Here is a 288,358-nt window from a genome sequence, read left to right on the forward strand (position 1 = left end):
AAATAAATTACGCTTCAAAAAAAAAATTAAGAGAAAATAAAGTAAAAATCTATAAAATTTATAATTTTGGATAGTAATACCTGTGTTAGAATGATTTCTGTGATGCTTTCCTTTTATAAATAGGCTGAGGCATATCCCGAATTAATATCCAAAAGTAATAGGCTAATATTTCCGTTTATCACCGAAATGTCTTTACGGAAACGTTCACCGTGTTCGTCACTTAAATTTCCAGGTTGTTCGGGGAAAAAATCCAGATGCGACTGGAGAAAATGTATTTTCAAAGATATATTACATCCCGTAGCTCTGATGAAGTAAGAAGTCGATTAACAATATCGTGGTAATTATCGGATTTTTGTTTGCCGAGAAAAATTTTACAAATGTATTTAAATGAAGCCCAAGCTACACTTTCTACATTATTTAACATTTAGTTAAATATATAATGTTTGACCGACTTTTTTATTTGAAGGCCAACATGTATTCCTTGTTTAATTTTTACTTTACTTACATTTGGAAATTTCTGACTGATGTACAAAAATCCGGGACTATCCTTCTTTATTGCTTTTATAAAATTTTTCATTAGTCCTAACTTGATATGGAGAGGGGGTAAAAATATTTTTTTAGGTTCAATTAAGGGCTCGTGAATAATATTTTTCCTATTTGGAGTTAAGTCGTCTCGTTTCTTCCACTCTTTGATAACAATGTATATCCGTCGCTCGGCTGCCCCGTTTGCAAAGAGAACATATGTACTTAGTATAGCCTAACAAAATAGCTATAACTTTCAAATCACCGCATGTACTCCAGGTATGTTTTTTATAATTTAATTTTTCAAGAACGTCTTTATCTTAAGCGATCGGTATCGAAGCATATTTGTTACCGTCTGTAGTAAAACTACTTTTAAACTATACTTTGACGAATCTATGAAAAGGCGCCAGTCTACAGGTTTACGAACTTTTCCTAAGTGCAACATAAGCTCATCAGTATTTGTGAAATAAATCAAATTAGTTTCATCGATAAATTTCTTTTTGTCGGCTTCGAAAGCCCGAAATTTTTGTATTTTTTTAAAAGTAAATTCTAACTTTGCAGTCTCGATGCTAATACTTTAGCTTGATTTTTTGATAAATATAAATCCCTAACTAATTATTTATAGAACAAAGTTAAACAATAAAAAATGAGCTAACAAAATACAATATAGGAGCTTAAAATGCTAACTGTACGCTGAAAAATGAAAAAAATCATTTAATTAAAATTTAAAAGTTTTTCAAAAATGGTGGGTAATTCTGAGTTCATATTCGTTTTCAGCATCAAAAAATAGATTAAAATCATGTATTGCATGTTAGGAAACAAAAATTATGTTTTTTATAAGTCGATTTATACAACATTAAAAAAATATATATATATATATATATTCTGATTAATTGAAAAAATTAAATAAAAAATTCCTTCCATTGTTCTCTACCATTTGAAAAAAAAAATTCGACTATTTATTATTTTGCAAGTAAAATTTATTATAAACTAAAAATTTATTATTTTTTTTTTGTTGTAAATTGAAAAAGTGTTTTTAACAATTGTTTAAATTTCAATCTAGACTTTTAAAATAAAAAAAATAAAAATGTTTTATTAGTTTGGATTCAATTAGTAAAAAATAATTATAATTACAATGTAGATTATATGATATTTAAATATAAAAATCGTTACTCAGAGGAACATAATACGTAAAAATATTAAAAAATATATACAAATTTAACGGATATACGTACGTATATCAATTAATTTTCATCCCCCCCTCCTCACACCTGTGTGACCAAAAGTAATAAGTACTTTTATTCGAAAAATCTGTACAAAAACAATCTTACTAAACAAGATTGACAGCGACATCCTGGAATAGTCGCTTTAATATTGGAGGGACAAATAGAAGGAAAAAATTGTGTAGGCAGGCAACGTTTGGAATAAGTAAAACAAATTGTTAGGGATGTAGGATGTAGGGAATATACCGAAATGAAACGACTGGCACTAGAAAGGGATTCTTTGAAAGCTGCATCAAACCAGTCAAATGAGTGAAGACAAATAAGATAAGACAGCGACAGTCTAAAAATATGTCTAAAAATATAGCCTTCATAACTTCTGTTCACAAAAAAATACGCCAAATAAATTATTTTTTATTCTTATAAAAGTTGTATAATAAAAAAAATACAACAAATTTATAATTAAAAATATATATTTATTTTATAATTATATGGACTGCACTTACGCGATATATTTTTATTTTTATTTTTAAATTTATGATCAATAATATCGGTTATGAACCAGTCGTATTGTACGTAACTCTCATTCTGAATTTAGGTCAAATTTGTAATTTTTTAACTGTAAAAAAAAATATTTCCTCGTTAAAAAACAAATAAAAAAAAGTATATAAAAATAGGAAGAGAAAAGATTACGCAGGTAGAAGAATTTTGTTATTTGGGAAGAAGAATTACTAAAGATGGACAAAGCAGGAACAATATAAAATGGTCAATAGGACAAACGAAATGAGCTTTCGGTCAAGAAATGTAATTTTGTTACATCAAAAATTAATTTAAACGTCAGGAAAAGATTTTTGAAAGTATATGTTTGGAGCTTAGCTTTATATGGAAGTGAAATTTGGACGATCGGAGTATCTGAGAAGAAAAGATTAGAAGCTTTTGAAATGCGGTGCTATAGGAGAATGTTAAAAATCAGACGGGTGGATAAAGCGACAAATGAAGAGGTATTGCGGCAAATAGATGAAGAAAGAAGCGTTTGTAAAAATATAGTTAAAAGAAGAAAGAGACTTATAGGCCACATACTAAGGCATCTTGGAATAGTCGCTTTAATATTGGAGGGACAAATAGAAGTCCTAGTAAAGCCAGATATTTTTACATGGATTTGAATACTAGATCGTGGATACCGGTGTTCTTTGGTGGTTGGGTTTCAATTAACCACACATCTCAGGAATGGTCGAACTGAGAATGTACAAGACTACACTTCATTTACACTCATACATATCATCCTCATTCATCCTCTGAAGAATTATCTAAACGGTAGTTACCGGAGGCTAAACAGGAAAAAGAAAGAAATAGAAGGAAAAAATTGTGTAGGCAGGCAACGTTTGGAATATGTAAAACAAATTGTTAGGGATGTAGGATGTAGAGGGTATACTGAAATGAAACGACTAGCACTAGATAGGGATTCTTTGAAAGCTGCATCAAACCAGTCAAATGAGTGAAGACAAAAAAAACATTCGTTTGAAATATAACATCATTTCTAGGGGAATATCTTTAAAAGTCAGAACGAATTTTTAAAATACAAATTTCAAATTTTTCGTACTTCTAAATATGAATCATGTAGACGATATTTATAAAATAAAAAAAAATAAAAATTATGAATTTTTACAATGTACAGTCTTTGCTAAAAAAAAAATAGTCACTTATCCTTTAAAAATAATATCTACCACATCTTTGAAATTAGTAGTACAGCGTTTCCGTATAATTTAACACGACACGGAAGGACCATATTATTTTAAATATTAAAATAAATCGGGCTGAAATCCTACTTACAATCCGTCTGGGCGTTCTAGTAGACGAATGGGATGATTTTTTTTTTTAATCTGCTCTGAATGGCCCAAAAATATGTAATCAAGGGTCATCGGACCCCGACTTGAGTCTCCTCTGAGAAATCCTCATTTATTCCTTAATTGAGGAAATTTCCGAGATTATTACGTACAGGAGAATCATTTTGAAAGTCGGTCGATCTTGATGAATATCTTCGGGCCATTTCGACCAGAATAAAAAAAAACCAATCGGCTCGATCTGTTCGAATAGGTTTTAAACGTGTATTTTACCCGCGATAGGAAAGGAAAGTGAAAAACAAGGGTTGCTGGGGATGAGATGTGTGGTAAATAGAATAATTTATAGCTGATATTTTTAAATAATATTAATCTGTAACAATAACGCTTCAAAGCAGCTAGTGGCAACTAGTATTTTAATAAATTATCGAAACGATTAAAAGATTTTCCCGAAATTTAATTTTTAAATAATATTAATTAACAAAATTATTTCATATATTTAAAGTTTATATAAATGTGTTCAAATAATCTTTAATCTCGTCTGAATTCTGATTTTTTGAAGCATTTTTTTTTGTATTTAACAAGCCGACCCGTCTAACCAGAACCTGATACCTCAGAAGGCTCCGCCCCCTGCAATCCCGCATTGTTCGTTACCCTTACGGTTGTGAGAATAATACTGACAAAGAACAATTACAGTATTCATGTTTTATAGAAACCTGAAAAAAGAAACTAAATTACAAAAACAGAATAATAGTAGTTTTATTTTAACTTCCGGGACCACCTTTAGGTATTACTTCAGAGGATGAGATGAATGATTTGTAGCGTGTGTAAAAATGCCAAGCCTGACCGGGATTCGAACCCGGGAACTCCGGATGAAAGGCCGAGACGATACCGCTTGCGTCACGGAGGCCGGAAAAACGAATTATATTAGCTATGGTAACTAAAGTACATACACCTTTGACGACTAAAAATTCATAAGTTATTTCTTTGCCGTGGTGGCAGAAATATAATAATTAGTCTATTTTTTTGTTGATGAATATCTTTAAATCACGACTTCACCTTCCTTGGGGGCGAAGAAATAATGAATATTTTTAACATTTTAAAATTCAAGGGAGCTCGATCTGTGGCTTATATCTTTTCATGGTATAATACGAATGTATCCTGAAAATTTGAAAACAATCGATCGGTTGGTCCTTCGAGATTCTTGCAGATGAAATATATGTAAAAACGTTCACAGTTATACCAAGAAATATGGTTAAAAATTTGGTTTCGATTGATCGAATAGTTTTTTTTGTTTCTTCTTGATAAAAAAAAACAGATATGTTTATATTTTATAATGCTATTTTGTTCTGGATTAAGGTTTCCCATAATATATTAAATAATAAAATAATACTATACAAACATTTTTGCAAATTAATTAATTAATTTTTTTGTTGTCTTCAGTCATTTGACTGGTTTGATGCAGCTCTCCAAGATTCTCTTTCTAGTGCTAGTCGTTTCATTTCGGTATACCCCCTACATCCCTAACAATTTGTTTTACATATTCCAAACGTGGCCTTCCTATACAGTTTTTCCCTTCTACCTGTCCTTCCAATATTAAAGCGACTATTCCAGGATGCCTTAGTATGTGGCCTATAAGTCTGTTTCTTCGTTAACAATATTTTTCCAAATGCTTCTTTCTTCCTATATTTGGCGCAACACCTCTTCATTTGTCGCTTCATCCACCCGTTTGATTTTTAACATTCTCCTGTAGCATCGCATTTGAAAAGCTTCTAATTTTTTCATCTCAGATACTCCGATCGTCCAAGTTTCATTTCCATATAAAGCGACACTCCAAACATATACTTTCAAAAATCTTTTCCTGACATTTAAATTAATTTTTGATGTAAACAAATTATATTTCTGACTGAAGGCTCGTTTAGCTTGTGCTATTCGGCATTTTATATCGCTCCTGCTTCGTCCATCTTTAGTAATTCTACTTCCCAAATAACAAAATTCTTTTACCTCCATAATCTTTTCTCCTCCTACTTTCACATTCAGCGGTCCATCTTTGTTATTTCTACTACATTTTATTACTTTTGTTTTGTTCTTGTTTATTTTCATGCGATAGTTCTTGAGTAGGACTTCATCTATGCCGTTCGTTGTTTCTTCTAAATCCTTTTTACTCTCGGCTAGAATTACTATATCATCGGCAAATCGTAGCGTCTTTATCTTTTCACCTTGTACTGTTACTACGAATCTAAATCGTTCTTTAACATCATTAACTGCTAGTTCCATGTAAATATTAAATAGTTACGGGGATAGGGAACATCCTTGTCGGACTCCCTTTCTTATTATGGCTTCTTTCTTATGTTCTTCAATTGTTACTGTTGCTGTTTGGTTCCTGTAAATGTTAGCAATTGTTTTCTATCTCTGTATTTGAACCCTAATTTTCTTAAACTTCTGAACATGAATTCATAAATAAAGTCCATATTTTCTTAGCTGTTTTTCGTAAAATATTATTTTAAAGTAAAAATGTCGAAAAAAAAATTATATTTTTACGTAGTTTAAAATAAAACAAATAATTTACAATAAATATTTTAATAAATAAAATTAATAATAAAAAAAAAATAATTAATAGTAAAAAAATATTATTTTCATTTAAAATTTGCTGATGATATAGTAATTCTAGCTGAGAGTAAAAATGAATTAAGAACGACAAGTCCTACGCAAGAACTATCGCATGAAAATAAACAAGTACAAAACGAAAGTAATGAAATGAAGTAGAAATAACAAAGATGGACCGCTGAATGTGAAAATAGCAGGAGAAAAGATTACGGATGATAGAAGAATTTTGTTATTTTGGAAAGTAGAATTACTAAAGATGGACGAAGCGATATAAAATGCCGAATAGCACAGGCGAAACGAGTCTTCAGTAAGAAATATAATTTGTTTACATCAAAAATTAATTTAAACGTCAGCAAAAGATTTTTGAAAGTATATGTTTGGAGCGTCGCTTTATATGGAAGTGAAACTTGGACGATCGGAGTATCCGAGAAGAAAAGATTAGAAACTTTTGAAATGCGGTGCTATAGGAGAATGTTAAAAATCAGACGGGTGGATAAAGCGACAAATGAAGAGGTGTTACGGCAAATAGATGAAGAAAGAAACATTTGGAAAAATATAGTTAAAAGAAGAGATAAGACATATAGGCTACATATTAAGGCATCCTGGAATAGTCGCTTTAATATTGGAGGGACAGGTAGAAGGAAAAAATTGTGTAGGCAGGCCACGTTTGGAATATGTAAAACAAATTGTATGTAGAGGGTATACTGAAATGATACGACTAGCACTAGATAGGGAATCTTGGAGAGCTGCATCAAACCAGTCAAATGTCTGAAGACAAAAAAAAAAACACAAAAAAAAAAACAAATAATATATAATAATTAATTATAAAAACCCTGAATAAATATTTATTTCCCTTGTACAAAAAAGAATTACAATAAATAATTAGCAAACACAGTATAACCTGTGCGCACATTTAACCTACATTAAATAATTAATTCAGAGTAAAGAGATGATCTGTTCTGATAATAAATAACTAAACAATAAGAAATTTATAATATTTCTAAAACGGGAATTTAAAAATTAAAACTATCTTAAAAATTCAAATTCTTACAAACAGAAATTAATTTGTTAAACATTGAAATCAATTAAAAATATTTATTATTTTAGTAATCCAAAAAAGTTAAATTTAAATTGTAAACCCTACGGTAAGAGTCTCCCAGATATCATTTCTTCCGCTCAAAAATTTAACAATATGATACTGACATGAAAAAAAGGTTAAGACACTACATTTCTATTATCAAAATCTGTTATTAATTTAGAATTTTCTTTAAAAAAAAAAAATACACGGATAGATTTGTCTAAAATTTTGCACACCTACACTTTGAAGCCCTTTTTTTTAGATTCTTTATATTGCTGGTACGAGAATTAAATCAGAGGTGGCAGAGAAATTAAGTTTTTATAATGGCCGAGTCGTATGAAATTATTCTTAATGTAGGCTATCTATTTTTTTCATGCGATTTGACGTTATCGAGTTAATTTTTTACAATTTTGACATTTTTGCATTTATTTGTTCGTATGATTGAAAAATTTAATAAATAGTTTTATGGGGTATTTAATTTCTACACGATTATCCAAATTAAGACATTTTCTCTACTCAAGTTCTCATTTCAGGCCTTCTTAAATTTATCTTTCTACCTTTTTTATTAAAAAGGTAGAAGAGCTAAAACATATTTGTTTTAGCTCTTTTCTTTTACTTTATCAAATTTTCTATTACTATTTTTGAATAAATATTCGTTAAATGTACAATGTACAGGGAAAATAAAACTAAATTTTACAACGAATTTTAAAACACTTTATTTCTTCCTAACAGCTTATTTAATTTTCAAAATGACTTTGATTTTCAAGAAAAATCTAATTTTTAGCTAACATTTTTTTGAATCGATTAATTTTAAAAAGGGGGAGAGGTTTTAACGTACAGTTATTCCTAAGTTTCAATTGATTTAGCGCACAGCATATGTAATTTTTACGATTCATTCATTTATAATTTTTTACAGCTGTATAAAAACATAAATAAATAGCCGCTTTTGTTTATCATGTCTGTGTTAATTTAAACTGAACTGCAATCTTTTAAATTCTGTGAAATTTTTTCAAAACGTCATACCACGTCTAAAAGACATTCTTCGATCGGAAGAAATACAAAAAAACACGTATGATGAAAACCGTTCTTGCGGGAGAGACTGAAGACGAAAGACAGTCAAGATTGGAAAGCGACCGAATATACACAGCCCGATCCCGTTCGACTGAAACAATTGAGCATATACGTTTAGAAGGCGTCCGAATTCGCGCAGCTAAAGCCCGATTAACAGAAACAATGGCAGAACGAGAGGAAGGGCTACGATTGACACGATCACGAAAAGTTGAAAAAAGAACTTTGGAAACCTGGAAAACCAAAGCGCCGAGCGAAACGAGGTCTGGCTAGGAAGTCCGGCGAAGCCGGGCCGAGCGGCTATATATAATTTGTGACGGGAGGGTAAAGATACGTTTAAAATTTAAATACGTATACATTATTTGTCATTATCCGTTCATCTATTTTTTCCACTCTGATATACATAAATTTACCGGGAATAAAATTTATTAGTTTAGTAGAAATATACATGAGATTTCTTTTGCATACCGATAAGTCATTTCGAGGTATTATAAAAGTAATACTACATAACCTCAGATTATATGATGAATTACCGGCATTAAAGAGATTTATATTTCTGTTAATATATAAAACAATGCTTTTGACGTAGTATAAAACAATTATCTAGAATAACGAATTCTTGATGAATTATTTAGATACTAAAACTGAATATAGGCCTATTTCATCTCTATTTTATTATATTTTGTTTCCTAAAACTTATGTATAAGAACAAGAATTCTCTTTCCTAAAAAAAAAAATAAATAATAACATTTTTTTTACGAAAAATTTCAACCCTAAATAGGAATAAAAATATTGATTTTATTTTCGAAACAGAAAAAAGTAAAATTATGTTATTTTTCTGTGTCTGGGGAAAGATATTTGTTATTGTACATATATAGGGAGACGTTATGTAACGGTCATATACAACCGTTAACAGGTAAACTGAAGGCTCGATCTCTAAACTGCCCTAACATGCTTTGATTCTAGACGTTAAAAGTTATTATTAGTGATTTTACAATTGTACAAAATATTACATTTATACAACCTCGGATGGACTGATATATATAATTTTGAATTTAAATATTTAGTAAGAATTATTGGTATTAACGCCACCGCAACTACAGCTTTATTTAAAAAAAAGTAGTCAATCGGATTTCGGTGGAAAATGTTCAGTCTCTTTATTAATTATAATAAATGGTTATTTATATTTATTTTATAAATATAATTTAACAAAACTTAACCTACGCTCGCTAACCTTGACTAATTTTATTATTTTTTTTTTGTCTTCAGTCATTTGACTGGTTTGATGCAGCTCTCCAAGATTCCCTATCTAGTGCTAGTCGTTTCACTTCAGTATACCCTCTACATCCTACATCCCTAACAATTTGTTTTACATATTCCAAACGTGGCCTGCCTACACAATTTTTTCCTTCTACCTGTCCTTCCAAAATTAAAGCGACTATTCCAGGATGCCTTAGTATGTGGCCTATAAGTCTGTCCCTTCTTTTAACTATATTTTTCCAAATGCTTCTTTCTTCATCTATTTGCCGCAATACCTCTTCATTTGTCACTTTATCCACCCATCTGATTTTTAACATTCTCCTATAACACTACATTTCAAAAGCTTCTAACCTTTTCTTCTCAGATACTCCGATTGTCCAAGTTTCACTTCCATATAAAGCGACACTCCAAACATATACTTTCAAAAATCTTTTCCTGACATTTAAATTAATTTTTGATGTAAACAAATTATATTTCTTACTGAAGGCTCGTTTCGCTTGTGCTATTCGGCATTTTATATCGCTCCTGCTTCGTCCATCTTTAGTAATTCTACTTCCCAAATAACAAAATTCTTCTACCTCCATAATCTTTTCTGCTCCTATTTTCACATTCAGTGGTCCATCTTTGTTATTTCTACTACATTTAATTACTTTTGTTTTGTTCTTGTTTATTTTCACGCGATAGTTCTTGCGTAGGACTTCATCTATGCTGTTCATTGTTTCTTCTAAATCCTTTTTACTCTCGGCTAGAATTACTATATCATCAGCAAATCGTAGCATCTTTATCTTTTCACCTTGTACTGTTACTCCGGATTTAAATTGTTCTTTAACATCATTAACTGCTAGTTCTATGTAAAAATTAAAAAGTAACGGGTATAGGGAAAATCGTTAGCGGACTCACTTTCTTATTACGGATTCTTTCTTATGTTCTTCGATTATTACTGTTGCTATTTGGTTCCTGTTCATGTTAGCAATTGTTCTTCTATCTCTGTATTTGAACCCTAATTTTTTTAAAATGCTGAACATTTTATTCCAGTCTACGTGGTCTTCCAGTCTATCTATATATATATATATATGAAATTATCTCATGAAGAAACTCGGAAAGAATTTCAGGAAACGTTCAGAAAACAAAATAAAGATTAAAATTATTACTATCAAAATATTTTGCGAAAAATTTCGCCCTGGTTTCAGTTCAAAGGATTAAACGAGACCGTATGAATTTAAATTAAGAGGTAATTTGATGGTTTCACATGGTTTTTGACCTCAGATATTAAATAAAACATGTCCCAAAACTATATCTCTTGCCATATTTTAATTTAAAAAAAAAAAAAAATAATAGACCAATTTGAATGTTTGATCGGACGTTGTTAACAGTCGTGAATTACAAGAAAAATTGTAATTTTTTTTTTTTTTTGAAAATTATTCCTAAATAATCATATTTTTGTCAATATTTTTAATAACGTAACACAATGAAATTTAAATAGCCTTTCTATTTAACTGTTTAGCCTCTGGAACCACCGTAAGGTATTACTTCAGAGGATGATATATATGAGTGTAAATGAAATGTAGTCTAGTACAGTCTCAGGTCGACCATTTCTGAGATGTGTGGTTAATTGAAACCCAACCGTCAAAGAACACCGGTATCTACAATCTAGTATTCAAATCCGTATAAAAGTAACTAACTGCCTTTACTAGGATTAGAACCTTAGAACTCTCGATTTCGAAATCAGCTGATTTGAATACTAGATGGTGGATACTGGTGTTCTTTGGCGGTTGGGTTTCAATTAACCACACATCTCAGGAACGGTCGAAGACTGTATAAGAGTACATTTCATTTACATTCATACATTTAATCCTATGAAATAATACCTTACGGTTGTTTCGGAGGCTAAACAGAAAAAAATAAAGAAATTTAAATAGCCTAATGGTATTAAATTAATTTATTTTTAATTAAATTTAATTTCTAGTTCATATTTGCGATTAAAATTATAATGCAGTTTTTTTATCACAGTTTATTTTAAAGAAAAGTGAAATTTCTTAAATTCTTCTTGATGTTTATCCGACGTTACTTGAATCTCATAATTAAATTCTTTAAAAATTTTTTCGTTTACCGAGATTTTTACAAAGTTGTTGTACGTCAAACCTGACACCAATTTTTTATAATTTTCTTATAAATTACTAGAGATATTTGTTTTATTCAGTTTCTCATCTCGAAAAGTATATAAATCAATAAAATTTACCCGTTGCAAGAATTTATATATGGTGTTATTTTATTTTTTGGAGCAGAAATTAGGGTGAAAATGTTCCCAAACTATAACTAGAAATTGGAAGCGTTTTTCAAATCAGTGCTCAAATGTACTTTCCCTTTATTTTCATTTCTAGATCGCATTTTGAAATTTTTTACATTTCTTTGTGAGATAGTCATATATATATATATTTTTTTTTTTTGTCTTCAGTCATTTGACTGGTTTGATGCAGCTCTCCAAGATTCCCTATCTAGTGCTAGTCGTTTCATTTCAGTATACCCTCTACATCCTACATCCCCAACAATTTGTTTTGCATACTCCAAACGTGGCCTGCCTACACAATTTTTCCCTTCTACCTGTCCTTCCAATATTAAAGCGACTAATCCAGGATGCCTTAGTATGTGGCCTATAAGTCTGTCTCTTCTTTTAACTATATTTTTCCAAATGCTACTTTCTTCATCTATTTGCCGCAATACCTTTTCATTTGTCACTTTATCCACCCATCTGATTTTTAACATTTTCCTATAGCACCACATTTCAAAAGCTTCTAATCTTTTCTTCTCAGATACTCCGATTGTCCAAGTTTCACTTCCATATAAAACGACACTCCAAACATACACTTTCAAAAATCTTTTCCTGACATTTAAATTCATTTTTGATGTAAACAAATTATATTTCTTACTGAAGGCTCGTTTAGCTTGTGCTATTCGGCATTTTATATCGCTCCCGCTTCGTCCATCTTTAGTAATTTTACTTCCCAAATAACAAAATTCTTCTACCTCCATAATCTTTTCTCCTCCTATTTTCACATTCAGTGGTCCATCTTTGTTATTTCTACTACATTTCATTACTTTTGTTTTGTTCTTGTTTATTTTAATGCGATAATTTTTGCGTAGGACTTCATCTATGCCGCTCATTGTTTCTTCTAAATCCTTTTTACTCTCGGCTAGAATTACTATATCATCAGCAAATCGTAGCATCTTTATCTTTTCACCTTGTACTGTTACTCCGAATCTAAATTGTTCTTTAACATCATTAACTGCTAGTTCCATGTAAAGATTAAAAAGTAACGGCGATAGGCGATATATATATATACCGGGTAATATTTAAGTATAGAAACAGCTTTATACTATATATCTAATGGGGTTCTACTTAGTAAAAAAAAAAAATCTGAATTATGATAGGTTTTTAATTTTTGTACGCCATCGCGGATCTAGACCAACAAACACGGAGATTCAGGCAAAACGATGAAAGAAGATATAAAAGAAGCAAAAAGGCCGTCCCGCGAAAGCGAATTCAGCGCAGCTTAGACTACTGGAAGAAGAAAAACATCCAAAACGTAGATTCCATCATCTTACGATTACTAGCCAGGCAATCGCCTAAAGCCATGACGTGCGACTACCCCTGTAAAGAGAATGCGTTGGACCCTTCAAAAAAATTAGAATCCCACCTAGAGAGCATTCCTGCTAGATCGAAAGGCCTTCAGAGGACGTACTAAAGGGAAATCGACTAAGAAGAAGGACGCAGATATTTTCCTAATCTTCCAAGGAATAACCCGAGTAAAATACTTTCAGTAAAAAGATGTACAAAAGGATCAGGACGCAATTCTAAACCGCATCTTAAACTGAAAATAAATATACCTGGTGATATTTAAGTATGAAAACAGCTTTATACTGCATATCTGAGAGGGATTTGGAGGCAGAAAGAAATGGGGTTGTACGTAGTTAAAAAAATTTGCATTATGGTGGGTTTTTAATTTTTGTACGCCATCTTGGGTCTGCCATATTAAATCAAGGTTAATCTTATTAAATAGAAAGGTATATGATACATGATTTCGATTTAAAATTTTACGAGGAAATAATGGTGAAACCCATTTTTCTATTAACGCCTTCATTATCGAGTTATAAGCATTCAAATTTGTAACGATGGAGAAGTCGTGTTAAATAAAACGATGTAAAACGCGCTGCACAAACAATTTTATTGCATTTTACATTCATATTGCACACAATATATATATATATATATATATATATATATATATATATCTAATGGATCATAATGGATATATATCTAATAGGATATATATCTATATATATATATATATATATATATATATATATATATATATATATCTAATAATGTGTTAAACAAAGATAGTACACCAATATATAATACGAAAGGTAAAGTCGATAGATGGGTGGAATATATTGAAGAGTTATACGGAGGAAATGAATTAGAAAATGGTGTTATAGAGGAGGATGAAATGGGAGAAACAATACTGAGATCTGAATTTAAGAGAGCATTAAAAGATTTAAATGGCAGAAAGGCTCCTGGAATAGACGGAATACCTGTAGAATTACTGCGCAGTGCAGGTGAGGAAGCGATTGATAGATTATACAAACCGGTGTGTAATATTTATGAAAATGGGGAATTCCCGTCAGACTTCAAAAAAAGTGTTATAGTAATGATACCAAAGAAAGCAGGGGCAGATAAATGTGAAGAATACAGAACAATTAGTTTAACTAGTCATGCATTAAAAATCTTAACTAGAATTTTATACAGAAGAATTGAGAGGAGAGTGGGAGAAGTGTTAGGAGAAGACCAATTTGGTTTCAGGAAAAGTATAGGGACAAGGGAAGCAATTTTAGGCCTCAGATTAATAGTAGAAGGAAGATTAAAGAAAAACAAACCGACATACTTGGCGTTTATAGACCTAGAAAAGGCTTTCGATAACGTAGACTGGAATAAAATGTTCAGCATTTAAAAAAAATTAGGGTTCAAATTCAGAGATAGAAGAACAATTGCTAACATGTACAGGAACCAAACAGCAACAATAACAATTGAGGAACATAAGAAAGAAGCCCTAATAAGAAAGGGAGTCCGACAAGGATGTTCTCTATCTCCGTTACTTTTTAATCTTTACATGGAACTAGCAGTTAATGATGTTAAAGAACAATTTAGATTCGGAGTAACAGTACAAGGTGAAAAGATAAAGATGCTACGATTTGCTGATGATATAGTAATTCTAGCCGAGAGTAAAAAGGATTTAGAAGAAACAATGAACGGCATAGATGAAGTCCTACGCAAGAACTATCGCATGAAAATAAACAAGAACAAAACAAAAGTAATGAAATGTAGTAGAAATAACAAAGATGGACCGCTGAATTTGAAAATAGGAGGAGAAAAGATTATGGAGGTAGAAGAATTTTGTTATTTGGGAAGTAGAATTACTAAAGATGGACGAAGCAGGAGCGATATAAAATGCCGAATAGCACAAGCTAAACGAGCCTTCAGTAAGAAATATAAGTTGTTTACATCAAAAATGAATTTAAATGTCAGGAAAAGATTTTTGAAAGTGTATGTTTGGAGTGTCGCTTTATATGGAAGTGAAACTTGGACGATCGGAGTATCTGAGAAGAAAAGGTTAGAAGCTTTTGAAATGCGGTGCTATAGGAGAATGTTAAAAATCAGATGGGTGGATAAAGTGACAAATGAGGAGGTATTGCGGCAAATAGATGAAGAAAGAAGCATTTGGAAAAATATAGTTAAAAGAAGAGACAGACTTATAGGCCACATACTAAGGCATCCTGGAATAGTCGCTTTAATTTTGGAAGGACAGGTAGAAGGGAAAAATTGTGTAGGCAGGCCACGTTTGGAATATGTAAAACAAATTGTTAGGGATGTAGGATGTAGAGGGTATACTGAAATGAAACGACTAGCACTAGATAGGGAATCTTGGAGAGCTGCATCAAACCAGTCAAATGACTGAAGACAAAAAAAAAATGTAATTTAATTGATATACAATAATATGTTATTGTTATAAAATATTAAATTTTTACAAATACAAAATGGCATAAAAGTTATTCTCCCCAATCACTAATGAGGAATTAATTTAAAAAAAAAAATGTTTTTTATAATTCTATATTTAATACACTTTATAAAGGAATTGTTTAAAAGTTTGTATAGCCATGACAAACATTTTACATTTTTTCCGAATAAAATTAGGCCTCAATTTATAAAATCAACCAAATTTTCAATTGATAAACTTGAACCGTCTTTCATATAATATTTGGATTTAAAGAAAACTTAATCGTATTGATTATTTCAAAGAATGAAACATTAAAAAATGTCAAATTATATGAACGATTCGATTATTCCTCGACATCATATCCAATCAGGTAAAGTTAGATCGATACAGCCTCTAACTTAAAACCCACCGGGTTGGTCTAGTGGTTAACGCGTCTTCCCAAATCAGCTGATTTTGAAGTCGAGAGTTACAACGTTCAAGTCCTAGTAAAGCCAGATATTTTTACATGGATTTGAATACTAGATCGTGGATACCGGTGTTCTTTGGTGGTTGGGTTTTCAATTAACCACACATCTCAGGAACGGTCGAACTGAGAATATTCAAGAATACACTTCATTTACACTCGTACATATCATCCTCATTCATCCTCTGAAGAATTATCTAAACGGTGCCGGAGGCTAAACAGGAAAAAGAAAGAAAGAAAGAAAGCCTCTAACTTAAAGTACATACAGAGAGATAGTTCGCGTATTTTTTCTAAATTCAGTGCTGTTCTATAACTTAACGTATAAATCAACGAATTTATTTTCCGTTAAATAAATAAGATCCCAAAATTTAATACCTCGCAATTATGCTAGGATTTTCATCAGACCAATACGCATAATTATGTTGGTTTTTATTAGGTCATTCGATTTGGAACAAGCTTCATCAGAACGTTTTCACTGCGCTGAACGAATGAAAGTCTGCTTCATCATAATTAATTAATTCCACTTTTTTATAAAAATTATCCTCATGAAGTAATCTTGACCGATAACACTTTAATCAAAATTCATTTATAATGTCTCGTAAATTTTTACCGGGGATTTCCAAGCTAAGTAAAGCATTTCTGGTTAATCTTTTAAGAGTTAGCGAAGAATTAGGAAATCTCATATAAACAACAACAGTGCTAACATTGAAATATAAAAACTCGTTTTTGTTTTGTATACGTAAATCCCTTTGTTTTTAGTAATTTTAATTATAATTTTACTCAGTAGCTATAAACACTAAATTATCGAATTGATAGTGTTCCACCTTTCAATTTTTGAATGTTTATTTAATAAAATGAGTTTTTTCTCATGTGTTAATGGACGAATAAAAGAGTTGTTGCCTCGAAAGAAGACGGGATAGTATAATAAAATCTTGATCAGAACAAAATATATAATTTAAAATATAAACGTTAATGAAAATTATTTGAACATACACTTTGATTCTATTTTTAAAATTCATCCACAAAGCAATATCGTTTCTACTAAAAAATTAAATTGTATTTTAAATGAACCGGTGAAAATACTTTTTATAGTTTGAAATTTGTTAATGCATAAGACCATTTCTCTTAACTCCATGTACTTCATTGATTTATACGCTAATGATGCTGATGAAAACAAATCTTTTCATTCATTTATAACTTTTACTGAAAGAGAAAATCTTTGAAATTTTAGTAAAACCGCTTATTCTTATGTTTTTGAAATAAACTTGAAGATTCAATTTAATCTTTAAATAATAAAAAAGTAAGTAAACATTTACAAAAATATTACATTCCGTTTTTTTTAATTTTAATTATAATTTTACTCAATAGATAGCAGCACTGAATTAATTATGCTGTTCCACCCTTCCAATTTTTGATTTTGTTTAATAAAATGAAATTCTTTTCATCATGTATTACTGTATCAATAAAAGAGTTCATTAAAGAATTTTTACATTTTAATTATTATTATTATTATAATTAAATATAATAACGAAATCATTTTAAAAATACTGTTCTATTTTTTAATTTTTTTTTGCGTGGGCTTTGATAATTAAATGCGAAAAATACTAATCTTTCACTAAGGCATAATTCAAACAACCACAGCTATGTTAATTCTGTAATCTTATTAAAACTATTAATCATTTTTATTTATAAGAATGAATTGTTACTTAAAACGATATTTTTAAATATTTTTTTTTTTTAATTTATAAGTTTCCAAAATATGGTTTTTGTAGCTTTTTCAATTTCTGAAATACTGTTTTTAGTAACAATCAATCCTTATTTTTACTCGATAGAAAGCAGCACTAAGAAAGTATCTAATTAATGTACTATTCTCCGATTTATGATTTTATATATTTAATGAAATTGTTATGTAATTATATTTATGTGTATGTAGTAAATTAATAACATTTAAAAAAAAAGCTAATTATATAATTTAAATAATCATAATAGTCTGACTATTACATAAAGATACATCTTTGTTATTTGTTCCCGAAAACCGTGAAAATTACTGAATCAATCATTGCGAAATTTTAACTGAAGCTTTCTTATGAACACCGGAATATTTACCACAGTTCGAAGTTCACCAATCTTGCTACTATATAAATAAAAAATAAAAAAATCGTATAAATTACAACATACAATTTCTTTCACTATATATGATTTCAATATCTATATCGATTTTTGTATATGTCATTTCGATTTCCTCAGAGAGAAATTTGATTTACCAAATGTAATGTCATTGTTTATAAAACATCAATTTGTAGTAGTATATTTAAAATCCAATTAATTAAAAAAAAAAAAAAATTAAATGGAACTACCGTATTTATTCGAGTACCTCCCGCCGCCGAATAAGCCCCGCACCACGATTTTCCGGACCGAAAATAAAAAAAATCGAGTATAAACCGGTATTTTAAAGTGCAATAGATGATAAAAAAATACGAAAATATTCAGAAAGTAAAGCGTTTAATTCGTTAATTTAAATTACAATATTAATTTTACGTTAATAATTAATTACCGTAAGTACTAGTTTAGTAGTCAGAAGGCCAGTAAAACGAAAAGAAAGTATCACGTTGAAAAGGATCATTTCAATAAGCTTTTTAATATGGGATTTTATTTTTAATTAATCACTGTCACTGTCAATGTCTGTAGAAGAGTTACCGGTAGTCTTCACGTCGCTCTCCCAAAAGTTACCGTCTTCACTACCATCAAGTTCATTAGATATTCCGCATTTTTTAAAACTTTTCCTTACTAATTCCGTGGAAATACCTTCCCAAGCGTCTTTTATCCAAACACAAATCCGGTTAAAATCTGGGCGTTTGATTGTTCATGTAGGCGTGAGGAAGAAATTTTCATCAGTCATCCGTTTACTGTACAGTTGTTTTTGAACGGTTTATTAATGCAGACATCTAGCGGTTGCAATAGAGATGTCAATCCGTGTGGAATTATTACTTGGTCTGTCATACCCTTTTTTAAAATATCTTTCACTTTATCGGTCGTATGCCCCCGATAACTATCCGTTTGTAGCATACCGGTATTTTTTTATTAAGTAAATCTCCTGATAGTTTTTGCCATACACACCTGATCCGATCCGATTAAGGTTTCTTCCGTCCAACCTGATTCCTGTGCTCTGATAATAACTCCATTTACCTGTACGGTAGGAAGAGTTTTTCTTTTAAAAACAATGTACGGAGGTAATTTTGATCCATCAGAAGTAACGCAAAGCGTAACACTACACCTTTGTTTTTCATTACCACAAGTGCGAATCGTAACGCTTTTTTCACCTTTTTTTGTTTAGGGTTTTGTCAAATGGCATTTCAAAATATACGGGGGTTTGATCAGCGTTTCCTATTTGAGAAGGCAAATAGCCTTTATCTTTTCTAAGATTTATTATGCATTTGCGAAAATGTAATATTTTTTGTTCATAAGCGTCTGGAATTCGTTGAGAAACGGTCGTCTTTCGTCGTATTGACAAATAATTTCGTACAAAAAATCGTGTTACCCATCCACGGCTTGCTTTAAAATCAACTTTATTCAACGATTTAGCGATTTCACGACGATATGATCGACACATTTCTGTCGCGACAGCATAACCGCATTTCCTTTTTTCCGTAACAAAGTCGTACAATTTTTTTTCTACGTCTGTGTATTTTGGTTTTAATCCACGAAAAGCCCTTTTATTACCGGCGCCTTTCACCAGAAGTTGTTTCTTCTTACGCCAGTCTCGAATGCGACTTTCATCTACGTCAAATTTTCTTCCTGCCGCCCGATTTCCAATTTTGTCAGCCTCTTCTATAACGCGCAGTTTTTCATTTACCGTAAAATATCGTAGACGCTGTCCTTTTGTACTCATTTTAATGCCGTAATTATAAAATAAATCACCGTATAAACTTTACAAGATAAACTAAACAGATAAAATGCACATAACCGTCCACATATACAAACAGTACAACGACTATGGCGATTAAATAAGACGACGATGGGTAACTGATACTGTAACTGTAGTGTCATTAGAACCGGAAGCAGGCTATACAGAATGAATCGGTTTTATAAAAATACCGTAACTTCGTTCCTATCGATAATATGAACAGGATGTTAATAATTAAGGATGTATTCTGTATAAGCGGCATCCGGTATTGATAAACGTAAGCTTAATGTAACTATATTTAGGCACTTCTAAAAAACGTTTACTTTACATAACTGATCCTGCCTAAAGGCTATGTTTCAAGTAAGCCCCGCTCCCTTATTTTTTCTTTCCGATTCCAAGAAAAAAAGTGCGGCGGATACTCGAATAAATACAGTATTTACATATTTAACAAAATTTTGATGGTTTAAGAAATATTAAATTTCGATATCGATTTCAGAAACTTATATGTTTCACTAAATTTAATATCATCGACTAATTTGACGGTAACCCGTGAGTCTCATACTGAGCAAGGTATCACTTTGTTGATTTTTATATCCTCAACTAAAAACTTTCATCAGGGTAATCCATACACTTAAACGGGATAGATTCGGTGATAACATTTTCATTACGCCTAAATCGGCGAATCGACTTCAACCTTCGAGAAATATGTTAACTCTCAAATCATCTTTTGATTATCACCCTGAAAATTGAAAGATATTCAAATAGGTAACACGAATGCCAAAAAATGTAATGATGAAATATCTAGACTTTGTTGTGTTGGGGACGAAGTAGTTTTTGAATCCTCTTTATTTTATTAAAACTCTTGACTTGGAAATACAACCTTTTTCTAAAATATTTTAATTTACCCTGTAAGTTAAGAATATCGATAACTCTAAGAAGAACAGCCGACACAAAATAACTAAAAATGTGTTTCTAATTTCTAAAGTTGTATGCTCATGTAGCCCGGGCGAAGTGGAATTTTATTGTTAAAATTTGGGATTAGTTGTAAATCCTATCCTAATAAAGGGATTTTGTATGTGCGTCTGTTTGTCCACCTGAGCTTAGCACCGGAATTTACCGATCACTAGCGGAAAATCCCGATTCGTTAGTACATGTCTCGTGGTGGTCAGGTATATATATGTACTTGTTACATTACTATATATCGATATACCGTATATATATATATATATATATCTAGCAGTTAATGATGTTAAAGAACAATTTAGATTCGGAGTAACAGTACAAGGTGAAAAGATAAAGATGCTACGATTTGCTGATGATATAGTAATTCTAGCCGAGAGTAAAAAGGATTTAGAAGAAACAATGAACGGCATAGATGAAGTCCTACGCAAGAACTATCGCGTGAAAATAAACAAGAACAAAACAAAAGTAATGAAATGTAGTAGAAATAACAAAGATGGACCGCTGAATGTGAAAATAGGAGGAGAAAAGATTACGGAGGTAGAAGAATTTTGTTATTTGGGAAGTAAAATTACTAAAGATGGACGAAGCAGGAGCGATATAAAATGCCGAATAGCACAAGCTAAACGAGCCTTCAGAAAGAAATATAATTTGTTTACATCAAAAATGAATTTAAATGTCAGGAAAAGATTTTTGAAAGTGTATGTTTGGAGTGTCGCTTTATATGGAAGTGAAACTTGGACGATCGGAGTATCTGAGAAGAAAAGATTAGAGGGCTTTTGAAATGCGGTAGGAGAATATTAAAAATCAGACGGGTGGATAAAGTGACAAATGAAGAGGTATTGCGGCAAATAGATGAAGAAAGAAGCATTTGGAAAAATATAGTTAAAAGAAGAGACAGCCTTATAGGCCACATCCTGGAATAGTCGCTTTAATATTGGAAGGACAGGTAGAAGGAAAAAATTGTGTAGGCAGGCCACGTTTGGAGTATGTAAAACAAATTGTTGGGGATGTAGGATGTAGAGGGTATACTGAAATGAAACGACTAGCACTAGATAGGGAATCTTGGAGAGCTGCATCAAACCAGTCAAATGACTGAAGACAAAATATATATATATATATATATATATATATATATATATATATATATATATATATTAATAATATATTTTTACTTTATTGTGCAAAGTAAAGGAAGTATTTTGATCGCGAAAAATTTCGGTTTTCAGATTTCAACGGATATATACATTATGACCATCCCTGAATCCATTTTGATTAGTTTCAGCGTGACGTCTGTACGTACGTATATATGTTATGTATGTACGTACGTATGTATTTCGCATAACTAAAACATTATTAGCCGTAGGATGTTGAAATTTTGGAATTACGACTGTTGTAACATCTAGTTGTGCACCTCCCCTTTCGATTGCAATCGACTAAATAAAAAGTGTCCAAAAAAGCCCAAAATTAGAAAAAAAATTGGATTTTGGAATTTTTCTTAACTGCAACAATAAGCCCTCATTGAGAGCTTTTCAGTGGTATATCATAAGCGGTACTTATTTTCATCGGATCCAGAGTTATGGCCAAATAAAATTTTAATTAATGAAATATTTGAATGTTTCAAAGAGAAGGCACATCAGTTCGAATCAGACTTCATCTCCTTTTTTTTAACTTATTTTTTTATCGATTACATCGATTTATAATAATTATTAATCCCTGATTGTAAAAAAAAATTACAATAAATAATAATTTATTTTCATCAGTAAAGTACCGATAACTTTATTTTTATCGGCTTAGAAATCCCGAAATTATTTTATTTTTTTCAGTAAATTCCAACTTTGAATTCTTAATCCTAACAGTTTAGCTTGATTTTTCGATAAATTAAAATTCCTTACCGAATCATTCAATTCACCTTGTGATATACGATGCGGCTAATCGGAAGATAATTCAAAATCAAAATCATTGTCTTCTTCAGTACTAGCCGATTCTTCATCGCTGCTTTCGAAACGTACATTTCTTGGTGGATCAGGAATCGGAATTATTTCACTGTGAGGACAGGCCTGATAGCAGATTGCAATGAAGGATATTTTACAGTACGTTTAGATTTTTTAGAGATTTCAGACACACTTGTTAAACAAAATTAACAATCTGCTACATTTAAACCATAGGTACATTTGTGACACACGAGGTGTGTGAGAAAAGTAATGAGATTGGTAACACTGCGAGCAATCTGGCAACGCTGGGTCTACCGGACTGTGCTAAACCGGTTTGTTCATCCCTTCCACATGCTCAATACGAGATTCAACTCCGTTCAGCCAACACATTATTTTTGACAGCGCCATCAATAAAGTTGTGTATTACGAAAATGGAGCATCGGAATTACAGCGACGATGTGCGATCAAGTTTTGTGTTAAACTCGGGGAATCCGCAAGTGTGACCTTTGAAAAGTTGAAACAGGCCTACGGGAAACATTACTTATTAAGAGCACACGTTTTCCGCCGGCACAAATCATTTTCGGAAGGCCCAGAACACGTTGAAGATCAACCTCGCTCAGGGAGACCTTCGACTTCAAAATTTGACAAAAACGTTGAGCGTGTGAGGGTTCTTATGAGATCAGACCGTTGTTTAACAATAAGGATGATGAGTGAACAGTTAAATTTAAACGCTTTCACCGTACATAAAATTTTGACAGACGAATTGGACATGCGAAATCGGTGCCGAAAAACCTCACGACGGAACAGAAGAATAATCGAAGAAACGCGTGCGTTGATCTTCTTGAGAGGATCGACAACGATCAAGAATTCTTCTATCGTGTGATCACAGGACAGGTGATGAATCCTGGATATTTGAGTACGATCTGAAATAAAGAGAAGAGCGGCACACTCCGTCATCTCCTCGACTGAAAAATGTCGAATGAGGAAATCAAAGATCAAAACCGTGCCGATTTTCTTTTTTGGTAATAGTAGTATCGTGCGTAAAGAATTTGTTCCTCCAGGACAAATTGTCATCCAAGTGTTTTACAAAGGTGTCCTTGAAAAGCTCAGGAAAAGAGTGATTCACGTGAGACCAGACATCGTAGACAAGTGGACGCTTCATCATGACAATGCCCCGTGTCACACGGCCATTTCCATCAGGGAATTTTTGACCTTAAAACGCATTCCTGCGGTTCCTCAACCCCCCTGTTCAACTGATTTGAGTCCTTGTGACGTTTCCTTTTCCCGAAATTGAAACATTTCTTAAAAGGACGTCATTTTTGAACTATGGAGAACATTCAAAAGACTGTGACCGACCGGTTAAAAGCCCTACCGGTTGAAGCTTTCCAGCGCTGCTACCAGCAGTGGGAACAACTACTCCGCCGGTGTATAGCTGCCCAAGGGAACTACTTTGAAGGGGATAATATTGTTGTTTGAAAAAAATAAAAACTTTGCTAAGTAAAAAGTCAGTCTCATTACTTTTCACACACACCTCGTCATATGTAACTATGATATGATGTAATTCTTTGTCTAGTATTGTTTATTTTTAACTTACAAATTATGTTAGCAAAGTTAAACAATAAAAAATCAGATAATAAAGTACAATATAGTAGCTTAAAACGCTAACTATACGTTAAAAAATGAAAAAAATCCTTTAATTAAAATTTAAAACGTTTTCAAAAATAACGGGTGGTAGAAAGATTCTGAGTTAGTATTCGTTTTCAGCATTAAAATCACGTATCGCACGTTCGGAAACAAAAATTATGTTTTTCAGTGAATGGATGTGAATTTTCTCCGAATTGTAGTAACGTAGAGAAAAAAATCAAAATTATAGTTTTAGAATCCTTTTTAAAATTACAAATAAACAAAAACATTTCTAATTTTTAATTCGATAAGGCATTTATTTTATTCTCTATTGTAGAAGAAATTTAATTTTATAATTTTTAATTTATAATTATTATTTTTAAAATATAGACGGGAATTAAAACTATATAAAACCGCTTCTCAGGTTTAATTTGAAGGCTAAATTCAAACAACCTATTCTGTACTCTTGGGTGTGAGTCTATCCGGATGTCATCGGACACCTATCCACAGTCTCAAATAACCACCTGCACACGCACACAAAAACACACAAAGTGGGGCTTCTGTAGTCTAGTTTATCAAGCCGGACAGGCATACGGACCTAAAAGAATGAATTTTGTTTGATAATCTATATATATATATATATATATATATATATATATATATATATATATATATATATATATATATTATATAACTTAAAATTTAAAAAAAAAACTGTCTACAGCACCATCTAGTTGATTTTTTCCGAACTTTGTTCTACATTAAGATTATAGCAACTTTCAATAATCAAATTCAATTATTATTTAAGTTAAAAACATCAATTAGATATTTGGATGAATTAATGAAATATTATTTATTTATTCTCCCAGCAACAATAGATTAACTGCCCAATTACATGTTCTATACTACGCGTCATATAAATTGACTTTTGCCATTTAACTGTTCACCAAAAAAAAAAAAAATAAAAAAAAATGTAATTACACTGTTAAAATTATTAAATCATCTCTGCGTAAAATGTATAAAATAATACTTGTGTGTAATAATACTTTTTATTTTATTTTAATTGGTGTGAAAACAGAACAAAAAAAGAAACACTGTTTTACCCAAGATTATTAGAAAAGTAGAATTTAACAAATATTTTAAAAAAAGCACAGAAAAGAGTTACCTAACTTACCGAATTCTGCTCTTGATAGATTTTTATTTTTAAAGTAAAGGAAGTGCTGTGATCTCGAAAAATTTCGGTTTTCAGATTTCAACGGAAATATCCATTTTGACTAGTTTCAGCGTGACGTCTGTACGTATATGTATCTCGCATAACTCAAAGATGATTAGCCATAGAATGTCGAAATTTTGGATTTAGACTGTTGTAACATTTAATTCTGCACTTCCCAATTTGATTGTACGACTGATCGAAGTGTCCAAAAAAGCACAAAATCCAAAAAGTCTGAATTTTGGACTTCTTCTTAACTGCAGTAATAAGCACTCATTGAGGCCTTTTCAACGATTTATATAAGTACTACTTATATACATATTTATATTTTTTTTTGTCTTCAGTCAATTGACTGGTTTGATGCAGCTCTCCAAGATTCCCTATCTAGTGCTAATCGTTTCATTTCGGTATACCCTCTACATCCTACATCCCTAACAATTTGTTTACATATTCCAAACGTGGCCTACCTACACAATTTCTTCCTTCTACCTGTCCCTCCAATATTAAAGCGAATATTCCAGGATGCCTTAATATGTGGCCTATAAGTCTGTCTCTTCTTTTAACTATATTTTTCCAAATGCTTCTTTCTTCATCTATTTGCCGCAATACCTCTTCATTTGTCGCTTTATCCACCCGTCTGATTTTTAACATTCTCCTATAGCACCGCATTTCAAAAGCTTCTAATCTTTTCTTCTCAGATACTCCGATCGTCCAAGTTTCAGTTCCATATAAAGCGACGCTCCAAACATACACTTTCAAAAATCTTTTCGTGACATTTAAATTAATTTTTTATGTAAACAAATTATATTTCTGACTGAAGGCTCGTTTCGCCTGTGCTATTCGGCATTTTATATCGCTCCTGCTTCATCCATCTTTAATAATTCTGCTACCTAAATAAGAAAATTGTTCTACTTCCATAATCTTTTCTCCTCTTATTTTCACATTCAGTGGTCCATCTTCGTTATTTCTACAACATTTCATTACTTTCGTTTTGTTCTTGTTTATTTTCATGAGGTAGTTCTTGCGTAGGACTTCATCTATGCCGTTCGTTGTTTCTTCTAAATCCTTTTTACTCTCGGCTAGAATTACTATATCGTCAGCAAATCGTAGCATCTTTATCTTTTCACCTTATACTGTTACTCCGTGTAAATTGTTCTTTAACTTCATTAACTGCTAGTTCTATGTAAAAATTAAAAAGTAACGGGGAAGGGAACATCCTTGTCGGACTCCCTTTCTTATTACGGCTTTTTTCTTATGTCGTTCAATTATTACTGTTGCTGTTTGGTTCCTGTAAATGTTAGAAATTGTTCTTCTATCTCTTTATTTGAACCCTAATTTTTTTAAAATGCTGAACATTTTATTCCAGTCTACGTTATCGAATGCTTTTTCTAGATCTGTAAATGCCAAGTATGTCGGTTTGTTTTTCTTTAATCTTCCTTCTACTTTTATTCTGAGCCCTAAAATTGCTTCCCTTGTCCCTATACATTTCCATAAAATTCTATATAAATATAAAACTATTTATATATAAGTATAAAATGCTGATACGGACACCACAAAAAAAGTGATGCATGTGGTGTTCACCACATTGCAATATATATATATATATATATATATATATATATACATACTTACGTTTATAAATATGTATATAAGTGATACTTATTTTCATTGGTTCCAGAGTTATAGCCAAATAAAAGTTTACTTAATGAAATAGTTGGATCTTAAAAGGGGAATGAGCATCGCTTCAAATCAGACTTCATCTCCTTTTTTTAAACTTTTTTTTAATTTAAATGTATTGATTTATTAATAATTATTAGCCTGTGATTGTAAAAAAATTAGAATAAATAATAATTCAATAATAACAATAAAAAAAAATGAAAAATAAAATTCAGAATTTATTAGTGAAATATAATTTTATGTACTTTTCATTTTTATTCAAATAAATTTCTATGAAAATTGATTAAACGTTATTTCATGGACAGGTCAGTATAAAAAATTTTGTGTACCGTATGTTAGATAAACTAGAACCTTTGTTTTTTATAACTTCCTGTAAAACCTGTATTAAAAGGATTCTGAAGATTATTTTACAACAGAGTGTCTTTGGATTTAATCACATCATAAAAATTCATTATTTTATTAACAATCATTTCTTTTTTCTTTTTAAAAAAACGACATTTGGTGTTTTAAAAAAAAAATAGTTGACATTGTACTGGGGTGTATTAAGAAAAATAAAAAAAGGGTTGCTTGTTATTTAGCGGGATAAAGAGAGGGAGAATTAGTGTTGTACATATGATGATAATAATTGAAAAGTGTTTTCAAGTGACTACTGCTTAACATGCATCCGGCTGCTACGTGCTGCGTCAGGTTCACGCTGCTGCAGGAAGAGTATTACGTTCATCGAGATCGATTCAGAAAGAACAATAGCTCGTTGAAACGGTTCCATAGCGCGTTAACAGATCGCGGCACAGTAAATACAGGACTTGTTCTGAAAAACGATTTGTGTATATTCATCGGGTAGAATTAAGATATGAACACCGTCCTATTTTCATCAAAGAAGGGTTTAATTCTTTCGAGCGTATTTTTTACGTAATAATTTAGAATCTCGGGCCATTTTCACGAGATAAATTATAATATATGCTTTAGAACAGCTGCACGGATTTTAGCGACTATATTCAACGTTATTAGTAGGCTTCTAAATTAAAATACTTTGAAAAAAAAAAACAGCTGATTTATAAGAAAGATGAGTTGCTTTTTTTAAAACGGAATAAAAAAATAACAAACTTTTTCGATTTCGTACGGAAATTTCCCCGTTCTATCAGAACAATTCTTTTCAAATTAAACATTTATTATTATTGTTTCTTAGTTTGAATTTATAAGGGAGTTTTATGTGATTGCTTCAGGAGATGAGAGTAACAAACACGTTCATGTGGACCAAATACTTCAGTTTACCGCTATCCGCCATGTTCAATAAAAATTTATATCTAAAAAATTGATCGATTTTTAATGAAATTTATTGTACATATTAATAATAGAAATTATTAATTAGTTTTAATCTAAGTATTGAAGGAAGCGAAAACAGTTACAAAATTAGTATCAAAATGCGTAATTTTTAGAGATCCATTTTTAATCTTTGCCATATTTTAGCTGTTTGTTAACCGATTTGAACAAATAAAATATTATTTTTTCACAATAAAAAGGTTTTTATTAAACAAAAAAGATTTGATTAAACACGATTCGATAAAATTAATATTTACGGAGTTAAAAATTATTGTTTTGAAGATAATAATTATTATTATAATATTTTCTGTTAAGAACACAATGATTTCTATGTTTAGTACTGTTTACCTTTCTTACTCTTTTATTACATTTTAACCTCTCCATACGATGGAAAAAGAGAAAGATGAAACTATTTATTTTTTAGATCTAAAAAAAAAAAATTGAAATAAATAGGAACGAAACCTTTTCAGATAACATTATAGGATAACATTACAAATTACCGGCTTTGATAGACAGACTACATAAATTACCGCTAAAAAGAAATCGGTATATAAAAAAAGAATTAAAGGCTATTTTACTTATAGCAGAAAATTACGGTTATAAAAAAAAAAGTTAATTAGTACAAAAATTAAAGTATAAAAAGGAAATATTATCTGAACGGTAGTTACCGGAGGCTAAAACAAGAAACAGAAAGAGGTAGAGAAAGTAATTTCTTCCATCCACCGGGTCGGTCTAGTGATGAACGCGTTTTCAGAAATCAGTTGATTTCGAAGTGGAGAGTTCCAACGTTCAAATCCTAGTAAAGCCAATTATGGATTTGAATAGTAGATCGTGAATACCGGTATTCTTTGGTGGTTGGGATTCAATTAACCACACATCTCAGAAATTGTCGACCTGAGACTGTACAACACTACACTGATACATATCACCCTCATTCATCCTGAAGTAATACCTGACAGTAATTCACGGAGGCTAAACAGGAAAACAAAAATCTGTCATTGTAAAAATATTTTTACGACGAAAAATAATTCAATAATAATAAAAAAAAAGAAAAAAAAATATGACAAAAGATAAGAAGTTTAATGAAATAAAATTTTATGTAGTTTTCGTTTTAAAAAAATTTGAAAATATAATTTAATAGGCGTACAACGAAGTCGTGTGGTGTTCACAACAGATTTTCAATTAATAAAACCAACAACCTAAATAATTTACAATTTTTTTTTTTGTTGATAATTGATTCATCAGAGAAGTTTTGAACGTGGTAATTTGAAAATAGGAATTTTTGTAGGGTATGAAAAATGCCATACCTGACCGGGGATTCAAACCCAGAACTTCCGGGTTTTATTCGTACACGATTTTTATTAATTTTATTGTAATTTAATAGCTAAATTATTTTTGTAAAATATAATTTATCGGTACCAAGCTCAAAATTTTGATGAGCATTTCAATAAAAGCAAAGAACAACGAATTTTAATTGTTTTTCCCCATGGTTTTTGAGCCAATTTTGAAGTAATAATTCTGGACATCAAACAAAACGTTTCCAATCCAAAAAGTTTGGATTTTGGAGTTTTTCTTAACCGCAATAATAAGCCCTCGTTGAGAGTTTTTCAACGATATATCATAAGCGGAACTTATTTTCATCGGTTCCAGAGTTATAGCCAAATAAAATATTTGGATCTTACAAGGGAAGGCACATCGGTTCGAATCAGACTTCATCTCCTTTTTTAATTTAAAGTATTGATTTGCAAATAATTATTAACCTGCGATTGAAAAAAAATCAGAAGTTATCAGTGAAGTAAGAGATTTGATTTACTTTTCATTTTAATTTAAAAAAATTTTTACAGAGTTTAATAATTATTAATAAATATATAATAATATTATACATTGATTATAAATATATAATAATACATTAAAAAAAAGTTAAAAAATACAAAAGCTTATCTCTAAAGTAAAGACAGTTTTATTGTAAAAAAAAATTATTTTGATAACTTTATATTATTTCCCTTAAAATACATACCTTACACTATTTCTCTATATAATCGCCACAAGAATTAAGACATTTTCTTTTTTTTTGTCTTCAGTCATTTGACTGGTTTGATGCAGCTCTCCAAGATTCCCTATCTAGTGCTAGTCGTTTCATTTCAGTATACCCTCTACATCCTACATCCCTAACAATTTGTTTTACATATTCCAAACGTTGCCTGCCTACACAATTTTTCCCTTCTACCTGTCCTTCCAAAATTAAAGCGACTATTCCAGGATGCCTTAGTATATGGCCTATAAGTCTGTCTCTTCTTTTAACTATATTTTTCCAAATGCTTCTTTCTTCATCTATTTGCCGCAATACCTCCTCATTTGTCACTTTATCCACCCATCTGACTTTTAACATTCTCCTATAGCACCGCATTTCAAAAGCTTCTAACCTTTTCTTCTCAGATACTCCGATCGTCCAAGTTTCACTTCCATATAAAGCGACACTCCAAACATACACTTTCAAAAATCTTTTCCTGACATTTAAATTAATTTTTGATGTAAACAACTTATATTTCTTACTGAAGGCTCGTTTAGCTTGTGCTATTCGGCATTTTATATCGCTCCTGCTTCGTCCATCTTTAGTAATTCTACTTCCCAAATAACAAAATTCTTCTACTTCCATAATCTTTTCTCCTCCTATTTTCACATTCAGCGGTCCATCTTTGTTATTTCTACTACATTTCATTACTTTTGTTTTGTTCTTGTTTATTTTCACGCGATAGTTCTTGCGTAGGACTTCATCTATGCCGTTCATTGTTTCTTCTAAATCCTTTTTATTCTCGGCTAGAATTACTATATCATCAGCAAATCGTAGCATCTTTATCTTTACTCCGAATCTAAATTGTTCTTTAACATCATTAACTGCTAGTACCATGTAAAGATTAAAAAGTAACGGAGATAGAGAACATCCTTGTCGGACTCCCTTTCTTATTATGGCTTCTTTCTTATGTTCTTCAATTGCTACTGTTGCTGTTTGGTTCCTGTACATGTTAGCAATTGTTCTTCTATCTCTGTATTTGAACCCTAATTTTTTAAAAATGCTGAACATTTTATTCCAGTCTACGTTATCGAATGCCTTTTCTAGGTCTATAAACGCCAAGTATGTTGGTTTGTTTTTCTTTAATCTTCCTTCTACTATTAATCTGAGGCCTAAAATTGCTTCCCTTGTCCCTATATTTTTCCTGAAACCAAATCGGTCTTCTCCTAACATTTCTTCCACTCTCCTCTCAATTCTTCTGTATAAAATTCTAGTTAAGATTTTTGATGCACGACTAGTTAAACTAATTGTTCTGTATTCTTCACATTTATCTGCCCCTGATTTCTTTGGTATCATAACTATAACACTTTTTTTGAAGTCTGATGGAAATTCCCCTTTTTCATAAATATTACACACCAGTTTGTATAATCTATCAATCGCTTCCTCACCTGCACTGCGCAGTAATTCTACAGGTATTCCGTCTATTCCAGGAGCCTTTCTGCCATTTAAGACATTTATCGCAGCGATACACCGGCGATTTATACTCTCATCGTATTCTTCTGCCGCCAGTCCATTTAGCCACTGATTAATACCATTTTTAAGTTTCTTCGTCACCAGCGAATCGCTTACCGCTAAAAAATTCTTTCAATTACCCCAAAAAAATGGTAATCAGTAGAAGATAAGTCCGGTCTATACGGTAGGTGATAGTAAATTTTCCACGCAAATGTTCTCGGTAAATGACGTGTCGGACCCGCAACATGTGGACGTGCATTATCGTGAAGCAAGACAACGCCGCCCACGTCGCCGATTTTGAATGGCGCGCCGTAATTTATGTAGAGCTTTGTCGGTCTGAATTGTGATCGAGGATGACGTCATTCACTTGACTGCCGTTTTCTCTCTGGCGTGTAATACGAAATCCATATTTCATCGACGCTAACAGTCGAATTAAGGAACTCATCGCTTTTCTCTGTGTAGCGCATCAGAAATTCCAAAGCAGATCCCGTTCGGATTTTTTTGTGACGTTCCGTTGAGACGTACGACATCCGATGTCCGATGTCCACAAACCTTTGTGAAGCCTAAACGGTCAAGAAAAATTCGATCGATAACAGCTCTTGAAACATCATTTAAAATAAGGGTTAGGTCGGAAAACGTTGACCGACGATCTTTTCTGATTTCATCATCGACGCGTTTCAATAAATCTTCTGCGATTATCGAGGGCCTCCTCGAACGTTCTTCATCGTGAATATTAATTTTCTTATTTCTCAACCTTTCACCAAATTTTCGGACGTTTCTTTCATTCATTACATTATCACCGTACACAGGAACCGACTCCCTATGGATTTCAACCGGATTAACGTGTTGATGTTTTAAAAACCACGTGTTGTGGTGTTTGGTATGACCACGAATTTCACAGTCAACATCGATTTTCCTATTCATTTTATAACGTAATAACTCACGCGTAATCGAAAGTACTACGACGCGACAACTTACAGACAACAATGCGGTGTGTATATTATTTATATCGATTAGAATAAACAATTGATTTATTTATTTATTCATAGATTAGGGAAAAACTACACGCAGATGAATACAAACATACACAACACATAAAAGTGTGTGTGTGTGTGTGTGTGTGTGTGTGTTTATGTATCCATATGAGAGATTTTATATTGCTCATATGTCATATTAAAACAACTTTTTTGCAATATAAACGCATATTATATTACACGTTTTAATAATACTTGTTTTTAAAATGTTTGTTTCAGATTTTCCTTCTATGTTTGATTGTTAACCGTACTATAATTTGATACCATAAGCACCAACAGAGCATAAAAACTATAACAATGGATACTCTTTTTCAACTCCCAGTGAAGAAGGAGTAAAAGTTTTTTATTTAAGGTAGTAACAATCACGGTTAGGATTCAGTCTTACTCTTCGTTGCAAGGAATCTTCTGTTCGAAGCACTTTTTTTAAAGTATTTTTAGTGTCGGAATATTTTATAGGTTTTTAATTGAAATATTCTATTTTCAACTTGAAACGTACCAGGTAATAAGTACACTCGTTGTTTATTATAATTTAAAATTATTACATAGTATTTTTTTATTTGCATGCTTTTTAACGTAAAATTTAAGAAAAGGCAACTGATTTTTACGTTAACATTCTCCAGTTATTATTTTTTCTAGCCGAAAATTTTCACTCCCTCTACATTATATTCAGCTTAGGTTAGAATGAGAATGAACGTGTGGAAAATACTTTGATGGACCTGTGGTACGGGAGGGTGTAAACATTGACCTCGAAAGCGGACCAGAGCGGAGAGAGATGGGGTACATTTTCATCAGATTAAATTTGGAAATCTGATTCTACATTTTTTAGAAAATCAAAAGGAATTTTCACCTAAATTGAATCGTAGGACAAAATCGTTGCCGCGATCAACACTTGTTTTGTTGTTATAAAGATATTATTTTTGTTATTTAAAGACTCAATCGGGTTTTTATCAACCGATCTGAGTGAATAGTCTAATTGAAATTAGACAAAAAGAGATTTTGGGTGAAACCTTCGGTGTTAGAGGAAGATACAGGGATCGCGTTTCCCCGGGAATCGGTTAATTTGATAGTTGAGTTAAGCTGTAATAGTCGATCGTGGTCAATCCGCTTGGTCGATCTAAGTGGTAAACGCGTCTTCCCAAATCGGCTGACTTGGAAATCGAAATTTCCAGCGTTCAAGTCCTAGTAAAGACAGTTACTTATATGCGGATTTGAATACTACATCGTGGACACTGGTGTTTTTCGGTGATCGTTCAAGACTACTCTTCATTTACAGTCATTCATATCATCCTCTAAAGCAGTGTTTCTTAACCTTTTAAGTGAGTCGCACTCCTTTGAATCTGAAAAAAATCTCCACACCCCGTTGAAAAATACATTTCGATTTTTAGGTTTAGAAAAACACGTTTTTTGTGAAATTTATTGTTTATTTGATGAGACTGGAATAAAATGTTCAGCATTTTAAAAAAATTAGGGTTCAAATACAGAGATAGAAGAACAATTGCTAACATGTACAGCAACCAAACAGCAACAATAACAATTGAAGAACATAAGAAAGAAGCCCTAATAAGAAAGGGAGTCCGACAAGGATGTTCCCTATCTCCGTTACTTTTTAATCTTTACATGGAACTAGCAGTTAATGATGTTAAAGAACAATTTAGATTCGGAGTAACAGTACAAGGTGAAAAGATAAAGATGCTACGATTTGCTGATGATATAGTAATTCTAGCCGAGAGTAAAAAGGATTTAGAAGAAACAATGAACGGCATAGATGAAGTCCTACGCAAAAACTATCGCGTGAAAATAAACAAGAACAAAACAAAAGTAATGAAATGTAGTAGAAATAACAAAGATGGACCGCTGAATGTGAAAATAGGAGGAGAAAAGATTATGGAGGTAGAAGAATTTTGTTATTTGGGAAGTAAAATTACTAAAGATGGACGAAGCAGGAGCGATATAAAATGCCGAATAGCACAAGCTAAACGAGCCTTCAGTAAGAAATATAATTTGTTTACATCAAAAATGAATTTAAATGTCAGGAAAAGATTTTTGAAAGTGTATGTTTGGAGTGTCGCTTTATATGGAAGTGAAACTTGGACGATCGGAGTATCTGAGAAGAAAAGGTTAGAAGCTTTTGAAATGCGGTGCTATAGGAGAATGTTAAAAATCAGATGGGTGGATAAAGTGACAAATGAGGAGGTATTGCGGCAAATAGATGAAGAAAGTAGCATTTGGAAAAATATAGTTAAAAGAAGAAACAGACTTATAGGCCACATACTAAGGCATCCTGGAATAGTCGCTTTAATATTGGAAGGACAGGTAGAAGGGAAAAATTGTGTAGGCAGGCCACGTTTGGAGTATGTAAAACAAATTGTTGGGGATGTAGGATGTAGAGGGTATACTGAAATGAAACGACTAGCACTAGATAGGGAATCTTGGAGAGCTGCATCAAACCAGTCAAATGACTGAAGACAAAAAAAAAAAAAAAAAATTAGTTCAGTCGATTGCAATTAAAAGGGGAGATGCACAACTAGATGTTACCAGTTGTAAATCCAAAATTTCAACGTACTACGTATCGTTTCTGAGTTATGCGAGATATGTGCAGAAGTCACGCGGAAACTAGTCAAAATGAATTCAGGGATGATCAAAACGGATATTTCCGTTGAAATCTGAAAACCGAAATTTTTCGCGATCACAATACTTCGATCACGAAGTAAAAAGTCGTTGATCTGTGTGCGTTGTGACACCATCTTGTTGGAACTAGCCGCGATTGATTTCCACTTCTGTTAATCGACTAATGAAGTTTGTTAAAATAACTATTAACTGTACTTTCAAATAAAAAATTGGACTCATAATGTGCGTTTTACTTATAGCAATCCAGGCTCAAATTTTCGGTTAAGATTGTTTGTGTAAGTCATCGGGGTTAGTTGTCGACCGCAGTCGTGTATTTTGTGAATTAACAAAAGTATTATTTTGTTACAGTCGTGTACAATACAGTCGTGTATTTTGTAATTAACCCTTCTCTCCGGGAGGGTTTTATATACACTCCCGGATAAAATCCGGGAAAAAGCGTAATGCCGAGGATATCTATGGAATTTTGGTCCATAATGTTTAAATCGTTGATAATAATTTAGTCTTTTGGCATGATTTCTAGGTTTCAGTTCTTGAACGCACTTACTTTGCAGTTCTTTTCTTACACCTTTACGAGGGGTAGCAAGTGCGATATCTTGGGCTTATAACGAACCCGCAGTGCAACCAACCTAACGCTGAAAAAAGAGAATGCACCGCATAATTGTAAAGCATACTACACAATGATTTTCCCAATGCATTTACTTACAAATGTACTTGATAAATATCATAACCGTTTGCTTATACTTGCGTCATTTCTACGTCAAGCCGAGAATTTTCCGAAGTACAGTATTTTCCTTTTGAAAAATACAAAAACCCTATCGTAATGTTTACAATAACATATTTTATGTTTTACACCCATCTATCATTCTTTCATTTGTGACACATATAAATACCTGAAGCATAAAAGGGTATTAAAACATAAAACAGAATTGCTTTCTCTGATAGTAATTATGATTACCGTACAGATATTTATAGCGGTGAACAGAGCGAACTAGTGGTCAATTATAGGTTTAAATTTCGCCTACATTTTCGTGATCTTATAACGCTGATGCGGCTTGGCGGAATAACTTACAACTTATTTTCTCAATTATTATTAAACCTGACATGTTATGTTTGTCGTTCTTTTTTTAAAAACGATTATGAAATATTTGGGAGTGACATACGTTATGATTCGTATCAGATATAAGTTAACTCTTTATTCTATATGTTAAGTATTTTTCATCCAAATTTCTGTTAATGATATATGACAAAAAACTGATGTGGATACCACATGACTTCCTTGTACGCCTATTTAATTATATAAACACATTTTTTTTTAACATGAAAACTCCATAAAATTTTATTTCATTAATAACTTCTGATATTTTTTCATATTTATTATTTTTTTTATTGGATTATTATTTATCGTTATTTTATTTACAATCAGAGATTAATTTGATTAATTATTAATAAATCGATATATTTAAATTAAAAAAAAAGTTAAAAAAAGGAGATGAAGTCTGATTTGAACCGATGTAACTTCTCCTTGTAAGATCAAAATATTTCATTAATTAAAATTTTATTTGGCTATAATTCTGGAACCGATGAAAATAAGTACCGTTTATGATATATCGTTGAAAAACTCTCAATGAGGGCTTATTACTGCAGTTAAGAAAAAGTAAAAAATCCAAATTGTTTTGAATTTTGAGCTTTTTTTTTAAATTTTGGTTCAGTCGATTGCAATGAAAAGAAGAGATGCACGACTAGATGTTCCAACAGTTCTAAATCAAAAATTTCAACATGCATGTACAGAAAACATGCGGAAACTAGTCAAAATTGATTCAAGGATGGTCAATATTGATTTTCCGTTGAAATCTAGAAACCGAAATCTTTCCTGATCATCTTCCTTTACTTTGTACAAGGAAGTAAAATATGATGAATTTTAATTGTGAAAAATTTATGACATTTCTTTTGTAAAATATATCCAATTTCAATTTTTTTTTTTGGATAAAAAAAAATTAATATCATATATCGAATGTTAAAAAAATAAAAATAAGAAATAGTATTTTTTTTTTTTTTTTTTTGTCTTCAGTCATTTGACTGGTTTGATGCAGCTCTCCAAGATTCCCTATCTAGTGCTAGTCGTTTCATTTCAGTATACCCTCTACATCCTACATCCCCAACAATTTGTTTTACATACTCCAAACGTGGCCTGCCTACACAATTTTTCCCTTCTACCTGTCCTTCCAAAATTAAAGCGACTATTCCAGGATGCCTTAGTATGTGGCCTATAAGTCTGTTTCTTCTTTTAACTATATTCTTCCAAATGCTACTTTCTTCATCTATTTGCCCCAATACCTCTTCATTTGTCACTTTATCCACCCATCTGATTTTTAACATTCTCCTATAGCACCACATTTCAAAAGCTTCTAATCTTTTCTTCTCAGATACTCCGATCGTCCAAGTTTCACTTCCATATAAAGCGACACTCCAAACATACACTTTCAAAAATCTTTTCCTGACATTTAAATTCATGAATTTAAATTAGTATTTAAATAGTATTTATCAGCTTATCACAAATAGTATTTATCAGCTTAAAACTTTGCAGAAAGAATAAAAAAATAAATCATAATGAAAATAAATGAGAATTATTTAAGTAAAAAAATAAATAAAAATTTTCTGTATTAATATTTTATACGCTAAGTCTGCAGATTTAGGAATGTGGAGAGATGGAGGACGTAGATAAGTAATTGCTTGAGGGTAATTATACTGTACCATTGTATTTTTTATTTTTCACTGTATACATGACTAATTCATAACAGTGGATATTTTACACACACACATATATATATATCCACATATTAATTAATAGCAGTTTTTCTTCCGTTAGAACACAACTGGATCGTTTTATATATATTCAGAATGATTCATGAAGAATGAAAAAAACTTTCAGAATATACATAGTACGGCAGAATCGACTAAGCGATTTAGAGAAGGTCAATGCTTCAGTGATAGAGAGGTAGGCAAGTACAAATGGTCTCCCTCTGTTCTGTCTGTGATCCCATTTCTGGATCGGAGCTTTGCTGTGCGCGCGTATTTTGCAAACAACCGATCTGCGATCGCGACGCAAATAGTTTTACGATGACAGTTCAGTTTTACACGCAATAATGGCGTTCCTAATGTGAACAAAATTCGGTTCTGGGTTAGGCAGTCGGAAGAAATCGGTAGCATACTAAAGCGAAGTACACGTGGCCGATGGAGGCCATCAGAACACCAGAAAATATGCAAGACATTCTGATCGGAGGCTATTGCATTGGGGATCTGTTTGTTTGGCATTTCTCCTGCCACCACGCCATTCGGCCCCCCTAAAAGCGTACGCCCGAATGTTTGTGCCGCAAACGGTCGAAACAGTTTAGCGAACAGTATCCTAAATAGCTTTTACAGCTTATCTAACAGCGCGAGTAGAATAAGCGCGCTGACATACACCACCGGCTTACTTGTCCCAACCGCTCGCTTGTCATATATTTGTTAAAATGGAAGGCGCACCCCGTCAACTACTAAAAATGACATCCATATAAAATTTATTTCGTCTAGGCAGTAATTAGCTTTCACGCCTAGGTCGCTGAATGCTAAGTACCTGTCCACCATTTTATAGCGATCTTTGCATCGGAGATGTTAGACCGCAATTTGAGAAGGATTCAGTATTTCGATTTATTTTTACACTCCTTCAAAATAATTTCTCGACAATTGAGCCCGGCAGACTACGTTAATCGTCAAAATCTGCGTACGCAAACGTTTGTACAGATCACTCCCGAGCTAGTTTTCTTCGGTATCGATAAGACATATTATTACCTCAGTGGGGCTGTGAAAAATAAAATTTCTGCTACCGGGCTGAAAATAATCCTCAAATTGATCACGAAAGATCGCTGCATTCCCCTAAAATCTACCGCATCGTAATTTGGCTTGACAGACCCGTACTTATTTCAGAAAGACGACGTGACCGTGACTGTTAAATCTGAACGTTACATCTCGAGGGTGGTGTTGGACAGGCGGCTTACCTTCGGCGAACATGTAAATTATGCGACCCGGAGGGCTAAGGCCGCCAGAGCCTCACTATACCCAGTGCTGAACAGTGCCAGCCCGTACCCACTGGCAACTAAGCTTCTCATTTTTCGGCTGTACGTACTGCCGATTCTAACATATGCTTACCCGGCATGGGGGGCAATGTTGAGCTCCTCGCTTCAAAAGAAGATCGAGGCCGTCCAAAACATCGCGTTGCGGACGATCTTTGGAGCTCTGTGGTTCGTCAGGAACGCCACTCTCCGATCTGATGCGAGATTTCAATCCGTGTCCGAGGTGGGGGTGGCGCAGGCGCGCAGACTGTTCGGGAGAGCGGCTGTGTCCGAACACAGTCATCTTCGGGACATCTGCAGAGAGGACCCACCTCCGACAGTTGTAAGGAAGCGGCCTCACGCCGTACTGGACGAACCACTGTGATGGTGCGGTGCGGTAGCCGAAAATCGACAAACCAGGCTTAGGGGCCTCCATATCGCATGAGCCATAAACGGAATAGTGCGTCAGACGCGTTTCCGGGGTCGCGAGTGAATAGTTTTTTTTTTTTCGCGAGTTATATAGTTTGAAGACTTCAAATACGGTAAGTCGCGCACAAAACAAAAACGCGGTCTAAAAAAAAAAAAAAAAAAAAAAAAAGAAAAAACGCGGTTTTTTTTTCTTTTTTTTTTTTTTTCTTTTTCTCGCGTGTGTTTTGTTCTGTTTCTCTAGTTTCAGAAACGGGAGAAACGTGGATGTGGAACGACGCGTCGTGCCGTCTCATCCTGCCAGTCGAAAGGAAAGTAAAAATTAAATTTTTTTTTTTTTTTTTTTTTTTTTTTTTTCTCGTGTGTGTGTTCTGCTTCTTTTGTTGCAGATGCCAACAGCCACCACAAAAACAAATGGTTTCTTCACTGCGGCCACGCGGTCCCCCCAACCCCTTCTCAGACACACGCGTGTCTGAAGGTTAATAATTACGTGGAAAGAATAATTACTGTTTACTTCTTTCCAGAAAATCGCCGCCCCAAAAACCCGCGATCGCGAATAGGTATCACCATCTGTAAGTTAAACTTACAGTAAGATAAAATAACCCAGCAATTGCGACTCCTCCGGAAAAGGGGACACATTGCTCCCTCCTTATAGCTAGTGCCCCGTTGTGGCGTATTCCTGCTAGCCTATTAAAGAGTTAGCACCGAAAGGACTTCAGTGGACGGTCTGAAGGGGAATTACGTCGGGAGGACAGGCTTTATAAGCCTAGCCTTCCGCGGTCGGCCCATGAAATGGGTTCGATAACGCTGGTTTAACAACGGATTGGAATGCAATTAAATCCGTCTTAAATTCACTAAAATAATAATAGACAAAACTTGAAAAATTAGATCCGAGATTAAAAAAATAACCCTTTTAAAAACAAGCCCGATTAGAAAGATCCAGCAGCAAGGGACTCTGTCCAGGTTCTGCGATAAAGTAGGGAGTAATAGACTCCTGCCAACTTTGCATTCCATTCCATTCCATTACATCTCGACGTTGGAAACTTTCTGCAGCCCAGATCGGAAGAAATTGTTGAAGAATAGAAATCGGGGGTCCTTCTGGTTGCAACAGGATGGGACTACAGCTCCCACAACCGGAAATTCACACAATATCTTTAGAGAAAATTTTCCCGGACGTTTGGTCTCTCTTAGGAATGAGATGGGATATCCTGTGCGGTCACCCTATTTGCGCATTTGGGATTTCTTTCTTTAGATACAAACATCCTCCTCATACCAAGGGCGCGGATTACTGAAGAAATTAATTTCATACCTCGCGATATGCGTGAACTATCTGTACTTCAGAGATCGTCTCCAGTATTGTTACTTCTTAATGCCGCCACCTTGAAGATATTATTTTGGAAAATTAATGTACTGCTAATTGATTAAATAAAAACATTTTTTCTTTTATTACCCCCATTTCGTTTTTATAACCCTTCAAAACTGCTTAATCGCAAAAAGACCGACATCGAAATTTTGGCCGATCAGTACATCTTCCCTTAGTAACTTATCGCTGTAAATGAGAAAATAAAATTACCTACAAAATAATTCAGGTGGCGCATATGAAAATTATTTGAGTAAAATAATTAATTTCGCACGTGATAAAAGTTTATTAATTAAGAAATAAAAGTTTATTTATTTATTATTTTTTGTTTTCAGTCATTTGACCGGTTTGATGCAGCTCTCCAAGATTCACTATCTAGTGCTAGTCGTTTCATTTCAGTATACCCCCTACATCCTACATCCCTAACAATTTGTTTTACATATTCCAAACGTTGCCTGCCTGTATAATCTTTTCCTTCTACCTGACCCTCTAATATTAAAGCGATTATTCTAGGATGCCTTAGTATGTGGCCAATAAGTCTGTCCCTTCTTTTAGCTATATTTTTCCAAATGCTTCTTTCTTCATCTATTTGCCGCAATACCTCTTCATTTGTCACTTTATCCACCTGTTGATTTTTAACATTCTCCTATAGCACCGCATTTCAAAAGCTTCTAATCTTTTCTTCTCAAATACTCCGATCGTCCGAGTTTCACTTCCATATAAAGCAACGCTCCAAACGTATACTCTCAAAAATCTTTTCCTGACGTTTAAATTAATTTTTGATGTAAACAAGTTATATTTCTTACTGAAGGCTGGTTTAGCTTGTGCTATTCGGCATTTTATATCGCTCTTGCTTCGTCCTTCTTTAGTAATACTACTTCCTAAATAACAAAATTCTTCTACCTCCATAATCTTTTCTCTTCATATTTTCACATTTAGTGGTCCATCTTCGTTATTTCTACTACATTTCATTACTTTCGTTTTTGTTCTTGTTTATATTCATGCGATAGTTCTTGCGTAGAATTACTATATCGTCAGCAAATCGTAGCATCTTTATCTTTTCACCTTGTACTGTTACTCCGAATCTAAATTGTTCTTTAACATCATTAACTGCTAGTTCCATGTAAAGATTAAAAAGTAACGGAGATAGGGAACATCCTTGTCGGACTCCCTTTCTTATTACGGCTTCTTTCTTATATTCTTCGATTATTACTGTTGCTGTTTGGTTCCTGTAAATGTTAGCAATCGTTCTTCTATCTCTGTATTTGAACCCTAATTTTTTTTTAAATGCTGAACATTTTATTCCAGTCTACGTTATCGAATGCCTTTTCTAGGTCTATAAATGCCATGTATGTCGGTTTGTTTTTCTATAATCTTCTTCTACTGTTAATCTGAGGCCTAAAATTGCTTCCCTTGTCCCTATACTTTTTCTGAAACCAAATCGGTCTTCTCCTAACACTTCTTCCACTCTCCTCTCAATTTTTCTGTACAGAATTCTAGTTAAGATTTTTTATGCATGGTTAGTTAGTTATTTATTTATTAAATTTTATATATGTTATAGCAATTTCTTGTTTTGTACTTGATACGTATTTATCAGTCATTTAAAATTTAAAAAAAATCTGATAACATAGTTGTATAATATTTTCCTGGCACTGGTTATTTCTATACCAGTAAAATTTTTAAGAAAATTGATCCCAAAATTGTACAAACAAATTTTCCCATATACACGAATCGATACAAAATTTCATCAAAATCAGTTTATGCAGGCAAAAATTATAAAGTTTCAAACAGGCCAACACACGTATATGCGTACATACGGAGACATTACCCCTCACTTTTTTTTTGTTTTTTTGGAGTTCTAGATCAAGAAACGTCGAGAAATGTAAAAAAACCTGTACCCCATTTTTGTCTGATCCTTTCCTCTTTCCTTCTGAATACTTTCCTAATAATTTCCATTTCGCAAATAATTATAGTGCTATGATGCCAAGAAAATAATATATAATTAAGTATATATTAATTAATACATATTTTTTAATTTGTTTTTTGTTGCAGTTAATGTGTAAAATATTTATAAATACAAGAAGAAAAATTACATGAAGATGAAGAAAGAAAAACGAATTGGAACAAAGAAATATGTTTGATCAACATCATCATCGCCGTTCGATTTCCTTGCTGGGTACTGGTTTCAAAATGGTGGATAGATTATACATTAAATAAATGTCTAGCACCATTTGAAATTAGTGCTTTTTAAAGGGATAACACCGACAAAATTTTGAAAACAATCCTCATTGACTTCATCAGTCTCGATAGAAAATAATTGGCCGCTCAAATCTGTATATTTATATATTGTTATGATAATTAATTGAAATATTTAAAAATTTAAAAAAAAAAATCTTTATATGTGACTTTATACTGTGCAGTTTGTTAATTTAAAATACATCCACGGCGCCCGGCCATGTTTATTTACATTGTATGTATGAGATTTTTTCGTCCGCTCTCTACCGGACGCAAAGTTAAACCGATTTTGACGCAACTTGGTGGGATAATGTAAACCTATTGGGAATCAGCCCTATTAATTTTCAAGCGAATCGGTTCATAGGAAACGGATTAGAAATAAAAATCCATTCTTTATTTTATTTGAATCATCTACGTTGTCGCCACTAAATTTAAAACAATGCTTAAACTAATGCTTTAGTGAAAACTACAGCTCCATTTAAGTATACATCAAATACGCTAGAATGCAGCACGTATACAATTTTATTGGAAGTACCTTTACTAAAGCTCTTTTTTAAAGTAGTTTTGACTGCTTTTGTTTGTTTTTTTTTTTTGTTTAAATATTAATATAATTATTATACGTCTGTATTATGTTATTATAATTTAAAAAATAATGTTTATTATACAATAGATTTTAAAATAATTAGTTATAATTTCATATATACTTTTATGATATGGTTGATAAAAATATCTTTTTTTTTCTCATTTTTCAATTTTACAGTAGATGTAGAACATTCTAGATGTTAAAGAACCATTATGTTACAAGAAAGTGATTTAAAATTTTTAAAAACAGAATGGTTTTTTAAATTAAAAAAAAACAAATTCGGGTCTTTAACATTTAAAAATTATCTCTTTTTTTAATGTTATAAATAATATTATTACATCTAATAATTTTTAAAATTTTACTTTGTAATTTTATGAATTCTGATAATAGATGTAATTTTTTAATCTGATTTATAACTATTTTTATTAGATAAAATCCGTAGTAACTTAAAAAAATTTGTTTTTTTTTACAAAAATTATAATCTTATCATTTATAAAATCATCTTGATTTTTTTACATTAATTCTACAAATGAAAATAGGAAAAAATTATTTTCATTCTACGCCAGACATATTTTAAATAAATAAAAGTAGTAGAAGATATTTAATTTTTTAAAATGTATATTTTCTGCTATTATGTTTCTATCTAATAAACTTTTCTGTTTTTTTGTATTATTCATAATAGATAATGCACGGTGTTTTCTTTATAATTAATTTCATTTGGTTTTTCTTTCTGAACTCAATTTTATCACTTATTGGACGTACAGATAAAAAGTAAATTACTTCAAATGCGCTGATTAAACTGAATCCAAGTAACATACCTAATAATCCTCCGCAATTGCCTGTAATTTTAAAATATAACAATTATTAAATAATAAAATAAAATAAATTAAAAATAAAATACTGTTATATTTTAAACCCTCATATATGCTTTTAAATAAATAGTTTAGTTTTTCTGCTCGGTACATAATAATAAATTATATTCATCTGATAAGACTTCATGAATAAAAATCAAAAGAAAGAAACTTCCTTAATATTTGCCTTGATAAATCAAAGGAAACTGTGGTAAACCTTCGATCAAAACGACATCGCAAAATTATTTACACCATTGATTATTTTGAATCAATTATTTTTTAATTATTTTATGCATGACGATAATAAATATGTATTTACGAAGAAATAGAACGAAAATATAGAAAATTCCAGAAAATTTCACATTTTTACATGAACTCCCAAAAAGGAATGTAATATATTTATGGTATATGTGTGTATGTCTGTTCCATCGTAACAGCTCAACAGCTGGACCGATTTAAATGTATGACCTCGCGTTGGAATACTTACGTTATCGAGAGGTGTCCTACGCTATATATATATATATATATATACAGAGTGATTCAGGAGTATAGAGCAATATACTTTGACAACACATTCTAGAGGCTAAAAATAAGAAAAAAGTTCATATAAACATAGGTCCAAAAACGCTTCGTTAGCGAGTTATACAGAGTGAAAGATTTCACCCGACTTTCAGTTCCTCCTGGTAAATTAAGGCTTTCTCAAATTCTGAAAAGGTCAATTAAGGGGAAAATTCGATTGTTTCTTACGGTTTTTGAGCTGGGAAATCGAAAAAAATAGGTCCCAGAACTGTATCTCTCTTAGTTTCTAACATATCCCGTGTAAAACGCCAAAAATAGGGTCAGAAAAAATATTTTTTACATTTGACGTACAATAACGTTTGTTAAATTGCCGATAAATCATACATTTTTTAAACATAAATTGTAGAAAATTTAATTATAAGAAGATTGATGTAAATAATGTCAACAGAAAACAAATAAATATTTAAACATATCGACTCTTATTAATAACAAAACCGACGAAAACTAAGAAGAAAATGTTACAAAAAAAGAAAACAGATGTGTCTAGTAGGTACAATAATTTTAGATCTATGGTAATATACGGAAATCTACGGCGCTGTCAAAAATATTGTGTTAGCTGAACGGAGTTGAAACTCGTACTGAGCATGCGGAAGGGATGAACAAACCGGTCTAGCATAGACCGGTTTGTTCATCCCTTCACAGCGTTGCCAGGTCGCTCGTAGTGTTACCAATCTCATTATTTTTCTCACACACCTCGTAATTTTGGGTTTCTAATTTTCTGGTAAAATTTTTTTTAAATTAATTATTTGTTCCGGGTTTAAATTCTCCTTGATATTCGCTTATCTCTTTTTCTATTATTAGCTGTACTCTGTTTAGCAAGCTTTTGGACAGAATTTTATACGAACCGGTAGAACTGAGATCTATCTGTAATTATTATCTGTTTTATTTCCTTTTTAAAGATGGAATGTATTAACGCGTTTTTTCATTCTGTCGGGATTTTCTCTTTTTCCAAGATTTCTTTTATAATGGTTTCCAATTTGGAGCGTAATTCATCGCTCGCTTCAGCATTTCTATTACTATCCAATCCTCTCCAAAAGTTTTGTTATTCATTAAAGATTTAATCTTTTAAATCTGGAGTTTGCGTATTTTTAGGTTTCTCGTTGTTTTAAAGTAAATAATTAAATTTATTATTTAAATTGATATATAAGAAAATTATAATATTTTTAAAAATAATTTTAACGCTAATCCTAATTTTTATGTACGAATGAAGATCTGCAGGTACATGATTAATCTGGCACTATAGTTAACAAAATAACTGCAGATTAATGAGAACAAAATTTAAAAACAATTAACGATAATATTTTTTTTGTAAATCTATGTTAAATTTATTTATAATCTTACCTATAAATTCATATATACTTGTATTTTTATGTCTTTTGACACCAAGGAAACTTCCGACAGCTGAAAATATTGATACACGACCGACGTTGTCCCTAAATAAAACAAAAATATATGATTTGTTATCATTTTCTTTTAAATTACTAATAATATGTAAAACAGAATAATGATAAAAAAACGGAAGGTCCCAGAGCAATGGGAAATTTTGAAAAAATGTTGATAAACCTGGAGAATTGGCAGTACTGCTGAATATCTTTTATAAAAGAACAGCAGTCGCATTGTAATTTATATATCTGCTAGACCGACATTTTGTCGTGCGCGTAGGGGAAACGATTTCCTCCACCAGAGAAATAGCCGCTGGGGTCCCCCAAGGAACAGTACTTTCCCCGTTCTTGTACACTTTGTACGTGAACGATATGCCGCTGTCGGAAGGGGTCAAAACGGCCCTTTACGCAGACGACACGGCATATTTCTACGAATCCGCAAATGTGGATTACGCGGTCCGGAGGCTCCAAAGGCAGCTGGACTTAGTGGAACCGTGGCTCGACATGTGGACAATCAGGGTCAACGGTGAAAAATCGGTGGCCGTGATGTTCACATGCAAGACACGAAAACCGACGAGAGAGCTGGAAATCTCAGGGGAGAAAATCCCTTTTGAGAAAACAGTTAAGTACCTGGGGGTGGTGTTGGACAGGCGGCTTACCTTCGGTGAACATGTAAATTATGCGACCCGGAGGGCTAAGGCCGCCAGAGCCTCGCTATACCCAGTGCTGAACAGTGCCAGCCCGTACCCACTGGCAACTAAGCTACTCATTCTTCGGCTGTACGTACTGCCGCGAGTTATATAGTTTGAAGACTTCAAATACGGTAAGTCGCGCACAAAACAAAAACGCGGTCTAAAAAAAATTTTTTTTTTCTCGCGTGTGTTTTGTTCTGTTTCTCTTGTTTCAGAAACGGGAGAAACGTGGATGTGGAACGACGCGTCGTGCCGTCTCATCCTGCCAGTCGAAAGGAAAGTAAAAATTAAATTTTTTTTTTTTTTTTTTTTTTTTCTGTCGTGTGTGTGTTCTGCTTCTTTTGTTGCAGATGCCAACAGCCACCACAAAAACAAATGGTTTCTTCACTGCGGCCACGCGGTCCCCCCAACCCCTTCTCAGACACACGCGTGTCTGAAGGTTAATAATTACGTGGAGAGAATAATTACTGTTTACTTCTTTCCAGAAAATCGCCGCCCCAAAACCGCGATCGAGAATAGGTATCACCATCTGTAAGTTAAACTTACAGTAAGATAAAATAACCCAGCAATTGCGACTCCTCCGGAAAAGGGGACACATTGCTCCCTCCTTATAGCTAGTGCCTCGTTGTGGCGTATTCCTGCTAGCCTATTAAAGAGTTAGCACCGAAAGGACTTCAGTGGACGGTCTGAAGGGGAATTACGTCGGAAGGACAGGCTTTATAAGCCTAGCCTTCCGCGGTCGGCCCATGAAATGGGTTCGATAACGCTGGTTTAACAACGGATTGGAATGCAATTAAATCCGTCTTAAATTCACTAAAATAATAATAGACAAAACTTGAAAAATTAGATCCGAGATTAAAAAATAACCTTTTAAAAAAACAAGCCCGATTAGAAAGATCCAGCAGCAAGGGACTCTGTCCAGGTTCTGCGATAAAGTAGGGAGTAATAGACTCCTGCCAACTTTGCACTCCATTCCATGTAATTTAATTTAGTTTTAAAGGTTACTCAAGAGTAGAGATAGGCAAGGCCCCACCGTAGGAAGACATGCGGACACATTACCCGATTCCACTTCCACAACCTACCGGCAACACAACTTTCTTTCTTTTCCTGTTTAGCCTCCGGTAACTACCGTTTAGATAATACTTCAGAGGATGAATGAGGATGATATGTATGAATTGAAATGAAGTGTAGTCTTGTACATTCTCAGTTCGACCGTTCCTGAGATGTGTGGTTAATTGAAAACCCAACCACCAAAGAACACCGGTATCCACGATCTAGTATTCAAATCCGTATAAAAATAACTGGCTTTACTAGGACTTGAACGCTGGAACTCTCGCTTTCCAAATCAGCTGATTTGGGAAGACGCGTTCACCACTAGACCAACCCGGTGGATTTACCGGCAGCATAACTACCTTAAACCATCCCCACCGCATACCATGGTGATGAAAGAGCGATCTTTTTCACCGCCTTGGATTTTTTTCATTTTCAGGTGAATCTCGAAGAACTCCAAGGACAGCTAGAAGAAAGCGTGTTTGGCCAAACACCACCAGACCCCCCAAACCCACCGCGGACCATTATATTTTGTAGGGTTAGACCGACATACGCGACAAATCAAATTTTACATATAATAGGAGGGCGTCTTATTCAAAATTGTCACCACCCCACGGGCGCTCCGGAACCTCCGATACATTCAGAGATGCTGTGAGGTGTGAGGCGGGATCTGATTCCCAGATCCGGACAAGTATCCAGTACGCGATCATGCGGCGGTGGGGAGGGACGAGCTGTGTGCGGTATATAAGACCGCACTTGTGGACCGCTTGTTAAGGTCCTTGTTACATATCCTATACACAATATTAAGAAACATCTTCATCCTAGGTATGTCAAAGTCGAATTGGAAAAGCAACAGCCCTACTAAGGCGTAGACGCTGTCAACGGCGTCGTAATACATAATGTCGTACTCCGCCTTGCTGGGCGCATTAAACAGAGGCGGATGCGTATTAAAATGCAACATAAAATCCAGCACATCGAAGCTGTTATATATGTGCTTCACCTTTCTGAGAGCCAGCCTTACCACTCTGTCCGAGTCGTCTAACTCCTCGGTAACGGTCGAATCCACCCAGAAGGAGCTGGACAGCCTTTCCATGCTTTCACACCTTCCTAATTCGGCACTACAACAACTTTTGAATATTTTCAACGGTATATTCTCCGAACAAGTCTTCCCACCTGGCTGGTCAGAAGCATTTATTATACCAGTACTAAAACCTGGTAAAGACCAAACGAACCCCTCAAGCTATCGCCCTATTTCATTAACAAGCGTGTTGTGTAAAATAATGGAGAGAATGGTAAACCGCAGACTTACATGGTACTTGGAGAAACATGGCTTTCTATCTCCAGAACAGTGTGGTTTTCGACAAGGACGATCTTCCATTGACCATTTAGTGTCACTAGAAACAGCCATACAAAACGCTTTCCTCAATCGGCAACACCTCGTCGCTATCTTCTTTGATATAAAAAAGGCGTATGATACAGCCTGGCGACGTGGTATTCTTAACACTCTCCAAAAATGGGGAATCAAGGGCAATATGCTTGCTTTTATCCGGGGATTCATAAATCACCGAACGGCTCGTGTTCGTGTAGATGATTCGCTCTCAGATAGTGTCATCTTGGAGAATGGAGTGCCCCAAGGTAGTGTATTAAGTGCCACCTTATTTTCTGTAGCCATAAATGATATTACCAAATGTGTTCAGGCTCCTGTCTCATGCTCTCTATTCGCTGACGACTTTGCTATCTACATTGCAAGCCGTTCGGCACCTACAGCAGAGAGACTACTGCAGAACACTATATATCACCTTGAAGCTTGGTCCAGGATTACTGGTTTCACATTTTCATCCGAAAAAACAAAATGTGTAGTTTTTTCTCGGCTACGAAACCCTTCTATTCCGCAAATTTTTCTGAACGGTGAGACTATTACTATCTCTAATTACGTTAAGTTTTTAGGTTTAATTTTTGATAGTCGTCTTACTTGGGTCAAACATTTAAAAGAATTGAAAACAAAATGTTCCAAAATTTTAGATATGATGCGAGTCCTTACTAACACCAAGTGGGGAGCCGATAGATCATGTATGATACATTTTTACTATTCCTTTGTTCGCTCCCGTTTAGATTACGGTTGTGTGGCCTACTCATCAGCTCGTCAAACCGTGCTTAAAATGCTGGATAGTGTACATCATGCTTTCCTTCGGCTTGCTACAGGCGCGTTTAGATCAAGTCCTGTCGCAAGCTTACTTGTAGACTGTGGTGAACCATCACTTTGGGATAGACGAGACCAGCTCTTATTATCTTATTTTGCTCGTCTCAGAGGACAGCCAAATCACCCGGTTCTTGAGTCAGTCCTTAAAAATCCTAATCTAGGAAAGTATGAGGATCATCCACGTCGTACTGCACCTGTAGGTATCCGTACCTGGCGTCTGCTGCAGCATATAAATGTTGACACACCGTCATTCTTTCCTATGTACCCTTGCTCATATCCTCCATGGGGAATAAACCTCATAAATTTTAATTTTGACCTGACTACATGTAATAAACAATCAACACCATCTATCGTCTTTCAGCAGATGTTTCAGTGTGTTCTCTCCAAGGCGAAACCAGACGCGGTTGTATACACTGATGGATCGAAACAAAACGATACGGTTGGGTGTGCTTTTGTTGTCAATGAGAGAACTTATATGTTTGGTCTCCCCAGTATTACGAGTGTGTTTACCGCTGAACTATATGCTATAAATAAGGCTCTAAACATCATTAACCCTAAATATAGAAAAATTCTTATTTGCAGTGACTCGTGTAGTGCTCTCCAAGCCTTAAAGAACTTTTATTCCAAACATCCTATCGTCATTGAAATTTACAACGCAATCGCCGAGTTGAATAATCGCAACACAGAATTAAGTTTTTGCTGGGTCCCTAGCCACGTAGGGATTCCAGGTAATGAACATGCAGATTCCGCTGCCAAAGAAGCATGTAACCAGCCTCCTTTCACCACCCGAGTTGCTACTTCTGATTTCATTAACTATGTAAAACAATTATTAAGAACAAGGTGGCAAGGTGATTGGACAGCTACTGTTGATAATAAACTCCGTCAGATTAAAGATTCTGTGTTACCATGGAACTCCTCATACAGAAAACCCCGGCGTGAGGAAGTAGTACTCTGTCGATTGCGGATAGGACACACGAGAGTCACACACGAGTACCTGTTTACAAGAGGACAACCACCTCTATGCGCAAGATGCAACTGCCGCGTGACTGTGCGCCACATACTCGTGGACTGCATATGTTATGCGGCATTGCGTCGTAAATTTAAAATTCCTAGTAACATCCGTGGTATCTTGCGTGACGATAAGGAGGTTTTAAACCGCATGTTTATATTTTTACGTAGTATAGGGTTAATGCAAAAAATTTAATAAGTATGTATTCTTTAGTAATTGTATGTATTGTCCTATGTATTGTTTTGTTATCCGAGTAGGGAGCCTTTTACACTCCCTATCGGATTTTTTTGTTTTTTTTTGTATGTTTTTTAAATTCGTCTGTGATATTAGTTATAAGATTTTTGTGATATTAGTTTTAAGTTTTATCTCCTTTTTTAGTTTTAAGTTTTATTTATTTTTAATGTGATAGTTTTTAACATAGCTTTAAGTTTTATTTATTTTTAATGTGATAGTTTTTAACAGAGTTTTAAGTTACATATTAGTGTTTTTGTTATCCGAGAATGGGCCTTTTACACCCATTCCGGATTTTGTTTCTGTGATAGTAGTTTTAAGTTTTAATTTTATCTAAAAACCTAAAATTATTTTTATTTATTTATTTATGTATTTATTTATCTATTTATTTATTTTCCGGGCGATGATAACGTTCAACCGTTTTTCGCCCTTAAAAAAAAAAAAAAAAAAAAAAAAAAAAAAAAAAAAAAAAAAAAAAAAACCTTCCCCCGAACCGTGGCACTGCGCCACCATTCTCGCGGTGGTATTGACTGTATCTTATGGATACGCATCATCATATACGTGCAGCTGATAGATCTGCGATCGGGGATTTTGCTGGCGATTTCGCTAGGACTGGGAATTGGCACAGCCTTGTGGGCGCCGCTGGTCTTTCAATCAAATACGGAGTAGAACCGTTTACCGGCGTATTGTATCCAGCTATGTCAGGAAGCCGTACAGCGGACACAGCAATGGCTGACGAACCTCCTTCAAAGGTAGCGAAAAAGGACGGGGCCGGGACTGCGCACAACCAGGCCGCCGGCGCTACGGACTTCGTTCACCGTCCGGTTTCTAATTTCAAAACCGGGCGACTGAAGTTCAATCATCACCGCTTTATATGGACCTGCGGCTATCGATTCAAGCACCTGACCGGCAAGACCCAGTGGACCGAGGCGCGGCCGGCGGCCGATAAGCGCCCTGCAGTACCGGCCACCTACATGAGCGTCGGTTATGTCACAACGCCGTTGGCCTACGTACCTGTCGATATCCTGCCCTGGTATCTGTCGCCCGCCGAATTCAAGAATCTACCGCCCACATCGGAATTGAAACGTGTTCAGTGCAGTGTGAAGCCTATAGGCTTTAGATTACCATTTATTACAAACAGTGCGCAGATAAGTAATGCGAACAGTGAACAGTTCATGTTAGTCGGGGCCGCATACGGGCTATGCAACAAGTATCAGGGCGTCAATTGTAAGTACACATACCGGGGGCCCGTTATCGATTGGGTTGCCAGGGCCTAGGTAATTGTGACCGGGGAAATTCATATAATAGACTGGTCGACGGTCCATAATTGCGGTCTTATATACCGCACACAGCTCGTCCCTCCCCACCGCCGCATGATCGCGTACTGGATACTTGTCCGGATCTGGGAACCAGATCCCGCCTCACACCTCACAGACGAACAGCATCTCTGAATGTATCGGAGGTTCCGGAGGTTCCCCACGGGCGCTCGGAAACAACCTGCGTTATTAACACCTCTCCTGCCTGCCCTTATGGCGGGCAGACATTTAATCCTTAATAGAGATATATCGTGCTTAGATTAGTCAATCCGAATATTACTAGCAACCGCGCCAAAACCGCTGGTACCGCGATCCCAAATAACCTTCTCGCTTCCCATTCATCCTCTGAAGAAAGAAGCGAATAAAGAAGAAGAAGAAGAGTCAGATGAAAGAAGAACAGAAGACAACGGTCTGTCTCTCGCCGGACTAGTTCCCTCTGGAACGTACTGGATATTAACAAGGTTAAGATGAAGACTAGAGAGACAGACACGAAAACAAGTATTTATCACAATCATCCCGAATCCACTCTCCTTCCGACCGAGATAGCTCTGGGGCGCAACGTCTCAGAGCAATCCATCTAAGCACATTTCCTTTAATTCTAAACCAAATCGAATTGAATTAAATTAAATGATAAAGTGTAGGCCCAATAATCGCCTCCGACGTCCTTTCCTTTGGAGAGGACGGCCCCTTAAATAAAGGATTCCAGCCCACTCTAGGCTGAAATGGAGCGCGTCACGGAAGATAAGCTTATTAGCACATCGTTCCCTCGGGCCCCTACCCGTAAACCCTCCATCGGATCGAAACGCAATCCAAACCTTCACACACCGAATCAACGTCAGCTACTATTAATAACCCACCAATCACACAGCAGCAAAGGACGTGAGTCCGTATACTGCGCACAGTAGGAGGGTATTACACCCTCCGATATCGTCGCGTTCCGTTCCGTTTCTGTAATTTAGTTTCTATCGGGAGTAGATGTATCGCAGGTGTGCAGACTCTTTGGTAGAGCCGCCGTGTCCGAGCACCTCAGAGACATCTGCCGAGAAGATCCTAAACTGCAGGGTGTAAGGAAAAGGCTTCCACGCCGTGTTAGACGAAAGACCATGAATGGCGGGTCGCAGAGTCGGGTAATGACAAACCAGTACGGGAGTCTCTATCTGGTAATCCTTAGAGCCAGCCGAAGCCATATTAAAAATTCCATAAATAATTACGTTTTTTTAATTCTACTATTGAAAAAAAAAAAAAAATTGTAAATTCTAACCGTTTATACAAATATAGGCATGTTATTTATTACATCGAAACACAAGCGTAAAGACGAGAAAAAGGTCGAAGTACGAAACATACTAAGGCATGTTCGTAATCCGTATTCCAATTTTACCTCTCGATTCGACTTTTATAACGGGTTAATCTAAACCTTCTCTGCGGCCTGAAAAATTTTTCAAAATATAACGCTTGAAAAATTTCAAAATCACTTTTCTTCTAATTCGTCTTTCCGGTAAAAAAGTTCGGTTCGCAGTAATAAATTCAGTCCATAAATAACACTAAATATAATCGCCATTAAATAAATTACCCGCTCGTTAAAAGAAGACAGAGCAGCAAGGGATTTTGTCCAGGTTATGCGATTAGTAGGAAGATATTTAAATCTCCCGCTACTCTTGCGTTCCGTAATTTAGTGATAATTAAGATTTGGAGTGATATTTAACATAATGTTTTTGCCATATCAAAGTGTTTTTAAAAATAGTAATAGTTTGTAGATTATTTTGATATCATTTGGTACTTAGGTATTAACGCCACCGCAGCTATAGCTTTATTTAAAAACAAAGTAGTCAATCGGATTTCGGTGGAAAATGAACAGTCCCTTTATTAATTTTAATAAATGATTATTTATATTTATTTGTTTTATAAATATAATTTAACCAAACTTATCCTAAGCTCGCTAACCTTGACTAATTAACACCGTAATTTTTTGAGTATTTATTTAATAAATTCAGTAATTATTGCAATTATTTAAATAATCAAAACACTCCTGTTAATTAGTAAAGGTTAGCGAGCGTAGGTTAAGTTTGATTTATTTATAAAATAAATAAATATATTATTAAAATTAACAAAGAGACTGAACATTTTCCACCGAAATCCGATTGACTACTTTGTTTTTAAATAAAGCTGTAGCTGCGGTGGCGTTAATACGTAAGTATCTCATTTTTATTTAAAACATGATGATGTTCTGACCCCATAGGGGAAGACACCTTCCGTGTGACAATTTGAGCCGCATCGCCACGTCATCCTCTCCGTACCTAGCCCTTATAGTATTTATAAGGGCTAGGCCCTTATATTTCAGGTCATCTTCAATACCTCGGCAATTACATCTTTCAGTTAAGCCACAGCCAGGATGCCGCAACCGATATTTCCATCGTTGTACTACTAACTAACATAAAATCCAAACAAAATACATCTAGCCAAGTCTGAAACAAGACTGAATGACTTTCTGAAAGATAAAAATGAATTCGACACACAAAGAATCATAAAACGTAACAAAAAACACTAACAAAACATAGAATAAAAATAAATAATGTAACGTAAAACATAACTAACGAAAAACAGACAAATCTATAATCAAATAGAAAAAATATATCCCATTCAGGACGCTGAAAGGCGTGGCTAAGTGGGGATAAAAAAAGATTTTCACCTTAAAGTTAAGAAAAACTTAAAATTTACTCGATGCGACAGTGGTTGTATGTGAAAAACGTTTCATATGTTTAGTATACGACAAGCCCCATCTTCTTACAATTCCAGCAAAGTTTTGGTCTTCCCTTGCCGTAAGGGTTGGTCATATCAAAAATTGTTTAAGTTAAACGTTTTAGGTAATGTTTAGAGAACTAACGACTATTTAAACCGATTCGATACTGTACCTAATAAGGGAGATGATTTTTATTTGTCATCAAAACCCCATTTTTTCAACCCCCTGAGCCAAAAAATGTTAATGATATCAAAACCTATACTTGCAAAAGTTTTATGCCCTTATCCAAGAAATTGTTTTTTTTTTGTCTTCAGTCCTTTGACTGGTTTGATGCAGCTCTCCAAGATTCCCTATCTAGTGCTAGTCGTTTCATTTCAGTATACCCTCTACATCCTACATCGCTAACAATTTGTTTTACATATTCCAATCGTGGCCTGCCTACACAATTTTTCCCTTCTACCTGTCCTTCCAAAATTAAAGCGACTATTCCAGGATGCCTTAGTATGTGGCCTATAAGTCTGTCTCTTCTTTTAACTATATTTTTCAAAATGCTTCTTTCTTCATCTATTTGCCGCAATACCTCCTCATTTGTCACTTTATCCACCCATCTGATTTTTAACATTCTCCTATAGCACCACATTTCAAAAGCTTCTAACCTTTTCTTCTCAGATACTCCGATTGTCCTAGTTTCACTTCCATATAAAGCGGCACTCCAAACATACACTTTCAAAAATCTTTTCCTGACATTTAAATTCATTTTTGATGTAAACAACTTATATTTCTTACTGAAGGCTCGTTTAGCTTGTGCTATTCGGCATTTTATATCGCTCCTGCTTCGTCCATCTTTAGTAATTCTACTTCCCAAATAACAAAATTCTTCTACCTCCATAATCTTTTCTCCTCCTATTTTCACATTCAATGGTCCATCTTTGTTATTTCTACTACATTTCATCACTTTTGTTTTGTTCTTGTTTATTTTCACGCGATAGTTCTTGCGTAGGACTTCATCTATGCCGTTCATTGTTTCTTCTAAATCCTTTTTATTCTCGGCTAGAATCACTATATCATCAACAAATCGTAGCGTCTTTATCTTTTCACCTTGTACTGTTACTCCGAATCTAAATTGTTCTTTAACATCATTAACTGCTAGTTCCATGTAAAGATTAAAAAGTAACGGAGATAGGGAACATCCTTGTCGGACTTCCTTTCTTATTATGGCTTCTTTCTTATGTTCTTCAATTGCTACTGTTGCTGTTTGGTTCCTGTACATGTTAGCAATTGTTCTTCTATCTCTGTATTTGAACCCTAATTTTTTTAAAATGCTGAACATTTTATTCCAGTCTACGTTATCGAATGCCTTTTCTAGGTCTATAAACGCCAAGTATGTTGGTTTGTTTTTCTTTAATCTTCCTTCTACTATTAATCTGAGGCCTAAAATTGCTTCCCTTGTCCCTATACTTTTCCTGAAACCAAATTGGTCTTCTCCTAACACTTCCTCCACTCTCCTCTCAATTCTTCTGTATAGAATTCTAGTTAAGATTTTTGATGCACGACTAGTTAAACTAATTGTTCTGTATTCTTCACATTTATCTGCCCCTGATTTCTTTGGTATCATTACTATAACACTTTTTTTGAAGTCTGACGGAAATTCCCCTTTTTCATAAATATTACACACCAGTTTGTATAATCTATCAATCGCCTCCTCCCCTGCACTGCGCAGTAATTCTACAGGTATTCCGTCTATTCCAGGAGCCTTTCTGCCATTTAGAAGAAATAGTAGAAAGAAGAAATAGTAAGAACTTAAAACCAAGAAATAGTAGGAACTTAAAACGAATTCGATATTTTACTTAATAAGAAAATTAGAGCGATATTTATTTTTTATATTATATATATATATATATATATATATATATATACACACAGAATGATTCAGGAGGAAAGGCCAATACTTTGACAACTCATTCTAGCGGTTAAAAATAAGAAAAAAGTTCATATAAACATAGGTCCGAAAACGCTTCGTTAGCGAGTTATACAGGGTGAAAGATTTTGCCTGAATTGCAGTTCCTCCGGGTAAATTAAGGCTTTTTGAAATTCTGGGAAGGTCAATTAAGAAGCAAATTTAATTTTTCTTATGGTTTTTGAGCTGGGAAATCGAAAAAAATAAGTCCCAGAACTGTATCTTTCTTAGTTTTTAAGATATTCCGTGTAAAACGCCAAAAATAGGGTCAAAAAACACATTTTTTTTACGTTTGACGTACAATAACGTTGTTAAATTGGTGATAAATCATACATTTTTTAAACGTAAATTGTAGAGAATTAATTATAAGAGGATTGATGTAAATAATGTCAACAGAAAACTAATAAAATTTTAAACATGTCGACTTTTATTAACAACAAAACAGATTAATTTTTAACAGATTGAAAAAACGTTTTCGTAATGTACAGTAGAAAATAACTGGAGGAAGAAAGAATACTTACTGTTTTTTTATGATAATAATAAAATGCTGCTTACAAGTAGTATTTCATGCGGTTTAATAACTTTCAAAAATGCCACCGTTGTGTTCAATGCATTTTTCAACGCGTTGTACTAGATTTTGTGTTGCCAGTCTAACGGTATCTTTGCGTTCTTTGATTATATTTGCAGCGTTGAGAACGGGAGCGATCAGTTCATCGCGTGCGTCTGCTTTTTGCTTGTAAACTTCATTTTTCAACCGTCCCCACAAACAATAATCCAACGGACTTTACTTTACGATTTGGTACAACACGACCAGGATACCTATGTCGATATTCCGTAACCGCTGCCGCAGCACTTCCATTGCAAAATCCATAGATGAAAATCACGTCGGAATATTCGGCATTAGTGAAGATACGCGGCATTTTTCAAAACAAAACTAAACAGAATTTCAATTTTTTTAACAGACAATTTTTTATGCGCAGTAAAACGAATACAAAATTACACTTCTTAACAGTTTTCTGAAATTTTTACGATAAGAATTCTACGTAATATTGCAAACACGATTGATCAGCGAAAGGTTACTTACCGCAATTAACCGACAACAATGAGTAATATTTAAACAAATTGTGATGAAAAAAATCAGTGTTGCCAACTTGTTTTCCGTAGATCTAAAATTATTGTACCTACTAGACACATCTGTTTTATTTTTTTGTAATATTTTCGTCTAAGTTTTTGTCGGTTTTGTTATTAATAGAGTCGACATGATTATATAGTCAGATTAATAGTAGAAGGAAGATTAAAGAAAAACAAACCGATATACGTGTCATTTATATATACTTAGAAAAGGCATTCGATAATGTAGACTGGAATAAAATGTTCAGCGTTTAAAAAAAAATTAGGGTTCAAGTGTAGAGATAGAAGAACAATCGCTAACTTCTACAGGAACCAAACTGGAACAGTAATAATTGAAGAACATAACAAAGAAACCGTAATAAAAACGGGAATCCGACAAGTATGTTCCCTATCCCCGTTACTTTTTAATCTTTACATGGAACTAGCAGTTAATGACGTTAAAGAACAATTTAGATTCGGAGTAACAGTACAAGGTGAAAAGATAAAAATGCTACGATTTGCTGATGATATAGTATTTCTAGCCGAGAGTAAAAAGGATTTAGAAGAAATAATGAACGACACGGATGAAGTCCTTTCTTTTTCCTGTTTAGCCTCCGGTAACTACCGTTTAGATAATTCTTCAGAGGATGAATGAGGATGATATGTATGAGTGTAAATGAAGTGTAGTCTTGTACATTCTCAGTTCGACCGTTCCTGAGATGTGTGGTTAATTGAAACCCAACCACCAAAGAACACCGGTATCCACGATCTAGTATTCAAATCCGTGTAAAAATAACTGGCTTTACCAGGACTTGAACGCTGTAACTCTCGACTTCCAAATCAACTGATTTGGGAAGACGCGTTAACCACTAGACCAACCCGGTGGGTTACGGATGAAGTCCTACGCAAAAACTACCGCGTGAAAATAAACAAGAACAGAAAAGATGGAGGCAGAAGAATTCTGTTATTTAGGAAATAGAATTACTAAAGATGGACGAGCAGGAACGATATAGAATGCCGAATAACACAGGCGAAACAAGCTTTCAATAAGAAATATAATTTTACATCAAAAATTAATTAAAACATCAGGATAGTATATTTGAAAGTATGTGTTTGGAGCGTAGCTTTATATGGAAGTGAAACTTGAACGATCGGAGTACCTTAGAAGAAAAGATTAGAAGCTTTTAAAATGCGGTTCAATAGGAGAATGTGACAAATCAAACGGGTGGATAAAGTAAAAAATGAAAAGGTGTTACGGCAAATCGATAAAGAAAAAAGCATTTAAATAAAAGTCGACATGTTTAAAATTTTATTTCTTTTTTGTTGACATCGATCTTCTTATAATTAAATTCTCTACAATTTATGTTTAAAAAATGTATGATTTATCGCCAATTTAACAACGTTATTGTATGTCAAACGTAAAAAAATGTGTTTTTTGACTCAATTTTTGGCGTTTTACACGGGATATGTTAGAAATTAAGAGAGATTCAGTTCTGGGACCTATTTTATTCGATTTCCCAGCTCAAAAACCGTAAGAAACAATTGAATTTGCTCCTTAATTGACCTTCCCAGAATTTCAAAAAGCCTTAATTTACGCGGAGGAACTGCAACTCGGGCGAAATCTTTCACTCTGTATAACTCTCTAACGAAGCGTTTTCGGACCTATGTTTATATGAACATTTTCCTTATTTTTAGCCTCTAGAATGAGTTGTCAAAGTATTGCCCTATCCTTCTGAATCACTCTGTATATTTGTGTGTGTATATATAAACTTTTGAGTTCACGGTGGTTTTGGAATCTGGGGGATGTGAAACGCAAAGATATGTTGAAATTTTCCGGAAGTCGAATCACGGTACTCGTTACAATAGGTAGCATTCTTATGAAATTTACAATTTCTTCCGACGCCCTCGGTCGTCCCGAATTCTCCTACTTATATATATATCCTTAATTTCCAAATAAGCCATCGAAGAATGTTATTATCATTCGAAGGATGATAAACTTCCTAGGATATTTACGTCGTAACAGATTCATATTTAGCAAACTACAAAACAGAGGGTTTTCTATTCAGAAGTCGCCATGTTTGTTGTTGGCGCTATCAAGCGGAAAGATAGCGAATTAATCTATAACTAGGATCTAAACCTGACCGTTTTGCTCTTTCATTCTAGCCTTAAATCAACGCTGTGCACTTCATCCAAAAGATATTAAAATACATTAAATTCCTGATATCCTTTTTTGTATATTAAATGCTGTTCTTCAAATTTCCCTACGTGAAGTCTGTTTTGTAGAAATTATTATTTGATTTATTTTTACATGACTTACCTTTCTCCATTAAACGTTGTATTGACAGCCCATGGTGGTGTTACATTACTAAAAATGAAATCGGATGCAGAAATATCATATTTAAAACTTAAAGAGAAACAAGATGCCATACAAAAACAAGGTAAACGTGTACTTTCGTTACCGGGACCCATTTTTCCATGCATATGTGTATATTTTCCTGTAGAAAAAAACCAAAATTATAATAATTATAATACTTATGTATATTCTCATCAGAAACATATCATATAGAGCTTTTATAAATATATGTCATATAGACCTGAAACTTTTTTTTCCGATTAGCCTCCAGAACCTCCGTAAAGATGATATGTGTGAATGCAAATGAAGTGTAGTCTTGTACAGTCTGAGATGTGTGGTTAATTGAAACCCAACCACCAAAGAACACCGGTATCCACGATCTAGTATTCAAATCCACGTAAAAATATCTGGCTTTACTAGGATATCAAGTATCGACTTCGAAATCAGATGATTTGCGATGACTAGTTAACCACCGCACTGGCGCAAAATTACGGTAGTTTTCGCGTCCCCAAGAAAGTGAAATATATACACACACACACACACACACACACACACACATATATATATATTATTATTATGCTTTTACGGCCAACATGGGACCACTTAAGTCAATTTTAGTTGGATCTTTTCTGAGAAAAGCGTGTTATTTTACTCTTTCGAGCTGCCCAGTATTTCTTCATCCGTTCAGATCTTGCTTTCTTTTCTTCATCCGTAAACACCCTCTTCGTTGTATTTTGTCGTTTGTCTGTCTTTTGTTTAAATCTAATGCTTTTGTCTTTTAGCTTTGTAATTTTTCCAGTTTTATTCTGTAGGTCAATCAGGGAAATTCCCAATTCTTTCATATCTTCTCTAATTTCTTTGATCCATCCTACTTCTAGCTTTTGGAACCAGAGCTTTTCAACGATATTTCTTGACAGTCTTGTTTGCGGTGTCCTTATGAGATGACCGAAGAAAGAGATTCTTTTTTTCCGCATAGTATCAGTAACAGGCTCTATTTCTCGATACACCACCTCATTTGGCACAATCCACCATCGGCCTTCTTTTTGGTGTTTTTTATTGATACACGTTTTGACAATTCTCCTCTCTATTTTCAGAATTTTTTCAATTCGGTTTTTCTGAGTGATTTTGATAAGGATCTCGCTTCCGTAGGTGACTTCTGGCTGTACTACAGTTTTATAATGTTTAAGTTTTGTTTTAGCAGAAAGGCATTTTTTGTTATATGTTGACCAAGTTAAGTTTTTGGGATTTAATCATTTTATTTGTCCTGTTTTGCCATGTCACTTTTTCATTTAAATTATAAGTTATTATTTCCCCTAGATATTTTAATCGTTTTACTATTTTAATTTTCTGATCGTTTACCGTAATGTGCTCTATTACCAGAGGATCTATGGCCATCAGTTCAGTTTTTTCGAAAGAGATATGAAGCCCTATCTTTTGTGCTAGGTTTTGAAGGCTCATGATTTGTGTTTTGGCTTCTTGAATATTATTTGCTAAAAGAGCGAGGTCATCTGCAAATCCTAGGCAATTTAGTGCGATGGAGTTTTTCTTAGTACCCGTTTTTATATTTTTGGGATTTATTTCATACCATTTTCTCATGACAAATTCGAGGGCGCAGTTAAAAAGGAGTGGTGAGAGGCCGTCTCCTTGCCTCAATCCAGTTTTTATATAGAAGGGTTGAGAGAGTTCACCTCTGAATTTCACTCTGGACTGGGTATCGGTTAAAGTTAATTTTATCATGTTTACGAGTTTAGGGTGAAGGCCCAGGTTTCTCAGAATATTCAGCATGGATGGTCGGTGTATACAATCATAGGCCCTTTTAAAGTCGACGAAAGTGATTATTAGTTGTTTTTTCCGTCTTTTATATAAGTCCATCATAAGTTTTAAGGATATTATTTGCTCCGGGCAACCTCTCCATGGCCTAAATCCCCCTTGGTATTCCCCATATATATATATATATATATATATATATACGAGGTGTGTAAGAGAATTAATGAGACTGACTTTTTACTTACCAAAGTTTTTATTTTTTTCAAACAACAATATTATCCCCTTCAAAGTAGTTCCCTTGGGCAGCTATACACCGACGGAGTCGTTGTTCCCACTCCTGGTAGCAGCGTTGGAAGGCTTCAATCAGTAGGGCTTTTAACCGGTCGATCACAGTCTTTTGAATGTTCTCCGGAGTTCTAAAATGACGTCCTTTTAAGACACGTTTCAATTTCGGGAAAAGGAAAAAGTCACAAGGACTCAAATTAGGTGAATAGGAGGAATGACGAACCGTAGGAATACATTTTGAGGTAAAAAATTCCCTGATGGAAATGGCAGTGTGAAAGGGGCATTGCCATGATGAAGCATCCACTTGTCTGCAATGTCTGGTTTCACGCGAATCATTCTTTTCCTGAGCCTTTCAAGGACATCTTTGTAAAACACTTGGTCGACGGTTTGTCCTGGAAGAACAAATTCTTTACGCACGATATCCCTGTTGTCAAAAAAACAAATCGGTACGGTATTGATCTTTGATTTGCTCATTCTACATTTTTTCGGTCGAGGAGATGACGAAGTCTGCCAGTCTTCGCTTTGCCGCTTTGTTTCAGGATCGTACTCGAATATCCAGGATTTATCCCCTAGGATCACACGATTGAAGAATTCTTGGTCGTTGTCGATCCTCTCAAGTAGATCGACGCATGCGTTTCTTCGATTGTCTTTATTTTTCGGTACCAATTTTGCACAAACCTTTCGCATGTCCAAATCGTCTGTCAAAATTTGATGTTCGGTGAAAGCCTTTAAATTTAACTGTTCACTCATCATCCTTATTGTTAAACGACGGTCTGATCTCACAAGAACCCTCAGACGCTCAACCATTTTCGTCAGATTTTTTGGTTGAAGGTCTCCCTCAGCTAGGTCGATCTTCGACGTGTTCTCGGCATTTCGAAAATGATTTATGCCGGCGGAAAACTTGTGTTCTTGATAAGGAATGTTCCCCGTAGGCCTATTTCAACTTTTAAAAGGCCACACTTGCGGATTTCCCGAGTTTAACACAAAACTTGATCGCACAACGTAGCTGTAAATTCCGATGCTCCATTTTCGTAACACACAACTTCACTGATGGCGCTGTCAAAAATAATGTGTTGGCTGAACGGAGTTGAAAATCGTACTGAGCATGTGGAAGGAATGAACAAATATATATATATATATATATATATATATATATATATATATACACACATTATAAACTTTTGAACTGACGGTGGTTTTGGGGTCTGGGGGATGTGAAGCGAAAAGATAAGTCGAAATTTTCCGGAAGTCGAATCATGATACCTACTACAATAGGTAGCTTTCTTATGAAATCTACTGGAAAGGACTAGAAGAAATCGATTATAAAAAGAAAGACATGATGGAAAGGAAGACTTTTACAGGAAAAATGAAAACACTTAAAACGCCTGAAGAAAAAAAACATTTTAGTGAAAGAATAGTGGTGGGAGGGAAAAGAAGAGAAGAAAAATTCGCTAAGTTATATCAAAAGAACCAAAATGTGGTCAAAATTGGAAACAGAATAATAAATGTAACAAATTTTTTCGTTTGGTTCACCTACACCAACCTTTTTAGTCAATCCCTTATTACCGTAGACGAACAGAAATAAAATGTCAGCCAGCTTGAAAATCATTATGGCACATGAAAACAGTGACACAAGAGAACAGTTAAAAGCTATGGTATGCTGAGTGCGCGTAACAATTTAAATGGAAATATATGTATATACACAGAGTGACCTTTAAAGGTGAGGCCAAACTCCAGGATGTGATTCTATTTAACATACTGAAGAAAAAAATGTCCAGTGATCATAGGAGCGAAAAAGCATATTTTCCTGTCCGTCCGCCATGTTGTATTTAAAAAAAAAAATATTTTTCAACAACCGCTCACCATACTCTCGAAAGATGTGCCCGGCGTCGTACCTTTCATCGGGGAAATACATATAGTCGGGGGAAGGAGCTTTCCTTATGACATCAAAATATCCAATGACTTTCATGTAACATTATACAGAAAAGAATCTTTGCAGATCGATTGTGAATCTTTAGCGCTCGTAATATAAAATTATATAAGTAATTTTTCTCTTGTTTTGAACAACGAATTTATTATAGATAAATCTTAACTTACTCATCGCATCGGAAATGCATTTTATATCGGAACGAGTACAAATTCGATCGGTACTTGAACGACCTGAAACAATTTATAAATCACTTAAGTAAAAGAAATAAATATTTTATTCTAATCTATATTTCTTAATTATAAATTTTATAAATCGTACAAAGAACGGGTAAATATAATATTCCATGAACAAAAAACAAATGTAACTGCCCTGAATGGATCAAGGAAAACCGTGCATCAGAACATCATAAAATACATAATTTATTTCTTAAAATAAATCCTGCATCACGAGATTTTTATAACCTAATTTACTTGTGAAAATAATGGAAAAACTTCATACAAACGTATATCCTAAAACGCTTCGTTTGCGAGTTACGGCTAGTAAAATATTTCGTTCAAATTTCAGCTACCCCGGTAAAATGAGGTCGTACTGAAATTTTTAGGATATTAATTAAGGAGCCGAATTAGTGATTTCTTATCGTTTTTGTCCTGAAAAACGAATAAAATAGGACTCAAAAGCGTATCTACAGTTTAGGGGTTTTTACCCCAATTTGTTGATTTTCACACCAAATTTCTCAAAACCTAGTTTTATTAGATTTATCAGGAGAAAAGGCGTTTATAGACCTAGAAAAGGCATTCGATAACGTAGACTGGAATATAATGTTTAGCATTTTAAAAAAATTAGGGTTCAAATACAGAGATAGAAGAACAATTGCTAACATGTACAGGAACCAAACAGCAACAGTAATAATTGAAGAGCATAAGAAAGAAGCCGTAATAAGAAAGGGAGTCCGACAAGGATGTTCCCTATCTCCGTTACTTTTTAATCATTACATGGAACTAGCAGTTAATGATGTTAAAGAACAATTTAGATTCGGAGTAACAGTACAAGGTGAAAAGATAAAGATGCTACGATTTGCTGATGATATAGTAATTCTAGCCGAGAGTAAAAAGGATTTAGAAGAAACAATGAACGGCATAGATGAAGTCCTACGCAAGAACTATCGCATGAAAATAAACAAAAACAAAACAAAAGTAATGAAATGTAGTAGAAATAACAAAGATGGACCGCTGAATGTGAAAATAGGAGGAGAAAAGATTACGGAGGTAGAAGAATTTTGTTATTTGGGAAGTAGAATTACTAAAGATGGACGAAGCAGGAGCGATATAAAATGCCGAATAGCACAAGCTAAACGAGCCTTCAGTAAGAAATATAAGTTGTTTACATCAAAAATTAATTTAAATGTCAGGAAAAGATTTTTGAAAGTATATGTTTGGAGTGTCGCTTTATATAGAAGTGAAACTTGGAGGATCGGAGTACCTGAGAAGAAAAGATTAGAAGCTTTTGAAATGCGGTGCTACAGGGGAATGTTAAAAATCAGACGGGTGGATAAAGCGACAAATGAAGAGGTATTGCGGCAAATAGATGAAGAAAAAAGCATTTGGAAAAATATAGTTAAAAGAAGAGAGAGACTTATAGGCCACATATTAAGTGATCCTGGAATAGTCACTTTAATATTGGAAGGGCAGGTAGAAGGAAACAATTATGTAGGCAGGCCACGTTTGGAATATGTAAAACAAATTGTTAGAGATGTAGGATGTAGAGAGTATACTGAAATGAAACGACTAGCACTAGATAGGGAATCTTGGAGAGCTGCATCAAACCAATCAAATGACTGAAGACAAAAAAAAAAAAAAAACAGGAGAAAACCTAAGAAATCACTAATTATGCTCTGCGATTAACGTCTTAAAAATTTCAGTACTACCTCATTTCATCGGGATAGCTTTAATCCGAGCGAAATTTTTCACTAGCCGTTAACTCGCAAACGAAGCATTTTAGGACATATGTTTGTACGAAGATTTTTCCATTACTTTCACGAATAGAAAAAGTTATTAAAATCCCGGGGGAACTTTGTGATACAATCTAGTATAAAACACAACATGAAAATACTAAATGCAAAATCAGGATGAAAAATTAATTTATTTTTTTTTAATTTTTAAATTAATATTATATACGTATATAAAAATATTTTTTCGGTAAAATAAAAGTTTCCGATGTTTTTTTAATAAATGGGAAAGATTTGTTAAACGATACGAAAATCTATTAAAGCAAAATAATCCCAACAATGGCGGCTCGCGTATACGTACTGTAACAACTGCAGCACCCCTATTTCCAGTAGATAATATCGATAATTTTCAATATAATAAGTACTTTTTTCTTTAATTCTTCCTTTATACTCGTACAATATATAACTTTTAAGCTTAATGTCAGTAGTCATCCCTCGGTTTATGAAAAAGATACAGAAATCTTTGTATGGAACTGTGCGCTTCACAGTTCCAGCGGCGTGGTGTTTGGCTGTTGTTCGCATGACAACATAGGAAGCTGCACGCAAGGCTGCGAGGGAGAGAGAGCACTGTCGCTACCGCAGTGCGGAGCCTGGCCTGCCGGTGGAAGGGAGTTTTTTTACTCCGCGTGTATATGGAACGTTCCTTGTTCATTTCCTTTTCTAGTTTAATCGGTGAAAGGAATATGAAAGCGGTTTAGTCGTTTTTTGCGGAAATCAAGGTTTCTTTGATCGCTTAATTCTCTCTAAAAACACGTCGGAAGGGCGAAAGAGAAGGTATTATTAAAAACTAATTATGTATTTGTTTCTGTGTACATTTTTTTTTTTTTTTGTCTTCAGTCATTTGACTGGTTTGATGCAGCTCTCCAAGATTCCCTATCTAGTGCTAGTCGTTTCATTTCAGTAAACCTTCTACATCCTACATCCCTAACAATTTGTTTTACATATTCCAAACGTGGCCTGCCTACACAATTTTTCCCTTCTACCTGTCCTTCCAATATTAAAGCGACTATTCCAGGATGCCTTAGTATGTGGCCTATAAGTCTGTCTCTTCTTTTAACTATATTTTTCCAAATGCTTCTTTCTTCATCTATTTGCCGCAATACCTCCTCATTTGTCACTTTATCCACCCATCTGATTTTTACATTCTCCTATAGCACCGCATTTCAAAAGCTTCTAACCTTTTCTTCTCAGATACTCCGATCGTCCAAGTTTCACTTCCATATAAAGCGACACTCCAAACATATACTTTCAAAAATCTTTTCCTGACATTTAAATTAATTTTTGATGTAAACAACTTATATTTCTTACTGAAGGCTCGTTTAGCTTGTGCTATTCGGCATTTTATATCGCTCCTGCTTCGTCCATCTTTAGTAATTCTACTTCCCAAATAACAAAATTCTTCTACCTCCATAATCTTTTCTCGTCCCATTTTTATATTCAGTGCTCCATCTACTTTATTTCTACTACATTTCATTACTTTTGCTTTGTTCTTGTTTATTTTCACGCGATAGTTCTTGCGTAGGACTTCATCTATGCCGTTCATTGTTTCTTCTAAATCCTTTTTATTCTCGGCTAGAATTACTATATCATCAGCAAATCGTAGCATCTTTATCTTTTCACCTTGTACTGTTACTCCGAATCTAAATTGTTCTTTAACATCATTAACTGCTAGTTCCATGTAAAGATTAAAAAGTAACGGAGATAGAGAACATCCTTGTCGGACTCCCTTTCTTATTATGGCTTCTTTCTTATGTTCTTCAATTGCTACTGTTGCTGTTTGGTTCCTGTACATGTTAGCAATTGTTCTTCTATCTCTGTATTTGAACCCTAATTGTTTTTAAATGCTGAACAGTTTATTCCAGTCTACGTTATCGAAAGCCTTTTCTAGGTCTATAAACGCCAAGTATGTTGGTTTGTTTTTCTTTAATCTTCGTTCTACTATTAATCTGAGGCCTCAAATTGCTTTCCTTGTCCCTATACTTTTCCTGAAACCAAATCGGTCTTCTCCTAACACTTCCTCCACTCTCCTCTCAATTCTTCTGTATAGAATTCTAGTTAAGATTTTTGATGCATGACTAGTTAAACTAATTGTTCTGTATTCTTCACATTTATCTGCCCCTGATTTCTTTGGTATCATTACTATAATCTGTGTACATAAAAAATTTAATTAACCATCGTTGGACTATAGTGTTTTTAAGCGGACATTTTATTAAGTTATTATCTAACGATACTAAAAAATTATTGACATTTTATTATTTATACAGTTAAATCAAATACGTTTTTTAAACGCAATGCGCTTAAAAACAGTGTACCGTATTATTGAATGCGATAAAATATAGAACTAGATTATTATCCTGCTTCCAGCTATTCTATTTGATTCATTTTGTTCGGATCTTTATTTTAGAGAAAACTTCAAACCGTGGCCTTGAAAAGGCCCAGAAAAAAACTGTTTCTGGAGCAGCAACCCCACAAATTTTATCTACGAGCAACTAAATCCCAAGTAATGTATTAATGAATTACTCGAAAGTTTTTATTGTCAGTAATTTGATTGTATCTTAAGAATAACAAAAATCAGACTAACACTATAGCACTATAGCAGATATAACACTAGAGAAAGTGATCATTCAAGTTGTTCTCCAGTTACGTCTCGACCTATCGATCTTTTACTAAATAAGCTCAAACCTGTACGCTAGCGCAGTTGTAAAGTATCATCAGCTGCCAGGTGGAATTGAACAAATATCGGTTCAAGTTTGCGTGTTTGGAGAGCACCTGGGCACGCGTTGTCCTTAAAAACAAAGTAGAGACATACCGTCCCATCAAGTCGTGTACAAATCTATACAAGAACCTTCCCTTAGTCGTGGCGTGCCATTCAAGCTGCCATGCCTCCATCGAGAGGCTGTAAAGCCTCCTACGCAAACGGGAGACGGGTAACTGAAGTGAAATTTTTACCCGGTGCATTGTGATAGTTGTCCCGCTCCGGTTCTAGCCCGGCCCGAAACCGCATCCCAAATACCTCGGTTTCCCGACCTCTTCGCAACTTCCACATGGCTGCCCGAACTTTCACCACTAAATCGATCAGGAGAGCCTTTCCCAATACGGTGGTAGCGTCGTAGGAGGTTGTTTTAATGGAATGGAATGGAATGCAAAGTTGGCAGGAGTCTATTACTCCCTACTTTATCGCAGAACCTGGACAGAGTCCCTTGCTGCTGGATCATTCTAATCGGGCTTGTTTTTTAAAAGGTTATTTTTTAATCTCGGATCTAATTTTTCAAGTTTTGTCTATTATTATTTTAGTGAATTTAAGACGGATTTAATTGCATTCCAATCCGTTGTTAAACCAGCGTTATCGAACCCATTTCATGGGCCGACCGCGGAAGGCTAGGCTTATAAAGCCTGTCCTCCCGACGTAATTCCCCTTCAGACCGTCCACTGAAGTCCTTTCGGTGCTAATTCTTTAATAGGCTACCAGGAATACGCCACAACGGGACACTAGCTATAAGGAGGGAGCAATGCGTCCCCTTTTCCGGAGGAGTCGCTATTGCTGGGTTATTTTGTCTTACTGTAAGTTTTGAAATAGGAGAGGTTGTGTAGAAGCTCTTCATCCGCTTCTGGTATGGCTGCCCTTCAGGACGCATCTCTGCTGGGCTCTGTTCCGGACTCCAGTCCGTGATGTTGAGGCGAGTGGTTGGTCTTCCTTCTTCTTCTCCCTCTTCTTCTTCCGAAGACCTCTTCGTTCTTCTTTGGCCTGCACTTTCCAAGAATTGGTAGTAACCGAAGTTACATACCATTAACCTTGTAATTCCCGAAGCCCCGAAGGGCTGAACGGGGGAAAGTGCAGGTTTCTTTGTTCTTCTGTGCTGTCAGTGGCTGCTGGGCTTGTGACTGCTGGGCTGATGGCTGCTGGGCTCGTTCCCTCTTTCTTCTTTCTTGAAAGGAAAGGAAGGTAATAGGGAACTTACAAATGGTGATACCTATTCGCGATCGCGGTTTTGGGGCGGCGATTTTGTGGAAAGAAGTAAACGGTTGTTTTAAAAACATCAGTGCATATAATTAAGGCTCTGCCCTGGCCATACCTTAAATTTTGAACTGCTCTATTCATATCCAACCTACGCGCCCAAACGGACGCCACGTACTAATTTTCATAATTAAAAAAAAAAAAAATCTTTACACAAGAGGTAATCAATTTTAGTCATCTAATAATCCCATTCCGAGACCCTGCCCGCCAAGGCAACCCGCCCGGAGGGCCTAGCTGCACCTAGTAATATCTAAATAGTTTAATAAAATTATTGAATGTAAAACACCGAGCCGTTTCTTTTTTAATGCGCTATATTTTTTTTGTTCGATGAATTAATTAAACGTAGGAGCTTATACGTGGAAATATGAAAATGGTAATTTGTAAAGTATGAAAAATGCCACGGCTGACCGGGATTCGAACCCAAGACCTTCGGATGAAAGACAGAGATGTTACTACTTCCACTTAATAGTAAAGTAATAAATTTAATAAAGTAATAAATAATTTTTATACCTGGCAAAAAAAACGGTATACAATTACATCTTTTGAGTAAAAAACCGAAACGACATTCGTCATCGCAATTCTGATGCGTATAGTATCTATAAAATTTCAATTGATTTTCATTTTGGAAATAGCATTGTCGTTCTGTCGATGACAAGCTATATAATGCTAGATCGGTATTAATTGTTGTCGGTTTGGCATTGATTTGTGTGAATTTATTCATCGCAATGTGATAAGCGATCGATGTATCTTGTTGCGGAAGTTCATAAGCGGTCGTTAATAATAACTGTAAATAAGAAATGTTAAATATTAATACAGTTAAATATTAAATTATTAAAAATATTTTCAAAAATATAGAACGATTCAAGATAATTTTAAAAAATAAATATTCTATGAAAAAATTATTTTTTAAGGAACAAAATGTAAAATATCAAAATGGGATGTAGGAGGTGTGTCCGAAAAGTAATGAGACTGATTTATTACTTAGCAAAGTTTTTATTTTTTTCAAACAACAATATTATCCCCTTCAAAGTAGTTCCCTTGGGCAACTATACACCGGCGGAGTCGTTGTTCCCACTTCTGGTAGCAGCGCTGGAAGGCTTCAACCGGTAGGGCTATTAACTTGTCCGTCACAGTCTTTTGAATGTTCTCCAGAGTTCCAAAATGACGTCCTTTTAAGACACATTTCAATATCTGGAAAAGGAAAAAGTCACAAGGACTGAAATCAGATGAATAAGGGGTTGAGGAACCGTAGGAATTCGTTTTAAGGTCAAAAATTCCCTGATGGATATGGCCGTATGACACGGCGCATTGTCTTGGTGAATCATCCATTTGTCTGCAATGTATGGTCTCACGCGAGTCACTCTTTTCCTGAGCCTTTCAAGGACACCTTTGTAAAAAACTTGGTTGACAGTTTGTTCTGGAGGAACAAATTCTTTACGCACGGTACCCCTACTCAAAAAAGCAAATCGGCATGGTTTTGATCTTTGATCTACTCATTCGACATTTTTTCGGTCGAGGAGATGACGGAGTGTGCCGCTCTTCATTTTATTTCAGGATCGTACTCAAATATCCAGGATTCATCACCTGTAATCACACGATTGAAGAATTCTTGGTCGTTGTCGATCCTCTCAAGATGATCAACGCACGCGTTTCTTCGATCGTCCTTCTGTTCCGTTGTGACGTTTTTCGGCACCAATTTCGCATGTCCAAATCGTCTGTCAAAATTTGATGTAAAGTGAAAGCGTTTAAATTTAACCGTTCTCTCATCATCCTTATTGTTAAATGACTGTTTGATGTCACAAGAACCCTCCACACGCTCAACGTTTTCGTCAGATTTTGAAGTCGAAGGTAGGAGGTTGTTCTTCAACGTGTTTTCGGCCTTCCGAAAATGATTTGTGCCGGCGGATAACTTGTGCTTTTGATAAGCAATGTTCCCTGTAGGCATGCTTCAAACTTTCAAAGGTCACACTCGCGGATTCCCCAAGTTTAACGCAAAACTTGATCGCACAACGTCGCTCTAAATTCCGATGCTCCATTTTCGTAACGCAGAACAAAAACACAACTTCACTGATGGCGCTGTCAAAAATAATGTGTTGGATGAACGGAGTTAAAACTCGTACTGAGCATGCGGAAGGGATGAACAAACCGGTCTAGCACAGACCGGCAGACACAGCGTTGCCAGATCGCTCGCAGTGTTACCAATCTCATTACTTTTCTCATACACCCCGTATAAACAGTATAAATGTGTTACATTGGAATATTTGTAACAATGCAGAAATAAAATGTTACGATGATTAGATTTAGTTTAATTGAAACCCAACCACCAAAGAACACCGGTATCTATTATTGAAATCCGTATAAAAGTTACTGTCTTTACTAGGATTTTAACCTTTCAAAGTCGACAGTTTTAAGATTCAAATCCTAGTAGAGTTTTATACGAATTTGAATACTAGATCGTGGATACCGATGTTCTTTGGTGGTCGGGTTTCAATTAACCACACATCTCAGGAACGGTCGGCCTGAGACTGAATATCTGTCTACACTTCATTTACATTCATACATATCATACTTTGAACTAATACCTTACGGTGGTTCCTGAGGCTAAACAGAAAAAGAGAGTTTAGTTTAATTAAAAGGTTGAAATTATGTAAAATTAGACATAAAAATACATATTTTTTCATTTCTTTTTCTGTTCTGAATTTTTTATAATTGAAGTTTCATAACTTCGTTAATAAATTAAGTAAAAAAAAAAAAACCTCTTACGCATTTCTGGGGCAAGAAGACTGATTTTTCGTTTCTGTCACTCTCAGTATTTCGCAGTCAGAAACGCACTGATTTTCAGAGTAAAACAAACTGCATTACATTACGTAACATAAAAAAGGTATTGTTTTTTGAAGATTGAATATTTATTAAAACTAAATAAATAAACGAGGAAGCTAATTATAAAACCAGGAAAAGTATAGGGACAAGGGAAGCAATTTTAGGCCTCAGATTAATAGTAGAAGGAAGATTAAAGAAAAACAAACCGACATACTTGGCGTTTATAGACCTAGAAAAGGCTTTCGATAACGTAGACTGGAATAAAATGTTCAGCATTTTAAAAAAATTAGGGTTCAAATACAGAGATAGAAGAACAATTGCTAACATGTACAGGAACCAAACAGCAACGATAACAATTGAAGAACATAAGAAAGAAGCCCTAATAAGAAAGGGAGTCCGACAAGGATGTTCCCTATCTCCGTTACTTTTTAATCTTTACATGGAACTAGCAGTTAATGATATTAAAGAACAATTTAGATTCGGAGTAACAGTACAAGGTGAAAAGATAAAGACGCTACGATTTGCTGATGATATAGTAATTCTAGCCGAGAGTAAAAAGGATTTAGAAGAAACAATGAACGGCATAGATGAAGTCCTACGCAAGAACTATCGCGTGAAAATAAACAAGAACAAAACAAAAGTAATGAAATGTAGTAGAAATAACAAAGATTGACCGCTGAATGTGAAAATAGGAGGAGAAAAGATTATGGAGGTAGAAGAATTTTGTTATTTGGGAAGTAAAATTACTAAAGATGGACGAAGCAGGAGCGATATAAAATGCCGAATAGCACAAGCTAAACGAGCCTTCAGTAAGAAATATAATTTGTTTACATCAAAAATTAATTTAAATGTCAGGAAAAGATTTTTGAAAGTGTATGTTTGGAGTGTCGCTTTATATGGAAATGAAACTTGGACGATCGGAGTATCTGAGAAGAAAAGATTAGAAGCTTTTGAAATGCGGTGCTATAGGAGAATGTTAAAAATCAGATGGGTGGATAAAGTGGCAAATGAAGAGGTATTGCGGCAAATAGATGAAGAAAGAAGCATTTGGAAAAATATAGTTAAAAGAAGAGACAGACTTATAGGCCACATACTAAGGCATCCTGGAATAGTCGCTTTAATATTGGAAGGACAGGTAGAAGGGAAAAATTGTGTAGGCAGGCCACGTTTGGAGTATGTAAAACAAATTGTTGGGGATGTAGGATGTAAAGGGTATACTGAAATGAAACGAGTAGCACTAGATAGGGAATCTTGGAGAGCTGCATCAAACCAGTCAAATGACTGAAGACAAAAAAAAAAATTATAAAACTTTCACAAAAAAATCAATTTGAACTGCTCGACCTACAACTTAATTTTTATCAACTATCAGATTTTACCGGTACAAGTAGTCGAAGTAAAAGAGTGAAATATGGAGTTAATAAGTTACATTGTTACGTAATACAAACTGCATTCTTATAAATTAACAGCTGATTTACTCAAATACATTTGTAAAACATTTTTTAAGTACATATTTGTTTCATTTACGATAAGTAACAAATATCAGCTGATGTTAACACCGGAAGTTAATTTTTATTTAGAAAATAATATCGATTGTTTAATTTGTGGTATGTTAACTACACTAATAAAGATAATTTTTGTTTCCTAGCATGCGATACATGATTTTAATCTGTTTTTGGATGCTAAAAACGAATATGCACTCAGAATCTATCACCCACCATTTTTGAAAAATATTTTAATTTTAATTAAAGGATTTTTTTTTCATTTTTCAACGTACAGGTAACATTTTAAGCTCCTATATTGTATTTTTTTTTAGCTCATTTTTTATTGTTTAACTTTGTTAACGTAATTTGTAAGCTATAAATAAACAATAATAGACAAAGAATTAAATCATATCATAGTCGCATATTATGATATATATACCTACGGTTTGGCGTGAACCAAAGTATCATGTAACTTTTGTTTAACAAGTGTATCTTTCTTTCTTCTTTCTTTTTTCTGTTTAGCCTCCGGTAACTACCGTTTAGATAATTCTTCAGAGGATGATATGTATGAGTGTAAATGAAGTGTAGTCTTGTACATTCTCAGTTCGACCGTTCCTGAGATGTGTGGTTAATTGAAACCCAACCACCAAAGAACACCGGTATCCACGATCTAGTATTAACAAGTGTATCTGGAATTTCTAAAAAAAATAAAGACGTACTGTAAAATATTCTTCATTGTAATCTGCAATCAGGTCTGTACCTCACAGTGAAATTATTCCGGTTCCTAAGCCAACTGTGAATGTATTTTTCGAAAGCAGAGATGAAGAATCAGGCAGTATTGAAGAAGATAATGATTTTGATTTCAAATTATCTTCCGATAAGCCACATCTTATATCACAAGATGAATTAAACGATTCGGTTAGGGATTTAAATTTATTAAAAAATCAAGCTAAACTGTTAGGATCAAGACTGTAATATTGGAATTTACTTCAAAAAAATACAAAAATTTCGGGTTTTCGAAGCCGACAAAAAGAAACTTTTTCAGTACTTTATTGATGAAAATAATTTGGTTTATTATACAAATATTGATGAGCTTATGTTCACTTAGGACAAGTTTATAAAGCTGACGCCTTTTCATAGATTTGTCCAAGTATAGTTTAAAAGCGCTTCTACTAAACAACGATAATTAATATCCTTCGATACCGATCGCTTATGATATTTATTTGAAAGAAACATACGATGTGATGAAAGACGTATTTGAAAAAATTAATTATAAAAAACATAGCTGGAACGTATGCTGTAATTTGAAAGTTATATCTATTTTGTTAGGCGTGCAGTTAGGCTATACTAAGTACATGTCTTTTTACACGGATTTGAATACTAGATCGTGGATACCGGTGTTCTTTGGCGGTCGGGTTTCAATTAACCATACATCTCAGCAACGGTCGAACTGAGAATGTACAAGACTACACTTCATTTACACTCATACATATCATCCTCTGAAGAATTATCTAAACGGTAGTTACCGGAGGCTAAACAGAAAAAAAAGTACAGGTCTTTAAGTACGTGTCCATCAAGGAGGTCCTGGGTTCGAATCCCAGTGAGGCTTGGTATTTTTCACACACGCTACAAAACATTCATCTCATCCTCTGCGAAAAAAATGCTTAACTGGACCCAGAGGTTAAACAAAAAAAAAAAAGAAAAAGGTACATGAGTTTTCTTTGCGAATGGGACAGCCGAGCTAGGGATAAATATTATCTTACCGAAGAGATGAGAACGAGACAATTTAACTCGAAATGGGAAAAATATTATTCATGAGCCCTTAGTTGAACCCAAAAAAATATTTTCACCCCCTCTCTATATCAAGCCAGGACTAATTAAAAATTTGTCCATCAAGACATTTCGGTGATGGAAAGCCACTCTAAAGCGAAATGGAATATTAACATGCTAGCCGATTGCTGCTGGACATTAATTCGGGATGTACCTGAGGCTATTTATAAAAGAAAGGCATCAGCGAAATCATTGTAACACAGATATGGCCATGCAAAATTATTTTTTTTTTGTCTTCGGTCATTTGACTGGTTTGATGCAGCTCTCCAAGATTCCCTATCTAGTGCAAGTCGTTTCATTTCAGTATACCCTCTACACCCTACATCCCTAACAATTTGTTTTACATATTCCAAACGTGGCCTGCTTACACAATTTTTTCCTTCTACCTGTCCTTCCAATATTAAAGCGACTATTCCAGGATGCCTTAGTATGTGGCCTATAAGTCTGTCTCTTCTTTTACCTGTATTTTTCCAAACGCTTCTTTCTTCATCTATTTAGCGCAATACCTCTTCATTTGTCGCTTTATCCACCCGTCTGATTTTTAACATTCTCCTATAGCACCGCATTTCAAAAGCTTCTAATCTTTTCTTCTAAAAATACTCCCATCGTCCAAGTTTCACTTCCATATAAAGCGACCCTCCAAACATACACTTTCAAAAATCTTTTCCTGACATTTAAATTATTTTTTGATGTAAACAAATTATATTTCTTACTGAAGGCTCGTTTCGCTTGTGCTATTCAGCATTTTATATCGCTCCTGCAACGTCCATCTTTAGTAATTCTACTTCCCAAATAACAAAATTCTTCTACCTCCATAATCTTTTCTCCTCCTACTTTCACATTCAGCGGTCCATCTTTGATATTTCTACTACATTTCATCACTTTTGTTTTGTTCTTGTTTATTTTCACGCGATAGTTCTTGCGTAGGACTTCATCTATGCCGTTCATTGTTTCTTCTAAATCCTTTTTACTCTCGGCTAGAATTACTATATCATCAGCAAATCGTAGCATCTTTATCTTTTCACCTTGTACTGTTACTCCGAATCTAAATCGTTCTTTAACATCATTAACTGCTAGTTCCATGTAAAGATTAAAAAGTAACGGAGATAGGGAACATCCTTGTCGGACTCCCTTTCTTATTGGGGCTTCTTTCTTATGTTCTTCAATTGTTATTGTTGCTGTTTGGTTCCTGTACATGTTAGCAATTGTTCTTCTATCTCTGTATTTGAACCCTAATTTTTTTTAAATGCTGAACATTTTATTCCAGTCTACGTTATCGAAAGCCTTTTCTAGGTCTATAAACGCCAAGTACGTTGGTTTGTTTTTCTTTAATCTTCCTTCTACTATTAATCTGAGGCCTAAAATTGCTTCCCTTGTCCCTATACTTTTTCTGAAACCAAATTGGTCTTCTCCTAACACTTCTTCCACTCTCCTCTTAATTCTTCTGTATAGAATTCTAGTTAGGATTTTTGATGCATAACTAGTTAAACTAATTGTTCTGTATTCTTCACATTTATCTGCCCCTGCTTTCTTTGGTATCATAACTATAACACTTTTTTTGAAGTCTGACGGAAATTCCCCTTTTTCATAAATATTACACACCAGTTTGTATAATCTATCAATCGCTTCCTCACCTGCACTGCGAAGTAATTCTACAGGTATTCCGTCTATTCCAGGAGCCTTTCTGCCATTTAAATCTTTTAATGTTCTCTTAAATTCAGATCTCAGTATTGTTTCTCCCATTTCATCCTCCTCAACTTCCTCTTGTTCCTCTATAACACCATTTTCTAATTCATTTCCTCCGTATAACTCTTCAATATATTCCACCCATCTATCGACTTTACCTTTCGTATTATATATCGGTGTACCATCTTTGTTTAACACATTATTAGATTTTAATTTATGTACCCCAAAATTTTCCTTAACTTTCCTGTATGCTCCGTTTATTTTACCAATGTTCATTTCTCTTTCCACTTCCGAACACTTTTCTTTAATCCACTCTTCTTTTGCCAGTTTGCACTTCCTGTTTATAGGAAAATTATATATGCAAAATTAACGATTTTACTTATTTTAACTATATTTTCTCTTAAATTTTTTTGAAGCGTAATTTATTTAAACCTAAGGGTGATAGAAAAATTCTATTTACACATCTGTAATGTATGATCAAGAAATGGTATCACACTTAGAGAAACATTAAAAAACTTTTTTTGTGTATCACTGTTACTGATTACAGCACTTTTTAAACTTCGTTCTCAAATGGGATCTTTTTCGGAATTCCCCCCCAAAAAAAAACCATTTAATTTTTCTTCTAATCGGACAAAAATCGACGTATTTTTAATATCCAGTTAGAATTACGTGGTAATATGTATATTTCAAAATAACAAATTAAAATTTATAGTTTTCGTTTCTCACCTCCGCAATAATTTGCAAGTTTTTCACGTAGAGATATCTGAAAATCGCAAGAAATATTTATATTAGCAATAACCAGGTTGGAGAAATAACCCAATAATCAGATATAACCGTTTATATTTATTTAATTTAAAAAAATAATTTAACCAAGTTTAACCTACGCTCGCTTCGTTCGCTAACCTTACTAATTAACAGTAGTAATGTTTTGAATAATAAATACAGTTATTATTGCAATTATTTTTTGTTTAACCTTCAGGACCACCGTTCAGATGATAAGGTGAATAATTTGTAGCCTGTGAAAATGCCATGCCTTGCCGGGATTCGAATCCGGGACCTCCGGATGAAAGGACGAGACGCTATCACTCGCGCCACGGAGACCGGCAATTATTTATTGTTTAAATAATCAAACTACTGTTAATTAGTCGATGTTAGCGAGCGTAGGTTAAGTTTAATTAGATTATATTTACAATTATAAGCGATAAAGCTTATATTTCTAATATGTAAAGTATGTTAATATGGAGAATGTTTAAAATGACAGGTATATAACAAGTTAATCGGGTAATTTCTCCAACTTTTTTTTTTTTTCTCTCAGCTCCCCTGGGCCGGACCGACTTGTTGGTATTACGCCGCCCAGGGGAGTGTCTTTAAACTCAAATAGGCCTCCCCACCTACCGGCTATATACCGGCAAAGCAGGTCGGCCTACTGGTTAGCTCTTTTTGAGAGTTCTTTATCAATATTGCCCCCTTGGGGACCCAAAAGGGCAATATTAATACACCACATTATTACACCACACCAGACCCAGTTCGCCGCGACGCGGCGCCGGGTCCCTTCAGTATTCAGTGTGCTGTTGCCTGACTGTTACCCGTGGAGTCCTTGGTGGCTCATCAGTGCCAACACACCGCAGCATGCTGGACCTCACCAGCAAGGCTGTCCACCCGGTCCTATTCTAGCCAACACCTTGTCTTCTCTCATCGGAGTATTTCTGTAGAACAACTTGTCTAACAAAACTAGCAAAATTATTCCGGTTTGACTCGCTTCTTAGCATGTAGTCTATTGTTGTCTCTGGAGTTATACCTGTGAGTGCCTTACTATGTCTAAGTGTGTCCCACTTATTGCACTCAAAAAAGGTGTGCTCAGCATCATCTATCTCGTTGCAGTAGTTGCAAATCGGCTCTTCTCTCTTGCCTATTTTGTGCAGGTAGTTATTGAAGGAACCATGTCCTGTAAAAAAAACTGCGATGGGTGATGATCAACCTTACCAAATCTTCTCGACAACCATGGCTTTCTCCAACCTGATTATTATTAATATCAATATTTACTGCTTTTTTAAAACACGCATAGGCCATATAATTCTTATTGGATATTACACAAAAATTGAATAATTCGGCCAAATATCGAAATGCCTTTTTTGGGAGAATTCCAAAAAATATCCATCGTTGCATTATGAATGTCAAATGCAATAAAATTACTCATTCAGCGCGTTTTACCTCGTTTTATTGTTAAAACGATTTTTCTGCCGTTGTAAATTTGAATGTTTATAACTCGATAACGAAGGTATTAATAGAAAAACCGGTTTCACCGTTTTTTTTATTTGTAAATTTTTAAATTGAAATCATATGTCATACGTACACGTTCCTATTTAAAAATATTAAATTGGATAATCCAAGATGGCAGATAAAAATTAAAAAACCGCCGTAATGCAATTTGTTTTTTTTCATTATATGAAACTTCATTACTTTCTACCTGCAAATACCTCTCAGATATGCAGTATAAAGCTGTTTTCATATTTAATAACACCTGGTGTATAAGAGATCTGTAAATAAAGTAACGAGGCTAGTTTTTTTTTGGCAGCCGGAGTGGCAACACTGTAAAATTACTAGTAAACATATGGTTATATGAACAGCTGATCTATATTAGGTATTAAAGTTTTTAGTCTATTGTTGCCGCGTGAGACGTAAACAAACTTTTTGTGAAACGAGTTTTTGTTGTGCGTTAAATAAACGAGTGATACTAATTATGAGCGATCAAATTTCGTGTTAAACTTCGGGAAAATGCTACCGAAACGTTTTCAAAATTGAAAAGGGCGAATGGAGATGATCCTCTGTCACGAGCCCATGTTTTTAGGTGGTTTAAAGCATTTTCAGATGGCCGGTAATCAGTTGCGGACGATCCACGCTCTGAAAGACCGTTAACGTTCAAAAAGTGACGACTATGTTGAGCGAATCAGAGACTTGATACGGTAAAACGGGCGATTAACTGTCAGAATGATTGCAGAACAATTGAATTTGAACCGTACCACAGTCCATCAAATTTTGAAAAACGAGTTGTACATGTAAAACGTTTGTGCAAAATTTGTCCCAAAATGCTGTTGAACAGAAAAACAATAAGGTGAAAGTGTGCCGCGATCTTCTAGGAAGAATTGAAACCGATCCTGATTTACTAAAAAAAATTTTATTACCGATGATGAAACATTGATATCTAAACACGACCCAGAAACAAAACGCTAGAGCAAGGAGTGGCACACTTTAAACTCACGACGTCCTAAAAAAGGAAAAATGAGCAAATCAAAAATCAAAACCACGCTAATTTATTTCTACCGTAGTAATGGATCGTCCATAAGGATTTTTTGCCTACAGGACAGACTTTAAATCAATATTTTTACCGAGAAATTGTTGAAAGACTGCGGAATAAAGTTGCACACGTGAGACCAGCCGTCAAAGACATCATGACGATGTATCTTGTCACACTGCACTTTCAATTAATGAGTTTTTGGCAAAGAAAAACATTCCTGTACCGAGTTGAGTCCCTACAACTTTTTCCTGTTCCCGACTTTATAAAACATCTCAAAGGACATCATTTTGGAACAGTAGAAAACATTTTAAAAAATATAACCGAACATCTGAAGGATATTCCGGTTTCTAAGTTCCAACACGGCTATGAAGATTCGAAAAACCGTTTGAAGCATTGCGTGGCTTACCGAGGGAAATATTTCGAAGGTGATAAAGAGTCATGTATAATTGGATTCTAAATAAAAGGTTTTTTTTGAACCGGTGTCATTACTTTATTTACAGACCTTATATAAATAAATAAACTGTATATTAAAATGTATTTATGTTACCCAGAATCCTCTGTGACTTCCAGCACATTCATACTGCCATTCTGATTCATTTGCAAATAATTCTATAGATAATCCATCTTTTCCTCCTGGTTTATTTACAGTCCTAGGATATTTTATTTTGGAATGATTGGTCACACGATAACCTTCTTGAGGATGCCAAAAAACATAATCGTCATAATTGAAAGTTTCATTTTCACTTTTACTGTTTGTTAAATTAGTTTCCCGAACACCCTCTAACCTAAAACATAAATGTATTTATAAATTTCTCATAAGAGTAATTTATTTACGTGTAATAAAAGTTCCTTTTTATTCAAAAAAGAACTTTATTTGTACTATGTCGAAAAACATATTTATACTCCTAACCTAAGTATTATGGAATGGAATGCAAAGTTGGCAGGAGTCTATTACTCCCTACTTTATCGCAAAACCTGGACAGAGTCCCTTGCTGCTGGATCATTCTAATCGGGCTTGTTTTTTTTAAAAGGTTATTTTTTAATCTCGGATCTAATTTTTCAAGTTTTGTCTATTATTATTTAGTGTTTTAAGGACGGATTTAATTGCATTCCAATTCCGTTGTTAAACCAGCGTTATCGAACCCATTTTACGGGCCGACCGCGAAAGGCTAGGCTTATAAAGCCTCTCCTCCCGACGTAATTCCCCTTCAGACCGTCCACTTAAGTCCTTTCGGTGCTAACTCTTTAATAGGCTAGCAGGAATACGCCACAACGGGGCACTACCTGTAAGGAGGGAGCAATGCGTCCCCTTTTCCGGAGGAGTCGCAATTGCGGCTAGGCTTATAAAGCCTGTCCTCCCGACGTAATTCCCCTTCAGACCGTCCACTGAAGTCCTTTCGGTGCTAACTCTTTAATAGGCTAGCAGGAATACGCCACAACGGGGCACTACCTGTAAGGAGGGAGCAATGCGTCCCCTTTTCCTGAGGAGTCGCAATTGCTGGGTTATTTTATCTTATTGTAAGTTTTGAAAAGGAGAGGATGTTTAGAAGCTCTTCATCCGCTTCTGCTAAGTATTATATAATATCTTGGACCTCCCACAAAAAAAAATCAAAATCAAAACGGGTCATTAAAATACAAAAAATCCATTATTTTGTGCCCATAAATATGAATCATGTTGACCCGTAATGAGAAAATTTAAAATGACGCAGAATTTAAATATCCAAAATGAACCTTTATTTATAAACTTTGAAAGAGTAAAATATTAAATATTAGAGTAAAATAATTATCTATACGGGAAAGTAATATATAAGACAGCATCTCTAAAATCAGTACAGGACAGTTGAACTGAACATAAAGAAAGGCGTTAACGCCTGGATATTAGGACATAAAAAAGGACATTTTCAACAATTATTGCAACATGTAAGCGGACAAAAATGAAAAATATACTCTATTTAATCTCCTATATCATATAATTAAATTCGTTTTACACTGTTTCATGATTTTATAGACATATGGACATATTCTGTACATTATTCACGTTAAAAATTGGTAGATATGCTATTCCAGAGTAATAAAAACTGCATTTACCTGGAGAAATTAAGGGAAACTAGGATAATATCTTGATCAGATCAGTATGACAAAATACAGAGTGATTTTTTAGTCCTGTTACCCAATTTTAGATGTAATTTAAGAAAGGGAAATTTAGGTGGAATAAAAAATGTATTTGATACTTATAAAAGAGATTTAATAAAAAGCTATTACTTACATAATTGTTAAAGAATATGCTCAAAATGCCCACCCCATGCGGTTATACACGCACGGACTCTTTTCAGCATATTAGCAGAAACCTTTTTTAAGAGTCGCATTGGAAATATTCGCGATTAAGTCTGTAATATTGACTTTAATTTCATCAATAGTGTGAGAATTGTTTTTGAAGGCCTCGGACTTAATATAGCCCCACAAAAAGCAGTCAGGAGATGCGAGGCGACCGGGGACCTTGGAGGCCATAAGCCCTTGTTTATTATTCGATCATTGAAGAACTCTTGCAGAAAATCCACGGTTTCTCGAGACGTGCGCCATGTAGCGCCGTCTTGCTGAAACCGGGAATACCGTTCTTGAGGTTCCAGGAGACACACAAATTAGCGCACAATATTCCTGTATGCTTCACCATTTACTGTCTGTTCGAAGAAAACGGGTCCGACTATACGATGACGAGATATCGCACACCACACACCGATTTTTACAGGATGCGAAGATTTGTCTTGTAAAGCGTTAGGATTTACAACCGCCCAAATTCGTCAGTTTTGACTGTTCACATAAACGTCGAGATGGATCCGAGCTTCATCGCTAAAGAACACTGTGTTCAAAAATTCGATTCCGTTATCGTTTACGAGAGACCTAAACCGACGGCAATATTGCAATCGCTTGTTTAAATCTGGAGGCTGAAGCTCTTGGAGTAATCGTACGCGATACGGATACGATTTCAATTTTTTAGCGGCTTTCTGAACACTACAATATAACAAACCGACTCGCGTGGAAAGTTTTCGTAAACTTTTCCGTGGAGAATCGAGCGATCTTGTTTTCACATTCTTTAAAACGTAATCTGTCAAGCGAGTCGGTCGACCGCTACGTTTTCTTTCGCAAAAGTACCTGTCTCTCGAAATCGGTTTTCTAGCCTAGGAATTGACATTTTTTCGGGCGGAGGAACACCGACAAATTTAATTTGAAACGATTCTTTACACTCGCGTACGATTTCGTAGCAAAATATTGTTCAAGAATGAAAACTCGTTGTTCTACGGTAAAAGACATTCTGTTCGTAACACGACCGGAAACGGCACAAAAGTTTACACAGCTCAAGAAGAATCGACTCACACTGCCGTATCTATACCGGTTGAGTAACGCTACCAACTTCGTGTAGCAAAACAAAATTTCCCTTTCTTAGAAAAAAATTACCAGACATTAACAAGCGGGTAACAGGACTAAACAATCACCCTGTATATAGTTAATTAAAAATAAATGTAATTTAAGTATATGTAGGTTATTTAAAATATAAACATTTCCTGGATATATTAGATATAAAAGAATTCGTGCACAAGAAGACTACCTTTCGTTACAGTCTTCCTAACTATTTTGAGTCAGAAACGCATGATTTTCTGAGTACAGCGCCCTAAATACGTTCGATTAACGAGTAGACTCAACACATAAGTAAGTTTCAATTCGCTTATCACTGTGATTTACTGTATATAAGCGCGTATAAAAAATACATCTCTAAACAGTCAACATTAACTCAACTTAGGTTACGTCGAGGGTTACTCAAGAACAATTCAACCAATCTACATCAAATTTTTCCACGCACAACTTCAAATAAACTACTACAGCATATATAAATTTCAATGAAATTTATCAAGTAGTTTTGAAGATTTTCGATCCACAAAATTATACATCGACCTCTTGGTAAGGAAATTACATTTTAAGTTAATGGGTTTTTTTGTACTCGTCATACTTCAAAATTTAAAGAAAATTCAATTTTACCTCCAAATCTGCTTGTGTAACCGAAAGTAATTTGGTACTTTTCTTGGAAAATTCGGTAAAGAGAATTACAAAATAATTCAGAAGGCGTTAATATAGGTTATTTAAATATTAATGCTTTCTGATTTCTGAATTATTTAGCGTTGTACATATGTTCATTTAATTTATATTATTTAAACCTTTTAAACTTTAAAATACAATTGCCAAAAATTATGTTCTTTTTTTTTAAATTTAAAGAGAATTTATACTTACGATTTAAATAATATATTAGCTGGTACCATGTTAAATGCGTAACATATTCCAAGATTAGTAACGATTGGTTCAAATATTTTGCAGCAGTCTACTTCGTTGTCTTGCCACAAACATACTTTCAATATGTCTTCGCAACGTGGAGATACCTTTCAAATAAAATTTTATTTTATATAAATGATTATACAAGTAACTGTAAGTAAATTGTAAAATTTTTATTAACTCTATGACTTGTAATAATACTGTACTGAATGTTTCACAAAGAAACAAAAAGAAAAATTGAATAAACCAAGATGTTGCAAACAAAAAAAACAATTATTCGCTTTTAACTCGTTAAATAACTTCGTTTAATTAACAATAAACAAAATAAAATTGTAAGAGAGATTAATTTTGAGAAAATTTATATAAATAATGCAATTTGAACAAGATTTACGAAATTTGATTTTTATTTATTTATTCAAAATAGACGAAAACTTGACAAAAAATATTATGTTATTTTAAACTGACATAAGTATAGTTTAAATATTATAAAAATCTAGAAAAAAAATCAATTATAATAAAAATAAATATAAATATTTACACGGTGAAAAGATAAAGATGCTACGATTACTGTTTTTTTTTTTTTTTTGTCTTCAGTCATTTGACTGGTTTGATGCAGCTCTCCAAGATTCCCTATCTAGTGCTAGTCGTTTCATTTCAGTATACCCTCCACATCCTACATCCCCAACAATTTGTTTTACATACTCCAAACGTGGCCTGCCTACACAATTTTTCCCTTCTACCTGTCCTTCCAATATTAAAGCGACTATTCCAGTATGCCATAGTATGTGGCCTATAAGTCTGTCTCTTCTTTTAACTATATTTTTCCAAACGCTTCTTTCTTCATCTATTTGCCGCAATACCTCTTCATTTGTCGCTTTATCCACCCGTCTGATTTTTAACATTCTCCTATAGCACCGCATTTCAAAAGCTTCTAATCTTTTCTTCTCAGATACTCCGATCGTCCAAGTTTCACTTCCATATAAAGCGACACTCCAAACATATACTTTCAAAAATCTTTTCCTGACATTTAAATTAATTTTTGATGTAAACAAATTATATTTCTTACTGAAGGCTCGTTTAGCTTGTGCTATTCGGCATTTTATATCGCTCCTGCTTCGTCCATCTTTAGTAATTTTACTTCCCAAATAACAAAATTCTTCTACCTCCATAATCTTTTCTCCTCCTATTTTCACATTCAGCGGTCCATCTTTGTTATTTCTACTACATTTCATTACTTTTGTTTTGTTCTTGTTTATTTTCATGCGATAGTTTTTGCGTAGGACTTCATCTATGCCGTTCATTGTTTCTTCTAAATCCTTTTTACTCTCGGCTAGAATTACTATATCATCAGCAAATCGTAGCATCTTTATCTTTTCACCTTGTACTGTTACTCCGAATCTAAATTGTTCTTTAACATCATTAACTGCTAGTTCCATGTAAAGATTAAAAAGTAACGGAGATAGGGAACATCCTTGTCGGACTCCCTTTCTTATTAGGGCTTCTTTCTTATGTTCTTCAATTGTTATTGTTGCTGTTTGGTTCCTGTACATGTTAGCAATTGTTCTTCTATCTCTGTATTTGAACCCTAATTTTTTTAAAATGCTGAACATTTTATTCCAGTCTACGTTATCGAAAGCCTTTTCTAGGTCTATAAACGCCAAGTATGTCGGTTTGTTTTTCTTTAATCTTCCTTCTACTATTAATCTGAGGCCTAAAATTGCTTCCCTTGTCCCTATACTTTTCCTGAAACCAAATCGGTCTTCTCCTAACACTTCTTCCACTCTCCTCTCAATTCTTCTGTATAAAATTCTAGTTAAGATTTTTGATGCATGACTAGTTAAACTAATTGTTCTGTATTCTTCACATTTATCTGCCCCTGCTTTCTTTGGTATCATTACTATAACACTTTTTTTGAAGTCTGATGGAAATTCCCCATTTTCATAAATATTACACACCAGTTTGTATAATCTATCAATCGCTTCCTCACCTGCACTGCGCAGTAATTCTACAGGTATTCCGTCTATTCCAGGAGCCTTTCTGCCATTTAAATCTTTTAATGCTCTCTTAAATTCAGATCTCAGTATTGTTTCTCCCATTTCATCCTCCTCAACTTCCTCTTCTTCCTCTATAACACCATTTTCTAATTCATTTCCTCCGTATAATTCTTAAATATATTCCACCCATCTATCGACTTTACCTTTCGTATTATATATTGGTGTACCATGTTTGTTTAACACATTATTACATTTTAATTTATGTACCCCAAAAGAAGATTTTTGAAAGGGTATGTTTGGAGTGTTGCTATATGGAAGTGAAACTTGGACGATCGGAGTACCTGAGAAGAAAAGATTAGAAGCTTTTGAAATGCGGTGCTATAGGAGAATGTTAAAAATCAGGTGGGTGGATAAAGTGATAAATGAAGAGGTGTTGCGGCAAATAGATGAAGAAAGAAGCGTTTGGAAAAATATAACTAAAAGAAAAGACAGACTTATGGGCCACATACTAAGGCATCCTGGAATAGTCGCTTTAATATTGAAAGGACAGGTAGAAGGAAAAAATTGTGTAGGCAGTCCACGTTTGGAATATGTAAAAAAAATTGTTAGGGATGTAGGATGTAGAGGGTATACTGAAATGAAACGACTAGCACTAGATAAGGAATCTTGGAGAGCTGCATCAAACCAGTCAAATGACTGAAGACAAAAAAAAATATTTATTTAACCTTATATTCTTAATTTAATCTACTTACATCGTTCAAAAATGTGAAAAAATCATTTGATACTTCCCCTTCGTAATGGATCCGAGAGGCTGGTAACTCTTGATCTGCGCTGCAAAATAAACTTGCGTATAGTCTATGTTTCCACCTGTAAGTAAGATATTTAATTATTAAATATCTGTAATTATATGTGCGCATTAAATATAGTGTCACTTTAAAATCCTTTTTCGATATTTTTATTAAAAAAGATAAAAACGGATTTTAAAGAAGTTTAAAGAGAATAGTTTCGTTGTCCGACTGCTCGACCTCGGCTTGTTTTAACAAATAGAGAAACGAGCGAATATCCATCTTTCCATCCTTGCTGGTATAATATGTCGCTACGTTGTTATGAAACGCGTTTTCAACTAAAGTAAACCGCGACGGTTCGCATATTTCCAGTCTTGCACGTTTACTTTTAGTCTCGGTCAAACTCGCACCGGTTTTGGGCAGCTGTACTCGTTTACAGCATTAATTCGGAGTAATAAGTCGTCAACATTAACCAGATATTGATTGTTGTCCACCTTGGTAATATACAAAACGCTTTATCGAACGCCTTTTCTATTTCATGTACATTATTTACCGGAATATCACCGCTGCAAATTTCTATATTGTCTTTATTCCTTTTCTGTACAAAACCTTCACATTCCAAGACAATATCAAACATAATAGATCCCGCCTTTTAAATGAATCTGTAAGCCGACTTTCTATATCTTCCTCGTTGTTAATCAGAAATGCTATATCATTTGCTTTAACATCGTGAAGTTTTTTTATACCGACATACGAGATGTATGAGTAAAGTAATGAGACTGACTTTTTGCTTACCAAGATTTTGTTTTTTTCAAACAACAATATTATCCTCTTCAAAGTAGTTCCCTTGGGCAGCTATACACCGGCGGAGTTGTTGTTCCCACTTCTGGTAGCAGCGCTGGAAGGCTTCAACCGGTAGGGCTTTTAACTTGTCGATCACAGTCTTTTGAATGTTCACCGGAGTTCCAAAATGACGTCCTTTTAAGACACATTTCAATATCTTTTCTTTCTTTCTTTTTTTTTTTTCTGTTTAGCCTCCGGTAACTACCGTTTACATAATACTTCAGAGGATGAATGAGGATGATATGTATGAGTGTAAATGAAGTGTGGTCTTGTACATTTTCAGTTCGACCAATCCTGAGATGTGTGGTTAATTGAAACCCAGCCACCAAAGAACACCGGTATCCACGATCTAGCATTCAAATCCATGTAAAAATAACTGGCTTTACAAGGACTTGAACGATATTGACATTTCAATATCTGGAAAAGGAAAAAGTCACAAGGACTCAAATCAGATGAATAGAGCGGTTGAGGAACCGTAGGAATGCATTTTCAGGTCAGAAATTCCCTGATGGAAATGGCCGTGTGATATTGTGGGGCATTGTTATGATGAAGCATCTACTTGTCTGCAATGTCTGGTCTCACGAGAATCACTCTTTTCCTGAGCCTTTCAAGGACACCTTTGTAAAAAACTTGGTTGACAGTTTGTCCTGGAGGAACAAATTCTTTATACACGATACCTCTACTGTCAAAAAAGCAAATCAGCGGGGTTTTGATCTTTGATTTGCTCATTCGACATTTTTTCTGTCGAGGAGATGACAGAATGTGCCGCTCTTCGCTTTGCCGCTTTGTTTCAGGATCGTACTCAAATATCCAGGATTCATCACCTGTGATCGCACGATTGAAGAATTCTTGGTCGTTGTCAATCCTCTCAAGTAGATCAACGCACGCGTTTCTTCGATCGTCCTTTTGTTTTGTCGGGAGGTTATTCGGCACCGATTTCGCACGAACCTTTCGCATGTCCAAATCGTGTCTCAAAATTTGATGTACGGTGAAAGTTTTTAAATTTAACCGTTCACTCATCATCCTTATTGTTAAACGACGGTCTGATCTCACAAGAACCCTCACACGCTCAACGTTTTCGTCAGATTTTGAATTTGAAGGTCTCCCTGAGCGAGATATATCTTCAGCATGTTCTCGGCCTTCCAAAAATGATTTGTGCCTGCGGAAAACTTGTGCTCTTGATAAATAATTTTACCCATAGGCCTGTTTTAACTTTTCAAAGGTCAACCTCGCGGATTCCCCGAGTTTAACACAAAACTCGATCGCACAACGTCGCTGTAAATTCCGATGCTCCATTTTCGTAACACACAACTTCACTGATGGCGCTGTCAAAAATAATGTGTTGGCTGAACAGATTTGAAATTCGTACTGAGCGTGTGGAAGGGATGAACAAACCGGTCTAGTAGAACCGGTAAACACAGCGTTGCCAGATCGCTCGCAGCGTTTCCAATCTCATTACTTTTCTCACATACCTCGTATTTCATAGTTGGATCTTGGTATATTGTCTAGAGAGTTGAAAAACTGACTTATCACAAAGCTCTAACCTAACCTGTTTTGATAAGTTTGCATCTAAACTTTACATAAGTTTGAAGTAGATAATTTTACCAAGTATAGTAGTATGTGTCTTATAGGCCACATACTAAGGCATCCTGGAATAGTCGCTTTAATTTTGGAAGGACAGGTAGAAGGGAAAAATTGTGTAGGCAGGCCACGTTTGGAATATGTAAAACAAATTGTTAGGGATGTAGGATGTAGAGGGTATACTGAAATGGAACGACTAGCACTAGATAGTGAATCTTGGAGAGCTGCATCAAACCAGTCAAATGACTGAAGACAAAAAAAAAAAAAAAATTTTACCAAAATGTAGGGCTCTACCTATTATAACAACCAAAATGATAACACGCTATTAGTTTTATAAACAAGTGAAATATATTATGGTATACAGTTGCTATTAGAAATTCTGAACAGTAGCGACCGACGTTTTGGGAAAATTTAGTACTGTTTAACCGGATCCGAATTTTCGGACGAAAATTGCAAATACCTCGAAAACGGTCGGTCCTAGCCCTCCGAAAAATTTTTTATATCCCCCTTAACGTTTCCTCATCCGCACTCAGTGTTACCCATCTTATGATAATATTTTCAAGTTCTCCCAGGGCACCGTTTGAAAACTTGGGAGGGGATGCGATGGAGACCTGCCGTATTATCTCAGCATCCCCTCGTCCGATTTTCTATATTCAAATGACGTATCTATCAACAGGTCGATCGCTAATTGTTTAACGCATCGGGTACAATCTAGATCGATCGGATCTTGGTTATCCGGAAATTAAATCGTTTAACCTCTTTTCTTTTTCCTGTTTAGCCTCCTGTAACTACCGTTTAGATAATTCTTCAGAGGATGATATGTATGAGTGTAAATGAAGTGTAGTCTTGTACATTCTCAGTTCGACCGTTCCTGAGATGTGTGGTTAATTGAAACCCGACCACCAAAGAACACCGGTATCCACGATCTAATATTCAAATCCGTGTAAAAATAACTGGCTTTTCTAGGACTTGAACGCTGTAACTCTCGACTTCCAAATCAGCTGATTTGGGAAGACGCGTTAATCGCTAGACCAATCCGGTGGGTTAAATCGTTTAACCCTACGTTTTGATTGGACCACCCACCGTAAAACGTCACGATCTGGCCCAACCGCAATAAAGCGCTCCTTGCCGATCTTTCGCTTTTGTCGCGGTGCCAGTGATGTATTTGTGGGACGTTATAGGTGATAACATAGAAGTAATGTAATAAGTGTTCTTGTTATTTGCGTTTTGGCAGATGCACCGTGCGGGTTCAAAGGTCAAGTTTGTCACAGAAATAACTTATCCTAACTACTAATATTTAACCTGAGATTTAATTAATTTTGAAAAATGTTTGCTCTTTGTGAAAAAAGTGGTTTTTTGAAAAAGTATCTAGTTTTTCGTCAATTTTTTTTTATTTTTAATCTTACGGAAAAAAGAAATACTCCCGGCAGAAAACAAACAGTTTTGCGTAAAAAGAGGTCTCGAACACTTTTTCTGCGACCAAAACTAACAAATTATTGATAAACTATTCGTTTATCCGTTTGTCTTATTGTGTACGAGAAGGTACGCGGTGCTAAGCTACCCTATCATAACGCCATTTTGATGCATATTGTAAAATTCGCTAGCGCTCGTAATTTTGCTCGTAAAAAAAAAGTACTCGACAGGTCTTTTATGCAAATTTTCTTCAGTTATCTATTAGTGGTTTTTATTTTTACATGAAAAAGGGGTTTTTATTTATGAAAAAGGGGAATTTCCGTCAGACTTCAAAAAAAGTGTTATGGTAATGATACCAAAGAAATCAGGGGCAGATAAATGTGAAGAATACAGAACAATTAGTTTAACTAGTCATGCATCAAAAATCTTAACTAGAATTCTATACAGAAGAATTGAGAGGAGAGTGGAAGAAGTGTTAGGAGAAGACCGATTTGGTTTCAGGAAAAGTATAGGGACAAGGGAAGCAATTTTAGGCCTCAGATTAATAGTAGAAGGAACATTAAAGAAAAACAAACCGACATACTTGGCGTTTATAGACCTAGAAAAGGCATTCGATAACGTAGACTGGAATAAAATGTTCAGCATTTTAAAAAAATTAGGGTTCAAATACAGAGATAGAAGAACAATTGCTAACATGTACAGGAACCAAACAGCAACAATAACAATTGAAGAACATAAGAAAGAAGCCATAATAAGAAAGGGAGTCCGACAAGGATGTTCCCTATCTCCGTTACTTTTTAATCTTTACATGGAACTAGCAGTTAATGATGTTAAAGAACAATTTAGATTCGGAGTAACAGTACAAGGTGAAAAGATAAAGATGCTACGATTTTCTGATGATATAGTAATTCTAGCCGAGAATAAAAAGGATTTAGAAGAAACAATGAACGGCATAGATGAAGTCCTACGCAAGAACTATCGCATGAAAATAAACAAGAACAAAACAAAAGTAATGAAATGTAGTAGAAATAACAAAGATGGACCGCTGAATGTGAAAATAGGAGGAGAAAAGATTATGGAGGTAGAAAAATTTTGTTATTTGGGAAGTAGAATTACTAAAGATGGACGAAGCAGGAGCGATATAAAATGCCGAATAGCACAAGCTAAACGAGCTTTCAGTAAAAAATATAAGTTGTTTACATAAAAAATTAATTTAAATGTCAGGAAAAGATTTTTGAAAGTGTATGTTTGGAGTGTCGCTTTATATGGAAGTGAAACTTGGACAATTGGAGTATCTGAGAAGAAAAGGTTAGAAGCTTTCGAAATGTGGTGCTATAGGAGAATGTTAAAAATCAGATGGGTGGATAAAGTGACAAATGAGGAGGTATTGCGGCAAATAGATGAAGAAAGAAGCATTTGGAAAAATATAGTTAAAAGAAGAGACAGACTTATAGGCCACATACTAAGGCATCCTGGAATAGTCGCTTTAATTTTGGAAGGACAGGTAGAAGGGAAAAATTGTGTAGGCAGGCCACGTTTGGAATATGTAAAACAAATTGTTAGGGATGTAGGATGTTGAGGGTATACTGAAATGAAACGACTAGCACTAGATAGGGAATCTTGGAGAGCTGCATCAAACCAGTCAAATGACTGAAGACAAAAAAAAAAAAAAAAATTTTTACATGAAATTAAAAATAAAACTGTTATTCGCAAAAAACTAAAATCTTGTTCATAATTTCTTAAACAAATTAAATAGTACTCGTTCCTTTCCGCTAGGGCACACTTTTTATTCTGTATACTTTTCTGAATCCATTCCAACAATCTATTTGCTGTAGTGAATTTTTTCTAGCTTAACGCCTTTTTGAGTCTCTGATGACTCGCTATTCTACATGAATTTTAATTCTAAACTGCGGATACCGGTGTTCTTTGGTGGTTGGGTTTCAATTAACCACACATCTCAGGAATGGTCGACCTGAGTCTGTTCCAGGCTACATATTTACCGGTTCATCACTTACACTGCAGCTATATCAGGTCTGACAAGCCGGTAACGGTAATTGAACTTGCCTACACATGCGCGCGCGCGCGCGCACACACACACACACACACACACATACATACACACCTAGACCGGCAGTACCTGGAAAACTGGTTGGATAAAACAAACAAAATACTGCTCTAACAGAATCGGTGTTCAGGTTGAACAGGAGACTGCGAGAAGGGAAGAAGCCTCGCCATCCGGTTGTGGGGCAGCGAGGTTTTCTTGCATACTCGGAGGCGGAGAGGGCCGAGGTTTTCGCCGATACCTTGGAGGAGCAGTTCACTCCAAACCCCCCCTCCCTCCCCGAACGACGAGCACACAACCGAGGTGGAATCCTTTCTTGTAGATTATTTCTCACAGGTGGAGGACGCCCCTGTAGAGATTGACCAAGTCACTGAAGCGGAAGTTTCCGCAGCCATTAAGGCCACAAGCCCCGACAAGGCCCCGGGTGTCGAAGGGATCAGCGCCCGTCCATTCCGGAACATACCGGCCTCCGTGATTACAGCAATTTCGGTGATATTCACGTCCATTTTGTACGTTGGATATTTCCCGAATTGTTGGAAAACGGCCAAAGTCGTATGTTTACCCAAACCGGGGAAAAGTTTACTTTTCCCACGGAATTATAGGCCAATCTCCCTGTTACCGGTATTGTCTAAGTTGTTCGAGAGGATTTTTCTCGAAAAACTGAGGCGATACATGGAGGGAGAAGTGCGGCCCGAGCAATTTGGGTTCAGGGAGGGTCACTCAACCACCCTCCAACTGGTAAAAATAATAGACGACCTTGTCGGAGGCCTGAACAGGAAACGGGTGACTGCAGCCGTTTTTCTGGATGTGGCCAAGGCCTTTGACAAAGTTTGGCATAGCGGGCTGCTTTATAAGCTAGCGCGATCGGCGATCCCCTACCGCTATGTCAGACTGATGCGGTCATATCTGCTAGACCGACATTTTGTCGTGCGCGTAGGGGAAACGATTTCCTCCACCAGAGAAATAGCCGCTGGGGTTCCCCAAGGAGCAGTACTTTCCCCGTTCTTGTACACTTTGTACGTGAACGATATGCCGCTGTCGGAAGGGGTCAAAACGGCCCTTTACGCAGACGACACGGCATATTTCTACGAATCCGCAAATGTGGATTACGCGGTCCGGAGGCTCCAAAGGCAGCTGGACTTAGTGGAACCGTGGCTCGACATGTGGAGAATCAGGGTCAACGGTGAAAAATCGGTGGCCGTGATGTTCACATGCAAGACACGAAAACCGACCAGAGAGCTGGAAATCTCAGGGGAGAAAATCCCTTTTGAGAAAACAGTTAAGTACCTGGGGGTGGTGTTGGACAGGCGGCTTACCTTCGGCGAACATGTAAATTATGCGACCCGGAGGGCTAAGGCCGCCAGAGCCTCGCTATACCCAGTGCTGAACAGTGCCAGCCCGTACCCATTGGCAACTAAGCTCCTCATTTTTCGGCTGTACGTACTGCCGATTCTAACATATGCTTACCCGGCATGGGGGGCAGTGTTGAGCTCCTCGCTTCAAAAGAAGATCGAGGCCGTCCAAAACATCGCGTTGCGGACGATCTTTGGAGCTCCGTGGTTCGTCAGGAACGCCACTCTCCGATCTGATGCGAGATTTCAATCCGTGTCCGAGGTGGGGGTGGCGCAGGCGCGCAGACTGTTCGGGAGAGCGGCTGTGTCCGAACACAGTCATCTTCGGGACATCTGCCGAGAGGACCCAACTCCGACAGTTGTAAGGAAGCGGCCTCACGCCGTACTGGACGAACCACCGTGATGGTGCGGTGCGGTAGCCGAAAATCGACAAACCAGGCTTAGGGGCCTCCATACCGCATGAGCCATAAACGGAATAGTGCGTCAGACGCGTTTCCGGGGGTCGCGAGTGAAAAGTTTTCGCGAGTTATATAGTTTGAAGACGTCAAACACGGTAAGTCACGCATAAAACAAAAACGCGGTCTAAATTTAAAAAAAAACTTACAGTAAGACAAAATATCCCAGCAATTGCGACTCCTCCGGAAAAGGGGACGCATTGCTCCCTCCTTATAGCTAGTGCCCCGTTGTGGCGTATTCCTGCTAGCCTATTAAAGAGTTAGCACCGAAAGGACTTCAGTGGACGGTCTGAAGGGGAATTACGTCGGAAGGACAGGCTTTATAAGCCTAGCCTTCCCCGGTCGGCCCATGAAATGGGTTCGATAACGCTGGTTTAACAACGGATTGGAATGCAATTAAATCCGTCTTAAATTCACTAAAATAATAATAGACAAAACTTGAAAAATTAGATCCGAGATTAAAAAATAACCTTTTAAAAAAGAAGCCCGATTAGAATGATCCAGCAGCAAGGGACTCTGTCCAGGTTCTGCGATAAAGTAGGGAGTAATAGACTCCTGCCAACTTTGCATTCCATTCCATTCCATCTAACAGAAGTAAGAGATATTTTTCTTAGTTTAGTTTAAATTTTAAACCAATCAGAACAAATTATAGATGGAAAATTAATAAAATAATAACTATTAAATAAATAGGTGTTTTCAGGATTCTGCTACTGAAAGTAAAGAAATTTTTTTTTATAAATATGAGTCTAGAAACAGTTCCAGTTGTAACTTACGGCCTGATTTCTGTTCTAAGAGTAAAATGAGGCCATTGGAACTTAAATTAAAGAAAATATTCATTATGGTTTTGACCTGAAAACTTGAATAAAACATGTTCCGCAACTGTATTTCTATTAATTTTTGAAATAAAAATTTTTTAAAGCACAAAAAAATAACTTCGTTAAATTTTCAGTAAACAGTTATAATTTGTAGAAACTTTAATTCCGAGAAAATATTATTTTATTTTTATTTTTTTGCTTGACGATATCGTCACGTAAGATTGAAGCTTGTGCGTGGGATATTGAAATGGAATTTTTTACCGTATGAAAAATGTCATGTTTGACCAAGATGACATTTTTTAACACGGGATCTCCGGATGAAATTCCGAGATGTTTTCACTCCACCTCGGAGATCGACAGAGATCTATGTAAGTAACGTAACATAAAGAAGAATGTAAAAAATTTAACTTTTATTTATTTAAACAATTAGAATGAAAAATGGATCAGAAAATAAAAATTAAAACATTTTTTTTTTGTTTTGAGTTCTTTGACTGGTTTTATGCAGCTCTCCAAGATTCCCTATCTAGTGATGGTCGTTTAATTTCGGTATACCCCCTACATCTTACATCCTCAAAAATTTGTTTTACATATTCCAAACGTTGCCCGCTTGCACACAATTTTTCCTATCTACCTGTCCCTCCAATATCAAAGCGACTATTCCAGAATGCCTTAATATGTCTTCTACTTCTATGTCAGCTACTGAAAAAAAAAAATCATTATTTATTTAAGTAGCTGTTACTGGAATGTATAATACACGATTTTGTTAACTGAAAGGTAAACATTTAGCAGTCAAACCTGAACAACAATTTGGGTATATTTTATTGTATTCTTTTGTGTATTGTACGCATATTGTATTTACACATTTAATTTAAATACAGAGCTATCATAAAAGAATGGTGCGGTTTAAGTAACTCATAGGAAGATTGTAGGTAAATTTCTAGATGCTATATTGGTATCCCTGAAAGCCTCCAACCCAAAAGTTTGTTTATCAGCAGTTGTAACCGCAACGCCAGTTCTTGTGTTGTTGTTGCGATGAGTTTAGCGAGTTACTATGTTCTCGTATAAAGACAAACCAAAGTGTGTTTTATCGATGGCCGAATTAAAATCCGTAATTTTAGTTCAACGTGCGTTTCGAAGTGAATTCGGAAGATATCCGCCGCACAAAAATAACATAACGCGTCGGTTCAAACGATTCGAAGAAACCGGATCGGTTAAGAAACAGAAATCAACCGGCAGACCAAGTGTACCGGACGAAACGGTTGAACTAATTAGACGATCGGCGATTAGAAGTCCTGGCAAGTCCATCCCTCGTCGAAGCGTCGAATTAGGTATTCCAAAATCGACAGTTCACAAAGTTTTACGTAAAAAATTGAAATTACACGATTACAAAATCCAGATACTGTAGGAATTGAAACCCGATGGTGGTGTAAAACGTTACGATTTCGCTGTTGAAATATCGAACAGAATAAGTAAAAACGAATCGTTTTTAGACGATATAATCTTTACAGATGAAGCTACATTCCACGTGAACGGATGCGTTAACAGACACGATTCACGAATACGGGGCTCTGAAAACTCACACGCAATTATCGAGAAACAACGCGATTCGCCTAAAGTTAATGTTTGGTGCGGTGCGATGAAAAATCGTGTAATAAGGCCTTTCTTCTTTGCTGAAAAAACAATTAATGGAGTCGCGTATCTTGACGTGTTAACCGATTATTGCTTTCCACAGCCGGACGAACTCGAATACATTCATCGACTTCATTTTCAACAAGACGGTGCTCTCCCGCACTCCAATGCGTCGGTCACGGATGCTTTGAACGAAAAATTTGGAGGTCGATGGATAGGCCGGCAAGGACTCGTACTTTATCCTCCAAGGAGTCCAGACCTGACACCTTGCGATTTTTTTCTTGTGGAAATCAAAAGCGTTGTTTATACACAAAAAATTCGTGACTTAAACCGATTAAAAAACAGGATTAATGAAGCGATGACAACCGTTAACTAATTTTTGTAGAGAAGTCGAGTATCGTTTGGACATTTGTCGACCGACTAAGGGCGCACATATTGAAATTTATTAATTATGTAAAAAAATGTTTGAGACGACAAATTTGAAAAATGAAAAAACATAAGCTGTAAGTAATTCTGTTTTAAATTAAACCGTGTTCAAAACCGCACCGTTCTTTTATGATAACTCTATATTATCCATCCAGTTTTACTAATCAGAGCGGTATTACTTAATTTTTTGAACTATTTTTAAACTGAAATTTATGTAATAGACATATAATATATATTTAAAATAACTTACCAGTTTGTATGATTTATATTGCTGTTTTTTAATTCTTTTAAATTCATATTAAATCTTGATTTTGAAATCGGTGAATCCGAACAAACAGTTACTGTTGGAAACGGAATCGAACTAATAGGTGTCATACGTGAATCAAATATCATCACAAACGGTTGTTCCTGCCATCTTATCCACGATCCGTGAATCATTATAATGCTTAAAAAAAGACTTGTAACAAAAGCGACGGTCCAAAATAATCTTAAATCAAAAAATTAATAATTTTATTATACATAGAATAATCAAAAAGTTATTATCATCATGAATTTATTATGAAAACGGTTGGGTTTTATTAATAGTATATTCTCTTTAAATTTTAAAAATTGAGGTATCTGGGAAATCCTTACTAAATGAAAATATGTCATCTGCAAATCCCAGGCAGATGTCAAGAAAGGGAGTCCGACAAGGATGTTCCCTATCTCCGTTACTTTTTAATCTTTACATGGAACTAGCAGTTAATGATGTTAAAGAACAATTTAGATTCGGAGTAACAGTACAAGGTGAAAAGATAAAGATGCTACGATTTGCCGATGATATAGTAATTCTAGCCGAGAGTAAAAAGGATTTAGAAGAAACAATGAAAGGCATAGATGAAGTCCTACGCAAGAACTATCGCGTGAAAATAAACAAGAAGAAAAAACAAAAGTAATGAAATGTAGTAGAAATAACAAAGATGGACCGCTGAATTTGAAAATAGGAGGAGAAAAGATTATGGAGGTAGAAGAATATTGTTATTTGGGAAGTAGAATTACTAAAGTTGGACGAAGCAGGAGCGATATAAACTGCCGAATAGCACAAGCGAAATGAGCCTTCAGTAAGAAATATAATTTGTTTACATCAAAAATTAATTTAAACGTCAGGAAAAGATTTTTGAAAGTATATGTTTGGAGTGTCGCTTTATATGGAAGTGAAACTTGGACGATCGGAGTATCCGAGAAGAAAAGATTAGAAGCTTTTGAAATGCGGTGCTATAGAAGAATGTTAAAAATCAGACGGGTGGATAAAGCGACAAATGAAGAAGTATTGCGGCAAATAGATGAAGAAAGAAGCGTTTGGAAAAATATAGTTAAAAGAAGAGACAGACTTATAGGCCACATACTAAGGCACCCTGGAATAGTCGCTTTAATATTGGAAGGACAGGTAGAAGGAAAAAATTGTGTAGGCAGGCCACGTTTGGAATATGTAAATCAAATTGTTAGGGATGTAGGATGTGGAGGGTATACTGAAATGAAACGACTAGCACTAGATAGGGAATCTTGGAGAGCTGCATCAAATCAGTCAAATGACTGAAGACAAAAAAAAAAAATCCCAGGCAATTTAGTGTGATGGAGTTTTTCTTAGTACCCATTTTTATATTTTTGAGATTTATTTCATACCATTTTCTCATGACAAATAAATATATATATATATAAATAGTGTTTGTAAAATGGTGGGCTAACTATATATTTTCAGACTCTACATGTAAAACTAAATAAAATATATCCTTATCTTGTGTAATTTTTTCCTCACATTTACTTGCTCAGTTAATTCCTTTCATCAGTAGTTCCCAAACTTTTCCGAGTCGCGGCGCTCTTTGTCAATTACAATTTTTCCATGTCGCCTTACCATAATTAAAAATATAACCACTCGTAAGTAAGAGAACTAGTATATCTTCATTATTTTATTACTTTATTAAAATTAAATTAATAATTATAAATATCTCGGTTCAAATAATTATGAAGCATTTACAATATTACGCGGCGACTTTGTGAAGAGGCCGCGCCGCATACTTTGGGAATCACTGACTTACATTACAGGGTGCCAGTTAAACTTAAAAAAAAACTAAACAGGTTGTTTAAGGTTAAACTTTAGATTGGTAAACGCCACCAGGAAACCTCCTTATATATTAAAATATGATTCTATATATAATATGTATTTACCTGTCCAAACATGGCTGTTGACTGTCCATTACGTATTTCAACCCATGAATTGTACTATGTTTACAATAGCTGTTAAAATTTTTCCATAACCATTGCAAATTATTTATTTTAAAATTATTTATTCTATTTGTATTATTTTTATTTAAACGTTTCATGTTTGGTCGCCGAATTAAAGTATTTCTTCTTCCTTGGATCGGATACATTATTCTCCTCCTCCCTTTTTTTGTGAAATTAACCTGAAAAATGAGTACAATCGTTATTTAATAATATGAAATTTTGTTTATATCAGTACAGCTTAACAGAATATTTCATGAATTAACAGAAATAACTTCTGGAATCGTTCTACAAGTAAGGCTGTAAGCAAATGGAAGACTACATAACACATTCGGCTTATTTCGCATAAAATCAGCTGAAATAGGACAGAGGGACACCACAAATTATTATAAGACCCTGATATGTCTAAAAAGATACCTAAGACTCAGACTTACTAGAAGAAATAATCTATATAAAATTAATAAGCTCTTAATGAGACCGGACGCAGGCGGCTTTGTCAACCGCAGAGGGCTGTATGGACCTGCACAATTTAAATATTTCTATGCCTAAGACTTAGAGTTAATGATGTTAAAGAACAATTTAGATTCGGAGTAACAGTACAAGGTGAAAAGATAAAGATCCTACGATTTGCTGATGATATAGTAATAGCCGAGAGTAAAAAGGATTTAGAAGAAACAATGTTCAGGATTACTCTCCTGCCGAGCAGCTCTTCTGAAACGTTTTGCATCCTGTTTCAACAAAGACAACTATCTAGTCCACCGAGGGGTAATTTTCTCTCGGTCCGAACTTCGGAGAATTGAATTCTCAGCATTATCGATGAAAGCGAGAGAAAATCTTTTTGTCAAGTCTTCCAATCAAATATCATCCAGATTTCCATCTAAGACATGGAGTTTAGAAGAGAGAATATTGACAAATTTGGGCCGATCCTTCTTCCTGTGCAAGAAACGCTCCTGATGAACAAGGAGATTACATCTATAAGCGTCTCGCAACTCTCTAGTCGACTCCAAGGTAATTAATCGATGAATACTAAAACAATGATCGACAATAGACCAAGTATCGATCCTACCAGGAATATTCCTACCAAAATTGGTTCCACCAAACAATTTCCCTCCATCTACCATTCAAGAATATACTGGTAACTCACCGAAAACATTAAAGACCTCTAATCCATACTGCACAAAAAACCTTCAACCTATTCACCACTATCATCTTGGCATTTTTAGACAAAAAAAAAGCATTCGATAACGTAGACTGGAATAAAATGTTCAGCATTTTAAAAAAATTAGGGTTCAAATACAGAGATAGAAGAACAATTGCTAACATGTACAGGAACCAAACAGCAACAGTAACAATTGAAGAACATAAGAAAGAAGCCGTAATAAGAAAGGGAGTCCGACAAGGATGTTCCCTATTCTCGTTACGTTTTAATCTTTACATAGAACTAGCAGTTAATGGTGTTAAAGAACAATTTAGATCCGGAGTAATAGTACAAGGTGAAAAGATATAGATGCTACGATTTGCCGATGATATAGTAATTCTAGCCGAGAGTAAAAAAAGATTTAGAAGAAACAGTGAACGCAATGGATGAAGTACTACGCAAGAACTATCGCATGAAAAATAAACAAGAACAAACCGAAAGTAATTAAATGTAGTAAAAATAACAAAGATGGACCGCTGAATGTGAAAGTAGGAGGAGAAAAGATTATGGAGGAAGAAGAATTTTGTTATTTGGGAAGTAGAATTACTAAAGATGGACGAAGCAGGAGCGATATAAAATGCCGAATAGCACAAGAGAAACGAGCTTTCAGTCAGAAATATAATTTGTTTACATCAAAATTTAATTTAAACGTCAGGAAAAGATTTTTGAAACTACATATTTGGAGCGTCGTTTTATATTGAAATGAAACTTGGACGATCGGAGTATCTAAGGAAAAAAGATTAGAAGCTTTTGAAATGAGGTCCTACAGGAAAATGTTAAAAATCAGATGAGCGGATAAAGGGACAAATGAAGAGGTGTTGCGGCAAATAGATGAAGAAAGAAGCGTTTGGAAAAATATAGTTAAAAGAAGAGACAGACTTATAGGCCACATACTAAGGCATCCTGTAATAGTCGCTTTAATATGAGAGGGACAGGTAGAAGGATAAAATTGTGTAGGCAGGCAACGTTTAGAATATATAAAACAAATTGTTAGTGATGTAAGACGTAGAGGGTATACCGAAATGAAACGACTAGCACTAGATAAGAAATCTTGGAGAGCTGCATCAAACCAGTCAAATGACTGATGACAGAAAAATAAAAAAATCATCTGTGACTCAGCTATGCCAAAGAAGCGACTTAGCATTTATATCAGCATCTAGAATTGTAGGAAAGTTAACAACAAGACCAAGAATTCTAGTCTAACCAAATTACACTTAGAGATAAAAAATTGTTACCTGGACTTTTATAAGTGGAAATGGTAAAGGGGCTTATAATAAACGTAAAAAAAAGAAATGCGTGAGCGCATGTGGTTCACCACCAATCCTGCCCCCACCAGTTTTTGGGGGAGGGTTGAAAAAAGGATTTTCAATATAAAATTTGTAGATCATGCAAAAATCTACATTTGTAGAGGTCACTGTTCAACATAACCTCAAAACTTCCGAGAAAAATCGTCTTTTTTCTCGTTTTTCAGATTTCATTTCCACAAAAATAATTTAATTTTGAATAAACTTGGTGAAAATGTACCTTTCTGTGTGTTAAATAACCACAATTTTTTTTGACGTAATAACGTCAACTTTAGCCGGAAATTGCAATAACACTATTTTACACCTCTTTTCAACCCTCCTCCACCCTCACTCACGAATTTATTTTTTTTATGATTATTATAAACCTCTTTATCATTTCCACTTATAAAACTTCAGGTAACAATTTTTTCTCCCTCTAAATGAGTTATATCGATCGTTCTTGTAATCTGGAAACGATTAATTTTCCAATTATATAGCTTTCGAAAAATTTCACTCTGAGTTTTTCTCCAAGAATAAAATGAAACTATTGAAATATAAATTAATGAGTAAATTTATTGGTTTTTGATCTGAATATTGAATAAAACAAGCCACAGAACTGTATCTTTAGTAACTTTTTATATAAATGTTGTAAAACAAAAAATAATGGTGTGCAAAACACAATTAAATAAATTTGACATAACAATATCTTGATTAAGGGCAGTCGTAACCGGAAAGAGGTCAAAAATCGTTTTTGGAATTTCTTCTTAGTTTGTTACTTCCTTGTACCGAAGTAAAAGAAGTATTGTGATCGCAAAAAATTTCGGTTTTCAGTTTTCAATGAAAATATTTTGACCATCCCTGAATCCATTTTGACTAGTTTTGGCGTGACGTCTCTACGTATGTATCTCAAATAACTAAAAAAGGATTACCCGTAGGATGTTGAAATCTTTGATTCAGGACTGTTGTAACATCTATTTGTGGACCTCCCTTTTTGTTTGCAATCGACTGAACCAAAAGTGTCCCAAAAAAGCTTCAAAATCCAAAAAATTAAATTTTTGACTTTTTCATAACTGCAGTAATAAGTCCTGATTGAGAGCTTTTCAACGATATATCATAAGTGATACTTATTTTCATCGGTTCCAGAGTTATAGCCAAATGAAAATGTAATTAATGAAATATTTGTTCTTACAAGGGGAAGGCACATCGGTTCGAATCAGACTTCATCTCAAGACTTCATCTTCAATATATTGATTTATTAATAATTATTAACCTCTGATTGTAAAAAATATTTTACGATAAATAATAATTCAATAACTATAAAAAATATGAGAACTTATTAATGAAATAAAATTTTTTGTACTTTTCATTTGAAAAAATGTGTTTATGAAACTTAATAATGGTACAAGGAAATTTATGTGGTGTCGACAACAGATCTTTTCTATATCTTCTAAATAATTTGATACAAGATTCATAACTGTATGTAACAAATAATTTTTTATAATTTATATAAAAAATGCGTGACAGCTGTTTTGCAAACAACGACGCTCAAATTTACCAGTAAAAACCGTTCTTACACAAAACGTCTCTCCCAATGTCTGTTCTTCAAGCTATAAAGCCAATATTTTTTTAAATTTGTTGAAAAATATCCTCACGGACAGACACAGAATTCCAACGAGTATCTCAACCACATAATTTGGCCGGTTTTAAAAAAATATTTTGTGAGAAATGAAACGTGTCAGTTTGGAATACACGAAGCAACGTAACGTTTAACAATGGAATCATTAGCAAGTGTAAACTTCTGCAGCATCTTAGATTCAATCCATCGTAATTTTATATCGTAAAAATTATAAAAAAGATTGACAGGGAACGGGTAATCGAGGCGGTAAAAACAATTCAAGAAATGTAAAAAAAGAGAAGACAGACAAGTAGAAATAAAAAGCTAAAGCTAGAAGATCAGGAAAATAACAATGATGACCCAAATTGTGCAGCCGAACAGTTTTAAAAAAAGGTAACCTAAAAAAACTTATTATATAATTTTATAACTCCGTTTTCAATAAATCATATTTTTCTTTATTTATGACTCGTGTTAATTTTTTTGTCATTTTTCTATACGTATACATCTTTCAAAACACGTAGAATTATCGAAATATGTGAACAATTATCCGTTAAAAAACTACAATTACTAAAATGTTGAAAAAATTTGTTATTAATATTATATTAAATTAGGGAAGTGGTTTATAGTTATAATTGTAGCAGATGCATTTAATCTACTAATAATACTAAATATTCGGAACAAATTTGAACCCTATAACATTAATAGTTCTGGAGATAATGGGTCTTCACTATAGCAGCGGATAGGCGGTTACAAGTACGCTATTGATTTCTAATTTAATTGGAAAATTATTTCATAAATTTCCTGCAGTAACTCTGTTATTTCTTGATCTAGTTACAAAAATAATATGTTATTTATAAAGGCTTAAATTTAACGCGTAGTGCTTCCAAACTCCGTGGCGAAGTGGCAACGTCTCTGTTTTTCATCGGGAAATCCCGGGTTCGAATCCTAGTCAAACTTGGTTTTTTTTTTTTTGCATTTTTCATACTTGTAAATTTCCATTTCATATTCCTATGCAAAAGCTACGAACTTTATATGATGAACTACTAATCATCGAAAAATATTTCTGATGTGGGCACCGTATGACTTCCTTGTACACTTATTAAATTACATATACACATTTAAAAAAAAATGAAAAGTACGTAAACTTTTATTTCATTAATAACTTCTGATATTTTTTCATATTTTATTATTATTATTATTTATCGTAAATTTTTGTTACACAGAGGTTAAAACTACACTGATAGATAAAAATAAATTTATGAATGTTTCTGTATGTGTGATACCATTTCTTGAATTTTTTTTTGCGCACATTAAAGATTTGTAAATACAATTTTTCTACCGCCCTTAGTTTTAAATAAATTACGTTTCAAAAAAAAAATAAGGAAAAATATAGTTAAACCGATATAGTTAAAGAAAATATTACTACTTTTTTGAAAAAGATATATAAATTAAATTTATTATAAGTTACGTAAAATTATAAATCAACAAAAATATTAAAAATTAATAAAGACTTACCGGCTGGCTTGGAGTACTCAGAGATTAAATGAAAAGTAGTGGTAAATTTCGATAAATAAAACTTCCCTGTTCACCGTTTTACTTTGCTTAAATTAAATCTATGATTGTACATAAATCGTTGATTGGTATTGCTAAAAATGATATCGTACTGCTGTGTTAATATTTTACCCGACTTAGTTTTTAACAAAAAATAATTCGCCTTGTCTTTTTTATACATATATTTTAAAATGTAGATATACTTCATTTAATATTTATTTTGAAATTACATTTTAAAGACATAACGTGTACACACACACACACACACACACACACACACACACACACACACACTTATGTCCTTTTTTATTCAATTTAAATCTTTAATTAAGCGTTAAATCTATCATAATTTATAATTTATGAAACATAACATGTAAAGTTTGTGTCACATTCACATTTTTATTGTGAATTTATTGATAATATTCATTTCATTTTTATTTTTATTTGTTTAAAAATATTGTTTAATGAACTATATAAAATATTTTTCACGGTACAAATAATTTTTATTTATTTATTTACTTTTCCTTGTGAAATAGTAATGTATGTTCACGTCATATTTGATAAACTTCATAAAAAAAAATTATTTATTTAAAATATAAAATGTTACATGAAGATAATAAATTTAAAATATATATATATATATATATATATATATATATATATATATATAAAATTATTTATTATAAAAAGAAAATGCTCAAAAATGTTCCTTTATAGGCAACAGAAAGATTCATATCTACCTCAATAAGAATAATGTAATTTTTTTTTCCATTTAAAGTTTAAATGTCTTCCAATCAATTAACTGAATAATTCTTTAAACTGGCTCTTTAAATTTTAAATAGCTATTTAATGTTTTTTTTTTCATATCCTTGTAAATATTAAATCACCTTCATTTATAATTACAGTTTTGTTATATACGAATAGCTCAAGATTTTTAAACATTTAAAATGATTATACGTATTAAAATAAATTTTAATCTTTTACTTAACCTTTCTATTCTGAAACGTTCGGATTACAATTCTAATCTTGTTCGTCCATATTCCTTCTACATTTTTGTCTATTTAATTTTCACCAATTTGTTTCATGTCTTTCTTTATCTCTTTTTTCGTATTGACCGTATTTCAAATTTATTGTCTGCGGGTGTAATAAAATTTGATATCATCTGTTAAATATACTGTTCTTCATCGTCTAAAATTATCGTGTCGTTCGAAAGCCTTATACAATTATCTACCGTCCTTCTGTAATGATTCTTTCATTTTATTCTAGAGAAATTTTTATTGAAGATATAATAAAAAATGTTCTAAAAACAAAACGAAAGAATAGATTTTTCCCTTTGTACCTTTTTCCCCGGTCATAAATCGGTCCAGAAGTTTTTTAATCTATAGTGGACACACCTACGAACATTTCCTTTTATATATATACTACCACACCCGGCAATGCATCGCTATTGATATATATATATATATATAGAGAGAGAGAGAGAGACAGAGAGAGAGAGAGAGAGAAAGAGAGAGAGTGAGAGTTTAAATGAACACAATTGAAAATTTGATAAAAAAACTTAACTTCACAAATTTTACCTTTCAATAATTCTCCTTCCCCTTTTCCCTTTCCAAACTTCTCCCTTTCTCCATTCTCCTTTCCCCTCAACGCTCTCCCAGTTTCCTTTTTACCCTTTCCGTTTTCCCCTTTTCTCTTTCCACCTTTTCCAGATAGAGATTTCCAATATACATATATATATATATATCTATCTATATATATATATATAGAGAGAGAGAGAGAGAGAGAGCGAGTGGAAGAGAGAGAGTTTAAGTGACAATTGAAAATTAAAAAAAAAAATTAAAAAACTGACTTCACAAATTTTATCTTTCACTTATTCTCCTTCCCCTTTTCCCTTTCTCCCTTCTCCCTCGCCCCTCTCCAAGTTTCCTTTTTACCCTTTCCGGTTTTCCCCTTTTCTCTTTCCACCTTTTCCAAATAGAGATTTCCAATATACATATATATATATATATATATATATATATATATATATATAGAGAGAGAGAGAGAGAGAGAGAGAGAGAGAGCGCGCGAGTGGGAGAGAGAGAGTTTGTGACACAACTGAAAATTTGATAAAAAAATTAGAAAACTGAACTTCATAAATTTTACCTTTCACTTATTCTCCTTCCCCTTTTCCCTTTCTCCCTTCTCCCTCGCCCCTCTCCAAGTTTCCTTTTTACCCTTTCCGGTTTTCCCCTTTTCTCTTTCCACCTTTTCCAAATAGAGATTTCCAATATACATATATATATATATATATATATATAGAGAGAGAGAGAGAGAGAGAGCGCGCGAGTGGGAGAGAGAGAGTTTGTGACACAACTGAAAATTTGATAAAAAAATTAGAAAACTGAACTTCATAAATTTTACCTTTCACTTATTCTCCTTCCCCTTTTCCCTTTCACCCTTCTCCCTCGCCCCTCTCCAAGTTTCCTTTTTACCCTTTCCCGTTTTCCCCTTTTCTCTTTCCACCTTTTCCCCGTTTTCCATTTTCCCCTTTGCCCGCGTGTAAATCGGTCCATTAGTTTTTTGGTCTTTAGCGGACACACATACGAACATGTCTTTTATATATATATATATATATATATAGAAAAAAGTCTGTATATTTGTTTGTTTGTTTCTGAAATATTTCGACACAGGCCCCACCTAGCGGGTATAGTTTTTGCAAAAATATTTCTTTTCACGTAACTAATATTCATATTCTGAATATGAACCAAATCGGTCCGTAAATATAATTTTTCGAAATATCTCGACGCCAGCGTTACCTAGCGGATCCATTTTTGCAAAAAATATTTATTTTCACCTAACTAATATATATTCTGAATACGAGTCAAATCGGACCATAAATACAATTTTTCGAAATATCTTGAACCCAGCGCTATCTAGCAGGTCCATTTTTGGCAGATTATTTCTTTCCATGTAACACATATTCTGAATATGAGCCAGATCGGAGTATTATTACAATTTTTCCAAATATCTCGACCCTAGCGCGACCTAGCGGGTGCAAACTAACTAAGCAACCTTCGCCGCGGGCGTGCGCACAACTCACCAAAGTTTCATCGTAATCCGATGTGTGTTATAGGAATGCTTAAGTGATAAACAAATAAACATTCATTTTTATATGTGTGTAAGATTATTCCCTGCAGTGAACAGATAAAAATCTCATCTGCATGGCTGAATATCGTGTACTCGTACGTTTTAATGGGCTTGATATGCTGAAATATTAAAAATTATTGAACTCGATGAAGGAGACATCGGGAAACAATTCATTCTTGTTTTTCTCTTATTATACCGGGTATAGTATGCTTATCACTCTTGTTTTTCTCTTATTACACCTGATGTAGTACGCATATTGTCCTTGAACATAATATGATATTTTTAAGAATGATTTACATTTCATATGAGGTTATCTACAACCGGTTTAATTTGGTGTAGGTTAACATTTAATTACTTTTTTCTTGTAATTGTTAATAATCAAATTAATTTTAAATTTAATAAATTTTGAATTAAATACAAGTAATATATTTGCACTTACTTAATTTTTAATCAGTTACTAATTTATTTTTTATATTATAATTCATTCTTAAAAGTACATATCGATGTGAATAACAAAAACTTATGTTTTCTTTTCGCACAAATAACATATAACTTATCCAAATTAATTAATATAATTAGCTGTTTTATGAGTAATTATTATTCATAATGTGTACATTGCAATCTGTTTAACTAGTAAACAATAAGCAACCTACATTGCAATCTGTTTAACTAGTAAACAATAAGCAACCTCCTTCGTTGCCAAATGAGATGAGGATGATATGTACAACATCTAAATGAGGTTTAGTTTTGTATAGACTTAGGCCAACCATTCCTGAGATGTATAGTTAACTTAACCCCAATCGCCAAACTACAACAATATCCACTGTATAGTATTCAAATCCGTACAAAAGCACCTAACTTTTATTTGGATTTGCATCTCAAAATATTCAACTTAATCACCCGTTAAACAACTGATTTGTGGTGAGTTAATCACTAGATTAGCCCGGTGGACACAACTGTTAAATGAAAATTTTTTACAGTTGTATTATTTCTTTCATAAAAGTTTAGGCTGTTTATTAATGAAGTTTAAAAATTAAAGAATATTGCAATCGAATTTCAAAATAGAGATACAGATGTTTGGTATTGTTTATTGTTTGAAGTATAATTCTCCGGTTTAAAAAAATTAATTCCAATAATTCATAAAGATTATTAATTGATTTTTTTTAATATCAAATTATTTGATCAAATTATTCAACCTTTTCTTTCTTTTTCCTATTTAGCCTCTGGTAATACCGTATAATACTTCAGAGGATGATATGTATGAGTGTAAATGAAGTGTAGTCTTGTGTATTCTCAGGTCAACCATTCCTGAGATGTGCGGTTAATTGAAACTCAACCACCAAAGAACACCGGTAACCACGATCTAGTATTCAAATCCGTGTAAAAATAACTGGCCTTTACTTGTACTTGAACGCTGGAACTCTCGACTTCCAAATCAGCTGATTTGGGAAGACGCATTCACCACTAGACCGACCTGGTGGGTTAAATTATTTTAACTTGGCATCTTAATTCATAAAAAAAGCTGACAATAGATTTGTAGGACCTTCCTGTCGCAGCTTTTTTCTGATGAATGGCTTACACATACAACTTAATTTAAGATATTTATCGTTTCATTTAAATATAATATTTTTCCACAATAGTTATATATTGGTGCTACACTAGCACTCCTTGTGGTGACATGAGGTATTATTGGCACAGTATACTTACCCGCTTAGGCACTAGTTTACAGCATTTTTGGGGTGGGAATACAATTTTTTTTTACAAATATCTTTTAATCGTTAACAAATGCGCCTAAGGAAAATATGACCTTAATTAGATGAAATCTTGAGATAGTAAGGATACTGACCTTGCTCTGTAGCCTCATTCCTTTGACCTTTTAAGTTGAAAATTTAATGGCATCTATGCCCTACATAAAGAAGTAATATGACCAAGTTTGATCAAAATTGGTCCTGTAGTTCTGAACATATAAGGTGTCAGATACCATGAACACCAACTCGTAGATACGAACAGTAACATCTGGAAAATTTCCATCTGGTTTTTATGGGTTCGTTAGGTATCAAAATATCAAGATCTGGTGACAACTGCAGCTGCCCAAATTCGACTGATTACACTATTTTCCCTTCTAAAGCTATGGCACTAGACAAGTAAGTAAAAAATTATAAAGTATGTCCTTTTGAGATCAGTTATTTTGATTTTCATGGTAAAGATACTGATTATAATTATTTGATCAGGACATTGCAAATCCACAAATATTTTAATTCCTACTGACAACAAAAAAGAAAAGTAGTTAAAGTAATGGTGTTATTTTTAGATATCGAAACGATGATGAAAGTTTTTTTAAAATTTTATTAATATAAATTGTGTAAAATATTTTTCATCACACTTTTCTTGATAATTATCAGGTATCTATAGTTATTTGATCAAACTGTAGATCACAGACTACGTTCTACCTTTCCATCTACATTCTTTTTTTTACAGATCTTCTTTTATATTATTTTTTATCCTTTTGGCTTTCTTTATATTATTTATTAACTTATACTGCAACAGTTTAATGCCCTGTATCAGGAATTGATGGATAATTATATATTTTGTAATATTTAAATTATACCATGTCTTATTGGAACCTAGAACCTCCACATGAAAGATAGAAACAGTAGTACATTGCTTCAAAATTTATGATTAAATTAAATAATACTTTGCTACTGTTCTCCTGGAAGTATTTTATAAGTGCTCAAACCAGCTTATTTTAACTTATTCAATTTTCTCTTCTAACGCTGTGTATCCAAGATTGTCTCTTTCCATAGAACTTTTAGTGAATTTTTTTCAATCTGTCTGTATTTCATTGTATTTTCTTCTATCCGTTTCTCATGTCTCAGAATTACATATTAAAATAGTAATACAGTAAATAAAATTGAATAATATTTATTTGTACATTACTGGCATTTCCTTATCTAATATTTAACTCTTCCATAAAAATTTTCTAGCCATCTACATTGTAATACTAATTTCTTAACTGATCTTCCCGTTGTCAAATTTTTTTACTTTAAATCATACTTTTTTTAATAATTTCCATCGCTTATCATTTTATGAGACATATATACAAACTTATATAGACCTAGAAAAGGCATTCGATAATGTAGATTGGAATAAAATGTTCAGCATTTAAAAAAAATTTGGGTTCAAATTCAGAGATAGAAGAACAATTGCTAACATATATGGCAACCAAACAGCAACAGTAATAATTGAAAAACATAAGGAAGAAGCCATAATAAGAAAGGGATTTGACAAGGATGTTCCCTATCCCCGTTACTTTTTAATCTTTACATAGAACTAGCAGTTAATGATGTTAAAGAACAATCTAGATCCAGAGTAATAGTACAAGGTGAACAGATAAAGATGCTACGATTTGCTGATGATATAGTAATTCTAGCTGAGAGTAAAAACGATTTAGAAGAAACAATGAACGGCACGGATGAAGTCCTACACAAGAACTACCGCATGAAAATAAACAAGAACAAAGCAAAAGTAATGAAATGTAATAGAAATAATGAAGATGGACCATGAATGTGAAAATATGAAGAGAAAAGATTATGTAGGTAGAAGAATTTTGTTATTTAGGAAGTAGTATTACTAAAGATGGACGAAGTAAGAGCGATATAAAATGTCGAATAGCACAGACAAAACGAGCTTTCAGTCAGAAATATAATTTGCTTACATCAAAAATTAATTTAAACGTCAGGAAAAGATTTTTGAGAGTATACGTTTGGAGTGTCGCTTTATATGGAAGTGAAACTTGGACGATCGGAGTATCTGAGAAGAAAAGGTTAGAAGCTTTTGAAATGCGGTGCTATAGGAGGATGTTAAAAATCAGACGGGACAAAAATTGTGAAAGCGACAAATGAAGAAGTGTTGTGGCAAATAGATGAAGAAAGAAGCATTTGGAAAAATATAGTTAAAAGAAGAGACAGCCTTATAGGCCACATATTAAGGCATCCTGGAATAGTCGCTTTAATATTAGAAGGACAGGTAGAAGGAAAAAATTGTGTAGGCAGGCAACATTTGGAATATGTAAAACAAATTGTTAGTGATGTAAGACGTAGAGGGTATACCGAAATTAAACGACCATCACTAGATAGGGAATCTTGGAGAGCTGCATCAAACCAGTCAAATGACTGAAGACAAAAAAAAAATACAAACTTTCTCTTTTGTTTCAATTACTTTTTGTTACTGTTATTCTTCAAAGTTTAGTAGGCTGAATTGATGTGTGTGGAAAGAATGAAATGCTGGACTGGTTTAGTAAACTATTCCTTTCATCGTAGTAGTAGTAGTAGTAGTACCAACCCTACTTCATGCATCCTGGATAGAATTGTTGCACTTCTATATATTTATGCATTCTAAACTTTGAGTGTAATAAATACCACATTATCGCTTTTCTCTAAGATTATTTCCATTCCTGATTTTCCTACTTATTTCCGTCCACATGATATCATATTAAATTTTAGTTTTACTTTCCAAATAACAATGTCACAAGAGTATAACCGTAGTCTTTCTATATAGGTTTTTATTCTCCTCTTCACTTCAAAGAAATAAAGAGTTATAAATAATAAAAATGAGAGTGTACTAGGTTGTCTAAATTCATTATACCACAACAAAACTTTCAGTTCATCTCCCTCCATTTTGGTACTTATTGAAATAATTTTTTTTTTTGTCTTGTCTGTGACTTTTAAGGATATTTCTTGTTTTAGGTAATTAAGAGGCTTTATCCAATAATATTTCAGTCATAGTGATTATTACGTAGGCAGGAAAAGAAGTCCCTGTGTAAATAATCCCTCTACCCCGTACCAAGGATCCACTGGTACCCTCAGTATGGAAAACCAAGTAGGTGTCAGCAGACCTCTACCCAAAAAATCAATAATTGGAAGGATTGTTCAAAAGGGATAAAAGAAATAGATTTGAGAAAGGTTGATTTGACCGTCATTAGGTAGCTAACTTGTTCAGAATCCTCTTTTCTTCCTTGTGGTGTCTATTTTTTCCTTCTGGGGATGCGAACAGTTTTTTCAAATTAAAGCATTTGATTTATATTAAGCTTTTTTAAATTTGATTAATTTTGTTACAGTTGTTCAAATCTTTTCAAAATCTACCTCTACTAATTTATATATATATATTTAATGATTATTAATTATCTGTAATGTTTAGTTACATAATTTTAATTTATTATTGTAAAAAACAGTGAAAATGCCATAAAATATAGTCAAAGTATTTTGTATATTTTAAAAAAAATCAGTAAATAATATTAATTACGTATGTATCGAATAATTTACGAGGCATGTTCTGAAAGTAGTTTTCTTCTTCTTCTTCTTCTTCTCTTTCGCCCCTCATAATAAGTCTTCTTCAAGGCATCTTGTCCTTATAGGGTTGAGTTGCGATTCCATTAACAAGATTTTGTCTTTTTTTATGAATGGAGCATTAAATCAATCATACAACCTTCCTCTCTAGTTGTCAAGGTTTAGCCAAATATTCTTCGTTTTTAGATTCCACAGTTTTGCCTTTTCATCCTCTTCTATCCTGTTATATAACAACAACAACAACCCACATGCCATCTTGCATCCAGAGGTCAAGCCAGTGATTCATGGAAGTATGATTTATTGACAGAGATGATCAACTGCTTACATAGAGGGCTCTGTCACATTCAACAGAAAATACAATAAGTTTTAACCAGTATTTAACGGTGAGGCTTATTTGACATCAAGTTCTGTGCTAGTGTCTTTTACCGGCCTTTGATACCCTCGGAAAGTAAGTACTGAGTACTTTTTCCAAATATGGACACTTGAGTGTTTCGATTATCTCTGCTTTCATGCAGACGACCTGATACCAGGATAGAACAAGAAGTTTACAGTTGTTTTTTGTATATTTAAGTGTTCAAGACAGTTGAAGGACTTTCAGATTATGAAATGGGTCTCTTATCTGTTTTTTTAACGTAAGAAATGTAAAACTAGTAAAGTTTCAGACAAGTTTATGATGGAAATGCAACAAGTGATGAATGGTGATATCCAAACCAAAAGAACCATGTTGCTCCTGCTCAAACACAAGAATTCATCATATAATTTCGATGGAAATAAATGGATTATCTCCTTAGAACGCAGTCTTCATATAAGTTGTTTTTAACTGGTCTTAGATTTGAAGTGATTCCTTGCTGGTATGATATTTCTTGTAATAATAGTATTATTTAAAAATAATCTCTCTTTATCATTAAAAAGGCTTAATTGTACTTAAATTCCGATCATGTCTTGTATATAAGTTTGAAAATTTTACCTTTGTTGGCAGCCATTTAAGTTTTTTAATCATTAATATCTCTGCAAATACTTCTTCTATTAAGCGCTCTCTCCTTAGTGAAGATTGGCGGTCCATGTAGCCAGCTCCAAACATGATGTTGCAGCATGGAAAGCTTCCTTTGGCATGCAGTTGTACCATCTTTGAATATCCTTCAGCCGTGAATTCTTGTCTCCCAACAGATCTTTTACCTTGAATTATGAGTTGTAACAACTGGTACCTCTCGCCTCTCATAGTGTAAAAAACTATAATATAATGATAAAAATCACATATTGTAAATAGTTCATTGAACTGTATTGAATCTTTTATTGTGAACTAAGTGTATATTGAAATCCATTGAGAAATAGCTGAATAAACTGGATCATATATATAAATATATATATATATATATATTATTATTATTATTATTATGCTTTTACGGCCAACATGGGACCACTTAAGTCAATTTTAGTTGGATCTTTTCTGAGAAAAGCGTGCTATTTTACTCTTTCGAGCTGCCCAGTATTTCTTCATCCGTTCAGATCTTGCTTTCTTTTCTTCATCCGTAAACACCCTCTTCGTTGTATTTTGTCGTTTGTCTGTCTTTTGTTTAAATCTAATGCTTTTATCTTTTAGCTTTGTAATTTTTCCAGTTTTATTCTGTAGGTCAGTCAGGGAAATTCCCAATTCTTTCATATCTTCTCTAATTTCTTTGATCCATCCTACTTCTAGCTTTTGGAACCAGAGCTTTTCAATGATATTTCTTGACGGTCTTGTTTGCGGTGTCCTTATGAGATGACCGAAGAAAGAGATTCTTTTTTTCCGCATAGTATCAGTAACAGGCTCTATTTCTCGATACACCACCTCATTTGGCACAATCCACCATCGGCCTTCTTTTTGGTGTTTTTTATTGATACACGTTTTGGCAATTCTCCTCTCTATTTTCAGAATTTTTTCAATTCGGTTTTACTGAGTGATTTTGAAAAGGATCTCGCTTCCGTAGGTGACTTCTGGCTGTACTACAGTTTTATAATGTTTAAGTTTTGTTTTAGCAGAAAGGCATTTTTTGTTATATGTTGACCGAGTTAATTTTTGGGATTTAATCATTTTATTTGTACTGTTTTGCCATGTCACTTTTTCATTTAAATTATAAGTTATTATTTCCCCTAGATATTTAAATTGTTTATTATTTTAATTTTCTGATTGTTTACCGTAATGTGCTCTATTACCAGAGGATCTATGGCCATCAGTTCAGTTTTTTCGAAAGAGATATGAAGCCCTATCTTTTGTGCTAGGTTTTGAAGGCTCATGATTTGTGTTTTGGCTTCTTGAATATTATTTGCTAAAAGAGCGAGGTCATCTGCAAATCCTAGGCAATTTAGTGCGATGGAGTTTTTCTTAGTACCCATTTTTATATTTTTGGGATTTATTTCATACCATTTTCTCATGACAAATTCAAGGGCGCAGTTAAAAAGGAGTGGTGAGAGGCCGTCTCCTTGCCTCAATCCAGTTTTTATGTAGAAGGGTTGAGAGAGTTCACCTCTGAATTTCACTCTGGACTGGGTATCGGTTAAAGTTAATTTTATCATGTTTACGAGTTTAGGGTGAAGGCCCAGGTTTCTCAGAATATTCAGCATGGATGGTCTGTGTATACAATCATAGGCCCTTTTAAAGTCGACGAAGGTGATTATTAGTTGTTTTTTCGTCTTTTGTATGAGTCCATCATAAGTTTTAGGGATATTATTTGCTCCGGGCAACCTCTCCATGGCCTAAATCCCCCTTGGTATTCCCCAAGTTCCAGTTCAAGTTGGTCTTTATATATATATATATATATATACATATTGTTGTTTACCCAAAAGTGTGTTTGCTGCCCATTTGGGCTATTGCAAAACACCGAAAGACGAAGGTTGTGTTTGACTATTGCTTCTGTTTGTCTGGTGGTATCATTCCGCATCTGAAATCCTCTACCCATTTCAGAAGTTTAAGGGCAGATTTTCAATCTTCTGGATTCAAACGACTGAAACAAACTCAAACAATTGAAAGGATTTTCAATCTTTCCTGAAACATCTGTCATTCTGCAAAATATATTGGAGAACATCCACAAAGCCCCAGTAGCGTCTCCTAGTACTATGTTCCTTTCTACTGCCCATTCCCTCATCTTAGGCGGCATCACCGGCTTTGTTATCTTGACCGTCAGGTCATGGCTTCTGCTTCCAAAGGACATGGCAATTGGATCTTTCCTTGCATCAACTAGTAGTGGTGGCCTTGGCCTTCCCTGTCTGCAGTTCTCAATTCCTTTCAATTCGATGCGCCTTTCCTGGATGGATGGAGTGCTGTCGCGAGGGGTTCGGCTGTTGTCCTTGGGGGATTTCGTTCTGGACGGCCATCGGGAATCACTGTCAGGTATTACTTCAGAGGATGATATATATGAGTGTAGTCTTGTGCAGTCTCAGTTCGACCATTTCTGAGATGTGTTGTTAATTGAACTTGCAACATTTGTGTATGACTTTTTCATTTTTTTCTAATTTGACAACTTTTCTAAATTAATTGTTGCACTTAAATGTTTCTGTTTAAAAATGTATTACAATATTTATTTAAAAAAAATATATTTTAATCGTAAAACAGTAAAGAAAGGAACAAATTATTAACAATTTATTTTTAATCTACACATTTCACTTGCATAATATATACTGCAGTGAAGTAACAAATATAAATATTACTACACAAAATTAATCTAAGGTTATTATAGCCTAATACGTAAGGTACGTGTATTGTTTACGTATGAACAAGACCGACTAGAAAAAATAAAATCAATTTTTCAGAAGAAAGTTGGATTTTACTTTCTATAAATCTGAAAATTTATACATTCGCTATTTTAAACATGACGGAAACAATATTTTGTTTGTTATGAACCCTAGCAGCTCCCACTTATAACACATTGTAGAGGGGGAGACCCCAATCGTACTAAAAATAAAGACTTGTATCTCGAGACAGGACGGTGAGGAGCCACGAACTCGCCATCGCGTATTTCAAATTCAACTTCTAATAACGAAATTACGACTTGAACGTGAATTAAATTGACGGCTTTTTGTTTATAATTTTAACATTTAAATAATTATTAATTATTAATAATTTTTAGTTATACTTATTTATGAACAAATTATTTACAATTATTTTTGAATAAAAAATAAATATTTGATTAATTACAAATGTATTATTTCGATTATTTTTATCTTACTTTTTTATTATTTTATTAACCCTTTTACCCACTTGAATGAAGTAGATAATATGTAGATAATACATTTATAATTAATCATATATTTATTTTTTATTCAAAAATAATTTGTTCATAAATAAGTATAACTAAAAATTATGAATAATTAATAATTATTTAAATGTTAAAATTATAAACAAAAAGCCGTCAATTTAATTCACGTTGAAGTCGTAATTTCTTTATTAGAAGTTGAATTTGAAATACGCGCGTGGCGAGTTCGTGGCTCCTCACCGTCCTGTCTCGAGACACAAGTCTAAAAATAAAGCCATGAAACGCTTGTGATAAACTAGAAATGAACAATCAGCTGTTTCATCGTGGTTATGTTTGAACCGCCAACCGTAGAAAAATGTGTCGTTTAATGAGATAGTCGTCATTCGGTAGAAGTTGGCTGTGTGTGTTGGACGTGTGTGTTACTGCTGTTTAATTAATTTTTTAAATAGTTAGTATGGCTGCGGCATCAAAAACAACTAGTAAAAGTAATTCAGGACCTGGAGCTATCGGAAAATATTATTTATTAGCTTATAATACTGTACAAGTGTTCGGGTATGTTGAATTTAAATTACTTCATTCTCTGATATTAAATAACATTTTTGAGGAATGCTTAATTTAAAATATACCAATTGTACGTTGGAAACATTATTAGGTTAGTGTTAAAAAAATATTTTGACGTCATTCAGATAATAGTTATGTTTGAATTTAAAAAAAAAATTATTTTCTCCACCTTGTAACTCTATTTAAGGTAAACTAGTAAAACATTGATCAGAATAATATCACAAAATACATAATAAATTATTTAAAACAAACTGTAGATAAATATTTTGGCACATATTAATATACATTTAGAATGGGATACCGAAAATTCTGAGTTTTTCAAAATTTTTTTTAACCAGTATTATTTAAATCGACAGAGATGACAATGTTTTTGTAAAATAGTTTTATATTAAATAAATGAATGGAAAGTTTTTTTTTAAATAGTGTAGAGTAGTCTATCCTATGTATTCTGCAGTTACATGAGAATAGTTCTGTTATGTAGTTTCTAAAAGTTACCATTTATTTTTTTAATTAGTTTTCAAAAACTATTTTGTACAAAGATTGTAAATTTATAAGCACAAACATAATTAAGTATTTTTTTTATTTTTTAAATATTAATTTACAAGTATCGTACTTATGGACAGTCGATTCTTTACCTCAAAAACTTGTGGCTTTTTTTTAAAGACTTCAAAAAATGTTTTAAAATTCAGATTATGAGTAAGCATAATAATATTTAATAATGATAACAGATTTGCCATTTTATTAATGCAAAGAAAATTTGGAATATAATAAAATGCCCAAAAATTTTATTGTCAGCAGAACACTGTTATTATCATTAATGGGAATCCTAACCGCATCTATAAAATAAATACAATGGAACAGTTTTATCCATATGTAAAGTTTTATTGGTTTCAATGCATCCAGTGAATAATTGTTTGAGCTGCTATCGTAAAATGCTCAATTCCTTTTAAATAATTATCTTCAGGTTTTGGTACATTTGTGTGCAAAAATTTGAAAAGATTTTTAAATAGCTCATTAATAAACGATAAAAAAGCAAAGAACCAAGAAAACTTCCCTAGAGAACATTCTGCGTTTTATATCTTAAAGTGAGGTTCTGTGTTTTATATGTATATTCTCATCAAAAGATGAATTTTTAACTCCTTTTTTACAGTTGGTCAGGTTTGATTTTAACCAGTTGTAAGCAGATCCTCTGATACCGTAGCTACATGTTTTTCTACCAGGAAAAAGTCTGGAGCAAATCAGATTTTTTTACTGTGATAGCAAAAAGTTGAAGTATTAGGATAAATAGGATTTATTTTATATTAGTGTAGGTCTTTTGTGAATTGTAATGATGGTAAATTTTTGTACACTTTAATTATGCACAAGGTTATCTCTTTAACCTTAGTCACATTAATTTCATTGTTTTTTATGCGACTTGAATTCCAATGTATTATTGTTTAAGTGTTTTAATGGAATTTAAAAAAATTAAATTTCAAGGAAGTTTTATTTTATTTTAATATTATAAAAAAAAATTATCTGGTAAAAAATATAATATTTTCACTTAAATTTTTTAAAAATTAAACAAAGATTTATGTTATGAAACATTTTGTCATTTTTCTTTCTTAAAACACGAAGCTTGTTAACATTATCCGATGCTCTTAATCTATCCACCTTCAATGTACATGTTTTCGGCTCCCTCAAAAAGTCAAAAATGTATTCTAGAAACAAAAAATTGGCTATTTGTACCCGTTAAGTATGAATCATATAGGCTAATCTTTAAAGAAATTTAAAATGTTTATTTATATGATTTAAAAAAAAAATAATACCCACCTAAAATATAACATCAAACTACACAGCAGAACAGCATTTTTATGTATGCAGCACGACAAAAAGGGCATTATTGTACTTGCATTATTATTTAAAAAAATTACTGAACCATTTGAAATATAATTTAAAAAATTTTCTCTTACAGAAATAATGTTACTTGGTAATAAATTTTTAATTAATATAATTAAAAATTAAAAAAAAGAATTACAAACTTAATTTTCTACAGCTCATTCAACATATACATAAATAATGGGTGTTCAAAAAGTGATGCAACCTTATGGGAAAATGAATAAGTACAATTATTGTTGAAAGTGTCCTCCATTATGTGATTCACATAATTGAATACGATGTTACATGGTCTTAAACAGATGTTGTAATGTTGGATGAGGAATTGCTGTGACACATTGTTCAGTTTTACCCTGCAATTCGGTAATGGTGTGACAATTTGTTTTGTAAGCAGCATCCTTAAGGTATCTCCACAAGAAAAAGTCAAGTGGGAATAAATCAAAGGATGAAGTGGGCCACATCCCCTTCAAAATCACTTGCCCGTGAAAACACTGATGCAAGAAAGCATCAGAAAGCATTGTTAACTGTTTGAGCCACAGCATTATCCTGCTGAAACCAGATGTACTGTAGCTTGGTCTGTAGGTATTGTGTTTATAAATTCCTCCATTCATCAGTAACGCTCAGTGTTCACTGTGCTGTGAAAGAATGTCATGAAAATTCGGCTATGTGAAATTGCACACCAAATACCCTTTCTTTATCCGTGCAGCTGATGTGGATTTTCCGTACAACAAATGTGTGAATTCTGTACAATCCATAACCGTGAAGGTGGAATCATGCTATATCAGACCAAAACCAGTCATCAAGTTCTTCCTCGTCTGGTGTTACAGATGACATGAACCACTAACAGAAAACTACACATTTTCAATTGTCTGCAGGTAACTACTCATGAGCAACATGAATTCTGTACGGATGCATCTTTAAACATTTGCGTAATGCTGTGTGGTCATTACTGACAGAGACCAGATGCTAGATAGGCACCACACAGACTTCTTGGAACTTACAGCTTGCATGTCGATTTTCACTTCTGTCTGCATCTGCCACATTCCCTGTCTCTTGTAACTAGTAGTACAAACCGCTTAATTGAGGACTTGTTTGTTGCATTCACACCATACTTTTCTGTGAAGGCATTCTGGGTCTGGACATATCTAATGTATTGGGAGACAATGAATATTCTTTGCTGAATTGTATAACCCATTTTTCCTCAATTAAACTTGCAACAAAATAAGAAAAGATTCTTCCATAAGATTGTACCACTTTTTGAACATTCTTTTTACGCTCAAATTATTTTCATATGCGTCTTCCAAACATGAGTTATTTTGTTATTATTTTTTATATTTTGTATTTTAAATAATATACTGTGTATTTTGTGATTCTGCTCTTGTTATAATTTTACTATTTTTTCCCTTGGATCTATCCAGTTAAATGCTGTGTAGTTCCATTTTTATCCATGTACCTGTTTCTTGCATAATTTGTACAATATTATGTACCAATTAGAATAAAAATATGTCTTTTAGGTAAATTTCATAAGAAAGCTACCTATTGTAACGGATGCCATGATTCAACTTCTGGAAAATTTCAACATCTCTTCGCATTTCACATCCCCAGACCCCAAAACCACCATCAGCTCAAAAGTTTATATATATTTCACTTTCATGTGGATACAATAACTGCCGTAATTTTGCACCAGTGACTTTCAAATTGTTCCTTAAAAATAACTTGCCCCAAAATCTCGATCCAGTTCATTAACGGCCAAAATTGGACCGGGGGGGGGGGGTGGAAATTGTGATATTTTGATTTTTGAAAAAACAAAATATCACTTTTTTATTAAGTAAAATATCAAATTCGTTTAAAGTTCCTACTATTCTTTGGATTAAGGACCTAAAACTTATCTAAGTCAAGTTTTTTGATATCACCAACCATTGGCCCTGGGGGTGGAAAAGATGGGGTTTTGAAAACAAAAAAGCTCATACTCCCCTATAGGCACAGTATTGAATCAGTTTAAAGTGGTTGTTAGTCCTCTAAACATTACCTAAAACTTTTGTGTTGAACAATCTTTGATATGACCAATAGTTACGGCAAGGTATGACCAAAATGTTGTTGGAATTGTAAGAAGAAATGGGGACTTGTCGTATGCTAAACATGTGAAACTTTTTTTCACATGCAACCGTCGTATTGAGTAAATTCAAAGGTTTTCTTAACTTTAAGATGGAAATCTTTTTTATCCCCTACTTAGCACTGGTGAGATCTACCTACACCTTCCGGCATGCCGAAAGGAATTTTTTTTATCCACGCAGTAGCAACCCATTCCTAACATGATCTCAATATAGTGTATTATTTTCTACCGATCGGAATAAAAAATTCATTTATTTATTTTGTTGGCAGTTTACGACAAAATATTTTAATTTTTAAAGGGTTGAGTTAATTTACAGAAACTACAAGAACTAAACTAATAGTTAAAAGCAGAATTTACTAATTTATTTGGTAGAAACGGTCATACATAGCTATTAAAAAGGAAAATACTTGCATCATTTTTTAAACTTTGTTTATCTCCATGGCACAGTGGTAGCATCTCTACCTTTTATCTAGCGATTCCAGGTTTTAGTTATGATTAGTCATGGCATTTTTTTTTTCTTTTACATGACTGCTCAAAAAGGAGTGTAATGTTTTTTAAATCCGTTCTTTTAAGAATCATTCTCCTCTGTACTTTATACAAATTCATTTATTTTACTAGACCGACCGAAGTACAGAATAAATAAAGTAGGATTACTTATCTTTTTCCACTTTATATGCTGGAGCACTTTGGCGATTTACTCGCATCCTCAGCTGCACTGCATTATACATTCGTATATTCATCTCGCATTACCAACCTCATAAAATATAATAACATATCATGCATTTATTTATTTTATTTAAAAATTAAATATAATCTTTTTATTTTAAGAATTTAAAATTTATTCAGTTAAATTAAAAATGAAAATAAAATTTAAAAATATGAAAAATTAACATTACAAATTAAATTCTTAAAATATTTACATATGTAAAAATATGATGTCAAGGCATAAAATCAAGTTAAAGTCAAATAAAAATAATTATATCTGAAGCAATTATGCATATTGTCCATTTAACTGAATCATTAAAATGGATTAAAAAATGAATTAATTTATTTATTTATACGAATATGTAAATGCAGCAATATATAAATTGATATTACTTTAATCAAGGACTTCAAGTACAGGTTGTATTCCAAACATTATATTTTGCAACTTTTGTCAAAGACTGCTGCCAGTGTTTTAAAGTCAGTTCTTTCTGTTGAAGATTACAAAAGACCTACTCTTTTATGAACAATAAATAAACCATTTGATCGATACATAATAGTATGTAATATACATCACGTTAAGAATAGATATGCTACCTCGTGGGTAAAAAAAGGAATTACACCAGCATTTGCTTAGATGGATAAATGTATTAAAAAACTTGTTCAGAGCAGTATCACAAAATTTATATTTAATTATTTAAATTAAACAATAAATGCGATTATATATTAATTAATTAAAATATAAACACTACATGAAGATTTTTTTTTTTTGTCTTCAGTCATTTGACTGGTTTGATGCAGCTCTCCAAGATTCCGTATCTATTGCTAGTCGTTTCATTTCGGTATACCCTCTACATCCTACATCCCTAACAATTTGTTTTACATATTCCAAACGTGGCCTGCCTACACATTTTTTCCCTTCTACCTGTCCTTCCAATATTAAAGCGACTATTCCAGGATACCTTAGTATGTGGCCTATAAGTCGGACTCTTCTTTTAACTATATTTTTCCAAATGCTTCTTTCTTCATCTATTTGCCGCAATACCTCTTCATTTGTCACTTTATCCACCCATCTGATTTTCAACATTCTCCTATAGCACTGCATTTCAAAAGCTTCTAACCTTTTCTTCTCAGGTACTCCGATTGTCCAAGTTTCACTTCCATATAAAGCGACACTCCAAACATACACTTTCAAAATCTTTTCCTGACATTTAAAGTAATTTTTGATGTAAACAAAATATATTTCTGACTGAAGGCTCGTTTCGCCTATGCTATTCGGCATTTTATATCGCTCCTGCTTCGTCCGTCTTTAGTAATTCTACTTCCCAAATAACAAAATTCTTCTACCTCCATAATCTTTTCTCCTCCTATTTTCACTTTCAGCGGTCCATCTTTGTTATTTCTACTACATTTCATTACTTTTGTTTTGTTCTTGTTTATTTTCACACGATAGTTCTTGCGTAGGACTTCATCTATGCTGTTCATTGTTTCTTCTAAATCCTTTATATTCTCGGCTAGAATTACTATATCATCAGCAAATCATAGCATCTTTATCTTTTCACCTTGTACTGTTACTCCGAATCTAAATTTTTCTTTAACATCATTAACTGCTAGTTCCATGTAAAGATTAAAAAGTAACGGAGACAGGGAACACCCGTGTCGGACTCCCTTTCTTATTACGGCTTCTTTCTTATGTTCTTCAATTGTTACTGTTGCTGTTTGGTTCCTGTACATGTTAGCAATCGTTCTTCTATCTCTGTATTTGAACCCTAATTTTTTTAAAATGCTGAATATTTTATTCCAGTCTACGTTATCGAATGTCTTTTTTAGGTCTATAAACGCCAAGTATGTCAGTTTGTTTTTCTTTAATCTTCTTCTACTGTTAATCTGAGGCCTAAAATTGCTTCCCTTGTCCCTATACTTTTCCTGAAACCAAATCGGTCTCCTCATAACACTTCCTCCACTCTCCTTTCAATTCTGTTCTGTTCAATTGTTCTGTATTCTTCACATTTATCTGCCCTGCTTTCTTTGGTATCATTACTATAACACTTTTTTTGAAGTCTGACGGAAATTCCTCTTTTTCATAAATATTACACACCAGTTTGTATAATCTATCAATCGCTTCTTCACCTGCAGTGCGCAGTAATTCTACAGGTATTCTGTCTATTCCAGCAGCCTTTCTGCCATTTAAATCTTTTAATGCTCTCTTAAATTCAGATCTCAGTATTGTTTCTCCCATTTCATCCTCCTCAACTTCCTCTTCTTCCTCTATAACACCATTTTCTAATTCATTTCCTCCGTATAACTGTTCAATATATTCCACCCATCTATCGACTTTACCTTTCGTATTATATATTGGTGTACCATTTTTGTTTAACACATTATTAGATTTTAATTTACGTACCCCAAAATTTTCCTTAACTTTCCTGTATGCTCCGTCTATTTTACCAATGTTCATTTCTCTTTCCACTTCTGAACACTTTTCTTTAATCCACTCTTCTTTTGCCAGTTTTCACTTCCTGTTTATAGCATTTCTTAATCGCCGATAGTTCCTTTTACTTTCTTCATCACTAGCATTCTTATATTTTCTACGTTCATCCATCAGCTGCAATATATCATCTGAAACCCATGGTTTTCTACCGGTTCTCTTTATTCCACGTAAGTTTGCTTCTGCTGATTTAAGAATTTCATTTTTAACATTCTCCCATTCTTCTTCTACATTTTCTACCTTATCTTTTTTACTCAGACTTCTTGCGATGTCCTAAAAAATCTTCTTTACCTCCTCTCCCTCAAGCTCTCTAAATTCCACCGATTCATCTGACACCTTTTCTTCAGGTTTTTAAACCCCAATCTACATTTCATTATCACCAAATTACGGTCGCTATCAATGTCTGCTCCAGGGTAAGTTTTGCAGTCGACGAGTTGATTTCTAAATCTTTGCTTAACCATGATATAATCTATCTGATACCTTCCAGTATCGCCTGGCTTTTTCCAAGTGTATATTCTTCTATTATGATTTTTAAATTGGGTGTTGGCAATTACTAAATTATACTTCGTGAAAAACTCTATAAGTCGGTCCCCTCTTTCATTCCTTTTGCCCAGCCCGTATTCACCCACTATATTTCCTTCCTTGCCTTTTCCAATGCTTGCATTCCATCTCCAACTATTATTAAATTTTCATCTCCTTTTACGTGTTTAATTGCTTCATCAATCTCTTCGTATCCACACTCTACCTCATCATCATCCTGGGCGCTTGTAGGCATATAGACGTTAACAATCGTTGTCGGTTTAGGTTTTGATTTTATCCTTATTACAATGACTCTATCGCTATGCGTCTTGAAATACTACACTCTCCTCCCTATCTTCTTGTTCATCCTGAAGATATCATGAAGATATTAAATATAAAAAATAACTACTGATAATTCAGAAGATTTTAATGAAAATTATTTATGTACATGTTGAATCGGATGCAAAAAATTGAGGTGTCTTATTTTAAAAAATTGTTTAAATGGTTCATTCGGTAATTTCTTTTTTATCTTTCGCTTTATGTTGTTAAGCGTTGGATCCACATAGCCATTTCTTGAAACCTTTTTCATCCGTTTCCCTTTTTGAAAACTTTTCCCCCTCTCTTCAAATTCCTGCTATTTCTTTTAAGCGTACCACTCTCGGGTGCTGTTTCTCATCTTCAATCTCTCCCAGTAAAATTCCACGTTCCAAAAGTCAATATTTCTTTGTTCGTTCCAGTGGAATTCCATTTATTCTCTCTGGATACTTCTTTTTTTTTGTTTTCTCTAAATAATTTAAATTCATACCGTGTTACTAGCCCTGCAATAGACAATCCAGATGAAGGGGCTGCCTCTTAAGGTGTACTGGCCATCCTAATTGCGGGTTATCTTTTATAATCTAAGTTGCTACTGTCTGGGATGTTTTTGTTATGTTGAAGGCCATCAGGTTACGGGGATGCATGTCTGGAACTAAGTCCCAAATCCTCCTTTAACACACTTATCTGCTTGCCGAATCGGTTTCCCATTAGGGTATCGTTACCCGACCTTACCCCGGATTGCTCGGTTTAACAGGTGTATCGCACATAGAGTAAATGTTAGGACTGAATTTACAGAGGCTAAGGGAAGGATCTTGTACACGTTCTTATTTTGTATGATGCAGATGACAGGTATTGTTATGCTTCATCGCTTGTAATTGCCGGAGACAAAACCCTCCCTAGTTCTATTCTTAGGGCTCTCATTTGGTAATTTATTAAAGTATAATTGGACCCTTTGTCATAAGGAGGAGTATTGTGTTTAGGTAAATAAAAACCGGTAGGTTGTCTGTGAAAGAGTAACCGACTATTCTTTTTATTGAAGATTCAAAATTCATAAATATAAACATTTTTAATTTACTTAACGTCTGTCTACACGATTCACGCTTACCGGCAGCAAACAGCTGATGTTTATATTTTGAAAAGTTTACTTTGCGAGGTAGTCCAAAGAGATGACATACAATTCAGGCAGGAATATACACGGTGTGGCTATTAAATAACGAGACTAATGGTGTAAAATATTTTATTTTAAATTTATACATATTTAGTTATTATCTCCCTCGATATACATCTCTCCTCTATCCCTACAATGCTTCATGCAAAGTTGCCGTTGTGCGAAACGGTGCTGGAAGTCTTCTTCTGTGAGGTCTTTCATGATGCGTATCGCTTTTTCTTTCACAGCTTCAGCGGTCTGAAATCTTGTTCCTTTTAATGCAGATTTGATCTTATGGAACAGTGCAGGTGAGGAAGCGATTGATAGATTATACAAACTGGTGTGTAATATTTATGAAAATGGGGAATTCCCATCAGACTTCAAAAAAAGTGTTATAGTTATGATACCAAAGAAAGCAGGGGCAGATAAATGTGAAGAATACAGAACAATTAGTTTAACTAGTCATGCATCAAAAATCTTAACTAGAATTTTATACAGAAGAATTGAGAGGAGAGTGGAAGAAGTGTTAGGAGAAGACCGATTTGGTTTCAGGAAAAGTATAGGGACAAGGGAAGCAATTTTAGGCCTCAGATTAATAGTAGAAGGAAGATTAAAGAAAGACATACCAACATACTTGGCGTTTATAGACCTAGAAAAGGCTTTCGATAACGTAGACTGGAATAAACTGTTCAGCATTTTAAAAAAATTAGGGTTCAAATACAGAGATAGAAGAACAATTGCTAACATGTACAGGAACCAAACAGCAACAATAACAATTGAAGAACATAAGAAAGAAGCCCTAATAAGAAAGGGAGTCCGACAAGGATGTTCCCTATCTCCGTTACTTTTTAATCTTTACATGGAACTAGCAGTTAATGATGTTAAAGAACGATTTAGATTCGGAGTAACAGTGCAAGGTGAAAAGATAAAGATGCTACGATTTGCTGATGATATAGTAATTCTAGCCGAGAGTAAAAAGGATTTAGAAGAAACAATGAACGGCATAGATGAAGTCCTACGCAAGAACTATCGCATGAAAATAAACAAGAACAAAACAAAAGTAATGGAATGTAGTAGAAATAACAAAGATAGACCGCTGAATGTGAAAATAGGAGGAGAAAAGATTATGGAGGTAGAAGAATTTTGTTATTTGGGAAGTAAAATTACTAAAGATGGACGAAGCAGGAGCGATATAAAATGCCGAATAGCACAAGCTAAACGAGCCTTAAGTAAGAAATATAATTTGTTTACATCAAAAATTATTTTAAATGTCAGGAAAAGATTTTTGAAAGTGTATGTTTGGAGTGTCGCTTTATATGGAAGTGAAACTTGGACAATCGGAGTATCTGAGAAGAAAAGATGAAATGTGGTGCTATAGGAGAATGTTAAAAATCAGATGGGTGGATAAAGTGACAAATGAAAAGGTATTGTGGCAAATAGATGAAGAAAGAAGCATTTGGAAAAATATAGTTAAAAGAAGAGACAGACTTATAGGCCACATCCTGGAATAGTCGCTTTAATATTGGAAGGACAGGTAGAAGGGAAAAATTGTGTAGGCAGGCCACGTTTGGAGTATGTAAAACAAATTGTTGGGGATGTAGGATGTAGAGGGTATACTGAAATGAAACGACTAGATTGAAGACAAAAAAAAAAGGAACAGATAAAAGTCACATGGTGCCAGGTCAGGTGAACGAGCCGGATGTTCTATCACTGGGATGTTATACTTTTTTTTTTTCTTTTAACATACAGGGGCAACCAGGAATCGCCATTAGGCATCTCGTTAGTCGGCCCCGCATGTAATGGCGGATGATTACCCCCACCCATCCTGTCTTCGTCCACTGTGGAACTCACCCATCGGGGTCTCCTACATATCTCCGAGATAACCGAACCTCCCATTCGGGAAAGCCCAGATACCCCTCGATGTAGGAGCTGCCCTTCCTGGCCCTATCCTGATGTTCCGGACATATATTCCATATGGCCTTCACATACGCCCTCCCGCTCATACCTTGAGGGTCTCCCTTGACATCATCATTTATTTCTTTAATGTCTTCTTAGTCGTCTTGAAAATGCTTAAACCGCTCAAAAACCAAAGCACATGATAAAACTTTCATTGCCGTGCACTTTTTTTTAATAAAACATAAGTTTCAGTAGGGGTTTTTCCAAGTTTCGTATGAAATTTTATGACAATTCTCATTTTTTTCAGCAAAACAAAAAAAAACAGATGTTATCCAAACGAAAGCCACGGCCAGACTAATATGTTTACAGAAACAGGAGTGGCAACAGTTGAAAGAGAAGATTTCACGCTACACAGCTGTCGGTCGTATGAATTTGGCGCACATACAGTTCTTCTGTAGAATGGAATGGAATGGAATGCAAAGTTGGCAGGAGTCTATTACTCCCTACTTTATCGCAGAACCTGGACAGAGTCCCTTGCTGCTGGATCATTCTAATCCGGCTTGTTTTTTTTTAAAAGGTTATTTTTTAATCTCGGATCTAATTTTTCAAGTTTTGTCTATTATTATTTTAGTGAATTTAAGACGGATTTAATTGCATTCCAATCCGTTGTTAAACCAGCGTTATCGAACCCATTTCATGGGCCGACCGCGGAAGGCTAGGCTTATAAAGCCTGTCCTCCCGACGTAATTCCCCTTCAGACCGTCCACTGAAGTCCTTTCGGTGCTAACTCTTTAATAGGCTAGCAGGAATACGCCACAACGGGACACTACCTTTAAGGAGGGAGCAATGCGTCCCCTTTTCCGGAGGAGTCGCAATTGCTGGGTTATTTTATCTTATTGTAAGTTTTGAAAAGGAGAGGATGTTTAGAAGCTCTTCATCCGCTTCTGGTATGGCTGCCCTTCAGGACGCATCTCTGCTGGGCTCTGTTCCGGACTCCAGTCCGTGATGTTGAGACGACTCTTCTGTAGAAGCATTAGTCTCGTTATTTAATAGCCGCACTTCATGTGTGAGCCTAGTAAATATTAAATAGATGACAAACTTAGCATTTTTAAACGTTATTTTTTTGTTCGAGGAATGTTATTTTTATTAAAAGTGTAAACTTTTATTTTCCTAATTTCTATGTTTTATTTCTTTAATTAATTTTTGTATTAGATCCGTATACCCTTTTTCTGTTTAGCATCTGGCCCCGTTGTAAGGTATTACTTTTAGAGGATGTTATGTATGAATGTAAATTAACTGTAGTCTTGTACTGTCTCAGGTCAACCGTTTCTGAGATGTGCGGTTAATTGAAACCTAACCACCAAAGAACACCGGTATCCTTGATCTAGTATTCTAGTATATAAAAGCGGTTACTAAAATCGGCAGTTGTCGTTACTAGGATTTCAATCTTAGAAATCTTGACTTTGAAATCAACTAATTTGCAATGTAAAAGTAAAGGGAATATCAGGTTTAATGAATAATGTAATTTTTCAAAGGTTTGATTATGATGAGCGATTTGTAAAAGTAAATATGCGACTTCATGATTAATTTTAATATTATTAAAGTTACAAAGTTGAACAAAGAAATTTTAGTTTATCGTTGTACAAATATACTACAATTATGCGATCTGTAAATTATTTTATACATTAATTAATGAATGTATTATATATTTGTTCCAGGTGGTCGTACTTGTTATATCAAGTTATATCACATTATTTATCCGGTAAAGGCACAGATACAATATGGGAAGTAGTGAAACCAACAGTTGTCGTATTTCAGAACGCTGCAGTTTTTGAAGTAAGTTAAAAATAAGTAAAAATAATTTTTTACTTATATATGTGTATATTTTTTTTTTGTCTTCAGTCATTTGACTGGTTTGATGCAGCTCTCCAAGATTCCCTATCTAGTGCTAGTCGTTTCATTTCAGTATACCCTCTACATCCACAATTTTTCCCTTCTACCTGTCCTTCCAAAATTAAAGCGACTATTCCAGGATGCCTTAGTATGTGGCCTATAAGTCTGTCTCTTCTTTTAACTATATTTTTCCAAACGCTTCTTTCTTCATCTATTTGCCGCAATACCTCCTCATTTGTCACTTTATCCACCCATCTGATTTTTAACATTCTCCTATAGCACCGCATTTCAAAAGCTTCTAATCTTTTCTTCTCAGATACTCCGATCGTCCAAGTTTCACTTCCATATAAAGCGACACTCCAAACATACACTTTCAAAAATCTTTTCCTGACATTTAAATTAATTTTTGATGTAAACAACTTATATTTCTTACTGAAGGCTCGTTTAGCTTGTGCTATTCGGCATTTTATATCGCTCCTGCTTCGTCCATCTTTAATAATTCTACTTCCCAAATAACAAAATTCTTCTACCTCCATAATCTTTTCTCCTCCTATTTTCACATTCAGTGGTCCATCTTTGTTATTTCTACTACATTTCATTACTTTTGTTTTGTTCTTGTTTATTTTCACGCGATAGTTCTTGCGTAGGACTTCATCTATGCCGTTCATTGTTTCTTCTAAATCCTTTTTACTCTGGGCTAGAATTACTATCTCATCAGCAAATCGTAGCATCTTTATCTTTTCACCTTGTACTGTTATTCCGAATCTAAATTGTTCTTTAACATCATTAACTGCTAGTTCCATGTAAAGATTAAAAAATAACGGAGATAGGAAACATCCTTGTCAGACTCCCTTTCTTATTACAGCTTCTTTCTTATGTTCTTCAATTATTACTGTTGCTGTTTGGTTCCTGTACATGTTAGCAATTGTTCTTCTATCTCTGTATTTGAACCCTAATTTTTTAAAAATGCTGAACATTTTATTCCAGTCTACGTTATCGAATGCCTTTTCTAGGTCTATAAACGCCAAGTATGTCGGTTTGTTTTTCTTTAATCTTCCTTCTACTATTAATCTGAGGCCTAAAACTGCTTCCCTTGTCCCTATACTTTTCCTGAAACCAAATCGGTCTTCTACTAACACTTCCTCCACTCTCGTCTCAATTCTTCTGTATAGAATTCTAGTTAAGATTTTTGATGCATGACTAGTTAAACTAATTGTTCTGTATTCTTCACATTTATCTGCCCCTGCTTTCTTTGGTATCATTACTATAACACTTTTTTTGAAGTCTGACGGAAATTCCCCTTTTTCATAAATATTACACACCAGTTTGTATAATCTATCAATCGCCTCCTCCCCTGCACTGCGCAGTAATTCTACAGGTATTCCGTCTATTCCAGGAGCCTTTCTGCCATTTATATAGCCTTTCTGACATATGTGTTGTAGTAATGTAAAAAGCCGGTAAAGTATTGCATGAAATTCCCAGCCGTGCCGGTCAAGTCATAATATCTTGCACAACCTTTTCTTTTACAAAATTTTGAAGCGCGTTTGCATTTCTATCGCCAAAAGTTTTATTTTCAACATAGATATTTAAATATAAGTAACTTAACTAAACGCCTTTTGTTTTGCCACCTATAGAAAACCGATTCGTTCTTTCACCTTGCAAACTTAAATTTAAGTCATTGAAGCAAACGAGAATATTTGAAGTGTTGCGATCCACAGCTCATCTGTTAATCGATCACGCAGTTCAAAATTGGTACGTATCAGGAACATCTGCACCTCTTAGTAAGCCATTTTACTTTTGCGTGTGAGTAATTGAATGCGGTCGCTGCCTGTTTTAGAAATCGGCTTTGAAAATGAAAAAGAATGTAAAACCTGAAATTTAATAAAATTCACAGCCTCCTGTAGAATATATTTAAATTTTCTTTCAAGCACCCGGTTTACCGTTAAATTGATACTGCTATGAGTGAGGGTTCAATTTTTAACTTTACATTAATGTAAAGTTAAGCATAATTTCTTACATCTGTGTTCTCATATAGTTTTACGGCGAAAAAATCAGTATTTTTGACTCCGGCTTTAAATTTTCTTTAATAATGTAATACGATCGCTTTTTATCGATAGGTTCAAGTTTATACTAGCCACTGCAAATTTATGATGAGGCTCCCGCTCATTTCTGTGCTGATGTTTGTCAGACGATGAATGAAACTTTCAATCTCCAGCGTGACTTGCATTTGCGATTTGATTTCTTCAAATAAGCTTAAAAAATTTCATAAAATGTTACAATAACTGCCGTTTGATGTTTATATAACGTTCTAGAATCCTGTCAGACTATGCAAGGCATATATTTTAATAACCTCTATAAAACCTGTTTTCATAAACTGTAAAATTTATGCAATAAATTGAATGAAATTTGTAATTTCTGTAAAATCTTATTTTACACGGGTAGTTAAGTTACTCCACAGATAAAAATGGGACTGCCCCGGTATTTGCCCGGATAGATCGAGGAAAACCATAATAAAACGTCGTTCGGAGCAGTATATCATAAAACAAACGATTATTTAAATATGTTGAATAATTCTTAATACTTTAATGAAAATTATGTGAGCATATATATATATATATATATATGTACACACGATTGGATATACGTAAAATTAACTTTAAATTGTACAGCGATCAGCCAAATTTTTGGGTTTCAAGGTTTTTGCAAATATCGACATTTAAAGACCTCTTTAGTCCAAAAAATACAAACAAAAAAGTTACAGAAATTTTCAAAAGAAGCCCCTATTGTGTACGCATACGTATTATGTGTTTCGTCCTGTATTTTTATTAATATGTCTGAATAATATTAAATGCTTGAAGGAGAAAAAATTACTCGAGAAAAGGGAAGTCGTTAAAACTAAGAAGGAAAGCCGATTAATTTTCTATTAATGACTGGTAATAGCCGATCGAATGGTTTGATTACTTGCAACTCAAAAAATTTGTATTAATGGATTACATTAAATTTCAGAAAAATTAAAAAAGCATAGGGGTTATTTTTTCAAACCAACATACTTGGCGGTTATAGACCTAGAAAAGGCTTTCGATAACGTAGATTGGAATAAAATGTTCAGCATTTCAAAAAAAATTAGGGTTCAAATACAGAGATAGAAGAACAATTGCTAACATGTACAGGAACCAAACAGCAACAGTAATAATTGAAGAACATAAGAAAGAAGCTGTAATAAGAAAGGGAGTCTGACAAGGATGTTTCCTATCTCCGTTATTTTTTAATCTTTACATGGAACTAGCAGTTAATGATGTTAAAGAACAATTTAGATTCGGAATAACAGTACAAGGTGAAAAGATAAAGATGCTACGATTTGCTGATGAGATAGTAATTCTAGCCCAGAGTAAAAAGGATTTAGAAGAAACAATGAACGGCATAGATGAAGTCCTACGCAAGAACTATCGCGTGAAAATAAACAAGAACAAAACAAAAGTAATGAAATGTAGTAGAAATAACAAAGATGGACCACTGAATGTGAAAATAGGAGGAGAAAAGATTATGGAGGTAGAAGAATTTTGTTATTTGGGAAGTAGAATTATTAAAGATGGACGAAGCAGGAGCGATATAAAATGCCGAATAGCACAAGCTAAACGAGCCTTCAGTAAGAAATATAAGTTGTTTACATCAAAAATTAATTTAAATGTCAGGAAAAGATTTTTGAAAGTGTATGTTTGGAGTGTCGCTTTATATGGAAGTGAAACTTGGACAATCGGAGTATCTGAGAAGAAAAGATTAGAAGCTTTTAAAATGTGGTGCTATAGGAGAATGTTAAAAATCAGACGGGTGGATAAAGTGACAAATGAAGAGGTATTGCGGCAAATAGATGAAGAAAGAAGCATTTGGAAGAATATAGTTAAAAGAAGAGACAGACTTATAGGCCACATACTAAGGCATCCTGGAATAGTCGCTTTAATATTGGAAGGACAGGTAGAAGGGAAAAATTGTGTAGGCAGGCCACGTTTGGAGTATGTAAAACAAATTGTTGGGGATGTAGGATGTAGAGGGTATACTGAAATGAAACGACTAGCACTAGATAGGGAATCTTGGAGAGCTGCATCAAACCAGTCAAATGACTGAAGACAAAAAAAAAAAAAAAAAAAAAAAAGGGTTATTTAATTTTATTTTTTGTATAGCAATCATAGAAAATTGAGCGTTAGTAATTTTTTTAGAAAAGTTAAAAGTTACAAAGATTAAGTCCATCACATTCATAGGTGGGAGAATATTCAACATTTTTTCTAAACGGTTCTTGATTCTTACCTTGAAAACCTGTTGTCTAAAATAGTCTAAATTTGACTATTATATCTCAGCTTTGGCCATATTTTTTACTCTGTTGTACAACATAAACGATAATCTTTTTTTACATTGCACCAAATCGGGCAGATATACGGAAATAAATAATTAGTCCAATAAATAAACTTTTAACCCCCCCTCCGCAAAAAAAAAAACTAAGTGGATATAACAGCCCATATCTAAAATATTAATTTTGACTTTGATTTTCAAGCTTGAAAATTCAACTACGTGTAAGATTTATTAAACAACATTTTGTTACTTTTTGTTGTTTATTAGTATTAACTACTCGCTACCGATTTTAGGTAGATTTCATAAGGCGCTAACTGTTGTAATGGATACCGTGATTCGACTTCTGGAAAATTTATACATATCTTCCCGTTTCACATCCCCCTGACCTCAAAACCACCATGAGTTCAAAAGTTTACAGTATAACTTTAAGGACACCTTAGAAAAACTGTTTATATGTCGGTTTGTCTTTAAACTTATGAACTACATACAAATGTCCTTGAGAAACAGCTTTAAAAAATACATCTTTTGATGAAAACCGTAAGCTTCTAAGTTAGATGCTTCAGATTTTATGGAGTCATTTAAATATTTTAAACGAGCTAAAATTTGTCTGTTTTTTTTTTATAAAGAAATTACTATTTCTCATAAAATATGTAACCTAGGCTAACGAGTGTGATATCATTTTAAAGCTGTGCTTTAGAGTTTTTCAATAAAGTAATAAGAAAAATTCTAAAAAATTTATTTTTTGAGTTAAAAGGGCAGGGCTTAAGTGATTTTAACATTTTTGTTTTTAAGAGAGTAATGTTCAAAAATGTACAAATCACTTTAAAGTGTCAGGCATACCAACAGTAATGAAAAATGTCATGTTGGCACTATTATCAGCTGTTTCCCACCAAAACGTTGATGAATTATCATTTGTTTCTTTGAGGTAAGGTCTGTGAAAAGTTTTTTTTTATTAACGACGGGTAAGAAAAGCGTTAGTGTAGAAGTAAAACGGCAAGTAATCGGTCTCTGTAAAGCAAATAAAACATTCAGAGACATCGCCGAACGAGTAAAAATATAAAAAACATGCGTACAGCAAGCCGTTAAAAAATATCGTGATCAAGAAGCCGTCGTTGATCTTCCACGATCTGGTCGACCACGAAAAACGTCAATGAGGCAAGACAGAGCGATTATAAAGGTATGAAAACTTAGTCGGTCTTCTAGTTCGCCTGATATAGCGAAAGAAGTAGCACAAAATCATGGAATTCAGGTTAGTACTGCCGCTCTTTCTGGACGTTTAAAATAATCTGGAATGGAATCGCATTTCGCATTAGCAAAGCCTCTTTTAAGGGCTGTCCACAAGTCGAAACGTCGTCGGTTTTGCAAGCAAACGAAGAACCGGTTGAAAGAAGCTCGGCGAAGGGTTGTCTTTTCTGATGAAAGCGGATTCTGGTTGTATTCAAACAGAAAAGTTAGCGTCAGGCGAACAAAAACTGAAAAGTTTCTACCGGCCTTCATCATTCCTTCTGTGCAAGATGGAGATGATGTCTTTGTGTGGGTTGCATAACTTCAGAGGGCGCTGGACACCTTAGAATAATGGACGGGACAGTGAACAGTATACAGTACGTAAAAACAACGGAAGAATTCACGCTTCCTAGTATCCATAACCTGTCGGGTGAGAATTTCATCTTCCAGGAAGAGAACGCACCTTGACGTAAATCACGAGTTACCAAGGCACGGTTTGATGAAAATGATGTGGAACTTTTGGACCGGCCTGCTCGTAGTCCTGACCTATTTCCGATTGAGAATTTATGGAATCGGATGGCACCGCAACTTGCTAAAAGAAAAACTAAAAATAAGGCCGAGTTACGACTTCAAATCGCAAGTCTGTGGCAACAGGTGACGAAAGAAAAACGTTTGGAATCGATTGAATCAATGCCCGATAGAGTAGCAGCACGCCTAAAATCGTGTGGAGGTCATAAAAAATACTAAACATTTAACAAATGATGTAGCATTATCTCTGTTATTTTTATTTTTAATTTTTACTTGTATAAAATAAAGATTTTGTCATGAAATACTGATTTTTCAGTTATTTTTAACTTGTCCTTGAACTTTGAAAGATAATGTATATATACTGGCGGACCCAACAGATGTTGCCCTGACGGTATTGTTCTGTAATAAACGCACAACACATGAATTTTAACTTATTTAAGTTAAAATTAGCAGCAATTTGGACGAAATTTCAGCTATTAGTATAACTATTATAAGTTTGTGATCGATGTATTATTATTTATTATTTTGCTTTTACGGCCAACATGGGACCACTTAAGTCAATTTTAGTTGGATCTTTTCTGAGAAAAGCGTGTTATTTTACTCTTCCGAGCTGCCCAGTATTTCTTCATCCGTAAACACCCTCTTCGTTGTATTTTGTCGTTTGTCTGTCTTTTGTTTAAATCTAATGCTTTTATCTTTTAGCTTTGTAATTTTTCCAGTTTTATTCTGTAGGTCGGTCAGGGAAATTCCCAATTCTTTCATATCTTCTCTAATTTCTTTGATCCATCCTACTTCTAGCTTTTGGAACCAGAGCTTTTCAATGATATTTCTTGACGGTCTTGTTTGCGGTGTCCTTATGAGATGACCGAAGAAAGAGATTCTTTTTTTCCGCATAGTATCAGTAACAGGCTCTATTTCTCGATACACCACCTCATTTGGCACAATCCACCATCTTTTTGGTGTTTTTTATTGATACACGTTCTGACAATTCTCCTCTCTATTTTCAGAATTTTTTCAATTCGGTTTTTCTGAGTGATTTTGAAAAGGGTCTCGCATCCGTAGGTGACTTCTGGCTGTACTACAGTTTTATAATGTTTAAGTTTTGTTTTAGCAGAAAGGCATTTTTGTTATATGTTGACCGAGTTAATTTTTGGGATTTAATCATTTTATTTGTCCTGTTTTGCCGTGTCACTTTTTCATTTAAATTATAAGTTATTATTTCCCCTAGATATTTAAATCGTTTTACTATTTTAATTTTCTGATTGTTTACCGTAATGTGCTCTATTACCAGAGGATCTATGGCCATCAGTTCAGTTTTTTTCGAAAGAGATATAAGCCCTATCTTTTGTGCTAGGTTTTGAAGGCTCATGATTTGTGTTTTGGCTTCTTGAATATTATTTGCTAAAAGATCGATGTATTATTGTAACGGGCTTTTTAATTAATTATTTGTAGTACGGTTAATATTTATTTTCACTAAATATTGAAAATCGAATTAAAAAATCGAAACTTTGTAAAATTAATAAATTTTCATTCACGTTACTGATAATTTTCACTTACGATCATTCTGAAAAAGCACCTCTTAAATTTATTTTTTTTTTTTAATATAATAATTTTGAATTTCATAATTATGCGATAGCTTAATTAATCGATTAATAAAAAAATTAAAGCGCTGTAAAAAAAAAGTAACGTAGTTAAAATTTTAGTAGAAATTTTATCATTTTTTTTTATTCTTTATTTTCTTTTCTCGTTCTTTATTTTAACATCTATTTTACCAAATTTCAGATGATTGTAAATTAAAAACAATTTTTTTATAAAATTAATCGGCTATAAAAATTATAACATCAATTTTTTAAATATACTTTACAATTATTATAAGTAACTTACATTTATATTTTCAAAGAGCCGTTCGATACTTCATAACTTGCATAGAATCAAATGAGAACTTAGAATTTAAATTTGTAGGTTAAATCGATGGTTATTAAATACAGGTGTATGCATCGTTAAAATTAATGAAAAATCATGAATTTTAAAACACGTATGACCACGTATTTCACAGTCGGCGGCAACATCGATTTTCCTATTCATTTTATAACTAATAACTCACACGAACGCGACAACTTACAGACAATAATGCAGTATGTCCACTACTAGCGTGTGGTTCAAATCGGACTTCATCTCCTTTTTTATTTTCATTTAAATACAGGGTTATCATAAAAGAACGGTGCGGTTTTGAAAATGGTTTAAATTAAAACAGAATTACTTACAGTTTATGTTTTTTTATTTTTCAAATTTGTCGTCTCAAACATTTTTTTACATAATTAATAAATTTCAATATGTGCGCCCTTAGTCGCTCGACAAATGTCCAAACGATACTCGACTTCTCTCCAAACATCAGTTAACATTTCTTCGTTAACGGTTGTCATCGCTTCATTAATCCTGTTTTTTAAGCGGTTTAGGTCGCGAATTTTTTGCTTATAAACAACGCTTTTGATGTACCCCCGCAAGAAAAAATCGCAAGGGCAGGTCTGGACCCCTTGGAGGCCAAAGTACGGGTCCTTGCCGGCCTATCCATCGATCTCCAAATTTTTCGTTCAAAGCGTCCTTGACCGACGCGTTGAAGTGCGGGGGAGCACCGTCTTGTTGGAAATGAAGTCGATAAATGTTTTCGAGTTCATCCTACTGAGGAAAGCAATAATCGGTTAACACGTCGAGATACGCGACTCCATTAATTGTTTTTTTCAGCGAAGAAGAAAGGCCCTATTACACGATTTTTCATCGCACCGCACCAAACATTAACTTTAGGCGAATCGCGTTGTTTCTCGATAATTGCGTGTGGGTTTTCGGTGCCCCGTATTCGTGAATCGTGTCTGTTAACGCATCCGTTCACGTGGAATGTAGCTTCGTCTGTAAAAATTATATCGTCTAAAAACGATTCGTTTTTACTTATTCTGTTCGATATTTCAACAGCGAAATCGTAACGTTTTACAGAATCATCGGGTTTCAATTCCTACAGTATCTGGATTTTATAAGCGTGTAATTTCAGTTTTTTACGTAAAACTTTGTGAACTGTCGATTTTGGAATACCTAATTTGACGCTTCGACGAGGGATGGACTTGCCAGGACTTCTAATCGCCGATCGTCTAATTAGTTCAACCGTTTCGTCCGGTACACTCGGTCTGCCGGTTGATTTCTGTTTCTTAACCGATCCGGTTTCTTCGAATCGTTTGAACCGACGCGTTATGTTATTTTTGTTGGGCGGATCTCTTCCGAATTCACGTCAAAACGCACGTTGAACTAAAATTACGGATTTTAATTCGGCCATCAATAAAACACGCTTTGCTTTGTCTTTATCCGAGAACATAGTAACTCGCTAAACTCGCCGCGACAATACAAGAACTGACTTTGCGGTTACAACTGCTGATAAACAACCTTTTGGGTCGGAGGCTTTCAGGGATACCAATATAACATCTAGAAATTTTCCTATAATCTTCCTATGAAATACTGAAACCGCACCATTCTTTTATGATAACCCTGAATATGTAATTTAATAGGTAGGCGTACAAGGAAATCATGTAGCGGCTACATCTGATTTTTTTTTGTTTTGCTATTTTAAGAATAATGTCTGTTTTGTTTCAATAAAAAACCGGTTTTTAAAGGTTTTTATTGGCTGTATTTAAATTAATTTTCCTAGAATTAAATTCTCTACAAGTTTTGTCGCTAAATCTTCCGCATTTATTAGTCATTTAACACAGCTATTTTACTAAAAACCTAAAAAAAAAATTGTTTTTCGATAACGTTAAGAATCTTATAAACTAGTGGAGTTACAGTTTCGGTACCTATTTTATTTTATTTCCCCATCTCAAATTGTTGTCTGTAAGTTGTCGCGTCGTAGTACCTTCGATTTCGCGTGAGTTATTACGTTATAAAATGAATAGGAAAATCGATGTTGCCGCCGACTCTAAAATGCGTTATTTAAACCCTCAAAAACGTTATGCCGTCTAAAATTCAGAGGCAGTCGGTTGCTGTGTACGGTGATAATGTAATTAATGAAAGAAACGTCCGGAAATGGCGTGAAAGGTTTAGAAACTTTTTTTTTTTTTTTTCTTCAGTCATTTGACTGGTTTGATGCAGCTCTCCAAGATTCCCTATCTAGTGCTAGTCGTTTCATTTCAGTATACCCTCTACATCCTACATCCCCAACAATTTGTTTTACATACTCCAAACGTGGCCTGCCTACACAATTTTTTCCTTCTACCTATCCCTCCAATATTAAAACGACTATTACAGGATGCCTTAGTATGTGGCCTATAAGTCTTCTTTTAACTATATTTTTCCAAATGCTACTTTCTTCATCTATTTGCCGCAATACCTCTTCATTTGTCACTTTATCCATCCATCTGATTTTTAACATTCTCCTATAGCACCGCATTTCAAAAGCTTCTAATCTTTTCTTCTCAGATACTCCGATCGTCCAAGTTTCACTTCCATATAAAGCGACACTCCAAACATACACTTTCAAAAATCTTTTCCTGACATTTAAATTCATTTTTGATGTAAACAAATTATATTTCTTACTGAAGGCTCGTTTAGCTTGTGCTATTCGGCATTTTATATCGCTCCTGCTTCGTCCATCTTTAGTAATTTTACTTCCCAAATAACAAAATTCTTCTACCTCCATAATCTTTTCTCTTCCTATTTTCACATTCAGTGGTCCATCTTTGTTATTTCTACTACATTTCATTACTTTTGTTTTGTTCTTGTTTATTTTCATGCGATAGTTTTTGCGTAAGACTTCATCTATGCCGTTCATTGTTTCTTCTAAATTCTTTTTTACTCTCGGCTAGAATTACTATATCATCAGCAAATTGTAGCATCTTTATCTTTTCACCTTGTACTGTTACTCCGAATCAAAATTGTTCTTTAACTTCATTAACTGCTAGTTCCATGTAAAGATTAAAAAGTAACGGCGATAGGGAACATCCTTGTCGGACTCCCTTTCTTATTAGGGCTTCTTTCTTATGTTCTTCAATTGTTATTGTTGCTGTTTGGTTCCTGTACATGTTAGCAATTGTTCTTCTATCTCTGTATTTGAACCCTAATTTTTTTAAAATGCTGAACATTTTATTCCAGTCTACGTTATCGAATGCCTTTTCTAGGTCTATAAACGCCAAGTATGTTGGTTTGTTTTTCTTTAATCTTCCTTCTACTATTAATCTGAGGCCTAAAATTGCTTCCCTTGTCCCTATACTTTTCCTGAAACCAAATCGGTCTTCTCCTAACACTTCCTCCACTCTCCTCTCAATTCTTCTGTATAGAATTCTAGTTAAGATTTTTGATGCACGACTAGTTAAACTAATTGTTCTGTATTCTTCACATTTATCTGCCCCTGCTTTCTTTGGTGTCATAACTATAACACTTTTTTTGAAGTCTGATGGAAATTCCCCATTTTCATAAATATTACACACCAGTTTGTTTAGAAATAACATAATTAATGTGCGCGATGAAGACCGTTCGGGGAGGCCCTTGTTGAAACGAGTCGATAATAAAATCGGAAAAGATCGTCGTTCAACCGTTTACGATCGATATATCCCTTCTTTTTCCTGACGTTTCAAGAGCTGTTATTGATCGCACCGTTTACGATTCGTGTAGGTTTGTGCACGTCGGTAGCCGCACGTCTTAACGGAACGTCACCCGAACGGGATCTGTTTTGGAATTTTTGATGCGCCGCCCAGAAAAAAGTGATGAGTTGTTTAGTTCGATCGATACCGGCGTTGAAACACAGATTTCGTATTACACGCCACAGAGAAAACGGCAGTCAAGCGAACGGCGTCGTCCTCGGTCACTTACCAGACCTATAAAAGTCAAGCCGCAGCCGTTTGGACGCAAAATGATGGCCGCAGTCTTTTGGGATCGGTTTGGCATACCGCTGATCGATTTCATGCCGCGTGGAACGATTATAATTCCAGAAGCTTACCGCGAAATTCTTCGTTAGTTACGGCGCGCCGTTCAAAATCGGCGACGTGGGCGGTGTTATCTTGCTTCACGATAATGCGGGTCCGACACGTCATTTACCGAGAACATTTCCACGGAAAATTTACGATCATCCACCATATATAGTACGGACTCCTATATAGACTCCTATATACGTACTATATACGGACTCCTATATAGTACGGACATATATAGTAGCTCCTTCTGATTACCATTTTTTTGAGTGATTGAAAGAATTTTTGAGCGGGAAGCGATTTACGGGTGACGATGTACTTGAAAATGCTGTTAATCGGTGGACTGGCGGTAGACGTATACGACGAGGGTATATAAAACTGGCGTATCGCTAAGATAAATGTCTTAATTCACGTGGCGATTATATATAGGTGTAGTTTAAGAGAAACAAAAAATATATATAAAGTTTTCAGATGAATGTTTTACAACGAAACCGTCTTTACTTTAGAGATAACTTGTAATCGAATAAATAATTTTAAATATCGTATTTATTTTATACGAGAAAATATAATTTAAAAAAAAAAATCTATTAAATTAGAAAATTAATTAATTTAATTAAGAAATTAAATTAGTATAATTTATTTTTTTTATAAACAGATTATGCATTTTAATATTAAAAAAAGATTGTCGTCTTTTTAGTTTTGTCTTTTTTTTTTTTTTTGTAAAATTTTACATTAGAATGACCTTGTTAAACAAAATAAAGTAACGAAAAGTCGGTCCTGTGCAGAACTGCGTAAGATTTTTTTTTTTTTGCTAATTTCAGAAAAGGGTGTTCGATCAATTTTTATATTACGATAACGGAGATGTGCCTTATTGTTTTAGCTCCTTAGAAGTTATGTAATTAATAAATCTCGTTTTATGATGTGAACACGTCATAAAACTATCGATATTTTTATCATAATCGTTTGGATTATTAAATTAATTTTCAACGTGTACGACGCTGTTTTTTATAAAGTATGAATAACTTATAATACTTTTAACATCGGGCTTGTTGTTTGTATAATACGTGCGTAACGTGTTCCTAATGTCTATAAAAAGCGTACAGTGAAAGTTTATTTTTACAACCGGTTTTTGAAAACTGGTTCTTATCTTATAACAGGTATTATTTTTCAATAGTTTGTAATTTGCATTTACGTCCGTCGTGTTTCCCGGATTCTGTTTTCAATGAATTTTAATTTAAATCCACTTTTTTACAGATCAGGTTTAGGTCGGGCAGTTATGTAAGCGATTCGCGGAAAAAAATCGAAAGAATTTTAGGACCTGTTGTTCGAATTAAAATTAAAAAAAAAATATCGTATAAACATCTACCCGGAAACGTTTCGTTTTCTAGTCGTCGTAGCTAGCGAAAAATTTCGCCCGATTTCTGTTCCAAGAGTAAAATGAAACGGTCGAATTAAAATTAAAAAAAAAAAAATATCGTATAAACATCTACCCGGAAACGTTTCGTTTTCTAGTCGTCGTAGCTAGCGAAAAATTTCGCCCGATTTCTTTTCCAAGAGTAAAATGAAACGGTCGAATTAAAATTAAAAAAAAAAAAATATCGTATAAACATCTACCCGGAAACGTTTCGTTTTCTAGTCGTCGTAGCTAGCGAAAAATTTCGCCCGATTTCTTTTCCAAGAGTAAAATGAAACGGTCGAATTAAAATTAAAAAAAAAAAATATCGTATAAACATCTACCCGGAAACGTTTCGTTTTCTAGTCGTCGTAGCTAGCGAAAAATTTCGCCCGATTTCTTTTCCAAGAGTAAAATGAAACGGTCGAATTAAAATTAAAAAAAAAAAAATATCGTATAAACATCTACCCGGAAACGTTTCGTTTTCTAGTCGTCGTAGCTAGCGAAAAATTTCGCCCGATTTCTTTTCCAAGAGTAAAATGAAACGGTCGAATTAAAATTAAAAAAAAAAAATATCGTATAAACATCTACCCGGAAACGTTTCGTTTTCTAGTCGTCGTAGCTAGCGAAAAATTTCGCCCGATTTCTTTTCCAAGAGTAAAATGAAACGGTCGAATTAAAATTAAAAAAAAAAATATCGTATAAACATCTACCCGGAAACGTTTCGTTTTCTAGTCGTCGTAGCTAGCGAAAAATTTCGCCCGATTTCTTTTCCAAGAGTAAAATGAAACGGTCGAATTAAAATTAAAAAAAAAAAATATCGTATAAACATCTACCCGGAAACGTTTCGTTTTCTAGTCGTCGTAGCTAGCGAAAAATTTCGCCCGATTTCTTTTCCAAGAGTAAAATGAAACGGTCGAATTAAAATTAAAAAAAAAAAATATCGTATAAACATCTACCCGGAAACGTTTCGTTTTCTAGTCGTCGTAGCTAGCGAAAAATTTCGCCCGATTTCTTTTCCAAGAGTAAAATGAAACGGTCGAATTAAAATTAAAAAAAAAAAATATCGTATAAACATCTACCCGGAAACGTTTCGTTTTCTAGTCGTCGTAGCTAGCGAAAAATTTCGCCCGATTTCTTTTCCAAGAGTAAAATGAAACGGTCGAATTAAAATTAAAAAAAAAAAATATCGTATAAACATCTACCCGGAAACGTTTCGTTTTCTAGTCGTCGTAGCTAGCGAAAAATTTCGCCCGATTTCTTTTCCAAGAGTAAAATGAAACGGTCGAATTAAAATTAAAAAAAAAAAATATCGTATAAACATCTACCCGGAAACGTTTCGTTTTCTAGTCGTCGTAGCTAGCGAAAAATTTCGCCCGATTTCTTTTCCAAGAGTAAAATGAAACGGTCGAATTAAAATTAAAAAAAAAAAATATCGTATAAACATCTACCCGGAAACGTTTCGTTTTCTAGTCGTCGTAGCTAGCGAAAAATTTCGCCCGATTTCTTTTCCAAGAGTAAAATGAAACGGTCGAATTAAAATTTAAAAAAAAAAAATATCGTATAAATATCTACCCGGAAACGTTTCGTTTTCTAGTCGTCGTAGCTAGCGAAAAATTTCGCCCGATTTCTGTTCCAAGAGTAAAATGAAACGGTCGAATTAAAATTAAAAAAAAAAAATATCGTATAAACATCTACCCGGAAACGTTTCGTTTTCTAGTCGTCGTAGCTAGCGAAAAATTTCGCCCGATTTCTGTTCCAAGAGTAAAATGAAACGGTCGAATTAAAATTAAAAAAAAAAATATCGTATAAACATCTACCCGGAAACAGTTTCGTTTTCTAGTCGTCGTAGCTAGCGAAAAATTTCGCCCGATTTCTTTTCCAAGAGTAAAATGAAACGGTCGAATTAAAATTAAAAAAAAAAAATATCGTATAAACATCTACCCGGAAACGTTTCGTTTTCTAGTCGTCTTAGCTAGCGAAAAATTTCGCCCGATTTCTGTTCCAAGAGTAAAATTAAACGATCGGGATCAAAATTAAAGATTAAATTTGACGTTTTCATATTCTTATTCTACTAAAAGTCAGTACTGATTTGAATACTAAGAGGTTGATACCGGTATGTACTTTGATAGTTGGGGTTCAATTAATTACATATCTCGGGCCTGAGTCTTACAAGACTACACCTCACTTGCATGTCATAGTTATTCTCACCTCGTTGGGCCGTGAATTTTTTTTTTATTATTTACTAGTTGAACAGATTGCAATAGATATTATTTTTGACATGGAAAATCGAATAAAACACGTCAGTTTCTTATAACTTTAAAATAAAAAATTGGGTTTACAAAACTTTTTTTTTTTTTTTTTTGTTTGACAGAATATCTTCGTTAGATCGCCTCTGTAAACAAAATCAATTTATAGAGAATTTAATTCTGATGAAATCTGTATAAGTATTGGCGACCAAACACGAACGGTTTAAGAAATTTCAGTTTTATTTATTGTAAAACAAAACAGACGGAAATTTGACAGAATATAATCGTTTTATGATTTTGTACCTAAACAAGAATCTGAAAATATCTTGAAACAATAAATTTTATTGAAAATAAATAAATAAGACCCTATTAAAATAATTATTAAATATGTCCGGCCCGAATATTACAATCGGTATAATCCAAAAGTACATATTATAAAAACATCTGAACTGTGGAACACTAAAAAGATAAAATTTAAAAACTTCCTAACTCGAAAAGCGCCTTTTAAAATTTAAAAATGTTCTACTCGAAACGGCGCCTTTTTTCGAACGAGACCACTGTTTATTATCTACTGTCGGCCACTAATGAAACTTAAAAATTTATTTTAATGCCATTTAAAATACTGGAGTTCCCCTTTTTATGAAACGTGATTGTCTCGTATAAAACAAAAAAAAAGGAATAGATAGTTTGGAATGGAATGCAAAGTTGGCAGGAGTCTATTACTCCCTACTTTATCGCAGAACCTGGACAGAGTCCCTTGCTGCTGGATCTTTCTAATCGGGCTTGTTTTTTAAAAGGGTTATTTTTTAATCTCTGATCTAATTTTTCAAGTTTTGTCTATTATTATTTTAGTGAATTTAAGACTGATTTAATTGCATTCCAATCCGTTGTTAAACCAGCGTTATCGAACCCATTTCATGGGCCGACCGCGGAAGGCTAGGCTTATAAAGCCTGTCCTCCCGACGTAATTCCCCTTCAGACCGTCCACTGAAGTCCTTTCGGTGCTAACTCTTTAATAGGCTAACAGGAATACGCCACAACGGGGCACTAGCTATAAGGAGGGAGCAATGCGTCCCCTTTTCCGGAGGAGTCGCAATTGCTGGGTTATTTTATCTTACTGTAAGTTTTGAAATAGGAGAGGTTGTGTAGAAGCTCTTCATCCGCTTCTGGTATGGCTGCCCTTCAGGACGCATCTCTGCTGGGCTCTGTTCCGGACTCCAGTCCGTGATGTTGAGGCGAGTGGTTGGTCTTCCTTCTTCTTCTCCCTCTTCTTCTTCCGAAGACCTCTTCGTTCTTCTTTGGCCTGCACTTTCCAAGAATTATGGTAGTAACCGAAGTTACATACCATTAACCTTGTAATTCCCGAAGCCCCGAAGGGCTGAACGGGGGAAAGTGCAGGTTTCTTCGTTCTTCTGTGCTGTCAGTGGCTGCTGGGCAGGTGACTGCTGGGCTTGCGACTGCTGGGCTGATGGCTGCTGGGCTCGTTCCCTCTTTCTTCTTTCTTGAAAGGAAAGGAAGGTAATAGGGAACTTACATAGATAGTTTAAAGGTAAAAGAATTTCTTATTTCTCCGTACTTTGTAACGTAAAAATACCCGTTTATAAATTAAAGACCCCTTTAAATTATTAAAATATCCCTTTAAAGATTAAAATAATTATAAATTATTTAAATATAAATATCTAGGAATTATTTTAAACGTTTGATCGTAAAATTTTTATTCGTTATATAAACCCGAAAGCTTCCGCGTGGCAATACGGAATGCAGATTTTCTAGGATATAAAAAGAATTCCATGCTTGACCGGGATTCAAATCCGACACCTTCCGGGTGAAATTCTGAAACTCTACCGCTACGTCACAGATATTTCAGTAGGCTAGTAATTAATATTATTTCATAATCAAAATAATTCGTTAATTCGACAGTCTCCGTATTAAAAATAAAAGTATCCTTACTAATATTATAAATGCGAGTTTGTTTGTTTGTTACGCTTTCACGCAGAAACTACTCAATCGATCGTCATGAAACTTCGTACACATATTCTCAAAGGTATTGCAAAGGACATAGGACACTTTTTACTAAAAAAAAAAAAACAATATTTATTCGGGAGGGTAAAAAAATTTTTATTGCTAGGTATGATCGTCCGACAAAAAATTTGACCAAATTCAACGCCATCTGGCGTTTCAGTAAGTAAATGAAATAAAGTGCAGATCCAACACTGTAATACCGACGGTCAAGTCGCTATTCAATCGAGTATAGTGGTTTTGCTGTTTCGAATCCTTCTATATTTAGAGTTATTCTTCTGTCACTTCTAAGCAATAGTAAAACTTTTCCTGTTTTTTTTTTTTTCTAAAATGCCTCAGAAGCGCAAATCTAACCTGTCCGGCAAAAGTTGCTCGAACTCGGGAATCTTCCGCTCGCGCAGAACTAAGACTACAACAACAAGTGAGGCGACAATGTGCTTTGAGGGCTGGTGAAACGACATCTCAGGGACAAGAAAGGTTAGACGAGCAAGCTGAACGGTAAGCTAAGAGCAGCTGAAACGCCGATTAAAACACAAATTCGTTTAGAAAGACAAGCTGAACAGCAGGCAGCTAGCTATAAGATGGAATGGAATGGAATGCAAAGTTGGCAGGAGTCTATTACTCCCTACTTTATCGCAGAACCTGGACAGAGTCCCTTGCTGCTGGATCTTTCTAATCGGGCTTGTTTTTAAAAGGGTTATTTTTTAATCTCGAATCTAATTTTTCAAGTTTTGTCTATTATTATTTTAGTGAATTTAAGACGGATTTAATTGCATTCCAATCCGTTGTTAAACCAGCGTTATCGAACCCATTTCATGAGCCGACCGCGGAAGGCTAGGCTTATAAAGCCTGTCCTCCCGACGTAATTCCCCTTCAGACTGTCCACTGAAGTCCTTTCGGTGCTAACTCTTTAATAGGCTAGCAGGAATACGCCACAACGGGGCACTAGCTATAAGGAGGGAGCAATGCGTCCCCTTTTCCGGAGGAGTCGCAGTTGCTGGGTTATTTTATCTTACTGTAAGTTTAACTTACAGATGGTGATACCTATTCGCGATCGCGGTTTTGGGGCGGCGATTTTCTGGAAAGAAGTAAACAGTAATTATTCTCTCCACGTAATTATTAACCTTCAGACACGCGTGTGTCTGAGAAGGGGTTGGGGGGACCGCGTGGCCGCAGTGAAGAAACCATTTGTTTTTGTGGTGGCTGTTGGCATCTGCAACAAAAGAAGCAGAACACACACACGAAAAAAAAAAAAAAAATTAATTTTTACTTTCCTTTCGACTGGCAGGATGAGACGGCACGACGCGTCGTTCCACATCCACGTTCCTCCCGTTTCTGAAACAAGAGAAACAGAACAAAACACACGCGAGAAAAAAAAAAAACTTTTTTTTTTGGCCGCGTTTTTGTTTTGTGCGCGACTTACCGTATTTGAAGTCTTCAAACTATATAACTCGCGAAAAAACTATTCACTCGCGACCCCGGAAACGCGTCTGACGCACTATTCCGTTTATGGCTCATGCGATATGGAGGCCCCTAAGCCTGGTTTGTCGATTTTCGGCTACCGCACCGCACCATCACGGTGGTTCGTCCAGTACGGCGTGAGGCCGCTTCCTTACAACTGTCGGAGTTGGGTCCTCTCTGCAGATGTCCCGAAGATGACTGTGTTCGGACACAGCCGCTCTCCCGAACAGTCTGCGCGCCTGCGCCACCCCCACCTCGGACACGGATCGAAATCTCGCATCAGATCGGAGAGTGGCGTTCCTGACGAACCACGGAGCTCCAAAGATCGTCCGCAACGCGATGTTTTGGACGGCCTAGATCTTCTTTTGAAGCGAGGAGCTCAACACTGCCCCCCATGCCGGGTAAGCATATGTTAGAATCGGCAGTGCGTACAGCCGAAGAATGAGTAGCTTAGTTGCCAGTGGGTACGGGCTGGCACTGTTCAGCACAGGGTATAGCGAGGCTCTGGCGGCCTTAGCCCTCCGGGTCGCATAATTTACATGTTCGCCGAAGGTAAGCCGCCTGTCCAACACCACCCCCAGGTACTTAACTGTTTTCTCAAAAGGGATTTTCTCCCCTGAGATTTCCAGCTCTCTGGTCGGTTTTCGTGTCTTGCATGTGAACATCACGGCCACCGATTTTTCACCGTTGACCCTGATTCTCCACATGTCGAGCCACGGTTCCACTAAGTCCAGCTGCCTTTGGAGCCTCCGGACCGCGTAATCCACATTTGCGGATTCGTAGAAATATGCCGTGTCGTCTGCGTAAAGGGCCGTTTTGACCCCTTCCGACAGCGGCATATCGTTCACGTACAAAGTGTACAAGAACGGGGAAAGTACTGCTCCTTGGGGAACCCCAGCGGCTATTTCTCTGGTGGAGGAAATCGTTTCACCTACGCGCACGACAAAATGTCGGCTAGCTATAAGAGCGAGAGAAACTCCAGAACAATCGCAGGCGAGAAAAATCGTTCATGCAGAAACGCAAATCGCGCGCCGTCGAAATTTCATGCGTAACAATCGATCTGTATTTAATAATTCTGGATTTCAATATGATCCTTCACTCGAATACCGTAATCGGTATTGGCTCGACGAATAGAAAATGTAAGCGTTCCGATGCTTTGAAACGGAAAGATGAAACTGCTGGAATGTGCTGTTCCAGCGGTAAGGTTTCGCTTCCTTTACTCGGTAAACCAGAGGAGCCTTTGAAAACTCTATTTTTAAGTGTTGCAGATGAGTCGAAGCGATTTTTAAGTAAAATCAGAAAGTACAACTGTTGCTTCCAAATGACATCCTTTGGAGTAGATAAAGCGATAAGAATGCCCGGATTTTCACCGACTTTAACTGTACAAGGACAGATATATCGTCAAATCGGATCACTTTTTCCAGCAGATAATGAACAGCATAAATTTTTGCAGGTGTATTTTACGGGCGATGAAGAAAACGAAGTAACCGTCGTTGTCAGTATATTGAAGGAGTCGAAAGAGATACGAATGTTACACAGCCACAATTTGTCGGTAAATACCTTTAAAAGTGCAATAGAAAACCGGTCTCCGGATAATTATATAGTGGTCATTCATGCCGATCGGCGTTATAATGCGCCGATGATCAATGAAGTTGCTGTTTTGGTTACCGGTGACCCATGTTCTTCACGAAACAAAATGTTACGGGCACATGATAATACGCTGAAACGCGTAGCCGATACTCATAAATTTTATGACGCTTTCCAGTACCCGTTAATTTTCAGTAAAGGTGAGCCAGGATATCATTTCAATACTCCAGTTATTAAAAAGCCAGTTCCCAATAAAAAAGTTTCCTGCATGGATTTTTATGCGTATCACATGGTGCTTCGAGAGCACGACTTGAATCTCCTTTCGCGGTCAGGGCGACTCTTTCATCAATTCTTGGTAGATATGTATATTAAAGTAGAGAGCGAACGCCTTCGTTACATTTCTATAAAACAGACGAAATTACGAGCTGAAAATTACATTCGTCTACAAGATGCGATTAGCGCAGACGGTTATACTAGACCTAACGACATAGGCGATGGTTATTCTGCCTTCTATTTTTGTGAACAGTCCCCGTTATCTGCATGAATACACAAGACGCTTTCGATTATGTACGAACTTACGGCAGGCCTGATCTCTTTTTAACTTTTACCTGTAATCCTTCGCGGCAGGATGTAACTAAAGAGCTAATGCCCGGGCAAAAATCCACCGATCGTCATGACATAGTTGCTCGCGTATTTCGTTTAAAGGTTCACCGCGAGCGAAGCCGCGGGTAAAAGCTAGTTTTAAATATAATCGACCAAAGTTAACCTACTCCCGCTTCATTCGCTAACCTCGACTAATTAACAGTAGTGTTTTGATTATTTAAACGATAAATAATTGCAATAATTACTGAATTTATTATTTAAATATTCAAAATATTACTGTTAGTATTAGCGATAGTAGGTTAAATTTGGTCGGATTATACTTATAAAATAAATAAATATAAACGGTTATATCTGATTATTGGGTTTTTTCTCCGACCTGGTTATTGTTAATATCAATATTTCCTGCCATTTTGAAACGTGCATAATATTCCCACCTAATTCCTATTGGATATTAAAAATACATCGATTTTTGGCCCGTCGGTTAAAACATTTCTTTTTTTTAGGGGGGGGGGAGAAATTCCGAAAAGATATTCGGCCAAAACTGGCTCTTTCGCTCATTTCCATTTAGTACAGCTCACGACTTAGATGTGATAGCGCGGTGATTCGTGTATTTGTGTTCATATTTTGTCGAGATAGATCGATTTAAGTGATAATAAGTGTATCGGATAATATTTACGTCTAAAAAATTAAACGTATAAATAAGTATAGAAATTTAATATGTCAGCCTCAGCCTGCACAAAAGCCAGCCGGAAATATAAATGACGCATATCATCGGAAAGGGGAACTTAATGGGCCGCGCACAGGTACCCCGATATCCGGTGGTGAGCAAGCGAGACTGTTTCGGGAGCGTCGCAAAGCTGGCACGGCGCGGTCAGTGAACGACGCCGACGCACCTCTACCGCTGCTTATTATGCTTTATGTCTCTTCTCATATCGCAGACCGATGTTGAATAAATTGTCGTCGAATATTAATCGAAAAAAATATCATGTACCGTTTAGTGTATGTTTTATGTTAAAATTAAATTTAGTACGCGGTCGATGTTCGTTTTTTTTCTGTTAACTGGATTCATTTTCAGTTACCTCAAAATAAATTGTAAGGAATAAAATTTTTTCTGTGCGACAGTTACCGATAAAATGACGTTCCGATATATTTATTACCGACTTTAGGTATTAAGTTATCAGAAATTCTGTACATTTATTTATTTGAGGGATTACGCGTGAAATATGCGGCCGCACAGTTACAAAAAAGTCTTTTGTTTTCCGTTTACTATGGAAATCAACAGAACAGGGTGTTTCATATCTCCACTCGCTCAGAAAATCAGTCGGAAAATAAATTTTTTTAATCTTTATTTCTTGCGTTGGGTTTTAAGTAATTACTTATTAGAATAATCTTATATGATATTGAAGAACATAAGAAGGAAGCCCTAATAAGAAAGGGAGTCCGACAAGGATGTTCCCTATCGCCGTTACTTTTTAATCTTTACATGGAACTAGCAGTTAATGATGTTAAAGAACAATTTAGATTCGGAGTAACAGTACAAGGTGAAAAGATAAAGATGCTACGATTTGCCGATGATATAGTAATTCTAGCCGAGAGTAAAAAGGATTTAGAAGAAACAATGAACGGCATAGATGAAGTCCTACGCAAAAACTATCGCGTGAAAATAAACAAGAACAAAACAAAAGTAATGAAATGTAGTAGAAATAACAAAGATGGACCGCTGAATGTGAAAATAGGAGGAGAAAAGATTATGGAGGTAGAAGAATTTTGTTATTTGGGAAGTAGAATTACTAAAGATGGACGAAGCAGGAGCGATATAAAATGCCGAATAGCACAAGCTAAACAAGCCTTCAGTAAGAAATATAATTTGTTTACATCAAAAATTAATGTAAATGTCAGGAAAAGATTTTTGAAAGTGTATGTTTGGAGTGTCGCTTTATATGGAAGTGAAACTTGGACGATCGTAGTATCTGAGAAGAAAAGATTACAAGCTTTTGAAATGCGGTGCTATAGGAGAATGTTAAAAATCAGATGGGTGGATAAAGTGACAAATGAAGAGGTATTGCGGCAAATAGATGAAGAAAGTAGCATTTGGAAAAATATAGTTAAAAGAAGAGACAGACTTATAGGCCACATACTAAGGCATCCTGGAATAGTCGGTTTAATATTGGAAGGACAGGTAGAACGGAAAAATTGTGTAGGCAGGCCACGTTTGGAGTATGTAAAACAAATTGTTGGGGATGTAGGATGTAGAGGGTATACTGAAATGAAACGACTAGCACTAGATAGGGAATCTTGGAGAGCTGCATCAAACCAGTCAAATGACTGAAGACAAAAAAAAAAAAATATGATATTATTATTTTTTGGGCCCTTCGATTTGTGATTTTAACTTTTTTTTTTTTTTTACCCAGAATACATTTTTCTCAATAACAGATTTAATAAGAAATAAATTTTAACTTCGTATTGCTTTGTTCACAATAAAAAAATTCCTCGCGTTTATTCACTGTTAGTATGGGAATTTCCGCGTATAAATTTTCCTTTTAAATTTTAAATAATCGTTCATTCGTGATTGGTCGATGAAGGTTTTTTTTAATAATTAAACGGTAGAATTTATTCCAGTCATGATTTACGTAATAACTTTAGTTAATTTACTATACTGTGGTTTTAATATCAGCGAATCATTTGAAGGTGATTCGGCTAATTTAGTAAGAAGTTTATTGTAATAAGTTATTAAAATATGTACGTCTTTTAAAATTGCTTTTTAAAAATGAATACAGATTTATGTTTTTTAAATATGTTTTGGAAATTAGTTACTCGTTTCGTTTATTTTATTTTTATTTTTTTTTGAGGGGGGTTAGGCCTATAAAAGTAATTATAAATAAAGAATAACATATCCTTTTGATATTAGTAAGTATATATATACACATGCTTCTTTCTTCATCTATTTGCCGCAACACCTCTTCATTTGTCACTTTATCCGCCAGGGTGATTCAGAAGGATAGGGCAATACTTTGACAACTCATTCTAGAGGCTAAAAATAAGAAAAAAGTTAATATAAACATAGGTCCGAAAACGCTTCGTTATCGACTTATACAGGGTGAAAGATTTCGCCCGAGTTTCAGTTCCTCCGGGTAAATTAAGGCTTTCTGAAATTCTGGGAAGGTCAATTAAGGGGAAAAATTCAATTGTTTCTTAAAGATTGATGAGCTAGGAAATCGAAAAAAAATAGGTCCCAGAACTGTATCTGTCTTAGTTTCTAATATATCCCGTGTAAAACGCCAAAAATAGGGTTAGAAAACACATTTTTTACGTTTGACGTACAATAACCCTGTTAAATTGGCAATAAATCGTACATTTTTTAAACGTAAATTGTAGAGAATTTAATTATAAGAAGATCGATGTCAACAAAAAGAAATAAAATTTTAAACATGTCGACTTTTATTTAAATGCTTTTTTCTTTATCGATTTGCCGTAACACCTTTTCATTTTTTACTTTATCCACCCATCTGATTTTTAACATTCTCCTATAGCACCACATTTCAAAAGCTTCTAACCTTTTCTTCTCAGATACTCCGATTGTCCAAGTTTACTTCCATATAAAGCGACACTCCAAACATACACTTTCAAAAATCTTTTCCTGACATTTAAATTAATTTTTGATGTAAACAACTTATATTTCTTACTGAAGGCTCGTTTAGCTTGTGCTATTCGGCATTTTATATCGCTCCTGCTTCGTCCGTCTTTAGTAATTTTACTTCCCAAATAACAAAATTCTTCTACCTCCGTAATCTTTTCTCCTCCTATTTTCACATTCAGTGGTCCATCTTTGTTATTTCTACTACATTTCATTACTTTTGTTTTGTTCTTGTTTATTTTCACGCGATAGTTCTTGCGTAGGACTTCATCTATGCCGTTCATTGTTTCTTCTAAATCCTTTTTACTCTCTGCTAGAATTACTATATCATCAGCAAATCGTAGCATCTTTATCTTTTCACCTTGTACTGTTACTCCGAATCTAAATTGTTCTTTAACATCATTAACTGCTAGTTCCATGTAAAGATTAAAAAGTAACGGCGATAGGGAACATCCTTGTCGGACTCCCTTTCTTATGTTCTTCAATTGTTACTGTTGCCGTTTGGTTCCTGTAGATGTTAGCGATTGTTCTATCTCTACACTTGAACCCTAATTTTTTTTTAAACGCTGAACATTTTATTCCAGTCTACATTATCGAATGCCTTTTCTAAGTCTATATAAATGACACGTATGTCGGTTTGTTTTTCTTTAATCTTCCTTCTACTATTAATCTGAGCGTTAAAATTGCTTTCCTTGTCCGTATTCCTTCCCAGGAACCAAATCGGTCTTCTAACACTTCTTCCACTCTCCTCTCAACTATTCTGTATAGAATTCTAGTTAAGATTTTTGATGTATGACTAGTTAAACTAATTGTTCTGTATTCTTCACATTTATCTGTCCCTGCTTTCTTTGGTATCATTACTATAACACCCTTTCTGAAATCTGATGGAATTTCCCCTTCTTCGTAAATATTACACTCCAGTTTGTGTACATCAATCTATCGCTTTCCCACCTGCACTGCGGAGTAATTGTGCAGGTATCTTGTCTAACCAAGGAACTGTTCTCCTGTTCAAATCCTTTAACGCTCTATTAAATTCAGATCTCAGTATTGTTTCTCCCCTTTCATCCTGTTCGACTTTCTCTTCTTCCTCTTTAACACCATTTTCTAATTCATTTCCTCCGCATAATTCTTCAGTATATCACACCCATTTATCAACCTTTTCTTTTGTATTATAAATAGGTGTACCATTTTTACGGTACGATAGAATATCGAAAAATATACTTTTTTGAGGTAAGAGTATTTGTAAGCTTCTGATTTTCTATCTTGAATGTTAAAAGATTATTTTTTTGGGGTTTTTTTTTGGACACCATGTATGTATATTTTTCCTTCCACACAAGTACTATCGTTGTAATGTCATTATATAACATCATTGAATTTTATAATGAAATCTTTTCGTTAAAATATTAATAATAGCTGAAACTCTGTTTATTAGAAAACTTGTTATTTGATACACGTTTGACAAAATCATTTTCTTGTTAGTAGTAGTTCAATTTTCTTGAACTGGTTGTGCAGTTGTAATATTTATTATAGTTAAAATTACGTGCATTTCAGCGTTTTGTTATCGTATTTTGATGTTATTTTTTAAATAAATATAAATTTAATTCTTAAACTCCTGTCATGTTCACAGTACGTTACCTTAAGAATTAAATTCTATTTCTTTTCTGGTAATTTTATCAAAGTTATTGTACGTCAACTATATAGAATTGTGTTTTAAAGCGCAGTTATTCGTTTTATAATAATTTTATCAAAAAATTATCATTAGACATATCGTTTCAAAACTTATTTTATTCAATTTTTCAGGTCAAAATCGTATGAAACATCAAAGTTTCACTTTAATCTAAAATTATCATGGCTTCTACGTTTAGTACCGTTTATCTTTCTTAGCTTCATTCTTTTATTATATGTTGACGGGTTTCGGAATAACTCCATTGTCAAAACTTATTGTACAATAACTAATGATTTATACTAATTAGTAATAATACTTATTAGTACGTAACGTTTTGACGATGAATTTGTCGCTGGTTCGCGACTCGATCAAGATATTTAGAGATTGACAATCGAGAATGTTTATATAATTACAATTTATCAGTTTAATACCGTAAGTAAACAGATAAATCAATAATAATGACAGTAGTAGTAATAATAATAATATACAATAAAAAAATCTCACAATAATAATTAGAATAATGGCAATAATAATATAAACAGAGATTACATACAAAACAGAATTTAAAGTAATCGTCAGAATTTATTCACAGGTAGATAAATAATGAAAACCGGAATTCAGTCCCGTTCATAAAAGACATAGCGTGACCGCTAATCTTAACGCTTTTCACCACCGGTCTTGTATTAACAACAATAGTACAACAGATAAGACAAGTATAAAGTATTTTATCTGCAAATATCTTAGCGGTACACAAACATAAAAGTACCCTAACTGTTTATGACTGAAATTTAGTATATTATCTCTTTTACTTATATTCTTACAAAAATACTATCCTGATGTTTTAATTAATTTTTGATGTAAAATTATATTTCATATTGAAAGCTCGTTTCGCCTGTGTTATTCGGCATTCTATATCGTTCCTGCTCGTCCATCTTTAGTAATTCTATTTCCTAAATAACAGAATTCTTCTGCCTCCATCTTTTCTGTTCTTGTTTATTTTCACGCGGTAGTTTTTGCGTAGGACTTCATCTATGCCGTTCATTGTTTCTTCTAAATCCTTTTTATTCTCGGCTAGAATTACTATATCATCAGCAAATCGTAGCATGTTTATCTTTTCACCTTGTACTGTTACTCCGAATCTAAATTGTTCTTTAACATCATTAACTGCTAGTTCCATGTAAAGATTAAAAAGTAACGGAGATAGGGAACATCCTTGTCGGACTCCCTTTCTTATTACGGCTACTTTCTTATGTTCTTCAATTGCTACTGTTGCTGTTTGGTTCCTGTACATGTTAGCAATTGTTCTTCTATCTCTGTATTTGAACCCTAATTTTTTTAAAATGCTGAATATTTTATTCCAGTCTACGTTATCGAATGCCTTTTCTAGGTCTATACTTTATTTTTTATATTTTTTTATATTTTATATTTCTTTCTATACTTTAATCAATTTCTGTTTCACTTTTTAGTTTATAAGTTCCGTCCTGGTTATCGGATCCATATATGTTTCTTAAAATTTTTTTTCTATTTTAAAAGGTCATTATATGAAAAATTTAGCAAACTCTTACCGCCGTACAACGCCTCCGGAAGAATTACTGTTTTGTAATGTCGGAGTTTAGCGTTATGCGAAAGCGATTTTTTATTATACAAGGTGCTACCCAAAAGTTCGGGGAACTTGAATAACGCCCATTTTTATCGATTCATCCTGTCGCGAACAATCAATCGCGTACAAGGGATATTTGTTTTTATAATCTGAAAATGTATATGTCGAATCGGTCAATGTATAATACAATTGTTTAAAATCGACAAACATTTTGTACATCAACATCCGATCACCCTCTAATTCTCGTATGGATAACAGTTTGTTTATATACTTTAATATTTTTAACGTTGCACGAATCAAATTCCGACGCGCTTTATTTAATCGATGATGTTTTTACATTCCAAACCGTAGATTTTGTCTGTGGCGCTGTTGGATTCTGATGAATTTCCAAACATCTAAACCAGAGGTTCCCAAACTTATTTTTCTCATAGACCGCTTTCAAAATTTTGCTGGTTCCGGTGGACCCCCTGCAGCTACATTTCTACCGTATTTACGGTCGACGGAAAACGTGAAGATTAGATCTAACTGTGAAAATTTGCGTTACGGCTGAGTTCCACGAACTAACAGCTTCCGAAAAAAAAAATGAGAATCGATCGGTTAATTTTTGATCGACTGTGCTGCGAGTGGATGTCAAAAAAGTAAAGTCGGCCGATCAGAAAAAACGCTTCCATCCGACTTTACATTTTTGACATCTACTCGCAGCACAAGAAAGCGATCGATTCTCACTTATTTTATTTAGAAAACTTCCCGTTCAGAGTGGTAAAAAGCAAAAGAAAAATAGTATTTTTTTTTTTTGTCGCATTTATTCAAATATGTAATGTTACGCTATTAATTATTATGGTTATCATATTGCAATGTAATATAATTAAAGTTTTTTTTTTGTCTTCAGTCATTTGACTGGTTTGATGCAGCTCTCCAAGATTCCCTATCTAGTGCTAGTCGTTTCATTTCAGTATACCCTCTACATCCTACATCCCCAACAATTTGTTTTACATACTCCAAACGTGGCCTGCCTACACAATTTTTCCCTTCTACCTGTCCTTCCAATATTAAAGCGACTATTCCAGTATGCCTTAGTATGTGGCCTATAAGTCTGTGTCTTCTTTTAACTATATTTTTCCAAATGTTACTTTCTTCATCTATTTGCCGCAATACCTCTTCATTTGCCTCTTTATCCACCCATCTGATTTTTAACATTCTCCTATTGCACCGCATTTCAAAAGCTTCTAACCTTTTCTTCTCAGATACTCCGATTGTCCGAGTTTCACTTCCATATAAAGCGACACTCCAAACATACACTTTCAAAAATCTTTTCCTGACATTTAAATTAATTTTTGATGTAAACAAATTATATTTCTTACTGAAGGCTCGTTTAGCTTGTGCTATTCGGCATTTTATATCGCTCCTGCTTCGTCCATCTTTAGTAATTTTACTTCCCAAATAACAAAATTCTTCTACCTCCATAATCTTTTCTCCTCCTATTTTCACATTCAGCGGTCCATCTTTGTTATTTCTACTACATTTCATTACTTTTGTTTTGTTCTTGTTTATTTTCACGCGATAGTTCTTGCGTAGGACTTCATCTATGCCGTTCATTGTTTCTTCTAAATCCTTTTTACTCTAAGCTAGAATTACTATATCATCAGCAAATCGTAGCATCTTTATCTTTTCACCTTGTACTGTTACTCCGAATCTAAATTGTTCTTTAACATCATTAACCGCTAGTTCCATGTAAAGATTAAAAAGTAACGGAGATAGGGAACATCCTTGTCGGACTCCCTTTCTTATTACGGCTTCTTTCTTATGTTCTTCAATTGTTATTGTTGCTGTTTGGTTCCTGTACATGTTAGCAATCGTTCTTCTATCTCTGTATTTGAACCCTAATTTTTTTAAAATGCTCCGGTAACTACCGTTTAGGTAATACTTCAGAGGATGAATGAGGATGATATGTACGAGTGTAAATGAAGTGTAGTCTTGTACATTCTCAGTTCGACCGTTCCTGAGATGTGCGTTTAATTGAAACCCGACCGCCAAAGAACACCGGTATCCACGATCTAGTAGTATTCAAATCCGTGTAAAAATAGCTGGATTTACTAGGACTTGAACGCTGGAACTCTCGAATTCCAAATCACATGGAAAGACGCGTTCACCGCTAGACCAACCCGGTGGGTTTTTTTCAAGTCTGGATTTTTATAAACTAACAACTCTAAAAGACCTGGTGTGGCCGAATAAATGAAATCCCCCAAATTAATTTTATCGTCTTTAAATTCAATTTTAATGTCGCCCAAAGTACAAGTATCTGTATTTTTATCGTACTTTACACCGTATACGCTGTGTAGAAATGTTTTTGGACCGGTTTTTAACTTTTCCATGTACGGTTTAATTATTTCAGTGTCACTGTCTTCTAATATAGGCGTATATTTTGTATATATTCTAGGTTGATCTTGAGATTGTTCAGAATATATTGGCAATGTTGTTTGTTCGAATAATAATGTAGAATAGGCTACTTCTTCTTCTTCTTCTGAACCTTGTTCCAATAAAAAATTCACATCTGTCTTGGTGTCTTTCTAAATGAGCCGACAATCTATCACCCAATTCATGCGCTACTCTTTCTACATCAATTTCTCCATTTAGGTGGAAGTTGTCTGGGTCCATTTACTTTTTCTTTAATTTCATTTATAGGATCTATTATCGGTTTGAAGCGTTTACCAAATAATGCTTCTTCAGCCAAACCCATCATAAAGGCTCCACGTTTACGTTTTTATTAAGCTTGTCAATTTCAATCGTTTGTTTCTCTTTTGCTCTATAAAGAAAAAAAAAAGAAACTTAAAAGCAATATTTTATTAAGGTTATACGTTACGTTCAATAATGATGAATTTATCGATGTTGTTTCTATATCGACCTTTATTTTTACCCGTTTCTTTGTCGACGGCTAGAAAATCATATCGGTTTGTATTTTAAACTTGATCGCACATCGATTTAAAATCTTCAAAAGACTTGTCGGCGTTTACATGGTCATCGTAAATGCGTTTTAAATTTAAATTGTCTTGATTGAATAAAATTAAAAAATTGCAATCGTCACGTACGAGTTGTTTTGGTATATATTTGTGGAATGGAATGGAATGCAAAGTTGGCAGGAGTCTATTACTCCCTACTTTATCGCAGAACCTGGACAGAGTCCCTTGCTGCTGGATCTTTCTAATCGGGCTTGTTTTTTAAAAGGGTTATTTTTTTAATCTCGGATCTAATTTTTCAAGTTTTGTCTATTATTATTTTAGTGAATTTAAGACGGATTTAATTGCATTCCAATCCGTTGTTAAACCAGCGTTATCGAACCCATTTCATGGGCCGACCGCGGAAGGCTAGGCTTATAAAGCCTGTCCTCCCGACGTAATTCCCCTTCAGACCGTCCACTGAAGTCCTTTCGGTGCTAACTCTTTAATAGGCTAGCAGGAATACACCACAACGGGACACTAGCTATAAGGAGGGAGCAATGCGTCTCCTTTTCCGGAGGAGTCGCAATTGCTGGGTTATTTTATCTTACTGTAAGTTTAACTTACAGATGGTGATACCTATTCGCGATCGCGGTTTTGGGGCGGCGATTTTCTGGAAAGAAGTAAACAGTAATTATTCTTTCCACGTAATTATTAACCTTCAGACACGCGTGTGTCTGAGAAGGGGTTGGGGGGACCGCGTGGCCGCAGTGAAGAAACCATTTGTTTTTGTGGTGGCTGTTGGCATCTGCAACAAAAGAAGCAGAACACACACACGAGAAAAAAAAAAAAAAATTTTAATTTTTACTTTCCTTTCGACTGGCAGGATGAGACGGCACGACGCGTCGTTCCACATCCACGTTTCTCCCGTTTCTGAAACAAGAGAAACAGAACAAAACACAGGCGAGAAAAAGAAAAAAAAAAAAAAAAAAAACGCGTTTTTTCTTTTTTTTTTTTTTTTAGACCGCGTTTTTGTTTTGTGCGCGACTTACCGTATTTGAAGTTTTCAAACTATATAACTCGCGAAAAAACTATTCACTCGCGACCCCGGAAACGCGTCTGACGCACTATTCCGTTTATGGCTCATGCGATATGGAGGCCCCTAAGCCTGGTTTGTCGATTTTCGGCTACCGCACCGCACCATCACGGTGGTTCGTCCAGTACGGCGTGAGGCCGCTTCCTTACAACTGTCGGAGTTGGGTCCTCTCTGCAGATGTCCCGAAGATGACTGTGTTCGGACACAGCCGCTCTCCCGAACAGTCTGCGCGCCTGCGCCACCCCCACCTCGGACACGGATTGAAATCTCGCATCAGATCGGAGAGTGGCGTTCCTGACGAACCACGGAGCTCCAAAGATCGTCCGCAACGCGATGTTTTGGACGGCCTCGATCTTCTTTTGAAGCGAGGAGCTCAACACTGCCCCCCATATATTTGTGCTAGATAAATCAATTTTATTGTGGCGACCCGTGCAAAATAAACACCGAAATTATTTTGTTTCTCTTTTATTACATCGTCAAAAATCATTATTGATCGGGGTTCAATCGCCTCTGGTTGAGGGACTTGATCGTTTTCGGTATATTCATAATAGCCCGTATCAAGATTCATCATCGTTAAATTTGACAACGTTCTATAGACAGGTTGATGAAACGATTTTTAGAAAACGTACAAGTTTTGAAAACGAACACAGTTTTCTTCAACTAAAAGATTAAAAACTACATTTGTTTTACCGCAATTAGATGGACCGTATACGATACATCTAATGGTGTTTGGTAATAGAGAACCACTTTTACTTCTTTTTTAATGTACATCCACCCCGATACATTTACGATGGGGAATTTTGTTTTTTGTTGAATTTCCTTCATATCTCTTGAGAAAAAATAAAATTAAAAATGAATAAATTATTCCCGATCTAAAGTTATTTTGAAAAAAGGATGCCTGTGAAAATTAACTTTTGACAAATCGATGGGAAATTCTTTTTTAAACGACTCTACATCAAGTTCATAAAATTTTTCAAAAATAGTCGCACATTTATGAAAAATGTCATATTCTATTTTCAGATGTATTGTTTTACAATCATGTTCTATACTGTTATAAAACCAATCGATTCCAGAATTAATTTCAGATTCTATTTTCATTGGAATACATTCATCAAAATCTACATACGTTGAATTTGGTACTCGCCAAATAGTTGAAATTTAGAACCAATATTTTGTTATATTATATATCCCTATTCTTGCCTGATTTTTAACCCCGTTCGATAAGTGGATAAGAGGGCTTCAAACTACTAACTAAATTAATTAATTTATTTATTTATTTACAATTTAAAACTTATATGATCATCCGTCAGACCTAAGTCTGTCGACAGATATACTAAAGAATTATTATTACATTATTAAGTGGTTAATGCAACTAACAACTAAAGATATTATTAGTTTTTCTAATAGTTATAATAGTAGTACAATTGCAAAAATTAATTTAACAAAATTAAACTATATATTTAAAAACTAATGAACAAATTATTTCTTTAATATTTGTTACGTATTAGATTTACTAACTAAAACTATGTTCAAGAAACAAAACTATACTTAATTACAACAACGAATTACACAATTAATATCTTGTTGCAACAATTACATAAAGAAAATTTTTAACCCCGTTCGATAAATGAATAAGAGGGCTTCAAACTACTAACTAAATTAATTCCAGCCATCTTCAGTAGTTATAATGAATGCACAGGTGTATAACAAAATATTGAATCAAATTTTGTGTATTTGATGTTTCATAATCTCTAACAAAAATTCTGGAAGGTTGTATTTATGTATGTTAGACTATTTTTGTTTTACTTCCAGACTGGATGGACCGATTCGGATGAAATCTGGCATTATGATTTTGTATATGGGAATTTGATGACATTTTCACTTAATTTTGGTCATAGTCAATGAAGGGGGCAGGTAGATGCAGTCTTTATGAGTCGCATACCTAAACTTTTACTCGAAGGGTAGATAAGTTGTTTGATATAATTAAAAATATCCCTCTTAGGTAGCTAAGAGATGGATTGATGGATTTGGTTTTATTCAAAATTCCATAAAGGGTTGGGCACAATAAAAAAAATTCTTTTGTCATTTCAGGAAATAAGTCATATCCTTATCCTTATATTAATTTGATGATTCCATTTAATTAGTATGTCACTTTGGTTGTTACATGTTTGAGTAATTTTATTTGAGGTAGGAATAATGAATCTAGTTTTTTTTCTCAGTAATTGTTTGTTTTGCTTGATAACTTCAGACTGGATTATACTATTTTGTGTGACGATTTCTGAATACAAATCATTTAATTTTGATTATTATAAGTCAAAGAAGTGAGGAGATATAGTCACCGTAGGTTTCATATCTCATAATTTTACTTGATGAATAGAATATTTTTATATATTTTTGTTTACTGTTATATGTAAAATGTTTTCCTCCTGTGTAGTAGCCCTTCAAGTCCTCAGCCACGATGAAATCCTGTCTATTACTTCAAGGTAAACAAAAAATATATATATATATATATATAATAATAGTTTGGGAATCTTATTACTAATTACTGTGTGATACAAATGGTATAGTAATTGCATCAGAGTTAATGACTACAAATGAACTATTCTTTTTAAACGATACATTAAAAAAGAGAATTAATGTAATTTATATTTAAAAAATTATTAATTTTATCTTGAATAAATTGGAACTTTTGAATAAATTAATTTTTTCATTATAAAAGTCCTTACTCGTTGAAGAATAAAATAAAAATAATTTATCAGGTAATTTGCCTTCATATCAATATAAAAACAATTTAAATAAAAGTCACTTCCTTCCATTAAAAATAAAAATATTTTAAACTATGTTGATAAAAAAAAGATTTAATCTTTTTTTATCCGCTTACAGTTGGTTTAAATCATTATACCTTACCATTCACAAACGGTAAATAATAAAATATAGTAGGCCCTCAAAATAAAATTTAGAATGTGGAGTGCCACATTCTAAATTCTTGGTCAATTTATTAATTCTTGGTCATTATTATTTTTTTTATTGTTTATGAATGACTAGCCGGTCTATCTAGCCAGAACCCGAACCCCCAGGACTCAGGGCAGTCCCAGAGCTAACTGAGGGGCCTCCCAGGACCAACGAGCCTACCCCATGGCCACACAGCTTACTTCCCAATTTGCCAGGAGGACTGGTGCCCTGGACACCTGCAGAGTTACTTCGGTCACAATTCCCATTTACCCAGAAGGCTCCTCCCCCTGGATCCCTGCACTGTACATTATCCTCACGGTTGTCTGTATAATACCGATAAATAATAATCTTCGTATTTAGCCTTTATAGAAACTTGAAAAAGAGAGTAAATTACAAAAGATAGAATAATAGTAACTACGATAACGAAAGTACACAGTCATTTAACGATGAAAAATTCATAACTTATTTCTTTGTCGTGGTGGCTGAAATATAATAACGAAGCAAAAGAATTAATCTATCTTTTTCTTAATGAATACCTTTAATTCACAACTTCACCCTCCTTGGGGGTGAAGAAATAATGAATATTTTTAATATTTTAACCTTCAAGGAAGTCTTGGTTGGTTCTTGCATTATGCGATAACAAAAAGACATACTTTATATATATATGTATTTCAATGACCATGATCTGTGTTACTTTGTGAGTGTATCTGATTCATATAAAAGTTAGCCTCCAACGTACTAACAACTACCTCGTATGAATTTTGATAATCGGACCATTGTTTGCAGAGATATTTTAAGGGTACCCCATCGTACCTTCCAAAACAGTGCCTCAGGGGCATGCTGTTTGTTACCAGTTGATGTTGATGATTAGTCTAACCTTCCACAAGGTGCTGGCATACCTCACCGCTCTACAGTCACACGCAGTCCCCATGGGAAATCCATTATATTCTTTAAATTTATTTAATGTAAATTTAATTCTATTATCTTTGTATTATTATTCATTCGATTGATTTGAATCATTCACTTCAAACCCAGCTCACGCAGCGGTAGAGACTCGCAGTTCATCAGTTCAATTCATTAAAGTTTGAGCTTCAACTGGCAAATCTCCACTACTGTATATATATATATATATATATATATATATATCTGTGTATAAATTCCTTTTTTTTTCAAAATGAATTATATGTAAAAACCTTCTTAGTTATGCCAAGAAACACCGGTAAAAATTTGGTTGCAATTGTTCGAGAAGTTCTTTCATTTATCTCGAACAAACAAAAACCCTCTTCCTCTCTATATAATTATATAGATTTGCCTCAAGATCTTGAACTATTCTTTGTATATTCTTCTGGATCGATTTTAACCGTCTCTATCTTTAAATACAGCTTGAACCGTTGCATTGTGTTGGTCAGATTGACATCGATAGAAATCTCATTAATAATTACAAATCAGTTTTTGTTGGTTACAAGATCAAACCGTAATCTTGTATGTATATATTCTTGTATGAATTGTTTAGTATCAACTCTTAAAGCTCATTAAAAAAAAAAGCAAAAATATTGTTTACCATCTATAAATATGAATTGTGTAGATAAATTTTTTAATAAGATATTACAAATATTTTATTAATTAGCAATGTGTGTCTAAAAAATAATCACTTATTCTTAAAAAAAAAAATTGCAACATCCACCTCTAAGAAACCATCGACAACAAAATTGTTTACATGTAACTCAACTCAATACTTCAACTTAATAGAAAGGATTTTCCCAAATTATCAAATTGTTTAAAAAAAATTCTTTGTATCAATTTATTTAAAATAAAATTAAAAGGTTTTCTTTTAGAAAAGGAGTTTTACTATGCTAATTTTGTAAATATTATTAATTGTAAAATGCATCACCGTTCAACGTATAGATATATATGTGCTCAATTAGTTATTATTAACGCCTTCTGAATTGTGATTTATTTTATGTTTAGTATTTTCATATATTATTTATATTTAAAATTATTTATTACGTTTTTGTAATCCGCACTGATCAAAATTTTACCGTAATTTCCCTTGTTCCATCCATGTAAATGCTAGAGCAGTTCCTTTCATTTTTATGTGTGGAGTTGGATATCTACTCGTACCTTACGTAATGTACTTTTGTTGTTATATAATCGTGGCTAGAATAAAATAATTTATTAAATTTTTCTCTTTTTTCTTTCAGATATTTAACGTAGCTGCCGGATTGGTTAAATCTAATTTAATGCTGACGACATTTCAAGTGTTTTCCAGAGTTATGGTTGTTTGTGGTGTATTACTAGCTACACCTACTGCTCCAGTATCTTTTGGAATGCCTTTGCTACTATTCGCTTGGTCCATCACTGAGATTATTCGATACGGTTATTATGCGTTGAATATAATTAACTTGGTTCCATATGTTTTAGTATGGTGCCGGTAAGTGTACGTTAATATATATTTAATTTTATACTCAAATTAATGTAAATTTTAAAAAAATCATATCGTGCACGGTAACTCATGAATTAATTGAAAGAATTTCAGAATATGATTAAAAGTGAAAAGAAAAAAGTTCACGTTTACACGTGGGTTCGGAAACGCTTTGCTTTCCAGTTGTAAGTAACAAAATATTACACTTTAATTTCTGCTCCAGAGGTACAATGAGGTAATTCTGAAGAGAGAACACTTTTTTCATGGTTAATTTACATCAGGCTAGAAGTATGTTCAGTTTTTAGTTCAGTTAATGACAGATATAATAGGTCAGTAGGAAAATGTTGTTATGTGATTGCTTTTATTAATAATAACACAATAAGTTGTAATGCTTTGCATGGTTTTACTTCCTTGTATGAAGTAAAGGAAGTATTATGATCACAAAAAATTTTTGTTTTCAGATTTCAATGAAAATATCCATTTTGACCATCCTTGAATCCATTTTGACTAGTTTCGGTGTGACATTTGTACATATATATGTATGGATTTCGCATAACTCAAAAACAATATGCTATAGGTTGCTGAAATTTTGGATTTAGGACTGTTGTAACATCTAGTTGTGCATCCTCCCTTTTGATTGCAATCGACTGAACCAGAAAGGTCCAAAAAAGCCCAAAATCCAAAAAAATTTGATTTTGGATTTTTTCCTAACTTCAGTAAGTGCCTTCATTGAGAGCTTTTCAACGATATATCGTAGTGGTAATTATTTTCATTGGTTCCAGAGTTATAGCCAAATAAAATTTTAATTAATGAAATATTTGGATCTTACAAGAGGAAGACACAACAATTTGAATTCATCATCTTTTTTTTAGCCTTTCTTTTTAATTTAAATATATTGATTTATTAATAATTATTAACCTCTGATTGTAAAAAAAAATTTATGATAAATAATAATTCAATAATAATAATAAATTAAAAAAATATCAGAAGTTATTAACAAAAAATTTTACATAGTTTTTATTTTTAAAAAAAATTGTAAATATAATTTAATAGGAAGGAAATAATTATATAAGGAAGACACATGTTGTCCACAACAGATTTTTTATCTATTTACAACATCTTAGATCATTTATTTTTGATTATTTCAGTTTTTCTATCTGCCCAGTACCATTTCATTATTTCTGATATCTCTTTACTTTTTCTTCAGAAAGTTAAGTTCTGTTCTGTTCTTGCATTTTGACTCTATGGAACCTTTTATTTTCATTTTATATTATTATCTTTAAAATTTTATGTAGAGTGTTTCCGGCTTTATTACAATTTTATAGTGTTGAAATTTTGAGTTCCATGATAAAGACTGTTTGTCATATGTGTTTTTTGTTAGCTGGGAAGTTAATTCAAATTTTATTATATCCAACTGTCAACACTTTTTTATCTAAAGAATTCCAACTGATCCGTTCTCCGAGATATTTGAAATTATCCACTTTCTCTACTTTTTTTGTTGTTTAAGCTAAAGAAATTTGGGCAGTTTTTATCATTAGTCAAATTAAAATTTTCTCAAATGCAACTTTTAGTCCCATTTTAGCAAGTTGTTCTTGTAATTTTTAATAATGCCATATTATCAGCAATAGTTAAACATGATTTTTGTCTAAATTTTTCTTCCATTCTCTAACTGCGTTTTCAAGAGCACAGTTAAAAAGTAGTAGAGAACATACATCTTGTCTTATGCAGATTTCGTTGGGATAAGGATCTGATAATTCTCTTAGAAATTTTATTTTAGAGTATGTGTTTGTTAATGTTACTTTGATTAAGTTTGCCGTTTTATCTAAACCTAATTCTGCTAATGTTGAAAAAAGTGATGTAATATTTACTAAATTGTATGCTTTTTGAAAATCAATAAAAGTTATAACATATGTTCTATTTTGATATTTACAGTTTTGCATTATATTTTTGAGATTAAAGATATGCTCTGTGCAAGATCTATTTTTCCTAAATCCACCCAATATTCACCCAGTTGTGAATCACATTGAGTTTTGGAACGAATATGAAGTGCTTTAGATAGAATCTTGTATGTAACTTCCAAAAGCGAAAATCCCCTGTAGCTAGTTGGATCTGCTTTGAATAATTTTTTATGAAGCAGGTAAATGAGTGCATTCACTTAATCTTTGCAAATTTCTTGTTATTCTATATTTCACTAATCATTTTGACTAGGGATTCTTTTGCATTTATGTTTGTCTTTTTCCACATTTCTGCTATAATTGAACTTTCCCCAGAAACTTTATTACTCTTAAGTTTTGAATTTCATCCAAATCCAGAAGTGTAAGAATAGAGTTCTCTGCATTATGATTAATCTTTAAATTAGAAGTTTGTTTGGTTTCTCACAATTTAATAAATTTTGGAAATATTTGGCTACATTATTATTATTATTATTATTATTATTACTGATTTTGCATTGACATTAATACAGTACATTCTAAAACCAGCTACACAACTGTGTAAATATTGTTAACAAGGTTGGTATAACAGACCTGAGTAACTCACGGTTTCCTACCAGTTAAGAAGAAAGTAGTAGACAAATAACGGTAGGAATCCAAAAAAGGGGCTAAAAGAAACTCTTTTAGTAAAGATAACAGGCCTGTTTAACAATCGTCTTTTGTAATACTGCCCACTGACATACCTTAACAAATGTAGTGTGAAGAGTTACTGGACCAAGGTTAGAAATTTCATGGGAGTATATGAGGGCGGTTGATCATCCTCACGCTCAGCTGAGGTTTGGTCCTGCAGATAAAGAGGATAGGAGTATAAATACTTATTATTATTGTTGTTGTGGTTATGATTACAACGATTATTATTTGTTTATTATTGTGAGTTATTTATTGTTGTTGCTTATTATTACTATTGTTATTTATTATTATTGTTTTGCCTTGTTTTAGTTATGTTCTTTAAACGATAAATTGTAATTTTATTAAAAATGTTCAATTGTCAGTCTCTCAATATCCTGATTGAGCCACAAACACACGCCAATATCTGTATAAAATTAGACTTTTACAATTATTGCCATTCTAACACACCTGCATGAGATAAGCAACGTTGTTATAATCCTCAGTAAGCATTTGAAGACATTTAGTCGATATTTTGTTCAGTTTTACTAAAATCTCAAATAGAATGTTTGTCCAATTTTTAAACTTAGTTTTATTCTAGCTAACTAATCTAATAATTCTGGTGAACTGTTGTAGTAAACGATCACTTCTAGCATTCAACTGAACAGCTAAGTGTTTGTCAAGCCCGTATATGTTTACAACCAGAAGTTTCTGCTGCACCAGGAATGCTTCAAAAAGTAACAACATCCTGGGGATTGAACAGTGAATGATAAAATGCCAATGATCTAAGCCATATTCCTGTTTCCTGGTGCACTCTCATTATTGGGATTTATTAATTGCTAATAAATTATAATTAATGTCATTTCAAATTTATTAAAAGAAAAAGAAAAAACCTTTTTAATTTAATATTCTTTGTATTTTAATGAAGAAACATCATCTAAAGATTTATTAATTAAAAAAAACTTTTTCTGCTATTTTAGGTACACATTTTTCTTTGCCTTATATCCAATCGGAGTTAGTGGTGAATTGTTATGCTTTTATGCCGCTCAACAGTTTGTTGGAGACACAAAGCTATGGACTTATGAACTTCCCAACTCATTAAATTTTACCTTTAACTACCGATATTTACTTATATATATCATGTCATCATATATACCACGTAAGTAATCATTTCTTATAATAATAAAATTTTAAATATATTGTACTTTTACAAGGAGTATTTGTTTGATAAGTTTGAACGAGGTCAACAGATGACTTGAGTATCTCGTTGTTGAGGTTGTTCTCTGTTTCCGCATCTCCACTGTGACTATACATTCATAATTCTGTTTTTACAATTGTTTGAGTCGATTATACATTGTGATTTCTGAAAATTGGACTGAACAGAATTTTATGTGGTGATCAAACATTACATTCTAAAAGGCAAAACTAAAGCCAAGCCGGATAAATATTACGTTGATTTACAAGCCGATTTAGAACAATTTACAAGTAATTTATTATTTTCAGAACAGTCATATGAGCACAAAAGTTGCTGAGAATCCATGATGTGGTAATGAAGATAGAAAATTGAAAGCATACTAGATAATTAAAATAATAAACATCTCAAACAGATGGGATTACATGCTTTATCCATGATAATTTTACATATGCAAAACGTGTCTGCAAAATGAATATGGTTTGGAGCTGTTTCAATATAATCGAGAGGAGTTTTTGCATAATAATCAATGACATTCACGTATATCATTACCAATCTGAAACCAAGAAACAGTCACAACAGTGGTTTGCAGTTGGGGAACTTGCTTCAAAATAGGCAAAAACTGTTCCATCAGCAGGAAATTATGCTTCTAATATAAGCTTCTTTGAATTTTCTGAAGAAGGGTAAAATAATAAGTAGGCAATATTGCGTATTTTACCTGGATTGTCTAAATCAGGAAATAAAGAAAAAGATTTCCATATTTGATGAAAAATAATTTTTTTTTCATCGAGACTGTACCAGCAATTGTGAATGCAAATAAAATTGTTCAGATTACAAAATTCTGCAATTGCCCTACTTACCAGACTTATCTATAAGAACGTAGATTATTTTAAGGACGCTTCTTTCACTTTACTCCTGTAGAGGATCATTTTTTTTTCTTTTTTCATAAGATGTTGTGGAATAACATAATATACACATCATTTTCTGTTGTGAAATGTTACTTATTTAGTTTGACGTTTGCATGGACGAATCCTGATAATTAGAGAATCAGAAGTTTTATTTATCACTTGTACTGGAACTATAATTCTAATGTTTCATAAGTATCAATTTAATAAACAAATATATGTATATGAATAAAGTAATGTAGTAAAATTAAAAAGCTACTAAGAACATTCGTACAATGTAAAAAAAACAGATCCGATAGTTACAAAAAATCTTTAAGAATGGAAATTTGCTAATAAAAGAATTAGAATTTAAAAAAATTATCCAAAAGAAATTTAGATCTACTACATTACTGTTTTATAAAAAGTAATGTAAAAAAAATATTAGAAAAAACTTTACTGTTTTACAAAAATGTTCTCTGAAGAAAAATTGGGTTATTTTACTTGTATTATAAAAACTATAATTTCTAAAATATTACAAAAAATAAAAAAAAATTATAGCTTGTGTAATAGAATAAAACTTTTTTACAGCCAATAATCAAAATATAATTTGTGAACACAATTTCTTCTTAAAATATTCTGTAATATTTACTTGCTTTAATGTTCTTCTTTTATGTGCTCCAAGATGATGTAATCATTTTAAACAAAGAATTTGTGTAGAATCACATTCTATTTGTCTCTTCAACTAGTCCGTAGTAATAGACAAATATTCATGAGGTTTTTTATGACAACCTTGGATTGGATGCAAGTCATATCGTAGTTCATGCTTGATCAATTAGTGTGTTTCCATCAATCTATTCAAACGCTAATTTTATAATCAGTTTAATACAGCCTAAATTTATTTATGTTGTATGCTATACAAATTGTTAAAAGTCAGTTAAAAAACTCATTAAAAACAAATATTGATAAAATTTCCTGTTGCAGCAAAGCCTTATTTTAACAGTATTTTACATTTTTTTAAATAGCATATTAATTTTTCTAAATTGCCTAGTGTGGACGTAAACATTTCAGATTATTGGACGTAAGAAAATCGGCTTCCCACTGCATTTATATTTTCAAATAATACCTGTTGAAATTGCTTGATTTTTTATAACTACAATGAAATAACATCCTTTAACAAACAAATCCTGACCTTAGTACTTGCACTTGCCAAGAAGGGATTTTGGATTGTGGTATTTGACTTTCTAGTCAAATACCACAAGTTTAGTTGAGTTTTTTAATCTTGGCAGCTGGTAAAATGAATCGTCTAGTGATCATTACATACGTAGTATTTTGCAGGATGTTACTTGTCTGCAAGCTGTTAGATGGGTTTCTTCCAATCGTTATAGTACTCAGTTCCTGTCTGTATATGATGCATTTATGATCAAATTAGCTAGATTTGATTTGGTTGATGCAGGGCATTTGCCCGGATTGTAGGGCCAATGATACTGTAGACCACCTCCTGTATGCTTGTCCAAAGTATAAGACGTACCAGAATTGTTAGGGGTTCAAGAGAGTTAATTCTAGATCTGCAGGTCAGTTAGAAGACTCGCAGAGAATGGCTGGTGGCTTCCTCAGGCTTCTGGCACTGCAGAGAATTGCTGAAAGGGTATGATGTTCAATTTAGAGTAGTCGGCCGAGTAACTAGAGACCCGTTTTGGCATTTATTTGCCGAAGGTGAATTAGCATTCTAGCCCCGATAAGATCAGATAACAATTATTGTATCATGTAGTGGAGGTATGTGTAGAAAGGTGAAGGCACTGACCTTACAAGAGCAGACCGACCAGAGATAAATCTGTTTTCTATACAATATTGGGAACTCTGATGGAGATGGGATGTGCAAGGGTGAAGGCACTGACTTCGCTTTCAAAAGCAGATCAGATTGGAGGTTCAGTTAGTTAAAGTTTGCGAAGAATTACCTTGGAATGGAGATACATTTGTAGTAAAGAGTTCCCAACTTGTTTCCATCTATTTACAATAGATAGACAATACATACAATTGGTAGATCTTGGGACGACAATTACAGATCAATATTTGCCACTGTTGCATTCAACTAGTTTCGTTAGGTGTGAGGCTAAGGTTTTGGTACTTAGACTCAGTTGTAAAATTTTATCATGCATTCTAGATTGTTTGGTTTTGTTTAATAAATAATAGTCTTATTTGATGTCAGAGTGAGACATGCAGATCACACTTCACCAGATTTTGTTAAGCAATTGTGAGGGCTACTAAGTAGGAGAGAACAGTAAAGATGTCCAAAAAAGCTTACAACAAAGGCAATAGCTAGCTAAAATCACTGATGAAACGTTTATCAAGAGATTTGCATTAGCGACATCTTGTCAGAGGCCTAGCTGATGTCTGTGTATTTGTGTATTTAATTAGCGTCTTGTTTTAAACCTCTGGAACCACCATTAGGTTTTGCTTCAGAGGATGAGATGGATGATTTGTAGCGTGTGAAAATGCCAGGATTCAAACCCGGCACCTCCGGATGAAAGGCCAAGACGCTACCACTCGTGCCACTGAGACCGGCGATTAGTGTCTGAGGATCAGTAAGACAACCTCCAGTAAAAATCGTCAGGGCTAGAAACTGAGCGGATGATGTGATGACTGGAATCACCATAAGATGGATGTCTTATCGCTAGTGGTGGTGGTCATGATCTATACTGCTAAGAGGTATATTTTTTTAAATTTTGGGTTGTTTTGGATTATGCTATGTTTCTTATAGAATTACGTTAGTTTATTAATGTTCACTATAACGATTCTTTCTTACAACTACGATAAATGTTAAAGTAAAGTTTTTTCATCAAGTGTAACATATAAGTTAACTATTGAATATATATGTACATTTTTCACATTTTGTTATATCAATTTTTTTTGTATTTACAGTTTTCCCAATGTTATATCTTCACATGGTTAGTCAAAGAAAGAAGATCATCGGGGGAGGTAGTACGAAACCAACCGACAAGAAAAAATCTTAAACCTATTTTTATTATATTATATTTATTATTAAATAAAGAATTGTTAATATATACTGGTTTTTTTTCTTAGCGTTAATTTGGAGTGATGTAAAAGGAACAGATTTTTCAGAAAATTGCTATTTTTATTTGACGGTTGTTAAAGGCCAAAAGCTATGTCATTTATTTTAGCAATTTTATATAAAAATAAGTATTAAGGGTACTATATATTACAAAGCAAATTTAGTTGTAAGTTGTGTTAAAAAATATTGAGTAACTCTTTTTAAATTACATATGTGAAATCATATTGCAGCTGTTCCATTAACTGCTAGAACATAATACCCATTTTTAAAAAAAAACTTGTTAAATGATAATTTATATTTTTCATGATTGGTTACAGCTTATTATAATGAGAAACTTTAAGGTTTTGTTTTCTTATTAGTTATCTTGTTCCATCTTTGAAATATATTTCAGTTCTGTTGCTCTTTACCACTGTAAAGTTATCAACCATATGAAGTACCAATCGTGTCACTCTTGTTAATTTAAAAAAAAAAAAATAGTACTATAATTCGTTTTGATGATACTGCCACCACATTGTAACCTTTTTCTTTACATAATAATTAATTTATTAAAAGTCAGGTTTGTTTTGAACCCATTAAGATTTTTAAGGAATTTTTCTCCTCTCCTTTAAAAACTGCATGTTTAATTCCTGAATCATTTAAAATAAGAGTTGAAATATAAGTTGATTGACCCAGGTTATATTATTGGGCTTGGATGTTTTTACTCTCTTGATACTGAACCGATTATTTCAAAATGATCAATTCATTCCCATAAAGTATGAACTAATAAAACCAGACTTACAAAATGTTTTCACGACAAAAGCCCAATCCATTTCTCATTAATGTTATTATTATCTTTTATGACCGCATAGGATCACATTTGTCTGTCGATTATCCAAGTTTCTTCGATGGAACTGTTTGGACTTTACAGTTCTCCCAGTAATTTTTCATACATTCCAGTTTTTGTGCCCTTTCTAGTGTTGAAAATATTCGTGTTGTGAGTTTTTCCTGTGAGTGTAAAACAAGTTTTATTGATTTTCTTGTTTAATTTTATTTTATCTGTGATGTAAGTCCAATTTGCTTCAGCTCTCTTATTTCTCTGCATCCAGTCTCTGTTTTTCGAGTCGAGATTGTACTGTACTGTTTCAGAAGTTTTGAATCTAGCATCCTCATGATATGAACAAAGAATCCTAGTCTCCTCTTACGCATGGTATCAGTGACTTGTTCTAACTCTTTGTACATGACTTTGTTGGGCACAATCCATCACTGTAGTTCTTCCTGGTACTTTTTATTGATGCAGGTTTTTACATTTCTTCTTTTGATTTCTGATGTCTTTGATTGTTCATTCAGGTGGAAGATGCTGCCTTATAAACCTTTGGTTTTATAACTGTGTAGTGTCTTATTTTTTCATTTATTTAACATTTTTTAATGTTATTTATTACATTGAAACTAAACAATTAGCACTGCCTGGGGTATAAAGTAGCATTATAACAGTGTTGCCAGCTGAAATTACAGTTTGGTAACGAACGATTCAAAACCACCTGTTCCTATCCATCATACTTTATTATTATTAGATAATTAAAATTATATGAGTCAATTTTGTTTAATCTTTTAATTTTTATTACATAAGGTTTTTGGTATTTATTTATTCATTCCATTAAGTAATTTTGTATATTCAGAATTAGGTAAAGATAAACGTTTATGTTCATTAAAAGCTGAGAACAGTTTTTTTTTTATTTGCAGGGATTACAGGGTAATTGTGTACTAGTCGTTTATTTATTTTTAATGTAATCTTTTATTTTAAATATATTTTGGTATATGTATTTTAATTTAATTATATTATTAAAATAAATTTTATTTAAAAATAATATGTTGTTTTTTTTATTATTACCATTTATTATACATTTTGTTGTATAATTCATTGCAATAATAAATATAATTGTATAATTCATTGTAATTTAAAGTGTACAATCATTAAGACTTCGAAAACAAGAAAAACTACAGAAAACATTAAAACGAGGAACTTTTTCTCGATTATTGAATGCATTATTAAACAGTACTCTTTTGACATTCCTAGTTTCCTATTTTTATATCTGACATATTTCCATGGTTTTTAAATGGAAATACCCAATTTTTATAACATTTATATATGATACAACATCTAATAAGACATTTTCCCCTGGATACAATTGTTTATGAGATATGCCACATCTCTAGTTTTCTCTGTTAACAACATTGTGTAACTTTTTTTTTCTGAAACAAATTAGACTAATCTATTTTCACAGATGGTTGTGAGCTTATTTTCATAAATTTTATTCCTGTACTAATTAATTATTTGTCAGTAATTTCTTAAATTAATAAATTATATTTTTACAGTTTTTTTGTATTGTCTGAAGTAATAATATTTGTTTTTTAAATTGTAAAGAAAAATAATTTGTCGGTTTCATTATATTTATTGCTTGCCAACATCAAAATTCAGTACAATTCAAATATTATACAGTTTTAAAAGAAATGTAGTTTTGTTGAATCCACTTGGATTAAAATATTAATATATTTTACTTAAAAATAATTGATTATCATGCACTTCCCCTACCAATCAGTCCTCCGCTGCTGAGCACACTGCACCCCACCACACATTGGTGGCTATAGAAGTGGCAACAAAGTCCCATGTCCAGCTCAACATGGGATCTCCTGGTGAATGCAAACTTTCCCTTAAGAAAAGCAAGCCTGCTGAGGAAGCCACTGGACACCAAAATCTACAGCCCAACCTGTCTGCCTTCAACTGCCCTGGCCGGCAGCCCAACATGGGGTTTCCCGGTGGAGGGCCACATTCCTGCAGGAACAGCAAGCCTGGCAAGATTAAGATTGGTAATGCCAGGAGGCTTAGTGATGAAGTCGGAGCCGGAAGAGAACCAACTCAGCCATGCCAGCGCAAGACAACTGACGATAACCCAACAGCCGCTGAGGGGATGCTCAGTCCAATTCCAATGGGAATGGGGATGAGCGGCTACTCCCCATCAAGCTGAAGCCAATATCACCAGCGACCAGACTCAACAGCCCTTTTCAGAGCTACCTCATCAAATGCACAATGACCCTTCCTAGGGCTACCGGATTATTTATAAGGTGCCACATGCTAATACATGTTGTGCCAGCAACAAGTAATAGATCAGACATATAAGTTGATACAATAAAAGGAGAAACATTGAAAATACTATTCTTAGTTCATGAGCAAAACAAAATTATAACTAGTAATTGAAATAATTAAAGATTAAATGTTTTGACAAAAAACAACCAAGAGGTAAACTGGTAAAATATATTTAATAATAAATAATAAACTACCTATATTAAAGAAAAAATATTTTAAATTCATTTTGTTCATTCTTTATTAGTTGTTTATTTGATAACTTCATCTTCAAAAAAAATATTTGATGCAACGTTCATTAGTCTTGTACTAATATAAATAATCTGTCTTTGTACTTTTGGTACAGTACAGGAACAGTGTGTTGCCGCAACGGAGTGTCTACGAACGTATTGAAAAATTCAAAAATGGTCATTAAGTGACGAAGGAGCCGAACGACCATTTACCGCCACAAATGAGGAAAACATTGAAGGTGCACGTGACGTAGTTTTCTTAGACAGACGAGTAACTATCGATGAAGAGGCACATCGTCTGCAAATTAGTCACAGTTGTGCCTACGAAATCATCCACAACAGACTTGGGTTTCATAAAACCTGTGTAAGACAGGTCCCAAAACAACTCACACAGTCGCATAAACAAAAACACTTGGACATCTACCAAAATCATTGGATCACTACAGTAATGAATGGGACATCTTAGACAGAATCATCATACGTTGAAAAATGATGTACATGTAAGTTTCTTATTTTTATTGCAATAAAATTTATAACTACATTGCGGATAATAATTGACTTTCCCTCGTAAAATTACAACACTGGACTTAAGTTCTACTTACATCGTATTTATTGTTGATAGGTACATCTTGAAATGAGGTATAGCTCTTTAACTGTTGGGTTTTGGGAAGCATATTTAAGAATTGTGTATTCAAAAATGTTATAAAAACTGCGGGGTTTTCATTTACAAGATTAAGTTAGAATGTACGTTACTTTGTTCTTTACAGTATTTCTTGTGGTCATGATGCATGTAAAACATAATATTTGTGTTAAGTCAAAATTGTTTTCCCCAAGGCTTTCATACATACATATTGAAATAATAATATTCCTGGCTGATTCAATTTTGTATTCTACATCACATCAAAAGAACAAAAAATGTTAATAAAAAATTCTTTCCTTTTTAAATTTTGTATTTTTTAAAAGAAAAATATCTCAAGAGCTGATTGAGGATTATGGAGGTATGTCTATATATGTACCACTGCACAGCCATATTGCTGATATTATTTGACGTGAAGAGTGATGTACAACTTGCCATTTTTTTAAGTATGATTTATAGCAAATCATATTAAAAGGTAACTGTTCTTAAGCCATTGATGGGAAGTTTTCACAGACACATATCTTCATAATCATAAACTTACCGGTCATGTAACAAACACCTGGATTAGGACTGAAAGAACATCCTCAGCATAAAAATTCCTACCAGTAAGGCAAAAACAGTTTACACAGCTGTTTTGTTAAATCCAACCTGATGACCAAAGTCATTCGAGATTAGTTAACAAATCTTTACATAAAGTTTATGAAAAATATGAAAAGGTTTGCATTTTTAGCTGATCAATTTTACTTTATTTAAAAATTACTAACTCTTCTTTTCAATTTATATCTATGTCATATGAAGCAAATTTTGGCTTAAATGGTTTGTATGTAAATTAAATTTTCCAATACTGTACATTAGAAAATCTATAACAGCTTCACGAGCAGCTTTTTTACACAAAAAATGTATTCATCATTTCATAAGTTTTACCTCAACATAATTGAAAAACTTTGATGTGGACACTACATGACTTCCTTGTACGTACATCTATTAAATTACATATATTCATTTTTTTAAATTAGAAGTACATAAAATTTTATTTTACTAATAAATAACCTCATATTTTTTCTTTTTTTTTTATTGTTATTAAATAATTATTAATAAATTAATATATTTAAATTAAAAAAAAAAAGATATACAAAAAATGGAGATGAAGTCTGATTTGAACTGATGTGCTTCCTCTTGTAAGATCCAAATATTTCATTAATTAAAAATTCATTTGGCTATAACTCTGGAACCGATGAAATTAAAGACTACTTATGATATTCGTTGAAAAGCTCTCCATGAGGGCTTATTACTGTAGTTAAGAAAAAGTCCAAAATCCAAATATTTTTTGCTTTTTTTGGAAACTTTTGATTAATCAATTGCAATCAAAAGGGGAGGTGCACACTAGATGTTCCAGCAGTCCAAGTCCAAAATTTCAACATCCTACGACTAATCATTTTTGAGTAATGCAAGATACAGGGGTTACACCAAAACTAGTCAAAATGGATTCAGGGATGGTCAAAATGCAAGTCTACGTTGAAATCTGAAAACCAAGATTTTCTGCAATCCCAATATTTTCTTTACTTCATACAACGAAGTAAAAATTGGATCATAACAAGAATGATCGTATAAAATACTACTAATGCAGTTTGATTGTACAATATAATTAATCCGTTATAACAAATTGTTGTTTACCTTGATTTCAACAAGACAGTACAACAGTTCTTTTTCCACACAATTTGTGGATTTAAATACATGAAATTACTTTTTGTAAGGTTTTTAAAGTCTCCAATATAAACCTTGAAGTATTGATGGACTTAAAAGTAACTTTAGTCTTTACTAAATTTACTTGTGATCTCTTTAGATCACAAACATTATTGTTGAAATGTCACAGATAATTAAATGAAACTTCAGCAAAAAGTTTTAATAATCAATATTTATAAGAAATGGACATCTGAATACGTAATCTTTAAGTTGTAATAATTGTTATAACCTAGTATGCAAATAGATGGATGACTTTGTTCCTAAATCTGATTTAAATAAAATTAATTAAAAAAGGTTTTTTCATTTTATCCTTTAAATTTTCCCATTTTTTTTACCTCTTGCATAATCACAGCTGAATATAATTTTTGTAGTTGAAATGACACACTCGTAAAACTTAACAACACAACTTTGAACATGAAAAAAACAGTGATGTTACGAAAGTTTCAGGTAATGAAACTTAATTATTCTATTAAAAAACAAAAGCTGTTGTTAAATTTTATAGGTGGTATATAAGTTGGTAAGGCAAAATCGATGAGTAAAACTCTAAAAACACAACTTTGAACATGAAAAATTATTTAAATTTTCATACCTGTATTTAATATGAGCCACATTTCAATAACTCATTAAAAAAAAAATATAGCCAAAAAAACGGAAAATATAATAAAAAAAAAATAAATAAAGGTTTACCCGTCTATCTATTTTTAGTAAGTCACCTTAATATTTATGTATTTCTAATATTTAGGAAGAAACAAGCATTTTAACACCCTGTTAAAAAAAATCTATCACAAGATTTCAGCGCAACACTGCTGATTTTAAATCACTGGATTGAGCTGTAAGGTCAAAACAAAAACTTCCCAAATGTATTAATGAAACTTCTTATCACTGCAGGTATGCATTATCATAAAGAAAACAAATCCTGGTGACAGCACCCTGATTGATTTTTAAATATTTACCTTATTTTAAAAGAATTTCCCAATACATCTCCATTTTGATTATTGTTTCCCCAAGTCTGTGAAATTTATCAGTAGGACACTATTTTTGGGCCAGAAAACTGTCTGAGCTGACTTGATTTGCTAGTATTTTGTTTAGCTTTGATGAATTTGAACGACATCACCGAATGGACAGTTATTTTGGACTTGACATTGATGTATCAAATTCATGTTTTATTACCGGTTACGATACGAGAAAGAATTCGTTCCCCTCTTTCTTTTGTAGTAGTCGAACAATGGAGACCCAGATTCCATCCTCCGATTTTTCTGGATGCAAGTCTACATTTTCAGGACCCATCTTACACACAGTTTACAATAGGATTAGATTTATAGTAACAATTCTGTACATAGCATCTTACACACAGTGTAAGATAGGTCCCGTGTAAAAACAATGTTTTTTTTTTCAGCAGTCGTGGTTTTTAATATTATAAATATTCCTGGAAAATCTTTTTGATTTAATTTTTTTTAATGAACAGAAAAATCAAGGAAAAGTTTCTCACTTAACATTCTTTGTAGGCTTTATAGTTTATTAGGTTAACAATTTTGACACATTTAAAATGAGTGCCTGTAAAAAAAAAATTAAGAAATAAATAATAGAAGGACCGACATATTTAGAAAAGTATTATATTGACAAAAAAATGAACAGGTAAATTTTAAAAATGATGAACTGTTTAATTTATCGCATCTGTCTTGATAGCTGGCTTAATTGTAATCACAATAACAATGAGTTTTGATTTATTACAAAGGTATGTGATAACCAAGGTGGATTTGAATAGCACATAGAATATAAATAGGTAAATTAATTGTAAATGTAGTAAGTGCTTGGACTACAGAACATGTACCTAAGTATAAATTGACCACATATGACCAAATATCTAGTAAAAGCTAACAGATCTAAGTTACCCACTCAATCTTTAGGTGTGATGTGAAATAGTTGCCATGAATTATTCATATACATTAAAACAAAAAGCTATCATCAGCTAGAACCAAATTCTGTTCCTTATATCGATTCAGTAATTAGATATATTTTCATTTGTTTCAACGACTATCGACATAAATTTTTATAATGATGTATACAAGGAGGATGGGTGAAATCAATTTTTTTTCAGGGCTTAGCTCCATATTGTTAATCCAGTTGGTGACACATTTCACATTGAAGGTAAAACAGTAACTGTGTTACTGTCATGGTGTCTTACCAGAGTTACTCTTGTAACTTCATCTGTAACCTGAGGTAACTGCCTCGATTTTCTTTATTGTACAAATATGGTTTTAGGAGTGGTGCCTTTTCTACTCAATCTGACCTCACCATTCCTGTTCCATGATGCTCACACGTTGAAAAGCATTTGTAAGACAAAATGACGTAAAAAAATCTTTTTGTAGTTTCGAATTTGACATTTATTTATCACATATATATATATATATATATATTTTTTTTTTTTTTGTCTTCAGTCATTTGACTGGTTTGATGCAGCTCTCCAAGATTCCCTATCTACTGCTAGTCTTTTCATTTCAGTATACTCTCTACATCCTACATCCCTAACAATTTGTTTTACATATTCCAAACGTGGCCTACCTACACAATTTTTTCCTTCTACCTGTCCTTCCAATATTAAAGCGACTATTCCAGGATGCCTTAGTACGTGGCCTATAAGTCTGTCTCTTCTTTTAACTATATTTTAACTATATTTTTCCAAATCTTTCTTTCTTCATCTATTTGCCGCAATACCTCTTCATTTGTCAATTTATCCACCCATCTGATTTTTAACATTCTCCTATAGCACCGCATTTCAAAACCTTTTAATATTTTCTTCTCAGATACTCCGATCGTCCAAGTTTCACTTCCATATAAAGCGACGCTCCAAACATATACTTTCAAAAATCTTTTTAAATTAATTTTTGATGTAAACAAATTATATTTCTTACTGAAGGCTCGTTTAGCTTGTGCTATTCGGCATTTTATATCGCTCCTGCTTCGTCCATCTTTAGTAATTCTACTTCCCAAATAACAAAATTCTTCTACCTCCATAATCTTTTCTCCTCCTATTTTCACATTCAGCAGTCCATCTTTGTTATTTCTACTACATTTCAGAACTTTTGTTTTGTTCTTGTTCATTTTTATGCGATAGTTCTTGCGTAGGACTTCATCTATGCCGTTCATTGTTTCTTCTAAATCCTTTTTACTCTGGGCTAGAATTACTATCTCATCAGCAAATCGTAGCATCTTTATATTTTCACCTTGTACTGTTATTCCGAATCTAAATTGTTCTTTAACATCATTAACTGCTAGTTCCATGTAAATATTAAAAAATAACAGAGATAGGAAACATCCTTGTCAGACTCCCTTTCTTATTACAGCTTCTTTCTTATATTCTTCAATTATTACTGTTGCTGTTTGGTTCCTGTATATGTTAGCAATTGTTCTTCTATCTCTGTATTTGAACCCTAATTTTTTTTAAATGCTGAACATTTTATTCCAGTCTACGTTATCGAATGCCTTTTCTAGGTCTATAAACACCAAGTATGTTGGTTTGTTTCTCTTTATTCTTCCTTCTACTATTAATCTGTGGCCTAAAATTGCTTCCCTTGTCCCTATACTTTTCCTGAAACCAAATTGGTCTCCTCCTAACACTTCTTCCACTCTCCTCTCAATTCTTCTGTATAGAATTCTAGTTCAGATTTTTTATGTGTGACTACTTTTTTATATGTATTCTTCACATTTATCTGCCCCTGCTTTCTTTGGTATCATGACTATAACACTTTTTTTGAAGTCTGACGGGAATTCCCCTTTTTCATAAATATTACACACCAGTTTGTATAATCTATCAATTGCTTCCTCACCTGCACTGCGCAGTAATTCTACAGGTTCCATCTATTCCAGGAGCCTTTCTGCCATTTAAATCTTTTAATGCTCTCTTAAATTCAGATTTCAGTATTGTTTCTCCCATTTCATCCTCCTCAACTTCCTCTTCTTCCTCTATAACACCATTTTCTAATTCATTTCCTCCGTATAACTCTTCAATATATTCCACCCATCTATCGACTTTACCTTTCGTATTACATATTGGTGTACCATCTTTGTTTAACACATTATTAGATTTTAATTTATGTACCCCAAATTTTTTCTTAACTTTCCTGTATGCTCCGTCTATTTTACCAATGTTCATTTCTCTTTCCACTTCTGAACAGTTTTCTTTAATCCACTCTTCTTTCATCAGTTTGCACTTCCTGTTTATAGCATTTCTTAATTGCCTATAGTTCCTTTTACTTTCTTCATCACTAGCATTCTTATATTTTCTATGTTCATCCATCTGCTGCAATATATCGTCTGAAACCCAAGGTTTTCTACCAGTTCTCTTTATTCCACCTAAGTTCACTTATTCTGATTTAAGAATTGGATTAGAATTGATTATTTCAGTTTTTCTATCTGCCCAGTACCTGTTCATTATTTCTGATATCTCTTTACTTTTTTCTTCAGAAAGTTAAGTTCTGTTCTTGCGTTTTGACTCTGTGGAACCTTTTATTTTCATCTTATAATATTATCTTTAACATTTTTCTTTCTCTAATAATTCCTTTAGTTACCTTCAGTTCTTTTAGGTCTTTTAGGTTAGATTTGTGTGTACCATTTGCCTTTAGTTTTTTTACTTTGAAAGAAATCAAAAATTTGTTTAGTCGATCTACTGATATTCATTCTAAATAAATAGGAGTAAAATGTAATTCATCTATTCCTCATCACCTGGCTAACAGTTTTTCAATTTAATATAAAATTTTTTATCTGGAATTAATTTTACCTGATTATTTTGTAATTTAGGATTAACATTTTTTTCATAATTAAAATTTTTTTTTTTAGATTTTCTAGTAGACCTCCCTTGTTGCACAGTCTTAGGGTTACTGCAATGTAGAGTGTTTCCGGCTTTATTACAATTTTATAGTGTTGAAATTTTGAGTTCCATGATAAAGACTGTTTGTCATATGTGGTTTTGTTAGCTGGGAAGTTAATTCAAATTTTATTATATCCAACTGTCAACACTTTTTTATCTAAAGAATTCCAACTGATCCGTTCTCCGAGATATTTGAAATTATCCACTTACTCTACTTTTTTTTTTGTTATTTATACTAAAGAAATTTGGGCAGTTTTTATATTTAGTCAAATTAAAATTTTCTCAAATGCAACTTTTAGTCCCATTTTAGCAAGTTGTTCTTGTAATTTTTTTTTTTGTTCAGCTTCATTCCAGTCTTTTGCTAATAATGCCATATTATCAGCAATAGTTAAACATGATTTTTGTCTAAATTTTTCTTTCATTCTCTAACTGCGTTTTCAAGAGCACAGTTAAAAAGTAGTAGAGAACATACATCTCCTTGTCTTATGCAGATTTCATTGGGATAAGGATCTGATAATTCTCTTAGAAATTTTATTTTAGAGTATGTGTTTGTTAATGTTACTTTGATTAAGTTTGCCGTTTTATCTAAACCTAATTCTGCTAATGTTGAAAAAAGTGATGTAATATTTACTAAATTGTATGCTTTTTGAAAATCAATAAAAGTTATAACATATGTTCTATTTTGACATTTACAGTATTGCATTATATTTTTGAGATTAAAGATATGCTCTGCGCAAGATCTATTTTTCCTAAATCCACCCAGTTGTGGATTCACATTGAGGTTTGGAACGAATATGAAGAGCTTTAGATAGAATCTTGTATGTAACTTCCAAAAGCGAAAATCCCCTGCAGCTATTTGGATACTTTTTTATGAAGCGGGTAGATGAGTGCATCCATCTAATCTTTGCAAATTTCTTGTTATTCGATATTTCACTAATCATTTTGACTAGGGATTCTTTTGCATTTATGTTTGTCTTCTTCCACATTTCTGCTATAATTGAACTTTCCCCAGAAACTTTATTACTCTTAAGTTTTGATTTTCATCCAAATCCAGAAGTGTAAGTGTAGAGTTTTGTGCATTATGATTAATTTTGAAATTAGAAGTATCTTCGGTTTCTCACAATTTAATAAATTTTGGAAATATTTGGCTACATTATTATTATTATTATTATTACTGATTTTGCATTGACATTAATACAGTACGTTCTAAAACCAGCTACATAACTGCGTAAATATTGTAACAAGATCAGTATAACAGACCTGAGTAACTCACGGTTTCCTACCAGTTAAGAAGAAAGTAGTAGAAAATATAATAATGGGAGGAATCCAGAAAGGGGCTAATAGTCCACTGACATACCTAAACAGATGTTGTTCCGTGAGAAGAGTTACTGGACCAAGGTTAGAAATTTCATGGGAGTATATGAGGGTAGTTGATCATTCTCACACTCATCTGAGGTTTGGTCCTGCAGATAAAGAGGATACGAGTACAAATACTTATTATTATTGTTGTTGTGGTTATGATTACTACGATTATTATTTGTTTATTATTGTTGCTTATTATTACTATTGTTATTTATTATTATTGTTTTGCCTTGATTAGTTATGTTCTTTAAACGATAAATTGTAATTTTATTAAAAATGTTCAATTGTCAGTCTCTCAATATCCTGATTGAGCCACAAACACACGCCAATATCTGTATAAAATTAGACTTTTACAATTATTGCCATTCTAACACACCTGCATGAGATAAGCAACGTTGTTATAATCCTCAGTAAGCATTTGAAGACATTCAGTCGATATTTTGTTCAGTTTTACTAAAATCTCAAATAGAATGTTTGTCCAATTTTTAAACTTAGTTTTATTCTGGCTAACTAATCTAATAATTCTGGTGAACTGTTGTAGTAAACGATCACTACTAGCATTCAACTGAACAGCTAAGTATATGGTTGTTTGTCAAGCCCATATATGTTTACAACCAGAAGTTTCTGCTGCACCAGGAATACTTCAAAAAGTAACAACATCCTGGGGATTGAACAGTGAATGATAAAATGCCAATGATCTAAGCCATATTCCTGTTTCCTGGTGCACGCTCATTATTGGGATTTATTAATTGCTAATAAATTATAATTAATGTCATTTCAAATTTATTAAAAGAAAAATAAAAACACCTTTTTAATTTAATATTCTTTGTATTTTAATGAAGAAACATCATCTAAAGATTTATTAATTAAAAAAAAAACTTTTTCTGTTATTTTAGTTACACATTTTTCTTTGCCTTATATCCAATCGGAGTTAGTGGTGAATTGTTATGCTTTTATGCCGCTCAACAGTTTGTTGGAGACACAAAGCTATGGACTTATGAACTTCCCAACTCATTAAATTTTACCTTTAAATACCGATATTTACTTATATATATCATGTCATCATATATACCACGTAAGTAATCATTTATTATAATAATAAAATTTTAAATATATTGTACTTTTACAAGGAGTATTTATTTGATAAGGTTGAACGAGGTCAACAGATGACTTGAGTATCAGTTGTTGAGGTCGTTCTTTGTTTCCGCATCTCCACTATGCGTATACATTCATAATTCTGTTTTTACAATTGTTTGAGTCGATTATACATTGTGATTTCTGAAAATTGGACTGAACAGAATTTTATGTAGTGATCAAACATTACATTTTAAAAGGCAAAACTGCACAGTAAACTAAAGCCAAGCCGGATGAATATTTGTATATGAAAATGTGTATATGAAAAAAGTAATGTAGTAAAATTAAAAAGCTACTAGGAACATTCGTACAATGTAAAAAAAAAAACAGATCCAATAATAAGTTACAAAAAATCATTAAGAGTGGAAATTTGCTAATAAAAATATTAGAATTTACAAAAATTGTCCAAAAGAAATTTAGATCTACTACCTTACTGTTTTATAAAAAGTAATGTAAAAAACATATTAGAAAAAACTTTACTGTTTTACAAAAATGTTCTCTGAAGAAAAATTGGGTTATTTTACTTATATTATAAAAACTATAATTTCTAAAATATTACAAAAAATATAAAAAAATTACAGCTTGTGTAATAGAATAAAACTTTTTTACAGCCAATAATCAAAATATACCTTGTTAACACAATTTCTTCTTAAAATATTCTGTAATATTTACTTGCTTTAATGTTCTTCTTTTATGAGCTGCAAGATGATGTAATCATTTTAAACAAAGAATTTGCGTAGAATCACATTCTATTTGTCTCTTCAACTAGTCCGTAGTAATAGACAAATATTCATGAGGTTTTTTATGACAACCTTGGATTGGATGCAAGTCATATCGTAGTTCATGCTTGATCAATTAGTGTGTTTCCATCCTCTATTCAAATGCTAATTTTATAATCAGTTTAATACAGCTTAAATTTACTAATGTTGTGTGCTATAAAAATTGTTAAAAGTCAGTTAAAAAATTCATTAAAAACAAATATTGATAAAATTTGCTGTTGAAGCAAAGCCTTATTTTAACAGTAGTTTACTTTTTTTTAAATAGCACATTAATTTTTTTCTAAATTGCCTAGTGTGGACGTAAACATTTCAGATAATTGGACGTAAGAAAATCGGCTTCCCACTGCATTTATATTTTCAAATAATACCTGTTGAAATTGCTTGATTTTTTGTAACTACAATGAAATAACATCCTTTAACAAACAAAGCCTGACCGTAGTACTTGCACTTGCTAAGAAGGGAGAATTTCCTCTTTTGGGTTGTGGTATTTGACTTTATAATGCAGTTGAGTTTTTTAATCTTGGCAGCAGGTAAAATGAATCGTCTAGTGATCATTGCATACGTGGTATTTTGCAGGATGTTACTTGTCTGCAAGCTGTTAGATGGGTTTCTTCCAATCGTTATAGTACTCAGTTCCTGTCTGTATATGATGCATTTATTATCAAATTAGCTAGATTTGATTTGGTTGATGGAGGGCATTTGCCCGGATTTTAGGGCCAATGATACTGTAGACCACCTCCTGTATGCTTGTCCAAAGTATAAGACGTACCAGTTAGAAGACTCGAAGAGAATAGCTTGTGGCTTCCTCAGGCTTCTGGCACTGCAGAGAATTGCTGAAAGGGTATGATGTTCAATTCAGAATAGTCGGCTGAGTAACTAGAGACCCATTTTGGCATTTATGTGCCGAAGGTGAATTGGCACTCTATCCCTGATCAGAACAATTTTTCTATCCTGCAATGGAAGTATGTGTAGAAGGGTAAAGGCACTAACCTCGCAAGAGCAGGCCGACCAGTGATAAATCTGTTTTATAATCAATATTGGGAACTCTGATGGAGATGCGATGTGGGAGTGTGAAGGCACTGACTTCGCTTTCAAAAGCGGAGCAGATTGCAGGTTCAGTCAGTTAAAGTTTGCGAAGAATTTCCTTGGAATGGAGATACATTTCTAGAAAAGAGTTTCCAACTTGTTTCCATCTGTTTATTAATTTATAATTATATTATGATCGGTAGATCTTGGGACGACAATTACGGGTCAAAATTGCCACTGTTGCATTCAACTAGTGTCGTTAGGTGTGAGACTAAACTTTTGGTACTTAAACTCAGTTGTATAATTTGATATTGCATTCTAGATTGTTTGCTTTTGTTTAATAAATAATAGTCTTATTTGATGTCAGAGTGAGACGTGCGGATCACACTTCACCAGGTTTGCTTAAACAATTGTGAGGGCTACTAAGTAGGAGAGAAATGTAAAGATGTCCAAAAAAGCTTACAGCAAAGACAATAGTCAGCTAAAATCGCTGATGAAATGTTTATCGAGGCATTTGCATCAGCGACATCCTGACAAAGGCCTAGCTGATGTCTGTGTATTTGTGTATTTAATTAGCGTCTTGTTTTAAACCTCTGGAACCACCATTAGGTTTTGCTTCAGAGGATGAGATGGATGATTTGTAGCGTGTGAAAATGCCAGGATTCAAACCCGGCACCTCCGGATGAAAGGCCAAGACGCTACCACTCGTGCCACTGAGACCGGCGATTAGTGTCTGAGGATCAGTAAGACAACCTCCAGTAAAAATCGTCAGGGCTAGAAACTGAGCGGATGATGTGATGACTGGAATCACCATAAGATGGATGTCTTATCGCTAGTGGTGGTGGTCAGGATCTATACTGCTAAGAGGTATATTTTTTTAAATTTTGGGTTGTTTTGGATTATGCTATGTTTCTTATAGAATTACGTTAGTTTATTAATGTTCACTATAACGATTCTTTCTTACAACTACGATAAATGTTAAAGTAAAGTTTTTTCATCAAGTGTAACATATAAGTTAACTACTGAATATATATGTACATTTTTCACATTTTGTTATATCAATTTTTTTTATATTTACAGTTTTCCCAGTGTTATATCTTCACATGGTTAGTCAAAGAAAGAAGATCATCGGGGGAGGTAGTACAAAACCAACCGACAAGAAAAAATCTTAAACCTATTTTTATTATATTATATTTATTATTAAATAAAGAATTGTTAATATATACTGGTTTTTTTTCTTAGCGTTAATTTGGAGTGATGTAAAAGGAACAGATTTTTCAGAAAATTGCTATTTTTATATTGACGGTTGTTAAAGGCCAAAAGCTATGTCATTTATTTTAACAATTTTATATAAAAATAAGTATTAAGGGTACTATATATTACAAAGCAAATTTAGTTGTAAGTTGTGTTAAAAAATATTGAGTAACTCTTTTTAAATTATTCATGTGAAATCATATTGCAGCTGTTCCATTAACTGCTAGAACATAATACCCATTTTTAAAAAAAAACTTGTTAAATGATAATTTATATTTTTCATCATTGGTTACAGCTTATTATAATGAGAAACTTTAAGGTTTTGTTTTCTTATTAGTTATCTTGTTCCATCTTTGAAATATATTTCAGTTCTGTTGCTCTTTACCACTGTAAAGTTATCAACCATATGAAGTACCAATCGTGTCACTCTTGTTAATTTAAAAAAAAAAATTGTACTATAATTCGTTTTGATGATACTGCCACCACATTGTAACCTTTTTCTTTACATAATAATTAATTTATTAAAAGTCAGGTTTCTTTTGAACCCATTAAGATTTTTAAGGAATTTTTCTCCTCTCCTTTAAAAACTGCATGTTTAATTCCTGAATCATTTAAAATAAGATCTTAGTAAAAATTTTGCAATAAACAATTAGCACTGCCTGGGGTATAAAGTAGCATTATAACAGTGCTGCCAGCTGAAATTACAGTTTGGTAATGAACAATTCAAAATCACCTGTTCCTATCCATCATACTTTATTATTATTAGATAATTAAAATTATATGAGTCATTTTTTTTTAAATTTTTATTACATAAGGTTTTTGGTGTTTATTTATTCATTACATTAAGTAATTTTGTATATTCAGAATTAGGTAAAGATAAACGTTTATGTTCATTAAAAGCTGAGAACAGTTTTTTTTTTATTTGCAGGGATTACAGGATAATTGTGTACTAGTCGTTTATTTATTTTTAATGTAATCTTTTATTTTAAATATATTTTGGTATATGTATTTTAATTTAATTATATTATTAAAATAATTTTTATTTAAAAATAATATGTTGTTTTTTTTATTATTACCATTTATTATACATTTTGTTGTATAATTCATTGCAATAACTCATATAATTGTATAATTCATTGTAATTTAAAGTGTACAATCATTAAGACTACGAAAACAAGAAAAACTACAGAAAACATTAAAACGAGGAACTTTTTCTCGATTATTGAATGCATTATTAAACAGTACTCTTTTGACATTCCTAGTTTCCTATTTTTATATCTGACATATTTCCATGGTTTTTAAATGGAAATACCCAATTTTTGTAAAATTTACAGATGATACAACATCTAATAAGACATTTTCCCCTGGATACAATTGTTTACAAGATATGCCACATCTCTAGTTTTCTCTGTTGACAATATTGTATAACTTTTTTTTCTGAAACAAATTAGACTAATCTATTTTCACAGATGGTTGTGAGCTTATTTTCATAAATTTTATTCCTGTACTAATTAATTATTTGTCAGTAATTTCTTAAATTAATAAATTATATTTTTACAGTTTTTTTGTATTGTCAGAAGTTATAATATTTGTTTTTTAAATTGTAAAGAAAAATAATTTGTCAGTTTCATTATATTTATTGCTTGCCAACATCAAAATTCAGTACAATTCAAATATTATACAGTTTTAAAAGAAATGTAGTTTTGTTGAATCCACTTTGATTAAAATATTTTACTTAAAAATAATTGATTATCATGCACTTCCCCTACCAATCAGTCCTTCGCTGCTGAGCACACAGCAGCCCGCCACACACCGGCGGCTATATAAGTGGCAACAAAGTCCCATGTCCAGCTCAACATGGGATCTCCTGGTGAATGCAAACTTTCCCTTAAGAGCAGCAGGCCTGCTGAGGAAACCACTGGACACCAAATCTACACCCAACCTGTCTGGCTTCAACCGCCCTGGCCGGTAGCCCAAAATGGGGTTTGCCGGTGGAGGGCCACACTCCTGCAGGAACAGCAAGCCTGGCCAGCCTATTACTACTAACACCAAGATAAGATTGCTAATGCCAGGAGGCTTAGTGATGAAGTCGGAGCCAGACGAGAACCACCTCGGCCATGCCAAAGCAAGACGCTAACCCAACAGCCGCTGAGGGGATACTCAGTCCAATTCCAATGGGAGCGGCTACTCCCCATCAAGCTGAAGCCAATATCACCAGTGACCAGACTCAACAGTTCCTTTTCAGAGCTACCTCATCAAATGCACAATGACCCTTTATAGGGCTACCAGATAATTTATAAGGTGCCACATGCCATCGTAGCAACCCAGCAACAAGTAATAGATCAGACATATAAGTTGATACAATAAAAGGAGAAACATTGAAAATAATATACTTAGTTCATGAGCAAAACAAAATTATAACAATTAATTGAAATAATTAAAGATTAAATGTTTTGACAAAAAACAACCAAGAGGTAAACTGGTAAAATATATTTAATAATAAATAATAAACTACCTATATTAAATAAAACATATTTTTAATTCATTTTGTTCGTTCTTTATTAGTTGTTTATTTGATAACTTCATCCTAAAAAAAAATATTTGATGCAACGTTCATTAGTCTTGTACTAATATAAATAATCTGTCTGTACTTTTGGTACAGTACAGGAACAGCGTATTGCCGCAAGGGAGTGTCTACGAACGTATTGAAAAATTCAAAAATGGTCATTAAGTGACGAAGGAGCCGAATGACCATTTACCGCCACAAATGAGGAAAACATTGAAGGTGCACGTGACATGGTTTTCTTAGACAGACGAGTAACTATCGATGAAGAGCCACATCGTCTGCAAATTAGTCACGATTCTGCCTACGAAATCATCCACAACAGACTTGGGTTTTATAAAGCGTGTGTAAGACAGGTCCCAAAACAACTCATACAGTCGCATAAACAAACACACTTGGACATCTGCCAAAAACATTGGATCGCTACAGTAATGAATGGTACATCTTCTTAGACAGAATCATGATACGTTGAAAAATTATGTAAATTTAAGTTTCCTATTTTTATTGCAATAAAATTTATAACTACATTGCGAATAATAATTGACTTACCCTCGTAAAATTACAACATTGGACTTAGGTTCTACTTACATCGTATATATTGTTGATCAGTACATCTTGAAATTAGGTATAGCTCTTAAACTGTTGAGTTTTGGAAAGGATATTTAAGAATTGTGTATTAAAAAATGTTATAAAAACTGGGGTTTTTTCATTTACAGGTGAAGTTAGAATGTACATAACTTTGTTCTTTATAGTATGTGTCACAGTCTTTCTTGTGGTCATGATGCATGTAAAACATAATATTAGTGTTACGTCAAAATTGTTTTCCCCAAGGCTTTCATACATACATATTGAAATAATAATATTCCTGGCTGATTCAATTTTGTATTCTACATCACATCAAAAGAACAAAAAATGTTAATAAAAAATTCTTTCTTTTTTCAATTTTGTATTTTTTAAAAGAAAAATAGTATCTTAAGATCTGATTGAGGAATCATTATAGGTACACATGTTTCCACAAATTTACCGACTAATTTCTCTAATAAATAAATAAAATATTCAAGCTTATTCAATTCAGATCGCCTCAGGAATGGGTAGATTTGTTATTACACAAAGTAAATAAACTGCCCCGTTATTTGTCTGGATGGATCAAGGGATATTGTAGTAAAACATTGATCACAACGTACATAATCATTTAAAATGTAAACGTAAAAAAAATTATGTTTAAAATGAATGCATGAAGATATGAAATATATAAAATAAAGCATTTTAAACAGGATTCAGAAAATTCAGGTTTTTTAAAATTCTTTAATTATTATTATTAATTAAGAATTTACCACCACAAATTAGGAAAACATTGAAGGTGCACGTGACATGGTTTTCTTAGACAGATGAGTAACTATCGATGAAGCGGCACATCTGAAAATTAGTCACTGTTCTACATATGAAATCATCTACAACAGACTTTGGTTTCATAAAGTCTGTGCAAGACGGGTTCCAAAACAATTCACACAGTCGCAAAAATAAACGTGCTTGGACATCTGCCAAAAACATTTGGTTTGCTACGGTAATGAATGGGAATCTTAGATAGACTGGTGATGAAACACGGATCCATCATTACGAGCCGGAGAATAAACCGCAGAGTATGGAATGGAAACATCCAAATTAGCCCCGCAAAAAAAAGTTCAAGACCCAACCGTCCGCAGGAAAACTGAAGCTCACGGTTTTTTGGGACTCAAGGCCCAGAACTGGAAAATTATGAGGAAAGGGGCACGACAATAAACAGTGCGCGTTACAGTGAGATGCTCACTGCCAAGCTGAAGCCTGCAATTCGAAGCAAACGCCAAGGACTGCAGTCCAAAAGTGTTGTGTTGTTGCACAACAATGCCCATCCACACACTGCTGATAAGCTCCAGAAACTCAACTTTGAAATACCGGCTCATCCTCTGTATAGTCCTGATCTTGTCCCTTCTCACTACCACTTGTTTGGTCCACTCAAAGAGGCATTAAGGGACTGTCGATTTACCTCAGACGAAACAGTGAAAGAAATGGTGCATTCCACGCTCACAGCTTAACCGAAAACTTCCTTTTATGTATCAGGAAGCTTGTGCAACGATAGACCAAATACGTTGAAATGCAACTATGTTGAAAAATGATGTACATGTAAGTTTCCTATTTTTATTGCAATAAAATTTATAACTACATTGCGGATAATAACTGACTTTACCCTCGTAAAATTACAACACTGGACTTAAGTTTTACTTACATCGTATATATTGTTGACGGGTACATTTTGAAATGAGGTATAGCTCTTTAACTGTTAGGTTTTGGGAAGGATATTTAAGAATTGTGTATTCAAAAATGTTATAAAAACTGCGGGGTTTTTCCATTTAAAAGATAAGGTAGAATGTACATAACAAAGTTATGTAAATGTTAATTGAAAAATAATGAACACTTATTTAATAATTCTATTTATTAAATAAATTTATTTAACAAAATTAATAATACAAATGAAATCTGTAAACTATTTTGTACAAAAGTTTTTATATGTACGATACTAAATTTTATAAAAATTAATTCTAATTTAAATATCGTCTGCAGCTTCCTTAAGGTATCTTCTACAGTACGCTGGTGTTTTTCGAATGCGTTGACCGTGAATGGTAACAGCATATTTCATTAACGGTACTTTTCTAACGTATATTCCACGACCATCCGGTGTCCAACATCGAAATTTACAAAGTTGTCCTTCATTTGGTGTTATTGATATCCAGCCTGGAAATAATTATAAAAAAATATAAAACATTAAGAAACTAAAATAAATTAATTACAATTATAATATTATGCATGAAAAACCAGGTAATCTTTCAGTCTTGCCAACATTGTACGTGCAATGTTGGCAATACTGATTATGGAGGTGTGTCTGTATATGTACCACTGCACAGCCATATTGCTGATATTATTTGACGTGAAGAGTGATGCACAACTTGCCATTTTTAAAAATTTGTTTATATGATTTACAGCAAATCATATTAAAAAATGGTGACTGTTCTTAAGTCATTTATGCGGAGTTTTCACAGATACATATCTTCATAATCATAAACTTACCGGTAATGTAACAAATACCTGGATTAGTACTAAAAGAACATCCTCAGCATAAAAATTCCTACCAGTAAGGCAAAAACAGTTTACACACCTGTTTTGTTAAATCCAACCTGATGACCAAAGTCATTCGAGATTAGTTAACAAATCTTTATATAAAGTTTATGAAGAATATTATCAAAAGGTTTGCATTTTTAGCTGATCAATTTTACTTTATTTAAAAATTACTTAATTAAAAATCATTAAAAATTTTTGTGTTGTTTTTGCAAAATGAGCTTACTCTTTGCAATTTATATCTATGTCATATGAAGCAAATTTTGGCTTAAATGGTTTGTAAGTAAATTAAATTTTCCAATACTGTACATTAGAAAATCTATAACAGCTTCACGAGCAGCTTTTTTACACAAAAAATGTATTCATCATTTCATAAGTTTTACCTAATCATAATTGAAAAACTTTGATGTGAACACTACATGACTTCCTTGCACGTACATCTATTACATTACATATATGCATTTTTTTTAAATTAGAAGTACATAAAATTTTATTTTACTAATAAATAACCTCATATTTTTTCTTTTTTTTTTATTGTTATTGAGTAATTATTTACTTGTAATTTTTTTACAATCAAAGGTTAATAATTATTAATAAATTAATATATTTAAATTAAAAAAAAAAGTTGAACAAAAAATGGAGATGAAGTTGATTTGAACTGATGTGCTTCCTCTTGTAAGATCCAATTTCATTAATTAAAATTTCATTTGGCTATAACTCTGGAACCGATGAAATTAAAGACTACTTGATATTCGTTGAAAAGCTCTCCATGAGGGCTTATTACTGCAGTTAAGAAAAAGTCCAAAATCCAAATATTTTTTGCTTTTTTGGAAACTTTTGATTAATCAATTGCAATCAAAAGGGGAGGTGCACAACTAGATGTTACAACAGTCCAAGTCCAATATTTCAACATCCTACGACTAATCATTTTTGAGTAATGCGAGATACAGGGGTTACACCAAAACTAGTCAAAATGGATTCAGGGATGGTCAAAATGGAAATTTACATTGAAATCTGAAAACCAAAATTTTCTGAGATCACAATATTTTCTTTACTTCATACAACGAAGTAAAAATTGGACCATAACAAGAATGATCGTATAAAATACTGCTAATGCAGTTTGATTGTACAATATAATCAAAACAGTTATAATTAATCCGTTATAACAAATTGTTGTTTCACCTTGATTTCAACAAGACAGTACAACAGTTCTTTGTTGGCTATAGATAGCCAACATGATTTGTGGATTTAAATACATGAAATTACTTTAAGGTTTTTAAAGTCTACAATATAAACCTTGAAGTATTGATGGACTTAAAAGTAACTTTAGTAAAGAGATCACAAACATTATTGTTGAAATGTCACAGATAATTAAATGAAACTTCAGCAAAAAGGTTTTAATAATCAATACTTATAAGAAGTGGACATCTGAATACATAATCTTTAAGTTGTAATAATTGTTTATAAAAATAAAATTAATTAAAAAAGGTTATTTCATTTCATTTTATCCTTTAAATTTTCCAATTTTTTTTTTTGCCTCTTGCATAATCACACATGAATATAACTTTTGTAGTAGAAATGACACACCCGTAAAACTCAACAACACAACTTTGAACATGAAAAATTATTTAAATTTTCATACCTGTATTTAATATGAGCCACATTTCAATAAATCATTAAAAAAAATATAGCCAAAAAAACGGAAAATATAGTAAAAAAAATAAATAAAGGTTTATCCGTCTATATATGTACACGCATCTATTTTTAGTAAGTCACCTAAATATTTTATGTATTTATAATATTTAGAAAGAAACAAGCATTTTAACACCCTATTAAAAAAAATCTGTCAAGATTTCATTACAACGGTGCTGATTTTAAACCACTGGATTGAGCTGTAAGGTTAAATCAAAAACTTCCCAAATGTATTAATGAAACTTCTTATCAGCACAGGCATGCATTATCATGAAGAAAAGAAATCCTGGTGACAGCATTGATTTTTAAGTATTTACCTTATTTTAAAAAAATTTCACAGTACATCTCCATTTTGATTACAGTTTCCCCGAGTCTGTGAAATTTAATAGTAGGACACTATTTTTGGGCCAGAAAACTGTCTGAGCCGACTCAGCTTGTATTTTGTTTAGCTTTGATGAATTTGAATGACATCACCGAATGGACTGTTATTTTGGACTTGACATTGATGTATCAAATTCATGTTTTATTATCGGTTACGATACGAGAAAGAATTCGTTCCCCTCTTTCTTTTGTAGTAGTCGAACAATGGAGATGCAGATTCCATCCTCTGATTTTTCTGGATGCAAGTCTACTACATTTTCGGGACCCATCTTACACACAGTTTACAATAGGATTAGATTTATAGTAACAATTCTGTACATAGCACTGTATTAAATGTATGGAAATTATGTGAAATGCATTTTCTTGAAGTTTTGTAATTACTTATTCAGTATGTCATCTTTTTAAATACGTTCTCTGATGAGGATAAAAATGCTGTTGATGAGAACAGGCTAACCGTTGACATAAAAGAATGTATGATTTGTTGATCTTAAACACACTTTCAGAAACGAGGCTCGCTACAAAAGGTCTCACATTTCTTGATCAATAAAGCTCAGTGGTTCACCTAAAAACATCAGGAAATTAAGGGATAGCACGATACTTGTTGAAGTAATTAGTGATGAACACAGTTGATCCCTGTTGCGTCTCCCTAATATGGGTGGTATTAACATAAAAGCTATGCCTGAAATCCTTGAATACTAGCTGAGGAGTAATCTTTTGTCGGGACCTTTTGGAGCTTGATATCTGTGAGTTTACCGATGAAGTTTGTCCTCAAGGTGTTGTTGAGGCGAGACGAATTATGAGTCGTCAGAGTGAAATAGAGAAACCTACTTCCTCTCTTATATTGCATTTAACCTTCCTGTACCATCAGAGTAGGTTACATGTCTATTCAAGTGCAACCATTCATTCCTGACCCTGATCTCCTAGTAGAAGACACCCCTCAAACTATCACCTCTCTACCTAGCCCTGATGGGCTTTACCAGAGGTCATCTTATAAACTACGGTATATGACATCTTTCAATCACCTTGATCCAGGATGCCACCAATGCGAATGCCACAAGAAACTCCCATCAGTGTAACTGTTACTAAAAATAACAAAACACATCTCAAGCAAGACTAAAAATTTTAATTTAAAATCTGTGAGGCTACAGTGGTAAAGTAATGCAAGCACGTTGTGTGAGGCTGGACCAATCATCACCATCAACTAGTAACAAATGGGATACCCCTGGGGCACTGTTTTGGGAGGTGCAATGGGGTGCTATAACAGCACCCCATATAATATCTCTGCAACAACTGTTCGATTTTCAAAATTCAAATGCAGTATTTTCTAATATAATACAAGATCACGATGGAATCAAACCAGAACAAAAAGAGCAATGTTTTTTTTTTCAGCAGTCGTGGTTTTTAATTTTTAATATTATAAATATTCCTGGAAAATCTTTTTGATTTAATTTTTTATTAATGAACAGAAAAATCAAGAAAAACTTTCTCACTTAAAATTCTTTGTAGGTTTTATAGTTTATTAGGTTAACAACGATGACACATTTAAAATGAGTGCCTGTAAAAAAAAATTAAGAAATAAATAATAGAAAGACCGAAATATTTAGAAAAGTATTATATTGACAAAAAAAATGAACAGGTAAATTTTTAAAATGATGAACTGTTTAATTTATCGCACCTGTCTTGATAGCTGGCTTAATTGTAATCACAATAACAATGAGTTTTGATTTATGACAAAGGTATGTGATAACCAAGGTGGATTTGAATATAAATAGGTAAATTAATATCGAGTTTGCTATTAATTTGGTATATTTATTATCGTGTTTTCTGTCTGTAATTATATATAAACACACCTGCATTTGATAAAACAATATCTGCACAACTTTCATCAAAAGATATTCCTTGAAGAATAACATCATCTGAGGATTTCATCGGAGGCCAAACCTTTAATCTATTTTTCCCACCGGAAGGTACGACAAATATCGGCGTACCAACAAATTCATCATATAGAGCATCTGCTTTTTCAGTTTCACATATCGTCACAGGTAACGTTTCTGGACAGAATATAACAATTCTGAAAAAATATTTCACAAATAATTATTATAATGTAAATTTTCAATTATACAAATAAAACTGATTACACAAATTTTGTTTACAATCTAAAGACTACATACCCATTTTGATTATTAAAATGTCCATCATCAGTCTCTACTCATGAAAAAATACTTATCATTACACTTCAAAAGGTAATAAAAATGCTATATTTGTTATTTTCTATGAATCTTGGGGAGCAAGTGAAAAAAAACCTAAATTAATTGACATTTATCAATTAAATTGGGCATAAGTGTTTTTATATTTTTTATTCTTACAAAAGGATTTTACAATTACTTTTTGTGAAGAAAAAAAGAAAATAATTGGTTTTCAACAACGTTGATTTCCCAACATTAGTACAGCCCACCAGATAAACATCGCCTGCAAGAAAAATTATTAATTTATAGATATATAAATAAACAGAAATCTCATGAGAGAATATACTTTACGAATAATATGAAAATTTAAATTCTATGCATCTAAAATGATTTTAACAATCAGAAAATATTTTTATATTTATTATTACAAAAAAATCCTGTTATATTTAATTAGATTTTTAATGTAAACCTAATTCATTTAATTTTTTAAAGAGTAATAATTTTCAATTCCTAACAATTATAACAAAACTCAGTATTTTCACTCAGTATTTTTGAAAAGTCCTGAAAAATTAAATAACTTTTAAACTGACAAAAATAGAAAATTGATTGCAACTTCATTTATGAATAAGGTAGTTAGAGTTGTTTACTTAATATTTAGTTAAAATATTACAAACATATTTTGATACAAAAAGATTGCAATCACTATCTCACTTTGGTTTAAATGCGGCTGAATCATATCTACAGTGATAAATTAACAGAAAAGGAGCGTCACAGTTGCAGAGTAGATCTCCAAGCCCAATGACTACACTTAAATATTTTCTTGAGAGTTATAATAAAACTAGGGTTTTTAAAAAGCAGCTGAACAGCGCTACCGTATAAATGAAAAGATAATTACTCACAAAGGAGTAATCGCAGAATATGGAAAAAAAAATTTATTATAGATCAACATAGTATCAAGTAGTAGAAGGAAAATATTCTGAATATTTGCTTATAAATAACCAGATAAAATATTAAATTACTCATTACAAAACCAACATGTTCGTGTGCGTTAATCCTTTTGCAATATTTTAAAAATTGTAATAAAATATTTAACCCATTTGTGCCCTAATCTTTTTTTGTTTCCAATTTCCTAAACTGTTGTTAAAATATAATGTTAAAATTAGATTTGCCTGTTCGTGTAATTTTCTGGTATTACAATTATTACAGAATGTAATTTAGTAAAAAACTAGACAAAACACAAGATGAAAAACAGACTACCTATGTAAATAAAATATAACGTAACAGAAATACTGAATTTAGAATCAGTCTAAATCATAAATATCGCATATAATCATTAAAAATGTTTAAATTTTAATGACTTTAATTGCTGCTACTACTATATAAATCATTCACTTGACTAAATCCTATGAATGCTGAATTTAAAATATAGAAAGATGATAACAAAAATCTACATGCTAAACTAACAAATAAACTTTGCTAAGTAATTTGCCATCCAGACATTAGTAAAACAACAAAATTTAACTGATACTATATACATAAATTCTAGTTACTAATTTTTAGGATATTCCTGACAAATTCAGGGAGACAAAATTTACAGGCTTTCAACATTCAGAGTAAAATTCTTCTGCACGGTGTATGTGGTGATCCACTTTGCATTTTTTCTGTGCTGCTTTCCCACATTGTATACACCTTATGAGGATTTGATTTTTTCTAAAAAAATTGGATTTTTCATCGCACCATACTTCTAGCACGAAGAAACATTTTTACTTGGCCTCCCAGTAAGTGCTCGGACTACAGAACATGTACCTAAGTATAAATTGACCACATATGACCAAATATCTAGTAAAAGCTAGTAGATCTAAGTTACCCGCTCAATCTTTAGGTGTGATGTGAAATAGTTGCCGTGAATTATTCATATACATTAAAACAAAAAGGTATCATCAGCTAGAACCAAATTCTGTTCCTTATATAGATTCAGTAATTAGATATATTTTCATTTGTTTGATCGACTACGGACATAAATTTTTATAATGCTGTATACAAGCTGGATGGGTGACATCAATTTTTTTTCAGGGCATTGCTCCATATTGTTAATCCAGTTGGTGACACATTTCTCATTATAGGTAAAACAGTAACTATGTTATTGTCATGGTGTCTTACCATTGTTACTCTAGTAACTTCATCTGAACCTGAGGTAACTGCCTCGATTTTCTTTATTGTACAAATCTGGTTTTGGGAGTGGTGCCTTTTCTACACAATCTGAACTCACCATTCCTGTTACATGATGCCCGTACTGTTGAAAAGCATTTGTAAAGCAAAATGACGTAAAAGTTATTGAAAAATAAGTCATTACCACCAATCCTAGAAATGAGGTCAACAACCACTGAACCCCCAACACCCAGTATACATTACCCATACAGGCACCTTGAAGCGGTTCCGCATGAACAATACGTCTGAGTTTGACACAAACAGCCCACATTTTGTATCCAAAACAAATTGGCCTACCATGCAAATGTTGTTTGGCACCATATCTCCTATAAAGCATCACGAATTTGTTAACATCACCAGGAAAAAATTTACACCATCAATCAATCATTCAACATATTCCAAAATTTTTCCAAAGCGATCATCATTTTTCAATTTCAAGTAGTAACAAAAATATTCCGTATTCACAATACTTCATGATCTCTCTAATATGTATATGATTGATATGTTTGTCTTTGTTAATTATCTGATTGATATGATCGCTCTGATTGTGTATATCATGAGATACCTAATGATCTCATCAAATCGATTCTGGGACATGGCTCTACACACCGAGGCATTTTGTACATTAACTACGGTCACCCAATACATTCATCTTGGCGGTAAAGGATTATATCCAGAAATAAACAAAATGGCTATAAAAAGGTGAATATCATTTTTCGATAACTTAAATGATTTGTTCCCTTTTTCAGTATAATAACAAACTGAATTTTCAATGATAAACTCAAATATTACATCATCAAAAAATTTATTAAAAAAATCTGTGGCGAACAATTTTCATTTAAGAAATCTTTACCCATTTCTGTCCAGTGAATGCATTTATTTTTGTTTGGTTTTTCGTTACTTATGTATTAACACCACCGCAGCTACAGCTTTATTTAAAAACAAAGTAAATCGGATTTTGGTAGAAAATGGGACGATATAGAGTTTAAAATAGTTTCAAAAGTCTCTTTATTAATTTTAATAAATGGTTATTTATATTTATAAATATAATTTAACCAAATTTAACCTACGCTCGCTTCGCTTGCTAACCTTGACTAACTAATTAACAGGAGTGTTTTGATTATTTAAATAATAAATAATTGCAATAATTACTGAATTTATTAAATAAATACTCAAAAAATTACGGTGTTAATTAGTCAAGGTTAGCGAGCGAAGGTTAAATATGATTAAATTATATTTATAAAATAAATAAATATAAATAACCATTTATTATAATTAATAAAGAGACTGTTCTCTTAACAAAGATAAAGCTCAAAATTTCCTCTATCATGAATCTGGACAGGAAATGACCAAAAACGTTTTAGATTATGACCTCTAGTGGTTGAAACCCACTGTTAACAGATGTAGACATCCAATTTCTACCGATTGTCACAATTTATTATCAGAAATATGATAATAATCATATTTCTGATAATAAGGAAACAGTAAGGAAACTAACTGTATTCAACGACAGAATAATGTATTACGATTACACAAAAATTAGTAAGATATACATAAAAAACAAACATACCTTGAATGGTGTGTCATGTTGAGTTATTGATGGTATAGTATGGGAAAGAGATTTTGCATGGTATCACGTTACAGTAGACCAACACACAACAGTAAAATATAACAATTATTATTATATCATTTACTCAATTGAAATTAAACAAAATGTACAAAGTTGATAAATTTTGACAGTGAGCACAAATGGGTTAACAGAATGAAAAATATGACTTCTCATAGAAAAAGAAAAGAAAGAAATAGAAATGGAGCATCAGATTATTAAGTATGAATCATGTAGAGTGATATTTGGAAAATTAAAAAAGTTAACTTATCTCTGTGTTCATATTTATAAATGTACTTACTTTGTTAAATAGAAGAGCTGCTACCTTCCTGGCACCATAACTCTAGAGCTACGGTGCAAAAAGGATAGTATGATAATCATTCAAAAAAATGGAGTATGGGATTTTTTTGCATTTCTCAATGTTTCATGATCCAGGACCCCAAAAAACAAAAAAAAAGTGAAGGGTTTGTACATATGTACATAAGGGTGTTGTATGTTGGAAGCTTAATAATGTTTGACTGGATAAAATAATTTTGATGAAATTTTGTAGACAAGTGTTTATGAAGCAATTTGTTAGTAAAATTTTGGGATCAATATCTCCAATGTGTGGGGGGGGGTTGAGGGTCAAATTTCTCAACTGCATACCTTTAAACAGAATTTTTTTATGTCTTCCTAAGCGTAGTAGTACTGCAAGGCCAAAAAACAATAATACTTTGGGGCCAATATTGAAAGAAAGAGGCAGATCAATGTTTAAAAATATAAATTTTCTGAATTTTTTAAAACTTTTTTAATTTAATTAAATATACAATAAAGTTTCATCATAATTCATCCCCACCCCAAAAAACAATTCTTAGGTAATATTTTATTGGTTGTAAAATTTTCAGTTGAATTTTTTTTCTTTTCTTTCATTCAACAAAGTATCATGTATCATTATATTTTCACCACATATGAATATATAGCCAACGCCAGGAAAGAATAACAACTTTGTTGTTAGCTTTTTTTTTGATACAATAACAATATCCACTAGCTCTATTAAAGCACTGTCAATAAAACTATTTTCAAGTAACTCAACAACATAATACTTTGGCTTAAAAGAAAGGTCCTTTTTAATAAATTTATCAATAAAACAAAATAAAATTAGAAAACTTTCTTACATGGAAACAACCTTTCTCTGTCAATGAATTTTAAATAATACTAATTAAAATAACATTACATAGCGAAGCTTAGAGACTGGTTAGAACCAGTCAAAGTATCAAAAAAAAATTTTAATATTTTTTTTTATAAAACCCTGAATTTAAAAAAGACATTCAAACCAACACAATGGTTATTCTTCATCCACTGTATTCATCTGAATCCTTTCTCTTTCCCAAGTTGAAGAATGGAAAATTTGACATGATTCAAGCAGAATCACACACAGGCAGTGTTAAACACATTCACCAAAAGAATCTTTCAAGATTATTTAATTCAACACAGAAGAACTGGAAATTAGCGTGTCTGAGCTCCCAATTGAACTACTTTGAAGGTGGACCAATAAATAAGATCCAAATATAATGATTGATGAACTTTTGGATAGTACCTCATATTTGAATATTCCAAAATATTTTCTGAAAACTGGTGGTTGACAGACTTAAGGACTGAACACGTTTAGATCTATAGATATTTTTTAAAGTGTTATATCAACTTAATTATCAAACTGTTTGTTATAAAATAAGAGTAAATCAATTAAAAACTGATTAAAGTTACCTCTATATTCCCATACATTATACAACTGATTAATTAATTCTTCAACACCGAAACCACTTTTAGCAGATATTAAAGACGTATAAATAACATTTGCATTTTTAGGAACTGCTGCTTGAAGCGACTGCTTAGCTCTATGAATCCAACCTTTCCTATCGCCGACTAAAAGATCAACTTTATTGCCAATTAAAAATAATGGCCTCTTTCTACCTACAAAAATATTTTTTTTTTAAATTACTGAAAAGTCTCCTTCAACTACTAATTAATAAACACACAGTTATATGTTGTACGATCTAAATTTCAAAATGATGTCATTAAATCTAATCTCTGACAAATTCTTGATACTATAAATTACAAAAAAACACTGCCATGCAATAATTAACCAGTATATCTTAAATATATAGTTTTACTTAACAGTAAAACATTAAAACCATGAAATTTAGCAAATACTTCTACTTCTTTTTCTGTTTAGCCTCTGGAATCACTGTAAGGTTCATCACTTCAGAGGATGATATGTATGAATGTAAATGGGCTGTAGTCAGTTTCAGGTGGACCATTTCTGTCACGTGTGGTTAATTGAAACCCAACCAACAAAAAACAATGGTATCCACGATCTAGATTTCAAATCCAAATTTTTTTTTCCAAAAGTTTTGATTTTTTTTTAGCAACTATACTCTCTAAATACAGTATAATTTTGACTACAGAAACATCACTTGGTCAAGAGGTTGTCTGGGGATCAAACGAATTTTTATTTTTCTCTCAATTCAATTACACTGGGCAGATAATGATGTAGACAACGATACTGAAATTCATCTATTACGACAATATTTTTTTTTAAAGGTAGTTTTAACTGCATTTCATTACTCAACATGTTTGAAATTATTTTATTCTTTGGCTTTGATTAATTGATATGTAATTAACTGTAATTTTGCAGCAAGATGTAGCTCTTTTTTTCTGTTTAGCAAGGTATTACTTCAGAGAATGACATGTATGAATGTAAATGAACTATGGTCTTGAACAGTCTCAGGTTGACTATTCCTGAGATGTGTGGTTAATTGGAACCAACCACCAAAGAACACCGGTATTCAAATCCATATAAAAGTAACTGCCTTTACTACCATTTGAACCTTAGAACTCTCGACTTCAAAATCAGCTGATCTGTAATGACAAGTTCATCACTAAAGCAACCCATTGGTTTCAGCAACATGTAGCTCCAACTAATTATATTCAGTCACTAAAAAACGTTATAATGAACATTTTGAAGAACAGTGGATCAGTAGGGACACAGAATTCAGTGGCTGCACACAAATCCAGATTTAACAACCGGTGACAACTCCCATCGGAGCATATTCAAGAAAACATTTCCTGTTTTCAACTAAGGTGCATTGATGAATTGAAAACTGCTGTTAGAGACTGTATAATTTTTATTTTTCAACATGGGAAAGAATGTCTAAACACAGTTGGTGATTGAAAAAATGCGGGCAGACAATGGAAGAGCATACACAGATCTAATTTAAATTAAGTTTTATCAGTAAATATATTAAACAAATGTTTATTCCTATAAATATAAGGGGACTTTATGGCCACTTTATAGAAGATCGAGTTTGAATAAAACCGGTCAACCGGCATCTGCAAAAGAAAAATACTGAACAATCTTACTTTCAAGATAGTTCTCGTGTAAAATAATTTTTTTTTTAATCTTTATAAAATATACTGACCAATTATATTAAGTATTCCAGGCCATATACTGCAAGGAAAATCAGTAATATCCACCATTAAAATAACTAACGCTTCTTCATTTTTAATTTTTGATAATAAACGTTATAAAATTTATAATACAGCTTTATCTGTTTCTGTCGATCCTGAATATTATCCACAGAAACAGATAAAGCTGAATTATAATTTTTCATAAAATGACATCTTTGACAGGTTATACTACGTAAATCTTGCACAGTACATGATGAAAATATTTCACTCTGTAAATATCCGGGTATACCTGGATCCTAAAATAAATCAAAAAATGTAATAATACTATTATAATAAAAGTTAATAACAAAATTCATTAAAAAAAATTCTAGGATAAAGCAAACACTAAATTTAAATGAAAATCATGCGTATTAAACCACAAAAATGAATATCTAAGAAAAAAAAATGAAAACAATGATTAAATGTTGGTTGAGTCACAAAATGATTTTTTTTTACTTTCTCAGATACATAATTCTACTACATAAGGAAATATGCCTTAATAAGGTATAATTTCGCATCATGGAGTTTTTGTAGGTCTTGATGTTTCATGACCTCTTCCACTCAAAAAAAGAAACATAATTTTTGCATTGGAATATTCTGGATGAATGTTTAAATGTTAGCCTGTTTTTTATTTGATATTTCCAGACTGGATATACCACTTCAATTGAAATCTAATATAAAGATTCAGTAGAACATGTAGAAAGGATACCATATGCAAGGTTTCCTATGGAAGCCATGAAATACAATGTTCATAAAGTTAAATATCGTAGTACTTAATTTATAAGTAGGACCATTTTCTTGTAACCAGCAGTTTCACTCTTCATTTTGAGGTGAAGCTACAAAATTTGTAATAATTTCTGAAAAATGTTCTTTAGTTAATATTTTTTTCAAAAAATCATTCTTTGTTGCAAAATAAAGCACCAAACGAAGTGGGCAACTCTAACCGAAAGTCCAGTTTCCTAACATTCTCCTGGAAAGGAGAATGTAAGAGTAATTGATTAATGTCGTGTAAACTATCAACTTGTAAGACTGACCGATGACCTCAACTACATTTCCTATTCCATAAAGTAGACGCTAAATTAAAAATAGTGTATTAATTAGCACCACACAATAGAGAAAGTTAGGCACAGAAACGTCTGGCATTCAGAATAAGATCAAAATGATTAAATGTTTCATATATAATATATTTCCAAAAGCATAAACAAAATTCAGCACAATACAGTAAAGTACAGAATCAATAAGAGCTCTTACCTTATTTTATTATTTTTCTCTTTCTTTTCTACATATCAAAAGCATTTTCGAGGAAATTCCTCATCATCAGTTAATTAAAATTAAAAATTAATTACACAATAAAATGCTAAACATTAATATAATTACAAATAAGACATGATATACGTGTCAAATAATTAAAAATTGAAAAACATTAAAACGTTTTGTATTTTTTTAAACATTTTTGTGGCCAGTCACTAAATACAACACTGTATTTAATACAATGTACACTTTACCTAATATTGACAAAAGTGCTGCTATCTATAGCAGCTTTGATAAGAGTATCATTATCAAATTCTGTCTGCAGACTGATTAAGCCAAATTTCTATCTCTATTTATATATATGATATTTTTCTAAAATGTTCAATTTTTTATTATCATTTTCTTTTGCGACTTATTTTTAAATTAGATTCTGTGTCAGTAATAAAGTGTTTATTCACTATTAGATGGTCGGCAACATTAGAAAAATCCAATTTATTGTTTATAAAATATTCTAAAAATGTTACTTTAAATGATCTATTAGTTTTTCCAATACAAATTTTATCACAATCATTACTTATTATTTTATAAATACCACATAAATGATTAAAATCGTTATTAACATGGTTTTTTAAATGTTTTATTATATGCTTGTTGGACTTATATTTTTCATCATTATAAATGATTAATTAAATTTTCAATAATATTATTAGTACAAGAGTATTTTATACAGATATTATCAGTGTTATATATATTATTTATAGGTTACAACGTTGTTACGTTTTTAGATTTTGTTTTTTAGGCTTTACATCCATTTTTTACTGCAATACTCTTTATAATATTTATTTCTACATCCACTTTTTTCTTGTTCTGTGTGAAATGTATCGCTCTATTTAACACTTTTGTAAATAAATCAATTTTGGGTGACCATGAGCGATTAGATTTTCTATTAATAGTTATTTTACATGTTGTAGATTTTCTGTATATTGATATGATACTTTTTGTTGATTTTAATATTAACATCTAAAAAACTTATTTTTCTGCACTTATCTGTTTCAAATGTAAATTTTAAATTATCATGATAGTTTTTCATTATTATAAGATGTTCATCATTTATAACAAGTTCAAAGATAACCAAAATGTAATCAACATATCGAACCCACAATAGAATTTTGTGTATATGAGTAATAGCATAAACTATTTTATCTTATTTTCAAATTTCTGCAAATAAATTTGAGAGATGACGTTCGATAAAGGAAATCTCCATCAGTAAAGTATTCTCTTATTTATAATATGCATTATTAAATTAGAAGTAGTTTTGTTGACATATGGTTCTAATAAAGGTGAGAAAATTATCAATAGATTTTGGATTTCATTATTATTTTTTAGTTTATCTTTTTTATATAAATTGTATGATCTACAAGAATACTAGGGAATATACGAGATCTGTAAGTTAAGTAATGAGACTAATATTTTTTAGCAGCCAAAGTGGCAACACTGTAAAGTTACTAGTAAACATATGGTTACATGAACAGCTGATTTATATTAGGTATTAATATTTTTAGTTTGTTGTTGCCACATGAGACGTCAATAAACGTTTCGTGAAACAAGTTTTTGTTGTGTTACAAAAATGAGTGATACTAATTATGAGCAATGTTGTTCGATCAAGTTTTGTGTTAAACTCTGAGAAAATGATACTAAAATTTTTAAAAATTGAAAAGGTGTATGGAGATGACGTTCTGTCATGTGCTCACGTTTTAGCATTTTCAGAGGGCTGGGAATCAGTTGCGGACGATCAACTCTCTGTAAGACCGTTAACATCAAAAAGTAACGACATTATTGAGCGAATCAGAAACTTGATAAGATACAACTGGTGATTAACTATCAGAATGATTGCAAAACAATTGAATTTGAACCATACCACAGTCTGTCAAATTTTGACAAACGAATTGGACATGAAAAAATTTTATGCAAAATTGGTCCCTAAAAGCGTCACCGTTGAACAGAAAAACAACAGGGTGGAATTGCGCCGTGATCTTCTAGAGTGAATTGATACTGAACCTGATTTTCTAAAAAATGTTATTACTGGTGATGAAACTTGTTTATTTGAGTACAACCCAGAATCAAAACGACAAAGCAAGGAGTGGCACACTTCAAACTCACCACATCACAAAAATGCTAAAATGAGGAAATCAAAAATCAAAACCACACTAATTTGTTTTTTCGATTAGTAATGGTATTGTCCATAATGAGTTTTTACCTACAAGACAGACTGTAAATCAATATGCTTACTGAAAAATTCTTGAGAGACTGCGGAAAAGAGTTGCTTGTGTGAGACCAGCCATCAAAGACAACTGGATGCTGCATCATGACGATTCACCTTGTCACATTACACTCCCACTTACAGTTTTGGCTAAGAAAATATTATATTATATAATAATATATTTATATGGTAAATCAATCTTAGATCTAAGTATCTTATCGATTATTTTTGTAATAAAATAACAAGGTACAGATTTATATTTAATTAACGAACGCATTGGGTTACCTTGCTTGTGTATTTTAGGAAGACCAGTAAGTTTCAGGGCAAATGGTTTAAATTGATATAATCTAGTGCGAGACTACAATTTATAATCATAATCCAAAATTGTCTTATAATTTGTTATTAAACTTTTTGTAATCTTTAAAAATTTATTAGCCGGGTCTTTTATTTACTTAAAATTATTAACGGTTATATACTTTTCAACTGAATTATTATATTTTTCAACGGCATACATGTTTTATCTGATTTTAGTATAACAAAAATATTTTCTTTTAACTCATCTGAGAATTAACTTACTTGGCAATGTATAAGGGCACCACAACCGCCGCAAGGAACATTGCTCATTGGTATAGTACTGTCTGGTGTACCATATTCAGATCGTTTATTAAATTCTAATAATTCCTCATCTGAATCTTGTTCTTCCTCAAATATGTCATAATCTTTCATCCATTTTTTATTAGATATATGTTTAGTATCTGAAAAGTCAGTCAAAAATAAGGTACTTACGTATTAACGCCACCGCAGCTACAGCTTTATTTAAAAGTAGTCAATCGAATTTCGGTGGAAAATGGGCGGATATAGAGTTTAACATAAATAAATAAATATTTATTTTATAAATACAATTTAACCAAACTTAACTTACGCTCGCTAACCTTGACTAATTAACACCATAATTTTTTTATATTTATTTAATAAATTCAGTAATTATTTATTATTTAAATAATCAAATTATTATTATACACGATGCAAGCGTAGGTTAAGTTTGGTTAAATTATATTTATAAAATAAATAAATATAAATAACCATTTATTAAAATTAATAAAGAGACTGTTCATTTTCCACCAAAATCCGATTGACTACTTTGTTTTTAAATAAAGCTGTAGCTGCGGTGGCGTTAATACATAAGTACCAAAAATAATTTTAATATCGCAGATAAAAGTTATTATATATAACTTTTACATTTTTTTATTATGAAAAACTTAGTAGCAATGTTATAAGTAGATTTGCTTACATTGATTACAGTAACTGATCATAAACAGGCGGCTGAAATTTTATCTTTTGATAATTCACATGTAAAACATAGATCCTCACTTCAACATGTAGAATATTAATGCTGCAGGGAAGTCTCCTCAGTCCCTTCCGCTTTTCTTATTGTTAATTAATGCCTCAAAATCAAGAACCATTTATTACCCTCATCACAGGTTATAAAATTAAATCCATACCTGATGATAATTATATAAAAGTACTTCTAATTTTTACGCTACTAGTTCAAATAATTATTCAATGAATGTATCTTAACCATTTAAATACACATAACATTTCATTCTGCTTCTCAGATATATGCTAAACAGAATTTCAATTAATGGTATATCCCTAACCAAGTTATTTTCCACTGAAGCATTTAAGTAAAACATTAAGCCACAGTGATTATTAAAAATATTTATTAAGCTTATATTTTCCCTTTATATTTACTTATTTATATCTTCCCTTCTGAAGTAAAATATCACCTCTTGGGATTTCCAAAAAAAAGTCAGAATACATACATTTTCAAGACAAAAAAATGCGGAGTCTCAGATCATTGTTTGGTACCTCAAATAAACCTAATTAACAATGTGTTTAAAAACTGTAGTCGCTCATTAAAAAAAAAACCTTATCTACACATAACCAGACAACCAAGCAATGTTTTCATATAATTAAAGAACAATAATTCAGCTTACAATAAAGTGGTTGCTTTATTATTCTTAAATAAATTACCAAACCATTTAAAATAGAATTAGAAAATTTTCTTTTAAATAAAATATATTCCGTATTGTTTCTTAATCATGTATTCTATGATATTCTGATCAAGGTTTTACCACAGTTTCCCTTAATCCAACCAGGCAATTGCAAGAGCATTTCGTGGTAAAACTGATAGGTATCACTTGTTAAGATGAATACCACCTACATTTTAACGTTCTTATGCAGATATGTAACCATATATTTGATTTAGAGACGGCAAAAAGGAAACCACTTCACTTCTCACTCCTGTAGTAAGGTTGGTTTTCATTCTTGAGAATCAGAATAAAATTTCTGTGATAATATGACGGAACAACATTACACATGGTAAATACCACTATGGTTATGATCGATAAATTATCTGATTGATTTTAGAGAAATATTATTATTTTTTAAATATTTAAAACCCGGTGAGCAATTTTTTTGATGAAAATTCAGAAGGATGCACGAATTTGCATCAATCTCTTTTTACTTTCTTTTTCCCGTTTAGCCTCCGGTAACTACCACTTAGATAATTCTTCAGAGGATGATATGTATAAGTGTAAATGAAGTGTAGTCTTGTACATTCTCAGTTCAACCATTCCTGAGATGTGTGGTTAATTGAAACCCAACCACCAAAGAACACCAGTATCCACGATCTAGTATTCAAATCCGTTTAAAAGTAACTCTGGCTTTACTAGGACTTGAATGCTGTAACTCTCGACTTCCAAATCAGCTGATTTGGAATACGCGTTAACCACTAGACCAACCTGGTGGGTTTTGCATCAATCCCTTAATTTTTATATGTGTAACTGAGAGGACAAACATATCGCTCTATAACTTTAAATTATATTTTTCATTAAATTATATAAAAAAAGGCTTTGATCAAGCAGAGATCTCTATAAAAGTATAAATTTTGACATAGTTATATATAAATAAATATTAAATTTTGTGGTATGTTATTCCACAGAAAAAAAAGGAACTGATCAATATTTGCATGGATGAATCAAGGGAAACCACAGTAAAACTTTGAACAAAGAAGCATCACAAGATATACAATTAATTATAAGTAGTTAATATGCAAGATTAAAAAGACCAAAATAATTATACTTAAGATGTAAACACGTGAAATAATGTTAAAGTAAATGTAAATTATGCTAAATATAAGTAATGCAAGGGGTAGCTGAAATGTAACATACAGTCCTTCAAAACCGACAAATGAAAAAAGATAGTCAAATCAAACAAATATTGTAAAAGTACATTTTATTTGCTACAAAAAACTTATTTATTTTTCCACTTATAATCATTAAAAGCTACACATTTCTCCCAACGGTAAACAAATTTTCTCATTCCATCACTAAAGAATACTGCAGTATTTCCTTGATCCACAATCACACTGCATCATTCAATTCATCATCTGTGGTGAAATTAAACATTCCTCTTAATTGTGGAAAGAAGTAAAAATCGCAAGGTGCCAAATCTGGTATTTTACAGTATTTTACTCAACCGAAAGAAATACACCAAAAGACTGTTGCAATTTCTATGTGATAGTAAGATGGAGAACACAATATAGCGATTTTTCTTACATGAGGTTAGTTATGAAATACTGTGTGAGCAGTGAAAATAGTCAAATGGTGATGTTCTACTATTTATTACTCATTTTTATTCATGTTCCAGTTTTTTATTCAATGTTTGGTGTATATTGTCTAATTATTTATGATCATTTACCTTTATTTAGGTTGCTAATGACTGTTATTATTGATGCAACTAGAAAAAATGAAATAAAGTTGTCTTTTGATTAGAAAATTAAAAAAATAGCAGCACAGCTTCAACTAAATCTTGAGAGAAAACAAATATAAAATATTTCCTTATTAATACAATAAAGAATACACATTAAATATAAATAAAATTCAGAAAAACTAAATAAAATATTTGACAATGTCAGAATGGCAGTTCAAACAGACCAATATGTTAAATAATTTTGGATTAAACACAATTAAATTCATATTCATGATAACAATGGAAACTCTCCTAAGTATTGAGGCTACAAAGCATTCCCCAGCTACCATACCTAACTAAAGCTACCAGTCAAATATCTTTCTCTTACATAAACTGACTTAAACTAATTTTTTTTAAATTATTTGAAAGACAATACTACTTTGTTAAAAGCAATTAGCACTTAAGTAACCAAACATAATGAAATCTGAAAAATAGAAAATAATAAATAAATTTTAAGAAAAAATATAAACATGTGTGTGTAAATTATAAATAAACATCTTACTGTCTTTTAAGTTATGAACATCACTTTCCTTATACAAACAGTTCACTGATTCTTTCTCATTCTCTGGAAAGTTGCATTCATCAGCATTATTAAAATTCACATCATCGGTACCTGACACTTTTACTTTAGATACATTATACGGTAACACAACGGAATTGGTTTCTTCACTTTTTGTTAATTCATCCTTTTGCTCATTAGTAGTTAAACAAGATCTATTGTCATCCTCTAAAATATATTTCAATGAGGCTGGAGCTAAAGAAATCCTACTGAGATTTTTCTCTTCTGATTTACTTCTTCGAATCTCTTTCTTTTTTTGAAGCAAAAAATCTTCATATTTATAAAACGAATGATATATCACTTTTTCTCTAAAATTATTCCTCAATTCCTTAAAAGCTACATAGTTTTCATAATCTGTTTTCAATTCTGATGCACTTTTAAAAGAATAATTACGTTTAACGAAACATGAATTGCGATACAATGATTTATTTAAAACTTTCAAAAATATTAAATCACTCAAAAATTCGCGACGAAAAAATAATATACCGCTCATGTTTATACAAAACTTAAATAAAATACGATAATCAAAACATCATAAAAGTATGGTTATGTTCACAATAATTTCACTTTTGACAAACCATCAAATACGGGTTTTATGTCCAAATAGGATCAAATATATCTCCCGTAATCATCGTTTAGCTTAGTTTACATTCTAAACTAAATATCGTTCACATAATATGCATAAGTTTTGGTTTCGTACTTATACAAACTTACACATGTTCAAACACAACCTCACGTTTTTTTTTTAAACCTCTGAGTCCACAGTTAAGCATTACTTCAGAGGATGAGATGAATGATTTGTAGCGTGTATGAAAATGCCATGCCCGACCGGGATTCGAACCCAGGACCTCTGGGTGAAAGGCCGAGACGCTAAACCTCACGTTTTAGTAGCCCATCTTCTATACTGCGCTGATTAATTGAATATCGATCATTATTATCGTTCACTAGAATCAGTTTTGTAAACTAGTAGTCTTAACAAGTAATTTTCAGATTTCGGTTAAGTAATTATAACGGTCAGATAGCTCCTTTTTTACACCACTTACATTTTTATTACATAATTATATAAAAAAGTATGTTGATTAGCTTTTTTAAGCCTTAAGTATTTTTTGCATTGCCCATTGCTCGTTTCAGAAAATAAAGTTAATTGATCTCTCAACAGCTATTCATTGTCGAAGGATAGTATATTCAATATTGCCGAGCAGCTGAAGCTCGCTGTAACTCTAAACTCATTAATATATATGTTACTAAAATATATATAATAGGAGAATACAATCTATACTATTATATAAAGAAGAAAAGGATATTTACTGGTTCAGAATAAACAAAAAATTTGATGTGGACACTACATAACTTCCTTGTACGCCTGATAAATTACACATACACATTTTTTTTAAAATGAAAAGTACATAAAATTTTATTTCATTAATAACTTCTGATATTTTTTCATATATATTATTATTTATTGCAAATCTTTTTTTACATTCAGAGGTAATAATTATTAATAAATCAATATAATTTTTAAAAAAGGTTGCAAAAAGAAAATGAAGTCTGATTTGAATCGATGTGCCTTTCTCTTGTAAGATCCAATACTTCATTAATTAAAATTTCATTTTCCTATATCCCTGGAACCAATGAAAATAAGTACCACATATGACATATCCTGAGAATCTCTCAATGATATGGGCTTATTGCTGCAGTTAAGAAAAATTCCAAAATCTAAATGATTTTGGATTTTGGGCTTTTTTGGACACTTTTTGTCTAGTCGATTGCAATAAAAATGGGAGGTGCACAACTAGATGTTACAACAGTCCTAAATACAAAATTTCAACATCCTGCGGCTAATGCATCCTCGTTTTTGAGTTATGTAAGATACAGACGTCACGCCGAAACTAGTCAAATGGATTCAGGGATAGTCAAAATGGATATTTCCGTTGAAATTTGAAAGCCGAAATTTTTTGCAATCACATAATACTTCCGTTACTTCGAACAAGGAAATAAAAACTACTCGTTCAATCGCAAACAAATTTTTACCCATGTTTCTTGGCATAACTAAGAAGGTTTTAGGATGTATTTCATCTCGAAGAACCAACCGATTGACTGCTTTCAAAGTTTTAGGATACACTGGTATTACACCATGGAAGGTTTTAAACCTTCCATGGTATAATACTGAGTACCATGATATAACCATTGTACTCATGATATAATAAGTACTATGGTACCATGAGTAAACATGATATAATAAGACTGAGGGCCTAGTGTCATTAAAATATAAAAATATTCATTATTTCTTCACCACCAAGGAGGGTAAAGTTGTAAATTAAAGATATTATTTAAGGAAAAAAAGTTAATCCTTTTACTTCATTGCTACATTTCTGCCTCCATGGCACAGAAGTAAGTTATGAAATTTTCGTCGTCAAAGTTATGTGTACTTTACAATAGTTACAAAGTTATGTCTACATAATATTACAATAACTACTTTTATTCTGTCTTTTGTAATTTAGTCTCTTTTTCAGGTTTTTATAAAGCCTAAATACTTTAATTGTTATGTATCAGCAGTATTCTCACAATCATGAGGATAACGAACAGTGCAGGGTCCATTGGGCAGAGTCCTCTGAGTAGACGGGAATGATGACCGAAGCGAGTTCTGCAGGTGTCCAAGGCGCCGTCCCACTTCAACATGTGAATGGTGAGCGAAGCTAGCTCTGCGGCCTTGAGGTAATCCCGGGAGGCACAGAGTTGACCTGAGTGGGCTCCGGAGTTCGCCTAGGCCGACCTAGGTTCTGGCTAGGTGGGGCTGACTATATATATATATATATATACAGAGTACAGTATATATGCAGAGTGATTTACCACGTTAAGTAGATACTTTGGCAGTTTATTCCACTTGTAAAAGTAAATAAAAGAGTATACATATAAACATGGGTTCGGAAACGCTTCGTTAACAAGTTACGGCTGGCGAAAAATTTCGCCCAGATTTCATCTCCTCCAGTGAAATGAATCCATACAGAAATTCTTGGGATGCAAAAATTAATGCTAATTTGATGGTTTCATATGAAATCCAATCTAACAAATTGAGAAAAATGAGTCTGAGAATTGTAACCTCTGTAGTCTAGAAAAACGCAAATAGCGAGAGGCAAAAAACATGCTTTTTTACGTTTGAATATCTTTGTTAATTTGCCAATAAACAGATAAAACTCTTTAATAAAACTTGCAGGAAATTTAATTCTAAACATAATAATATAAATAAATAGAAAGTGAATTACAGTTAAATAAAATGGACTTTTATTTGAGCAATGAAATAATACGATGCGGCAATCATGAACCAAACACTTTCTCTCTTTCTTTTCCTGTTTAGCCTCCGGAACCATCGCAAGATACTACTTCAGAGGATGATGTGTATCAATGTAAATGAAGTGTAGTCTTGTATAGTCTCAGGTTGACCGTTCCTGAGATGTGTGGTTAATTGAAACCCAACCACCAAAGAACACCGGTGTATCCACGATCTAGTATTCAAATCCATGTAAAAATAACTGGTTTTATACTAGGACTTGAACGATGGAACTGTCGACTTTCAAATCAACTAATTTGGGAATTAGTTGATTTGTCACCACTTGACCAATAGACCAACCCGGTGGGTAAACAACTAAACCAACCGGGTGGGTTAGACCAAACATTTGAAGAAGACGTTCTTTAACTACTTCAATATTGACTGACCTATCTATATTAAATAAACATTGTTTTCATAACATACGTTTGGCAGTTTTTTAGGTTAAAGTTTTGTTGGTGAAACGTTATTGTAAAGTTTCTTATTTTAAAATGTTTAGTACATTTCAAAGATTGAAGGAAAGATCTGGTCACAAAAAACCTGAAAGATTTGAATATTTAAAAAAACTTGTTGAAGAATACTCAGCTATTACCACTAGTTTGGGTAACTATTATTCATAATAATAAATAATGATGATTTTTTTAATAAGTTTTTTTTTGTATATACCGTAGTTTGTTTAATTTTGTGTATTTTCAGATTTTATTTGTATTTGTTTTTTTTTTGTTGGTTCGTATCTTCACTAAATAAAGGTATTTAAATTTACCATTTTAACTATTGTTTTGAATATTAACAATAAAACAAAATTTACCTTATTTATAGATTGATTATTTAACTACTATCTTCAATCTATAATCTCATAATCTGATTAAATTATAACATTTTAAAATAAATAAGTATAATGTTCTTTATTGGTGTAAAAGGTTGAATATTTAGGTTATTATCATGTCTTCTTCCATTTTGATTTTGTTTGCTTATAGTTACTCATGTTAAATATATCATTGAAAGAATATGTTGTTATTTAGAAGCTGGACTTGCTGAAGTTTTGAGTTTTGTCAGTCTTAATTCGTATTACGTTTCAGTCTACAGTCATGAACCTCACTTTAATCATAATGTAATCACAGTCATTTTTATAATAAAATTAATTACAAACACCTGACACCCATCTTTTGTGAATCTGTATGATATAAATTGGCATTTATGATAATGTCAGTTGCCAATTTTCTTCAAATTTTGTGTGTAAAAAAAACTATTTTTTTGTTTTACTGCAGTCAAATTAAGAACGTTAATTTATTTCCATTTCACGAGTGAATTATATTTTTGGATGAGAAAATGAGGTTAGCAAAGCAATCGTGTTTATGATCATTATGTTTTCTGTTTGATGCTTCAAAATTTGAATTTTATGTGCATGAAGCTTTAAGCTTTTCTATTACACTTAAGCAATATAAACTTAAGGATTTGTAACTGCCATGAAGTTGCTCTCCCTGAATTATTAGGTGAACGAGTAAAAATATTATGAACTATATCTACTGATTCTTCACTAACTGACAGTATTCCAGCCTTTTTTTTATCTTTTTGTATTGAGCCAGTCTCTAAAAATCTTTCTAATAATTTATTTAATAAGTTTCATATCTGGAGAATTTTTACCATATTCAGCTATGAACATTAATAGGAGACTTCATTTCAAGTAGTGACAAAATACATTGGAATTCTCTTCAAAAGTGATTTTGAGTAAATAAACAGTAGAACACTCCTAGTGGCTAAATGATAAACATAATTTATTTATTCAAATCTGAAACAAAACACAAACACAGGAAACAGTGCAGTAAAATATTAATATTTATTATTAAAATAAGATATAATATTAATTATTACATAATCATAATAATCTTCTATAGATATATTACATTCAACATGTGATTAAGGTAATATTCTAGAATTTAGGCTTTACCAGATACAATCAATGAATTATGTGCTCTAATGTTGACACAATTCACCACTACATATTTTAATTCTTAATTTTTTTTTCAGATATGAAACGTCAGTTAATTGCAAATTTAGCAAATTTTGCGTATGATCCGATTAATTATGAATTCTTGAGAGAATTATCTGTATTAAATATATTTTTAGATCTTTTAGCTGATGATGATTACTTACTCACCAGATTTGCTATATCAGGACTTTGTAATCTAGCTCTTGGTAAGAAAAAATTACATGTTCATAGAAAGCTTATCTTGTTTTAAGTGGATGCTAATATTTTTAAATAATAGTAAATAAAAATATTTTCTAAAAAATGTTGAAGTTTCTACATATGTTGTAAAACATATACATAATTATGTCTTCAAATAATTTCCATAAATGCTTTCTGAATTGTGATTTATGTTATAGTTATTTTTTTATAATAAATATAATTCCTGAATTAATTATATTTGAGCAGTTACTTTAATTAAATTCTTCCAATTAATATAATTACTTTTTTTTTAGATCCAGAAAACAAAGAATATATTTTATTGAGCGGTGGAGTTGCTGCTGTGTCTAGATTTCTTAGTTCAAATGATGAAGAAACAGTTTTATCAGCCATTACAACACTAATGTTTCTTATTACACCACAGTCAAAAACCGGTATGAAAATTCTTCATTTTATATTATCTTTTTATATGCAATCCATTATATTTATTTTCTTGGTTATATTGTGTTATATCATATAGCCGTGCAGTATAATATTATAAGGAAAAGTATATCACTTAGGTCAAATTTTATATGTTCGGGTTTTCACAGATCTTGATATCTCATGACCCTGGATGAAATTTGGTATGATGATTTCTGTATATGGGGCTTTGATGTCTTCTAATTTTGAATAAAATCAGTCAAGGGGGAAAAGGGAGATACAGACCTTATTGGTCCCATATCTCAAAATTTTAATCAAAGGATCTTTTAAGTTTTTTCACACAAAATTTAGTTTAGGTAGTTGAAGATAGCTATTGACGAGGTTTTGCCTAATTCAAACTCCTGTTAACAAGTGTGGTAAAAAACATTTTATTTCTTTTAATGTCTTACGTCACATACTTTATCTTGGATTTACATTTAGTTAAATTGTTTAAGGGATCCCTTACATTAATATATCATTTCAGTTGTTTATTTATGTTATTTCTTTCATGGGTGTTGGGAGATAAGCCTAATTTTATTGGCTTTTTTCATCAGTTATTGTGTTTTACTTGATATCTCCAGACTAAATTAACTAATTAACCTAAGTATCCATTGTACAATGAGTTACAAAAAGTAGAAAGAAAGCTTTGTAACTCAGTTTACCAAAATATTTGCCCTTCGCAGATTACCAACCCATCGGTGAGAAATTAAAAATGTGTAAGAAAACTGTTATAGAAATAAACAATTATTCATCTAATAAGTTACATTATAGTTGCCCCAGCAAATCTACGAGCTTGTGATGTTACGTGCTGACATCTCATTATATTATTTTCCAAAGCATTATTGTTGCACATAATTATTATTTTTATTTCATTTTTTAACTTACAAACAATATGGGCACCCAAACAATACATTTATGTTGTTGTGTGTTCAATTCTTTCTGCTTGAGTTGATTACATGTATAAAAATGCGTAATGACTCAATCTTGTAAACAATAACAATTTCTTAACCAATTACTATTGCTCTGATTGGTATTATGTATAGGCCCGTAAAAATTTATACTTGCAGTTAGAAATAATGTCTTTCATCACGATTATATTTGGATCCATCACTCATAGTACACAATGTGTGTATAAAGAAATAGACTTTAGTCCAGTTTATGTCGTGTTCAGTGAAGGTATTTGAATAGCGTCTTTGTGCAATCATAATATTTTATAATTACTCATTGTTTTTCGCAAATTTTTTGTAATACATTATTTTATTTTTGTTCTTGTGTTAGTGTGGTTTGCTGTGGCAGAATTTAAATCTGTATTTAAGGAAAAAAAAGTTAGTAGTTAAGCACGTGAAATTATCAATGTTTGATTTTATGAGAAAAAAAAGCTCTAAATGTAGGTAAATTATCTGACGACAAACATATAAGTGACATTCAAAAATGCAAAGAAAGAAGTGCTACTGCTTTTCAGATATCAAGAACACAGGTTCAAAAACTCAGAAGAGAAAAAGAAATGATTTTTCAATTAACATGTGTTCTTTCAGCATGGTGAGAAAGTATAAACTACATTCGAAACCTGTCAATGGACTTGAAAGTTTTAATTTAGGTGTTCAATGAATTTCTTTCAAAGAAGACCAAATTACCTACTTTAAAAAAAATAAATTAAGAACTTCAGTCATCTATTGATTTTGAAGGCAGTGAATCAACTTTAGTTGTTATTCTGAAAGCATTAGGTTTCAAATGGTGTAAAACTGAAAATAAAAGAAAACTTTTAATTGAGAAATCCGATATCAGGTGGAAGAGAATTGAATATTTGCAGGCAATGGCTATGTACAGACAAAGGAACACTACAATTGTTTATTTTAATAAAAAACGTACATTTTAATTTCACATTATTCAACAACGTTGTGGTCAGATGGTATTGTTGAGGGTCTTCATGTGCCGATTAATAAAGTGACCGTTTAATAGTAATTCATTCTGAAGGAAAAATCAGTTTTATTCCAAATGCGTTAATTGGAAAGTCAGTTCAAAAAGTGGCGACTACCATGACATGAATATAGGCAATTTCATGAATTGGGCGTGGGAAAAATTAATTCCAAATCTTCCACCAATGTTAGTAGTAGTTATTGTTAACACCCCTTAAGTAATTACAGGTATTGTAACTCCAAATTCTAACTCCAGAAGAAACCATATGATAATTGGCTGGAGAAAATTCATATTCCATATAGTTCAAAAATGCTGAAACCACAGTTACATGAATTAATAAAGTTACATAAAGTAAAGAAATATTACTTGGATGAACTTTTGAAAAAACTTATTAGAGTCAAAATGGTATCGCTTTTAACAGGTTTTTCATGATTTTCGAGAGATTATAACTTTTTTATTAGTAAAATACACAAGAAACGTTTTTATTTGCCATTAAATCTACAAAAACACTGCAAGGTTTGCAAATTTGAGATTTTTATTACCAGCCCCGTCAGAGTTATTTGAAACCAAAATTTGAATTTTAAAAAAAAATTAGTTGTCAAAAGTAATTAGTTGTAAAGATGTTTGGGTAAGTATATCACCGTTAATATTATATACGGTAAACTGCTAACATATACCTACATTTAAAAAAATAATCCAAACTGTGTATGTCATCCCTACTTTTTGAAAAAAATTACCAAAGTGAAATTTCACCGTTTTTCTTGTTCAATTTTATTGGTAATTTTTTCATAGAAAGAAGAGAGATAGGTAAATAAACCACTGGACCTATCTTTACCTTGAGAAAATATAATTAAATTGCTTTTTGTGTCATCCTTCCAGGACCAATAATTTTTTCAGCAAACCCTTAAAATCACAAAAATAGGTGTCTGCAGCGTAAAAAAAATGGCTGCCACAGGTAAACTGCTTAAATAAGTGGGTAAGTTTCAATTTTTTTTGAATTGGTCAAGCAAACCACTCCTTGGGTCACTTCAAATGGATTGATCCCTGTACTATGTTGATGACCTGACCAAGGCTTAGAACAAAGTGTGGGTATACAAAGATGAGGAAACCTCATGCTATTTTAAAATCCAGATCAGTGAAGAAGAGAATGGTGGTGGTCATATTTTTAGAGGGAGTCGTGTTGGAAACTCAGAAGAAAGTTACCAGTAAATTGTATACTGAGGAACACCTGCCCAGTGTTGTCTGAACTCTCAAGAAGCTGCGCCTAAAGTCAAGGATGGATACTTGGTCTCTTCAGTATGATAATGCTCCAAAGTTTGTTGAGTATTTGGCCAGCACCGGAACAAATTGTTAGAGTATCCTCTCTACATTTCTAATCTCACTCCATGTCACTTCACACCGTTTCCTAAGGTAAAAAACAAACTGAAAGGAGGCATTTTTCAGGCAGTGATGAACTGCCTAACTGCCGATTTGGGACGATGAGTATCCTCAGATCTCTAACGAAACATGGCAGGGGATTTCTTTGAAAACTGGTTTTGAAGATTATAGAAAAGTGTATGTGTGGTGGAAATTATTTTGAAAAATTATGAAAATATTATATATATATATATATAATTAATTAATATAATTTTATAATTAATTTATATATTTTTTTTTTTTCAGAAATAACCAGTTCAGAAATAGTTCAGTGTATGCTTACATTTTCATTGAGCCAGAATCAAAGATTAGCTAATTTAGCAAAATTATTTCTTGAAGATTATTGTACAGTAAATCAAACTGAAGATGTTAAAAATTCTGTTAATTATATTCCATTACCAAATACTTAATAAAAAAATATAATATGTGCAATTATTTGTGTTTATACTTTTGTGTATGTGTTGTTTTTAATCAGACATATATTAATTAATAAATTAGGCTAAAAGAATAAAAATGACAGTTCAAAAAGGAAAGTGTTTGGGTGTCAGGGTTTTGTAAAAGCATCATCACTTGTGTATAATATTTATACACATATTTATAATATTTATATACGTGTTATTAGAAGAATACAGAACAATTAGTTTAACTAGTCATGCATCAAAAATCTTAACTAGAATTCTATACAGAAGGATTGAGAGGAGAGTGGAAGAAGTGTTAGGAGAAGACCGATTTGGTTTCAGGAAAAGTATAGGGACAAGGGAAGCAATTTTAGGCCTCAGATTAATAGTAGAAGGAAGATTAAAGAAAAACAAACCAACATACTTGGCGTTTATAGACCTAGAAAAGGCTTTCGATAACGTAGATTGGAATAAAATGTTCAGCATTTAAAAAAAATTAGGGTTCAAATTCAGAGATAGAAGAATGACTGCTAACAATTACAGGAACCAAACAGCAACAGTAATAATCGAAGAATATAAGAAAGAAGCCGTAATAAAAAAAGGGAGTCCGACGAGGATGTTCCTATCCTCGTTACCTTTTAATCTTTACATAGAAGTAGCAGTTAATGATGTTAAAGAACAATTTAGACGGAATAATAGAAGAAGGTGAAAAGATAAAGATGCTACGATTTGCTGATGATGTAGTAATTCTAGCCGAGAGTAAAAAGGATTTAGAAGAAACAACGAACAGCATGGATGAAGTCCTACGCAAGAACTACCGCATGAAAATAAACAAGAACAAAACAAAAGTAATGAAATGTAGTAGAAATAACAAAGATGGACTACTGAATGTGAGAATAGGAGGAGAAAAGATTACGGATGAAGAAGAATTTTGTTATTTGGTAAGTAGAATTACTCTTTAGTAATTCTACTTACCAAATGGACGAAGCAGGAGCGATATAAAATGCCGAATAGCAAAGGCGAAACGAGCCTTCAGTCAGAAATATAATTTGTTTACATCAAAAGTTAATTTAAACGTCAGGAAAAGATTTTTGAAAGTATATGTTTGGAGCGTCGCTTTATATGGAAGTGAAACTTGGACGATCGGAGTACCTGAAAAGAAAAGATTAGAAGCTTTTGAAATGCGGTGCTATAGGAGAATGTTAAAAATCAGATGGGTGGATAAAGTGACAAATGAAGAGGTGTTGCGGAAAATAGATGAAGAAAGAAGCATTTGGAAAAATATAGCTAAAAGAAGTGACAGACTTATATAGGCCACATATTAAGGCATCCTGGAATAGTCGCTTTAATATTGGAGGGGCAGGTAGATGGAAATAAAAGGCAGGCGACATTTGGAATATGTAAAACAAATTGTTAGGGATGTAGGATGTAGGGGGTATACCGAAATGAAACAACTAGCACTAAATAGGGAATCTTGGAGAGCTGCATCAAACCAGTCAAATGACTGAAGACAAAAAAAAAACATGTTATTAAATGTTTGTTTTTATTTTATTTTATTTAATGACTTCAATATACTCTTTATATGTAACTGCAATTTTAATCCTTTAATTTTATGTTTAATATGTCATTTTATAAATATTATACACGACTGATGATGTGGGACTCCGAGAAAGTACTTTTGTGAAAAATTATACAATATAAATAAGGTAAGAGTTGTCTTTCTTATATCTGTACTTCGTGGATTAAGTTGAGTTATTTATATATTTAAATTTATATTATTAGTGGAGAGCTGATAGGTCTTGAAAGGATTGAATTTAGAAAAAAAATATATATATATGTATTAAAAAAATATATAATGTATATAAAAGGATTTCTAACAATCCAATTCTAAAGAATGGATATAATAAAATTGGGTCTTAAGATATCTTCAAATTGTATTTATAATTAAATCTTTCATAGAAAAAATTTTCCACTTAAACTTTAAGGAAAAAAGTTTACAGGACGTTCAGAAAACAATAAAAAATCCTTGAAAAAAACAAAAACATAAGAAATCCTATGAATAAAAACAAATTATTAAACTTTAATAAAAAAAAAAAAACTCAGGGCTAACTGAGCACCTACTTCTGCTTTTTTTTATCATTTTATCCATGAAATCAAAAAAAAGTAACAAATTCTCTCCAACTTCAAATATTTTTCATTTTGAACCTACAATTTCCCCAAGCCTTCCATTAGAAACAACTCAAAAATTAAAAAATGTAAATGGTAGGGTTGACCATAATTTTAAAGGGTATTAAAAAACAACTTGAATAGTTTGATAATAATAATAATACCGAAAATGATGACATTTAATATTTTTCAAATTGATCTACAATCCACCGCAAGTAGTGTTCATACAGAAAAACAGATAATGTTTAGGTAGAAGTACTTGCTAAATTTCACTTTTTTTTAGTGTTGAACAGTTATTTAAGAGTTATTGCAGACCACAACAGAATGAAAATTATTTAAACGCAATTTTTAATAACAAATATTTATTAAAACTTAAAAAATCTTCTTCTGACACAATGTGTCACCTGCCTTTGGCATTAATAAGTTCATTCACATGCTTTAGGATGGATTTAATCAGTTTTTCACATGCTGACATCATTTCTTCACCTTTAAACCAAATGTTGATTAGATTACTATCATTTGTTCTTTTGCATACTCTAGCTTTCTTTGAAGATTGTTCACACGATTGGGTTAAAGTTAAATCATTACTTTTTATACATTCGATAATTAATTTTTATTTATGGCAGGGTGCAAGATCATGTTAATAAACACTGCATCTGGTCAGCTAGTTTTATCAGATTTTTACAAAGTCAGACAAACTTATTCTACCATATTTGTATATTATCAGAATTCACCTAACAATTAATTGACATTATTCACCCTACCCCTGTATCAAAAAGCAGTCACATATTTTCTTTATGTGATGAATTATGCACTGATCTAAATAGTTTCGGTAAAAGCATTTCTCTCATAACCAGATTATTTCCTTGAAGAAAAATAAAATGTTTTAACTGAGAAAAAAAATACAAAAATATATTTGATTGCATATAAAAAATTATTTTTTAAAAAAGTTTTTATTTAACTAATATTAACATTAATAAAAAAAAGGAAAAAAATTAGAAAAATTCTCTAAAAAGTAAAAAATAAGAATTAAATCAAATTGAGAATTTTAAACAAAAAAATATAATATATTAACAAATATAAAAATGCACTGAAAAGTAAAAAATAAATTACATAAATAACCAATAAATAAATGTAATAATTATTAAATTTTAAAATTAAAAGTAACGAAAATATTTAGTTAAATAAAAGCGTGGCGCAGTTTTTATAATTTATTTAAAACAACACAACATTTATTTTTACAATTAATCTTCATTTTCATTTTCAATAACGACGCGAGGAGGTGGAAAGGTCTGCTGGAGAACCTCTCCAGTTGAGACCGACTAGCTATGATTAACAATCTGGGAAAATGCACCCACTCGCTTTCTTTGTACGTGTTCTCACATAGTTGAAATTCATCTTCGAATTCTGCATGTAATCTAAGCCAAATTGAACGCACTCTTTCCGCGAAGTTTCATTTTAATTAAGTATGAATTTTTATTTAACGAATTCATAATTATGATTACAATTACAATAACGATAATAATTAATCATTTTTCTGATTACCGTCAAAATGTAATAACTTTGTGCAAGATTTCTAAATTTAATTTTTATTTAACCCTTGAAGGTCATCTCGGTGCAAATTTGAACCGTCAAAGAATTAAAACTTGAGTTATTTTATTACAGATAAATAAAGTAAATACATATACTAAACAACCCATTAAACAAAAAATATATTTTAAAATACTGCAAATGTCTATAAATACTTATTCGAAAAGATTGTTATAAAAACTATGCCACGCTTTTATTTAACTAAATATTTTCATTACTTTTAATTTTAAAATTTAATAATTATTACATTTATTTATTAGATATTTATATAATTTATTGTTTACTTTTCAGTGCATTTTTATATTTGTCAATATATTATATTTTTTTGTTTAAAATTCTCAATTTGATTTAATTCTTATTTTTTACTTTTTAGAGGATTTTTCTAATTTGTTTTCTTTTTTTTATTAATGTTAATATTAATATTGGTTAAATAAAAGCTTTTTTTAAAAAATAATTTATTATATGTAATCAAATATATTTTTGTAATTTTTTTGTATTTTTTACTTTTTATTCTTAATGAACTATAAACTTTTTACATCCAAAAAAATATTCTTAATAATATTTATATCTTAATATTATTTTGTTCAAGTCTGTTTGTTTATTAAGACTAAAAAGTAAAAATATTTATTTTTACACATCGAAGTTACATAGGTGTACCAAATTTCAATCATTTTCATAAGATAGTTCATGAGAAATGAAAATTTTCAACTAAATGCATGAATTTAGCATAGGGGTAATGCGTGGTGGTGTGTGGGTGGGTCATATCAAATTCTGACACCGTATTGTCATCGAAGTTACACACGAGTACCAAATTTCATTGATTTTCACACGATAGTTCATGAGAAATAAACATTTTCAGCAACATGCATGAGTTTAGCGTAGGGGTAGTGCATGGGAGGGTCATATCCAAATTCTAACATTGTAGTATTGTATTGTCATCGAAGTTAGATACGTGTAGCAAATTTCATTGATTTTCATACGATAGATCAAAAGATATCGCAGTTGCAAGATTTGATTATAACTAAAGCAAGTTAAATAAAAGCTTATAAAAAAACATTTTTATTCAATCATCTTCAGTCCAGTTTTTATATATTTTTAGTCTGATTGGGACTTTTTTTTCATGATTTCTGTTTGTAACTGCATCTTTTGATGGGTGTTGCTTTATGGCTGGCCTCCAACAGTATTCACCAAACAGTTGAACGATAAATACTGAACCATTGTATATAGCTCGGTCCAATTCATTTTCCAGATAAAAACATCTGAACCTAGAACTTTCTTTAATTTTTTTTTTTATTAAATTGAATCGCTCTGGTAGCGGTTTATCTTTTTCTTCCACAATTCCTCCTCAGTTGATGAGAAAAATTACCAGTTTCTTTAAAACGCTTAATATTTTTTAAACAATGCGTCTAAACTAATTATTTATTTTGGTGATATTGTTTTCTGTTCAGTAAAAATTTATATTTTGTCTTTTCCTTAACAATTAAAAAAAAAAAAAATTTATAAAAACACCTAAACTAGTTGCTGCGGCTGATTTCAAATATGTAATTAATGATTAATAAAGGTGACAGACTGATAATACATTACTATAATCTCTGTCTATCTAAACAGTTATAGTAACACTAATAAAAAGCTGAAAATATTAGTGGGGAAATATCAGATGATTACAAGGGCTACCAACTGAAGGAAATTAAATTATCGTAAAAATAATGCTTGTTCACGTAACATTTGAATGATACTGTAGCTTCAAAAAAACATTAAATGACAGCCATCAGTTTGGTTACAGTTGTCGTAGTCTGCTGTTTTTGACAAAAATATTTGTTTTTTAATGTTTTTTTTTTAAAAATGGTGTATCATAATCCTACCTTTTTCAATTAAGAATTTTGTGTTGGCCCCTGGGTGGTTGGAATGTAATGGTTGTGTACGAAATAAACAGATTTTCAGGTGTACTACTAAATGGATAAATTGTACGATGATATTCTTTAATATAAGTTAACCAACTATTTATAGAAATTGGTAATGAACAAGCATCTTGTACTGTAGCCCCAAAAATTATATTAAAGTCTCACGTTTGAACTCGTGTAAAAAATAAACTTCCCATCCAATTTCAAAACAAGTTAAATCAAAATTTACATAATTCTATTCTGCATTTGGCGATATTAAACTTTTATTTACTGATTTTTTAAGGAATGGTTTTGGAGTATGATCTTGAGAAATTGTGGATTTCTTAATTTTTCTGTTGCATTACTTGATGTTAATCACTTCTTACCTTTAACAAACTACTACATCAATTCTACTCAAATTTTTAAACAAAGGAGCCCATTAGATTAACTTATCACCCCTTGAATTTCAGATATGTACATCTAACAACTTATAAGCAATTTGTTATCATCGTAACTGTACAACGGAGAAACCTCTATCAAGGCTCTGTGTCTAACAGTATTTCAAATTAATAAATATCATTAGGCTGACTTTTTTATGTAAAAAGAAATAATTCTTTTAACTGAGCTGTTAAAATAGGAGAAAGTCGTACAGTAAGTTACACTTACTTAGTTTAGTTCTCACCTTCAGCTCTTTGTCTGTGGATACATAGTTGCCAGATTGTTTATTATGTTTCATATACTATAGTAACTGCTGGGTTGGACTTCTTTTTTTCCCATTCTTTGAGTAATTTATCTACATTACTATGTAAAGAGGAGGAGGATTTTTGTTTGTTCAGGATAAACAAAAAAACTACCTGATCGATCGCAACCAAAGTTTTACACACGTTTCTTGCCATAACTGAGAACATTTTTACATATATTCCATCTCAAAAAATTTAGAACAAAAAAAAATAAATATATACAATAGCTGTTTTTTTTTTCAACCTCCAATTGTGCATCTTAGTAAGCAAGATAAGTGGGAGCCAGGTCTGCACGTCGTGCGATCGCGCTGTCCCCCACCACAACCTTTGCCATTGCTGGCTTGTCTGAGCCAAGCTACAGGCAATTGAACATGGCCACTACAATCGATGCTTCCGCCAAGTGTGAGTTGCAAAGTGCGATACATTTTCTGCAAGCAGAAGGATGTAGCACTGTTGAAATCCATCACAGAATGAGCCTGGTGGATATGATGAAAACTTTATGAGTGATGGTAGTGTACGGGAATTTAAAAAAGGGTGAACGGATGTTCATGAGAAAGCGGGCAAGGATGCAAGTCTGTTGCTACTGTACTCCTGGTCGAGCGTGTTGATGATTTTGTCTGCAACAAACAGAAGTTTACGGTAAGTGAACTTTCTGCAGAAATCCCAGAAATTTCAAGGTCTTTGTATACACAATTGTGACTAAAGACCTAGTTTCACGCGTCACGATAATGAGGAGGAAAAGTTTTTAAAGTCTATCATTACTGGCAATGAGACTTGGATCTAGTATTATAATGCAGAAAACAAAGAACAGTCTAAGCAGTGGATGTACACTTTTTCTCCAAACAAGCTGAAAAAGTTCAAACAGACACTAAGCAACAAGAAAATAATTGCTAAAGTTTTTTGGGACCCATAAAGGTGTCTTTTTGGTGGACTTTATGGAGCAGAAGACAACAATAACAAAGGAAGTTTATTGTGAATCTTTACATTGCCTCCACAGAGCGATCCAGAACAAATGAAGAGGCATGCTCTCGTCTGGGGTAGTTTTTATTCACAACAATGCACGATTGCACTGGGCCAATGTGATGCAAGACCTTCTCAAGCAATTCAAGTGGAACTTTTCGACCATCCACCGTATAGTCCAGACCTAGCAACTAACAATTTTCACCTCTTTTGGGAATTGGTTGGGCGGACAACATTTCACCACCAACGAAGAACTTCAGGAGGCTGTCAAGATGTACCTTACCTCACTGGCAACAAACTTCTTTGAAGAGGGCATCGGAAAGCTGATGTCATGATATGACAAATGCCTGTCGTTTTAGTGGTTTTGTAAAAAAAAAAAAAAAAAAAGTTAGATACTACTCAAATTTTAGTAATAACATCATTTTATCTCAATGTCTTTTTTTTTATGTGTATAGTGAAGGATTTCCCAGTTGAAGCACAAACTTTAATGAACTGTGAACACAAAATTTGAACTGAATAATTCGAATGAATCCAGTGAATAATATTATATAATAACAGAATTAAATTTACATTAAATAAAGTCGTCTAACTATTCTGTTATATAAAGAGGAAGAGGGATTTTTTCTTTGTAATAAACTGAAAAATTATGTTACCAATTGCAACCAAATTTTTACTCATGTTTCTTAGGATAACTGGAAGGTTTTTAGGTATATTTAATCTCAAAAAAAGAAGTATATTTATATGTACTAGTGGAGATTTGCCGATTGAAGCAGAAATTTTAATGAATTGTGAACTTGTGTCTATCGCTGTGTGAGCTGGGTTTTAACTGAATGATTATGGATATTATTTATAAACCAAATTCTAGATTTTTTGAAATTCTGAGTTTCAAGGGTTAAAAGTTTTTTGAATTTTTTTTAAACCCTTTTTTTCCAATCTCGGTCACAAATGAAGAAATCAACCAGATATTAGGTAAGTATATTCCTCATATCAATTTATAGATTTTTGAAAAATTTCCTTGAAAAGGGATGAGGAAAGGTAAAAAGAATTTTGAAAAAATGATTGTAAATTTTCCCAATCCCAACCATAGTAAACAAGATATTCTGTAGATTTGAGTTTTCAAATATTCTTCGGATAGATATTTAAAAGCAATTTTAGGGTTTTTTAACGGGTGCAAAAGTACATGGAACTGTGACTCAACCAACACAGCCACTGCCACCATTTCTGTATGTATGAATGGCTGCACCTGCCTCTGGTTACTCGACTAGATAAAATGGAAAGATTTACCACTATGGGAAACACAAGTAATCATATAACACAGGGTAAGCTACGACAGAAAGCTAGTTAATGTATATTCTACTTTTTCTGAATGTAGTTAATTGTGGCATTACTTCACTATTATTTATTCTTGTATATTTTAAGTGTCATTTTTAATTTACGTTAATAAAAAAATTACTTTTCGAACATTTTCTTTTGCATATTTTTATTTAGAAAAAAAAAAATTGTAAATAGCTCTAATGTAACTTGTTAGCTATGAAAGACTGAGTTGCAGACAGTCATGCCAGAGCTCTAAAAGAACTATGAATGCACCATAAAAAAACTGGAAGGCCAGTACTAGAAAAAATATCATTTGTCATGAATGGCTCCAGAGATATTGCCACTGGTATTTTAGCTTACACATCATTAGCGTTAATTCATTTAACTGCAGTATTTATATTAAAAATAAATGTGTTTCAGTCATCACTAAAACAGTTATTTTTATTAATTGTCTCTAATAAGAACAGTAATAACAAAATTTCTTTTTGGAAAAATAATTTAAAAAAAAAACACTTCATCACATGAAACATGATCAATGGATATAGGTCCTCTTTTAATACACCATAATAAAAAATAACAATTTTTTAATAAATATATACATATATTAGAGAGCTTAATTGTGTACATAAAAATATGGATGATTTTCATACAAACATTCATACATACAAATGTAAAATTTATCTCTGAACACACTTAATTACACATAAAATTAATAATAAAAAAATACAAATATTTATTTTATTCCTTAGGGAATATATTTTTAAAAGGAACAACTTCTGCCATTGATGTTAATGTCCTTCTAAATATTTCTCCAAGTGCTTCTGCCATGGCAGGCCCCAATTCTTTCATAATTTCTTGCCAATTTTCATTTAAAAATCTATTCATATTATCACCTAAAATAAAAACAACAACAAATAGTAACCGATTTCACTCTGGTATTAAATTTTAAAGTATACATCACATTACAACAAATTTTATTTCAATCTCAGTTTCTTAAAATAATATATATGAAAAAACTCTCTAATATCAGACAATCTCAAACATTATATAGGGGTGGCACAGAGAAACGGGAAATTTTGAATTTTATATTGGCAGCCCAGTAGGTGTACCGTAAGTAGGAGAAAGATGTTAAACTGTAGAGCAGTAATGGACATTTAGTTATGATGAAACAGTGTAATGGTGCAGAGCATGCGATTGCCATAAGGGCGTTTTACTGACATGGTGCCAGTGTGACAGTTGCACAAGAATGTTTTGGCAACATTAACAGATCCCACCCCATGGTCAAGTTTCTTCTTCACATGAAATCAAAACTTGGGTACGTAACTTTGATGAGACTGTTTCAGCTTTGAAAAATTAACCTATTGGGTGTGTCTGTACGTACGCCAGAAAACATTGATGCCATGAAAATTGTAGTGATAAGAATTTCCTCGTCATTGGAACTTGGACGTCAGAGCGTGCAAATACTCCATAACCTGAAATTTCATCTTTAAAAGATTAAAACTGTCAAAAAACTCATTGTTAAGACGTCAAAGAACTAACACAACTGTATATTGCATCTGCAATTTTGTGAAAAACTGTTGTCTAAAATCAATGAGAATGCTAACTTTATTGAAAATCTTTGGATATCAAATGAAGCCCATTTTCACTTAAGTGGATGCATAAATAAGCAGAACTTTCATTACTTGGTACAAACAAACCCTGCTTGCTAGGTTCAGTAGCATCTGTTACACGGTGCTAAACTTGCTATATGGTGTGCAGTTTTGTGCCGTGGGCTGACAGGCCCTTACTTTTTTGAAGATGAAAGGGGCTCTGCCGTCGCTGTGACATCTCAACATTATGTCGACATATTTTGGTCCTAGGCTTCATTCTCTTCCAATTCCTGACCTTCGGCAAACCCGGTTTTAACAGGATGGAGCCACCTCACACTCTGCTAGACAGTCTACGGCAGCAATGGACGTTTGTTTGGGGATCACATAATTTTCAAAGACTGCTAATATCACTTAGCCGCCCCGCGGTCTACAGACCTTTCTGCGACTTCTTTTTATGGGGATATCTGAAGAGTGTTGTACCAGACTAGGCCATGAAACTTCGCCCAGCTCAAAACAAAGATTAAGGTGGAAATCACCAAAATCTTATGTTGCGCTAAGAAACATTTTCAGAATCAACTTACTAAATGTGTATGCAAAAATGGACAGCACTTAAGTGAAGTAATTTATAATTTTTAAAAAGTAATGTATATTGAAATTTTCACTCTTGTAGAACATACAGCGTGGTGCACAAAATGATCCCACATTTGTTTTGGGAATAATTGTTTAGGTTAATAATTAATGTCTTATATTGGTAGAAGTGACAGCATTCCATGAATATTAGTTACTTTCCAAGCGCACTATTTGTGTACTGTTCCCAGATGGCCGACAAAGGAAGACTGACTGTTGAACAGCTCGTACAGATTGTTTTTTTTTAAATGAAATGAAAAATGTGCTGCTTACACAGATAGTTTGGTTCCCCTTTTCCAACTTGGTGGTCGTCCTCATTTAAAACAATACATAGACTTTACAAAAAATTTAATAGTGACGGCTCAGTATTTGAGAGTAAGTGCAAACAGGCTGCCTATGTTAGTTCTCTACAGAATGTTGCAGCTTCATAGCAGCATTGCTGAGGAGTCTGGGAAAATCAACAAGAAAAGCAGCAGCATGAGTTGGGATTTCTAGGCGATCTGTGCAGCAAATTTTAAAAATCGATTTGCATTTGAATCCATAAAAAATAACAGTTTTGCCTAAATTAACATTTGACAACAAACATTCAAAGGTGACATTCACTGAACGGGCTAAGTACCAAGACATATTGTTGAACAACCTTTGGTTTTCAGATGAGCCACAATTTCATGTAGACAATTTATGTATGTATTTCACATAGGAATAAACAAAAAGTGCGTTTTTGGGCTTCTGAAAATCCACACGTGCTTCATGAAATGGTGCATTATGCTCCAATAATTAGAGTATGGACCGCAATCTCAAGTTACGGGGTAATAGGGCCATTCTTTTTCGGACAGTGAACAGTAATGTTATTTAAACATGCTGCATAATAACTTTGTTCCTTTTGCTTCTTGCAAAAGTGTTTTGATTAGAAAACAAGCAGTTCATGCAGGATGGAGTCAGATCGTACACAGCTAATGTTTTAGACTTTCTGCATGAAACTTTTAACACAAATGTTCAAACCGATTTCCTAATCGTTTTGCATGTGGACGAAACTGGCCCCTGAACAGTCCTGATTTGAATCCGTGTGATTATTTACTTTGAGGATTTCTAAAGGAAAAAATATTCCCTAAACATCCTGGTACAGCGATGAAACTGCGAGAGCTGATCATTGAAACATGCAATGAGATAACTGAGCATATGTGTCATCAGGTTATTAATATAGGAGTTTGTGTTGAAGAAGTTGCTAGATGTGATGATCGTCATATTGAACACGTGATAAGCTGAACATAATTTCCAGGTATACAGTAAACATGTTGAATTTTACTTTTCTGTATTGCGATTCAAGTAAATATTTTTTAACTAAACCAAAATGTTGGGATCATTTCATGCTCCAAATGTATTTTCAACATCAAGTAACGGTTAGTAACTTCAGTTTGTTTTTTTCTAATTATTTAAAATTTTTCTCTTTCTCTGTGCCAAACTGTACTTTATGAGCAAGATGATGAAAAAACAAGGATAAGATATCTACAGTTGAAATTATATTGTTTCAACGATAAAAAGTGGCCACTAACCTGAAATAATGGTGATTGTGGTTTCCTACATGACCATTAACAAAAAGTTATTTTGACTACAGGGTTTACACACAGAAGAAAAATTGCTTACACAGATGTACAATGTGAAATTTCTAACAGTGATAGTTTCAGAACAAAGTATAACAGAATAGAAAAAAATTGGTGTACAGTAACATCCTCAAAGTAATAGTCTCATATCAAAAAATATGTTATTTTGAGCTACAAATATCTGCTAAATTTTTTTTTGTTTATTATTAAACAATTATTAAAGACGTACTGTAGACCATTTTTGAAAAAACTGAAAAACATTAAATGCTTACTATTTTGGTTATTAGAGTACAAAGCTTTTTACATTAAAATTTTTGTTTTTTAACACCTTTTAAAATGTTGTGTCACAATTCTTTCTTTCTATTTAGAATTTTTGAATTTCTCCTTCCATCTATGGTGGATTCATATCAAATAGGTAAGAACATTTGCTAAATATTATTCTTGTAAATATTATTTCATTATGTTTAATGATTGAAAAGATATTTAAAGTTTCCATACTTTAACAATAATATATTTTAATAATTTAAATGAATCTTATATAGGACCTAATTAGAATTTATTACGAAGGGTTTTTTTTTAAGTAAGGTATTAAATATACCTTATATTAAATTTGTCGCTATGATTTATTTTCAGGAACAAGATGACTGTGTATGATTTATTTTGTATATAGTTAGATGTTTTGGAAACCGATATAATAATATTATTCTTCTGGATTTTTTAGTTCAACTGAAGGAAGATACAACAGCACAAAAAAGTGATTAACTTTTATTTTTATTTTCATTTATACAATGGCTTGCATTATAGAGACTAAAACATAATGAAGAATTAAGAACCAGTATCAAAAATATTGAAATCGCTGTGAAATTTTTTGTTTTGAAAGCTGAAAAAAGAAGCTAATAAAACAAACCAGAAAATTCATTATTTATCGAAAATATTTTTTTAAGCTTATTTAGTTTTAATTTTTATTTCTTAATTTAAAAGTTTTTATCATAAAAAAAAAATTATTACTATAATGCTTAATTAAATAACACGTAAAGAACTTACCCAGTAATCTATCACCATTAAATAAATTCTGTAGCTTTATCTTCATATCACCGACTTCAAAAGGCATTTCATTATGCGTAACGACCACATATTCTAAACCATTTGACTTCTTTTCAAGCTTCCAATCATATATATAACTGAATGTAACATTACCTAATTAAAAATAAAAAAAATAATAATAATGTTTAGGTAAATAAAACAGATCTTTTATTCTGGATCGGTACATAGTAATGCATATCACAATGGGTATCCAAAAAACCAGAATTATTTATTTAATTTTTTTTTTTACATCTTGAAAACATCAATCCCCTTCAAAATATTATCCATTAGATGATATGCACTTGTCCCAATGGTTTTATAATCTTTTGAACTAATGCTGTTAATCACCTCTAGCAATCTTTTCTTAACCTTTTCTACATCCTGAAAACAGTTTCCTTTAGGTTTTTCTTCATTTTTGGGAGTAATAAGAAGTCACAGAGGGCTAGGTTAGGCAAGTAAAACGGGTGAGAATGGCAGGTGAGAAAAATGGCATTGTCATGCCATTTTTCATAAAAATACAGGTTGATTATATCAACGCTGTATAGGCAGGCGCAATGTCAAGATGAAGCAGCCGGTCCCCAAATCATCACAAGTCAGATGGTTTTTTTCTCAGCGCCTCATGCAATCGCTTCAGCACTAACAGATAGAAATTTTGGTTGACTGTGGTGTCCTGAAGAACAAATTCAATATGAGCGACTCCTCTGACGTCTGAAAAACAAAACATCATGGAATTCAAATTTGATTTCACTCGCCATGCTTTTTGTGGTTCGGGTGATGAAGCTGTCTTCCACTGGCTGGACGGCTGTTTTATTTCAACGTCAACATTCATCCTCTATTATGACTTCAGACAAATAAAACCGAGTCAATTTGTGCCTGTTCTTTCAACTGGAACGACGGTTCTCACTCTGGTCATTGGAAAGCAGTCGTGGAACAAACTCTGCTGTGACATGTCTCACGTTCAAATCTTCAGTTAGGATTCTTTGGCATGAACTCCACGAAATTCCATTTATTTCCTCCAATACGTCGATTGTTCTGCGATAATCAAACACGGCATCGTGCATTTTTTGAACATTTTCATTTGTTCTGGACATTGAGGGGTGACCCGAACAGAATTCATCTTCAAGTGACATTTGGCCACTTCTGAACCAAGCAAACCGCTCTTAAATTCTTGCCTGCCTTAGAGCTTCCTTCCAATAAACTTCCCAAAGCATTGAAACCGTTTCTATTGTTGGAAACAGAATCTGATGACACGTTGTTCCTTAAAGTTTGCACTGCAAAATCACCAAGGGCATTGGGACGGGCTTAAGAAAACACAATCACTCTGTCCGCTGTGATGGTTTCACATGAACACTACCTGGACAATTCAGCAAGGAGAGTGTTAGTAAATGTATCCTGCGGGAGAGGACAGCATTGCCAATTCGCTTGTGTACAGAAAATAATAGTTCATATTTTTTTGGGAATCCCATTGTGTATAGATCACATAAGGAAAAGGTAAATATATTATTCGACGAATATAAATAAGCAGAACTACTCCACAGGATTTTGCCTGGATGGATCGTGAGAAACCATGGTAAAACTTTCATTACACCAGCATAACAAACCACTGCATAATTAATTATAAAATAGAAGAATAGTAGTAATTAAAATCTATATTAATTATTTAACGTATAATTAATTATTTGATATATTTTTATATTTCTTGAATCCAAGTGAAGTTCATCTTTAACTAAAGAAGCTTTAATTTTTTCCCCATACCTGTATCATATGTAACTGGTCTTCATTTAGATATGTTACCATTGGGATCTCATAAACTAGACAAATTTTAAATGAGGAGCTTCATCTTGATTTTTGAATGCATTAAAAATACCCTATTCCCATGTTTGAAACATCTTCTGTTTCTCTATTATAATGGGGAACTTCATAAATTAAATACAATACATAATTCTACAATATTTTCCTTTAAATATGTTGAACGGGGGAGCTACATCTCATTTACATTTGTAACTATTGACAATATGTACCTGATTAATTGGAAAATTTAATGTTACCACTTGATAAAAACCTTTTTATATATTTCTGCTTAATCCTTATAAATTTGTGTAAATAATAGTCACCCGAAAATTGAATAGGAAGTAAAGATAGGCTACTATATAAAGTAAGGAAGGAAGTAGTTTCCCAACGCTTAATTCATTTTAGCACAAAAAATATGTCTTACAAGTTCTAGTATTTAGCATTCATAGTCATGAAATGTATTTTAATTCTTACTTATTGTTACTGTAAAATAACAGCATTGTCTATCCAGTTAATAATAAAGTTAGCTAAGTTTTAGCAATTGCTAATAAGAAAACAAGCAATTAAAAAAAGCATTTTATTATTGCACGGCTAATATACATAGAGGAAGTGCTCAAAGCCCTAATGCATTTTTAGCATTGTTTTACCACTGAATTATATATTTTTTCCACAAAAGTTTTGTTTCAATTTATAAAAATCAATTGAGTTTTCAACCTAGAATTTGAGGTGCTGAGAGTCATTTCAGTTTTAAGAAAATGCCATATCACTGTTGAGGAATAAAATATCACAACCCGTGAAATCATTACACGAACATAGTAGGCGTTCAATTATTCCTTAGAATCCTATCTGATAAGAATTTGTTTAAGTAGTCTCTAAGATGAGAGCAAAGTAAGACGAGATACCCCATCTTCACGTCAAATGTATGGATTTATATTACACGTAGGGTTGATTAAGATGTATGGAATAATGAGATTTTACAACATAACAAGATATCAATAACCTGTTACATATCAGTCAAAAAAATAAGGTCCCAAAACGTTTATTTTTGTGACCCCATACACCAAACTATAAATTTGAATGCATTAAATTTTTTCTCCATAATTATGTGAGGATATTATCAGATTAATAAACAGAAATAAATGACTTACCATGCCATTTCATTTCAAGCATTACGCCATACTTAATCAGCTAAATCACTATGCTAGAAAAATTAGGATCTATTTCAAAACAATAAATCATTTGTGAGATTCCTCATAAAATTACACACATCAAAATATCTTTATGAAGTAAATGATGTAACCTGGTTGATTTCTAACACTTATATTTTAGCCTATAAAGGAAAACTTTCTGATTGATGATTAAGCAGTCATTACTAATGTCACTACAACTAATTGTTTGTTTTCTAAAGTGAAACTAATTCTACTTCTTCTTGAACATCAAACATCTCCATTGTCTCCAGTATTTTCAAATTTTATGTTCGGCTTACACAGATATTGAATGATGGAGAGGTATGATGACAGTAGAGGAGAATTAGAATTCTCACATAGAACTCAACATATACAAAGCATAACAGGAAAGTTTTAAGACAAGTGACATCATTGCTCAACAGGATAGGGTAAGTTTGCCACAGGTATGGAAAGGAAAGCCTATTTTGTCCTTGAAACGTCCTGGAAAGTTCACTGCAATATCTTTAATCAGTAAACAGTAACATTCTGTTGAATGAAGACCTATTTTTGGTTCTTCGCAGATTTTTGATTTCACAAAATGAATAAAAAACAGAATAACGAGTTTGTGTCAAATTTTGTTTGAAATGTAAAAAATCAGGTTCAGAAATTTATAAACTCTTACAAAATAGCTTTTGGAGGTAAATGTTAGAATCAGTCAAATGTTTCTATCTGGTTCAACAATTTCAAAGATGGCTGCGAATCAATCGAAGATGACCTCTAGTACAGTCTGCCTTCCACTTTAAAAAATCAACAAAAACATTGCAAACGTTCATGATTTAGTATGCTCTGACCCTAGTCTTACAATTAGGCAGATGGCTGATGAACTGAATGTAAATTTCTACATGGTTCAGTCAATTTTAACTGAAGATTTGAACACGAATCAAGCGTCTGAGAAATTCATATTGAAACTGTAGTTAGACCAGTAGGAACAACATCGACTCAAAGTGTCCCAAGAACCGATTAATCAAGCTCAAATTGACCCAGAAACAAAAGCACAATCATCGCAGTGGAAGAGCCCCAGTTCACCAAGAATGAAAAACCGTGATAAAATCAGTCGAATGTGAAGACAATGCTGATGGTTTTCTTCAATTCTACAAGTACTGTGCATCACGAGTTTGTCCATAGGGGACAGACAGTCAACCATGAATACTATAAAAGTCTCCTTCAATATGTAGAAGAAAAGGTCTACACTCTAGCTAGACAAGGATTGGGTCCTCCTCCATGACAATGCATCAGCTCACCGTGCATTCCCGGTATACTAGATTGTGGATACCGGTGTTCTTTGATGGTTGGGTTTCAATTTACCACACATCTCAGGAATGGTCGAACTGAGACTGTACAAGACTTCATTTACTCTCACATACTTTATCCTCTGAAGTATTATCTGAAAGGTAAACCGAAAGCTAAACAGGAAAAAGAAAGAGATTGAAAAGATGAAGATTACTGATTTTCAGATTTTTTGGTTCTAAATGTAATTTAAAACTTCCGTTTTCCAATGATATATAAATTATGTTTTTATAACAATGAGAAATATTTTTTTGTTACTTTATATCACTGTTTTTAGGCACAAACGAAATATTTGAAAGATTTACTGAATGTTACAATGTAGAATAAACAGGATGGTGATTATTATCTGAAAGCAGATTTTCTGGATTTCTAACTATCCAGACTGCTTATATATGCACTAGGCAATTTAAAAAAAAAAGATATACTCTATACAAATAAAACTTTACTTCAATAGGAAATGTATTTTTATCGATCTTTGTTTTACTGGGTTTTTAACTGACAAAAACGATAAATTAAGACATTACAAAACCATAGTTTTACTGGAAATGTTATATAGTGCAGAAGGCCTACACAATTTCTCATGAAAAGATATAGTAAAAACTGAAAAAAAATTTACAAAAAATCCACAGCCCAAAACATGAAAATAATATTTATAAATTACAAAAATGGGAAGAAATTTACCAATATTTTGAAAAAATAGACTATACAATGAGAAAAGAAGTCAAAAATTCGATGGTGAACATCAAATTTTTGAAACCACAGTTCATCAGTGAAGAAAACACAGTCAAGCTCTGCGATTCCATGGTTGTCAACAAATGACTGAAACCATGTACAGTATACTACGCGCTTTTCTTTACCCGGCTCCTTCAATTTCTGAACACTGTGAACATGATATGCACAAAAGCATAACCGCTTCATTGCTCTCTGAGCAGTTCCATATGAAATCTGAGCATACGCTTTTAGTCTCCTCAAGCTTTTTGAAAGCGAACACTGTATCACATTCTTAACCTCTGCCGGCTTAGCATCAATCAAAATGGATGGTCTACCCGGTTCTCTTCTTGTCTGCAACTGATCTACATTCTCTAAAATGAACGATTAATCTCGTTATGGTTGAACTTTAGGCACTGTCACATTCTCAGATATTTCCCACAAAATTCATCTACAACATGTGCATAAGAACAACCAGAAAAAAATATGTTCAACAACGAAAATTCATTGCCCTTGAGAAAATGACATGTTTACCAAATCAACAAAGCACTATTGCAAGTATTGTGTGATCAATACACATCACAATGGCATCTGGTTTGTTGTTGTTAATACCCGTGATGCTATCTTGCAGTAGCCAAGAGAACTTTTTCAACTATACTACTATTTATAAACACTTTAATTTTGATGTGCACAACTTTTGGATCTCTCTGTATTTAAATTTTTTGAAAAAAGTAAACCCAAAATAAACTCGTTCGAATTGAAATAATCCAAATTATTAAATATTTCCGAATGAATAGTTTTCAACAAACCATCTTTGAAAAAAAAACTATTTTGAATCTAAATTTCCAGAGAATGGAAATATTTACAGCGGTGGGGCAAAAAAAGGAGAGAAAATTTTAGGAAAAGAAAGAAATCAGGACTAAAACATGTATGATCTTTAGCAAGTCCAAACACAAAAAAACACTTGTAAAATTAAATTTAAATACACAAAAATACTTACTGACAGTAATATTTGCATCACCATAACCAGTTATTGGTAAAACAAGAACTTGTCCAGATACATTATATTTACCAAGTATAACCAATCTATCCAGAAAAAAGTCCCATTGACAGTGGCTTTTTTTAATATCAACACTGTAAAAAAAAGAATGTTTAACAAATATTACTTTTAAAATAAAAATATTATTTATGAGTATTAATCTAACAAATGCTTAATTTAAAAAACTTATCGATTCAACAACGTGAACCTTTTTTTAAAAACTCATTCAATGATTTTGTCAGGCAACTCCAGAATTATTGGAAAAATTACAAACAAGTTTATCCTAAAGTTATTTGTAATGCTGAAAGTTTATATTGTGACTAGCGGACCCGACAGACGTTTCCTGACGCGGCATTATTCTGTAATAAATGCACACACATAAATATAAGTAACTTAATTAAGTTAAAATTAGCAGGAATGTGTTCTAAATTTCATTAAAATGACTATTAGTATGGTATTATCAGTTTGTGATTGTTGCATTATTGTAATGGGTTTATTGATTAATTATGTGTAGTATGGTTAATATTTATTTTTCACAAAATATTCAGATGTCCGATGAAAATTGAATTAAAAAATCGAAACGTCGTAAAATTAATAATTAGTTTAATTAATACATTTTCATCCACATTACTACTAATTTTCACTTAACACCATTCTAAAAAAGTACCACCTACATATTTTTTTTTTTTATTTAATAATTTTGATGTTTCATAACAACCATGTAACAGCTTTTATTAATTAATCAATTAATAAAAAAATTAAAGCACTGTAAAAAAGCAACGTAGTTAAAATTTTAGTAGAAATTTTTATCATTTTTCTCATTCTTTATTTTAACATCTATTTTACCAAATTTTAGATAATTGTAGATTAAAAATAACTTTAGAAAACTTTTTATAAAATTAATCAGCTAAAACATTATAAATTCAATTTTTTAAATATACTTTAAACTATATTATAAGTAACTTATATTTTAATTTTATAAATGTTATAATTTATTTTACAAACTTAAATTTTTATTTTCAAAGAGCCGTTCAATACTTCATAAGTTGCATAGAATCAAATGAGAACTGACAATTTAAATTTGTAGGTTAAGTTGATTGTTATTGAATGCATGTGTATACATCATTAAAATTCATGTAAAATACTCACTTCAATACTGCACCTTACAAATCTGCACAATGTACATTTTTTAATTAAACTTTAAAACGTTATTTCAATAAATAATAATATAATATAATATTCTCAATAAGCGCTCAATACTAGCAGACTCTGCAATGCTTCGCTATTACTAGATCTGAGTATACATATAGATTAAATGAAAACAATTGAAAGTTTCATAAAACCTTAAAAAACTGAACATTATAACTTAACCCTTTATAAAAGTCAGAATGTAAATAAATCCAAATGACAAAACAACAGCACTACCTATCGGATTTAATTCACACCACTCTCTAATCACAGTATTCGGTGGAAAATAATTTTTTAACGAAAAGTGTTGTGGCTGCAAAATCATTACGATTAATACTGAACATTAAGAAACTTACAAAACATTACGGAACCTTATAAAATTTCACCATTAACTTTATAAAATTCAGAATGTAAATAAATCCAATTGTCAGAACAGCACTACCTATCGGATTTAATTCAAACTAATCTTTAAATACGAATTTTAATGTAAGAACAACACTAAGCTATGACGCAAGTAACTGATATGCGAAAAAGCAACAAAATAAAAAAAATTCCTAGAATCCGATCGCAGCACCAACTAGCGGGTTTGACTGATAAACCAAAAATTAAAAAAAAAAAACTTCTAAAACGCGATCGCAGCTCGGCCTACCGGACCCAATTGTGAACCTTAACCATCCCAGGATCAACACATAAATAAATTAAAAAAACATTTTCACTTAAATACTGTACCTTACAAATTTGCACAATGTATATTTTTTAATTACACTTTAAAACGTTATTTCAATAAATAATAATATAATATTTCTCAATACGCACATAATTCTAAACATGATTGCAGTGCTGCCTACTTGTTACTTAATCAGTTGTGATTTTGTTTACATTGGCAACGGTCATACGGGCTCTTTGTGATTGGTCGTTGTGTTACAGCGGCCATCTTGCATTCATCTGATTGGTTTTCCTTTGTTTACATTTCCATCTGATTTATTAGTCTCTTATTTATTAAAAAACTGTTTTCTCGCGATTTTTTGTAACACAATAATAACACAAAAACGATATATTTTTCTCAATTTGATCGCAGCACCGACTGTCGGGACAAACTAAAATTAAAATAGAATATTATTGAATATTCGATACTGCGATGGTAGTGCAGTCTGCCGGATCCAATGTAAAACAATCCAAAATCAACAACTACTTATAAATAAAAAATTAATTAAAAAAACATTTTCCAGTGGACCAAATTGTGAATCTAAATCATTCTCGAATCCCCTTGAACACACACACAAAATTTCATCAAAATCAGTCCAGCCGTTTAGGAGGAGTTCCTTTCATACACACGCACACAACAAATATATATATAAAGATAATTAACATATGTAATTCTAACAATGAATCTAAAGCTATATGGGCAGTTATCAAAATTGAAAGAGGATTTAAAAATAAAACAGATTTTTTATTTTTATAATTATGTGATGGCACTCTCTGATCAAAGTTTAATTATAGTTTCTCTTGATCCTTCCACGCAAATGCCTGGGATAATTTATTTTTATATGTGGAATATTACTCATTCCTGATTTGATTTGTACAATCTATTATTATGTATCAATTACAATAGAAAAATCAGCTACTTATTCATAACTTGCTCCTCTGACAGGATTTTTTTAAATAATTAATCGCCATATAAGTTGCATCTGAATGGGAATGTAGAAAACTAACTTTATAAACCATGAAAAATGCCATGCCTGACCAGGATTTGAACCCAAGACCCTTTGGTTTGAAAAGATGCTCAGATGTTATCATTCTGCCACAAAAGTTAGCAGAATAAAATAAACTAGTGGTGATTGATTGTTTTCCTACTTTGAATCTATAATTATACGGAGTGTTCTGGGATGTTATTAGCTGAACTTCAAGAACCGATTCAGGACATCAAAATGAGCAATAACGTTCATACTGACATAAGTCCTGTTTTGCTTTGTTTTCCTTCTGGACGCCATTTGTGATTAACAAAAAGATTATTCTAAGAAACAGGTAAACCTACTTTAATTAAATTTGGCAAATCTAAGACTAGCGTCTTGTTCTATAAAATAAAAAATGTTGAAATCACCTTCAATAATCTTTTTATCTTTGTAATTATTTGTTTGATCAAATTTTTACTTTTACAAAATTTATTAAGCATTTTACAAGGGCTGTTTCTTTTTAATCTCTGATGGGCTATAAGTAAAGGCACACTGAGATAACAAAATGATTTTATTACTAAAAGTTAGTAGCAATTAACTCTTTTTTTTTTTTTTACATAATCATCAAAACGACTGAGTTATTTGTCGTATTGTCACTTCCCAATGCCCCTTCAAAGAAGTTTGCCGCCAGTGAGGTAAGGTATGTCTTGACAGCCTTCTGGAGTTCTTCATTGTTGGCAAAGTGTAGTCCGCCCAACCACGCCTTCAATTATTGAAAGAGGTAAAAATCGCTAATTGCTAGGTCTGGACTCTGTGGTGGACGGTCAAAAATTTTCCACTTGTATTGTTTGAAAGGTCTTGCGTCACATTGCACAGTACAGTCATGCATTGTCTTGAATCAAAATGACGCCGGACGAGAGCATACCTCTTTGTTTGTTCCAAATCGCTCTTTTTTGGCTTGTTTGAAGAAGTGTGCATTCACTGCTTAGACTGTTCTTTGGTTTCTGGATTGTCATACTGGATCCAAGTCCCTCTGCCAGTAACAATAGACTTTAAAAATTCTTCTCCCACAACATGTAATATGTGGGAGCCATTAAGACGCCATTCGTTGCATTTTGTGATTGTAACTCAACATTTTTGGAATCCAAAGTGCACACAGTTTTTAATATCCTAGATCTTTTGTCACAATTATGTACAGAGAAGACCTTGAAATTTCTCGGATTTCTGCAGAAAGTTCACTTATCGTAAACCTCCATTTGTCATGAACAAAATCATCAACACACTCAACCAGGCGTATAGTAACGACAGACTTGCGTCCTTTCCCACCTTTGTCATGGACATCCATTCACCTTTCTTTAAATTTCCTACACCATTCTTGTACACTACCATCACTCGTAAAGTTTTTACCATACACTAGGCTCATTTTGCAATGGATTTTTGCAGCGCTACATCCTTCTGCTTGCAGAAAACATATAACACTTGGCGGGAGCATTGATCATAGTGGCCATGTTTAATTGCCCCCACAGCTCAGCTCAGACTGATGTAATGGAGCCAGCAATTTCAGGGGTTGCTGATGGGGGGGGGGGGCTGGCGCAATCGCATGACACGCAGACCTGGCTACTGCCTATTTCTTGTTTACTTAGATCCACGATTGGAATTTGAAAAACAACAGCCCTTGTATTTTGAACAAATTGACACCTCATTTGTAAAAATCCATTGATAAACAATCGAGTTATTGCTGACAATTAACCCGGCAGTACGCTTGCTCACCGTAATGAAGCTGATAATTTTTTGCCTGTTTTTATTTCCTCCACTAAATGTAACAAAAATTATTAATAATAAATAATAATAGTAAATTAATAAAAATGATCACCTGACATGGAATAACAATTGACATGTCAGTTGTTATCCAGCAACCATTATGCGTTTTAGAATAACAAATGCTTGTCACATTTTATTTTTGTATTATTAAAAAATATGTTGACCAACATTAGTGTGTTAAGAACTGCTAAAACCTTTGTGATGCTCAAAGCAAAACAATTTTAAGATTAAAATGGCTTTTAGAAACAAAGCAAGGTAACTGTTTTCTAAACGGTTGAACTTCAGCTGGGAGGAATCAACACACTGGTAGGCGGTCAACAAGTTCAAATCCAGATGTCATTAAAAATATAAGGAAATCATTTGATAAGGAAAATCATCAGCAGACTATCCCAAGAAATTGTAAGTAACGTTGGCATTAGCAACCTTTTTCTACACACATAATTTTAAAGAACGATTCAGGCATGCACAGACTACCCATGAAATTTATTTTTTTGTTGCATAGGACATATTGGTGAGTACCATGGTGATCCTAGCTTCCTTAAAAGATTGTGGTACTGGGGATAAATTTTAGGTATATAGAGATAAGTTAGATTATTACCAAACACAATTTGATCAGAATATCATCATCTTTATGCAGTAACATTTCAGTTGCAAAGTCACACAGCATAATTAATAGGCTTCAAAGCTATAAAAACTGTAAATGGTATGAACACACATGTAAGCACTTACGTGCTTAATTTAAACCAATTATGCCTCTGATGAATGTCATTGTCATTCGGAGAAAGAAAATTAAACTTTCTATGGAACGCCTGTTGAACTGTAACTAGAGATTCTTATTTCAGCAAACTGCAAAACACAGAAGGGTATATAAATGTAGGGTATTTTAGGGTATCCAAAAACATATTCAAATTTTGAATTAACATAAATGGTGTGTTTTTAAAGTAACGTCAGTTTTGAATTTGCCATCTATATATGCAATGTAAACAGATGGTGCTCGCGTAGCTCAGTTATTTCAATCAACAGTCAGCTGTTAGGACAATAGTTTAAGTTATATTTTTGTTTATATTCATCCATTAATAATGAGTGCTGCAATTCATGATCCCACAAAATGTGAAGTACGAGGAGAAATCTGATTTTTTATAGCAAAAAACAATTCTGTGGTTGAAATTCACGGGCTAAATATTATGACATAGTAAAGTAAGACAGTGGTGCTGTTCATTTCAAATAGGGTGACAAATGTTCATGATGAAGAATGTATCTCAATAATAACAGATGATTTGATTTAAAAGTTGACAAAGAAAAAAGAAAATACTGGCATTTCACTTACGATTCAGTATAGATTACATGCTGTTAAATTTTACTTTTGGCTAACAACCAACAAGAGATGATACAGCTGTTAATGAAAAGCTAAAATTTGTATGGAGTGAATAATCCAAGATAATGAAAAAATTAAAAATATAATAATTAATTTTTTAAAAACTCACTTCGCTTTTACAAATTTTGTGTGTTGTAATCCATGCATTTCACATTTATTGAGTTCTAGAGAAAGACCTACTTGTTTTGTTCCTTGGTCAATTTTAATTTGTTCAATAACCAATGGATCTAACCTAGGTATTCTGTATTTCGGATCACCTAGAAAAAAAAAATATATTTATTAATAAATATTATTTATTCTTAAAATTAATATATCTTCATTTAAATAAATATGTTTTTGTTTATTTGATGCATACAAATTTCACAAACAATAAAGTTAAAGATGATGTGACATAAAATAAAAGTCATTTGTGAAACTGGTAAAGACATTACAAACAAACATTCTATGTTAGGTTTACTAATGAAAGGAGATAGGTTGTTTACCATTATATTATTCACTGAAGCAAAAATACTGCTGCAAATCAGCAAATCATAGGGCAAATCCTGAAATATAAGGGGTTTTGCTCTATAAATCAGATCTTCAGTCAGTTCACCAAAGAAATATGCTACATAATAAACATCATTAACTCTTACAAAAAGTAATGTTTACTAGTGTCTTTCGCACATCAGATGCTTTACAGCTAAAGAGTGTTCAAAAGAGATGCAATCTTATGGGAAAATGAGTAAGTTACAATAGTTGTTGAAAGTGGCCTCAATTATGCAATTTACATAATTGAATACGACATTGCACGTTTTTAAACACATGTTTTAATGTTTGTTGAGGAAAAAATCAATTAAATTAAAAAATTCACAATACCATAGAAAACAAACTATAATTTAAAAAAAAAACAACCTCATAAGAAATACTCGCAACACATCGTTCAATTTCGCTCTGCAATTTGGGAACGGTGTGAGGATGAGAGGTTGTGAAGTGGCATCTTCAAGGTATCCCTACAAGAAAATGTCAGGATAAATCAGGAGACTGAGCCGCAACCCATTCAAAACTGCTTTCTATAAAAACACTGATCCAAGAAAGCCATATTGTTGTTGGCTGTATGAGCCATAGCATTGTTCTGCTGAAACCACAAGTACTCTAGTCGGTCTGCAGGTATAGTGTTACAAATCGTTGCACTATCTGTATGTAGCACTCACAATTCACTATACCACGAAAGAATGTCATGAAGATTTGTCTACATGATATCGCATACCAGAAACATACTTTTTATCCACGCAGGGGAGACTCGTGTAGCTGATGTGGATTTTGGTACCCCAAATGCTAGAATTTGTGCATTCACGGTATCCATCAAGATGGAACCATGCCTCATCAGGCAAAAATCAATCATCGAATTCTTCCTTGTCTGGCATTAAAAATGAATGAACCATTGACAGAAAGCTACACATTTTCCAGAGTCTCCATGTAACAACTCATGAACAACACAAATTCTGTACAGATGCATCTTTAAACACTTGTCCAATGCCGTGTGGGCACTACCAATGGTGAGACCAGACTGGGTAGATCGGCATCGCAGACTTATTGGGATAAACAGAATATGCAGTTTGTGTGTTATCAACTTTTCTGGTGTTAAAAATTTTGGTCAACCACTTTTGGCTGCATCTGCTGCATTCCCTGTTTCTTGGAACTTGTACATCTGCTTGATGAGGACTTGTTTGGTGCATCCACACCGTACTTTTCTGTGGTGGCATTCTTTTCTTGGTCTGCGTATAACTGGCACATCATACTGAGAACTGGGAGACGATGAATATTCTCTGCTGCATTGTGTACCCCAGTTTTCCTCAATTAAACATGCAAAAAAGAAGGAAACATTTTTCCTTAAGGTTATGTCACTTTTTGAACACTCTGTACATAAAAAACTAAAATAATGTAAAGCAACAAATTAATTTAATCCTATCTAGAAACAATGTATAATCAGACTGTTTCACAAGACAAAGAAAAAGTAACAAATAGGTTAAGAAGATATTAATTTTTCAAATTACAGCTTGCAAAAAATTTCATTTTGATTTCAGCTCCAAGTAAAAATAAAGTCATTCTATCATAAATTAAATAAATTTGATGTTTCATAAGGTTTTTGGTCAGAAAAAAAATACATTCAAAAACTGTATCTCTAATAATTTGAGAAAATTATTGTAAAACACAATTATTTAAAGCTTTCACATATAACTTTGTTAAATTTACATAGAATTTTATAAAACTTTTGCAGAGAGTTTAAGTCTGATGTTTAAGAATTGTTTTAGATAATTTCAAATGCGTTGAAAGTTCTTTTAAATAAATCTTCGTTATTGGAAAAGAAGATTTATTTTAAGATTATACAGATCCTAAAATAAAGGATCTGGTTAGCCCATTGGAATTAGGTCAGGTGACTTAGGAGGCCAATTAATTAATTAGTTTGTTTCCTCCAATCCAGTTGTTTGTAAATCTTATTTTCTAATAATTCCTTACTTCTTGATAAAAATGATAAGGAGTCCTACCATGTTCAAAAATAATTTCTTATCTCATTAGCTTTGGAACATCTATTAAACGAGATGGCAAATTATTTTCTAAGAAATTTATGTACACATTTCCCATAAAGCAGTCATCAAAAATAAATGGTCCAATAATACCACACAATATTAATAAAAAAAAAAAATTCCTTTCAGCAAACCAGAAAGCAGAGGTAGATTTCACCAGTGCTAAGTAGGGGATAAAAAATATTTCCACCTTAAAGTTAAGAAAAACTTTCAATTTACTCAATACGACAATGGTTGCATGTGAAAAAATTTTCACATGTTTAGTATACGAAAAGCCACATCTTCTTACAATTGCAGTAACATTTTGGCCATCTCTTGCTGTAACGGTTGATCATATCAAAAATTGCTTCAGATAAAAGTTTTAGGTAATGTTTAGAGGACCAACGACCACTTTCAGCCGATTCGATACTGTGCCTATTAAGGGAGGTATGATTTTTTTTTTGTCTTTGAAATCCCATTTTTTCCACCCCTGGGCCAACAGTTGGTGATATCAAATAACTACTTAGATAAGTTTTATGCCCCAATCCAAAAAATAATAGGAATTTAAATGAATTCAATATTTTACTTAATACGAAAGTTATAGCAATATTTTGTTTTCTTGAAAAAGCACCCCATTTCCACCCACATGGTCCGATTTTGCCTACTATCTGAACTCTACCCAGATATTGGGTCGTTATATTTAATGTATAAATTTGAACGTGATTGGTACAAAATTACGGCAGTTAACGCATCCACAAGAAAGTGAAATATATATAAATAAACTTTGGAACTGATGGTGGTTTTGGGGTCTGGGGATGTGAAAACAAAAATATGTCAAAATTTTCCGGAAGTCAAATCATGTTACCCATTACAATATGTAGCTTTCTTATGAAATCTACCTAAAAGCTGTAAGAAAATACTCTCTACTCTCACATGTTTCAAAATGCCTATCATGATTACTTTGTTATAACACGTTATTTTTCATTCACATTAAAATTTTTGGCGTTTTGAAACAATGACACATATATATATGTTAATAATAACAGACAAAAACCATAATAAAAATACCAAATTTTTAATAAATTTAATGTGCACTTACCAATTTGAATAATAAGTATGTTTTGAACCCACTGATTCATAATCAATTATTTAAATGCTAATGTATTACCTTAGTCATAAATTAAAAATGATAACTGTCATGTTTACGACTAAGCCAACTAACTATCATACCACAGGTGTACCAATTTAAAGCAATCGTCATTATCAAAATTTACCTTTTCATTAATAAGTTTATATTTGTAAGCAATTTGTTATTGTAGGTTTGTGTAATGAGACGATCAACGACATTTGAAAAATTGTTTCTTTTATTTATGTATGCTCTCAAATATTCTAAAAATCTTCTGTTAGTTTTATCAATGTATATTTCTTTAAATTCATTATAATTAATTTTATATATGTCACCATTATTGGATTTTTGCAGATATAATTTTGGCACGATTCAATGTTAAACAATTTACCATTAATATATGAAATACTAAAATTACAGGGTGTATTTAATAATTTAAATTATTAAATGTTTTTAGCAAACTGCAAATTTATAAATATAAACTCTACACATAAGTTAACATTTTAAATTTTCTCATATATTAGTTTACACGACTGATACTGTTGGGTGCCAGATAATAATCTGATCACAATTTTTTTTTTTTGGGTGGTTAATTCACCATATAAGGTTGAAGCTTGCGCATAGAAATATAAAATGGAAATTTTGCCGCATATAAAAAGTGCTATGTCTGGATGGGATTCAAATCTGGGACTTCTAGATGAAAAGCTGAGATGCTATCACTTTGCCACAGAGATTGAAAGAAGATATATTAAAGGATACTTCATAGAGAATGTTAATAAGAACCATAAGGTTCATCTTTTCCATCCCAAACTCAATATTTTTTCTCATAAGAACTCTTTTGAACCATGTACAATAAAAAAACAGTAGCAAATAGAAAATTCCATGGATGACCAAGATGTGAAACCAGTATTTCTGGATGAAAGACAATGACTACCACTCTGCTAGGCAGGTCAACAGTAATAAAAAATAAAAAGCACTTACATTAAAATAAAAGACCAAAAATGAATTCTAAAAATGGAAAAATTAATAATACATAGAACCAAAATCATGTCAAATTTTACAAACATCAAATGGATCAGAAATTATAAAATCTGTAACTAATTCAAAAATTAAAAGTTAATAAAATTACTGTTAAACTCTAATTCATGATTTACAGATGCAAAAAAAAATCAATCTGTATATGCTATCAAAATTTATAATGCTGCAATCCCAAATGTATCTAATTCTTAACAAAAAATACCAGTAAAGGATTGCAAAACTTTCCTGGAACTTCCTTAAAGGTAAAATTTTCCCTGATATTTAACAAAAATTTAAAATAAAAATAATGCAAAAAATTAAGTTAAGCAAAATTTATTTAATTTTAAATAAAAAAAACTGTAAATATTAATATTACTTGGCTGTTAAAGATGCAAAAATCAAAAAAAATATTTAGTACCACGAAATAAATAAAAATTGTGTATATTATTATTAAATACATTATAAGTTATTAATGATTATTAAGTAATTAATACAGAAGATTATGATGTTTTTCTTAGTATGGTTGATGGCATACAAGGTGCAGACTTGATCCAAAATTGCAAAAAAGTTCATGTGTGATAAATTTGGAACCTTGCTTAACAGCTACCTCACATTAACACTTTTAATGTCAGTCACAACTTGAAAAATGTATAAAGGATCAGAAACAATAAAAAAAAAATTCAAAAACATTTTCTTTAAATTGTTTATATCCCTTTATAAAAAAAACATGTCTACATTACTACTAAATTCAGCCAGATTTTCAGAAAATAAAATCCAACATTTAGTATACAGTAGAACATCGTTTAAACTTATTTTTGAAGTAAATATTTACTCCACTAAGTTGACTTGATTTGGTGTAGTATTATTCAACAACGCTAAAAGAAAAATTATAGTTTATTAAAAAGGATATGGGCCCAATGGTCCATATTTTTTTTAAGGAAAGAAGCCGTAATAAGAAAGGGAGTCTGACAAGGATGTTCCCTGTCGCCATTACTTTTTATTTTTACATAGAACTAGCAGTTAATGATGTTAAAGAACAATTTAGATACGGAGTAACAGTACAAGGTGAAAAGATAAAGATGCTACGATTTGCTGATGATATAGTAATTCTAGCCAAGAGTAAAAAGGATTTAGAACGAACAATGAATGGCATGGATGAAGTCCTACGCAAGAACTATAGCGTGAAAATAAACAAGAACAAAACGAAAGTAATGAAATGAAGTGGAAATAACAAAGATGGATCACTGAATGTAAAAATAGGAAGAGAAAAGATTATGGAGGTAGAAGAATTTTGTTATTTGGAAAGTAGAATTACTAAAGATGGGCGTAGCACGAGTGATATAAAATGCAGAATAGCACAGGCGAAACGAGCCTTCAGTCAGAAATATAATTTGTTTACATCAAAAATTAATTTAAATGTCAGGAAAAGATTCTTGAAGTATATGTTTGACACGCCGCTTTATATGGAAGTGAAACTTGGACGATCGGAGTACCTGAGAAGAAAAGATTAGAAGCTTTTGAAATGCGGTGCTACGAGGAGAATGCAAAAAATCAGATGGGTGGATAAAGTGACAAATGAAGAGGTGTAGCGGAAAATAGATGAAGAAAGAAGCATTTGGAAAAATATACTTACAAGAAGAGACAGACTTATAAGCCACATATTAAGGCATCCTGGAATAGTCGCTTTAATATTGGAGGGACAGGTAGAAGGAAAAAATTGTGCAGGTAGGCAATGTTTGGAATATGTAAAACAAATTGTTAGGGATGTAGGATGTGGGGGGTATACCGAAATGAAACTACTAGCACTATATAGGGAATCTTGGAGAGCTGCATCAAACCTGTCAAATGACTGAAGACAAAAAAAAGGGTTGAAGATAAAACTCAAAACTGGGACACATAGCATCAAATATTTGTGCCAAATTTCAACTTTTTTGGTTGAAAGAATAAACAAGGACAGAGAGGAAATTATGAATAAAGCTAATGTATTTGGTGAATATTTTCTGAGAATACCAGGTTAATTTAATATCTAAAACTTATGGAAATATAAATAACTATAAAAACAAGATAAAACCGGATCTTTTTCTATATCTCCGACCAGTAAAGAGATTGAAAGGGTTATTCAATCCTTGACAAATAAAAAAAATCAATGGATCATGATAATATATCCATCAAATTGGTACTTACGTATTAACGCTACCGCAGCTACAGCTGCTGTTTAGGTTATGTTGACTTCATGTACTGACAAATCGTTTGTATATCAAAATAACCTAACTAAATATAACCTAAGCTCGCTAACCTCATATAATTAACATTAAATATGCATAATATTTACAACTTATTAATAATATAACCTTAATGTTATAGCACCAAAATTCAATTAATGTTAATCCACCGAAATCCGACTAACTACTTTGTTTTTAAAGCTGTAGCTGCAGTGGCGTTAATGCATAAGTACCATCAAATTTTATAAAAAAATGTGTTAAAAATAATGTGCATATATTGGAATTTATCATTAATAAAAGTTTTGAAACTGGTATCTTCCTGCAAGTGCTCATAAGGTCTACAGTCATCCCGGTTTTCAAAAAAAGGTGATTCAAGAGTGGAGGAAAACTACAGAGATATCTTTGGTCCCAGTCCTATCCAAAATAATAAAAACATACAAAACGCATTTGATACAGTTAATCACAAAATCCTGCTAGCTAAAATTGAGAGAATAGGGATTAAGACTGTCATGTTAACTGGTTTGTAACTTATCTGTCAAATTATGTACAATGTGTCAGAAAGGGTGATAATTTTTGGGACGACTTTATTATCATATGTTACTCTATAGGGTACTGTCCTCTCCATTGTTCTGTTTTTAATTACTTATGAAATGAAAATTTCAGAGGGAAATGTCTTTGTGGCAGATGATACTGCCGTAGAATATAGCTGCAATAAGTGGGAATATGTAAAAATACAGATAGAAGAAAATCTCATTGTTATCACATATCGGTTCAACAATAATTAATTAGTTCTTGGCACAAGCAGATCTAATTTTTATTAATTTCCTGGTTAGGGAGGAATCAACATTCTCTGTAAAGTATCATAAACACTTCTGCTTATACTATCTGTATTACTATAGTATTTGTACTTATGTATAATACTATTTGTATATGTGAATGTATAATTAAATTCCACTCAACATTTAGGCCTAATTATAGATTTTGAGTTAAGTTAGAAGCCTCATATATTAAAATTAAAGAAAGAATTATTATTATACTCATAAATTTAACAAGTTATTGAGATAAAATTGGTCGGTTTATATATACAATGCGGTTATTAAATCCAGACTTGAATTTGGAATGAATACTGGACAGGCACTTATAAATCTCACTTAAGTGCGTAAATAGCACAAAAAAGAATAATTAGAATTACGATTTTCAAAAGCAGTTACAAACTCATCTCTTGAGGTTTTCAAAAAACTGAATTATTTACCTGTAAAGAATCTGTATGTATACACAATATTAAGAGTATTTTTCAATAGTTGTAAAGATGATAAAATAAATAATGTGCAATACAAGAAGTATGGATGCAGAAAATATATAAATCTCGACTGTACGAGGTCTGTAAATAAAGTAATGAGATTGGTTCAGAAAAAGTTATTATTTACAATCCAATTATACATGAACTCTTATCACCTTTGAAATAGTTCCGTCGGGAAGTCACGCAATGCATCAAATGGGTTTCCACTGTTCATAGCACTGCTGGAACTCAAAAAACGGAATATCCTTCAGATGATCGGTTACTTTTTTTTTATGTTTTCTACTTTTCCACAGTGTGGATCATCTGCAATTGATTCCCGGCCATTTGAAAATGCTTTAAACCAACTGAAAACTTGGGCTTGTGACAGAGCATCATCTCCATACGCCCTTTTCAATTTTGAAAATGTTTCAGTAGCATTCTCGCCCAGTTTAACACAAAACTTAATTGCACAAACTTGCTCATAATTAGTATCACTCATTTTTGTAACGCACAACAAAAACTCGTTTCACGAAAACTTTGTTTACATCTCAGCTAAAAATAAAGCAACCACTGTTCGTATAACCATATGTTTACTAGTAATTTTACAGTGTTGCCAGTTTGGCTGCTAAACAACTAGTCTTAATTGCTTTATTTACAGACCTCGTATTTAAAAAATGGTTTCGAAAATCATTACCAATTTAGCACCTAAAATTTATAATATGTAAGACAATAGTATAAAACATATAAATGTTGAAAAAATGTTATCTCTCATTAAATAGGTGAAGAAATGGGTTGCCAGCATTCTAACACTAGTGTTTTGTTTTCTAAAATAGAATGATTAACACAGACTGAATAAAATTAAAATTGTGTTCAAAATTTGTAATATGATCAAGGTTTTGTACTACTGTTGATGAATCAAACCACACACAGCCTTATATGTAATGAATATTAATATGAACTACACTTGTATTAATATGACTAATTGTATTTCGATAGGCTATATTTTAACTCATTTATGTATTATTACCATTGGCACTGGAGCTTATATGTTGCTCTATGTATCCAGAGAATGAAACATTGTATATTTATTTGTAAAAATAATTTGAATAAATTTGAATTTTGAGATATAACCAAAACCTGAAACTTATTAATTTCCCACTTTTAAAAAATATTTATCAAAATAACACTAATTAAGAATCAGATTACATATCTTTTAACTTATTTATATGTTTATACAGGTAAAAACGGATGATTTTTGAACAGGCAGTGCATTTTTATTACAGGAGACATTTTTAGCCACAATGGATCAGTGGATAATACAGCATCGTGTTTTTGCGTACCTTATTCGACATTTTGAGTCAGTTGTCACAGCACAGCAGAACTTTCGTCGCCACTTCAACATCGGTCGGAATGGCACAGTTCCAAACCGAAACACGTTGTTAAGATGGATTGAGGCGTACAGAACATCAAGAACAATAACAAATAAAACGCCACTTGGCCCTGCAAGAACTGCCGAAAACATCGCGAAAGTGAGAGCGCTATTAATCAACAGTCCGAGTCGAAAAGCACGAGAACTAAACGTGGACCGTGATTGTGTGAGGAAGATTTTACGACTAGATTTGAAATTCCATGCGTATAAAATGGAGGTGGTGCAGCAATTCAAAATGGGGAACTTTGAACAAAGAAAATACTGTGCAGTTATTTAATAACCTTAATGCAATACTGTTAATGAGCGCGACGCAGCTCACTTTTACCAAAACGGCTCGGTAAACAAATAAAACTTTCGTTACTGGGCACCTCAAAATCCTCTCCAAGAACGTGTTTATGCTCACACACCCTTGAATAGACTTCAAATATACTTGAAAGATATAATTACAGATGAGATGCACTTGATTGAACAATACATGTTGACCCGAGTTGAGATTTATTTTCTAAAGTGGCTGGAAACCTGCATTCAAACGGATGGCCACCACATGAGTGACATCATTTTCAAAAAATGACTATTTTTAATTAAATTGTATGTTTTGACCTTTATTTGTGTAACAATAAGATAATATTATTTTGTAAATTAACTTTGTACTGCTCATTTGAAAACCGTCCGTTCCCATAAATCACTCTGTATTTGTAAATGTGCAAACTTTGCTAAAAAAATGATTAGTTACTTATATATCCATCTCTCAAACCTGACATCTTAATTGTTTTCATGTAAAGGTTTACAAGAAAGGGTCAAATTATGTATTAATAAATCACCAAACCATTTAAAATAAAATTAAATGATTTTTTTAATAAAAATATTACTCGTTTGATGAATTACATTTGGATTTGATCAAGCTTTTACGTTGTTTCATAGTTTATTTTCATTTCTGTACTTGTGATGGGGAATTATATCTATAGTAATATAAATTATGTTTATATTTATACTAATAACTACTTTCCATAATAAAAGTACCTGATTAATGAAAAAGATTCGATAGATGAGTTTTTAATCAAAGATTGGCTTAAAACAGTCTGGTCGATAAATGTAGGTCTTAGAAGACAGGAATCCTTGTTAATTTAATATATATCTTCAGGAGTGATTTGACCAAAAATGTAAAATCAGTAGAAAAAACTTAACACAAATTTTGTTATAATACCTGACAGTATGAAATCACAGTTACAGATTTTGGAAGTACTTATGAATGTGCCGATTAAAAATAATCTTAAAAAAATTATAATTGTCGGATGTGAAACAACAGTTATCAGCTAACTACTACTGATGAAATAAAGAAAAATTTCTGTGAGCTTATTATGCAAATGGAATATTAAGTCATGGAACTTTATAATACCAGATAGCATTAGACAAGAGTTTAAAAAATGTTGTATTAGTAATATATTAGATAGAACTTAAGATAAAATTCTGTGGGAGGAAGAACCAAATAATGAAAAAATTTTATTTCAATTTGTTATGTTTTGTTTTTCTGGACGAAAAACGCTTCCATGTTACCTTCACCTGGACATAATATATTTGTTATAATAAACAAAGATTTATCATATTATACATGTAATTAAAGTAATAAATTAACCATTCTTCACAGCAATTGGCATGAATACCTGAAATGCACTACATTAATTTTAATACTTGAATATAAACAGACGGCCCTAAGAAACCATTAAAGCTAACCTAACAACATTTCATTATCCCCTAGAATAGTTTGCATGTTAGCCTCTACATTAAACTTGTGATGCAACGTAGCTCAACAGACACAATCTACAAGGATGTGGTGGTCTGTTAGTTGGCAGTTACAGTGAGCATAAAGGGTGCATCTGTTTGTGTCATCAGATATCGATGAGCGAGCCTAGTGTGCCCTATTCATAAATGGCAAATAATTACTTTCTGTCAGCGGTTATTTCTGCATGAGGAGTTTCACAATGACACAGTATACATAACTGGATGAAGTTTATGATTAATAGTAGCACCCCATTCACTTATGGGTGTTGCCACTCTTCATTAACTACTATCTTCCAACAAACAGATAAGATCGTTAGAAGCAATGCAGTTATAAAATTAGGCTGAAACCAAGGCTCTTTTGCCGCACTATTGGCGCACTCAATGCCTGAAATTCCAATGTGGCTGGGAATCCAACAGAAGCTCACTGTTATATTACCTCTAGTCATTTGCGAAATAACACACTGAACCTCACAAACAACAGGATGTCTGGAGTACACGTCATTAATCACCTGTAAGACACTAGTGGAATCCGAGCAAACAAGTACATGTCAAAATGTTGGGCTAATTATATTTAAGGCCTTATTAATAGCAAACAGCTCCACAACAAAAATATTGGAGATGCTGTGGAGGTCAAACATGTATGTTCTGTTGCCTACCACAAAAGCGCAACCATCAGAATTAATGTTTTTAGAGCCATCTGTATACACTGTAACATCAGGATTCATGCTATTTATAATATGATAAAATTTGTTGCGCAAAATACCTGGCTTTCTGTTTTTTACTTCCTTGTACAAAGTAAAGTAAGTATATGGCCGCAAAAAAATTTTGGTTTCTAAATTTAAACAGAAATATCCATTTTGACCATTCCTGAATCTACTTTGACTAGTTTCGACATGATGTCTGTACATACGTATGTATGTATATATCTATGTACGTATGTATCTCGCATAACTCAAAAACGATTAGCCATGGGATGTTGAAATTTTGGATCAGGACTGTTGTAACATCTAGTTGTGCATCACCCCTTTTGATTGCAATCGACTGAACCAAAAGTATCCAAAAAGCCCAAAAATATGAATTTTGGACTTTTTCTTAACTGCAGTAACAAGTCATCATCGAGAGTTTTTCAACGATATACCATATGTGGTATACTTATTTTTATCGGTTCCAGAGTTATAGCCAAATAAAATTTTAATTAATGAAATATTTGGATCTTACAAGAGGAAGGCACATCGGTTCGAATTCAACATAATTTTCTTCTTTTTTTTTAAATTTTGATATATTGATTTATCAATAAATTAACCTCTCATTGTAAAAAAAAAATTATGATGAATGATAAGTCAATAATAAAAAAAAATGAAAAATTATTAAGTTTTTAATGAAATAAAATTTTAAGTACTTTTCATTTTAAAAAAATGTGTAATATAATTTAACAGGCGTATAAGTCATATACGCCTATATTTTTTTATTATTATTACAAAGATTAAAGCAGTAATTAACGAGAGAAGGCCACCAAGGGAGAGCAATAACATGGAGCTACAGTACAGACTGGAGGTAATTGTACATTTAGAGCTGAAAAAAGGTACTGAGCTTTGAAGCCTAGCAGAGTAGACGATCTTGGCTGTTTCTTGCATTGATTAACATGCTGGTTGGATGAGTGAATTTTTGTGAAGTAGTTAATATTTTATTGCAATTTTTTTTGTTAATAAAAATACAAAAAATATAATAATTTAAATAAAAATTTCAATCATTATTATTAAAATATATCTTGATAAAAATCTTTTACACAATTTTACATTTTTTTTTTTTTTTTATTATGATGCTATTTAGATATAAACAAATTTAAGTAATTATGCATAATAAACTTCAAAATTAACTTTTTATTGGTGGTAGAATTTTATTTGGTAATAAAAATATTATTACCAACTTTTCCTGAAAATTAATTTAAAAATTGGGAGAGGAGTTGACCTACGGTCGAGCAAACACATTATTTATTTATTTACCACTGAGGTTAGAAAGTTTTGTGCAATAATTATATATGTTTTGTGTATGTGTGTGTGTGTGTGTGTACAATATATATATATATATATATATATATCCAATGTAATATTTATATATTATTAAATATTGCATTTCATAACTATAGTGGTTATAAGAAATGGGACAAAGTTAATAAATATTATATTAAATGTTATATTCTTTATTACATAAAGTTACAGGGTTAGTGAAATTAAATTTTGTATATTCCTTGACTTGATGTGAATTTATTTAAGTAATTGTATAAAATTATCAGATATATATATATGATACAAGGCCAAACATAACTAAATTTGAAATAAATATTTGTTCTTAATACTGAAACAAAGATACACTTGACGATTAAAAATTGATAACTATAATTAAAAAATCAGTAAGCATATAAATTATGATACTGATATATATCTATAATATTTTTAGTTAATGAATATCAATAAAAAAATAGATTAATTTAAACAGTTGCATTTCATTAACATAATAAATGAGAATAAACATACTAAGCTGTGAGACTTAGGACTGAAGCCCCACACAAAAGGCAAAACAAATATATTGTATGTGAGGACTATTTCAAAACTGTTTAACTGTTATAAATAAAGCAACTGCAATAACAACAAGGTAAATGCACAGCGCTAAAAATAATCTATTACATCAATACATTCTAGTTCTTGATGCGAAATAAAATATAGATAGTGGACATCGATGAAATCTTTCACTTAATAACAATACTTATGTGATAAGAAATTTATAACATAAAAAAAAAACATTCCTTATCAGGATTCAAACTTGGAACCTTCAGATAAAAGACAAGAGAGATACTACCTCTCCACAAAGGAGACCAAATGAATATAAAACTTTTATTCTAATCAATAAATGTTTCCTGATTTATATTAGGAATGTTTGCTACTACACAGATAAAAAAAAGGAACCGAATCACATTTGCCTAGATTATTCAAGAGAAACTGCGGTAAAACAATGATCAGAGTATCCAAAATACACAATTAATTATTTTAAAAAATAAGTGATAGATCCGATTAAATTATTAAACTATAAATTACAATTCAGAAGGTGTATGAAAATTATTAAAGCACATATTTATGTATATGATGAATGCAGATGTAACAAATTCAGTTTTAAAAATTTTTAATCAGTATTAATTACATTTGTCAGCAGAGTAAAATTTTTACGGTACTTACGTATTAATGCGACCGCAGTTACAGTTTTATTTAAAAACAAAGTAGTCAATCGGATTTCGGTGGAAAATGTTCAGTCTCTTTGTTAATTTTAATAAATGATTATTTTTATTTATTTTATAAATATAATTTAACCAAACTTAACCTATGCTTGCTTCGCTCACTAACCTTGACTAATTAACACCGTAATTTTTTGAGTATTTATTTAATAAATTCAGTAATTATTGCAATTTGATTATTTAAATAATAAATAATTGTAATAAGCGAGCGTAGGTTAAGTTTGGTTAAATTATATTAATAAAATAAATAAATACAAATAACCATTTATATTCTGTTTTGAATCTGTTTCGGCCCATTTTCCACCGACTACTTTGTTTTTAAATAAAGCTGTAGCTGCGGTGGCGTCAATACGTAAGTACCTATTGTACTTATAAGAGGATCTTTTAATTGTGTTTTAGATAAATTTCAGAAGTCAAAGTATTGTGGGTTGAGTTACATGAAAATATTGTTCTGTTATCTCATTTAGTAAAAGTAGATATTGTTATCGTTTTTAAGAATAAGTGGCTACTGTTTTTAACAACGATTATACATTGGGTTAAAGTTATTTTAAATTTATTAAATATCTGTCAACATGAATCATATTTATAGCAGGGCCACCTCTAGTGTTTTTGCCACCATAGGCAAACTCAAAAAATGCTGCCCCGCAAGCTTAAAAAAAACTTGAAACTTCAAAAAAAGAAACACAGAATTATATAAGAACCATGTTAACCAGAAAAATGACATATAATTGAATTAAGACAATAATACTAATACAGATTTATGGAAAACTGTTTTACTGAAAAACAAAATTTACATTTTTAATGAGCTAACGACAACAAACTAAAGTTAGAACCTACTATTTTCAGAGATAATTTAAATATACTTTTAAAACAATAAACAAAACTATACAATAATAATATTATTGTACTAATGAATAGTAAATATTATTTTCTAGATTCAAGTAGTCAAAATATATTTTTGTGAATTGTGTTTACTTTGTTGAGCTCAATTTCAGGTGGTTTTGTCTAACTTGCAAGTTGCCTACCTTGTTTTTGCCTACTGCCTAGGGCTAGTCCTGCTTATGGACATAAACAATCAATTTTTGTACCATGAAATTCATTTCATATAATATTTTATGCCTATTAGATACTTTCTTATGGTAATCGATCTTATTCAAATTCCCATAGTCATCGGGGCAAAAAAGTTTATAAATTACATACTTTTTAAAAATACTTTTAATCTAAAATTGACTGGTTACCAAGCAGCTGGACTGTTTGCATTAACTAGTAAACTACAATATCAGTTTACCTCATTTTTCAACTATCTTTCATTCCCAACATACCGGTTTAGTTTGTATAAGGAATAAAAAGACATATATGTAGTTTAACTTTCCTGGCTTTTTTAGTTGTATTTATGTTTATTGAAGACTTGTTTAAAAATAAGTAAAATAATAAATTTATGAAAACATGTTTGACCACTTCTGACAAAATTAACAGATTTGTAATTAAAATAATGTAATTTTAAGTAATAATGTAATGTAATAAGTACATCTATGGGTGGGGTGGTTTTATATGCAACTGGTTTAAAATATGACTATATATTATATTTTGTAACTCAAGGTGATTCAAACAACTTAAATTCAAGTAATACCGTAACTTACAAGTATAAAGTAAAAAGTAACATTAAAATGTTACTTTTTTCATATTTATTTGTAAATTTTTTTTAACAAATAAAACGTATTGATTACATTTTAATAGCAATCTACATGACTAAGCTTGTACATGCTATTCAAGGTAGCAATGTTTTCCATAAGTACACAGTTCAGATAAAATTACACTCCATATTAAAATATATACATTACTCACTAGACCCATTAGTTCATGGTAAACAAGCTATTATCAAATAAGATTAATACAGCTATGGTATTCAAAGTATGAAACCTATAAACTAATATTTTTTGTAAATTAAAAAGTTATAAACTTATTAATAAGTTGTAAACTTATTCTTATAGCATTAAAACAGTCACTAATCTTCAAAAAAAAAAAAAAAGAAAAAGTCACCTTTATCAAATCACTGACAACAGAAGTGTTTTCATGTAACGCAACACTTCGGCTTAAAAGATTGAGGCTTATTATGTTTTAATTAATTATCAAACATTTAAAACTTTTCTTTTATAGAAATAACATTAGCCTATCACAAATAAAAAAAAAAGTTACTAATTAAAAATCTTTGGATACTGTTCAATTTGTATGTAAAAATGTGCTCAGACAATTTTTATCAATGTATGTCAAATTTTATAGCTTTTTTTTTATATTTAGTATCTTCAATGTTTATATAATTAATGTGGACCTTCATTACATAATTTTTTTTTTACTTTATAATAAAGTGTGTATTTTTGTAATGCTCTGATTTTAAGGTTTTTACCAGTGTCTGCTGATCCATCCAGTCAAATGCTGGGGCAATTTCTTTTTTTTTTCTTACCCAATTGGTTCATTAGCTCATAGTTAATAAGTTTACATTACTTTCTTGTACTTATCTTACATTTTAAATTTCTTAATCTTTCATTTTTTATAATATTAGGCTAACTTTTCATTCAGATTTAAATTATAATAAAACATTTTAATTAGCCTACTTTAGTTTTTTTTATTTAAATAACAATAATTCCAAATATTAACAAGCTATTATTTTTTTATTTTAAAATATTAAACTATGAAAATACAAGCAAAGATGATTTTTTTGTGTATATGTGTTTTTTGTTTATATTCAATTCTACTTTTATAAAGTTTATTTAACAATTAATGTTTTAACTTGTTTAGAATGGTTCTACTAATTTATTCATTCATAAAATAGTTTTATTTATTTTACACCTTTTATTTTATTTTACCAACTGCCAGTATCCAAATTCATTGTAATTTCATTTTTCTAATATTTCAAACAAACAATATTCATTGATAATTTTTATAATAATAAATACAAATACTACACAATTTTAAAATCAAACACTTAAAAATATACATTGTCATTTTATTAAATGCATACTACGCATTTAATCCTCATAGAAAACTCTACATCATGATTACGAAGCTGAAATATTAGGAAAAAACAATTTAGTTTAATATTTAAAAACATTAATTCTATCAACATGTATATATTTTTGAGTATTGATAAGATGACTTGTTCACACTTGAAGTTAAAGGATAAAGCAATTACATAACTTGCCATGAAATAAACATGCTTTATTATATTACACACAATTAATACGGCCTATTCTTTTAACACTAAACCAAATTGATTTTTCAAAAATTGTTTTTTTATTTTTTACTAATTAATTCGTTTTAATTACAAAAATATCAACATGATCTCTACACTACTAACCTTGGATTGGCAGTTGTAATATCCCTAAGCAGTAGGCTAGATTATAATTATTTTTTCTTTTTTTTAATCTTCCATTATAACTAATAATATGTAATTCTTTAAGTATTACATACCAATTTATTCGGAAAATAACGTATTATTAAAATTTACCAGAGACGTACTTTGTTTTATCAATTATCTTCACTCAGGACCAAAATTTGGTAGTAATAAATTTTTAAAAATGCTTAATCACAATTTTCACTTAATTACACGTGATGTAAATAATATTAAAATCACATTACTTAAAAAAAAAATTATAAAAAAGGAGTACTGTAATACGGAAGATTATATTGAAACTAAGCAACACGTAATACCACAACAAATGTCACTAATACGTTTTGTAAACGAACAAGAACATGTGGATAGCGGCATTCTTTGGTGGTTGGGTTTTAATTAACCATACATATCAGAAATGGTCGACTGAAACTTTACAAGACTACACTTCACTTACAATCATACATATCATCCTTTAAAGTAATAACCGACTGTAATTCCCGGAGGATAAACAGAAGAAAAGAAGGAAGCACATGTAAGCAACGTGGTAGCCGGTAACATCAGCTGTATAAACAGTACCAACAAGATTTTATCACCAAATAAATATTTTCTGAAAAACTAAAACATTAATAGAAATATACTTATCTTATCGATTAAAATTAATTAGAAATGTACGAAGAAGATGATAAATCAATTATAACTTAGGATGCAATTATTTTTTCATGCTGTCGAACGAGTTGCGTGTACACGGGCCAAAATCGACTGGTAACGATTTTTAGGTTTCTTCCTAGCCTCTGCGACCACCGTTAGATATCGCTTCAGAGAATGAGATGAAATGGTAATTTGAAGAGTGTGAAAATGCTATGTCTGAGCATGATGAAAGTAACAAGGTGTCGCACACCCAGCGTTGCGCAGTAGCTCGTCCCAAAATCCTTTTCCCGCCATGATGTTTAAATTCGTTTATTACAGATTTCGTAACTTTATTATTTCAGTACATACATGTGTATACGAAAGGATTTACCAAACATGTATTAGAAAAATCAATCTAACTTTATATTGAAGCCTGAGGGGACAATTCATCTATGCAAACATTTAATTTGTATAAATCATATAATTTTTTAGATTAATTAATTTTAGAACTTAAAATTTAATAATAATTGAAGATGAAGTCAATAAGTTCAGAGAAAATTTCATTCTATTGATCGATTAGCCAGTAATATATTCTTTTCATTTTTTCCATAGAGGCATTTGAATTCGAAATTTAATCGTATTTATTTCATCAAAATTTAAATTCAGATAAAAAACACACTTTTGAACTTACCGTGTTCAATTTTTATATTATCACGTGATTTTCCGCATTTTTGTAGCCGCACACTTTGTAATGCTTCATTCTCCGGAAACGGAAAATATTTCACGTTCTTTTTCGCTGGCGAATCAGTTCTGCTCAAACAATTGGGGAAATAACACGACGACATATTTACATTTGTATCAGAATAAATTTGTGTAAAAAAAAAACACTGTTTTAAACCGAATATATATAAAATCGAGAAAATTCAGAGACAAACTATCCGTGTAAAAGCTAAAACAGAATTGTGTCTTCAGAGAGAAAATTCTATTCTGCTTTGTCCAGGTAAAAAAACGAGTCAGAGTTGTAAAACAAAACGGATTAAGATATCAAACCTGAATACAGAACAATTGTTCTCTTTATTGCACGCGGTTTAAAATGGTTTACCTAGAAAATCCCTTGCATTTCATTTGACTCGTTAGAAAAATATGTTTATTGAATATAAAATTATTTTTCACTAAACAACAACTTTTTATTTTATTTTTATTTCAGTATTATAAAGTAATATTCATTTTGGTATCCGTAAAAAAATAAGTAATATCTCATTTTCCCGTGTAAATTAGATTATTAAAAGCAATTTCTTTCAAAAATTGTTTTGCGATAATATTTTTAATTAAACTAAAAAATCATCAATTCCGAAGATCGACCAAAATAAATAATATCAGATCTTTAGTTATAAAATTTTGAAATAAGTTATCTCCCATTTAGTTGATTTTCCATTTTAACAGCATTAAATAGTTTCACATAAAAAATTGAAAATAATATTAGTAAAAAAAAAATATTTTATGAGCATAAAAAAACCCACGAATAGCAAAAGGAGTCGTTACTATAGAGCCACACACACTACACGAAGACTTTGTGTCAGTTGTACTTCATAAGATGTGTCCCCTGTTTGTTTGTTTAGGGTTTCATTCATTATTTTGAATTTTATCTTAATTAACAATCGATTTCAATACTCTTAAGAATCAATAGACTTGTATAAAATATTTTTTTTTATTAAGGATTATTTTTGTAAAATTTTTGTACAACTAAAAACTTTTGTCCCAAAATCCCTTACTTATATATTCAAATAACCCGGTAGAAAATGAGATTTTGGGACGAGCGTATACGCATGCGCGCCGAATACTGTGCGCAATGATACACCTTGTTACTTTCATCATGTGTCTGAGCAGGATTCGAGCCCGGGACCTCCGGATGAAAGATCGAGACCCTAACACTCGCGCCACGGAGGCCGGAAACGATTTTTAGGTTATATAAGTGAGAATGAATCTCGATACTGATAAGTTTGAAGAGGCAAAAGTGAATGAAATTAGTAAATCTTTCTTAATATATATTTGTTGAATTTTACGGGGAAATAAATCGCGTAGAGATTATAAGATAATACACGGAAGAATTCAATACTATTTACTAAATAAAGTTAAATAACAGAAAAGAAAATCATCTGTTGAAAAATAATTATTATATATCTGTTGAAAAACTTTAATTAGTAAAGTGAGATCCGTAATCGATGAAACAAGGTCTACTGTGTTACTGTAAAAAATTATTTTAATCCAGAAAGATATTCTAGAAAATAAAATATGTTTACCTATAATCAATTTAAAACAAGAAATAATTTATAAAAAAATTTATTTGGTTGTAAGAACAATACTTAATTTACTTTGTTGCACAACACAATTTGAAATGTAATTTATTACATTTCAAATTTACAATTATAAATCTATTACATTTATATACAAAAATCGGCTGCCTAGTACCTATAAGTTTATATTAACCAATGTAAACTTTTTGCTAAAAGGAATAGTAGTAACTTATTCAATAAAAAATGGTAATATCCGTCTCTATGAAACCAAAGTTTTTCGTGTAAATCAGCAATATAACATCTCGATTCCCCCCCGAGGAGAGAAGATAGCGTGTCCGGTCGCTACACCACCCCCTCCGTTCCTATCCAGTAGTGGCTTTAATGGAGGACATCTTCTCGCCCTCAAACTGATTGCGCACCACGGCTTTCAGTTCAGGCCCCGCAGAGATGCCACCGATGCAGATACCCCGAGGGACATCTGCATCGGTAAAATTCACTCCGATAGTAGATTTTAGGTTTACGCCTTCAGAAAGAAGACAACGGACACCTGCAGCTACCACGTCGCCCTCAGGAACTAAGCTAGAAGCCTAACCGCGGAATGAAGACCCCGCGCCTAGCAGTAACTTTATTGAGCTGATTATCGAATGTCTCAGATCCGAGCAAACTACCGCTATAACAAAACTTTCCCACTAAAGTTTAACACAGCGAAATTTAGACCTTGTTCCCTTAAGAACCCCGCTTATTACTCGAAATGAGTTTCCTAACTGACTCCGCTCCGGTCTGCCCGGGAGAGGAGAATAAACGCCTACTCCCACACAGCTCCATCGCGGAGTCCCGCGTGACATTCACCATCTTTCGTAAACCGCCGTCGAAACGCCGCTGCATACCACCGAAACGGCACCCAGAGACGCCCCGCCGACAGTGTCGTTAGCTCACAAAATGCCCTCGTCGAAGCGCGACCGCAACAAACCCCCCCCCCCCCCCACCACGGGACAAGGATAACCATGCCCGTTGGCAGCGGCCGCAACTCCGCCGACAGCTTTATTCCAACAAAAAACACCAAATAGTTCTAACCGAGGCACGCTGCCTTAAGCGCCTACCTTCGGCCAGTCAACTGCCCAAGCGGTCCCTAGCCACCCAAGTTCCTATCACCTACTAAATTCCTTCGGCAGTCCTGCTCAGGGCGAGGAAGCGAAGGAAGCCAGCAATTATTGTCCGCTCTCTACGAGTCCTCCGGTTGACTCGTAGATCAAAAACAGAGTTTACTCTCTCGAGTTCCCTAGTAACTCTGGTACGCTCAGGTTCGTACCGGGGACATACGTGTAGGACATGGTCCACGGTATCATCGACCCTACAGTCCGGACAGAAGCCGGAATCGACCGACCTAAACCCGGCCAATTAATCCCTAAAGGCACCATGACCGGAGAGGAACTGCGTCGTGTGCCGATTGGGGGATACCCAGTTAACCGCTCGCAACTCTCTAACGTTGGGGAATATACCGTGCGTATAACGAACTGTTGAAGAATCGTTCCACCTATCTTGCCAAGAGTGAAAACCTTGGTCTTCGATCTCACGCATACGCTCTGAAGTAAGAAGGCCTCCCTTCTTTGCAACATACCGCTGGCTACGTTCCGTAGCCGAAATATCCACAGGTTTGATGCCTGCGATCACAGTTACTGCCTCTCGCGAGACAGTTCTGTAACCGCCGACAACCGCTAATAAAAGAAGACGCTGGGCTCTTAATAGAATGTCCCTATAACATTGGAACCGCATACGATGAGCCCAGACGGGCGCAGCGTACAACATAATGGCCTCGCAAAAACCTTTATAAAGAATCCGCACGGTACGGAAATTCAACCCCCAATCGGGATGGACTATTCTACGGACGCCGAAGAAAGCATCAACTGCCTTCTTCGCCACATACTGAAGGTGCTCCTTGAAGAGAAGCCTCTCATCAAGGATAACACCCAGATATTTCTGAAGGGTGACATATCTAATTGAACGACCGTCCATCACAACCCGCGGATGGCGAGCTAGACGACCCTTCAAAAACATCAGAGTGGTTTTCTCCGCACTGAAAACCATGTTATGCTGAAGACTCCACAACCGCAAAACCCTACATGCCTGTGCCGCTCTGAGCTCGATCTCAACACGCGAGCCACCCTCAACCAGCAGCAGTCCATCGTCGGCATAAGCCACAACGCGACAGCCACCGGGCAAACGTAGCCGCATGAGAGAATCAAACTCGATGGTCCAGACGAGTGGACCTGATACACTGCCCTGTGGACATCCTTTTGACAGGGTCTTTCCTAGTTGCGAACTGCCGTCACGAAGGACAACAGTTCTTTCGCTGAAATAACTCGAGAGAGTCCTAATTTCATCCTGCGTGCAACCACGCTTCTGCAATTGAAACAAGGCAGAGGGCCACCACAAGTTATTAAATGCCCCGGATTTGTCCAAGAAGACACAGAGTATATATTTGCACTCGCTGCCTGAAGCCAGATCCAGGACCCTAAGAATCGCGTCCTCCGTACTCTTGCCAGGACTAAAGCCATACTGGTCGTCCATCAGCATGTGATTAGAAGTCAACCTACTATTAATTCGGACGTACAGTACCTTCTCTAAAGCTAAAGCGTCAGAGGACGGTAAGAAGAACTGATGGTGGGGTCCTTGTCGCCACCTTTGAATAACAACTTCAAAATTCCACGCTTCCAGCAAGCCGGGAAATACCCGGCAAATAAACACCTATTGAACACCCTAGTCAACGGGACAAGAATTACAGGCAAGGTGCGAACTAGGAGCTCCACCGTAATACCATCATATCCGGGAGCTTTATTCCTAGCTTGGCTACAGATTATTTGGCGGACTTCCGCCTCAGCAATCTCCAAAGACACAGAGTCTGTAGTGAAATCCACAACCGCCGCTCGAACTCTCCGGTGATACGAGGTCTCACCAACCTCGGTATCATCGGGGAGCAGATCGTCCATCAGAAGAGATAGAACACGATCTTTCTCGACTACAACGCCGTCTTGGGTCGAGAGAGCCGATGTCCTTTTTCCGCTTGTGACCAAGTACACGATAAACAACACCCCCAAGGGTCTTTATTTCCCTGCTGTTGAACAAAAGAGCGCCAGGAATCTCGCTTAGAAGTCCTAATCATATGAAAATACTCGTTCCTTTTCTGACGATACTCCGCAAACAAGGCCTCGCGCCGGTCAAGATCACGCGCACGCTGTGCGGCTCTCCTGAGTCGGCCCACGACCTGCTTTATCACAGTCAAGTCCCGAGACCACCAACCAGCTACTCTCTCTCGACCCGTACTCCGAGGATCAGCAATATAACAGTTCAACTTAACGACAAAGGGCTTTATTACGCTTTAATAAATTACCGTACAATTAAAAAAATCGGTACTTCTGTGTTAACGGAGAGCCACTCGATTTTCGCTATTTTCTGTTGGTATTTTGTATATTTAATGATTGTATTTAGTTTAAATATTACTTTTCTTATTAATAAGTTGTATCTAGTTTCTCTATTTAATGTTAATTAGATGAGATTAGTGAGCGAAACAAGCGTAAGATTACGTTGAAATTGCTACATTTTTTTTTTCATCAGTCATTTGACTGGTTTGATGCAGCTCTCCAAGATTCCCTATCTAGTGCTAGTCGTTTCATTTCAGTATACCCTCTACATCCTACATCCCTAACAATTTGTTTTACATATTCCAAACGTGGCCTGCTTACACAATTTTTCCCTTCTACCTGTCCTTCCAATATTAAAGCAACTATTCCAGGATGCCTTAGTATGTGGCCTATAAGACTGTCTCTTCTTTTAACTATATTTTTTCCAAATGCTTCTTTCTTCATCTACTTGCCGCAACACCTCTTCATTTGTCGCTTTATCCACCTGTCTGATTTTTAACATTCTCCTATAGCACCGCATTTCAAAAGCTTCTAATCTTTTCTTCTCAGATACTCCGATCGTCCAAGTTTCACTTCCATGTAAAGCGACACTCCAAACATACACTTTCAAAAATCTTTTCCTGACATTTAAATTAATTTTTGATGTAAACAAATTATATTTCTTATTGAAGGCTCGTTTAGCTTGTGCTATTCGGCATTTTATATCGCTCCTGCTTCGTCCATCTTTAGTAATTCTACTTCCCAAATAACAAAATTCTTCTACCTCCATAATCTTTTCTCCTCCTATTTTCACATTCAGCGGTCCATCTTTGTTATTTCTACTACATTTCATTACTTTTGTTTTCTTCTTGTTTATTTTCACGCGATAGTTCTTGCGTAGGACTTCATCTATGCCGTTCATTGTTTCTTCTAAATCCTTTTTACTCTCGGCTACAATTACTATATCATCGGCAAATCGTAGCATCTTTATCTTTTCACCTTGTACTGTTACTCCGAATCTAAATTGTTCTTTAACATCATTAACTGCTAGTTCCATGTAAAGATTAAAAAGTAACGGAGATAGGGAACATCCTTGTCGGACTCCCTTTCTTATTATGGCTTCTTTCTTATGTTCTTCAATTGTTACTGTTGCTGTTTGGTTCCTGTACATGTTAGCGATTGTTCTTCTATCTCTGTATTTGAACCCTAATTTTTTTAAAATGCTGAACATTTTATTCCAGTCTACGTTATCGAATGCCTTTTCTAGGTCTATAAACGCCAAGTATGTCGGTTTGTTTTTCTTTAATCTTCCTTCTACTATTAATCTGAGGCCTAATTTCAACATAAAATATCGTAATTAAAGAGTGAAATCAAACCACAAAACCTCAGTACACGGAATTGTTAGTTACATTACCTAACCTAACGATCGCTAATCTCGTATAATTAACATTAAATGTACAAATTATACATAACTTATTAATAAAAAAAAAGTGATATTTAAACTAAATACTATAATTGTGTAACAATAGTTCTTCAGCACAGAACTAATTAATGTTAATAAGATAAATATTAAAAATTAAAAAACACGACTGACAAACATTGCCCTTTAATATAGAATAATTACTAATGTAGGATAATTAAAGAGCATACGGGTGACAATTTTCTATGTAGTATTTGTATATGCTAGTATACTTTTTTTTTTAGATTTATTTAAACATATATATACAAAGCCTACGACACTCCCGATAATTTATTTATGTAATAGATACCAACATTACATAATATCAGCACAGTGATGTAAGGATTCCAACTGGGATTATAATCTAAATCGGTTCAGCAGTTGAACTGCTATGTTGGAACAAACATACACATACTCTAAATACATTATATTTCTTTTTGAGCAATCTTATAAAAAAGTCCATTTCTGAGTAAATCCTTTAATTTCTGTTCTGGTTAAGTTCCATCGTGATTTTGTATTGTATTAGCAAATACTCAATTTGAGTTATGAAAATCGGACGTTGTTTGAAGAGATATAATAAGAACAATCCATCGCACCTCCCAAAACAGCGCTACAGGGGCATCCCGTTTGTTACCAGTGATTGGTGTGACCTCATACGCAATCTCCACTAGAACCTCATTATTATTAAACAGCAATTTTTGTTAAAGAAGATTTTTTTAAAGTTTTTAATATTATTTTATTTTATTTAACGTAAATTTAATTCTATTATTTTTGTAATATTATTCAGTCGATTGATTCGAATCATTCAGTTTACATCCAGGTAACATAAAGACTCACAATTCATAGTTTATTAATTCAATTCATTAAAGTTTGTGCTTCAACCGGCAAATCTCCACTATGAGGTGTGTGAGAAAAGTAATGAGATTGGTAACACTGCGAGCGATCTGGCAACGCTGTGTCTACCGGTCTGTGCTAGACTGGTTTGTTCATCTCTTCCACACGTTCAGTACGAGTATCAACTCCGTTAAGCCAACACATTATTATTAACACCGCCATCAGTGCAGTTGTGTTTTTGTTGTGCGTTACGAAAATGGAGCATCTGAATTTAGAGCGACGTTGTACAATCAAGTTTTGTGTTAAACTTGGGGGATCCGCGAGTGTGACCATTGAAAAGTTGAAAAAGGCCTATGGGAAACAATCTGACGAAAACGTTGAGCGTGTAAGGGTTCATATGAGATCAGACCGTCGTTTAACAATAAGGATGATGAGCGAACGGTTCAATTTAAACGCTTTCACCGTACATCAAATTTTGACAGACGATTTGGTCATGTGAAATCGGTGCCGAAAAACCTCACGACGGAACAGAAGGACAATCGAAGAAACGTGTGCGTTGATCTTCATGAGAGGATCGAAAACGACCAAGAATTCTTCAATCGTGTGATCTCAGCAGGTGATGAATCCTGGATATTTGAGGACGATCCTGAAACAAAGCGGCAAAGCGAAGAGTGGAACACTCCGTCATCGCCTCGACCGAAAAAATGTCGAATGAGCAAATCAAAGATAAAAACCGTGCCGATTTGCTTTTTTGACAGTAAGGGGTATCGTGCACAAAGAATTTGTTCCTCCAGGACAAACTGTCAACCAAGTTTTTTACAAAGGTGTCCTTGAAAGGCTCAGGAAAAAAGTGATTCTCGTGAGACCAGACATTGCAGACAAGCGGATGCTTCATCATGACAATGCCCCGTGTCACACGGCCATTTCCATCAGGGAATTTTTGACCTGAAAATGCATTCTTACGGTTCCTCAACCGCTCTATTCATCTGATTTGAATCCTTGTGACTTTTTCCTTTTCCCGAAATTGAAAAGTGTCTTAAAAGGATGTCATTTTGGAACTCTGGAGAATATTTAAAAGATTGTGACCGACCGATTAAAAGCTCTACTAGTTGAAGCCTTCCAGCGTTGCTACCAGGAGTGGGAAGAACGACTCCGGCGGTGTATAGCTGCCCAAGGGAACTACTTTGAATGGAATAATATTGTTGTTTGAAAAAAATAAAAACTTTGCTAAGTAATAAATCAGTCTCATTACTTTTCTCAAACACCTCGTACATATATACACACCCTAAATACATTATACCCATTTTTGGGTAGTCATGTAAATATACGAAAAATTTAAAAATCGGTTCCCCCGTTAACACAGAAACATCAAAAAAAAACGTTCGATCAATTTATTCAAAGTAATATTTAAAAATTTTCTTTTAGTAAAACAGGCGAAGAATTTTTAAATATACAAATTTAAAAATTAAAAAAAAAACTGTATTTTCTGCATTTAGTTTAAAAATACACGCTTAAATCATTTTCATTAACGCCTTCTGAATTTTAATTTAATCTGTAATTATATTTATTATCCTAATGGAGTATTTATAAATTGAATAATTAATATAGCAATTTTAGCAATTTTAGGCCTCAGATTAATAGTAGAAGGAAGATTAAAGAAAAACAAACCGACATACTTGGCGTTTATAGACCTAGAAAAGGCTTTCGATAACGTAGACTGGAATAAAATGTTCAGCATTTTAAAAAAATTAGGGTTCAAATACAGAGATAGAAGAACAATTGCTAACATGTACAGGAACCAAACAGCAACAATAGCAATTGAAGAACATAAGAAAGAAGCCCTAATAAGAAAGGGAGTCCGACAAGGATGTTCTCTATCTCCGTTACTTTTTAATCTTTACATGGAACTAGCAGTTAATGATGTTAAAGAACAATTTAGATTCGGAGTAACAGTACAAGGTGAAAAGATAAAGATGCTACGATTTGCTGATGATATAGTAATTCTAGCCGAGAGTAAAAAGGATTTAGGAGAAACAATGAACGGCATAGATGAAGTCCTACGCAAGAACTATCGCGTGAAAATAAACAAGAACAAAACAAAAGTAATGAAATGTAGTAGAAATAACAAAGATGGACCGCTGAATGTGAAAATAGGAGGAGAAAAGATTATGGAGGTAGAAGAATTTTGTTATTTGGGAAGTAAAATTACTAAAGATGGACGAAGCAGGAGCGATATAAAATGCCGAATAGCACAAGCTAAACGAGCCTTCAGTAAGAAATATAATTTGTTTACATCAAAAATGAATTTAAATGTCAGGAAAAGATTTTTGAAAGTGTATGTTTGGAGTGTCGCTTTATATGGAAGTGAAACTTGGACGATCGGAGTATCTGCGAAGAAAAGATTAGAAGCTTTTGAAATGGGGTGCTATAGAAGAATATTAAAAATCAGATGGGTGGATAAAGTGACAAATGAAGAGGTATTGCGGCAAATAGATGAAGAAAGAAGCATTTGGAAAAATATAGTTAAAAGAAGAGACAGAGTTATAGGCCACATACTAAAGCATCCTGGAATAGTCGCTTTAATATTGGAAGGACAGGTAGAAGGGAAAAATTGTGTAGGCAGGCCACGTTTGGAGTATGTAAAACAAATTGTTGGGGATGTAGGATGTAGAGTGTATACTGAAATGAAACGACTAGCACTAGATAGGGAATCTTGGAGAGCTGCATCAAACCAGTCAAATGACTGAAGACAAAAAAAAAAAAATAATATAGACATTTATTGCATGCAAATTTAGCTCAAAGAACACAGCGTTTTTTAATATTAAAAATTAATTGTTAACGAAAGGAGTAAACTGATACTGCGCATTATTAAGTGTTTTTAATTATCATTGAAGATTTTGTAAACATCTGCAAACATAAAGCGAAATATTATTTCCATCCTTTATTTATATATAATAGGAGTAAACATTTTTCAAGGACGACTTTACATGACTCCGTTAATTATTTAGCAAATGTATTTTTATTAATAAAGATTAATTATATAATAGATAACATTTTTTGCGATCATAAAAACATTAAAAAAATAATTAATAGTAATTAATTTCAAGGACAATTAAATAAACATTAATTTTTATATTTATAATTAGATTTCATTATACGATAAAATAAAAACCTTTTAATTAATAACGGATAAAATAACAGAACACATTAAGATTACTTTTAATAGGTAAACGCCGGCCGAATGAAAGAGTTTGATTCTCTAATACGTAGATAAAGTAGTAACTCGGGTGGCTATGAACCCGCTTCGGCGTTTACTTTGCCAAGGTAGGCTTTTCCGCATGGATCTCCAGTTAGTTGAGCAATTTATTTTCAGGATAAAAACAGATTGCGTTAGGAACTCTGTGATGAAGCTGCGATATAGGATGGTGAAGGCATCGATTTCGCTCCCGAAAGCGGACCAAATCAGAGAGAGAGTTATTTGTTTCTTGTTAGAACTTTGTAATTGAATTTCTTAATCATCTATGACAGATTAAGAGCTGGATATGAGTATTTTCTGGACAAAAATATCGTTGATGCAATCAAAACTTGTTTAAGAGGTGTGAAAATAGAATTTACAAGTTTCTAGTAGACAGAAAAATAATCCACCGGGTTGGTCTAGTAGTAAACGCGTCTTCCCAAATCAACTGATTTGGAAGTCGAGAGTTTCAATGTTCAAGTCCTAGTAAAGACAGTTACTTTTATACGGATTTGAATACTAGATCGTGGATACCGGTGTTCTTTGGCGGTCGGGTTTCAATTAACTACACATCTAAGGAACGGTCGAACTGAGACTGTACAAGAATACACTTCATTTACACTCATACATATCATCCTCTGAAGTATTATCTGAAAGGTATACTGTTGAAACCAAATTTCACGTCCTTGAAAATCATTCGGTTTCGGTCGCAGAAATTCGTTCGATATGTTTACGTATCGATGAGATGTTACTGTTACTCTGCGATTTACCTCCTCAAAAAAATACGGGCCGATTATGCCGAACTTTGAAACCGCACAACGCACTGTAACATATAGACTGTGAAGTGGTTTTTCAAGAATTTTCCGTGGATTATGCGAAGCCCAATAACGGTAATTTTATTTATTCACAAATCCTGACGGATGGAAAAGCGCCTCGTCGCTTAAAAGAATAACGGTATCCTGGTGGAAATTTTCGAGGATGAGCTCGCAAGCTATTTTGCGAGACGCCCGATCGTTTGCATTAAGTCGCCGCACTAACATCGTCTTATACGGATGGAATCTCAGGTCGGCGTGAACAATTCGTCGTACACTTCGATCCCAAACGGCTAGCGCAGCAGCATGTCTCGTTGCTAAACGTCGTGGAGACCGCGTAACAGATAACCTTACAGCGTTAATGTTTTCAGGCGTTCTCACAGTCCGTTTTCGTCCTTTCGGTTTCATTTTTAAAGCAGACAGTGTTCTTAAAATTCTTCACCCGCAACAATATCGTATTCCTACTAGGAACAGACGCGTGTCGATTTAAATTGAAACGTTTGCGAAATAAACGCTGTGTTACAATAACCGAGTCATTAATTTTAAAATAGGCTTCCATCACAAACGCTCGTTGTTCAGC

At 32.9% G+C, this 288,358-nt stretch overlaps 5 protein-coding genes across 6 annotated transcripts in view; 2 read left to right on the forward strand and 3 right to left on the reverse strand.

Annotated features, from left to right (window-relative positions):
- Positions 1-45,283: 45,283 nt before the first annotated feature.
- Positions 45,284-90,931, reverse strand: LOC142333337 (pickpocket protein 28-like). The gene is made up of 8 exons (XM_075380359.1): positions 90,848-90,931; positions 87,477-87,622; positions 83,743-83,980; positions 72,621-72,867; positions 66,231-66,293; positions 62,046-62,223; positions 47,404-47,477; positions 45,284-45,453 (listed from the first exon to the last, which is right to left on the reverse strand). The coding sequence occupies exons 1-8, from the start codon at positions 90,929-90,931 to the stop codon at positions 45,284-45,286; spliced, it is 1,200 nt and encodes a 399-aa protein (XP_075236474.1).
- A 20,944-nt stretch (positions 90,932-111,875) lies between these two features.
- Positions 111,876-180,376, forward strand: Hacd1 (3-hydroxyacyl-CoA dehydratase 1). 2 transcript variants are annotated; one of them, XM_075379592.1, is made up of 5 exons: positions 111,876-112,104; positions 134,811-134,928; positions 172,421-172,650; positions 176,219-176,397; positions 180,234-180,376. In XM_075379592.1, exons 1-5 carry the CDS (start codon positions 112,052-112,054, stop codon positions 180,323-180,325), a joined length of 672 nt encoding a protein of 223 aa, XP_075235707.1. In that variant the 5' UTR covers positions 111,876-112,051; the 3' UTR covers positions 180,326-180,376. The 2 variants fall into 2 exon arrangements, with proteins under 2 accessions (XP_075235707.1, XP_075235706.1); XM_075379591.1 differs by lacking the exon at positions 111,876-112,104 and adding an exon at positions 121,750-122,031.
- A 21,259-nt stretch (positions 180,377-201,635) lies between these two features.
- LOC142333338 (uncharacterized) lies at positions 201,636-222,937 on the reverse strand. The gene is made up of 6 exons (XM_075380360.1): positions 221,633-222,937; positions 217,894-218,072; positions 213,881-214,063; positions 208,696-208,799; positions 206,171-206,391; positions 201,636-201,866 (listed from the first exon to the last, which is right to left on the reverse strand). The coding sequence occupies exons 1-6, from the start codon at positions 222,180-222,182 to the stop codon at positions 201,679-201,681; spliced, it is 1,425 nt and encodes a 474-aa protein (XP_075236475.1). The 5' UTR covers positions 222,183-222,937; the 3' UTR covers positions 201,636-201,678.
- A 2,472-nt stretch (positions 222,938-225,409) lies between these two features.
- LOC142332921 (armadillo repeat-containing protein 7-like) lies at positions 225,410-231,430 on the forward strand. The gene is made up of 4 exons (XM_075379623.1): positions 225,410-225,617; positions 227,043-227,210; positions 227,496-227,633; positions 231,238-231,430. The coding sequence occupies exons 1-4, from the start codon at positions 225,506-225,508 to the stop codon at positions 231,399-231,401; spliced, it is 582 nt and encodes a 193-aa protein (XP_075235738.1). The 5' UTR covers positions 225,410-225,505; the 3' UTR covers positions 231,402-231,430.
- A 9,126-nt stretch (positions 231,431-240,556) lies between these two features.
- The window catches only part of LOC142333020 (protein takeout-like), a 73,624-nt gene continuing 25,822 nt past the window's right edge, over positions 240,557-288,358 (reverse strand). Inside the window, exons 3-6 of the mRNA XM_075379796.1 lie at positions 257,157-257,304; positions 250,952-251,085; positions 244,901-245,053; positions 240,557-240,932 (exon numbers count right to left, since the gene is read on the reverse strand). Coding sequence (XP_075235911.1) covers positions 240,778-240,932; positions 244,901-245,053; positions 250,952-251,085; positions 257,157-257,304 — 590 coding nt within the window. The 3' untranslated portion in view covers positions 240,557-240,777. The remainder of the gene's footprint in view (positions 240,933-244,900; positions 245,054-250,951; positions 251,086-257,156; positions 257,305-288,358) is intronic.

The sequence above is a fragment of the Lycorma delicatula genome, chromosome 12, assembly GCF_047948215.1.
Source record: "Lycorma delicatula isolate Av1 chromosome 12, ASM4794821v1, whole genome shotgun sequence".
Classification (NCBI taxonomy): Eukaryota; Metazoa; Arthropoda; class Insecta; order Hemiptera; family Fulgoridae; genus Lycorma; species Lycorma delicatula.

Excerpts from the sequence above, each read along its gene's own strand:
- LOC142332921 (XM_075379623.1), top strand. The coding sequence starts at position 225,506 with ATGTTTAGTACATTTCAAAGATTGAAGGAAAGATCTGGTCACAAAAAA. Across the intron at positions 225,618-227,042 it reads AGCTATTACCACTAGTTTGG|ATATGAAACGTCAGTTAATT; the intron begins GTAACTATTATT and ends TTTTTTTTTCAG. Across the intron at positions 227,211-227,495 it reads ACTTTGTAATCTAGCTCTTG|ATCCAGAAAACAAAGAATAT; the intron begins GTAAGAAAAAAT and ends CTTTTTTTTTAG.
- Hacd1 (XM_075379591.1), top strand. The coding sequence starts at position 121,934 with ATGGCTGCGGCATCAAAAACAACTAGTAAAAGTAATTCAGGACCTGGA. Across the intron at positions 134,929-172,420 it reads AGAACGCTGCAGTTTTTGAA|ATATTTAACGTAGCTGCCGG; the intron begins GTAAGTTAAAAA and ends TTTTTCTTTCAG. Across the intron at positions 172,651-176,218 it reads TATGTTTTAGTATGGTGCCG|GTACACATTTTTCTTTGCCT; the intron begins GTAAGTGTACGT and ends CTGCTATTTTAG.
- LOC142333337 (XM_075380359.1), bottom strand. The coding sequence starts at position 90,931 with ATGTTTGATATTGTCTTGGAATGTGAAGGTTTTGTACAGAAAAGGAAT. Across the intron at positions 72,868-83,742 it reads GAAGTCACAGAGGATTCTGG|TTATTATTAACGACCGCTTA; the intron begins GTAACATAAATA and ends TCTTATTTACAG. Across the intron at positions 62,224-66,230 it reads ATGCATTTCCGATGCGATGA|GAAAATATACACATATGCAT; the intron begins GTAAGTTAAGAT and ends TTTTTTCTACAG.
- LOC142333338 (XM_075380360.1), bottom strand. The coding sequence starts at position 222,182 with ATGAGCGGTATATTATTTTTTCGTCGCGAATTTTTGAGTGATTTAATA. Across the intron at positions 208,800-213,880 it reads TGTATTATAAATTTTATAAC|TACGGGCATCATGTAACAGG; the intron begins GTTTATTATCAA and ends GCTTTTCAACAG. Across the intron at positions 201,867-206,170 it reads TATTGTTTTATCAAATGCAG|GCTGGATATCAATAACACCA; the intron begins GTGTGTTTATAT and ends AATTATTTCCAG.